Below are 250384 nucleotides of genomic sequence, written 5' to 3' on the forward strand. Positions count from 1 at the left end.
AAAAATATGGCCTCTACAGAGGTCACAAGGTTTTTCTATTTTTAGACCTACTGACCTAGTTTTTGAAGGCACGTGACCCAGTTTCGAACTTGACCTAGATATCATCAAGATAAACATTCTGACCAATTTTCATGAAGATCTTGTGAAATATATGGCCTCTAGAGAGGTCACAAGGTTTTTCTATTTTTAGACCTACTGACCTAGTTTTTGATGGCACGTAACCAAGTTGCGAACTTGACCTAGATATCATCAAGATGAACATTCTGACCAACTTTCATAAAGATCCCATGAAAAATGTGACCTCTAGACTGGTCACAAGCAAAAGTTTACGGACGCACGTACGGACGACGGACACCGCGCGATCACAAAAGCTCACCTTGTCACTTTGTGACAGGTGAGCTAAAAATGCAAAGTAGAGTTATAGGACCTGCTTAGTGCATGTCAGATCATGACAGTGAACAAGTGTGTGAAGTTTCAACCCATTCCCATTAGTGGATACTGAGATACCAGCTTACATACAAAAACTTAACCAAAAACTGCTAAGTCGAAAAAGGGGCATAATTTTGTAAAAAAAAAAAAGCAAGATAGAGTTATGGAACCTGTGCAATGTAAGTCAGTTTATCACAGTGAATAAGTGTGTGAAGTTTCAATATATTCCCACAAGTGGTTACTGAGATACCAGCTTACATACAAAAACTTAACCAAATCGGGACACGGACGCACGGGCGAGTCCAATAGCTCTACTATTCTTTGAATAGTCATGCTAAAAAAATATAAAAAAATCTAGTTAAAATAAGTCCACAAAAAACTCCTTGCCAGGTAACGATAGGTCAAAATACACCTAAAAATTGAATGTTACATGCATGTTGTACCACAGATAAGTGGTCTTGATTTTTCTCTATGGCCAGTTATAAAAAATTTACAATATAAGCTATTTGTAGTAAAAACAAAGGGAAGTAATTCTAAAAACAAGGGTGCCTCATGGAGGTGAACATTTGTGCCAGGTCACATCAAAATCCCTCCATGCATGAAGAAGAAATGCCCCAGACAAAGTTTGTGGATGCACAGGGCCAGTAACTCTGGGACCCATGGTGAAATATGGCTGGTTCAAGAAAGGAACCGAGATCTTATGGTGATACAAGTTGTGTGCAAGTTTGGTAAAAATCAAATCACAAATGAAACCACTATCTTGCAGACAAGACCAAAATAGCCAATATTTGCCCTTTCAGGGGCCGTAACTCTGGAACCCATGGTGGGATATGGCTGTTTCAAGAAAGGGATCAAGATCTTATGGTGATACAAGTTGCGCGCAAGTTTGGTTAAAATCAAATCAGAAATGAAACCACTTTCATGCAAACAAAACCAAAATAGCCAATTCTTGCCCTTTCAGTGGCTGTAACTCTGGAACCCATGGTGGGATATGGCTGGTTCAAGAAAGGGACCAAGATCTTATGGTGATCAAGTTTCATGCAAGTTTGGTTAATATCAAATCATAAATAAAACCACTATCATGCAGACAAGACCAAAATAGCCAATTTTTGCCATTTCAGGGGCTGTAACTCTAGAACCCATGTTGGGATAATGGCTGTTTCAACAAAGAAACCAAGATCTTATGGTGATACAAGTTGTGTGCAAGTTTGGTTAAAATCAAATCATAAATGAAACCACTATCATGCAGACAAGAAATTATTGATAGATGCACGACGGATGATGGACTCCAAGTGCCATTTCAGGGGCTGTAACTCTGGAAACCATGGTGGGATACAGCTGGTTTAACAAAGGAACCGAGATCTTATGGTGATGCAAGTTGTGTGCAAGTTCGGTTAAAATCAAATCATAAATGAAACCACTAACATGCAGACAAGACCAAAATAGCCAATTTTTGCCCTTTCTCGGGCTATAACTCTGGAACCCATGGTGGGATATGACTGGTTCAAGAAAGGGACCAAGATCATATGGTGATACAAGTTGTGTGCAAGTTTGATTAAAATCAAATAAATGAAACCACTATCACGCAGACAAGACCAAAATAGCCAATATTTACCCTTTCAGGGGCTATAACTCAGGAACCCATGGTGGGATATGGCTGGTTTAATAAAGGAACCGAGATCTTATGGTGATGCAAGCTCTGTGCAAGTTTGGTTAAAATGAAATCATAAATGAAACCACTATCATGCAGACAAGACAAATAACAAATTTTTGCCCTTTTAGAGGCTGTAACTCTAGAACCCATGTTGGGTTAATGGCTGTTTCAACAAAGAAACCAAGAACTTATGGTGATACAAGTTGTGTGCAAGTTTGGTTAAAATCAAATCATAAATGAAACCACTATCATGCAGACAAGAAATTATTGATAGATGCACAACGGATGACCGACTTCAAGTGATCACAAAAGCTCACATTGAGCCTTTGGCTCAGGTGAGCTAAAAAAGGAGATATATCTTTTTTTCAAAATAACTTGGTTTTGTGATCTTCCCTTCATCTGCTTGGCATGTTAAATTCAATTTTGAGGAGTCAAAGTAAGAAACAGACAGAAGTGATGAAGTGATTTCAATATAGCACACACCTTCACTACAAGATTTGGGTGATGGTAGGGTCATACTAACATGAAAATGAAATGCTATCACCTGCTAACAATCCTACTGAAAGAAGTTTTCAACCTGAAACTGAAATTGTTCACACTGCATAATGGCAACTCACACAAACAGAAAACAGGAACTCAAATATATCTGGACTATTTACAACGGTTTTGTTTTTCAAAAGAAAAAAGAAATAGTGAACAGCATATTAAATGCTTATCAAATATTTTAGTGTTCTATGCAACATATTTACAGTCAGAACTCCATTTAAGCAATACAATATCCTCAACAACTTTTTATTACAATAACACAATCCAAAACTTTGTACAATTTAAACAAGTTTAACACAAACATTAGGTCACTTTAAAGCATAGCTTTCCATTCATGTATCTGTCACATCATGTATGTTTAACATGCTATCTTCTACTATGAGTACAAATATCTCAAATCAAATTCAATGTTTTTTGTATAAGCTTACTGACATCTACTCTTTTTGTAAAAACGCATTTATCAGTCCGAACTCATATCAATGTATCAGTCAACAAGAGCTCGTCGAACACGAAATGCCCCCCTTGATGCATTCAGTAATTGCACAAGGAACAGAAATTATATGCTCACTGTATTATATAAAACAAAAGTTCTACCACTCTGGTTTAATCTGACCTTGACCTTTAACCTAACAAGAGATTACAGAGTGATCCTGGCGCCATCCACTGAGCCATTTTTGAATGTTTCAAATTTCAAGACTAGCTCAAGGTCAAAATCAATGTCAAATTTCATTTCGGTACAAAACAATGTGTATGTGGTCCAAATTTGAAAGCTGTGGCTTGAGAAATGTGAAAGCAGGTCACTAGATCAATTTCAAGGTCAAAGTTCATTTCGGTAGACAGAACTATGCATGTCCTTCAAATCTGAAGGCTGTAGCTTGAGAAATGTAAAAGTAGGTCACTAGGTCAAAATCAATGTCAAATTTTTTGGAACAAAAAACTATGCATGTGGTCCAAATTTGAAGGCTGTACCTTCAGAAATGTTAAAGTAGGTCACTAGGTCAATCTCAAGATCAAAGTTCAGTACACAAAACTATGCTTGTCGTTCAGATTTGAAGGCTGTAGCTTGAGAAATGTGAAAGTAGGTCACTAGGCCAAAATCAATGTCAAACTAGAAAATGCTTTTGTAAAAAAGCGCATGTCTCCCCCAATGCAAAGTCCTATAGGCAAGAAGTCAATAGGGGTCAGGAGCAAAAGTCAAAGAGACACTGATGGCTGGCTGCAATAGGGATCATCTACTTGGCATGTCCAATCATCCCGCTAAATTTCAACACTCTTGGCCTTGTGGTTCTCAAGTCACTGTTCAGGCTTCTGTGACCTTGACCTTCGATCAAGTGACCTCAAAATAAATAGGGGTCATCTACTCTGCAAGTCCAACCATCCTATTAAGTTTCAACATTGTAGGTCAAGTGGTTCTCAAGTTATTTCCAAAAAATGATTTTACATGAACAGGCCACTGTGTCCTTGACCTTTAATAGACTGACCCCAAAATCAATAGGGGTCATCTACTCCGCATGTTCAATCATCCTATGATGTTTCAATGTTCTGGGTCAAGTGGTTCTCAAGTTATTGATCAGAACTGGTTATCACTGTTCAGGCCCCTGTGACCTTGACCTTTTAATGGAGTGACCCCAAAAACAATAGGGGTCATTTACTCTGCATAAACAATCATCATATGAAGTTTCAACATTCTGGGTCGAGAGGTTCTCAAGTTATTGATTGGAAATGGTTTTCCATGTTCAGGCCCCTGTGGCCTTGACCTTTAACAGAGTGACCCTAAAATCATCAGGGGTCATCTACTCTGTATGACCAATCATCCTTTGAAATTTCATCATTCTGGGTCAAGTGGTTCTCAAGTTACTGACCGGAAATGGTTTTCAATGTTCAGGCCCCTGTAACCTTGACCTTTAATAGAGTGACCCCAAAATCGATTGGGGTCATCTACTTTGCATGTACAATCATCCTATGAAGTTTCAACATTCTGGGTCAAGTGGTTCTCTAGTTATTGATTAGAAATGGTTTTCCATGTTCAGGCCCCTGTGACCTTGACCTTTGACAGAGTGACCCCAAAATCAATAGGGGTCATCTACTCTTCATGACCAATCATCCTATGAAGTTTCAACATTCTGGGTCAAGTGGTTCTCGAGTTACTGACCGGAAATGGTTTTCAATGTTCAGGCCCCTGTGACCTTGACCTTTAACGGAGTGACCCCAAAATCGATAGGGGTCATCTACTTTGCATGTACAATCATCCTATGAAGTTTCAACATTCTCGGTCAAGAGGTTCTCTAGTTATTGATCGGAAATGGTTTTCCATGTTAAGGCCCCTGTGACCTTGACCTTTGACAGAGTGACCCCAAAATCAATAGGGGTCATCTACTCTTCATGACCAATCATCCTATGAAGTTTCAACATTCTGGGTCAAGTGGTTCTCAAGTTACTGACCGGAAATGGTTTTCAATGTTCGGGCCCCTGTGACCTTGACCTTTAATGGAGTGACCCCAAAATCGATAGGGGTCATCTACTTTGCATGTACAATCATCCTATGAAGTTTCAACATTCTGGGTCAAGTGGTTCTCTAGTTATTGATCGGAAATGGTTTTCCATGTTCAGGCCCGTGACCTTGACCTTTGATGGAGTGACCCCAAAATCAATAGGGGTCATCTACTCTTTATGACCAATCATCGTATGAAGTTTCAACATTCTGGGTCAAATGGTTCTCTAGTTATTGATTGGAAATGGTTTTCAATGTTCGGGCCCCTGTGACCTTGACCTTTGACGGCGTGACCCCAAAAACAATAGGGGTCGTCTACTCCATCAGCCCTACAACCCTATGAAGTTTGAAGGTTCTAGGTCAAATGGTTCTCCAGTTATTGCTCAGAAATGAAGTGTGACGTACGGACGGACGGACAGGGCAAAAACAATATGTCTCCTGGGGGAGACATAATTTTATTTCCGAACAAAAAACTATGCATGTGGTCCAAATTTGAAGGCTGTAGCTACAGAAATGTGAAAGTAGGTCATCAGGTCAAGATCAAGGTCAACTCATGTCAAGGTTTATCTTGCCACTCAAAACTATACATGTGGTCCAATTTTGAATGATGCAAGTTATGGACATGAAGGTTCTAAGTTTTTCCCTATTAAGTTTACATGAACCATATGACCCCTGGGGCGGGGCCATATTTGACCCTAGAGAGATAATTTGAACAAACTTGGTAGAGAAGCACTAAATGATGCTACATTACAAAATATCAAAGCCATAGCCTTTGTGGTTTGGACAAGATTTTCAAAGTTTTTCCCTATACAAGTCTAGGTAAACCATGTGACCCCCTAGGACGGAGCCATATTTGACCCTTGGGGAATAATCTGAACAATCTTAGTAAAGGACCACTAGATGATGTCATATACAAAGTATCAAAGCCCTAGCCCATGTGGTTTGGACAAGAGGTTTTTCAAAGTTTTTTCCTATATAAGTCTATATAAACCATGTGACCTCCGGGGTGGGGCCATATTTGACCCCTGGGAAATAATCTGAACAATCCTGGTAGAGGACCACTAGATTTTGCTACATACCAAATATCAAAGCCCTAGGCCCTATGGTTTTGGACAAGAAAATCAGAAACCGTTTTAACTGTTCCTTGTATGTGACCTTGACCTTTGACCTAATGACCTCAAAGTTAATAGGGATCATCTGCTAGCCATGGCCAAACTAACTATCAATTTTCCTGACACTAGGCCCAAGCATTCTCGAGTTAATGCCTAGAAACCATTTTACTGTTTCTGGTCACTGTGACCTTGACCTTTGACATACTGACATCAAAATCAATAGGAGTCATCTGCTGGTCATGACCAACCTCCTTATCAACTTTCGTGACCCTAGGCCTCAGCGTTCTTGAGTTATCATCCGGAAACCGTTTTACTGTTCAGGGTAACTGTGACCTTGACCTTTAACATACTGACCTCAAAATCATTAGGGATCATCTGCTGGTCATTACCAATCTCCCTATCAACTTTTGTGACCCTAGGCCGAAGCGTTCTTGGGTTATCATCCGGAAACTGTTTTACTGTTCAGGGTCACTGTGACCTTGACCTTTAACATACTGACCTCAAAATCAATAGGGGTCATCTGCTGGTCATTACCAACCTACCTATTAACTTTCATGATCCTAGGCCCAAGTGTTCTTGAGTTATCATCCGGAAAATGTTTTACTATTCAGGGTCACTGTGACCTTGACCTTTGACATACAGACCTCAAAATCAATAGGGGTCATCTGCTGGTGATGACCAACCTCCCTATCAACTTTCATGATCCTAGGCCCAAGTGTTCTTGAGTTATCATCCGGAAACCGTTTTACTATTCAGGGTCACTGTGACCTTGACCTTTGACATACAGACCTCAAAATCAATAGGGGTCATCTGCTGGTGATGACCAACCTCCCTATCAACTTTGGATCCTAGGCCCAAGCGTTTTTGAGTTATCATCTGGAAACGGATTGGTCTACATTCCAACCGACAGACCGACCAACATCTGCAAAACAATATACCTCTCCTTCTTTGAAGGGGGGGTATAAAAATTACTGATTAAATTCAATATTTTCATCAATTACTGCCGAACTTGGTCCAGTTATTTTTTTTTAGACATTTATCAATAAAATAACTAAGAACAACATGCTCATTATAAGTGAATGTACTGGTATCACAATGCTTCTAAATAGAAATAACTATATAACAAAATTGTTAAAAATAAGATAATTCTGTTAACCAAACAGTTACACAATACTAATGTATTTTAGGTCATTGTCTGGACATCAGAATTTGTCAATATTGAAAATTTTCCTAGATGATCCATCATGACCCATTTATTCTTGCTTCTTCAGTGCCTTTTAATTTGCACATTACAAAGCTTGCAATAAACAATGAATGTATTGTATGGTAATTTTCATAGCTCTGTTAACAGATTTCCTTTTTAACAAAAAGATTTAGGAAGGATATTGGCTGTTAGTATTTCTCAGTCTATTTCTTCCTCTTTGCCTTGACATAATGTCTTCAATGGCACTCGGAACCATCCCCTCCACCAATGGAACAACCTCTTGTGGTTGCTCCCAAATGTTTGTTGCATTTTGATGTGGTACCGCTAAACATGGATCAGGTTTCCTCTGAGTCAGGCAACTGTATCCATTCTTAAATGTAAATATAGCTACATCACCGTTACTTTTTGCAACTGACAGCCTTTGACTTTCTATGTCAAAAGCGATCAACTTTCTGCTAGATGCCTTGCAACTTGGTAAATTGATCACTTCTATGAAATTGCAGTGGAGATCTATAACATGTATATTCGAAAACTCTCCATTCAGAACCATTATATTACCCTTGTTATCTAATGTCATATCTAGTGGATTCACCAGTGGTAGTTCTGGTGTTCCCCGATACTCTCCAACCGTTCTTCCATCATCTTGGTACACAGAGACAGAATTTACTTTACTATCAAGGACAATAATATTGCTCCCAAACACATCTACACCCTTTACACATTGTAACTGATTATAGCTTGGAGTATTTGCAATTGAAAGCAAAACTTGCCCAGAGAATGTGAACATGTGAATGACTGATTTATTTCTTTTTGAAACTACTTTAGCCCCAAGTAATGCCGCTGGTCTTGGGCCACGGCAAATAAATGAATACCGATGCGGCGAATCCAATTTCAGTATCAGTCTGGTGCTATTTTCAACATCTATACCAATAATCATCAAAGTTTTACTTTTTGGACTTGTTAGCACATATCTTGTTTCTCCATATGTTTCATCAAGAAATGTCATATCCCGTAGCTCTATAGAGTCAATAGTCATTTCTGTAATTAATTCTCCATCTTGATTGAAAAATCCAATCTTTGTATTGGCTCTGTCAGCCACGCAAATCCTACCACAATTCCAGGTCATTGCAACAGGTATCAGTTTCTGTTGACCATGCAGTGAATTAAGTGAAAATGAATGCAAATGCTCTAATTTATTGTCTGGAAGGTTGCCATTCTCTGTCTGGTTTAAAGGCTGAGGTACTTCAGGTGGTTTACTAAGACCCATAGCCTTCCAGTAGGGGGTTGGACATGCTTCATTTTTAATGCGAGGGCCTCTTGGTGTAGAAACTGCATTCCCCAATGACACCGTAGCACCATCATGATCCTTTTTGTTTTCCTCCACTAAACCTTCAACATCAGCACTTCCAGTACCTTCTTCAATGATCATAGCTTCATTCTGACTGCTTTCTCCATCATTTAAATAATCTTCAGATTCTGGTGCACTTTCATAAGTATCACTTTCTTGACTGTCGTTGTCACTGCTCTCCAGCTCTGTCAAGCGTGTGTTGTCAATTGTAGACCCTTGAAATTCTCCCAAACTAAGTCCTTTCACTAACTCCACAACCTTTTCATTTAGCACAAGCTTTGGTTGATTAAACTGACTGAAAGTATCTAATCTGATTTTGAAAGCTGTATCAATCTCTTTTTTCAACACTTCAACTGCTGCTTCTCCGCAACTAATATCAGAATCACTCATTTTCTGTATATCACATTCTATATTTCTTAAAATATCAGCGAGAAAGCAAGCAGCATCATTGCATTCTGTATCAATTTTACTTAAAAGCTCATCTTTCTTTTCAAACAGAACTTGTTGGACCTTTTCAAACAATTGATTCACCTTTTCCTTTGATGTTTGCCTTGTCGATTCAACAGCCCTTTTGTCATTGTCATAAATTAATGCCTGTTCCTGTAGTAAAGTGTACAAATCATCCAACTCTCTCCACTTTGTGTTACTTGTTTTTTGCTCTTCAGCAATATTAACACTTACAGCATATGCACTGTTACTTTCATCTGTTCGACTAGCACTAATTTCATCTGTATTCTTCACACTCTCAGTATTATGTGTTTCAGTCAGCTCCTTCTGAACAGTTTGAGTTGCATTTTCTTTTTCTTCACCCTCATTGTTATTCATTCCCTCTTGATCCTGTGTGTTCTCCATTTCAGAACCAATCTTATTCCAGTACCTATAAAATTTGCCAATTAACTATCAAGCATTTACTCACAAAGCAGTATTTACAGAATACCTACAGAACATCTATAATGTAATGTTATATAATATCACTGTAACACTGACAATAAAGTTATTACCACTGATAAACGGTGCACAACATAACCACTGCCACACTAATTTACATGTGACATTTGATATACAACCTTTTTTAAATATTGTATATGCAAGATAATAATATGCCCAAACAGGCAATTACAGTTTAATATATCTTAGTCAGGAATTGTTCTCTTCAAAGACTGTCTGCACAAATGCTGGACAGCTAAACAGTTATCTCCCTTCCTTCACAGTAAACAGTTATATAGAGTAGCTTAGCTGGCTGTTGACATTGCTGGCTTTGACTCTGAAAGTATTAAATATATAAAACATTTGAAATGGCAAAATTTGACCTCAAGTTTTCATTTAAACATAACTGTTTTATCATCTTCACAGAGGATTAATACAAGGGCTAGACACCTTGCATTAGGGTAGTAGTCCCATGACAACTGGCAATTTCTGTTCATTAAGGTATTCTCCCCAGACAATATCAGCATTATATGCTTGTTATGAAAAATAAGTTTCTGCTATAATGGCTGAAGGAAGCCGAAATCAAATACCGAGAATACATAATCACACGTAACTTGCCGATTTTCATTACAGGTCCATAACCTTAAATGTTATATACTGTAAACATTATCATTTCATTTGATATGTTTTCTCAGCCCAGTCCTTATGTACCGGTAAGTCCGAAAATATGCATATGGACCTCATTGCCATTTATTAAAGGATGTACAACATATTTTTTCAAAATTATTTACATCAGTCCATCTCGTCTGGCTGGAAAAAGAATGGTTAATATCATTGTGTTAGTCTGAGTGCATTCCTGGCAAAAAATATTACAACTATCCCATAAGAAGGTCATGTGTGCCTTCAGAAGATGTAAAGTTTATTTTTTGGGCTCTACACATCAGCATAATTCAGGTCCTTTGATGCCATATTAAGTTTAAAGGTGGAGGAAGAACATTGTTTTCAGGCACAGGTGAGCACCTGACTAGAATCACTGACTTTCTGCATGCTAGCTGGATGGCTTCCTCACAATGATGACCCAAGTTGGGCTGGAACCCACTGATATTAGGATAGACACTATTAGGTCATAATTATCCAGAGCTTTTTTTCCCTATAAATCTACCTCCGGTAAAAGGAGGTAATCCCAAAGCAAAAAAAGTATGTTTTTTTCCCAAAGATGAATTCAGAATTCCCAAATTATTATACCTTTTCGGGTTTTTGCTGTTTTAAGATAGTTTTGCTAATTTGTATGTATATTTAGGTAAATTATAATACTGTTGAACAATTACTGAAATGCAATTCATTAATATTTCTAACAAAAACACATTTATGTACATTTTGGTAATTTGCAAATCGTCCCAATTAAGACAATTTCCGAGAGCATTTTCCCCAATTCCACCGGTGTCGGTGGCATTCCCAAATTGATGAAAAAAAGGCCTGTTATCATTACGACATCTTTCAAGCTGTCCCTTCTGGCATTATTACAGTCAAAGACAGGCATCTAGGTAGAACCTCTGACCTACTTTAAGCCAGCTAGTTGGTGTTTCTTAGATGAAAGCAGGAACAAGCATCCTCTAATAATATACACTACTGATGTCACATGGATATATGTATCTGATAAATCAATGGTCAACTGCCAGTGTAATAGAGATAGACAATGTTAAACTCTTATTGCTTTTTTGTTGTGTTTTAGTCACACTGACATAATTTAGTTCCAATGGCAATTTTCCATCAGTTAATCAAGAAAGATCCAAGATGCCCCTTAAGACAGTGCTTTAAAAAGAAACAAGTAGACACCTGGGTAGAACCACTAACCTTCCATGAGACCGCTAGACAGCCTCTTTACAATTATGTGAAAAAATTCTACACTGCAAGCAAAGTTCCTAATGCACAGAGGTAAGACCATGTGATTTAAGTCAGCATAAGGTATCACTATCTTATTGAAAGTGATCAAGTAGCAGGAGAGGTTGGGTATGAGTGATGAATGTGGACTGGAGGTACGTAACTTTTTATGGAGAACATACTGCACAAAACTTCAGAAAAATACACTAAAACATTATATTATACCATTTAGCAAGGTTCAGACTCTGTTCTAATTCCCGCAATGACATTTTTCCCTTGTTGATCATCATCTGAATTGCAATCTGAAATATTAAATCACCAACCACTATATTTACAGCATCAAGGGAGACAATGCAAACTGATATTCCATTAATTTTCATGTAACCTGGTTTTTTATTAATAAACTGGTCAGATATCAAAATACTAGTTGCCTCCCCTTCACTATTTTCGGTTATTAATAATATAATGTCAACATAGAACCTGCGACCACCGGTATTAAGCAACTTTTTTATCAGGCGTAAAAAAAAATGTTTGTTTCTGGTATCCCGACCTACCCTAAATTTTTGGCCCGACCCTAAATGTTTTTATGGCCTTGGAGAATTTTGTTTTTTCAACTTTTTAACAAAAAGTTACAAAACTGCACTTTTTATGCTTTAAACATGGCCAGTGATGTTAGAAATCAACTTACTGATGCTCTAAAGGCATAACCCCCTTATTTGTATTCATTTTTTGACACAAAAATAATTTTCGAAAAGTCTCCCTTAATAAAAAAAAAAATTCCAAAAAAAAAATTTTTTCCGACCTACCTACCCTAATTTTTTTGAGCATGTTACTGGAAACAAAGAATTTTTTTTAGGCCTTAAACGACAGCTTCAAATCCCACCCGAATGTTTAAACTACACAAATGCATTCCATTTAACAACTTTTCCATTACTCGACCAGCAACCACATAAAACCAGCCCCAGCAGGTACAGTTGTTCGCAAAATATATCTATGAAGTGACTGTTTGCGAAACATTTCTTCGGCCATTTTCATACTGGTGTAATGTACATGTATACAGAAAACTGTCAACCAAACGAAAACTTCACAGTTACTCGAAAATAGAACAAAGAAAAACCCCAATTACTTTAACCAATCAGAACTGTACAAATTAGGCATTGCACAGCTATGAAACTGTTTCTCAAAAGTGACATTTTTTGATAATTTGCATGTTATTGATATATTAAAATTAAGAACCGATCGTTTTGAGTATAATAACTGCTTGTTGTGAGATAAGAATTGTCTTGAAAATCCAAACTCTTGAAGTAATTCATCACAGAAACCGACTGGATGTTGTTGTTATACAAAGGGGGGGGTCCCAGTTAGGTGTCTGCGCAAAATGTTTTTTGATTTTATTTATACTTTGTAGTAAAATACCTACATGTTTTAGGTTTCATTAACAAGTGTTACTGTTACCAGGTTTGACCTACTTTTATATATATTTACATTTAAAGTGGGTGGGGTAATCTGACATGTGACCAGCCGGGAACACAATTTCTGTTATTTTTTAAAAAATGGTTCTAACCTTTTACCTGAAACTTTCATGATAAAATAACTATGCAATTGGCATTCACACAATATGTCGCATTTTAAATTGTACTGAATACTTTTTTCATCACAGAGCCACAAAGTGGTCTAATCAAATTTACTGATTTTCAATGGACGAACTTTACCAAAAAGCTAAAACATTTTTCATTAGTTGAGATATTAAGGTGTTATTTTCAGCAGATATTATAGACTAAATAAACATTAAAATGACAGTATATCAGTATACTCTCAAACTGGGAAAAAGTGGGTGGGGTAAATAAATATTCGAAGCAACACTACAAAAATTGTGGAGTTGTTAAGCAATGGCCTCATATTGTCTATTACTATCTTAATTTTATTAAATACAGCATTGATTGATAAAACAAAAAAATTCCCACTTTATACATGGAAAAAGCATGGACCTTGAACATGACATTTAGACAAACCAAATTAACCCTGAAAGCTCAAAGTATTTAACAAAAGGTTTTGCCTGAGGCAGTATATTTTGAGGAAAGCTATTGTTCAAATTAATATTAAATTTTCTGCATTGATTTTTCCATGGCACACATGTATAAAGTCTTATTAAAGAGAAAAACGTTTTGTTAAAATTTATCGACCAAGTCTGTATTTAATAAAACTAGAATGTGTCTGTAGGACACAGGGTGTGAATATTTTTACTATTTCAGGGGCCATAACTCTGGAAATAGGGGGCAGACCCTGATAAAAAATAGTAGGTGCGCAAGTTCATATCATGATAAACACTCACCAATTTATATCAAATACTTTTTGAGCTAGGCGTGTCACAAGGTGAAAATGTGCATTTTTGACTATTTCAGGGGCCATTACGCTAGAAATAGGGCGTGGACCCAGATTAAAAATAGGAGATGCGCAAATTCATATCATGATTTAGACTAAGGCAAGGTTTCATGACTCTATATCAAGTACTTTTTGAGCTAGGCGTGTCACAAGGTGAAAATGTGCATTTTTTACTACTTCAGGGACCATAACTCTAGAAATAGGGGGTGGAGCCAAACGAAAAATAGGAGGTTTGCAAGTTCATATCATTATAAAGACTCATGCAAGATTTCATCAATTTATATTAAATACTTTTTGGGCTAGGCGTGTCACAAGGTGAAAATGTGCATTTTTTACTATATCAGGGGCAGTAACTCTAAAATTAGGGGGCGGAGTCAGACGAAAAATAGAAAGTGCGCAAGTTCATATCATGATAAAGACTCTTGCAAGGTTTCATCAATTTATATCAAATACTTTTTGAGCTAGGCGCGTCACGAACTTCGGACAGACGCACGGACGGATGGACGCACGGACAAGAGCAAATCTATATGCCCCCACCACTCATGGGGGGCACAATTAAGATAGCAATAGACAATCTGAGGTCATTTCGTAACAACTGCACAATTTTTGTAGTGTTGGTTCGAATATTTATTTACCCCACCCACTTTTTCCCAGTTTAAGAGTGTACCACTCTTCCAATATTAATCAGAGTATACTGATATACTGTCATTTTAATGTTTATTTAGTTTACAATATCTGCTGAAAATAACACCTTAATATCTCAACTAATGAACAAGAGCTCGTCGAACACGAAATGCCCACCTTGATGCATTTAGTAATTGCACAAGGAACAGAAATTATATGCACACTGTAAATAAGTATATGTAAACCATGTGACCCACAGGGCGGAGCCATATTTGACCCTTGGGGAATAATTTGAATAATCTTAGTAGAGGACCACTAGATGATGTCATATACAAAATATCAAAGCCCTAGGCCCTGTGGTTTTGGACAAGAGGTTTTTCAAAGCTTTTTCCTATATAAGGCTATATAAACCATGTGACCCTAGGGGTGGGGCCATATTTGACCCCAGGGAAATAATCTGAACAATCTTGGTAGAGGACCACTAGATTTTGCTACATACCAAATATCAAAGCCCTAGGCCCTATGGTTTTGGACAAGAAGATCAGAAACCATTTAACTGTTCCTGGCCAATGTGACCTTGACCTTTGACCTAATGACCTCAAAATCAATAGGGGTCACCTGCTGGTCATGACCAACCTCCTTATCAACTTTCGTGATCCTAGGCCTAAGCGTTCTTGAGTTATCATCCGGAAACTGTTTTACTGTTCAGGGTCATTGTGACCTTGACCTTTAACATACTGACCTCAAAATCAATAGGGGTCATCTGCTGGTCATGGCCAACCTAACTTTTAATTTTCCCGACACTAGGCCCAAGCGTTCTTGAGTTATTGCCTGGAAACCATTTTACTGTTCCTGGTCACTGTGACCTTGACCTTTGACATACTGACCTCAAAATCAATAGGGGTCACCTGATGGTCATGACCAACCTCCCTATCAACTTTCATGATCCTAGGCCTAAGTGTTCTTGAGTTATCATCCGGAAACTGTTTTACTGTTCAGGGTCACTGTGACCTTGACCTTTAACATACTGACCTCAAAATCAATAGGGGTCATCTGCTAGTCATTACCAACCTCCCTATCAACTTTCATGATCCTAGGCCCAAGTATTCTTGAGTTATCATCCGGAAACCGTTTTACTATTCAGGGTCACTGTGACCTTGACCTTTGACATACAGACCTCAAAATCAATAGGGGTCATCTACTGGTGATGACCAACCTCCCTATCAACTTTCATGATCCTAGGCCCAAGCGTTCTTGAGTTATCATCCGGAAACGGATAGGTCTACATTCCGACCGACCGACCGACATCTGCAAAACAATATACCCCTCCTTTTTCAAAGGGGGGCATAAAAATGTTTTAGCTTTTTGGTAAAGTTCGTCCATTGAAAATCAGTAAATTTGATTAGACCACTTTGTGGCTCTGTGATGAAAAAAGTATTCAGTACAATTTAAAATGCAACATATTGTGTGAATGTCCATTGCATATTTTTTTTATCATGAAAGTTTCAGGTAAAAGGTTAGAACCATTTTTAAAAAAATAACAGAAATTGTGTTCCCGGCTGGTCACATGTCAAATTACCCCACCCACTTTAAATGTGAATATCTATAAAAGTAAGTCAAAACTGGTAACAGTAATACTTGTTAATGAAACTTAATACATGTAGGTATATTACCACAAAGTATAAATAAAATCAAAAAACATTTTGCGCAGACACCTAACTGGGACCCCCCCCCCCCCTTTTGTATCATTACATTTAGCAAATAGACATCAAAACAAAATTTTACCTAGTCTTCATTGTTACTTTGGCATTTGAGAGACACGTGAAAGATTGCAATGAAATGGAACATCTTCAATGTTTAGAATATGTTTTTTGCAACTGAGCACAAATGGTCATTTATGATCTGGTATTTTAGCAAATTTTATTAAGAGACCATTCTATTAAGCGACCACATTTTGGTGGTCCTTTGGGTGGTCGTTTAATGAAATGTCTACTGTATTGCTATGTCAAGCATAAACTAGCCATTTCTTAGATAATCATGACAACATTTATCTAAGAAATGGCAGGTAAACTATTCTATTGAAACAACAAGAAATGGTCAAAGGGAGACAACTGGTACAAGAATTTGTAGACAATTGGATAAAAATGCCATAACTGTTATCTAGATATATTAGTATATTGCAAATATGATCATGTCAATGATGTATCAATGTAAATTTTCCCAGACTTAATACAAATAATTACAATGGCTTAGTCTGATTGATCTTAGTACGCAAAGGAGACAGAGTGCTCGACTATTTTGATGCTTGATAGTGAAGCTGGGCACATGTGAGGAAGCTGGAGCTGTCACTGAAGCGTTTAATTACTCCAATGTGGATGAAGATATTGGACAACAGCTTAAATCTGTGTCAAATGTATTTAGTGATAAAAGGGATAGAGAAGTGTATCAGAACATTAAATAAGTATAAAAGACACATCTCATGGAAACTTTGGCAAAAGTAATGCACAAAGACACTGTGTCATATCATGTGGCTAATAATGTGGTGCAACTATTTGAAGTTTGAATCAAATAAGTAAGATAGAACAGAAGTGCATCACAACTTGAACCAGAAATTCTTGTAATAAGGGGGCATAACTTATAGCTTTTTGGTGCCAGCATCATGAACATTGTGTCATGTGGAACCACCTTTTTAAGTTTGAATAAAATCCATTTAGTAACAACAGAGATATAATGAAAAAACATCAAAATCAAACTGAAATTCTATGTCAAACATGACATAAGTCACTAAATATTTGTGCCAGAATTATGGACGTGGTGTCATATGATGAAGACGACAATGCGGAAGAACTAGGTTAAGTTTGAATCAATTTCATTAAGTAATAACACAGATAAAGTGAAAGTGCACCAACATTAAACTGGAATTCTAAGTAAAAAGGGGGCATAATTCATGAAATATTGGTGCCAGTTATCACCCTTGTGTCATATGATGTGGGTGATGATGTGGAACAACTACATAGTATTTTAAGTTTGAATCCAATCCATTCACTGAGACAGAATGAAAGTGCACCAAAACTTTAACCTGAACTTCTTATTAAAAAGGGGGCATAATTCATGAAAAATTGGTGTGAGAGTTATGGACCTTGTGTTGGAACAACTATTTCAAATTTGAATCAAATCCATTCAGTAATAACTGAGACAGAGTGAAAGTGAAACAAAACTTTTAACCTGAAATTCTAAGTAAAAAGGGGGGATAATTCATAAAGTATTGGTGTGAGGGTTATGACCCTTGTGCCACATGATGTGGGTGATGATGGGGAATAACTATTTTAAGTTTGAAGCAAATCCATCAGGTAACTAGAAAATGCTTTTGTAAAAAAGCGCATGTCTCCCCCAATGCAAAGTCCTATAGGCAAGAAGTAAATAGGGGTCAGGAGCGACAGTCAAAGAGACACTGATGGTTGGCTGCGATAGGGATCATCTACATGGCATGTCCAGTCATCCCGCTAAATTTCAACACTCCTGGCCTAGTGGTTCTCAAGTCACTGTTCAGGCTCTTGTGACCTTGACCTTTGATCAAGTGACCTCAAAATAAATAGGGGTCATCTACTCTGCATGTCCAATCATCCTATTAAGTTTCAACATTGTAGGTCAAGTGGTTCTCAAGTTATTTCCAAAAAATGATTTTACATGAACAGGCCACTGTGACCTTGACCTTTAATAGACTGACAGTAGGGGTTAGACTGTGATTATTTTTACTATCGATGCAGTTATTATGGAAAGCAACTTGATGCTGGAGATGACAAAATTAGTGAAAGAAAAATATCTGGTGTGAAAAGGAAATTTAAGAGTAACAAAACTGAATAATCAAAAAGGAAACGTAGTGTACGAGCTATGTATTATGTTTGAAATTTGCTTGTACATAATACTTCTTCCATAAAACGTGACAGTATTAAAAATGTCAATTATTAGGGCGAGTGACTGTCCACTAAGGGCGAGTAGATTTTACCAGCTACTAGTCCTGCAGGGCGAGTGGTGTGAAAAAGAATTTTACACCCCTGCCTAAAATCATTAGGGTTCATCTACTCTGCATGATCAATCATCCTACGAAGTTTCATCATTCTGGGTCAAGTGGTTCTCAAGTTACTGACCGGAAATGGTTTTCAATGTTCGGGCCCCTGTGACCTTGACCTTTCACAGAGTGACCCAAAAATCGTTAGGGGTCATCTACTCTTTATGACCAATCATCCTATTAAGTTTCAACGTTCTGGGTCAAGTGGTTCTCAAGTTACTGACCGGAAATGGTTTTCAATGTTCAGGCCCCTGTGACCTTGACCTTTAATGGAGTGACCCCAAAATCAATAGGGGTCATCTACTTTGCATGTACAATCATCCTATGAAGTTTCAACACTCTGGGTCAAGTGGTTCTCTAGTTATTGATCAGAAATGGTTTTCAATGTTCAGGCCCCTGTGACCTTGACCTTTGACGAAGTGATCCCATAATCAATAAGGGTCATCTACTCTTTATGACCAATCATCCTATCAAGTTTCAACATTCTGGGTCAGGTGGTTCTCTAGTTATTGATTGGAAATGGTTTTCAATGTTCAGGCCCCTGTGACCTTGACCTTTGACGGAGTGACCCCAAAATCAATAGGGGTCATCTACTCTTCATGACCAATCATCCTATGAAGTTTCAACATTCTGGGTCAAGTGGTTCTCTAGTTATTGATCGGAAATGGTATTCAATGTTCAGGCCCCTGTGACCTTGACCTTTGACGGAGTGACCCCAAAATCAATAGGGGTCATCTACTCTTCATGACCAATCATCCTATGAAGTTTCAACATTCTGGGTCAAGTGGTTCTCTAGTTATTGATCGGAAATGGTTTTCAATGTTCAGGCCCCTGTGACCTTGACCTTTGACGGAGTGACCCCGAAAACAATAGGGGTCGTCTACTCCAGCAGCCCTACAACCCTATGAAGTTTGAAGGTTCTAGGTCAAATGGTTCTCCAGTTATTGCTCAGAAATGAACTGTGATGTACGGACAGACGAACGGACAGGGCAAAAACAATATGTCTCCTGGGGGAGACATAATAACAGAGATAAGGAGAAAAAAGAGAAAGTGCATCAAAACTTTAACCAAGGTGTGGACACGGAAAGATGCCGACACCAACACTGATGCCAGGACGAGTAGGACAGCTCTCCATATAATTTGTATAGTCCAGCTAAAAATGATCCGTCACATGTACATGTATTACTGTACCTCATCAGTTAAATGTTTATTCTTTTTGAAATCATCATGAGCCCATCGTCTCATTTCATTTCTGTAGTATTCATCTGGTATCTTCTTCACTGTACGTAGAATGCTTCTATAAAGTTTGAGAACCTCAGATCTCAGCATAAACTGAAAATAAATAGCATGCTAGTAATGCATGTTCAAGACTGTAACATACAGCTAAAACTGTATAAATCTCTAATTCACTTATCTCAAAATTCCGGCTATCTCGAAGACACTTTCATGTCCCATCCCGAAAACATGTGCACAAAATATCATTTTAAGTTGAATTTCGGTTATCTCGAAGTAAAACGCTTGATCCTTTGGAATCTGAGATACCAAGTTTCAACTGTATATTGCAACAGCAATAAATTTTGCCTTGATATATTTGTAAGAATTTGTTTAATTCAACAGTGGTCCATTAGTCTTATTAGTGTTCCTAAATTCTGTGTCAGAACTGACATATATATTCTCTACAAATACAATTAACTACAACATTCCCACATGGATCAGTGATGAAGTACAAATGACTCCGAATTTATTGTATTCTGTCAAGACATGGTTAAGAACATACAGGTTGCAAGGGATCAAACTCTCAATTTTTTTACCATATTATTGGCTGAAAGAGGGCATTATTTCCCCTTGAAAATGGCATGTTTTTCCCTAAATTTTGAAAAGAACATCTGCTCAAATTTTCAAAATTACAAAAAAAGATATAAGCATAATCATTTTATTTTTTTCTTTACATCAATTATTTTGATATAGTCCGGTCTTTTGTACAAAAGACAGGAATATTATATAGTGAACGTATTTATTTTCCTACATAATATATACTCCGGTCTTTTACTCGGTCCTGCAATAAACCACAAAGGACCACTAAGGAGGCACAAAGGACCACTAAGGACCTCTAAGTGAGCACTAAGGACCACTAAGGGGTGACTTAGGGTACAATAAGGACCCTAAAGAAAAATCTACTGGTACTGATGATAAACCCGGACAGATGATAAAGTCGAACACCTTGGAAATATTCGATTGCAATCGGTTATTTATAAAATTGAACACACCATCTAATAGTTTCCACATACAACACCAACTGGTGTAAACAAAAACAAAATTGGTAAATATTCTGTATAAATAAACGACTTACATAAATTTGTATAAAAAATGTTTATCCAAAATTACTGGGGAAGAGGGTTTTTTTTTGCGCATGCTCACTGTAGAAACATGAAGGTCTGACATTTGTTAACTTTTCATTACTTGATCAGGAATGACTGTTGCACACTTTTTGGGAAAGTTTCAATATAATAATACCAAGAAAATTTTGTAAATGACAAAGAGTTTGAATTTATCATCATTCAACGTTCATAAAGCCCCCTTTTTACATACCCCTTTCAGGCCCTCACTTGTGTGAGTTTACTTACTAAATATACATTTGAATTATGTAAAGTTTTCAGCAAAGGTTAAGCTTTATTTGGATACCGACCATTGATTTCAATTTGCAGAAATAAATAAGTTACAGGTAAAAAACCTCATTTTCTGTTCGGGTTTATCATCAGTACCAGTAAGGAATAAATGGTAAAATAAAAAAACGGGGAGTAACAATGTTTTATGTGGCTGAATAGATCACTTCTACTTCTATGCTCGTATAGTCCAAATAATTGGACGTTTCAGGACAGCGTGAGAACTTTTGACTGTCACTGTCCCATCACGTCCAAACTTATTCTGCATATATATTTCTGTTAGGAAATCCCCAATAGAAATCTGTTGGGAGCATAAACTTACCTTGATGACATTTTATGAATGTATATTTTGTGTTTTGTTTCTGCAATTTAATAGAGTGGTGGAACCTATGCTCGCGGTATTCCTATGCTCGCGGTATTTCGATGAATACGCTTTCTGCAGAAGCACAGATAAAAATATTTCACCATGCTCTGTTCAACACCGACCAGTGGTGAAATGCCTTTACAACAAACGTAGCGATAGCCGCACGTGCCGCTCACGTGACGTATACAGCAGCCGATACATTTTACGCAATCTGTATCTGTCGCACAAATCTCAGACAAATATGTCAAAATAACCCAACTAAAGTTAGGTTTTTAGAAATCGTGCATTACAGTCAGATGTAAAATACATTTAAGAGCAAGATGTGATGAATGTGACGCCTGGCTACACTACGAGTGCCTGTCGAACCATGAAAAGATCGATGTTGATCTTAGTATTTTGACAAAGTCCAAATGGCTCTTTCTGAGATGTAGGGAGGAGTAATTTTACTGCACACAAAAGAAGTGTCGGAAACATTAGTGAGTTATTCACGGCCATTGTTTGAATCATTAATACTTGAACATTCTGTTTTTATATAACATTATTATACGTTTTTAAGCTTTGTTCTAATAGTGACTCCATTTCTGTAAGGGAAATATACACATAGAAGCACATACTAAATTTTATCCTCATTTCTTTTGTTTTTCACTTAATAAATGAGTAATGTTCTAAATATTATATTCGCATATGCTTGTTTGTTCATTTTTAGCCTGCTGAATTCTTTTTTCGCCATTAGTTTAACAGAAATAACATACCGCCAGCATAGGTTCCTTTCAGGGCGAATTTTCACCTTTTCACGTATGCCGTGTCGATAGCTCTTGAGACGACTAAGTCACGTGATGACACACATCAATAATATGTTTCGATAATAGGAGGATAACTTTATATTTTTGTATAGGCAAAACGAAATGATATTTTTTTCTTGTTTCTCAAAAAAGATAATATATGTACAAAATACCGCGAGCATAGGTTCCACCACTCTAGTGTTATCGGCAGTCTGATGTGTACCGAAACCAGTGTCAGGGTTGATATCTCCTCACACTTGTCACTTCATATTTTCAAAGATTTAAGTCTCTTACTTCAATTTATGAGCTATATTCAAATCATCTGAAGTTTCTACATGAATATTAATGTCTAAACTGGAAACAAAGAAGTATAAAATACACAGAATGGCAACTGGCTGTAATCTCGCGTGAGCTCGTGTCAGAGCGTGATTCTGCGTTATCTTACTAAAAACAAACATCGGCGGGCATGGAGTTACAATTTGTACCTTTAAAACTACATTCAAAATACATGTTAGCTTCTAAACCAAAATTATCGCCAAGAGTCCTTGATTCAACACTGCCCTTGAGTCAACACCCATGCTGTTTTATTGTTTTCTTTCTTCTTCTCTTATCAAACTTTTGGAGAAAGATGTATAGAGGAAACAAATAATACTTGTGGTGAAAAGTCTGGAATATGTGTCTTGGCTGTTGATTTTGAACTCATTTCTAAGAATTTCTTCATTTTTTTAAGAAATTGCTAATTTATTTCAACCAGTCTTGATTACAAGCCAGCATTTTTAAAAACACTTGTGAAAATTACATAAATGTTTTGTGTTTTTAAAGACAATGTATTTAGTTTTGATTTTATGATATTGAAACATCAGTGCATTACCCTATGTACACAGAGTGAATGGACATATCGAGGGGTGTTGACTCAAGGACACCCTTTTACTGTGTACAAAAAATCACCCCCGTCTAGTAGTTGTCATTTTACTGAATACCAGTCGTTTCACCCCCTGGATGTTTCACCCCTAGTTGTTTCACCTCCCAAAACCCTAGTTGTTTCACCCCCCATTTGAATATGAAAAGTATGATTGATTTAAGCTGAAGTTTCAGTTTAAATTATCTAAAAAGAGGTTTAATCCTAAAAAGTATGGCTATAAACATGCAATTTAAATTATGATATATAATAATGTTAGTTGATCAGTTGATGTATGGTGAATAAGCCTTTGTAGATAATACAGCAACTTTTTTGTTGTTGTTTTTAATGTGTCAAAAATTATAAATTTAGATATATAGTGTTTTCAAAACACTAATTTATAATTAAAATCAGCAACACAAATATAATTAATGACATAGTTTAATCATAAAAGATATATTTGATTGATGTAAACAAATATTTATGTGATATTAAGTATAAAAGTTTTTTTTTTCAAATGTGCTTACATAATTTTATGTCATTGATGATATAGAAAAAATACACATGAAATTTTGCAAAAGAATACTAGGGGTAAAAACTCAGACATCAAATATGGCTGTCCTAGGAGAGCTAGGTAGATATTCTTTGTCAGTTATGTGTAAAGAAAGAGTAATAAAATACTGGTTTAAAATTATGAAAAATAAACAGTCTATCATGTACAAAATATTCATAAATGAAAGAGAACATGTGAATGGAACCAACTGTATACCATGGGTTAAATCTGTGAAAAAGTTTCTAGACGAATTAGGTTTTGGGTATATTTTCTACCAGAACGATATCGATGGCCAGTTATTTCCTATGATAAAACAACGACTGAAAGACCAGTTAACTCAAGAATGGCGTGCCTCCATAGACAGCTGTACAAAACTAGAGTATTATAGAAAAAGTAAAACATCATTTGGTTTTGAAAATTATTTGACTTTTTGCGAAAATGATCACCTAAGGAGATTAATCACATGTTTTCGTTTATCATCTCATCGTTTAGCTATAGAAACAGGGAGATATAATGGTGTAGAAAGAAATAATAGAACATGTCAAAATTGTACCAATTTAGTTGAAACTGAGTACCATTTTATTATGTGTTGTCCTAAATATAGAGAGCTAAGAAAAATGTTTTTACCAAAATATTGTATGAATTGGCCAACAATTGAAAAGTTTATTAGACTTATGAAAACAAAAAATCAGAGAACCATTGTTAAGTTTGGAAAATTTTTAAAAGCTGCATATAAGCTTAGAAATAACACAGATTAATAAGTAATAAAGTTCATGTTCTTCTGTTCTGGTAATACGTACATAACGCTTTAGTTATAATACGTATATCTCTGCGTGTCTGTCTTGTATTACACAAGACATACAACAGTGAGATATTTTGCTATTATATGCATGTTCACATGTCATTCTTGTTATTTCGTTTCGAACAAGTGTGGTACTTGTGAATCCTGCATGTTTTTCAGATCATAGTTATATATTTGTAAACAAGTATATCTGTATAAGTTACTAGAATAAAACTATTATGTCTAGCATGTAATTATATGGTAAACCTTTCTTTACAGATCGTAATACCTTATTATACATATAGATCTAAATGATTATATTTAAATTCAAAATACTTAGTATGCGACCACTTTGTCTATGACAAATGTTTCGTATTATATAATATATGATGCATTTTATGTTTGTAATATTTATTTTGTTTGTAATGTTCGTTGCCAAAGTCATGTGAATGATGATGTGCGATAAAAGTATTTGTTGTTGTTGTTGTTGTTGATGATGACTAAGTTCACTTTGATTATATGTGTATAAATGAAAGTGGTGATACTTGTTAAGATATTTATGTGATTTTTTTTCAAAATTAAATGCTTATTTTTGAAGGAAAATAGTTTAATAATGTATAATATAATAAAATATATGAAAGTACAAGTGTTTCCTTGTTTAATTCAATAATGAATGAAGAATGACCCTTTCTGTCTTTAGTTATACTTTGTCTGGAATGTAGAATGTGTATCAAGTGTCAGCTGCCAATCAGTGACACATTAATTTCACAGGAATTTTAAAAATGAACTGACATAGAATTTCACAGGAATTTCATAGGAATTCACACCTCCCTGAGTAGCCTCTCCCCAACCCAACCAGCAAAACCTTGCCAGTTTATCTTTAACATCCATTAAAATTAGGTATTTTTGGCTTTTTCTTTTAAATTCTATATTCTGAAATAAATATCAAGGAGTAAATGCGAGAGTTCTAAGTGCAATTAAATAAAGAAACACTTAGAACTTTTTCGCATTTACCTCTCGATAATTATTATGCAGTCTTTACATTCATTGAAATAAGTCTTGTTGTGTAATGATGTTTTTTTTTTGTTTTTTTTTTTTAGAAATTAGTATGTAGTCATTTTGTTCTGATAATACTAATTATTTTTTCACTGATTTTTTTTTTCCATTTGACTCAAAGTTATCTACACATTTTGCCTAAAATAAACATTCAAGCAAATTAATTTATTGAATAATTTACAAATTTAACTATAATCTGCAACAATTTTTTTTAAATACTACAGAATTATTATTATAAACTTAATAAAGATTATTCTGTAATTCAAGAGGTATGATAAGTTTTCAAAGTTTCTAAATTATGTAGTCTTTTTATTGAAATAAATAACAATTTTTTACTGATTCTTTTTTCAGTTTGACTCAAAGTTATCTACACATTTTGCCTAAAATAAACTTTCAAGCAATTTTATTGAATAAACAATTTTACAAGAAGGATTATCATAATTTTACCTTTTTAATACCTAAATTATTTTGATTTATTCAGAAATAAAAAATGTATGTACAAAAATTAACATATTTAATTCAATAGACCTATTAACTGCAATTTTTTTTATAAGAGTGCAGAATTATTCTTAAAAACTTAATCAACATCATTTTTTATTTCCAAATAAAGTTGCTGAGTATGTTGATTAAGTATGTGCTAAAGTTCTGCTGTTATGCTTCTTTGATCTGAGACTGCTCAACACCTACCATTAATCAAAGATCAGTCAAGTATAACAAAAGATCATTTAACACCTATTTAATCACTATAAATAATCAGGGGGTGAAACGTCTAGGGGTGAAACAACCAGGAGGTGAAAAGTCTAGGGGAGAAACGTCTAGGAGGTGAAACGTCTTGATACCATTTTACTCGACTATCACGGCACAGAATTTAATAAAGATTTGCATGGAGGATGACTACATGTTCTAGTTTATGAAAGTATCAAAACATAAAGTATTTCATGAGCTTGTGTTGGAAAAACAAACATTTATCCTTAGGGTGTTGACTCATGGGCACTGGTGGATAGTTTAATGTGAAATGGTCTTAAGACACGAAGTTGCTGCTTCTGCTTCTGCCGTTTCGCGTCCACAATCAACATGAACATATAATTTGATTACACTGACGTTTTGGGAGTATGCGCAGAAAAAGTTCAGAGTAAAAGATATACTATATACAGAGGAAAGTTAAAAATAAGAATAAGGTATAAGAAGTACACGTTTTTTGTTTTTCTGCCATCGAAAGAAGCGTGGTCATACGGTGATAATTACTTTACCGATGAATAATTGTTTTCGCATACAAAATGGCGCGTGGAGAAAGCGCCACTTCCGGTAAACGAGATCTCGTTTTTTGTCATGGGAGGTTGGCTCTATAGGCTGAACACCACTAAATCCAGCTGTTCTTTATTTCATATAAAATCCACTCCCTTCATAACGGTGTTTCGACATTTTCTAGCATATCAGATTTTCAGAGACTTATATTCCCATAAAAAACTAGATCGCTATTCTGTATCTGTATCTGTATCCAAGTCTTCACCTCCAGTATAGGAGAACCGTCTACTGTATAGACGTCGTAGAATCCCTCCACCAAAATAGAATGTCATGTACACCTTACAACAGTCTGAACGGTATATACACTTTTTGAGGAACAGTTAAATTTTTTCTTTAATAATACACAGTTAATGGGATAGTTTATCTCTATTCTGGATACACAATTTACTTAGGACCACAAATGTCACCGTTTCTACTTTTACCATACTTATTTTTCGTTGCAGTAAAGTTCTTATTTCTTTGTACATGTAAGTTGAAGAGGAGTCTTCTGCAGTGAAATTCTATACCACCTAATTTGTTTAAATTTTTCCGAGGAATTCCCAGTTTGTCAGCCACATGTGTACAGTCTAGAAGAATTTCTATTCGCTGTGACGTGCTCAGTGAAGTCCAGTTATTCAAACCCAACGTTTGTAATTCAAACAACATGTCGGATAAGACTGGTTCCCGAATATTTTGCAGGGTTGGACAGTCAAGAAGGAAATGTTCAACGGTTTCATTGTCTGTATAACACAACTGGCACACTGGATCTATTGCATTTTGGTTAAAGGCTACTCTGTTGGTTTGTAGTATGTAGGTACCGGTAATCAATTTAAGTTTCACTGGTATTCTGGTGTAATCTCTATTTTAGAAAAACAAAAAGAAAAGGGGGTGTTAACTTTTATATAAGAAAACTGCAGTTCGTTAAATACAACCCGCTGATTTTACTACTTTTCGCTTCTTTCAATTTCTCTTTTTGTGACATTAAATTCTTACACCACCATTTTTATCTAGCAGGCAATAGGAACATGCCGATTTCATTAGAATGCAAAGTGATACATACTGAAACGCGGTAGGGTAAAAGTAAGCACGTTGCTGCCGAGAAAATGCACTAGGAAAGGAAAAAAGATTAGTACTATTTATATTTGGACTACTTGTGACTAGACCTGACTAGACATTCTATTTGGTAGTGATCAGCCTATAGGAGAATTTTTTTGTTTGATTTTTCCATGAATTTGCATTCATTCTCAAGGTACACCTATTTCACAATGATTCTGCTTTGTTTTGGTGCAAAATATTGAGAAAATGGAGAGAAATGACAATTCATTACAGGTCACCCCCATCCCCAAAAATATGCAAAATTTAGCCCTGTGCAAGCAATATTTCAATTTATTTTACCTTATTCGTGGAATTTACATTTAACATCCATTTAGTTGTTACGATGTTTGTCATTTTCATTCAGAAACATGCTAATTTCAATATTATTTAGACAACTGAAGTGCTAAAATGCGAGAAAAGACATTTACTAGGTCCTAAAACGAACCAAAATAGTGCCACCTGGTCGAAAATTCGATCTAAATTCCAAAAACACAAGAAATTTAAGTGTGTTCAGCCATTTGTTACCGTTTTACATCATAAAGAATAGATTAATGGCATTTCCATTCATTTTCGAGGGGTTTCAGAAAATAACATGTATTGCCCCTTATCGGCTGAACACCACTAAATCCAGCTGTTCTTTATTTCATATAAAATCCACTCACTTCATAACGGTGTTTCGACACAGAGACTTATATTCCCATAAAGAACTAGATCGCTACTTTAGAAAAACAAAAAGAAAAGGGGGTGTTAACTTTTATGTAAGAAAACTACAGTTCGTTAAATACAACCCGCCGATTTTACTACTTTTCGCTTCTTTCAATTTCTCTTTTCATGACATTAAATTCTTACGCCGCCATTTTTATCTAGCAGGCAATAGGAACATGCCGATTTCATTAGAATGCAACGTGATACATACTGAAACGCGGTAGGGTAAAAGTAAGCACGTTGCTGCCGAGAAAATGAACTAGGAAAGGAAAAAAGATTAGTACTATTTATATTTGGACTACTTGTGACTAGACTTGCGGAGGCTTACATTCTATTTGGTAGTGATCAGCCTATATGCCTTTCAAGTTGCCAATCTATTTATTTTTATAGCTCTTTGCTGGAATGTAACTAAGAGACATGGGACACAAGAGGCTTTGCCTAAACCTTAAATTCCCATAAAAACTGTAAATATAAATAAATGTAATTTATGAGAGGAAGTAAGTCTGACCAGTATATTACAGCGATTTTTTTCCTTCTTTATAAAGTATACTCCTTTCTCATGGTACCGGGGCTTCCATGATACCGGTGTAAACAGTTTTCTCGTGAGACTTTTATGTTAGCCCCGCCCACTGGATGTTGACATAATTAGCAGAGTAAACCGGAAGCCGCTCTTCCGTATCGCACATTTTTTTGTGAAAATGTAAGGATTACTGGTGATTTATTTACCTTTTAATAAAAAACATCTAAAACATGATTTTTTTAATCTTTGGTCCCCACCCAATCATTCTCGCTTACCAGAGGTCTACCATGGTTCCCCGGATGAACCTCTGACACATTTCGCCGATATTTATGGTTTGGTTACATTACAGGTAAAACGTTTCAGCCAATCAGCGTCGTTTCGCGACAAATCGTAGCGAACCAATCAAAATCGTCCGTGAAAAGCGTGACCGCGTCCTTTCCATATTATCGAGGTAATACGGAGCACTTTTAGAATCTGTCCGTAGGTAAAATCTGCATAATTTGCAATATCCAGTACCTGTATGGTTTAAATAAAGGTAAGGCTTTTTTAGTTTGTATATTTCATAATTGGGGGGCTGCTGCCCCCCACACCCCTTGCATTTTCTAAACCTGGCGAGGAAAATATATCCATGCTACCATATTGATAAATAAAAGAATGCCCAAATAACGAGAATAGCTACGGACAGATTCTAAAGTCTAGCCAATCTTTATTTATCGCAATCATGGAATACAGCCTTTATCCATCGTAAGCAAGTATCTTGTTTACATATTTTTTGAAGTTTCAATTCGGAGTTCTAAATAATGGCGAACAATGATTGGCTGAAACCACTCGCGATAGTAATTACGAGTGCGCATGCTCACCAAGTAAACGATGGAAATAAATCAGAGGTTCGTCTCGGGATTTTGACGAACCTGTGATGGATGAGAATGCCACCCCATGTGTCAAAAAAACATCTATATCTCCTGTAAACAATGTTTATCATCTGGAATTTTTAGCAAAAATATCGTCTGACAGAATGCTGATGACGTCACCAAACCGGAAGCCATGTTATTTCTATATTTAGGTCATTTCTTAGAAATGAAAGTATGGCAAGCCGTTAAGGCAAAATTAATGGAATTACAGCAATATGCAAAATATAATGATACCCAATTAAAGGAGTTCATCACAATATTTTGTGCGCAGCTCAATCGCGCAGCAAGCGATATCTACTGTAAAGTTCAGAATTCGCCGCCGAAAGTGCATAATTGTCGGATATGCAGCGCACTCGCGCAAAATATATCGTATGTACTGACAATATAGGTCGTGCATCCATATTTTACCTTTAAAAGTGATGGTGTTTTATTGGAGGAGTAGTTGTAGGAAGTGCTCGAATCGAATACATTGTGGACAGCCAATTTGAAAGTAAACTATTTCGTCCAGTAATGATGCAGCCAACTCCAAGTCAAATAAAATTCCAGAAAATCTTAACGTAGATATATTTCCTTCAAGTTCAAATGTGACTTCCTAAAAATGTTGTTATACTTTTGTGTCCCATTCCGCATTTCCCGTAATAAGACCAGAGTTATGGCCCTTGATAGTCAAATTGTACATAAAGTGTCTAAACATTTGTGTCGCATGTACCTCAAAATTATATGTGCCAAGAGTCATGAAACCACACGAGAATTAAATTCAGCATGCGAAGTTGTGCACCAGTGCTTTTATTTGAGGTTTCACTCAATAAAAACAGATTTATGTCCCTTGACGTGGTCAAATATTTACATAAATGGGATGTGAAAGCTTGTGTAGCACGTATCTCAAAAAGTATTTGACCTAGAGGCATGCAACCTTAAAGGAGCATTATTCCGCATGTGAGTAAGAGTATTGGTTAAAGAACTGATAATAACTTTGTGCAATTTGTTTTGTAAGAAAAAAAAATGTTCATAATTTTTAGGTGGGTGGGGTAATGGAAAAATACTTTTGTGGGTGGAGTGAATATTTTTTAATTTTTCTTGAAAACAAGCACGGGTCAGTATTATTTTTTTGGTTTAGATTTTTTTGTCTTAGTTCTAGCTTACATAATATAAAATATGGAAAAATTCTGTCCGCTAGATTTTTCATATCATTAAGAAATACTTTGTGTTTTTCTCAGTTTCAGATACTTTCGACATCTGTCAAGAGTAATTTTTCTGAGTTAATATATCTATATGTTGACATTTTATGCATAGTTATAGTGGTGTTATAAATTTGGATGCATAAACAGTAACATCAGGGTGAAACTTCCAATAAATAATTGTTTGCAGTAGTTTCATTATGACATGTAGGTACTGTTTCTTTGGACAAAAATACCGATTTGGTGTTCTTAATATACTTCGAGTATTGAAAAAAGAAGCACGGGTACCTATTATTTTTATTTTTTATTTTAACTTGTCATACATCAATCTATAAATATGCAGAGTTACAAAAAATTCTGTCCGCTAGAAATATTTGTGAAAAACATCTTTAAGCCCCAGTTGATATATATATGGGTCTGTCATTTAAAAAAGATTTTGATGTATATTCTCACAAGATAACTTTGCTACTCTTTAATATGGTAGCTGGTGAAATCCTTGCCAAAATTTTTGACTTAGATAGATCTAGGTCTAAAAGAAAAGATTTAGATATCACTTGGAAAAAGTATATCTTTGGTAATATGTACCCTAAATGTAGGATTGTTCAGTGTTCTTTTTGTGTTGAAAAAAAAAACACTTGAAATTTGTCTGAAATCATAGACTGTAAACTTACCTGAAGTATTGAGAAATATTAATATCATTGTGTATCAGGCTTTCCATAGTTGACACTTTTTTATGATTACACTGGTATCATGGGAAACAACTTTGACTTGTCAGATTTCAACATGGCATCATACTCGTCGGGAATTAATAAACAATAACCAGATAATTAAAGCTTTCAATTCATTATAATAATGAGGAAGGATGTAGGAAGCAGCAAAGAAATAAAAAACTGAGGTGAATTGTTTTCTTTAGTTTTGTTCGTTTTGCGCATGTTAAGTACCCCAGTATCATGAGAAACCTGGCTACCCCTAAAAGGACCTTTTCCCAATTGAAAAATGCAATCTTTTTTCCCAATTATCATCCAAAAATTCCCCAAATGACCAAATTAAGTTTGCATTTTGATGATTACAGAAGGAAAACTTAGTTACATCGACATTCACCATGATTTAACCATTTAAACAGTTTGTTTGATGCTATTTACATGGAATTAAAGGAAGAAGCATTCTAAATGGTGTTATTAATAAACTATAAAAATTCCGTATCCGAGTAAAAACCCCGCTATTTTTCCCAATTTATCCGGTACAGGACCTTTTCCCAAAAGGGTAAAAAAAATCACTGTATTATGACTTTTTTGGATTTTTTAATGTCTTCGTTTTCGTTACAGTAAAATGCAGATACAGGTGAGGCTTAGAGGGATGACAACTAAAAAATATCAGATCATGAATAAGTCATCCCGATAAGCTAAATGTGTATACTGCTAATGCTCGTACTGCCAAGTGCTTTCGCATCGCAGGCAAGTGCACGGCTACTAAATGCTAGCGCCACCACCAAATTGTGGTGATAAGGAAAAGAGCTATCGACATTTCCATGGTGCAGCTATTGCCCGTTTCTACTAGTAAACACGTGAGTAAAATTTATATTTTATCTTAAATTTTTATTGATGGGACTTTGTTCGAAAATCGGAGAATGTAGTTCCGTGTAACAACACTTTTACTACAGGTTGGCTGTAATTTCATTAAAATAATATGCAAATTGTGGTGTCAGGAGCTTTTCTCCCGAATCTGACAGTGGCACATTTTCATATCGGCCAGTATTCGAACACCATTCCGATGAATAGACACACTGTAAGAACATACCTGCGCTTGCAAATGGTGTAGAAATGATGAATAACTATATACGCACACACCATGAATAACAGAATCTTGGGTTAGAAGAATTTTTTTTTTTTTTTTTTTTTTGGTTGGATTTAACGTCGCACCGACACATGATAGGTCATTTGGCGACTTTCCAGCTTTAATGGTGGAGGAAGACCCCAGGTGCCCCTCCGTGCATTATTTCATCACGAGCGGGCACCTGGGTAGAACCACCGACCTTCCGTAAGCCAGCTGGATGGCTTCCTCACATGAAGAATTCAACGCCCCGAGTGAGGCTCGAACCCACATCGATGAGGGGCAAGTGATTTGAAGTCAGCGACCTTAACCACTCGGCCACGGAGGCCCCGGGTTAGAAGAAATATACCAGAAATTTTTAAAGTGGTGGCGCTATAACTCTAGTGACGGTGCTATACAGTAGTGGTGGCGCTGTTACGGCATTCAATAATACGAACTGCTGATGCATCCGGAACAGAACAAACACCAATATTCTCTAAATGATAATTTTCCTGCAAGGAATTATGTTATTAAAGAAAGAAAAACACGATCATAGTTTATTTACCTTTATGAAAGATTCTCTATCAAAGAAAAAAAAGAACAAAATACTCACAGTCCCTTTGGACTCTTGTAGCAGGCCTTTTTTATGCTGATTTTAGGGCCGAAATTCGGCCCCATTCCCCAATCTAAAAAGTATACTTTTTTCCCCACCTTGGCCAAAATTCCCCATGCAAAAAAAAATGAAATTAGTTTTGATTTTCAGTCCTGATTTTAACAACTTTTCAGCAAATATATTCCTCCAAACAATGATTTCGCGACGTAAATTTCCCCTCCAAAAGGGACCTGGTACCCTTCCCCAAATTTACAAAAAAAGGGCTGTTGTAGTCAAAGTAAATATTTTCCTTTGTTTAAAATGTTAATGTAGAATCATTTCTAACCTTAAATTCAGGTGAAGAAAAATAGTAGCAATACATTTATTTCAAACAAAGATCTGTGTCCAGGAAATAATTTGAAGATAGTGTAGAATTTATTTGTTATATTAAGATTCTAAAAGTTACTTCCCTTTGTTTTTACATGTCGTTTGCATGTCATTGTAAACAAAAGACCTTACTTTCACAATTCTTTCTGAAAAGTGAGTACAGTACATTTTCAATTCCAATCGATTAAATATGATTAATCAGTAGAGCGTAGAATAGATGTACAATCTGAATCCATATACATGTAGATTATTTTGCGATCATGTAGAGGTTACTACAAGTATTTTGTTGAGTAACGTAATTTGGGTATAGTGAGAGATAGGTTGATAACATCGATTATTGAAAATTTCGGTGGCTTGCAGACATACATTTTCATATATTAAATTGAATATATTAGCCACTAATCATATACAACAGCGCCACCACTACGTATAGCACCATTGAGTGATGGCGCACACTTTCAAAATAATCATGTTTAACATTTTACTGTGTTTTTCGTAATTCTTTGATGTGTGAGAAATACTTGTAATGCACTTATACACCATTTGCATCGCAGGTATGTTCGTACTGTGTGTCTATTCATCGAATGGTGTTCGAATACTGGCCGATATGAAAATATGCCACTGTCAGATTCGGGAGAAAAGCTCCTGGCACCACAATTTGCATACTATTTTAATGAAATTACAGCCGACCTCTAGTAAAAGTGTTGTTACACGGAACTACATTCTCCGATTTTCGAAAAAAGATTCTATCAATAAAAATATAAGATAAAATATAAATTTTACTCACGTGTTTACAAGTAGAAACGGGCGATAGCTGCACCACGGAAATGTCGATAGCTCTTTTCCTTATCACCACAATTTGGTGGTGGCGCTAGCGTTTAGTAGCCGTGAACTGACGACATCACAATGGTTAAAAGCTTTATGTAAAAGTTAAAAAACAGATAAAAACCCTTGTAGTGTCTAGGCAGTGTATTTCTGCTGGCGGTGACTGAAGTGGTCTGAAGATGTGGCCTGCATGATGTCGGGTGGAAGGCCACATGCGATTCTGTCCTGGTAAGTAGGCCAGAATTTATTTGTAATGCGGTATAAATAACAGGATAATGCTAAGAAAGTATATATCCATGATTGATCAGTTTGTGTTTGGTGAAGTCACACTTTCCCATGAAATCACAAGACAACTTCTAAAGTAATTTGTATCCGAATAATTCATCTCCGAATACTAGAATATGAACAAAACAAACTACGCCAAGATACTAAACGATAGTATACAGTTTCCTTTATTGCACTGTGTAAGAATGACTATAAACTTCATATAAATGCCAGAACAAATGACAGACAGGCATCATGTTATACATATTTCAAACAAATTTACCTGTTTCAGAGTTAACATTTTTTTACTTCCGGTCTTAAAGGGAAGTCACTCTAGCCAAGCGGTGACAATTTCACGTGCGTCCCGAAAAATGCGTATTTATCACGTGCGGTTTATGACAGATAGTAGGAGAAACTGCGGTAGTCTATAGCTTAAATCACAGGGGTCCGTGAACGGGGTTGTGTTTACAGACATATGTTGTTTTTTTATGTTGTTTTAACATGTGATAAAAAAAATTCTTCATTTAGAACTAGATCTAGATCTAGATCTAGTTGTTTTAATATGTATGTTGTTAATTGTGACTTCTTATTTGCTTAGTTAGTGTCAGCTTTTTTATGTTGCTTTAAATGTGTTTTAATATGTAAGTGGTAAATTGCTTTTTCTTTTTATTTGCTAGTAGCTATGTTTTATAATGTGCTTAGCTGTAACATGTAGATGTGATAGGGGAGACTGGGATAGTTGTTACATTTTTCATATTTTTTATTGTATCGGATGAATTATTTAACCGATTTTGTCCAGCTTATAATCTTTGTAAAGCTCATTCATTGCAATTTTCAAATTTGTACTACTAATTTAATTCTAAATCGAAGAATATTTCTATCCGAGAAAGATAGTTGTATCACGTTGGTGAAATGTAACAACTTACCCCACCGTTGGGGTAAATTGTTACAGCGTCTGGGGCAGATTGTTACAATATGCAATTTTACAATTTTGCAAAGAATTTACATTTTTACAACACAACAGTAAACATACCATGCTTTCCAATCTGTTTATAACATGTATAACACAGGATTTTCATTTCACAAATGAATCATTTCATAGAACCTTGGAAGTTAAACAAAACCTTGCAAATTTCAAACCGTACAGGTCCATACTCTATTTTTTTTCAGCATTAATGCAAGCCTGAATAATGCTATAGGCACCTACTATTTACTGAAACTACTTCTTGTATTTTTTATATCTATTTGCATGTATATAGGCAATACAATATGGTTAAATCAAAACATCTCTTCCATTTCTCCATTATATCCTCAATGATGACAAAAAGGACGTTTATATATGTTTACATTTTTCTTTTCTTTTGTTGCTTTCTGTTCTTTAGTTTTGAGCACTTGTTTTGTTCATTTTTAGCAAATTTTCCACAGTTTCATGGTGAATTCTTATTTTACTATGTTAGCACTCTTTTCGGGCGTATCTGTCAGAAGAGCTCTTTTACGTTCTTTCGCCATCCAGCAGTCCTTCTAAATTGGCATTTCTTATCTGGAGAAAACGCAGGCCTGTTGTAGTTGTTCGCTGCTCTTAGTGCACTATTAGATTTTATTGACGCCACTATAATGTTCATTTCTATTCACACCAATCAGGACAATATATATATATCTCCACTGAATACGACATCTTCATAGACAAATTGCAATAATGTTTGTATCGCCAGAGGAGCTCTTATGGTTTAAGATGGCAGAGGTGCCAAGGCAGCTACACAAAGTCGACAATATAAGGTATACAGCGCTTAATATCGTCAGTTACATTTTGGCCATTTGAAAAAACTATATAGTAACTGGCATGGTCATTTCACTTCATTTTCAGTAGTATGTGCATGGGGTAGTTGTCATCTCTGCTATTCAATGTAACTACAGCATAGAGTCAACAATGTCCATCCCCATATGCAGCTTCCTGGTTCAATCGGGCATTTACTATAACAAAAGTAGTGTTCTGGTTTCCCTTGTCTCAAACAGGAAGGTCTAATACGATTGTTCCAGTCTCAAATAAAGATTCTCTTGTGAATCTTCTCTTTGGGGTCAACTGGTAGTATGTACCAACGTGCCCCGCACTATTTGTAACAACATGCCCCGACCCCACAACACGTGACAATATCTAAGGTAGACAACTCAGAGAAAGCATGTAACCTCTTGAGATTTTATGATATTTAGCACAATTCTTTGCTTAGTCCAACAACATTTTTAAAGTTTTATATATATTTCAAGTGTGCACATGAACCAAAAATGTATGAAAAACTCGAAAATTTACTTACGTGGCTCAAAATGTAGCTTTTTGTTCTATTTTTCAAATAACTGTCACCAAGTTAAATAATGCATCCATAAAAGATGGCGACTTTTTAAACTAACAAACAAGCATAATCTGTAACTTCATATGATGCGTCATCACTTCAATATTTGCAATGTAACAACCTACCCCATGTAACAACTATTCCCGGTCTCTCCTAATTTGTGATTTGTTCTTATTTATGTTTTATTTGCTTTAAGGATGACTACCCGTAATAGGTGACAGAAGTTCTCTAAAATTTCCTTTAAATTACCTTCCCTGATAATTTTGGTTTTTCATGAGTTATCTCCCCTGAAAACTAGAAAATAAAATTTTTCTCCTTTTCCCTACAGGGAATTTTAGATTTCTTTTTGATATTTGTATCAGAATCATATAATGCAGCTTTCTACCGCAAAATTTTCTCAAACTCAAGCTCAGATTCTCATAATCAAAGAAATTATATATTTCCCATAGGCATCAATGTTAACTTCAATGCCGATTATCTCCCTAAAAATGATAAAATTCGAAAATTCTCTCGGTGAAACGTTTTTAATTTTGAATGTCTTTAAAGTGACCAAATTTCATTTAAATATAACCATCCTGTTACAAGATATGAAATATGGCTATTACACCATGTTATCCTTAAATAATGTTCTTTAACATGTGTGCAATTTTCTTACAGCTGTTTTTACTTATGTTGAGATTATTTACTTGTGTTTGTCAGAAAATAGCTTTAAGCTAGTGTTAGATCTATATGTTTTGCACTTATCTGACGTTAAATAAATCTTATTATATCTTGTATGAGACTAACTGACTTATTTTTGAGTCCTAGTAGTTTTTTCATAATTATGGCTCTAGGACCAAAATTAATTCATTAAACTCATTCCACTCATGTGCCAGACCACTGTGGCTTAAATTAGATAAATGATCATGATGTGCATGAAAATGTCTGCAGGTGCATAGCTGCAGTTTCACTGATCAGACATTTTATAGTTACTGTACCTAAGCCATTATTTGCCACTGCCTTTTATTGTGCTAAAGTTTAAATTGGGCATGTCCAAGCATAAAAATGCACATTGTAACTGGATGTGTAAATGAGACACTACTATCAAAATTTAACCGACTGGCCTGACCCCTGACAAATTAATTATTTTATTTTTATTAAGTTTAGCCAGATCTAATAGATGAAACTTGGTCAGAATGTCTATCTTCAGTTAATAAAAAGTAGGTCACTAGGTGAGATCATAGAAAACCCTTGTTTACTATCATATCTTGTATCCTGATTTATATATGAATGGTTGGCTGTATCAAATCTAGGCTAGACTTGAAACTCGGTTATCTCAGATCAAAAATTAGGTCACTGGTCATATCATAGAAAAACCTAGTTAATTTAACATTCCTGAGGCCCTATTTCAACTGAATTATATGAAACGGCGTCTTTGATACAACTGGTTTCAGATACAAAACTCATCTAGGTAACTTAGCTGAAAGCATAGAAACACTCTGAAGGCCACAACTTCTATCTGATTTTCATGATTGTCTTAACGTTTGTCCTGATGAAATCTAGTTTTTATGCACCCATTGAACTGTCCATCCATCTGTCTGTCCATACGAACCGGATTGCCTACAGCCCACATCAATGACCCAATTTAGTTCATACTCACACTCGACAATCCTTGTGACCAGACCTTCAGACTGACCTATATATAAATGACCTTGAACCTCATATGACAGTCACCTTCACAATTTAGTTCATACTCAACAAACCTTTTGGCAAAACCCACAAACTGACCTATATATAAATGACCTTGTCCTACAGCCCACATAAATGACCCAGTTAAGTTCATACTCACACCCATCAAGCCTTGTGGCAAGACCTACAAACTGACCTATATATAGCTGACCTTTACCATCATAAGATCTTCACCTTTTAACTTAAAATTTTAAACAAACAACATCTTTGGTCATACCCGCAGGGGCATGATTTTTCATTTTTAAAATGCTGCTCCTTGTTTTTGAAACTGGGTTATCTGTGGTCAAAAACTAGTTCATTAGGTTAAAACATATGGAATTCTTGATACCACTCTAAAGGTGGTAATAATTTATGTCTAGCTGAACTAGCTGAAATCTTCATGAAACTTTGTCTTTATGTCGTCTTTATGAAATATAGGTCGTGTTTGAAACTGGTTTATTTGAGGCAAAAACTAGGTCACTTTGTCAAAACTCCGGATGTCACATTTTCTACAGATGTTTATGAGACTTTGTCAGAATTGTTGTTTTTTCTAAAAGTTAGGTCAAGTTTGAAGAAGTAAGAAATAGGTCATGCAGGTACGTGAGCAGCACAGGGCCTACATGGCCCTCTTGATGTTTTTTTTTTAAAAAAAAGAATGAGAAAGTTGCAAAACTGTTTTATTGAGATATTTTCTGTAGGCCTGCTTTAACAATCGTGACATTTCATCTGATACAGAGATATCAATAGATTTCAGTTTTTTATGATCTTCATGGCCTGATTTATTTTAAATTGCCCTGAGAGACAGTTCCCATTGTCAATAATGCTGAACAACTGTAGTGAATTTATATTGGATAGGTTGTAGTTATAACAAGCAATTTTCCATGGATCAAGGCCATTTTTGCCAGTGCTGACCACTGAACAAGGTAACTGTACAACATGTTTACAGTTGAATCTGACTTGGTTGCCACCATATCAGATACCTTCCCAAATTGACTTATGCAGTCAGCTGCCTAAAGCAGCCAGATTAGTGTGACTGTATATACCTAGTTCTATAGCCTGTTGATTTGTTGAACAATATAAATATGTACTTTGTTTTTTTTTTCAGAGCTATAGAGTGATCAAGATACAGCTGAAAAAACAAAGTGATGTCGGTGGAAAAACAAGGTCTTGCAAGCTGTTAAGATGTTGCAGTAAAAACAAGGTCTTATTTGCAGTATTAAAGTGGAAAAAAAGTTTCAATCAAAATATGGCAGAAAACAGTGTTGGGTTAAAATTCACTGGAAAAACCAACTGAAAGTCAGGTAAAAACACAGAGGAAGATCAACGTTTAGCCAAAATACTGTGGAAATACAAAAAAAAAAAAGTTTGTTCTAAAGATAAGAAATGGAAAAACAAGGTTCAGTCCAAATATTATGCAAAAACAGGTTTAAAATAAAAGGTTGATTCAAAACACAGTCAAAATACAATGTCAAGTAAAACAGATGTGAAAAAAATAGACAGTCAAAATAGGTATAAGTGCAATGAAAAAACAAGGTGCAGTACACATATACTGGTTGGGAACTAGTTTCTGGACAGGACCAGTTTCCGGACACATGTAATATCCGCTTTATTTCGTTGTTATTCCTGTTATTGTTTCATCTAGGTCATTTAGGTGTTTGTTCTTCATGTCTACAACCAACCACTATATTACAGAACTGTTTTATGTTAGTTTTTTTTATGATAACACACCTGTGTTTACAAAACAACTTTTTTTCTTAACGGGGCATGAAGATAGCATTGCGCATGCGCAGTAGTTCACACTTGCCGAGGTACCAAGTGGGGAAGAAATAATTAAACTTCATATTGATTGTCCGCTGATAACATGTGCTACTTCTAATTTCACGGTAATAGTTACATAAAATGCAGGGCTGTCGATTTTTGCACTAATTTTATTCTATATCTATTGGAATTATCAAGAATCCGCCTTAGATGAAATTCGAGACTTTTATTGTCAATTTCGGTTGCTTTCGTAGCTGCTATTGAACGTCAGGTTATGTTTCGTGTGCATTTTTGAAGAGATGAATGATAAAGAAATGTGTAAAAATAGTTTAATTACTTATTTTGATATAAAATTAACAGCAAAATACCGTCAAAATATTTGTCCGGATACTGGTTTACCTTACAGGGAAAATAACTTCTTTTAGTGACCCCATTTGAGGCCCCATAGAACCCATGTTTTATGTCACAACGCGATGCTGATTACAACATCGGATGCAGAAGGAGCTGAAGTTTGTGCAGTGTGGGCTTCATTTATGTCAAATATTATTTTTAGGGAATAATGGAGCCAAAATATGAAAATGTGTCTGGAAAATGGTTCCCAACCAGTAGCAGAAAAACCAAAGTTAGATATAGACATTCAGTGGTTCAGTCTAGATACAATGGAAAACAAAGACAGGTAAAGTTCAGCAGAACAACAGAGTTTAATAAGAATATTGTGGAAAAATAAAGCTGGGTAAAAATACACAGGAAAAAAAGCACAGTTTGGCCAATATTATAGTGGAAAAACAAAATCAGTACAAAAATCAATTACAAATACATTGGACAACTAAGGTTCATTCAAAATAGTAAGAAATATGTTACAGGAGATCTCTAATCTATAATCCTTGTTTTTTATGATCGGCACCTCCCGTGATATGATAAGTGGAGATAGCCGAACCATAACGATCTGCAGCACTCGCTAAAAAATATCCGATAGTGATCGATATTTAGCTAGACGGTCGAAGGGAGACAACAAGGTATAGCGTTGATCTCAATAAACAAGGAAAGGTAATAGAATCGATTTTTGCCCAATTCTTCAGTATGTGAATTCTGACTAGAAAAAACAACGTTCTGTCAAAATATGGCAGAAATACAATTGTTTGGTAAAAGTACACTGCAGAAAAGCACTGTTTCATCAAAATACAGTGAAAAAAACACAGTCTGACAGAAATGAAAGTGGAAGAACAAGATCCAGTCTAGATTAAAAAAATCATGCTCAGTCCTCTTTCATACATGTTGCACACAACATGTATTGGCAGATCCCATCATGGGTTCCAGAGTTATGGCATCGTAAAGGACCAAAATTTGCTATTTTGGCTTTTGCAGACAAGGTGAGCTTTTGTGATCGCCCTTTGTCTGTTGTCTGTCCGTCCCCAACTTCTTGTGGACACAATAGAGACCACATTTTGCAATCAATTTTAATCAAACTTGCACACGACTTGTATTGGCAGATCCTATTATGAGTTCCAGAGTTATGGTGCCGTAAAGGACCAAAATCTGCTATTTTGGCTTTTGCAGCCATATAGAGACTTCATTTATGGTTTGATTTGATACAAACTTGCAAAATATCTTTCACAACAATAGATCTTGGATTCCATGATAAATCTGTCAGATCCAATCATAGGTCCCGGAGTTACGGCCCCTGACTGACCCCTGAAAGAACCAAAATGTGTTAATGTTTACCTTGTGAACACAATAGAAGTGACATTTTACATTTGATTTTAACCACACTTACACACAAGTTAAGTCACAATAAGATCTCAGTTTGTTTTGAAAACCAGCTAAATTCCTTCATGGGTTCTAGAGTTACTTCCCTATTTTCTATTTTGGCCCTTTCAGCCAAAAAGAGATTTCATTTATGCTTTGCTTTCATGCAAACTTGCACAGAATGTTTGTCTTGATGATCTCTAGGCCAAGTTCGAAACTGGGTCATAAGGGGTCAAAATCATGCTCAGTCCTCTTTCATCATTTGTTTCTTGGTACAGATTCAACCCTGAATTGCATCCCAACCTCCCTCTCCCACCCTCTTGCACACATGAAGAACAAACATTCAAGCATGCTGTCCTACTGACAACTTTGTTTTTTTTTGCTTACTAGTACCTGTCACGTAGTGACAAGGTGAGCTTTTGTGATCGCCCTTTGTCTGTTGTCCGTCCGTCCACAACTTCTTGTGGACACGATAGAGACCACATTTTGCAATCAATTTTAATCAAACTTGCACACAACATGTATTGGCAGATCCCATCATGGGTTCCAGAGTTATGGCCCTGTAAAGGACCAAAATTTGCTATTTTGGCTTTTGCAGACAAGGTGAGCTTTTGTGATCGCCCTTTGTCTGTTGTCTGTCCGTCCACAACTTCTTGTGGACACAATAGAGACCACATTTTGCAATCAATTTTAATCAAACTTGCACACGACTTGTATTGGCAGAGCCCATTATGAGTTCCAGAGTTATGGTGCCGTAAAGGACCAAAATTTGCTACTTTAGCTTTTGCAGCCATATAGAGACTTCATTTATGGTTTGATTTGATACAAACTTGCAAAATATCCTTAACAACGATAGATCTTGGATTCCATGATAAATCTGTCAGATCCAATCATAGGTCCCGGAGTTACGGCCCCTGACTGACCCCTGAAAGAGCCAAAATGTGTTAATTTTTACCTTGTGAACACAATAGAAGTGACATTTTACATTCGATTTTAACCACACTTACACACAAGTTAAGTCACAATAAGATCTCGGTTCGTTTTGAAAACCAGCTAAATTCCTTCATGGGTTCTAGAGTTACTGCCCTATTTTCTATTTTGGCCCTTTCAGCCAAAAAGAGGTTTCATTTATGCTTTGCTTTCATGCAAACTTGCACAGAATGTTTGTCTTGATGATCTTTAGGCCAAGTTCGAAACTGGGTCATAAGGGGTCAAAAACTAGGTCACTAGGTCAGATCAAAGGAAAAGCTTAACACATTAGAGGCCACATTTATGACCCTATCTTCATAAATCTTGGTCAGAATGTTCATCAGGATGATTCCTAGGCCAAGTTCGAAACTGAGTCTTGTGAGGTCAAAAACTAGGTCACCACTCAAAGGAAAAGCTAGATAACACTCTAGAGGCCATATTTATGACCCTGTCCTCATGAAACTTGGTAAGAATGTTTATCTTGATGATTCCTAGGCCAGATTTGAAACTGGGTCATGTGGGGTCAAAAACTAGGTCACCACTCAAATCAAAGGAAAAGCTTATTAACACTGTAAGAGGCCTTATTTATGACCCTATCTTCATGAAACCAAATTTGGTCAGAATGTTTATCTTGATTCCAATGCCAAGTGTAACATGTGAGCGATATAGGGTAATCATGACCCTCTTGTTTGAAAAAGTCGCCAAAATGTATCATTTTACCATTAATCTATTTTTACTTATATTTATAGATATCATGTTATCATTGGATGGGCAGAGGTGAGGGGTGGGGGAGTATGTATTTGCCATAAATGGGTTAGGTGTGGAGGCTGTGGTAAACAAGGGATGTTAATATCCAGATTTCCTTTTTTCATTTTTCTTTTTCTGCTACATCTCTTCTTTTAATATGCTATCAAGTCGTATTAATATTGTTCTTTTCTTATAATTAACAAACAAAGTGGCTTATATGAATTTCTGTTTCATAAATGTAAAATCAGATATATTGGCAAAGCTTAACTTAGTTCACTACATTTAAAATAGGAGTTTGTTTGCACGGAAGCATATTCACAAAAATGTGGCCAAGTTGTGAGACATAATTAATTTATATAGTGGTGCTTATAATAAAGAACTAAAGTTTTTTACCAGTATTTTATTTTCTAGAATGAACAGTTAGTAAATATATCGAAAATAAATCCGTGGCAGCAGTTTCTGATTTAACAGTAATCAGAGTTTATAAATTAATCGCAAGATTTCACCATTAAAACTACCTGTCAATAAAAAGGGTGGTGTTTATCTTTAGCATTTAAACTAGTCATCAATGTGTGACGTTAAAATTTCAGACGTGTATCCCACTTACTGTGTCTTATATAAAATATTTTCATTGGATATTTTATATTGTTAGTTGTATAGCTGAATATAAATATTTCGTTTTATTACCTGATATAAAATGCAGATAAGTTGGTGTGTGTGTATTTCTGGATTTAGTCATTAAACAAGGTAAATACATGTAGTCTCATTTATCAGTTTTGAGACTTCACATGAAATGAGAGGAATTTCTCCTTCAGTTTAAAATTTCGTTATTGTATAGGAGTATGTGTATATGTAGGATTACATTCTTTATTTCAATACATGTCAGAGATGTCAAAATGTAGAATATTGCAAATTGTTCAATTTCATACACATTCAGATGTACTTGCTTAACTGAAATCAAAAGTTTCAAATTGTTTTAAATAGATGCTTGTTATTACTACATGTACATGTACAAGTTTTGAAATCATTCCCTTGTTCCAACATAAACTGTTTTTAGATGAAAAGAGTCGTTTTCAAAAACCATGAAACCTAGTAAAACAGTGATTTCCTTTTTTTCTTTGAAACAACTTGTTACTTTGAAAAATTAACAATTTTAAAGGAATTTTTTGCTTAACATTTTCCTACCAAAACTGACCATACCATTCAAAACACAAAACATGGGGCTTTGAAGAGTGTAACACATTTATGACAATCACTGTTTTCACTACTCTGTGATTTTCTCACTATTTTAGTCTTTAAGACACAAATTTTATTCTGCCAAATGGGCCTTGCTACCATTCTCCCAGTAGTAGGGAGAAAAGCATGTACTGTTGTAGAATCATGGACTCTTATCAACATAGTGCTAAACTGAGACACTGAGAATCATTAAAGCCATCTGTGTGACATAAAGCAAAGTATAAAACTATGTTAGAGGAAGATAGCAGTATTGCATTTCAATGCAGTAACTTTGTAACTGAGTAAAATTAAAATATGGGATATTTAAAACGATTGGCAGATGTTACTGTGGCCTAAATTGTAATTTTTAAAACATTCAACTTTATTTTTACATTTTAAGATTGATAAAGATTTAGAGCAATTCTCAATAAGGCATAATATAATGGCTAGAAAATCGTATTTCCAGAAATTATATATATAGTGGTCCATTTATGATGTGAACAGCATTTTAACCAAGTGGTCCTAAGTTCAACCCAAGAAATCAATATTGCAAGGTCGGTGAGAATTCAATTAGGGAAAATCAATTTTACCTTTAGGCTGCTGTTGGCAAGTGATTCTATCTTTGTGACCAGTGCAGACCAAGATCAGCTTGCATATCTCTACATCTGTACAGGCTGATCTTGGTCTGCTCTATTTGCTATTCAGTCAGTAAATTTTCATTGGACACCCCTTGAATGATGGACCAGTCCATTTTAGAAATATAGCAGGGTAAAGGTTAATATGCTTATTCTTAAAACAAAAGGAATCATTTTTATACACCTATTTTTACACCCCCTCCCCACATACACCCACCAATTTTTTTTTTTTTCATTAAGTTTCTTGCTCTTTATAAGTATCTGGTCTGTCACCAGCACTGCACGCACACACCCTTCTGCCCCTCCGCTCCCACCCTCTCATACGCATTGCCCCACTGAAAAAAATCTTTAAATATGCTTTTTCATTAAATTTTGCTTCCCTACTCCGCTAATATAACACTTAGGGCATATATTGCCCAGCTTGTCGGAGCTCTTGTTATACTTTGAGGATGCTGGTTTAGTCTTTTGAAATCTTCTTTTTTTGTCAGGTTTAATATCTCACTGACACAGGTATTGGTCCTATGTCAACTTTCCAGCATTTCTTGGTGGAGGAAGACCCCAAGAACACTGTGGACATTATGTCAGGCACAAGGGGGCACTGAGGTAGAACCTCTGACCTTCCACATGTAGCTGGGTGTCTACCATGCATGAAAAAGTCTTCTCCCAAGAGCAATTATTTGAACCCATTGTAGTAAGGAACAAGTGATTTGAGGTGAGAAAACTTAATCATTCTGTTCCTGAGGCCATCTATTTTAAGTCTAGTCCTTAGGCGTAAAAAAAAAATTGTTTGTTTCTGGTATCCGGACCTACCCTAATTATTTGGCCCGACCCTAAATGTTTTTTGGAGAATATTTTTTTCAACTTTTTAACAAAAAATTGCAAAACTGAACTTTTTGTGCTTTAAACATGCTCAGTGATGTTAATATTTTTTTTAGGCCTTATCTAAAACTAATTTTCAAAGTCATGAGTGATTAAAGTTTAGGAGTGTAACATCAAAACATAGAAATATTTGGTAAACAAACAACATCATTAGACATTACCAACAATCTACCCAACCATTACATTTTCTACTATACTGTCCATATGACTGGATACTTAAAGTTGTCCCCCTTTAACCCTTACCCTGCTAAATTTCTATAATGAACTTGTCCATCTTTCAATTTGGACAGTACCTGAATTGCAAACAATGCAGATCATGATCTACACTGGTCGCAAAAGCAGAATCAGTGGTGTCCAGCATGATAAAGGTTACAAATGAATGACTTTCGAAAGAAATAAAAAAAAAACAATTGCTGAAAACTACATTCCACTTAGTTAGGGACATTATTGCAAATGCATCAAAATGAAGATAATTGAAAATGGTGAGTTTTTAAAGGCTTTGAACTGTCCAGAAATGTGGCCCTTTATGCAGACCTTGTGTGGAATTCAATGTATATATCAGTTAATTGGCAATTGTTTTGTAGAGTAATAATACAAGTTCTGTATGCTGTTCAATTTTTAGCTCATCTGATTTTTTGAAAAAAAATGATGAGTTATTGTCATCACTTGAGCGGTTGTCGGCGTCGGCGTCGGCGTCGGCGTTGCCTGGTTAAGTTTTATGTTTAGGTCAGCTTTTCTCCTAAACTATCAAAGCTATTGCTTTGAAACTTGGAATACTTGTTCACCATCATAAGCTGACCCTGTATAGCAAGAAACATAACTCCATCTTGCTTTTTGCAAGATTTATGGCCCCTTTTGTACTTAGAAAATATCAGATTTCTTGGTTAAGTTTTATGTTTAGGTCAACTTTTCTCCTAAACTATCAAAGCTATTGCTTTGAAACTTGGAATACTTGTTCACCATCATAAGCAGACCCTGTACATCAAGAAACATAACTCCATCTTGCTTTTTGCAAGAATTATTGCCCCTTTTGGACTTAGAAAATCAGTTTTCTTGGTTAAGTTTTATGTTTAGGTCAGCTTTTATCCTAAACTATCAAAGCTATTCCTTTAAAACTTGCAACACTTGTTCACCATCATAAGCTGACCCTGTACAGCAAGAAACATAACTCCATCCTGCTTTTTGCAAGATTTATGGCCCCTTTTGGACTTAGAAAATATCAGATTTCTTGGTTAAGTTTTATGTTTAGGTCAACTTTTTCTCTTAAACTATCAAAGCTATTGCTTTAAAACTTGCAACTCTTGTTCACCATCATAAGCTGACCCTGTACAGCAAGCAACATAACTCCATCCTGCTTTTTGCAATAATTATTGCCCTTTTTGGACTTAGAAAAATCATTTTCTTGGTTGAATATTATGTTTAAGTCAACTTTTCTCATAAACTATCAAAGCTATTGCTTTAGAACTTGCAACAGTTTTTCACCATCATAAGTGGACACTGTACATCAAGAAACATAACTCTATCCTGCTTTTTGCAAGAGTGATGGCCCTTTTTAGACTTAGAAAATCATGGGTAGGACAATATTTCTATTATACAAAAAAAATCAGATGAGCGTCAGCACCCGCAAGGCGGTGCTCTTGTTTATTGTAAAACAACCCTTTCTTTCTCCGATTTGGTGTTGTTTGAATTTTTTATTGCAAAATATGGGGTGAACCGTTCAAAGGGAAACATTTTTAAATAGAAGATTTTCTCTAGTTAGCAATTTTGTACATTTTATATTATTTACAACAAATTGGATAGGTTTTTGTGTACCTTATATTCTGAAGTAATGAGAAATTATGTTTGGCTGAGGATCATGAAAGGTTAAACCACTTTGAACACAAATTAATTAGACATTATATTTGTGTTTAATGATGTGAAAGTTTGAGTCCTGGTAGTAAAAAAGTACAGAACTAAGAAGAAATCAAGTTTATTCATGTAATTCTCAGAAATTTTCATAATTTTTATTTTTAAATTAAAAAAATATCTTTAGTAGAAATTGAGTAAATGCATGTAATTCTGGGACAAAATTAAATTTACCTAAGTAGAAGCCGGGTTAAAGTGAAGGCAATGTTTCTCTAGTATACATTTTTTTGCTGTAGAAAATGTCAGATTTAACTGCCTGGAAGGAAATGTCAATTCAAAGCATTATTGACTTATTCTACTTAATTATAACTACTAATAAGTAATTGTTCAATAATTTTCTGTAGTTTTATCCTATATGAGTAATATGACATTATATGAGCCCTGCCATGAGGAAACCAACATAGTGGCTTTGCGACTAGCATGAATCCAGACCAGCCTGCGCATCCGCGCAGTCTGGTCATGATCCATGCTTTTTGCCAACAGTTTCTCTAATTGCAATAGATTTTGAAAGCGAACAGCATGGATCCTGACCAGAATGCGCAGATGCGCATGCTGGTCGCAAACCCACTGTGTTGGTTTTCCCATGGCACGGCTCATATGTATTAACTTTATGGAATCATTAAAAGAAAAAGTTTGTTAGATCAGCCAGTGTGAGGCGTTGTTTAAAGTAACAAAGGAAAGCAGCCATACATGGATCTAATTATTAATATAAAGCTTTTCTGAACAACTGCTGCCAGAATAGGTCTAATATTCATATATTTTAAGTCAACTGCAAATATTCAGTTTGCCATAACTAAGTTGTTTAAAGCTGATTTGAGCCGTGCCATGAGAAAACCAACATAGTGAGTTTGCGACCAGCATGGATCCAGACCAGCCTGCGCTAACAGTTTTTCCAATTCCAATAGGCTTTAAAAGCGAACAGCATGGATCCTGACCAGACTGCGCGGATGCGCAGTCTGGTCTGGATCCATGCTGGTCGCAAACCCACTATGTTGGTTTTCTCATGGCACGGCTCATTTATAGTTTTAAAACTTTACTGAACTGTTTGTAGCTGCAAAATGCAAAGTTGTGCAAAGTTTCATATCAATCTGTGTTCGAGGTAAATAATAAGTAGCCTTTTTAAGGCTTACCCTGCTAAATTTCTATAGTGAACTTGTCCATCTTTCAATTTGGACAATACCATGAATTGTTAAAAGAGGTGCTTACCAAAAAGGTACTGACTGAACAGAGAACTGCAGATCTACACTGGTCACAAAGACAGAATCATTTGTGTCCAGCATGATATTGGTTAAGGTTTAATTTCAGGCAAAAAACTTTAATGTTAAAGGGCCCAGAACAGCTAGAAAAGAAGAGAATACATTTACAAGCTCAGTATTTGTATTTACATGTTAAACCAGTTTCAGGCATTATTATGTTCAAAATTAATGAAATATAGAGTTATTTACTTGTCTGAGATCCTGAAAGTTTGCTGTTTGGCTCAGTATTGATTATAGGCGATATGTCTGTTTTTAATCGGTCACTGAGTGTAAGATCTTGTACAAGTTGCTTGTTTTCGGATGATACTGGAAAATTTGGTTATTTTGATTGGTATCAAAGTTATGATTCAAAACCTTAAAGTCCAGTGTAAAGTTCTTGTCTACATTTATTTTCTTGCAGTAATACTTGACATATTCATTATCAAACTTCCGCACATCAAAACAGCTGTACCTAAGTTATTTTCTTAAAGGTAGAAATGAATGACTGATTATAGTTAACAATAATTCTAGAAAATTATGTCAAGATTATAATGGTATGTCCAGACTTGTATGTTACCTTACTTACAAGATAATCAGTTTTGCCTTTGATGGCTAAAAAATGAAAAGAATTGTTAATCTTATTAATGGAAACACATGACATAAGTGTGATAAAATTAAGCCTTAGACTAATATGATATAACATTACTGTAAAATCAGAAATTTTTGCTAGCAATTTATCTTTGCTGTATTCACAGACTAAATGCTATGGCAAACATAGATAGACCTACTTGGGAAATAACTGTTATTGTTATAAAGTTTACAGTTGAATTCATTCCACAAGTCAGCCATACATTGCATAATTATATTCTACCTCGTCAACTTGTGATGAATTTAGAAACAGTGAACTTTTTAGCCTGGCAAAAAAAAGCTGATTTTACACTGTATCAAGAAAAAACAAGTTACTGATATGGTGGCTATAGAATTATTAGTTATTACTTTTTTACCTTGACAGAACATTTTCTGTTGACATTGTGTTAGGATGGGTTTTAGGCGCTATAACCTTCACTCCCTTTCTCACCTTGGGGTGTATTCTGACCTTATATAAATGCTAAGCCATGACATTCATGTATAATATTCCCAGATAAGGAGATAATTGGCCATTATCAAGCATTGTGTTGTATTTATATCCTAGCAGTAAAGGATATTAAGCCACAGGCAGTACACCTAGCTATTAAATAGGGAAAATTGTTATTGTTCATGTTTCATATTTGTGTACTGTTTGTATATAAATTGGAAATATACATACAACTTGTCATGTGGGAGTTTAGTAGAACAAGTTGAAAAACCAATCAGTGTCCCAGTTGAATTGCTGTTTAATAAACCAGTTAATAGAAAGCAATTTATAAAGGTGAGACACAGTTATGCAGTTATGGGTATTCAACTTGATGAAAAGTGCCAGTTTTTCACCTTTTAAGGTTTACCTGTTAAGGTTCTTACAGTAATAATCTGTTTGTTTAATAAATATTATAATAGGTTCTAAAGTATTTATTGTTTGTAAATAAAAGCGGACATAAATTCGATAAGGTATGTGACCTGGCCAGCTGGTCAGTTTAAAAAAATTTTTTTATACAGATTCAAAACTGCCTTGAAACTATGCACATAGCTTTATATCTTTTGCTTTTAACAGAATTTTTAACTCGACTATTCGAAGAATAAGTAGAGCTATCCTACTCACCACGGCGTCTGTGTCAGTGTCGGTGTCTGCGTCACACCTTGGTTAAGTTTTTCGTACCAGTCCACATTTTGACAGTCTTTTGAGATAAAGCTTTGAAACTTTCAACACTTGTTTACTATCACCATGATCAGTTATAGGCAAGAGCACATAACTCCATCAAGGATTTTGGCTGAATTATGGCCCCTTTTGACTTAAAAATCATGGTTAAGTTTTTTGTACCAGTTCATATTTTGACAAAGTCTTTTGAGATAAAGCTTTGAAACTTTCAACACCTGTTTACCATCACCATATCCAGTTATAGGCAAGTGTACATAACTCCATCAAGGATTTTGGCTGAATTATGGCCCCTTTCGACTTAAAAATCTCAGTTAAGTTTTTCACACCAGTTCATATTTTGACAAAGTCTTTTTAGATAAAGCTTTGAAACTTTGAACACTTGTTTACCATCACCATGCCAAGAGAACATAACTCCATCAAGGATTTTGGCTGAATTATGGCCCTTTTTTACTTAGAAATCTTGGTTAAGTTTTTCGTACCAGTTCATATTTTGACAAAGTCTTTTGAGATAAAGCTTTGAAACTTTCAACACCTGTTTACCATCACCATGTCCAGTTATAGGCAAGTGTACATAACTCCATCAAGGATTTTGGCTGAATTATGGCCCCTGTCGACTTAAAAATCTCAGTTAAGTTTTTCATACCAGTTCATATTTTGACAAAGTCTTTTTAGATAAAGCTTTGAAACTTTGAACTCTTGTTTACCATCACCATGCCAAGAGAACATAACTCCATCAAGGATTTTGGCTGAATTATGGCCCTTTTTGACTTAGAAATCTTGGTTAAGTTTTTCGTACCAGTTCATATTTTGACAAAGTCTTTTGAGATAAAGCTTTGAAACTTTCAACACCTGTTTACCATCACCATGTCCAGTTATAGTCAAGTGTACATAACTCCATCAAGGATTTTTGACTTAGAAATCTGGGGTAAGTTTTTCATACCAGTTAATATTTTGTGTAAAGTGTTTGACATATGCCTTTGAAACTTTTATCACTTGTTCAGTATAATAGTCTCTACCTGTAGGAAAGAGTACATAACTTTGTCATCTATTTTGGCTGAATTATGGCCCTTTTTGGACTTTGCTTTTAAACTTTGAACACTTGTTTATCATCATGATTTCAATCTGTAGGCAAGAGTATATAACTCTGACAACTATTTTGCCTGAATTATGGCCCTTTTTGGACTTTGCAATTGGTTCACACATTGCCATTTAGTGCAAGACTTATCGAAATCCACAAATACAGGATCATTGTTTGTCTAATCTTTTTTTTTCTTTTGTCTGAATATCTGTGGTAATATTTTGACCCCATTCTTCAGTCAATTCTTTGAATAGTCGAGCACGCTGTCATCCGACAGCTCTTGTTATTTGAGAGCGAACTGAATATTTCAGTTTAACAATATGAACCATTATATAAGTTTTAAAGACCATTGTGGCTTATTTTATAAAGATAGACCAAGGGAGATAATCACAGTTTTAAGACCTTGAATTTTGTTGAATTGCTGATATATGTATAGACCATTATACCTTCAGTACAAATCTTCGATATTTCTAAGTTCTAACATTACTGTCATCTGTAAAGGCCTTCATGGCTGAGTGGTTAAGGTTGTTGACTTAAATCACTTGCCCCTCGCTGCTTGGGGTTCGAAACCTGCCTTTGGATGTAGAGCTCATTCGTAGTAGGAAGTCATCTAGCAGGCTTTCAGAAGGTTGGTGGTTCTACGGGGTACCTGAGTGCCCTTCTGTGATGCAATAATGCCTGGAGAAGCAGTTGGGGTCTTCCTCCACCATTCTGATGCTGATGAAATGTTAGTAAGTCACCATATGACCTATAATTATGTCAGTGTTACGTTATACTTAAAAAAAAAGAAACAAAACTCAATGTATTTTTACGAAATTTATAATCATACTGAATGAGCTGTATCTGGGTTGAGCAGCCATGTTAGAAAACTCAAAATCAGTGACTATCTGACAAGTATCTTGTGCATGAATGGGAATAAGAACAGAGAATCGGGGGGTAAAACTTTCTAACAAATCCCTCACCTCTGTGGGTTTCGGCACTCGGTATTGAGATGTATAATTCTTTATTGTGAGAAAGCCTGAAAGGATGTCTAGTCTCGGGGTGCGTGCCATTGTGCAGGGTTTTTTCTCCTTCTTTCAACACTGAAAGTCACTTATATAATGTCAGTTGTGCAGTAGTGTGATTTATATAACCCTACAAAGCAAGTATTTTAATGTAATCATGTTTACTTTATATTTTCAGGTATTCAATGGAGAATGTGAAGTAGGAAATGGATGGATGGTTAGAAATTGCAAAATGCTGCATATAGTAGATAACTGAAAAATGCATTATAACATATAAATATTACTGAAATGAATCATGCTGCAAAGATTTTGCACAGTATTGAGCAAGTGTTAGGAACTGATATTATATAGCAGCAATATAAAATGGATTGTGTCGAAGTTGTGGAGAACTTGTCTCAGCGTGAGAAAAACTCCATCTTGCATGTACTTCAGCGAGATGAGCAGCTTCGTCAAGGTCAAGAAGAGAAAATAAGGTATACAAATGTATTTGTTTGTTCAAGGTTAAAAGCCATGTTGAGCACTGAGCACAGTTTGTAGCTTGATGGTTCTAACTTGAAATAACTGTATTTCTGGATAAGATATTGAAAGTTATTAGAATTTACTTGTCCTTTGCACAAGTCAGTATCATTTGGTAAGCACCCCTTTTAACAGTTAATGGTACTGTCCAAATTGGAAGATGGGCAAGTTCAAGAGTGAAGGACAAATGACTTTAGATGTAATGTTGTCTGTCGAGATCAAACTTGTGACCTTTATAGCTCACCTTAGTCCAGAGTGCTCCTGGTGAGCTTAGTAATTAGGATTGTTAAATGTCCGTTGTCAGTCAGTTTATTAGCCTTTTCACTACTTAGCAATCTTCATTAAAATTGTATATAATGTGCATGACTATTGTTTGATAATAGGCTAAATCAAAGCAGTAGGTCAAGAGTTAAAGACCATGATTTATGAAACTTGCCATATTTGACCATGCATACCCTATAAGTCCTATCCTCTGTTAGTAAAATGGGAGTAGAAGATCAAGAGTCTTGATTTATAAAAAAATACCATATTTAACCATGTTTAGACTGGAACACTTTCATTTTATTCCTAAATTGTAGAGTTTCCATGAGCACCTTCAATATTCACAAATACATCTTACTAATTCAGTTCCTTATGAATAGAACCAAATATAGAGTCTCACTTGGCTGTTTATTTGTTGACAACCTGAGTGTTAATTGACAGATTAGCAGCTATATACAAAATTTTATTTATACTTGAGATTAATAAAAACAACGTTTCATTTAGCTATGTATAGTTTTAACAATAACAAATTATACAAGAAAGGTACATCTTGCCTTTTATGGTTTCTCTGTGTATGTAGTATAGTTAGAGCGGACGCAGAGGTCCAGTGGTAACACTGTCTGACTACGAAACCAGGGGTCATGAGTTAGAGCCCCCGCTTCTCCAACTAAAAAATATCTAACACTTGGATAAGAGTCCTGTGTATGGGTTCTTTACACCTGGCATGCTAAAGAACCAGGGAAGCTTCTGGAATAGGAATGTCTTCAGTATCTTGCACTATCCTCCCACTTACATTACTAACAGTCTTCTGGAGGAGTCGCCCATATGGGTTACCGATGGCGACTATAAATATGCTTGCAAACAAACAGTAATATAGTTATACTTTCTTTGACCAGACTGGATGTTGTCACTGTATATAGAACATATTATCAGTGTACTATTACCAATATTGGCCCTACAGAATATTTTAGGGTGATATCCGTATTGTCATGATTTGACAGTTAGTAGCCCTGAGATGGTACATTGCTGTTACATTTGTTGTTCATGTATTTAATGCTAGGGTATAAATTCAAGTAGGAATGGTAACATCTGTTTGCCGAGATAATAAAATGGTGATAAATTACAATGATATATCATCACAATAACCTACTTCAGCATTGATCAGAGTCCTATGAATGTTTGTAACTTTTGAATTATTTACTCATAGAGTGAGTGCATTTAGGTAGCGGACCTGAGATTTAAGTAGCGGACCTGAGATAAGTGGTGATTTTCTTGCAGTCATATATTCTTGTATGTAATTTAAGCTGTCTTTGTTCATTAATACATGGCTTTGCTGCAACAATTGCAGGGTGCTTAAATGGCGAATACGTCTTTGAAAGGAAATTGCCATTTATCATTATGTGTGCATAACCTTAAAAGCTCTATGTAAATATCTACCACTGCTCTTTTCAAGGGGTCCATTAATTTTGATATGACTGTGAAGTTATTTAATTTCTTGGGCAAGAAATTTCATGTTTTTGATCAAAACAGCTATGTTGTGGGGGTATGAATTTGTGGATTTCAACTTGTAAATGGAATTTTACTTGTTTACAGTATTTGGATTGGATTCCATGTTGGTTAATTAACACACAATTCACAAAAATTAGTCTTGGACAAATATCAATGATTGCACAGTATTTTGTAATAGGCAGTGCTATAGGAAGGGGACTCGAGGGGAGCAATGTTGCACATTTTATAACCTCTCAGACTCAGGTGAACAGACTCCGCTAAACTTTAGTTGACATGTACTACTGGTACTATTTTGCTCTGATATGTTTTGAATTTTCATTGCTATTTCTTTCATAAATTTTCAAGTTATTAACTAAATAAATTTAAGCTGTATTATGAAAAAGAACAGAATATGTAAGTAGCTTATAATTAGCTCAGGCACTGTACACCATAACAACTGTGACAGTGTGTTTCTTAAAACCTATAGCAAAGCAAAACATAACTTTTTTAGAAAGGTGCCTTTCTCCATCCCTCTCCCACCCCCAGCCACCCTTTCCCACACAAACCTTGATAATTATATCAGGTGAACTGACATCATTGTTTTCAAATTAATGAAGGATTGTTTTTAGATTCAGGATGATAATGATGTCAATACAGGTTTGCTTCACACAAAACAATATTTCTGCCAAAGGGTTTTCCATTTTACAGCTGTATTAAATGGGGATTGTTTGATGAGGCAGATTAAATTCCTAGATGCTATTGATGTAATAAGCCAGTTTGATGTGAAACTGTTTTTTAGAGGGCTCTATTTAGATGAAATTAGGTGCACTTATTTACATACTTTATTTTTTTGAATTTTCTGCATAATTTACCCCAATATAGATGCCTCAGCTGTTCCTGTAAAAGAGAAAAGAGATATATTCAATGAAGGGAGAAAAGTAATTATCTCCTTTTAGAGATTATGCATTAAATTTACGTAAGTTTCAATATAATATGATACCCAGATAGTTCTCCTTTTCTTTGTATTTACTGTATGCAGTCATATAAATCAATTTTACTTCACTAATGAAATATAAAAAATATGAAATTGTTGTCTTAATTTTACATCAAGGCCAAGGGGGTTTATTTAGAGTTATAATATAATTCTTATTCTTCCAGTTTTGCATACAGTCCTAACTCTTGTCTCCATAATTTAAATGATTGAGGGCCATCATGATGCTTGTTATTTAAACAAAAATGCTTTAAGAGAGCCAAAAATAAAATATCAAACTTGCTAATTAGTTATCAGCATATTAAAATCAAGGGCTCAGCACGGAACTTCAGTTCTAACTGTTTACAAATACAGATTAATATACAATAATTTCATGTTGAGCCCTTAATTTATTATTCAGGTTTGACCTCAGTAGTATTAAACTCATTATTCCTACATTTTATTACAAACTAAATAATTTTGAAATTCCTGATTTGCCTTTGTCTGTCGGCTTTTCTGTCTGTCCGTCTGTACATACAATAGGATAGTTATGTCAGGCTAGATGAATGGAAGATAATTGTAATTCTATTCATTCTGTTTCTATTATGTTGGTAATATTCTTTTACATGGCTAAATAAAACAATAGAAAGAACAAAGAAGTTACTAAGCCATATAATAATTACTGTACCTTTAAGTACGTCCATCCGTTATTCCAATTTGTGTCATGCATATCTCAAAAGTATTTCACCTTAGTAGAGTGCATGGTCAGACCTCACAGGATTGTTATTCAACATGTGAATTCAATTAAGTTGTGCTTCTGGGGTTTTTGTTGTGATTTCACACACTCAGACCAGACTTATGGCCCTTAACATAGTCAGAAATATGAATACAGCGACATGAGTGGGGGCACCAGTGTCCTTTGGGCACACATCTAGTTGATATTAGTAGAAAAAAGAGCTTTTAAAAAATTGAAAGCTTTTGGCATTTAACACCTTTGTTTCTTAAAGTCTGGACTTATTCCTATATTTTTGTAAAAAATGTGAAATGTTGATGGTCTGATACCATATTATACTGTCAACAGAAATTTATTATGTTTGTACTCCTGAAAAACACTCAACCTGTTGTCTTTTCTTTGTACTTGTAATCAGCCAACCAGATGGTGGAGCTTTGAGACTGGTCTCCAAATCTTGTAGCCAGGTTGTGCATAAACCCTGTACTGTCTTTGAACATCTTAACATGAAGGGCATTATATGAGCCGCGCCATGGGAAAACCAACATAGTGGCTTTGCGACCAGCATGGATCCAGACCAGCCTGCGCATCCGCGCAGTCTGGTCAGGATCCATGCTGTTCGCTTACAGTTTCTCTAATTCCGATAGGCTTTAAAAGCGACCAGCATGGATCCTGACCAGACTGCGCGGATGCGCAGGCTGGTCTGGATCCATGCTGGTCGCAAACCCACTATGTTGGTTTTCCCATGGCGCGGCTCATATAGTGGCCCATAACAGCCATTGAGGTTACAGAATGTCTGCTGCCATCACTTTAACCCTGTTGCACTAGAATAAATTAACAAAATTTGAATGTAAAGCTGCCCATCTACATTCTATTAGTAAAACTATTTTTATTGTAGAAGGTTTTAAATACTTTCACTGTCATGATGAAAATAAAAGCCTTTGAAAAAGGGATTATCTCGTTCTTTACACTGTCCTTTATATATATTTATCTAGATTGTGTATTACATTGTACGTTTTCTATTAAATTCAAACCAAATATTTTAAAGTGATTCCTAGATAAAGATCATTATCAGTTGAAATTAAAAATAATCATACTTCATGGTATTTTGTAAAATTCTAGACATTTGCATGCATTAATGGAAAATGTAATAAATTATGTAAAATCACAGTATGAAACTGTCACAGTAGAATTAAGTTTCAACAACATCCGGGTATGAAAGATTAAAAAGAGGGTAATTTTATGTAAAGTGTAAAACTTGAGAAATTAGTTATTCATAATTATGTTAGGTCACATGTTTTTTGAATTCTAAACCGTTCACCTTGATTTTTAGCTCACCTGTCACTACGTGACAGGGTGAGCTTTTAATTGACCTGTCCGTCCGTCCACAATTCTGTTGCACGATAGTCATTAGATTTTATTTTAACAAACATGCAGAATTGTATCATAATTTGTTTCCTTTTTGAATTGGCAGGCCCGTGTAAAATTTTTCGATCTCACTAGTGAGTTTGAATTTTAATTCATTTTACTAACTCAGCTTAATTCAATGGACTGACATCATGAATATCATTTAAATGCTTATTAACACAATGAACATGCATTTGATATTGAAAATACACATTATCAATCTGGATGAATTTTTGTGAACCGGGCCAGATCCCATTATGGGTTCCAGAGTTATGGCCCCTGAAAGGGCCAAAATTAGCTATTTTAGCTATTGTCTGCACAATAGCAGCTTTGTTTATGATTTGATTTTTATCAAACTTGCACACAACTTGTATCACCATAAGATCTTGGTTCCTTTCTTGATCTGGTCAGATCCCATTATGGGTTCCAGAGTTATGGCCCCTGAAAAGGCCAAAATTAGCTATTTTGACCTTGTCTGCACAATAACAGCTTAATTTATGATTTGATTTTTACCAAACTTGCATGCAACTTGTATCACCATAAGATCTTGGTTGCTTTCTTGAAGTGGCCAGATTCTATTATGGGTTCCAGAGTGATGGCCCCTGAAAGGACCAGAATTAGCTATTTTGACCTTGTCTGCTAAATAGCAGCTTCATTTATGATTTGAGTTTAATCAAACTTGCACAAAACTTGTGTCACCATAAGATCTCAGTTCCTTTCTTGAACCGGCCAGATCCCTTAATGGGCTTCAGAGTTATGGCCCCTGAAAGGGCCAGAATTAGCTATTTTGACCTTGTCTGCACAATAGCAGCTTCATTTATGATTTGATTTTAACCAAACTTGCACGCAACTTGTATCACCACAAGATCTTGGTTCCTTTCTTGAACTGGCCAGATTCCTTTATGGGTTCCAGAGTTATGGCCCCTGATAGGGCCAGAATTAGCCATTTTGACTTTGTCTGCACAATAGCAGCTTCATTATGCTTTGTAGTCCTGTTTGGTGCCATATAACCTATACTGTGTTGGTGCGCCGTAAAACCCAAATAAATAAATAAATAAATATGACTTGAATTTAATCAAACTTGCACAAAACTTGTGTCACCATAAGATCTTGGTTCCTTTTGTTGAACTGGCCAGATCCCATAATAGGTTCCAGAGTTATGGCCCCTGAAAGGGCCAGAATCAGCTATTTTGACCTTGTCTGCACAATAGCAGCTTCGTTTATGTTTTGATTTTAACCAAACTTGCACACAACTTGTATCACCATAAGATCTCGATTCCTTTTTATACGCCCTAAGGGACGTATTATGTTATTGCCTTGGTGTCCGTCTGTATGTTGATTTGCAATTTTCCTTCCGCTCTGTAACTCTTGAACCCCTTGAAGGATTTCAAAGAAACCTGACACAAATGTTCACCTCATCGAAACGATGTGCAGAGCGCATGTTTCAGATGGCTCACTTCAAGGTCAAGGTCACGCTTAGGGGTCAAAGGTCATATGACTTTGTTTTGTGTGTATATTGCTCTGCATTTGCGTTGCATTGCAGTGCTCTTGTTTTTATTTGGCAGATCCTTCTTTTGTTCACTTACAATAATTATTTTTTAATTACTTCCCTTTTATGTTACTATAAATAGCTTATTTAGTAACTATTTTTTATTATTGGCAGTAGTGAAAAACCGAGACCACTTTTCTGTGGTACAACATGGACGGTACCTCCAATTTTTAGGTGTATTTTGACATATCTGTACATTTAAGAAAATTTCAACTATATTTTCTCATGATTCTTTTGATTGATCTTGATTATGATTTTTAGCTCGACTATTCGAAGAATAAGTAGAGCTATCCTACTCACCACAGCGTCGGCGTCGGTGTCGGCGTCGGCGTCGGCGTCACACCCTGGTTAAGTTTTTCGTACCAGTCCACATTTTGACAAAGTCTTTTGAGATAAAGCTTTGAAACTTTCAACACTTGTTTACCATCACCATGTCCAGTTATAGGCAAGAGTACATAACTTTGTCAAGCATTTTGACTGAATTATGGCCCCTTTTGACTTAGAAATCTTGGTTAAGTTTTTCGTACCAGTTCATATTTTGACAAAGTCTTTTGAGATAAAGCTTTGAAACTTTCAACACTTGTTTACCATCACCATGTTCAGTTGTAGGCAAGAGTACATAACTCCATCAAGCATTTTGGTTGAATTATGGCCCCTTTTTGACTTAGAAATCTTGGTTAAGTTTTTCGTACCAGTCCACATTTTGACAAAGTCTTTTGAGATAAAGCTTTGAAACTTTCAACACTTGTTTACCATCACAATGTCCAGTTGTAGGCAAGAGTACATAACTCCATCAAGCATTTTGACTGAATTATGGCCCCTTTAGACTTAGAAATCTAGGTTAAGTTTTTCGTACCAGTTTATATTTTGTGTAAAGTGTTTGACATATGGCTTTGAAACTTTTATATCTTGTTCAGTATAATAGTCTCTATCAATAGGCAAGAGTACGTAACTCTCTCATCTTTTTTGGCTGAATTATTGCCCTTTTTGAACTTGGAAATTGGTTCTGTTTTGTAAATGTCCATGTTTTGTCAAGACTATTTGACATATGGCTTTTAAACTTTAAACACTTGTTTATCATTATGATTTCCATCTGTAGGCAAGAGTACATAACTCTGACAATTATTTTGACTGAATTATGGCCCTTTTTGGACTTTGAAATTTGTTCAATTTTTCTTACAAGTCAGCGTTTTGTCAAAACTGTTTGAACTGTGGCTTTGAAACTTTTAACACTAGTTTATCAACATGATTTCCATCTGTAGGCAAGAGTACATAACTCTGTCAACTATTTTGACTGAATTATGGCCCTTTTTGGACTTAGAAATTAGTTAAATTTTTCATATAAGTCCATGTTCTGCCTAACATATAACTTAACATATTTGCCATCATGGTCACACATTGCCATTTAGTGCAAGACTAATCGAAATCCACAAATACAGGAACATTTTTTGTTTAATCCATTTTTTTGTTTAGTCTGAAAATCTATGGAAATATTTTGACCCCATTCTTCAATCAATTCTTCGAATAGTCGAGCGCGCTGTCATCCGACAGCTCTTGTTTAACCTTCTTGTCCTTAAGTGCAATGATATCAGGTGAGCGATATAGGGCCATTATGGCCCTCTTGTATAAATAAACACAGTGACATGTCGAAGTATGTTTCTCTTTATAATAAGCTTCTTCAGTTGACACATAATCATACAAATATAAATATGAAAAACACAAAAAGGATGTTGGCATTTAGACACTACAGTTGGCCTATAAAAATGTACATCATAAAATTAAATATTATACATTATCATACAGTTGTTTAATGTTAATAATTGTAGATGTTATTATTTTAGATAATGCACATCCTAAAATTTATATTTCCCACCCTGAGTTAGCTCAGTAGTTTCCAGTCAGGAATCTTGTGCATATTACTGGCTTGCGACCACCAAATTCGGACGACCACCAAACCGGACAGTCCCGAAATATTTGATGTAGAAAAAGACACTTAAACCGAAATACAAACACAATTAGATATTTGAAAAAGAAAATGTAAAAAAAAAAAATCTGTCACTTCTGAGTTAAGTCACAGTCAGCAAAATACATTTGATACTATGCTGTTTGTCAATGCAATGAAATGATTCTAGGCAGGTTACATAATATTATGCATAATGACACATTTCTTGAAGAAACACATGGTTGTAGGAAATGTAATTTGGTGGAAACTATTCTTTTTGAAATGATTTGCTATGTGCTTCCTATCTTTTCTGTTTACTTTCTTTGATATAAAATTTATGAATTATATGAGAAAGAAAATATCTTCATTCTGTTAAGATCTAAAACAATATGGATCACTGCAATAAAACAGTAAAAGGCAAACCATATGCCACAGCGCCACCACTACTGTATAGCGCCATTAATAATGCCACAGCTCTACTACTTTTAAAAAATAATGTCATAATTCCATTACCAGAGGTTTCATTAACTCAAAATTAATGTTTTTAGCTCACTTTTTCTGATCGCTCGATGTCTGGCGTCCGGCGTTTGTCTGTCTGTCAACATTTAGCTTGTGTATGTGATAGAGGCTGTTTTTTTCAACTGATCTTCATGAAATTTTGTCAGAATGATTACCTTTAAGAAATCTAGGCCAAGTTCGAAAATGGGTCATCTGGGCTCAAAATCTAGGTCACTAGGTCAAATCAAGAAAAACCTTGTGTATGCAATAGAGGCTGTATTTTTCAACTGATCTTCATGAATTTTGGTCAGAATGATTACCTTGATAAAATCTAGGCCAAGTAAGAAAATGGGTCATCTGGGGTCAAAAACTAGGTCACTAGGTCAAATCAAAGAAAAACATTGTGTATGCGATAGAGGCTGTATTTTTCAACTGATCTTCATGAAATTTTGTCAGAATGATTACCTTGATGAAATCTAGGTCAAATTTGAATATGGGTCATCTGGGGTCAAATACTAGGTCACTAGGTCAAATCAAAGAAAAACCTTTTGTATGCGATAGAAGCTGTATTTTTAAATTGATCTTCATGAAATTTGGTCGGAATGATTGCCTTGATAAAATATAGGTCACGTTCAAATATGGGTCATCTGGGGTTAAAAACTAGGTCACTAGGTCAAATCAAAGAAAAAAACTTGTGTATGCAATATAGACTGTATTTTTCAATTGATCTTCATAAAATTATGTCAGAATGATTGCCTTGATGAAATCTAGGTCAAGTTTGAATATGGGTCATCTGGGATCAAAAAGAAGGTCACTAGGTCAAATCAAAGAAAAACCTTGTGTATGCGCTAGAGACTGTATTTTTCAATTGATCTTCATGAAATTTGGTCGGAATGATTGCCTTGATAAAATCTAGGTCACGTTCAAATATGGGTCATCTGGAGTTAAAAACTAGGTCACTAGGTCAAATCAAAGAAAAAAACTTGTGTATGCAATATAGACAGTATTTTTCAATTGATCTTCATAAAATTATGTCAGAATGATTGCCTTGATGAAATCTAGGTCAAGTTTGAATATGGGTCATCTGGGATCAAAAAGTAGGTCACTAGGTCAAATCAAAGAAAAACCTTGTGTATGCGATAGAGACTGTATTTTTCAATTGATCTTCGTGAAATTGGGTCAGAATGATTGCCTTGATAAAATTTAGGTCAAGTTCGAATATGGGTCATCTAGGATCAAAAACTAGGTCACTAGGTAATTACTAAGAAAATACTTTTTTAAACTAAAGGGACCACATTTTTGGTCCAATCTTAATGAAAATTGGCCAGAATATTTGTTTCCATGAAATCACTAGGTCAAACATGTTTACACCGTTATGGTGTGTTTCTCAGGTGAGCGACCTAGGGCCATCTTGGCCCTCTTGTTGTATGTAAGCATCATACATATTTAGATTTGCATGCACAATAATGTTCATATATTGTGTCTATGCATCAGTATGTACTTTGAATACTGACATATATCAAAATACGCAAACGTCTGCATCAGGAGAAAAGCTTTTAGCACCACAATTTACATAATTTTTAAACATATTTACAGCTGAACCCGAAGTATAAAACGTGTTCTTACATGGCATTACATTCTCTGATTCTCGAAATAAGTTATATCAGTAAAAATATATGACAGAATATAGATCATTACAATTTCAAACAGGTGATAGCTGCACCACGGAAATGTCAACAGCTCCTTTCCTTATCACCACATTTTGGTGGTGGCACTAGGGTTTAGTAGCCCTGAAATGGTGTTATATTCAACAGATCATGCAAATGTGATTCAAATGATTTATCATCTTTGAGTAAAATTTGAAAATCTGTGTCACAATAAATGATTTCCACAGTTTGCCGGTGTAGTTGATGTTTTCCCCAGTGATGCATGTTACAAGTTACAATTTTAATTTTCTATATTAACGTTTCCTTTTAAGCCTGTTACCACCTCTTCTCATACTAAAAAATATCATTTAATCGAGTAAAAATACTTTCAATTTAACACATTGTGTTATTTTTATGGCTGGTGAATGTAAAAAAACACAAAGCATATACACAGTATATAATTTCATCTCCCACTGGTCTACAACAGCCTCTTCTCACAAAGAATGCATTTTATTACTGCAAGAGGTTATCTATTTTCATTTGTAAGAAGGGGTTTGTTTCATGTCACCTGTACAAGTTAAGTTTGACCTTTTAGTAAAGGGCCATAACTTACAAGATTTTATGTTACAGTATACCCTATCATTAATTTGACTACACTTGCATTCAATATGGCCAGAGGTTGTTCACATATATTGCAAATAGATAACAAATATATTGAAAATAGGGTTATTAAGGCACTACAGCTCCATGTTGCAGCATTGCACATGGGGAAACACCCCTAATTCCTAAGAAAATAACACCTTATTTATATTTAGTGAACTTGTATCACCTTAATTGTCAGGACAGTCATTTTGGATCAAACTTAATTTACCATTGGAAGCCTTGGAGCAGCTTGCTTTCACTTCAATAACCTATTAAAAAAGGTAAATCTGATCGAGGCAGTTGACTATTCTGACCTTTTTTGCATTTTCAGTAACCTGAAAAGGGAGATCAATTTGATACGGATGTGCAGTGTTTTACGAGCGGGAGATGACCAGTCAAAGATATGCCTACGTTGCCGAACAGAAATGGGTATTTTGTTCAACCGTGGATCACTCTGCCCGTCCTGCAAATACAAAGTTTGCAAAAGTTGCCAAGAGGTCATGTTCAATGGCTCCTGGCTGTGTAAACTTTGTTACAAACAAAGGTAAAATTAAGCATTTTGTTGTCTCCCTTTACTTGGTATTGGCATTTACATCCAATTTTTATGCCCCCAGCATTACTGATGCGGGAGGCATATAGTGATTTTCCCGTTCGTTCGTCTGTTCGTTTGTTCGTCCGTCCGTACGAGGTTAACCAAATGGGACCGTTTCGTCTAGCATCAATACCCCTTACTAGAATGACTTGATACTAATGCAGATGTAACCTGTGACCATTCCTCATCTTCAAACATCACCTGACCTCAGTTTGACCTTGACCTTGATCTCGTTTTGGACTTGGGTGCAAAATCTATCAACAAGGATGCCACTGGGGGCATCAAGCGTTTATTGAATGCAGCTCCTTGTTTTTATAGTTTTGCATGTGAGAATTTTTGACCAAGAAGTAGATAGAATACTTTCAAACTCTATGAAAGGCACCATCATCAGAGACAGGTTCTGTAACTCTTGACTCTGTTCCCCTTTTAACTAAGAATTCTGCATGTCAGAATGGTTTTAAACAACACAATTCTTTAGGATCATGAAAGGGCCTCACAGCTGAGCCAGGTCATTAACTGATTTAAATTTGGAAAACTTTAAGCCCCTTTATGACTTAAAAATTGTTAGAGCATTTGTGTATAAGCAGCTTTTATTACTTGTTTCTGACAATTAGCATATCATCCACTAACCTGAGGTAGGCCAGCAGTTACGGAAAAAATTGCATGCCTTATACAGATAACCAGATTACCAGAATTGAGTTACTGTTCTTGATGTATGTGTTTCTTTATTGCAGTTTGTGTTCTGTAATTACAAAATGAAATAGATGTTCAGGTCATACTGTCTTAAAAAAAGACATGACCTGAAATGAAGTTTGCCATTAGGATGTTGTAATGTCAAAATAAATTCAACATTGTAGAAAATGATTTTCCCTCCAAACACTGCTGTCATGACTCCCTTTCAAGTATGCATGTGTATGCATTTCGGGGCTTCATTTGCCTCTGTCTTAAAAGTGAGACTGCTTTTTAAAAGGATATACATGGGGAAAAGTGAATGAAAAATTAAAAATCTTTTAAACTAATGTAGAATTTATATATTTCTCACGTTTTATTGACATGTTTAGTCGAAAAATGTAGATGATTGCTTCATTAGATGTTAAGATTACAACTGAAATGGTTAAGCTAACCTGAAATTGTATGCCAGGTCAAGATAACATCTGAAAATTGCTATGAAATGCCATATTCATCTTTTTTAGCTCAACTATACGAAGTATAAGGAGAGCTATCCTACTCGCCCCAGCGGCGGCGGCAGCGTCTTTCCGCGTCCCCACCTTGGTTAAAGTTTTGGTGCACTTTCTCTTTTTTCAACATATCTCTGTAATTACTTGATGGATTTGATTCAAACTTGAAATACTTATTCCTCAGTATCATCCACATCATCTGACATAAGGGCAATAACTCTGGCACCAATATTTCATGAATTATCCCCCCTTTTCACTTAGATTTTCAGGTAAAAGTTTTGATGCACTTTCACTCTATCTCTGTTATTACTGAATGGATTTGATTCTAACTTAAAATAGTTGTTCAACATCATCACCCACATCATATGACACAAGGTGCATAACTCTGGCACCATTTTTTCATGAATTATTCCCCCTTTTTACTTAGAATTTCAGGATAAAGTTTTGGTGCACTTCCACTCTACCTCTGTTATAACTGAATGGATTTGATTCAAACTTAAAACAGTTGTTCAGCATTATCACCCACATCATATGACACAAGATGCATAACTCTGGCACAATTTTTCATGAATTATTCCCCGTTTTACTTAGAATTTCAGGTTAAAGTTTTATGCACTTTCACTCTATCTCTGTTATTACTGAATGGATCTGATTCAAACTTTAACAATTGTTCAACATCATTACCCTTATCATATGATGCAAGGTGCATAACTCTGGGACCAATTTTTCATGAATTATTTCCCCTTTTTACTTAGAATTTTACGTTAAGTTTTGATGCACTTTCACTCTGTCTCTGTTATTACTGAATGGATTTGATTCAAACTTAAAATAGTTGTTCAACATCATCACCCACACCATATGACGCAAGGTGCATAACTCTGGCACCAATTTTTTAGGTTAAAGTTTTGATGCACTTTCACTCTGTCTCTGTTATTACTGAATGGATTTGATTCAAACTTAAGATAGTTGTTCAACATCATCACCCACACTATATGACACAAGCTGCATAACTCTGGCACCAATATTTAATGAATTATGCCCCTTTTTGCTTAGGATATACTTATATAGTGTTTTGATACATTTTATCTTTACCTCTCTTATTACTTTAAGTTGATATTTTTGACATAGACTCAGGCTATTGTGCAATATCTTCATCCACAATTGGAGTCATTAAACACTCCAGTGACGGCTCTAGTTTCCTCAGATGTGCCCAGTTTCACTATCCAGCATCGAAATAGTCGAGCACGCTGTCTCCTGTGACAGCTCTTGTTTTATTTGATGTTACATATTTTTACCACAGATAGTGTAAGAGAACCAGAGTTTGATTGGACAGTTTGCCAGATGTTTTCCTGACTGAACATATAGTCATCTAGCTACTGTCGTAGCAATCTTTAAATTCTATACAACAGCCTCTATCTGTTTCCTTTAGTTGACTGAGTAAAATAGTATAAATACGTCATGAATCTATTTCTGAACAAAACACCTGAATGTCCCTTTAAAGATTTGAACCATTTGGTTCTGGGATGACAAGTTGTGTATGAAAAGAAATTGAACCACTTCCTTACCCTTGCATGATAGTAATAGGTGAATATTTGGTTTTACATTATCTCTGTGATACCAGTTGGTATAAAAGTTTCCAGATTCCATGCCTCATATTATTTATATTTTGATGTAAATGAGGTGTTACCGGAATTTTTAGTCCTGTATGGTGCTATTTAACCTTTACTGTGTTGTCTGTGTAATGGTGCATAATTGTAAAACCAAAACCAAAAAACAAAAACAAAAACCCGTGAATGTTTTGTATTTAGCCTTGAATTGAAAACACAAGTAATGTAAATAACGTTAATATACAAAAAAAAATTGTGGAAAAATTCAGTTTTGACAAAAATTGGCAAATATCTTTCACAATCAGTGATTAGGCTATCCTTAATTCTCTTTTCATTATTAAAATACCTCAGCTCATATTACATAATGTTGCACAATTATCTAATTTTCTGTTATAAGCAGAAAGAGTTTATAAAGATGTTTTCAGTAGCAAAAATATGTATGCAAAACCCAGTCAAATAGTTTTCAATGAGATCATTGTATAAATGTCATTGGAATGTAATTCATATAAAATCCGGGTTTATGTAATTATATCATAAGAGCATGTTGTATGTTCAGGTCTGGAGACAAATTTATGTTTCTTTATTTGCTCACCGTGCCCACTTTCCTCAACAGTGAGCTTTTGTGACTGCCCCAGTTGTCTGTCATCAATCAGTTGTTGGTCTCATTGTAACCCTAATGTTTCTTGAACAATCTTCACAAAACTTACTCAGTAATGTGTATGGCTACAAGATCTTGGTTGTTTTCATATAATGTTCACAATTGTTCAAATAATATCAGAGTTACAGTATGGTCCTTGAATTAAGTTTGAACTGCCAAATTTCATATTGTGTGCTCATTACAGGCCAGAAAAATCAATAATATAAAGTTATTAATCAAATAATTTTATACTGGCCTTGTTACTTGTTTCAGTGTTCAAAACATGAGATATCTGTTAGAGGACAAATAATAAGGTCAATTATGTAATTGCTTGATTAATTTTATTATTCAACTTCACGTTGGTGCCATCAGTTTAACTAGTCAAAATGCTTGCATTCTGTATCGGCCCTGATGACCTGGCATGAAAAAAATATGAACAGATAGAAAAAAACAACCTGTTTTCATCACAAATCAAGCCAAAATGAAAAACACATAGTGGCATATAAGCCCCTTTCAAATGATGTATAGTATATCTGAAAACACAATGCTTTTATTCATCTGGCTGGTCATATAGTTTTCATGCCAGGTCAAGAATAGTCTGTGTTCAGACCCTGTGTTTTGTTCACAGGAGATAACTCCTGAAGCTATATTCAAATTTTGATAATCAGAGCCAAGACTGATGAAGCCAGAATATATGAGAATTTTTTTTAAAAGATTATCTAGTCTAGTTATGCCGCAATGTTGATCCAATTTGTTTATAGAATACCAGTATAGATAAAGGGAGGTAAAAGCATTATTTTACTTACATAGAATTTATAGCAGAGTTTTGCCTCTTTGTCAAGCAGGTTATAAGGATGTACAAGCAATATTTTTTCATAGACATTGTTTGATTATTCACCTTTACTATCTGAACAGTGCTCACATGTTTAATACACATTTCTCTCTTCAGGCAGCTGAAGTGGCTTACAGGAGAGTGGACAGCATCATTTGAACAAAATCCTCTCAGAAAATGGGCCTCTGGGTCAGATCTTGTTAAAGCCTCACTCCAGATGGTACCAGGTAACTACATTGTTTCATATGTATGGGAAGCTCTTGATAAGTTTTGACAGCTTGAAGTGTTTCAGTTTTTTTCTCCACACAGGCTGTTATTGGCTAACACTTCATTTATATTTGGAAACCATGGCGTTGGATGGTATGGTAAGATAGGAAGTTAATGCATGCCATGGGTTAGCTAAGAAGGTAGAGCACAAGACTATAAAAGCAGAGGTGGAGAGTTTAATCCCTAAGCAACACAATATGTCCATTGGCATTTTCTTTAATGTGGAGAAGTTGTGTGCATATAAAGCATGTTGTCTTAAAGAATATATATATGCACTTTGATGTGAAAAAAAATCTTTATTAAAGACTGTTGTATGAGCTTAGATGTTTTAAAATGATGCTATACTCTGTGGACTACAGCTTGGTTATTAAGTTTTTACTTGGTGCCTTTTACCAAATATGGATGGTTCCCTAAACTGGTAATTGTATACTGTGAAATCATTGAATTTTTGTGCTTTTGGTCAAAATGGCTGTTTCTTGGGAAAGTGAATTTGTATACTTCAGCTTTTGTAGTTGTTTTCTTGGATTGATATAACAGCATTGACAGAATCTGCAAAGATTATCCCCCTTGAATATAAATGATTTCAAAGCATCATCCAAGATCTTGGAACTCTTGTAAAGTATCAAACAAACTATTGTCGAACTTCTTTCACTCAAACTCTATGGGACTGTTAAATTTGTTTGAGTTATCAGTATCTGTAGTTTGGGCCATGAAACTATATAGATTATACAGGGATTTTGCTGGGACCTGACGATGAGTTTGAGCATAGGTTTGTGTTTGAATTATCCGAGTTTGAGCAAATGAAGTTCGACTGTTAAGACTTCGTTTAGTATTTGCTAAAATAACCCATGCGTTACATTATCTCACAATGATATTTGTTACTAAATCAGTATTTGTTTTGACCTTTATGGAGACTTTGATCTAATACAAATCTACTTCTTTTATTAAAAATGATCTCCAAAGTTTACAAGGCCAAGTTGACATTCACTAATTGGGGCTTATCATGCCAATACTTAATTATTAATGAGACAGTTAGTGAAGCAATGAATGTTTGAAAGGTATATATAGATTTAGTGATATAAAATGATAAGACTTTTCCAGAGGCACCATATCTATAATATGCAGTATGGAAACTAATTGGTGCAGATCTATATGAGCAACTTGAGGGCCATTTTTGTACCATTCCAGTAATTTAATTATGTAAATGAATTTATGCCTTTTAAAACAAAGGTTGATAGGAAATATACTGGAATCATTTTGTTGGTTGCATGTAGAGCTGGATTGTTGAAGAATATGTCAGAGTCAAAGGTAAGATAAAGGGGAATTAAAGTCCTCACATTCACAATTCATTAGCACTTCTGTAATATTTATATATTTACAAGTCAGTTGCAGTCTTCCTTATACTCTGAATGTCCTTCAAAGTCTAAACTTTGGCTACTGCAATTTTTGCAACACATATATTGTATTTCAGCCAAAAGAAAACTGAAGTGGTGTACTTTTGCTGGGATAGTTGAGGTTCTAACTGCTAACCTTAAAGTTATAAAGTTTTATTACACCAACTGTCTTTTAATATGGTACATTCTGTGATAAAGGTACGAAAAAATAAAAAAAATATGTGTTTAATGGGTCCTGTATGCACAAATATTGTTTAAATGGGTCCTACATGCACACATATGTGTTTAAGCAGGGTCCTGTATGCACAAATATGTGTTTAATGGGTCCTTAGTATGCACAAATATGTGTTTAATGAGTCCTATACACACAAATTTGATGATCATTGAAAGAGACAATGCAGGAAAAATACCCAAATAATGCTATTAACTGTTTATACAAACACTTCAGAGTAAAACTTGGGACTTTACATGTGCTGTGGCAATATCGTTCCTAACTTAAAAAGAGAGGACTATGACACTTCTTCCTGTTCTCCAAATTATGATCTAAAATATTTATGATCTGGTATATCCCCTATTTCAGGAATAATTAATTACAAGGAAATAACAGGCAGCTAGGAAAGGAAATTAAATGTTCTGATCGAGCCCTGATGTAATTATCAACGGTTAAATGACCACCGTAAAAATGGTGATGTTGGCTGTTAGTTGATTAAGATGTTGGCTGTTAGTTGATTGGATTGATATGTCTGTAGGTTCCATTAAACCTGAGAGGTTAAGTAAGTAAATAGTGTTGAAGTGATATATTATGCAGGGCTCCAGATAATTTTTTTGGCCTAGGAGTAATTACTCATCATAATTCTTGTGAATGAGTAAAATGGTAAAATCTGAAATTGACTAGGAGTAATTTTAATGCTAAAAAAAACATAAATGAGAAAAAAAACACAAAACAGTTTTATAACTATTAACATATTTATTGGGTGTAACACCCATGACTTATGTCAAGTTTCTGCTTTTTATTCACAATCAGTGTCAATCAAAATTTTACTTTCTGTCATATAGTCTTTCAAAGACATTTTGGTTGCATTTTGATGGTCAGTGGAATCACAATGCCTATCTATAGTAGACTTTTAGAGGTTACTAGAACCAGTGGACACAAACACATTTTTCATTTTACACTTTATGCATAATGCACATTTTAATTTAGTTTGTATAGGATTGCCAGAATCAGTAACATTCCAAGGATATAATTCTTTCCAAACCGCATGCGTTTTCTCCGAAATTGAAACATGCTTCGGCTTCATGCATGTACTCACTACGGTATCCAAAAGATTAGCCAATATACCTTTTATGATTTTTTTTTTTTTTTGATCATTTTTTATAGGTTGAAAGAAATACTAAAGCGTCTTTTCACCTTTAGAAATGAGCAGTCTTCGAAAGAGACATTTTGTTTTTGTTTACTTCACACCGGAAGTTGATCATTTAAATCGACACCGCTTTTAAATACACTACCTTACCATCAATATTAGTTAATGCACGCATAGTCTAAATAATGAGTCCTCGGGCAGACTGATTTTACATTTTGATATTCTACGTTGTCTACCTAGAGCCGGATATCGACAAGTCAAAATAATATAACGATATTCAACTCTCGAGTACAATTATTTGGACTAATGCACGCATTGAGTGTATAGTTTAACCTAGGTTTATAGAGATCATACGATGCATGTATACGTTCAATGTGGCAGAATTAAGGCTGATCAGCTATGTAACGTAATGCATCCAGATGATTCAGATGTTGTATTTACGCTAGTAAAGGGTAGAGAACACCAATTGTTTTCCCATAGACTTCCATTATAACATTATGGTGTGTACGGCCTTCCATATATCGAAACATGAATATCAAATCACATTTTTTTCAAGAACTATCTTTAGTTCCACCAAAATATCGGACGAAAAACATATGAATAGTGATACTTTATTTAAGTAATTTTCGTGTGAATGAGATGACCCCCTCTTTACATCGTTGTCATGGCGGGAGAAATTCATTTGATGAAACTTTCTTTCAATACACATAAAATGTAGCAAATTTTGTCAAAATGTATAATGAAATACTGTAAATGCAGTAAAAATATTCCATTTTGAAAAAAATAATCACTTCTTGGGTTTGTTTACATGACTGACCAATCAGAACGCACAGATGCTACCTTATGCCCAGGTATACACTTACCTCATTCCCAGTAAGTTCCCTGTACTTTTTTGAATTGGTGGTCTCTGACCTATAAAAGCATTGTGTGCGTTTCTGTAATTTCATATACATTTTTATACGCTTAGAAATTATTAGACATGCGTATTTGCATTATTTCTATACGTAATTTACGCTAATACGCATCTTATCTGGAGCCCTGATTATGTAATAGACTGGACTCAAGACTTAAAAAGATATTCACTTTGTGTGGTGTAGAATTAAATCCCGTGTATGGAGTTTTTAAAATGAGATTATCTTGGTGTCCTAGAAATGATTGCTTATGTATTTTTAGCTCACCTGTCACAAAGTGACAAGGTGAGCTTTTGTGATCGTGCGGTGTCCGTCGTCCGTGCGTCCGTCCGTAAACTTTTGCTTGTGACCACTCTCGAGGTCACATTTTTCATGGGATCTTTATGAAAGTTGGTCAGAATGTTCATCTTGATGATATCTAGGTCAAGTTCAAAAGTGGGTCAGGTGCCATCAAAAACTAGGTCAGTAGGTCTAAAAATAGAAAAATCTTGTGACCTCTCAAGAGGCCATATATTTCACAAGATCTTCATGAAAATTGGTCAGAATGTTCACCTTGATATTATCTAGGTCAAGTTTGAAACTGGGTCGCGTGCCTTCAAAAACTAGGTCAGTAGGTCTAAAAATAGAAAAACCTTGTGACCTCTCTAGAGGCCATATATTTCACAAGATCTTCATGAAAATTGGTCAGAACATTCATCTTGATGATATCTAGATCAAATTTGAAACTGGGTCACGTGCCATCAAAATCTAGGTCAGTAGGTCAAATAATAGAAAAACCTTGTGACCTCTCTAAAGGCCATATTTTTCATGGGATCTGTATGAAAGTTGGTCTGAATGTTCATCTTGATGAAACCTAGGTCAAGATCGAAACTGGGTCACGTGCAGTCAAAAACTAGGTCAGTAGGTCTAAAAATAGAAAAACCTTGTGACCTCTCTAGAGGCCATATTTTTCATGCGATCTGTATGAAAGTTGGTCTGAATGTTCATCTTGATGATATCTAGGTCAAGTTCAAAAGTGGGTCAGGTGCCATCAAAAACTAGGTCAGTAGGTCAAATAATAGAAAAGCCTTGTGACCTCTCTAAAGGCCATATTTTTCAGGGATCTGTATGAAAATTTGTCTGAATGTTCATCTTGGTGATATCTAAGTCAAGTTCGAAACTGGGTCAACTGCGGTGAAAAACTAGGTCAGTAGGTCTGAAATTATTAAAATCTTTTGACCTCTCTAGAGGCCATACTTGTGAATGGATCTTCATGAAAATTGGTCAGAATGTTCACCTTGATGATATCTAGGTCAAGTTTGAAACTGGGTCACGTGCCTTAAAAAACTAGGTCAGTAGGTCAAATAATAAAAAAACCTTGTGACCTCTCTAGAGGCCATACTTTTCATGGGATCTGTATGAAAGTTGGTCTGAATGTTCATCTTGATGATATCTAGGTCAAGTTTGAAACTGGGTCAACTGCATTAAAAAACTAGGTCAGTAGGTCTAAAATTATTAAAATCTTTGACCTCTCTAGAGGCCATATTTTTCAATTGATCTTCATGAAAATTGATCTGAATGTTCACCTTGATGATATCTAGGTCAGTTTCGAAACTGGGTCACGTGCGGTCAAAAACTAGACCAGTAGGTATCAAAATAGAAAAACCTTGTGACCTCTCTAGAGGCCATATTTTTCATGAGATCTTCATGAAAATTAGTGAGAATGTTCACCTTGATGGTATCTAGGTAAAGTTCAAAACAGGGTCACGTACCTTTGAAAACTAGGTCAATAGTACAAATAATAGAAAAACCTTGTGACCTCTCTAGAGACCATATTTTTCAATGGATCTTCATGAAAATTGGTCAGAATTTTTATCTTAATAATACCTAGGTCAAGTTCAAAACTAGATCACTATGTCAAATAATAGAAAAAACGACGTCATACACAAAACTGGGTCATGTGGGAAGAGGTGAGCGATTCATGACCATCATGGTCCTCTTGTTTTGTTTTTGTTAGCTCACCTGTCACAAAGTGACAAGGTTAGCTTTTGTGATCGCGTGGTGTCCGTCGTCCGTGCGTCCGTCCGTAAACTTTTGCTTGTGACCACTCTAGAGGTCACATTTTTCATGGGATCTTTATGAAAGGTGGTCAGAATGTTCATCTTGATGATATCTAAGTCAAGTTCGAACCTGGGTCACGTCCCTTAAAAAAACTAGGTCAGTAGGTCTAAAAATAGAAAAACCTTGTGACCTCTCTAGAGGCCATATATTTCAAAAGATCTTAATGAAAATTGGTCAGAATGTTTACCTTGATGATATCTAGGTCAAGTTCGAAACTGGGTCACGTGCCATCAAAAACTAGGTCAGTAGGTCTAAAAATAGAAAAACCTTGTGACCTCTCTAGAGGCCATATATTTCACAAGATCTTCATGAAAATTGGTCAGAATGTTCATCTTGATGATATCTAGGTCAAGTGCGAAACTGGGTCACATACCATCAAAACCTAGGTCAGTAGGTCAAATAATAGAAAAACCTTGTGACCTCTCTAAAGGCCACATTTTTCATGGGATCTGTATGAAAGTTTGCCTGAATGTTCATCTTGATGATGTCTAGGTCAAGTTCGAAACTGTGTCACATGCGGTCAAAAACTAGGTCAGTAGGTCTAAAAATAGAAAAACCTTGTGACCTCTCTAGAGGCCATATATTTCATGAGATCTTCATGAAAATTGGTCAGAATGTTCACCTTGATGATATCTAGCTCAAGTTCGAAAGTGGGTCACGTGCCATCAAAAACTAGGTCAGTAGGTCAAATAATAGAAAAACCTTGTGACCTCTCTGGAGGCCATATTTTTCATGGGATCTGTATGAAAGTTGGTCTGAATGTTCATCTTGATGATATCTAGATCAAGTTTGAAAATGGGTCACGTGCCATCAAAAACTAGGTCAGTAGGTCAAATAATAGAAAAACCTTGTGACCTCTCTAAAGGCCATATTTTTCATGGGATCTGTATGAAAGTTGGTCTGAATGTTCATCTTGATGATATCTAGTTCAAGTTCGAAACAGGGTCATGTGCGGTGAAAAACTAGGTCAGTAGGTCTAAAATTATTAAAATCTTTTGACCTCTCTAGAGGCCATATTTTTCAATGGATCTTCATGAAAATTGATCTGAATGTTCACCTTGATGATATCTAGGTCAAGTTTGAAACTGGTTCATGTGCCTTAAAAAATGGGTCAGTAGGTCAAATAATAAAAAAACCTCGTGACCTCTCTAGAGGCCATACTTTTCATGGGATCTGTATGAAAGTTGGTCTGAATGTTCATCTTGATGATATCTAGGTCAAGTTTGAAACTGGGTCAACTGCGGTCAAAAACTAGGTCAGTAGGTCTAAAATTATTAAAATCTTTTGACCTCTCTAGAGGCCATATTTTTCAATGGATCTTCATGAAAATTGATCTGAATGTTTACTTTGATGATATCTAGGTCAGTTTCAAAACTGGGTCACGTGCGGTCAAAAACTAGGCCAGTAGGTATAAAAATAGAAAAACCTTGTGACCTCTCTAGAGGCCATATTTTTCATGAGATCTTCATGAAAATTAGTGAGAATGTTCACCTTGATGATATCTAGGTAAAATTCAAAACAGGGTCACGTACCTTCGAAAACTAGGTCAATAGGTCAAATAATAGGAAAACCTTGTGACCTCTCTAGAGAACATATTTTTCAATGGATCTTCTTGAAAACTGGTCAGAATTTTTATCTTAATAATATCTAGGTCAAGTTCAAAACTGGGTCACATGAGCTCAAAAACTAGGTCACTATGTCAAATAATAGAAAAAACGACGTCATACTCAAAACTGGGTCTTGTGGGAAGAGGTGAGTGATTCAGGACCATCATGGTCCTCTTGTTGAGTTTAGAGTCCCACTGATACAGTTTAGGTTGTATGGCAATATTTAAAGCTTTAGCTAGTAGAGGAAACCCAAATGGTCGCTTTGGGCATGATTTCAGGCATAAGAAGGTACCTGGGTAGAACTGCAGGCCTTCAAGAAACCAGCTGGATGGTTTCCTCAAGTGAGGTTTGCAAAGTCAGCAACCTTACCTGCTTGGCCACCAAAGCCCCATCTGTAGAAATAAATCTTAGAAGTACTAAGGTCTCTGACTTCAGATCACCAATGTCCATCATGGTGGTTTCGAAACCTCGCTAGGGGTATAGAATTATTCATGTGAGTTAGCTATTTTGCTGGCGTTATAGAAGGTTAGTGATTCTACCCATGTGCCCACCCATCCCTGAAACAATGCCCGGAGGGGCACCTGGGGTCTTCCTCCTCCATCAAAAAGTTTGATAATTTATTTCAGTTATTTTCAAATCTAACACTTACATCTCTATACTCTTATTGATATTACAAATTGGTGAAAAATGGCTGTCATTTGGTTTCACGGTTAACTGGTAAGGTTTGATTGTGTCGCTGAAAAAATGTCAACAACAGAAGCATTAATTATCTATACTAGCTTTCCAAGAAATATTGGTTTTCTGTTTGCATTCATTCATAACTAACTCCCTCATTAGACTGGTATATTTAAGGTATTTGATTTTGTTATTGATGAGTCTAGACTGGTTCCGCAATAATGGTTGGTAATGTTGAACTTCCTGTGCTGTGATCATTAGTTTATAGCCTGAAGGGACCTTCATGATGGTGACTAACTGTGTATTTCATTGCATTTTAAGATGGCATTATTGCGTAGTAGAGTTGTTTCATGTTAATACATAATGCCATTGCCTAAAAACACCAAGCTCACAAGGCTTGTGGCAAGTTTGATTCCTTGGCAACGTGAATGTCCTTGTTGATAATTTGACAGATGGAAGAAAACATCTCAGATGTCACTTAGTTGGCAGAATAAGTTAGTAAAGTTATCTTGCATGTGTGTCCTAACTTAAATACTGTTTTAATGGCATTAAACAAAGGATATACAGTAAACAAATTACCTTAGGAAAGCAGTTTTAATACTAGCGTTGTAGCTTACCCCTCAATCCTATGACATTAATGTATGTTTGTAATGTAGCACATATTTGGAAATAAATATTGTTTAAACCAAGTTACCTTAGAAGCATTTTAGATATGCTATAAAAAGTACAATTATGAAATATATATGTTGGCAGCATTTGTTTATGTGATGTTACACACCCTTGTATTTATTGTTATTGTCGTATATTGACTTTGCTACTATGTAACTTTAGTAGCAACAAAATTTGTACCAATAATAACAGTATTATTTCAAGTCCATGTTGACATTCTGTTGCATGTGAACCAGTCTCCAATAGTATTGATTCAAAATCAACCAGTCAGAATCAAGCTTATAAATGAATTCTCACAGAGTGTTCAATTATCCAGTCAGTGAGGCCTTAACACAGCAGGGTTAAAATTTCAGAGCTCTTGTATTGATGCAATTTGTTATTAATGAACAAGCCTGGCACCAGGCTGATTGATGGGGGTACTAAGAAGCTATTTTGTCATCGCTAATTCCAATTATGGATTAATTTGTCTCTTATTTTATCCTGCAGTGTCCTAGGGTGATGCAAGGCAGCTCTTGTTGATACTAAATCGCATTGATTATTCATTTGTTTCAAATATAGTCTCGTATAGTGGTTCTTCAACAGGGAAATTTTATAAGAATGGATTTTTTTGTACACTGGATCTACCATAACTTTTGGTCTGGTTAATTAATTGCAGTTTATGGTGTTTTCATTGAAGAGGATTTTCTAGGTATGTTATACTTCATGGATGTTTGATGATAATGATTGTGATGATATATTATCTGTGATTGAAATTATAGTTATATCAATAATTCATAACTTAATCAGAAATATGACTTTAATAATTGCTCTTGATTTGCATAAGTAAAGAAACAAGCAGTGGTAACATTCTAGAGGACATCAGTTAGCAACAAGGCTAAGAGATAAAAAGATGAAGTAGTCAACATTGCTTATTAGACACTTGTGAATTTTATTGTGCAGCAATATTAAGTAGAGACAGAGTTGTGAACATTGTTTAACTGCACAAGGGGACTTCATTTTGCAGCAAAGCTTAATAAAGGTATAAAGTAAACAGTGCTACTACACATTGCTCAGCAGCAAAGTTAGGTAAAGGGTATAGGACAGTGAGCAGTGTTGTTGAGTTAGGACAAGTTGTAATTCAGTAGCAAAGTTAGGTAAAGTGTATAGAACAGTGAGCAGTGTTGTTAAGTTAGGACAAGTTGTAATTCAGTAGCAAAGTTAGGTAAAGAGTATAGGGCAGTGAGCAGTGTTGTTAAGTTAGGACAAGTTGTCATTCAGTAGCAAAGTTAGGTAAAGAGATAAAGTAGTCAGCAGTGTTAATAAGGTAAGGCAGGACATCACAGAGCAGCAAAGATAGGTAAAGAGATAAAGTAAAGAGCAGTGTTATTAAGCTTGGGCATGACACTATTGAGCAGCAATGTTAGGTAGAGATAAAGTAATGAGCAGTGTTATTATGCTAGGGCAGGAAATCACCGAGCTGCAAAGTTAGGGTAAAGAGTTAAAGTAGTCAGCAGTGTTATTAAGATAGGGCATGACACCATTGAGCAGCAATATTAGGTAGAGATAAAGTGGTTAGCAGTGTTATTAAGCTTGGGCATGACACTATTGAGTAGCAATGGTAGGTAGAGATAAAGTAGTGAGCAGTGTTATTATGCTAGGTTAGGAAATCACTGAGCAGCAAAGTTAGGGTAAAGAGATAATGTAGTGAGCAGTGTTATTAAGCTTGGGCATGACACTATTGAGCAGCAGTATTAGGTAGAGGTAAAGTAGTGAGCAGTGTTAATAAGCTAGGGCATGACACCATTGAGCAGCAGTGTTAGGTAGAGTTAAAGTAGTGAGCAGTATTATTATGCTAGGACAGGAAATCACTGAGCAGCAAAGTAAGGTAAAGAGATAAAGTAGTCAGCAGTGTTGATAAACTTGGGCATGACAGCTTTGAGCAGCAAAGTTAGGGTAAAGAGATAAAGTAGTCAGCAGTGTTATTAAGCTTGGACATGTGTATTGAGCAGCAATATTAGGTAGAGGTAAAGTAGTGAGCAGTGTTATTAAGCTAGGGCATGACACCACTGAGGAGCAATATTAGGTAGAGATAAAGTAGTGAGCAGTGTTATTAAGCTAGGACATGACACCATTGAGCAGCAAAGTTAGGAAGAGATAAAGTAGTGAGCAGTGTTATTAAGCTAGGACAGGACACCATTGAGCAGCAGTGTTAGGTAGAGATAAAGTAGTGAGCAGTGTTATTAAGCTAGGACAGGACACCACTGTGTAACAATGTTAGGTAGATATAAAGTAGAGAGCAGTGTTATTACGCTAGGACATGACACCATTGAGCAGCAATGTAAGGTAGAGATAAAGTAGTGAGCAGTGTTATTAAGCTAGGACATGACACCATTGAGCAGCAAAGTTAGGAAGAGATAAAGTAGTGAGCAGTGTTATTAAGCTAGGACAGGACACCACTGAGCAGCAGAGTTAGGTAAAGATAAAGTAGTGAGCACTTACTTATGTTTTTGTAGTCAACATATACTCAAAACATTTGGTGTTATATGTTTTTTTGTTGAGCCCGCTTGTGGAAGCGAAGCCATAGTTGTCCAAATGGCTGTTCGGTGTATGTGCGTGCGTGCGTCCGTCCGGATTTGTTTGTCCGGACCATAACTGACATGCATGGAGCAATCTCGTTTATATTTGGCATGAATGTTAACCTCAGTGAGATGGAGTGCATGCACAAACTGCAGGTTCCTATCTCAAAGATCAAGGTCACACTTGGAGGTCAAAGGTTAAATTCAATAATGACTTTGTCAGGAGCATTTCTTCTTCATGCATGGAGGGATTTTGATGTAACTTGGCACAAATGTTTACAACCATGGGACGGAGTGTCATGCGCAAGAACCAGGACCCTAGGTCTAAGGTCAATGTCACACTTCGAGGTCAAAGGTCAGATACAAGAATGACTTTGTCCTGAGCATTTCTTTTTCATGCATGGAGGGATTTTGATGTAACTTGGCACAATTGTTCACTATCATGAGACGGAGTGTCATGTGCAAGAATTACTTCCCCTTGTTGTTACTATAGATAGCTTATATTGTAACTTTTTAGCTCACCTGTCACAAAGTGACAAGGTGAGCTTTTGTGATCGCGCGGTGTCCGTCGTCCGTGCGTGCGTCCGTCAGTCCGTAAACTTTTGCTTGTGACCACTCTAGAGGTCACATTTTTCATTGGATCTTTATGAAAGTTGGTCAGAATGTTCATCTTGATGAAATCTAGGTCAAGTTCGAAACTGGGTCACGTGCCATCAAAAACTAGGTCAGTAGGTCGAAAAATAGAAAAACCTTGTGACCTCTCTAGAGGCCATATATTTCACAAGATCTTCATGAAAATTGGTCAGAATGTTCACCTTGATGATATCTAGGTCAAGTTCGAAACTGGGTCACGTGCCTTCAAAAACTAGGTCAGTAGGTCTAAAAATAGAAAAACCTTGTGACCTCTCTAGAGGCCATATATTTCACAAGATCTTCATGAAAATTGGTCAGAATGTTCACCTTGATGATATCTAGGTCAAGTTCGAAACTGGGTCACGTTCCATCAAAAACTAGGTCAGTAGGTCAAATAATAGAAAAACCTTGTGACCTCTCTAAAGGCCATATTTTTCACAAGATCTGTATGAAAGTTGGTCTGAATGTTCATCTTGATGATATCTAGGTCAAGTTCGAAACTGGGTCACGTGCGGTCAAAAACTAGGTCAGTAGGTCTAAAAATAGAAAAACCTTGTGACCTCTCTAGAGGCCATATTTTTCATGAGATCTTCATGAAAATTGGACAGAATGTTCATCTTGATGATATCTAGGTCAAGTTCGAAAGTGGGTCACGTGCCTTCAAAAACTAGGTCAGTAGGTCAAAATATAGAAAAACCTTGTGACCTCTCTAGAGGCCATATTTATCATAGGATCTGTATGAAAGTTGGTCTGAATGTTCATCTTGATGATATCTAGGTCAAGTTCGAAAGTGGGTCACGTGCCGTCAAAAACTAGGTCAGTAGGTCAAATAATAGAAAAACCTTGTGACCTCTCTAAAGGCCATATTTTTCATGGGATCTGTATGAAAATTGGTCTGAATGTTCAGCTTGATGATATCTAGGTCAAGTTCGAAACAGGATCATGTGCGATCAAAACTAGGTCAGTAGGTCTAAAAATAGAAAAACCTTGTGACCTCTCTAGAGGCCATACTTGTGAATGAATCTCCATAAAAATTGGTCAGAATGTTCACCTTGATGATATCTAGGTCAAGTTTGAAACTGGGTCACGTGCCCTAAAAAACTAGGTCAGTAGGTCAAATAATAAAAAAACCTTGTGACCTCTCTAGAGGCCATACTTTTTATGGGATCTGTATGAAAGTTGGTCTGAATGTTCATATTGATGATATCTAGGTGATGTTTGAAACTGGGTCAACTGTGGACAAAAACTAGGTCAGTAGGTCTAAAATTATTAAAATCTTTTGACCTCTCTAGAGGCCATATTTTTCAATGGATCTTCATGAAAATTGATCTGAATGTTCACCTTGATGATATCTAGGTCAGTTTCGAAACGGGGTCACGTGCGGTCAAAAACTAGGCCAGTAGGTATAAAAATAGAAAAACCTTGTGACCTCTCTAGAGGCCATATTTTTCAAGAGATCTTCATGAAAATTAGTGAGAATGTTCATCTTCATGATATCTAGGTAAAGTTCAAAACAGGGTCACGTATCTTCGAAAACTAGGTCAATAGGTCAAATAATAGAAAAACCTTGTGACCTCTCTAGAGACCATATTTTTCAATGGATCTTCATGAAAATTGGTCAGAATTTTTATCTTGATAATATCTAGGTCAAGTTCAAAACTGGGTCACATGAGCTCAAAAACTAGGTCACTATGTCAAATAATAGAAAAAACGACGTCATACTCAAAACTGGGTCATGTGGGAAGAGGTGAGCGATTCAGGACCATCATGGTCCTCTTGTTTATTACTGGTCATAGGGAAAAATCAAGACCACTTTTCTGTAGTACAGTATGCATGTAACATCCAATTTTGAGGTGTATTTAGACCTATCTCTACTGATAAGAATTTTTATGTGGACTTAGATTTTTTTAAAAGATTTACTTTCCTTTGTTGTTACTATAAATAACTTATATTGTAACTTTTTGCAATCAGTTTTTATTTGGCATAAATGTTTGCCTCAATGAGGCAGGGTGTCATGTGCAACTCGTAGTCCTTTTGACAGCTGGCAGCTCGACATGTTGCCTGTGGGCATCTAGTTTTGTTTTCACATGATCATTGGCAGTACACTTTTCTTGAAAACCTTGAAAGGTATGGCTTTGATATATTGTACACTTATTAATTAAGTGAATGAATAAACCAAGAACCATAACTCACTCTGGCCGTAGTATTTTGCATTTCTTAGTTGAAATATTTTGTTTAGGTCCCATTTTCTTTGTTACAACTTCAACTATATGGCTTTGTAACTTTTTACATTTTATTCATCATCAGTAGGAAAAAGAGGGGGCCAAGATCCATAACTCTGTCTTGCCTACTGCCTTATTCTTGGTGCATGTTATCAGACAAGCATTGTCACCTGCAGCCAATCCTCTTATAAAGAAGCTTCTATAATGCAATTACATGTGATTTGAATAACACTGAGGTAGCAGACCACTCTATATAAGTTCGTAAATAACTAAGTTTAGATAAGCAGGAATGAGATGCCTGACATACAACTGATTTTCTTAAGTCTAATACCTCTAGGGAATTAGACACATATGTCATCTAGACGGCTGGTTAACAAACTTCCTTTTCTAAAAAAATGAGCTCAATGTCATTCTGATGGTTGTGTATAGATTGATGCTGTGCCAGTTTGTAAACAAGAAAGTATTGTTAAGTTCTGAGTTTCGCAACCTTTAGTGCAAATTCCAGATATTGTGTAGATACAGTTGAAACTTGGTATCTTGAAATTGCTTATCTCAAGAGTTCTGGCTCGCTCAAAAAAATTTCAAGACTAGTCAAGTGAAGTCTTTATGTTTGTATATTCACTAAGGACAATTTTTAGATATCTTGTAAGGTTTATATTTAACGGTTGTTAAGTACAAGTCCCTCTTTGACAGTAGGAAAGTTTTTATTGCTGAGGCAGCCTGGGTTTGATATCGACTCAAGACATGTTCTGTTTTTCTTGATTTTGCATTTTTATGCCCCCGAAGGGAGGCATATTAGTTTTCAACTGTCCATCCATTCGTTAGTTCGTTCATTCGTCACAACGTTAACTTTTTGCATGAAGGCACTTAACTCGCAAACCACTGCACCCAGGACCTTCAAACTTCACTTGCTGATAGTACTTATTGAGTACACGACCCCTACTGACTTTGGGGTCACCAGGTCAAAGGTCAAGGCACTGCGGGGGCATTTGTCACCATTAGTGACAGCTCTAGTTTTAAATATAGTTAAGAATAAACTCATAGTGTTGATAATATGACCAAACTTTAGTTTTAAAGAAAGGTCATTTTTAGCCAAAATGTGGAGTTTGGTCTTTTTAAGTCAAAATTTGATATACTGGTACTGTGACTTTCGTTCTTTCGAAGTAAATTTTTCAGTCCAGCTTCTTTTAAATGAACCTCTGAAGAGTAGACCAACCCCAAAATATCTTTCTATCTCCACTGTGGTCTTCTCAGTGGTCTTGCATCTCTTCAGAGGTGACACTGTACAGACTATGAAACAGAATAATGTGCTGGAAGTAGAAGCTGTAGGGTTCTGAGAAAGATCTAGAGTTATTCCCTGATTCTGATACCTTAGTAATGATGCAAATACAGTTACTATAGTGTTTTTCTGGACTGCCAAACTTTGAGTCACCATCATGAATTTGAGCCCACTGTTCCAACTAACATTAATAACAGTCTTTCAGATGTAAATGAAGGTCCCCTGTGGAATATGCTTTACACTTTGTATGTAATATTACCAAGGGGAAGCTTCTGAAATTGGAGACTATCTTTGTATCTTGCACTATCCTCCATATACTAAAAATAACTGGAATTCCTTGGAGTTGTCAGTATGGGCAACCAGCGGAAACAATAACAAAACTTAGATGTAGACAATTGTCTGAATTCTGGTAAAGCTGTCCGATATCTTCGCAAGCTTACTTATAAATTAGTCACGACTCATCCAAACAGTTGTATTACACAAAAACAGTATAAAAAATCTGTCTCACATTCATAACCATTTAGCCTAAGAAAGAGTTGGCTCCCTTGATAGTTAGAATATAGAGTTTAGACTGTGTAGTGGGTATCCCAGACAATGAGTTGGTATGTTGGCAATATTTGTTAAATTCAGCATGATTAAGTAATTTGGAGATTTTCTACAAGTCTTAAGATATGTATATGGGAAAACAGTGTTTATAGTAATCTTCCTCTGTTGAATCACAATTTTTATTCAAATGGTATTTATAGGTGTGAAACACATCTAAATATTTGTTGATGACCTGTCCAGGCAGTAGATGTTTAATACCCAGGTGAGGAGTGTGTTCTCTGAGATGATTTAACAGAAGATGTATTGCCTGAAGTCATGTGTCCTCTGCCTTTACTTGAGTCATGCGGAGAAGTTGTAAGTTGCTTGAGAAGGCCAAGTCAGTACTGCTGCAGTATTCAGATACACTGGTTTAAATAACTGATGGCTGTTATGTAAACTAAAATACTGTTGAAAACCTTCAAACAAACACGTTTCGAAACCACAACACTCCTTGTATCATTATAATCATTTATGGTGTTTCATTTATTCTACAGAGATTCCCAAATTTAGAAATCTTGTTTTGGTTGATGGATAGTTAATACCATTTGTTATTTTTATGTAGCCTCATCTTCACAACAGGGTTGTAGTTTTATCAAAATTAACTGCTGAAAATGCATTTCTTTGTCTGTTTGGAGTATTGATTTTCACTTTAAATGATTTGAAAAATGTTCTTAGAATTTATGCGAAATGGCTAACATGTTTGGAAGTAAATATTTTATGCCCCCTGTAGTCAAAAACCCGGCTTTTTATAGTAATTGTATTATCCATTGGTCATTCTATCTGTCCGTCTGTCAGTGATTCAGTCTATCACACTTTCTTGTGTATTGAACTGCAACTGATGTTTCCATCCGATTTAAATGAAATATTGGATACTTCGTTAGCATGAAATATACATATGCCTATCAGTTATCGAGAGTTTCATGTCTGAATCTGTTTTTTGAGTTACGCCTCTTTTTAGCTCACCTGAGCAATGCTTGGGTGAGTTTTTGTGATCGCTCAATGTCCGTCGTCTGTCTGTCTGTCAACATTTAGCTTGTGTATAAGCTGTATTTTTCAACTGATCTTCATGAAATTTTGTCAGAACGATTACCTTGATGAAATCTAGGCCAAGTTAGAAAATGGGTCATCTGGGGTCAAAAAATAGGTCACTAGGTCAAATCAAAGAAAAACCTTTTGTATGCGATAGAGGGTGTATTTTTCAACTGATCTTCATGAATTTTGGTCAAATTGATTACTTTCAAATTGATGAAATCTAGGCCAAGTTCGAAAATGGATCATCTGGGATCAAAAACTAGGTCACTAGGTCAAATCAAAGAAAAACCTTGTGTATGTGATAGAGGCTGTATTTTTCAAACGATTTTTATGAAATTTGTTCAGAATGATTGCCTTGATGATATCTAGGCCGAGTTTGAATATGGGTCATCTGGGGTCCAAAAATAGGTCACTAGGTCAAATCAAAGAAAAACCTTGTGTATGCAATAGAGGCTGTATTTTTCAATTAATTTTCATGAAATTTGGTCAGAATGATTGCCTTGATAAAATCTTGATTGAATTTGAAAATGGGTCATCTGGGGTCAAAAACTAGGTCATTAGGTCAAATTAAAGAAAAACCTTGTGTATGTGATAGAGGCTGTATTTACAAAGAAAAATGTTCTTAGAATTGATGCGAAATGGCTAACATGTTTAGAAGTAAATATTTTATGCCCCCTGTAGTCAAAAACCCGGCTTTTTATAGTAATTGTATTATCCATTGGTCATTCTATCTGTCCGTCTGTCAGTGATTCAGTCTGTCACACTTCCTTGTGGGGGCCTCCGTGGCCGAGTGGTTAAGGTCACTGACTTCAAATCACTTGCCCCTCATCGATGTGGGTTCGAGCCTCACTCGGGGCGTTAAATTCTTCATGTGAGGAAGCCATCCAGCTGGCTTACGGAAGGTCGGTGGTTCTACCCGGGTGCCCGCTCATGATGAAATATGCACGGAGGGGCACCTGGGGTCTTCCTCAACCATTAAAGCTGGAAAGTCGCCATATGACCTATCATGTGTCGGTGCGACTATAAATCCAACCAAAAAAAACAAAAAAAAACATTTTCTTGTGTATTGAACTGCAACTGATGTTTCCATCCGATTTAAATGAAATATTGAATACTTCGTTAGCATGAAATATACATATGCCTAGCAGTTATCGGGAGTTTCATGTCTGAATCTGTTTTTTGAGTTACGCCCCTTTTTAGCTCACCTGAGCAATGCTCGGGTGAGTTTTTGTGATCGCTCAGTGTCTGTCGTCTGTCTGTCTGTCAACATTTAGCTTGTGTATAGGCTGTATTTTTCAACTGATCTTCATGAAATTTTGTCAGAATGATTACCTTGATGAAATCTAGGCCAAGTTAGAAAATGGGTCATTTGGGGTCAAAAAGTAGGTCACTAGGTCAAATCAAAGAAAAACTTTTTGTATGCGATAGAGGGTGTATTTTTCAATTGATCTTCATGAATTTTGGTCAAATTAATTACATTGATGAAATCTAGGCCAAGTTCGAAAATGGGTCATCTGGGGTCAAAAACTGGGTCACTAGGTCAAATCAAAGAAAAACCTTGTGTATGTGATAGAGGCTGTATTTTTCAAACGATTTTTATGAAATTTGTTCAGAATGATTGCCTTGATGATATCTAGGCCGAGTTTTAATATGGGTCATCTGGGGTCCAAAAATAGGTCACTAGGTCAAATCAAAGAAAAACCTTGTGTATGCAATAGAGGCTGTATTTTTCAATTAATTTTCATGAAATTTGGTCAGAATGATTGCCTTGATAAAATCTAGATTGAGTTTGAAAATGGGTCATCTGGGATCAAAAACTAGGTCATTAGGTCAAATTAAAGAAAAACCTTGTGTATGTGATAGAGGCTGTATTTTTCAATTGATCTTCATAAAATTAGGTCAGAATGATTGCCTTGATGAAGTCTAGTCAAGTTTGAATATTGGTCAACTGCAGTCAAAAACTAGGTCACTAGGTCAAATCAAAGAAAAATCTTGTGTATGCAATAGAGACTATATTTTTCAGTTGGTCTTCATGAAATTTGTTCAGAATGATTGCCTTGATAAAAGCTAGGTTGAGTTTGAATACGGGTCATCTGGGATCAAAAAGTAGGTCAATAGGTCAAATCAAAGAAAAACTTTATGTATGTGATAGAGACTGTATTTTTCAATTGATCTTCATGAAATTTGGTCAGAATGATGCCTTGATATAATCTAGGCCAAGTTCGAATATTGATTATCTGGGGTCTAAAACTAGGCCACTAGGTCATATCTAAGAAAATACTTGTTTAAACTCAAGAGACCACATTTTTGGTCCAATCATAATGAAAATTAGCCAGAATATTTGTTTCTATGAAATCACTACCGTCATCCTACGAATATAAGATGCACATTTTTTAACGAGATTTTGGTCTCAAAGGACCGATGCGTCCTACATATGGGAATAGAAAAAGACCAAGGAATCCCCAGACTCAAAAATTAAGAAAATCGATCTTTGTAAACACGGCGTACCTTTATATTGAAGAGAATTCAAGGGGAGTAAATACCAATGACTCGGGCATAGCTTAAATAGCCAGTATCGGGACCGGGCGTCTTAAATTACTTTTGTATAGGAAAATGTAAAATTTAGAGCTCACATAAAATCTTCAGATAAATAAATGCTGTTTTTCATTAACATATATTTTACAACGCATTTCTGTAACTGATCATTAAGTTTTTAACAAGACCTGTGTAAAACTTTCCCGGCGTGTTTTCACACATTTTGCTTTAAAATACTTGAAACTCAAAATCAGGTAGCCCGGAAATCGATTATCTAGTCTTCAAAGATAATTTTGATAGTTGTCTATATTCCTCTTGATCGAGAAATTCACGCCAACAGGGCATTAATTATCTTACACCTACTGTCACAATCTGCAAACAATTAACTGTTTAATCATACCCGGAGGCAATTGTAAATGTGCATGCGAGATTTTAGACTGATCCAATATGATCATAGTTGCTGATCGGTAATGTTCAAAACAATTTGCAAACCAGTCTTAAAATTATGTTATTTTACCGTGTACCGTGTAATGTGTACTTTCATTTTCACTGGCATCGTATTCCTCTGAGTGATCAGAGGATGCGGCAGTTTAGTGCTTACACAGAGTTTATGCTTTTCAGTTTAAATACTTGCACGACATGCAAAAATATCGACAATGATTTAGCAAAAACCGGCGGGTTCGTAGAAACTATAGGGAATTTCGGACAAACATAAATTCGGATAAGTGATAAGTGGGTATAAGCATTTTTCCAGAATTCTGCTGATATTTTTTCACTGCGTCCTATACACGAGTGCGACCTATATTTGGCTGATTACGGTAGGTCAAACATGTTTACACTGTTATGGTATGTTTCTCAGGTGAGCGACCTAGGGCCATCTTGGCCCTCTTGTTTTTTTACTTGGCCATGTTAGAACTACCTCTCTACCCAACTCCTCCTACATTTTCCATCAGTTTCAAATGAAACTTTGTATCCATCGTCAACATTAAGTAGAAACAAGGTCACATATTGTTAGGAATTTCACGTAAGATTTTTGTTTTGAGTCCCCCGTTTTATTCTGTCACACATTCTCGGGAGTTTTGTGTCATACAATGTTGACATCATTCTTGTTATGCTCTTTAACAGTAACTGCATGACTTTAAAGGGAATTTTAGTAGCAGGTACATTATAGTATGAAATTACTGAAAACTTAGCATTGTTTGTGATGATTCTGTTTCCATGACATTGGTAATAATAGAATTGCTTCACAATTCACAATGTCATCTTTAAAGCAGACCAACATAATTTTTTAAACAACTATATAACCAAGCTGTAAATTCTACTGTAAGAATAAGATTACTGGCTATTAAATCATGAAATATTTGAGATGCAAAAATTATTTGATGTCTTTTATAATCTTTTCAGTAACTTTCCTAAAATATAAATGATGTGCTGTTAATACACTATTCTGCTTTTTTTTTCAATATAATAGAATACATGTTGGAAGGTCTTTGTAAAAATTCTCCCTATGTTACTAAACGTTTAATTAACAGTGTCCAGAGCTTCAATTAACAAAATCAATGCATTCAGTTTCTACAATGCAGCCAGTCCGATTTTGTTTCTGACATATGTATGTATAAAGCTCAACTTTCTATCATTACCAGATGACAAATATTCAAGTGAAACATTTATGGCAGTATCTACAATCTCTTTCTATTGGCAGAAATCCCTTGGGTACTTTAAAGCAACAGTATGGATTAAAACACCATTCTGAATATTTCATATACATAGCAAAGTAAACCGCTGGCTGGCAGTATAAAAATTAACTGGATTCATTTAAACTGTATACAGGATACTGTAGCATTATCCCTGTTAGATGAATATGAGAGAAATTTTATTTAGTAGATATCAAAGAAATATAATATGAATACAGGTCAATCTGCCAAAGGAATCACCTCACTCCATTTTGCTCAAATTGAGGCACTATGGGCCGCTAGAGCTAAAAATAGAGAAAAAAAAATCTTCTCATGAACCACTGGATGGATCTTCATTGAACTTGGTCTGTAGCATCATTGTAAAGTCACCTAATAAATTTGTTCAAATGTAGACTTTTGGTTCCTTTTAGGGGCTGCTTTAGGTAAAAATAGAAATACCTTTAAATGACTTCTTAACATTAACGTACAGCTTGATGGACTTTCATCCAAATTGTCTGTAGCATCATTTTGAGGTCCTCTTTCGAATTTGTTTAATGGGGGTATTTTAGAGGGTCATTATAGGTAAAAACAGAAACACCTTTGAACGACTTATGATGAAATGCTTGATGGATCTCCATCAAATTTTATATGTAGAATGATTTAATGTCCTCCCTCAAATGGGGGCACTTGACCTGTTTTATGTTTTTTGTATGCTTAACACACATATTACCATTCATGAATCAGTGGGTGGTACATATATTTAAGTTGAAATAGTCATGGTCAAGTGAGTGACTTAGGGCTACTATGGCTCTCTTGTACCAAATTGCCTTAAGCAAGTGCCTGCCTTAAGCATCCAGATTGTAATGCTCCCTTAGTTGGCTGCTTAACGATATTTTCATAATATTGCATCCTTTGGTGACAGTACTTGTTTCTGTACCCTGCCCATAATTCCTCAGCTCCTGATCTGTACCCCTTTTGTCTCCCTAATTCTCCATTTATACATGGTGACCGTCATAACTTTTAACTTGTTACCATGGTGATCAAAGAGAGATTATTTGTTTGATGGCTAGTTAATTTTGGCTATGCATTTATTTATATCCCTCATATAAATGTAAATTGACTGACTTTGGAAACAATATTGAATTCCCAAATGATACTATATATGTCAGCTTCACCTTCTGTGCCAGTTTCTTCTACTCATTGTATATTTAGTGGCATTTGTGGTTAAGTTTTTAATTAACATTTTTATCCCTGGTCAGGGTCTGTTTTTAGTCATTTGTCACAAAGTTATTGCTCATTCTTATGAAATCAAGGGAGACTAAGACAAATCATGTTATAGGTTTAGCTGTATTACGAAAATGTAAAGAATAGACTTTGTATTTATCTAACTTTTTCCTTCCAAATTTTTGTGCTTAAAAACTTCAAAACCAGCTGCTTGCTTGAAACTGAAGAAAAGTGAAATCACATTTTTAATTAGAAATCTGAGTTTTAAGTCTTGTTAAAGTTTGCTGCAATGAAAAAATCCTACAATACGCAACATGGATAAAGTTGGATGGATGTAAACATTAAATTATATACAAGAATACAGGATTTTGGAGCTTACTGGTAATAACAACATCCTTTCATAAATGGTGTAAATAAGAGAAAAGGGAAATAATTATCATATTGTTAAATATCCAAAGCCAGAAAAGGGGAGTAACTCTAAAGAAATATTGGAAACGCCAAAATATTTAGTAAAACAATGAATAAAGGTGGTGTACAAGAGAGGAAAGGGAAGAAAGTGCACAAAAATGTTATTGGTATATCATATAGAAACTAAGTATTGATGCATTAACCTGGTGTCTGGGGGAGTAACTTCTAAGAATTATTGATAAATCTGTGTGTTTGTTTGTTTTGTTTGGTTTAATGTGGCAACGATTATGGCAACTTTCCAGCTTTCATAATAGAGGAAGACCCCAGTGCATTATTTCATCAAGGGCAGGCGCTAGTGGGTAGTGCCACTGACCTTCCATAATGCCAGTTGGATGGATTTTCACATAAAGAATTCAGTGCCCCGAGTGAGGCTCGAACCCACATCGGTGAGGGGCAAGTGATTTGAAGTCAGCAACCTTAACCACTCAGGCATGGAGGCCCTATTAATAAATCTGATAGCAAAACAATGAATCAACAGAAAAGAGTGGTAACTTTTAAAAATAAAAGCTTTTGTTACATGTTTGATATAATTTGAATATTGTAAAATCTACATGGACAAGGTGGAAAATTTAAGATTATTATAGTAAACTGCTCTGACAGCAGAATATGCTTTTCATTGTCAAGAAAATTGTATTGACAATGCAAGATATTTATTTACAGCTCTAGGCCACCGAGACTAGCCAGAGATGTATTCCAGAAATATATGAGGGCATAAAATAGACTTTTGCAGAAATTGCAGATTCTACATAAACATTGATAAAGATCAGGCCTGTTTCTCTGGAGAGTTGCTTTTGTTTGCATTTCTGGTTAATATCATCTTTTTTGCATAAATCTATAAATAGAATGCCATTTATTGATAATATTAGGACTGCAGTAGAGGTTTCTTTAAATTGCACATTAAAATTTGCTTTTGAAATGTGTTTTTATTGTGAATTTAAAAAAACAAAAACAAGTTGGTTAGCTTCATGTATCTCTTCCAGAAGACTGTTAGTTATGTTAGTTGGAGGATATAGTGCAAGATACAGAAGACACTCCAAATCCAGAAGCTTCCCTGCTTCTTTAGCACACCAGATGTAACTCATCCATACATGGGACTCTTATCACGAAGTTAGTAATTTCTAGTTTAAGGAGCAATTACTTAAGGGCTTGAACTCTAACTTGTAACCAGTCCTCAGGTTTTATAGTCAGACAGTGTTACCTCTGGACCGATATGTCCACTCTAACGAACTTTGCACACTTTACAGTTGGACACTACACTTCCCTCTTTGATTGCTTCTGACGGAAGAGGGGGAGGACTCTATGATGAGCAGTTTTTAAATCCTACCAGGACTAAACTGTTTTGATATTTGTCTTCTGGCCTGTTTCGTCGGGCCCTTAAGGGTGTTTCTCTTGTTGCTCTGTCTTCTGAAAAGGTATTGAGTACATACGTTTTTGGTTCTTAAGGTTTGCTTTTTATATATTTATACACGAGCATTTTTGTGTTTTACATGCCATGCCTTTTTGTTTCCATTACGTGTGTTAGAGATTCACCTGGAGGGGATTACTTTTATTTACACTGTCCCATGTCTTTGGAACATGGTGGGGGTAAGAGTGAGGTTGGGTGCGCACCATAAACCGGTTTAAGCTCCCCAGTGGTGTTTTTGCCACTGACCGTTCCAAGGCGGTGCCCCACTGTGTTCCTTTGTTTGTTTGTTTTGTCCTTGTGTGTTGACTTTGTGTGCGCGCGGGTGTGTATGCTTATTGTTCGTCTTGTCCTTATGTGTTGGCTTTGGGTGTGTGTGTGTGTGTGTTGTTCGTTTTGTCCTGATGTGTAAGCTTTGAGTATGTGTGTGGTGCACACAATTGCGTGCTGGGGGGTTCGTTTTGAGGAGGCTGCGCTTTTGGTGCGTGGCACTCCCTGTTTGATATTTTTCTTTGTTTTTATTATAATTATAGCCTTGAATCTTAGGCTGGAAACTTACTGCTTCAGTATAAAAAAACAACAGATGTTGAAAAAATCCTGCTGTAAAGCTCAGGCTTGTTGAATTATTAAATGCTGAAGTTTCTTGCTATGTTGACAGAATTATTCCATTTCAGCAGTTTTGAAAATTAAACAATTCATTAGTTGGCATTGATGTTCAGTTTCTAATTCATTTGAGAATAATAATTGGTTGCAGTAAATATCATTTGCATGGGTAATACATAGATCTATTCTCAGTGGTGCAGTGCTTGGATGATTCAATTTAAGGTCTGGCTCTCAGTGGTTGTCTTTTATGAATAACTAGGAATTGGTTGCTATTTGTTGGGGACTTTTTTGTGGACTTTAGATGAGTCAACTGGCTAAATTAAATCTTAGTAAGAAAGTAAATTTCTTTTTAGCTCACCTGTCAAATAGAGATTCCACAAATTTAGTAGCATGTCATGACTAAATTACCCTTCGAGCAAAGAACACTAAATTTTATATCTACAAAATTGCAAGATTTTTCACAGCACACAATATGGTTGAGTCTACTTAGAAGAGAATTGACCACCACCTGCCCATTTAGCTCAGTACTAGGTAGATTCCAGGAACATTGGTTAGTATAACTGACCATTGTTACGTTACCGACATTGTGATGAAAAACAAGACTGAACCCAATTAAACAAAAAAACAAACAAAACAATTACTTACAGTGGGCTGTCAAAGGATTTGACATTGAAGGTAGTAGATTCCTAATGACATTTGGTACGTTCCAGGCAACTATGTATTCCTTTTGGGTTGTCAGGCAGGCATTTTTCAGATGTAACTAAATGTAACTCAACATGCACAGTGGCATTCCGTGAATCCGGAGAATGCTGAAACCACATATAGAGAATATACATAATTTACTGATTGTCATTGCGGATCCGCTAAGTTAGAAGAGGCTTAAGGGTCATATGGTTATGACTGTATGTACAGGATTTCTATTATATTTCAGTGTATGCCAGTAGTGTCAGCATACATAATATTGCAGTACATTATATACACTTTCATATTACACTAAGTCTTGTAAACCTGGTTACTGGAATTAGACAGAAAAAAAATATACACTGTTTTATAATACTCACAGTGTCCTCTGATTTTTGATGTCAGTGAAACCGGCTGTTCTCTGGTAATGTTGTAACTAGGCTGTTGGTGTAAGAGCCATTATCCATTAGATGAAATCAATCTTACACTATTCATATCTTAAGTGTATTATACACAGTGGGAATGACAGTTGAGTTAAATTATAAAAAAATGGTTGTTTTTTTTGTGATTTTTAAGTGTTGAATTGTCTCAAAGAATGACACTAGCTTGACATGTTTTTTCCACAAAGTTCTAAGTTTTATATGACTGTATGGATTTTTTTAGCACTATTTAAGGTAACGGATCAGTAATGACAATTGGCAATTTCCGTGCAATTACATGTCAACATGTGCTTCTTTGGCATCTTTCGGCCATTAGAGAAAATTGCTTTTCCATAACAACATTAGAATGCTGAAATCACACTCAAAGAATATCTAACAGGAAAGGAAATGCTGACTGTCATGGTTCAGATACCTTAAGTTGTTTTGGGGAGGATGAAGGCTTATTGACTTCAATTCACTTTCCCCTCTCTGTTACAAGTTTGTAAGAGCCCTTTTAGAATCATGTTCTTTCATATGGAAGTAGTAAAATATATTGGCTTCCTGAAAGTCGCAAACTGTCAGTGGTTCTACCCAGGTAACTGCCAATGCCTGTGATAATGCATGGAGCAACATCTCAGTGGGGTCCTACCCCACCATCAACAGCTGAAAAGTTATGGTATGATGTTTGGATGTAAAACTGTACAAAATAAGTAAATTAACCTGTCCAGTTTACCTGCATTCTGTACTAGTACTGATTGTTTTTTTGTTGTTTTTTTTTACAAGTAGGTGACAAACCTCCCCACATGAACCATAGATAGAGGATGAATATTTCAGACATATTGTATTTTGTCAATTGTCAGAGAAAAAAAATTACTTTACCCTAGTCTTCTATATTCATAGTCTTGTGCTTTACCTTACTTACCTAACCATGTGGGCAGTCTTAGTTGTTGGCAAAACAAAACATGAAAATGTCAAATACAGCTGAACTTTTTATATTCAGTTTTAGCATGCCGAGGTGGAGGGTGATACATTTGAGCATCCAATAGGAGTTAATATGCTAGAGCGATTCCGGAGTTTCATTGCCGACGCTGCGGCAGCAGCAGCCCAGGTCTCAGGTGACTTGTCATATGACCTTGGTGTTGTAAATCTTAGCTTGTTTTGATTTCAGTTTCTTCCATTATTCTATTCTTGGGTTCTATGTGACTTCTAAAATGCATTTTGTGTAGTATTATCAGGGCAGCCAACCCACATGACTTTTCGGTATCGTACACACGGGGAAAATCGCTCTATTCAGGTAACATCTTGCTTATAATTTCCTTATCACTTGAAAAAAAAACCATTGAAGACAGAAAAAGGGATGCTTTCCTCGCCACAATGCGTCTTTCAGACCTTTTTTGATACTTTTCTCAAACACTTTGCCAAAATGCTTTTTCATGGACCAACTGTGTAGATAACATACACACTGGAATTTGGGGGAAGTGTTTGATGACAGTATTGAAAGACTGGCAGGTCAACATTTTATGCCAAGGTTAGCACTTGTTTCTTTGACGCTTTTTATTTTATGAAAATCCATCAAGTAATTAGTAAATTACAAAGAAAAATGTTACATGAATCGAGCAGTTTTCCCCATGTTTACGATATCAAAATGCCACACGGGTTGGCCACCCAGATTATGCAGGTCCAAAAGTATGAAACATTTTGTTCTGATGCTCGTTTATATGTATGGCAAAAGGCTTTGCCACTGTGCTGATTTAATTATTATTAGCAAATGCAATTTAATAAGGTTTTTTCCAGCAAGCGTAGTTATATCAGACCAATATTGACAAACAGTTATCTGTTTATGACACTTCATGGTGCAACTTTCATCCATTATCAGATATCAGCATTTTTACTTTGTATCAGAAACAATACAGTCAACTTAGCAAAATAGATGATTAGGGCTGATATTGAAAATCATATTGGTCCCATATTGGTTTTATATATAATACTTGCTAGGTTAAAAGGCTGCTGCTCTATTTGATCATGTTTAAATACTGTCTTTTATACTGTTTTTATATTTATGCAAATTCTCACCTAAATGTAATATGAACATAATATAAATGTGTTAAAAAATTTACACAAAATCAATTTGGACCTGTGTAAAACAATTCCCAGTGAGACCTATACCTTTGTACAGCTTATATTTTATTTGTGCTTTTAGTTTGATTTGATTTAAAATTAATGTAAAGCTATTGTCTTCTACACTCCTATAGGAAGTTGTAGGTATTGGCTGTCACTGTTTAACTGACAAAAGGTTTATTTGCTGAAGCAACATTTAATTTATGGCATTAGAGTAGACATTGTATTAAGAGACTGCCTAAGGGACTGCAAAGAAGTGGTCTCTTAATGGAATGGTCTCCTAATGAATTTCAGTCAGATGAAAAGTAAAGTTACTTTTAACTATTAATTTAACTGTATTCATTATGAACATAATATATGTATGGTTTTAAAATCTGTTTTAACATCGTGAACACATTTCCAAGTCCACAAACCGTGAAAATTATGGCTAGATTGTTTGTCAATTCGACTGATATAAAAGTTAATTGCATTCAGTCATGTGCAAAATGTACTCGCTAATTACACAGATGAAGAAATGCCCGGTAGAATTTTGGTACCTGGCCGCTTAATAGATACTTTTGTCGAATATTGTATTGTCGGGACTACAATAATGTGGTCGCTAGTCGTTTAGTAAAAAAGTCGTTTAATGGAATGAATCTATATACTGAAAACGTTCTGGAGGGATTCTGACCGGTAGTTTAATACAAAAATCGCTTAATAGAAGTGGTCGCAAGTACGATGTAGACTGTATATATGTAGTATTTGAGCCGTGCCATGGGAAAACCAACATAGTGGGTATGCGACCAGCATGGATCCAGACCAGCCTGCGCATCCGCGCAGTCTGGTCAGGATCCATGCTGTTCGCTAACAGTTTCTCCAATTCCAATAGGCTTTAAAAGCGAACAGCATGGAGCCTGACCAGACTGCGCGGATGCGCAGGCTGGTCTGGATCCATGCTGGTCGCAAAGCCACTATGTTGGTTTTCTCATGGCACGGCTCATTTATGTTTCATAGTGCAGTTGTAACTTTGCTTCGTATGGTTTGGTTTGATTTAAGTTTAATGCCATTCTTAAAACAGTAGTTCAGTGAAGTAATATTGGTATGTTTAACTAATAACTGCTTCTGGATTCTGTATCAGAACAATCTTGTTCTCTGCAAGTAACTGACCAACTGTTTCTGGATTCTGTATCAGAGCAAACTTGTTCTCTGCAAGTAACTGACCAACTGTTTCTGGATTCTGTATCAGAGCAAACTTGTTCTCTGCAAGTAACTGACCAACTGTTTCTGGATTCTGTATCAGAGAAAACTTGTTCTTTGCAAGTAACTGACCAACTGTTTCTTGATTCTGTAGCAGAACAAAAGTAACTGACCAAGTGTTTCTGGATTCTGTATCAGGAGAAAATTGTTCTCTGCAAGTAACTGACCAACTATTTCTGGATTCTGTATCAGAGCAAACTTGTTCTCTGCAAGTAAAGAGCAAACTTGTTCACTGCAAGTAACTGACCAACTGTTTCTGGATTCTGTATCAGATCAGACTTGTTCTCTGCAAGTAACTGACCAACTATTTCTGGATTCTGTATCAGAGCAAACTTGTTCTCTGCAAGTAAAGAGCAAACTTGTTCACTGCAAGTAACTGACCAACTGTTTCTGGATTCTGTATCAGAGCAAACTTGTTCTCTGCAAGTAAAGAGCAAACTTGTTCACTGCAAGTAACTGACCAACTGTTCCTGGATTCTGTATCAGAGTAGACTTGTTCTCTGTAAGTATCTGACCAACTGTTCCTGGATTCTGTATCAGAGCAAACTTGTTCTCTGCAAGTAACTGACCAACTATTTCTGGATTCCATATCAGAGCAAACTTGTTCTCTGCAAGTAATTTACCAAGTGCTTCTTGATTCTGTATCAGAGCAAACTTGTTCTCTGCAAGTAATTGACCTAGTGCTTCTGAATTCTATATCAGAGCAAACTTGTTCGCTGCAAGTAACTGACCAACTGTTTCTGGATTCTGTATCAGAGCAAACTTGTTCTCTGCAAGTAACTGACCAACTGTTTCTGGATTCTGTATCAGAGCAAACTTGTTCTCTGCAAGTAACTGACCAACTGTTTCTGGATTCTGTATCGGAGCAAACTTGTTCTCTGCAAGTAACTGACCAACTGTTCCTGGATTCTGTATCGGAGCAAACTTGTTCTCTGCAAGTAACTGACCAACTGTTCCTGGATTCTGTATCGGAGCAAACTTGTTCTCTGCAAGTAACTGACCAACTGTTTCTGGATTCTGTATCGGAGCAGACTTGTTCTCTGCAAGTAACTGACCAACTGTTCCTGGATTCTGTATCAGAGCAGACTTGTTCTCTGTAAGTAACTGACCAACTGTTCCTGGATTCTGTATCAGAACATTTTTCCCACAAGTAGCTGACCATGATTCTGTACCAGAACAAACTTGATTTCTGTGAGTAACTGATGTGTTCCCTTTTACTGTACCAGAACAAAGTTTTTCTCTACAACTAACTGACCATATGTCTTGGATTCTGTACAAGAACAAACCTGTTCTCTGCAAGTAATTGACCATGTGTCTTGGATTCTGTACCAGAACAAACCAGTTCTCTACAGCTAAGTGACCATGTGTCTTGGATTCTGTACTAGCACAAACTTGTTCTCTGCAAGTAATTGACCATGTGTCTTGGATTCTGTACCAGAACAAACTTGTTCTCTGCAAGTAATTGACCATGTGTCTTGGATTCTGTACTAGAACAAACTTGTTCTCTGCAAGTACTAACCATGTGTCTTGGATTCTGTACCAGACCAAACTTGTTCTCTACAACTAACTGACCATGTGTCTTGGATTCTGTACCAGAACAAACTTTTCTCTGCAAGTCATTGACCATGTGTCTTGGATTCTGTACCAGAACAAACTTGTTCTCTGCAACTAACTGACCATGTGTCTTGGATTCTGTACTAGAACAAACTTGTTCTCTGCAAGTAATTGACCATGTGTCTTGGATTCTGTACCAGAACAAACTTGTTCTCTGCAAGTAATTGACCAGGTGTCTTGGATTCTGTACCAGAACAAACTTGTTCTCTGCAAGTAATTGATCATGTGTCTTGGATTCTGTACCAGAACAAACCTTTTCTCTGCATGTTACATGAACAAGAGTTCCTGGATTCTGTACCAAAAAATCTACCATAGATGAGCCAGAGGTTGAAGACAAAATTCATTCTTTATACATAATGTCTCTGTAAAATTGTCAGAGAGAAAGTTCTGTCTTGTGGCAGATTTGTGTTCTCTTAAACCTGATCTAATTTGAAGCTGTTGAAAATATTCTTGATATGAAATAATACTTGCCTGAACAAGCACAGATTTTAATAATTCAGTTGATAACAATTTGTTCAAAAATGGGGGAAAAACTTGATTAATATATAGAGTTTTGTGTTAACTGATTTGGCAGAATAAGTGATGGCTGTTGAATTTTTTTACCTTTCTTGTAAAGAGTAGGATAAAGTTATTTTCATTCACTTGTCAGTTTGTCATTTATTGTAGAAAAATGGAAAATTAAAAGCTGTTTTATTATACTAGGTTCTTTATAGTACCAAATAATGGAGAACTAACTGAGGCTTACTTTGTAATAACAATACCAGAAATTTCTTGATGTTTTTTGTTTTACTGCGTTATGCAATTTATTAAGCTTATATATCGCCATATCAAAGTTTAGTTTGAGTAAAAATTGAAATTCAGTCAATTTTAAACATAACAGTTCCTTCAGAATTATTGTAAAGCGAAAAAATATAGCTGTAACCTGTTTACAAAGAAGCAGATGACATTATTTGAATTTTTTTCTTCCTGAATTTCCTGCCTAGAAACTGAGATATTGAAAGATTTATTGATGCACTAAAATATCTAGGATCTATTGGCAGGATACTGTTTTAGCAAAAGTCATTTGCAATCAGGTTTTATTATTTAGATGACAATGATATATTATATATTTTCAGGCACTACAAGTATTGACATCGATGAGTCTCCCAGTAACCATGGCAATAATAAACAGGGAAAGAAAGTATCAAGAAATGGTGTTGGAGGTGCGGATCAGGGTAGAACTCGCGTTGAGGTCCCCAAAGAGGGTGATCAACTCAAACTGTCAGAACTATTTAATGTTTTACGGGTGAAGAAACCGGAAGACAAGGTAATTCAGGAGACACAAGTGAGGCGAATTACGTCTCGAAAGTATAGTGAGTCAGATAGTGACTCCAGCTCAAATTCTGATATAGACATTAAAAGCACATCTACTGCCCCATCTGTGACTGAATCTGAACTTGATGGGCGGAGGATTGAATCTCCCCGTGGTCTGGAATCTCCACCACCTCAGATTGTTGAACCTCCAATGGTGGCTAGAGTGCATAAAACAGCTGAGAGATACCCAACAGTTAAAAAAATTGAATCCCCTGAATATAGGGTTGAAGATGAAGCATACCGGCCTAAACCATCTCCAAGGTCTCCGAAACCTGCTGCAAGAAGAAAAGTTAAAAGTGAAAATTTAGAACAAGAAAATATCACCCCTATGGCCAGGCCAAGAACAAAAGAGAGAAGATCAGACGGAACTGAAAGAGTTGTTGAAGGTCAAGTGTCAATGTCAAGGTCAATGGAAGTGAGATCATCTGCTGGTAGATCAGCAAATGAGAATGAACTAAGTGATAAAGGGTCTGTACATTCAGAACTTAATCTACATGTAGCAAAAACAAAAGAATCTCTAGACAAAAAGTCACGTTCCCAAGTATCTCTAGATAGCAGACGTTTAGAGTCAGATAGTTCAGTGAGGCCCAAGTCAAAAGAACAGATAGTTAGAAAAAGTGCTGACAGTCTGTCTCTAGAATCAAAACAAACAATGAACACTGATCAAAGGTCTCTCCATAAGAGTGATAACCAATTAGATAGAAAAAATGGTGCTGATATAGAAAATAAAAGAAATGATAAAAGAAGAGATGTTATAATTAAATCTAGTAGTAGTAGTAGGGAACCTATTCTTGTCGATGAATCTCAAATGTCAGTTAATCAAAAAGACATTGACACATTCAGTGATAGAAGCATTCCATCAAAACATTCCATTGATAAGGAACAGTCAAAAGTATTGACAACAAGTGAGGAAGAGGGGCTGACTCAAAGAACAGGGTCACCTTACTCATTTTCTATGGATTCCCTCCCCTCGTCCCATCCTTCACCAACTTTAAATCGGTGCAGTTTTTCAAGTAATCCAGACTCGGATACAGATTCTGTCTCAAGATTGAAAGGTCGCCCAGACCCTATTTTAGAACAGAGCCCATCATCATCCAGGAGTGCAAAAACAGTGCCAAAGGGTGAAAACAAAAAAGAAGATATCGTTGTTGAAGAAATTTCTAAAGTGCAGTTTAGAAGAGTATCGAAGACAGTTGGCCAACTTGGATCAATTGCAAAGATGTCATTGTCACCTAATAGAAGTAAGTAATCAACATTCTCATACCTCCTGAAGTAAAGTGTCTAGACCTGTATCCTTCTGTATAAGTCAACATTGTCAAGGAATGCATAATATCAATACAATGGCTTGTGGTAGCCTAGGAAAGATAAAAATGTTAAAAAGCTTAACTTTTCAGTGTTCAAATAATTCTAGCATGACATAGGAAAAGTGTTTGATATTTTTCTTTTTTAAAAACATCTAATTAGAAATATTTTTGCCTTTTTAGCTGCACTATTCGGAAAATAGGGGGCTATTCTACTCGCCCCGGCATCTGCGTCAGCGTGAGCTTTCTTGGTTAAAATTTTTCGGCAACCTTTGTTTTTCTGTCATATCTTTGTTATTATTGCTTATATCTTACTGTAACTTCACATAAACATTGTCCAGCATACAAACAAAGTATATGCAGGGGCTGGGCCCATTATACCCAAGGTCAAGGTCACAAAGGTGTTATACTTAGGTTATTTTTAAGGTTAAAGTTTTTCGGCAACCTTTGTTTTTCTGTCATATCTTTGTTGCTATTGCTTATATCTTACTGTAAGTTCACATAACATTGTCCAGCATACAAACAAAGTATGTATAGGGGCTGGGCCCATTATACCAAAAGTCAAGGTCACCAAGGTGTTATACTTAGGCTGTTTTAAAGGTTAAAGTTTTTCGGCAATCTTTGTTTTTCTGTAATATCTTTGTTACTATTGCTTATATCTTACTGTAGGTTCACATAAACATTGTCCAGCATACAAACGAAATATATGCAGGGGCTGGGCCCATTATACCCACAGTCAACGTCACAAAGTTGTTATACTTGGAATTATTTTCATGTTAAATTTTTTCGAAAGCTTTGTTTATAGACATATCTTTGGTTCTTTAAAAGATAATGACTTGAAATTAAAATTTTTTCTTTATAATGTGTGTTATTTCCCCATAACTCTAATTGTATTTTTGACAGAATTATGTCCCTTTCATACTTAAAATTTTTTGGCAGTCTTCGCTTTCTTCATGTTACTTTAGTACAATATAAGATAAAGACTTGAAACTTGAAATGTATCTTTATCATCATCATCTGCATGAGTGGTAACAATCCCCATAACTCTGATTTGTATTTTTGACCATATTATGCCCCTTTCATACTTAGATTTTTTGACAATCTTCGTTTTCAGGACATAACTTTGATACTATATGTTCTGGGACTTGGATCAACTCACTGACTAAACGAGAGATGTGCCTTTACTCTTTTATTTCTCTAGTTATAGCGATTCTCTGCAAATACAAATATACAAACAACATTCATACAACGCTCATCAATTATACATATACTCATATAAACAACTGATGCACTTTTGAACATACTTCACATCAACAAAGCTTGCACTATCCAATCATTCAGAAAATTAAATTTAAAGTCTATATATTCGTTTTATGCTATTTAACAAATTCGATATCATAACTTCGAGTTCAATAATTACGCTTTGAATAAATTAACAGTATTTACCGAATTTGGTCTCTTACTCATCAAGTCTCATCAGAATAATTTATGTCCACAGTCAACGTTCAGTTCAGTTAACGTTTCAAAGTCTGGGCGGAAGTATAAACAACTATAACGTTGACGTCAATGAATGCCACAAATTATCACGTGGCTGAAGACGCCAAACAGACGTCAAATAAATAGCGTCAGATACAACAAATATTAGAAACTACATTTATGTTTCTAACACTATATAAGGTTATGACTTGAACCTCAAAATATATTTTTACCATCATCATCTGCATGTGTGGTAACAATCCCAATAACTCTAGTATGTGTTCTTGACAGAATTATGCCCCTTGATGTATCTTCCTTTTAAAGTAGAGGTCTCTTATTGAGACATATATTCATTTTACTGTCAGATCGCCAAATAGTGGAGCACGCTGTCTTATGGACAGCTCTTGTTATATACTGCACCTTCTGTTAAGGTAATATTTGAGCCGTGCCATGGGAAAACCAACATAGTGGGTGTGCGACCAGCATGGATCCAGACCAGCCTGCGCATCCGCGCAGTCTGGTCAGGATCCATGCTGTTCGCTAACAGTTTCTCCAATTCCAATAGGCTTTAAAAGCGAACAGCATGGAGCCTGACCAGACTGCGCGGATGCGCAGGCTGGTCTGGATCCATGCTGGTCGCACACCCACTATGTTGGTTTTCCCATGGCACGGCTCATTTATGTTAAGGCTTATGCTTTCATTTATTAATGTAATAAAGGGGAGGTAATTTAAGTTTAGTATAAATATTCTTCTTTGAGCTCTAATGAAATAATGCACGGAGGGGCACCTGGGGTCTTCCTCCACCATTTAAGCTGGAAAGTCGCCATATGACCTATCATGTGTCGGTGCAACGTTAAATCAAAAAAAAAAAAAAAAAAAAAAAAAATTCTTATTTGAATCAAAACATCTTTTCTGCTCCTTTAACACCTACAGAAATTACATAGCAACAAAATATTTTTGAATTCCTTTTCCTTTATACTGGGATTCTAACCTATGACCTCTGGTTAAAACACCCTTCCCTGATAACATATTGACTGTGTTAAATGTTACAGCTAGTGAACTGTAAACTAGAAATATACTGGGATAACAAAAATTTGAGAGTAGCCTGAGTGGAATTCTTTTGAAGATTGTACTATTTAAAATACATGAAGTAATTGTCATCATTACTGTCTAATATTCTAATTTAGTTTCTCTCACCTTTATAGTATAGTCTTCTTATTTTCTAACTTGAAGGGTTGTTTGTAAAATTCTTAGACACACTTTCGTTAAGTTCAATAAAAAGTCGACGCACCATCTGCAATGTTATAAACACATTTCACCGAAGATTATGCTTTGTGCATAGATTCTTCGTGTGAGGAAGCCACCTAGCTGACTTACAGAAGGACAGTGGTTCTACCGAGGTGCCTGGATGGGGCACCTGGTGTTTAGGTCCAACATCAGAAGTTGGATATGTCACCATAATTATGACCTAGATGTGAGCATTCACTTCATGTTCTACTTAGAGTAGCATGAGATATAAAGCATTCAGGATAATTTGTCGGTTAAGTGAATTAGTTCAAATAATCACAGTTATTACTTACTTGATACATGGGAGGAGTAAAAAGGTCTTTATTTTGTTTTGATAGGAATCATGTTTTCTTGATAAGAATTTGGTCACTGACATATCAAATAATGAATGTCTTTATATCAGTTTGTACAAGTGACATACTATCCTAAGTGGTTAGTACAAATGTATTTTGTTATATATGATTTTCAGCAAGAATGTAATGTTGTCATTTGATTTATAGGCTGTGAGTCAAGGAAAAAGAAAGTCATGAAATTATATTAGATTAATATTCATTAAAAATTCAGACTGATTTATTAATTGAAGTAGGGAAGATATTACTGCATGCCTACATGTTTTGTCATGGGACGCAGCCCTTGCTTTATGCAGTTCGAATCTCTGTGGGTGCTTAATGTTTGTTTGTTTGATTTGGGTTTAACGCCATTTTTCAACAGTATTTCAGTCATATAACGGTGGGCAGTTAACCTAACCAGTGTTCCTGGATTTTGTACCAGTACAAACCTGTTCTCCGCAAGTAACAGCCAACTTCCCCACATGAATTAGAGGTGGAGGACTAATGATATCAGACACAATGTCGTTTATCAAAGAGTCACGGAGATCATGCACCCTGCCCGAGGATCGAACTCGCGACCCCGCAATCCGTAGACCAACACTACCTACTGAGCTAAGCAGGCGGGCTTTGGTGCTTAATGTGAAAAACATTTTCCTTTCCTGATTTCACTCCTCATTTAGAATATTATAGAAAATTTTAAATTCTGATCTTAGTGACTTTCTTTCTACTAAGATACTTTATGAATACGAGTCCTTTATGGTGTTAAAATTTTACTCACCAATAACCAGGAATTACTTTTGTGTGTACAGATGAAGAAATTGATTAATAGGGAAAGCTGAAAATATTAGCTAACCTGCGTGGGAAAGGAAAAAAGAGAGTTATTTTCCTGTCTTAGAAAAATCATATCTTGTGACAGTCTGGCTAAAGATTGTGATAGCCATTCATCTTTCACCATAGTTTCTTGGAGAAACACACCAGAAACACCATAAGGGTACATAACTCTTGTTACTTCATGATTTTGCTCTCATCTGATCCATTGATGATGAATTCTCTTCAGAAAAACATTTTACAACTTGTTTTAAGTCTAAATTATGCTTCTTTCTAATCCAGAGAGACAAACAAATTATTTCTTTTTATAATGTGTATGATTATTAATTCTGGTAATATCCTACACAAATCAATTAGGGTAATATGTCAGTTGACCAGACTGATTTATCAGCACTTATTATTTGATACCAATGAACCAGCTAGTAATTACGAAAGGAAAACATTTATTGACAGATCATTTTCAGGATAAAAGTTCACCTATATCAAATGGCTAAATGTGTCTATATATCAGTCAGTTCAGTTGACAGATTGTCTTTAATTATTAGTGCTGTTTAGTTAATATGTATGTATACAACTTGATACAATGAGTGACAAGTTTGGGTGTATCAGTAGTTCTAGTTCCAGTCTAATAAGTTCAAACCAGTAGTAATTTCAACTGTAAAGAATGTGGGCCATATATGGTCATAGCATGTTTTGATCAGCCATCTCCTCCTCCTCAGATATTCCGGTCAGTGTTTGGTGCACAGTGAAGATCTTTAATTGTACAGTTATATTTTTTAGCTCACCTGATCCAAAGGCTCATGGTGAGCTTTTGTGACTGCTCGATGTCCGTCGTCCGTCGTGTGTCGTCCGTCGTGTGTCCGTCAACATTTTCTAAAAAAATCTTCTTCTTGAAAACCACTGGGCAGAATTACACCAAACTTCACAGAATGATCCTTGGGTGGCCCCCTTTCAAAATTGTTCAAAGAATTGAATTCCATGCAGAACTCTGGTTGCCATGGCAACCGAAAGGAAAAACTTTAAAAATCTTCTTGTTCAAAACCACAGGGCTTAGGGCTTTGATATCTGGTGTGTAGCATCATCTAGTGGTCCTCTACCAAAATTGTTCAAATTATCCCCCTAGGGTCAAATATGGCCCCGCCCCGGGGTCACATGGTTTATATTGACTTATATAGGGAAAACTATGAAAATTTTCTTGTACAAAACCACATGGCCTAGGGCTTTGATATTTGGTATGTAGCATCATCTAGTGGTCCTCTACCAAGATTGTTCAAATTATCTCCCTTGGATCAAATATGGCCCTGCCCCGGGGGTCACATGGTTTATATAGACTTATATAGGGAAAACTTTGAAAATCTTCTTGTACAAAACCACATGGCCTAGGGCTTTGATATTTGGTATGTAGCATCATCTAGTGGTCCTCTACTAAGATTATTCAAATTATCTCCCTAGGGTCAAATATGGTCCTGCCCCCGGGGTCCCAAGTTTTACAAAGACTTATATAGGAAAAAAAGTTTAAAAATCTTCTTGTCTGAAACCACAACACTTAGACCTTTGATATTTGGTTTGTAGCATTATCTTATGGTCCTTAACCAAAATTGTTCAAATTGTACCCCTTGGGTGAAAAGAGGCCCTGCCCTGGGGGTCCCAAGTTTTATACAGACTTATATAGGAAAAAGCTTTAAAAATCTTCTTGTCTGAAACCATACGACCTAGGCTTTTGATATTTTGTATGATGCATTGTCTAGTAGTCCTCTACCAAAATTGTTCAAATTATGCCCCTGGGGTTAAAAGAGGCCCCACCCTGGGGTCACTTAGTTATTATGTGAGTTATTTAGGAAAAATACTTAAAAAATCATCTGATCCTATTTCCAAGACTGTTTAATTATAATTACCTGATGACCCCAAGTAATGTGATGTCACTCAACTGTGACCTTGACCTGCTGACCTACTTTCTTGCTTTTTAAGATACAGCCTTAAAATTTGGATGACGTACACAGTTTTGCACACCGGTCGTAAAACAGAATTTCATTGACCATGAATGTAACCTACTGACTTTCTTGATATTTTAGCATCAGTTTGACATTTGAAACATGTAGCTCATGGTGAGCGATCCAGGGTCATCATGACCCTCTTGTCTTTCTCTCTTTGTCTAGTCTGTTATTCAGACAGTACTGGAAATGACTCCTCAAACAATTCAGATATCTTTACAATTATGTCCCTTGCTTCCTCAGGCTATTCAGATATCTGTAAAGTTATGTCCCTTGCACCTTAGGCTACTAAATCTGTAAAAGATATCGGTAAATATTTGTCCCTTATTTCCTCAAGCTATTCATATATCTGTAAAATTATATCCCTTGCTTCCGCATGCTATTTAGATATCTGTAAAGTTATGTCCCTTGCTTCCTCATGCTATTTATATATCTGTAAAGTTATGTCCCTTACTTCCTCAGGCAATTCAGATATCTGTAAAGTTATGTCCCTTACTTCATCAGGCAATTCAGATATCTGTAAAGTTATGTCCCTTACTTCCTCAGGCATTCAGATATCTGTAAAGTTATGTCCCTTGCTTCCTCATGCTATTCATATATCTGTAAAGTTTTGTCCCTTACTTCCTCAGGCAATTCAGATATCTGTAAAGTTATGTCCCTTACTTCATCAGGCAATTCAGATATCTGTAAAGTTATGTCCCTTACTTCCTCAGGCATTCAGATATCTGTAAAGTTATGTCCCTTGCTTCCTCATGCTATTCATATATCTGTAAAGTTATGTCCCTTACTTCCTCAGGCAATTCAGATATCTGTAAAGTTATGTCCCTTGCTTCCTGAAGCTATTCAGATATCTGTAAAATTATGTCCCTTGCTTCCTCAGGCTATTCATATATCTGTAAAGTTATGTCCCTTGCTTCCTCATGCTATTCATATATCGGTAAAATTATGTCCCTTACTTCCTCAGGCAATTCAGATACCTGTAAAGTTATGTCCCTTGCTTCCTCAGGCAATTCAGATATCTGTAAAGTTATGTCCCTTGCTTCCTCGGGCAATTCAGGTAATTGTAAAATTATGTTCCTTGCTTCCTGAAGCTATTCAGATATCTGTAATGTTATGTCCCTTGCATTCTTCAGGCTATTTGTAAAATTATGTCCTGCATTTACATGCTATTCATATATATATGTTAATTTGGCCCTGTGCTGCAACAAGCTATTCAGATATCTTTAAGAATTCCAGAAGAACAATGATGAATTTTACTTTGATCATATTTAAAGATGAAAAAAAATAGAAAATTAAAAAGCAAAAAAAAATCAGGTTATGTACACAGTGGTCAGACTTCTCTTTCACATTAAAACTTATTAATTTAACATATGGTAGGCATAGAATCATGCATTTTTTTATGGTATGAAAAATGGGATTTTTGCCCTGAAATTTCTGGTGATTATTATATATATATCTGTTTTGTCATATCTACCCATAGAAAGTACATTGTAAAAGCACAGATGTTATTTATCCTAATACTGAATGCATCCATCTGTAAAATGAATCAAGCAGATAGTGTTTAAGACATATTTCTGTATATTTAATTCTGATTTATTTATTGCACTCTTATTTGTTAGATAATACTCCTGAGGTTGACCTAGTGGTAGAGCAGAGGGAAACCCAGAGTAGAGTGGGCTCAGGGCTCAGAGAGGAGGGAGGGGGTTCTCAGTCTCAAAATTTAAACACTTTCCATAAAATGGAAGGTGTGGATAGTGTTTTCTATGAAGACCCAAGTTCTCCTGTAGAATTACCAGCAGCAGAGGAAGATTTATGCATTAAGCAAGATGTATCTGCAAGGTCACCACCAAATCTTGTGACAGAGCTTCTAATGAAAAAGCTGGAGAGTAAATACGCTAGTAGAAATGGAAATGAGACTTCCAGGCTAGAGAATAAATCCACGGAGGAGATGGCCTGGATTCATGAAGATGAATCTCGTTCTCATCAGGTTAAAGGCTTGGAGAACAAATCTTTAAAACGACTACCAAAGTTGATGACAAGCTCAGTGACATCAGAGTATGACAGAAAGCCATCAGAAGCTGATTCAATTGAAGACATGATAGACAATATGGCTAGAGCTCACTTATATGTTGAGACTAATGTGCCACCAAGAGCATCTGAATCAGATTCTGATGTTGGATTCACCCTGACTCCAGTAACGCCTTTCCCTCAAGAGATGTATGAAAAACGGTCTGGGAAATATAACAGATTTGCGTATATTTCTGATGATAACCTTGATGGTGATTCAGCAGATGATTTGTTAGGTGATGAAAATGATGAAATGGAAGGTCCAAACAGGTTTATCGAAAAAGAAAACAAATACTTAGAAACAGAAAGTAAATTGCCTGATAAGAAGAAAATTGAGTTGAGAAGTATGGACTCCTTAGATTTGATACTCATTAATCAGGAAGATTATGTTGATGGAAGTCAGCCAGTTATTGAACTTGAGACTGAATACCAAAATGCTTTGAAATTCTCAAATGAAAAGAATGAAGACATCAGGGCTGCAGAGAAAAGCACCGTTGAACCAAGAGAAGGTGAAATGGTTGATATACCTGACAAAGTTACAACTGAAAACAGTGTTGAGATAGATGATTTGACAAGCAAAAATGCTGTTGATTTATCAGGAGAAATGAAACACGATAAAGAATCAAAACATGAAAGTATTGATTCACAGGTATCAGAGAAAGAACCAATTATTTTAAAGAAAATGAAAAGAAAACCAAAGCTTGAAACTGAAAATTCATTAGATATTCTTCTAGACCAGCAAGGCGATTTAGTGGATCAAAATTCACAAAATTTTGATTTTGATGCAGAACTTCTTGCTAATTTGGAAAACAATCTCAAAGAGCATCTTTCTGCACAAAAAAGAAGCCCTACTCTCGGTCAAGAATATGCTTATCTTGGCATTCAACATGTGGTTAAAGCAAGTTCAGATGAAAACTCACAAGGTAAGGCCTCTCCAAATCAAGATGATTTTGATACATTAGTTGAAGGTGCTAGAGAGTACCTTGATGGAAAAACAGAAAACACAACTTCAGGTTGTGAACCAATATTGAAAGTAAAGAATTACATTAAACATGACACTTCTCCAGAAAGCTCAGATTCAGATATGTTGAGTGTCATTGAAGAGGTTGATGATGAAAGAAGTGAGTCTGATGATGGTGATAAAGAAGACACTAAAGAAAGATGTGAAGTTGAAAGACATTCCCACTCATTGCAAAATGTAGTGAGAATAGATAATACAAGCATTGTGAAAACTGCTGAGAAAGAGCGAAAACCAGAAATTTCAGAAGCAGTTATAGGAAAAGATATAGTAATTGAAAACAAATCTTCTGTAAGTGCTAGAAAGCATGAAGAAGATGAAAACAAAACTAAGATTAAAGGAAAGATATTTCAGAAAGCCAGAGATATTGAACAAAGAGTAAAAAATTTAACTAAAGGAATTGTAAGTTCAGCAGCAGTTACCAGTAAAAAGGGTAGTATGAAACATAAAGATAAATACAAGAAGGTACATGACTGTTGGTTAGCTCTTGAAAGACATGAGGCAGATATGTTAGATATTGATGAATTTGATAAAGACACTGAGGCACAACAGTATACTGAAGAACATAAAGGAAAGAGTGATGTTAATGATGAGACAACAGACGTTAGAGATGAATTAAAAGAAGTTGAAAGTAATTATGCAGAATCTTTTGGTATTGATACAGATATGGAATCCAAGTCAAATTTAGAAAATGTTTTATCAAACCCAGAAAGTAATGAGATTACAGAAGAAGATATGTTTGAAAGTGTATCCATAATAAGAGAAACAAATAAATTTGGTATCAAAATGGATACTGAAAATCAGGATAATGTAAAAACAGAAAGTGACTCACCAGACAGCAGTGCAATCCATGATATATTGAAGGATGAGGGACAGACTGGACAGGTGATTTTAAATAGTACAGTGAATGACAAAAGCAATTACAGTGGTGCCAGTTTGAATGACAGTAACATATTTTGCCATACTATTAGTGATATAAGTAGTTTAGCAGAGACGGAACTCCCAGATAGTAGTTTTATTAGTAAACAGTCAGTAGCTGCTGATGCAAGCCTGGAAAAAGGTATAACATCTACAACAGACTCCTGTCAGAGTTTGCAAGAAATAAAACTAGAACAGACTCAAGAAGTTATTAAACAAGAGGAAAGTTTTAATTTAAAGATAAGTATAAATGATTCAAAAGGTTTGTGTCAAAGTATCTCAGAACTGCAAGATCCAGTCATTGAAAGTTTGTCAGATTTGGAACATCCTTCTAGCAGTTTTACTAGTGAACAGTCTCTGACTGATGACTCTAGCCATCAAAAAAGTATAACAGCTCCAAGAGACTCTTGCCATAGCTTGCCAGATATAGATAAAGAGAAGATTCAAGAAGTTACAGGAGAAAAAGAAAGTTTTGATTTAAAAACAAGCATAAATGATTCAAGAGGACTGTGTCAAAGTATCTCAGAGCGTCAAGATCCAATCATCGAAAGTTTGTCAGTTTCTGAATTTCCTGACATAAGATTTACAAGTAAACAGTCTATGTCTAAAGATGCTGGCCTGAAAGAAAGTATAACAGCTCCAACAGACTCCTGTCAGAGTTTACAAGATATAAAAATAGAAGAAACTGATGAAGTTATTAAACAAGAGGAAAGTTTTGATTTAAAAACAAGCATAAATGATTCTAAAGGTTTATGCCAAAGTATCTCAGAGCTAAAGGAACCATTCATTGAAAGTGTAACAGGAGATACTTCATTGTGTGTAGATGTTACAGGTGATGTTTTTGTCACTGAAGTTACTGATCATACCACAAAAGATACAACAAAAGATGGAACTAATAAAGAAAGACTTGATTCAGATGAAATTAGAATTGAGATAAAGTCAATGCAGCAATCACAGAAATCATACAAGACAGAGATTGAGCTAAACCTTGATAGGAGCGGAAAAGTAACTCCTCCAGCAAGCACGACTAAAGACCCTAAATTTTTCAGACCCCCAGAAAAACCTCCTCGTGTTAAAAAAGAAACTTCCTCCTCATCTGGCCTTGATAGCCCTGAAATTTCACCAGTCAACCCCCAAGTTTACATGGACTCTGACAGAACAGGTATTAATGCTTAATATATTAAACGCATTTTGCATTCAGAAAGGGGTGATGGGTTTGTCATTGTACAATACTAACCAGGCACATAATTTTCAGAGTGAAGCATGGGGCACTACAGTAATGCTCTACTTCTGGGTTTCGGGCAATATAACTCTGTTTCTATCTATTTACATTAATCTGTTGCTTTTGATGCATGTAATTATTGCACTGCAGGCTTAATACCTATGTATATGTTTGAGCATGTAATTAGCTTAAAGTTAAAAATATGACTTTGTGGTTTTGTTTTTAATACAAGCTAAGATATTCTTAAACGTTTAGCTCTTTGAAAAAAACAGAAAATTACCTATAGTAAAATTTCAACAATATTTTATTAAGAAATAATACTGTAAAATCATTTAATTTCATGGGCATGAAATTTCGTGGTTTTGGTCAAAACGACAATTTCGTGGGGATATGAATTTGTTGATTTCAACTTTTGAACATAAAATAAATGGGAATTTTACTTGTTCGTTGGGATTAAATTTCGTGGATTGACTCAACCACGAAATCCACGAAAATTGGTCCCCCATGAATATTAATGATTTCACAGTATTTAGCAGAACCATGTTTAAATGTATTTCAACACAGTGAAAAGGTTATTCGCCTTTTATGAGGATGTGGCTCAAGTGAATTATTCTACACAATGTGTAACTGATTTGGAGTTTTATTAAACTTAGTTATGATACATTAGTTCTGCAAAATTTTAGTAATGGAAGTACTATTTCTTAGTGCACATAAAATGCGGAATATTAAGTTGTTGTAACATCAACATGACCATGTTAAAATAATATTAAAACATGGTGAAGAGGTTGTAACACATCCTACAGATTAATTTGGGAGTGCTTTCAAGTTTAAGTCTTAGACATCTAGTCAATTATTTTGCATGCCTGATAGTAGATTCATATAGTATAAATTTAATGTATTACTAAGTGTAGTGTAAAACTGTACTTTTATATTATTTTGATTCTGACAATGTCTTTTATATAAAATGGTTGATCAAATATGGTAGCACACTTTCTCAGCATCTGTATGGTACCTATTAATACATTGATGTGACATTAATATTGCTGTATTTTAATGAAAATAAACAAGTTTTTCATAATGGAATTGAAAATAAATTTCTTGTTAAGAGAGAATATAGGCAATTAAACTACTTTGTTGACAATATTCACACCATTTTCGTTTTATATTCATAATTACTGGTAACAATACTCTTTAGTGATAGTTATTTTTCATTCAAAATGATTAAACTAATTATTTTATTGGCGGTTAATGTCTAGGGTTACTACAGAATCATTTAATTTTGTGGTTTTAGCTGAAACAGCTATTTCACAGGGATTTTAATTTGTAGATATCTAAGTAAATAGGTATTAAATAGGAATTTACCGATTTATTTAGATTTAATTTGTGTATTTGCCATAAAAATCTGCCAAATTCATAAAACAAAAATACAAAAAAACAACACATGAAGTATTTCTATAGATATTAACATGCTGCCTTAAATATTTTGACAGGAAATACTTCTATGGATACAGGCCTGTTGCTTGTCTTTATTATATCAGCAGGAAGTAGATCCAGTCATCATAGAAGTTCATCTGCAGCATGTCTTCATTTTCTAAACAGGAAGTACTTCCATTGATATTCACATTCTATGTGTCTAGATTATCTGAACAGGAAGTACTTCCAGTCCTCATGGAAGTTCACTTGCAGCATGTTTTAATTTTCTGAACGAAAAGTAATTCTACGAATATTCACATGCTGCATGTCTTGATTGTCTCAACAGGAAGTACTTCCAGTCTTCAAGGAAGTTCACCTGCAGCATGTCTTAATTTTCTCAACAGGAAGAACTTCCATGGATATTTGCCAGCTGCATGTCATTATTATCTGAAGGAAGTACTTTAATGAATATTTTGTCTTAATTTTCTCAACAGGAAGTAGTTCCATGACTATTCACCTGCTGCAAGCTTGATTCTCACCAAGAAATGCTTCCAAACTTCCATGGATATTAACCTGCTTTATGCCTTCATATTTCAATAGGATGTACTTCCATGGATTATCTACTGCATGCTTTAATTAGCTCGTGGTGTTCTGTTGCCTTCATAGAAGAATTTCTGTTATTAAATTGTTATTTCTGTTACATTCAAAGAGCTTTTGTTCAAATGCTTGTTATCAAATTGTTATTTCTGTTGCCTTCAAAGAAGAGCTTTTGTTAGAATGCTTATTAAATTGTTAATTCTGCAATCTGATTAAAATCATCTCAATAACGATAGGCATGAGGATCTGACAGTGACCCGTCAGAGGTCACCCCGCGACCTTTCCACTAACTAATCAACGCCTTGCTTTTAAGTTTTTGAAAGTGAAAGTAGAAGTCCAAAAAAGTCTGTATTTAGCCTCATGAGCCTGAGATCCCAATTTTATAAGTGTGATTAACATGTGTTTATAATTCTTATGATGAGATGTTTGAAGGTTAATCGGTAAAATATGTATATAGGTTAGATCTCCTGAAGAGATCAGCCTGGTTGGCAACTTCACGCTTCGGTTCAATTTTATGAAGGGCAATTTTGAAGACAAATAATGACGGATTATAGTGCATGAGAAGATTTTAATCTGATTGGATAGCACTCAAATCACAAATTGGCAGTGCTATTTTGACGTCAAGCCTACGTTAATTTTGTAACAAGCGATTTCATTGGTTGAACTATAAATACCATTTTCGTAAATCCAAAATGGTGCGAAAGCAGGGTAGATATGGCCACCGTCAGATCTTAGTGTACAAGAAGATCAATATTTTAATCAGATTGTTAATTCTGTTGCCAAATTCAAAGAAGAACTTTTGTTAGAACGCTTGTAATTGAATTGTTATTCTTTTACCTTCAAAGAACTTTTGTTAGAATGCTTGTTATTAATTTTTAGCTCACCAGAGCACAAAGTGCTCAAGGTGAGCTATTGTGACCGGTCATTGTCAGGCGTCTGTCGACGTCCGTCGTCCGTCAACATTTGCCTTGTGAACACTCTAGAGACCACAACTTTGATACAATCTTTATGAAACTTGGTCAGAATGTTTGTCTTGATGATCTCTAGGTCAAGTTCGAAATTGGGTCAAAAACTAGGTCAGTAGGTCAAATCATAGGAAAAGCTTGTGAACACTCTAGAGACCACATTTGTGACCCATTCTTTATGAAACTTAGTCAGAATGTTAGTCATGATGATCTTTAGGTCAAGTTCGAAACTGGGTCATGTGGGGTCAAAAACTAGGTCAGTAGGTCAGATAAAAGGAAAAGCTTGTGAACACTCTAGAGACCACATTTTTGACCCAATCTTTATGAAACTTGGATGTTTGTCTTGATGATCTCTAGGTCAAGTTTGGAACTGGGTCATGTGGGGTTAAAAACTAGGTCAGTAGGTCAGATCAATGGAAAAGCTTGTGAACACTCTAGAGACCACATTTTTGACCCAATCTTTATGAAACTTGGTCAGAATGTGAGTCTTGATGATCTCTAGGTCAAGTTCGAAAGTGGGTCATGTGGGGTCAAAAACTGGGTCACCAGGTCACATCAAAGGAAAAGCTTGTGAACAGTTTAGAGGCCACATTTGTGACTCAATCTTTATGAAACTGGGTCAGAATGTTTGTCTTTATCAATTCTAGGTCAAATATGAAAATTGGTCATGTGGGGTCAAAAACTAGGTCACTAGGCCAGATCAAAGGAAATTCTTTTCAACATTCTAGAGACCACAATTTAAGTTTGAAACTCGTGGGAATTAGTCAGAATGTTTGTTTTGATAATCTATAGGTCAAGTTCGAATCTGGGTCATATGGGGTCAAAAACTAGGACACCGGTCAAATCAAAGGAAAAGCTTATGAACACTCTAGAGGCCACAGTTGTAACCAAATCTTTACGAAATTTAGTCAGAATGTTTGTCTTGATGATCTTTAGGTCAAGTTCAACTCTGGGTCATGCGGGGTCAAAAACTAGGTCAGTAGGCCAGATCAACTCTGGTGAGCGATGTATAGAGCCATCGTGGCCCTCTTGTTTATTTTTATGGCATTAAATTAACTTGTTTGTGTTAATGCTATTTTTTTTCTACATGATTTTAGTTATAATTAAGTTAAATTTGTTTGTTTGGGGTTTGACGCTGTTTTTCAACAGTATTTCAATAATACAATGGTTGGCAATTAACCTAACCGGTGTTCCTGGATTCTGTACCAGTACAAACCTGTTCCTAACATGAATAAATTTTTGAGGACGAATGATTTCAGACACAATGTCTTTTATCAAATTGTCATGGAAGAACATAGGCCATGACCAGGGATCTTACTTGACCCCACTATCCGTAGATTAGCGCTCTCCCTATTGAGCTAATCCAGCTGTTAAAAGCTTTCTTAAAGAGTCCTTTGCCTGACTGACTTGTTCCTGAGAAGAAACTGACAACTTTCTAACACGCATTAGAGGTGAATGGCAAATAACTTTAGCCATAATGTCTGTTGTCAAAAAATCTAAGAGAAAATTAGGTTACTGCCTGTTGATTGATCTCGTAATATCTTAGTTGACAGTCTTGTTGACTTGCTGCAGACCAAACTTGGCTTAGTATAGATTATTATTTTACAAGAAAATACATCCTGCCACAGGTACAATAACTGTTGTTCTTATAGGCTGATCACTACCAAATAGAATGTAAGCTTCCACAGGTCTAGTCACAAGTAGTCCAAATAAAAATAATACTAATCTTTTTTCCTTTCCTAGTGCCTTTTATCAACAGCAAGGTGTTTATTTTTACCCTTCCGCATTTCAGTATGTATCACTTTGCATTCTATCGAAATCGGCATGTTCCTATCGCATTCTATGTAAAAATGGCGGCGTAAGAATTAATCTAATGTTTTGAAAAGAGAAATTGAAAGAAGCGAAAATGAGTAAATTTAGCGGGTTGTATTTAGCGAACTGTAGTTTTCTTATATAAAAGTTAACACCCCCTTTTCTTTTTGTTTTTCTAAAGTAGCGATATAGTTCTTTATGGGAATATAAGTCTCTGAAAATCTGATATGCTAGAAAATGTCAAAAACCCGTAAAGTGAGTGGATTTTATATAAAATAAAAAACAGCCGGATTTAGTGGTGTTCAGCCTATAAAATTGCGACTATTAACAAAAGCTATTGTTTGAGCTGTATCACTGAACCAGTTTCTGGAAAAAGTCAATAGCTTGTTAATCTAAAGTCACAAAATTCAAAGTGCTAGTGATGATAAAACTCCTGACATTAAGAGATTAGATCTGTCTACAGATTTTTTTTTTCCTTTTGTGTAGTTCTGGATCTTAAATCATGTCAGATTAAGAAAAATAATCAACTTTGCATTGCCATGCATTTGTACAAACCTCTATTGGGATGTTTTCATTATAAAGCCAGTCAGTATGGTGACATCTGAAGAGTTCTGTTTTCTTGTTTACTTGAAGTTGAAACTGCTTTAATTCAGTGTATCTCTAAAAATTCAATGTGTTACATCTTGTGTTTTAAAGTTACTGTATAGAATGATCTTATGAAGTGCAATCGCAGTTTCTCTTTGATATATTTTAGTTAAAAGAAAAGTACTTGTAAGAAAATCAATCCAAGAAAAACTAAAATCAACCCAAAGAAATGTGAATGTACCAAAACAAACAATATATTGAGAAATGATATCAGAAACTGTCAGAATTATTCCGTGACTTTATCCTGGACAATGGGAGCTGCCAAATGTATAACTGGACTGCCATGGTGTATCCCCTTGTGTACAGATGATGATTATCTTTCAGAATTACAATGTCAGTCTAGGCCAAATCATAACTTAATATTGAAAAAGACAATTATAAGGTTAGGAATGGACTGTCTGTGAGAGGCAGATGAAAAGTCAATAAGAAAAGTGTCTATATGTATGGAATAAATCATTTAGAATGACTTAAGTGTTGTAATTCTATTACTGAATGCTATTTTTTCCTTCCTGGGGGAATGGCTTCTTGTAAAAAGATGTCTTTTAGTTGAGGACTACCATTAGCCTTTTATTTAGTGCGAACTTGATTTATATTTTAGTGGTAACAGACACAGTATAGTTTTGCTTGAGCTGTGAGACTTTATGAGAATAGGGGCGGAGCTTTAAAAAGAAATTCAGGAATGGTCTTTCAACAAAAAAAGCAGTTTTGATATACATGTATTAACAGAATGATGGTTTAAGTAGATGTTTGTATATCCATCTGCTTTGTCCACATTTTATGCATATGCCTTGAGTTTGCGTTTGAGCCAACATGGCTGTTAAGGGGAACAACTCTTATTACAATGCACAGACTACAGTAGAAAACCACACTGCAATGGTCCATTGATACATAACCAGAAGATTATTCTATATCATAACCCATTGCTGGGAAAGAAGCCAAGCTTGGTTACTCCAGTAGATGAAGTCAGTTAGTCAAAGTGTTTAGTTCAATCCTTTAACAGCCCAGTTTCTCTGTGACAATTCGACAGAAAGCAATATGTCTAAAAGTTTTTTGTCCGCAAGTCAGTGTGGAGGGTGTTACCTACTTATGGAGAAGTTGTCCGTGGTACAACACTAGGAGAAGTTACTTAAAATTGCAAATAAAATGGAGCTGAACATTATATCAAACACACTGTAAGAGGCCTTTAACTAGCATTGAAAATAGTGGATAATGTACTTAATTATAGAGGCACTTGTTCTTGTTTGATCAGACCTTTGGGATTCATTAAAAAAAATTATATCTCTTATTTTGTAGCATGTGCATCATACAAAAACTGCAATTTCTGACAATCTTGAAACATGCTAATATTATTTCATTGCATGATCAGATCTGGGTTTGTTTGCCATCAACTTTTTTGGCATATAATGCAGAAAAGTTCAGCAAAAAATGAGGAATTTCTATGAAAGAGCAATTCTATGAATAAAATTACTGTGGACTTGCAGGTTTAAGGTTAATATAAGCAGAGTTGTCCAAGAAATGATATGCTAGAGGAGATTATAAAGATAATAGTTCTCTGGTTCCAGGCTAACACTGATGGAATAGGAGCATTATTGTATAATAAGTATTATTTCTGCCTCATGTAGAATTATCCTTGTAATACTTTCTATAATACACATGAATAATCCTGTCTGGATTTGGTCTGGGTTTTTTTAGGCATTTTTAGACATTTATAAAGTGCATCATCTCTTGCTTGAGCATGGAGTGCTGGAGTACAATTTAAGGGCCGACTCAAGCAATTCATAATTATGATCCAAGCTATTTTTCTATATTTTAGATTGTTTCAGCCATCTGGATTTTTCAAGTGTTTTATTGGTCTCTTTGTGACTAAATTGAACTCTAGATGTTTTAATGTGAGGTAATTTGATTATACACTGTGGTCAGTTATCCTGTATTGTGTTTCTGTTTCTATACAGGTCCTCATGATACAAGCCTCAAGATACAGAGGGAGAGAGTAAATTACTTTAGACAGATTTTGTATAGTCAAACCATCATGGAGATTATGTTAGCCTGGCTTGCTAGGTTATTGGATGGCCAAAAGGTTTTAGAAGTCTGATTAATGTTCAAACCTGTATGATTTATATGTTTATTAGGACTTTATGTAAAAATAATGTCTAGCACTATTTTTATGCCCCCGAAGGGAGGCATATAGTTTTTGAACCGTCTGTCTGTCGGTCTGTCCGCATTTTTCATGTCCGGTCCATATCTTTGTCATCGATGGATGGATTTTCAAATAACTTGGCATGAATGTGAACCACAGTAAGACGATGTGTCGCACGCAAGACCCAGGTCCGTAGCTCAAAGGTCAAGGTCACACTTAGACATTAAAGGTTATTGCATTGATGGGCGTGTCCGGTCCATATCTTTGTCATCGATGGATGGATTTTCAAATAACTTGGCATGAATGTGTACCACAGTAAGACGACGTGTTGCGCGCAAGACCCAGGTCCATACCTCAAAGGTCAAGGTCACACTTAGACATTAAGGGACAGTGCATTGATGGGCGTGTCCGGTCCATATCTTTGTCATCGATGGATGGATTTTCAAATAACTTGGCATGAATGTGTACCACAGTAAGACGACATGTCATGCGCAAGACCCAGGTCCGTAGCTCAAAGGTCAAGGTCACACGTAGATGTTAAAGGTCTTTTTTCATGATAGTGCATTGATGGGCGTGTCCGGTCCATATCTTTGTCATTCATGCATGGATTTTAAAATAACTACGCATAAATGTGCGACACAGTAAGACGATGTGTCATGCGCAAGACCCAGCTCTGTAGGTCAAAGGTCCTAAACTCGAACATCGGCCATAACTATTCATTTAAAGTGCCATCGGGGGCATGTGTCATCCTATGGAGACAGCTCTTGTTATTGGATTATTTTGGAGACAAGTTATGATAGTACAGTACTTTGGCATATTATTATTTCTGTTTGTGATAATTTTTAAAGCGTGTTTGTCCCTGTCTTTGCTTGTATTTCTTAAGTAAAATAATAATATACTTACATACTTTTATGTTCTTAGTCTAGGAATCTTTGTCTTCCATCTCGGATTCACATTGAGAAGTTGTCATTTTACTTGAATAAAAAAATACTTGTAAGGGCCTGTATTTGATTTACCTGAAATGAAAACCGTATATGGAATCATGATTAGGTGAATTGCTATAATGTTCTCATCATTTTAAAGCATTGTGATTGTCAATTGTTTTGATTTCAAAATGGTTACATACTTTTACTTTCCTCCATATCAGGAACTTTGCAAATAGATGCTTCCATCAATTTCTCAGACTTAGTCATATGGAGGTTTTGAGTTTGATTCATTTGGAATCATCATTAAGTGGCTATTTGATTGATTTGGAATCATGTTTCTATTGCATTTAAATAAACTGCTAAAGCAGAAACATGATTCAGAATCTGGTTGATCAAACACACCCCAGAATTCCGCTTGATATAAGTGACAGCTGATTATTTACTGAAATTAATCTTTTGAAATAGGCAATATAACAACTCAACAAAATATAAAAACTTAAAATTGGATTTACAAGAAAAATAAGGCAGTTTTAATCAATCTTACTTTCAGGAAAATACTACTTTTCTCGGTTGAACAACAATTAAAAGCAGTTTTGATAAAGTATATCATTTTCAGACTTGTTTTAAAATAGAAATACCAATTTTTCATCTGAAATATAAAATAATAAAGGCCGTCTAGGTCTTTCAGCATTTTATTTTAGTATTTTTCTGTTCATTTTATTTACCGGGTAGTGTCTTTCTGTTTATTTTATTTTAGTATTTTTCTGTTCATTTTATTTTAGTATCTTTCTGTTAGTATTTTTCTGTTAATTTTATTTTAGTATCTTTCAATTTCTTTCTAGTTTCTCTAGATACTAATGAACTATTCTGTTTTTATGCTAAAGTCAGGTTCTGCAAGCTCCAACTTATTTCATCACCTATCTTGTTTTCTTGGCAGGGACACTTGAACTTGATAGGTTAATCTAAGATGAATATATTTACAAATGTATTTTACAGAAAAATTGGCGAGTGCCCGAGATTCATCTCGAGAATCACCAAGAACATTGTCAGAATGTTCCGTCAGTCAGGATGATAGTGGCAATGTGAGTGGGGGTTCACGCGGAACAACTCCGGAACACAGACGAACAGACAGTAGTTACTCGCAGTCATCTCTGCCTTCCACGCTATCAAATGTTACAGATGTAAGTCTGCTGTATACATATATATACGTCTTGTTTCTGTTTATGTTGATGTTGTACGCACTTTGTTTAGAAAACCTTTATTTGTAGTACAGTCTTCATATAATGGGAGGTTATAAGTGCCTACCAATTGCAAGGTCATGGATGTGCAGGCTGATCATCATCTTGGTCTGTATTGGTCGCAGAGGCACTACCACATGCCACCAGCAGGCTATAACAGTTCAAGTACATAAACTTGCATCTGCATTAAAGAATGCAAGGGTAGGCAAGTATTGCATATCTTCAGACTTGCAAACTAGTCACTTTAAAATGTCATTTGATTATTCTGTTGATTTGTATGTGCAACCACACACGCAACTGTAATCAGAACTAAAACAGACTAGAACCGTCTCAGTTCTGTGTTCATAGGACTGATGGTCATTACTAAAAGCCAAGGTCATTTTTACAGGAAAATTTTATCGTGTTTTGCTTTAGGTACATTGTATATCACACCTGCTAGACTGTGTTTAGATACATTGTCACCATCACAACAAAGTGCCTTCTGTAGTATACTTTTTTTGGAATTTAAAGTCCAGTATGAAAAGTTTTATTTTCACTTCCGGCTTGTCACCTAAAAAGGACCTTCTATAGTAAACATAGCACTCGATCTCTTTATCATTATTCATAAAATAAAAAAAAAACACCTATATTATTCATACACAAAACATATAATAAATTATGGTGTGGTTGAAGTTTACAAAATGCTGATTGCTTACAATCTTTTAAAATCTGACCAAAGAAACAGAATTGTAACTCAGCTGTTCTGTCATGAAAATCATGAACCACTCTAAGTTATCAAAGAGAGGCTTATTAGGTGATGTACAAAGGAAACACCTGCATCAAAAAACAAGATCTCATTTGGTTATGATGGGATGTGGGGAGATTTCAGTCTGCTTCCTTCTGATGGTTTCGGATCTTTTTTAATTCAACCTTTTTCATTCTATTAATGTAAAGTGTCATTAATTTTAGGTATTTTTGTTGTGATGGTACTCCTTATTTATTCTTAGTTTTGTTTTGTTTTTGTTTTCCTGCATTATCTGTTATGTCACGACTGTATGTTGTTGTTGTTGTTGTTGGTGTGTAGGAAGATGAGGACATTGATCATATAGTAGCAAGAGTTCAAAAGCAGTCGAGTCGCGGCAGTAACCTGCTCTCAGTATTTGGCGTAAGTTTATATATTCAAATTATGATCTTATAAATTTGATGTATCGGAACATAACCAACTAACAGAATCATATATTATTTAACAGATCTTCAATTATACACATAAATATATTGGTATGACAGAGGTTTATTATTGTATCAGAATTGTGGTTGAGTGTTCAAGATGGCCAACTTTGAATCACATACCCTACACTAATAGTGTATGAAGCATGCTTGGACCTTGTGAGGAAGCCATCCATCCTTCTTATAAAAGGGTAGTGGTTTCACATAGGTGTGCACCTGTGCCACAGAGAGGGGTCCACCTCCATAATTAGTTCCTCCAAAATTTGAAGCTGAAGAAAAAAAATCAAATTTTACTTCCAGGGCACTGACATAAGACGCATGGATAGAAATGTTTGCTTTTTTAATAGCAAAAAGAAACGTCGTCATGATGACAGATATGAAGCTGGATGAGGGTTATATTTTCAATCAGAGAGACACTGACAATAAAAACATATTTTTTTTAAAGAAATGAGATAAATGTTTTTTGTTTTGTAATTTAGCCTATATTTGTTAGTTGTCCACTTGTATTAACTTTCCGTTATACAAGTAATAGGACAGAATAGAAGTCCATAATTAATAACATTAAAATTAGTTTAAATAAAAAATAATGTACTATACTTAGTCTAAGTAAATTCAATTTATCAAATGGATCTGTCTGTCAGTTGGTATATGGGGATCTTTACTTCTCCTAGTAGAAATTTCCATCTGAAAATGAGTTGAATGAACTATATTCTTTCAAAAATGAGAGAAATTTTAAAGTACACTGTTAGAAGTCTTGAGAAATTTTAAATTGGATTTCTTATTCAAGAATGATTGAAGAGTAAGTTGATAAGGGCCTGTCCTGTCTTTAGACAATGATTATGTTATTAAGGTAGTTCTGCACATTTGATAAGCCTGAAGTAATTAAGGACCTCATTTATCCAGATGGAATAGAATAAAGCGTGGATCCAGCATACAGATCTATGAACTATTTGAAATTTGTACATGAGTTTCTAGAAATGACAATGTCACTATCATTCTAAATATGAAATTATGTTAAAACCAGAAATTATTCCAAATAAAGTCTTAAAACCATTCTCTTCTATTGTTGGCAGATATCCATAAAAATAGCTCATGGACATGTACAATTTATTTGACTGTAAGATTTATGTTACTTTACAATTGCGGGAAGTGTCATAAGAAAATGTGCCCATAATGAAATCTGCAAGTTACGTATTCCCCATAGTTGATTTCAGCATTTTCCGCTTTTTTAACAGAAAATTTTCTGTTCACTAAAATGGCATAGAAGTTGTGATTTTTCCATAGACTCACATTAAAAAAAATCCTTGAGGCTGCATCTTTCAAATCTATCTAACAAGAAATCAAACACATGCATTGTTGTTCTTTATTTGCCGAGTATGTACTGCTGTTTTTAATTTTTGGCCTAGAACATCATGGAAATCTACCTCCACACAAAATATAGGGGGTCTTCACATTACCACTGTAGCGGTTCTCATATCGGCTGGCCTAATGGTAGCTCAATTGGTAGAGCGTTGGCACGGTAAGCCGAAAGTCAGAGGTTCGAGTCCCAGTCGAAGCTGCACATTTTTCCTGAGACTGTTACATTTGGAAGTTCTACCGAGATGTTCACCCTTGGAGCCCATGCGGGGCAAAGCAATTTGGCTGGGGTGTGCATCTGAATTCGGTTAACAGTCTACGGCAGACATTGGCCAGGAGTGCAGATGTCTCACAATAAGAGGGAAGGAGTCTGGTGTATAGCGGTTCAAGTATCAGGTGGCCTCAGTAGCTCAATTGGTAGAGCGTTGGCACGTTAAGCCGAAAGTCCCGGTCGAGGCTGCACATTTTTCCTGAGACTGTTACACCACCTTTTAACCAATGAAAATGCTAGAATCTTACGGGAGGTAAAACAGAACAATTAATTTGATCCTTGTCTTAAGTCTTAATAGAGACCTGCAACTATCATATACATAATAAAATCTTACAATTGGCAGGCCAAACAACAGTTGTTATACCCCCACCAAACATGTTTGGCGGGGGCTATGTAGGAGGCAGTTTTGTCCCGTCGCGAAATCTATTATCTGGGTTATAACTAAATAGATTTGATTCAAACTTAAAATAGATGTTCCACCTTATCACCCACTCATGTGACACAATGTGCATAACTCTGACACCAACTGTTCATGAATTATGCCCCCTTTTACTTAGAATCTAAGGTTAATTTTGACGCATTTTTACTATATCTCAGTTATTACTAAATGGATTTGATTCAAACTTAAAATAGATGTTCCACCTTATCACCCACATCATGTGATACAAGATGCATAACTGACACAACTTTTCATGAATTATGCCCTTTACTTAGATTTGGGGTTAATTTTGTTTGCTTTCACTATATCTCAGTTATTACTAAATGGAATGATTCAAACTTAAAATAGATGTTCCACCTCATCACCCACATCATGTGACACAAGGTGCATAACTTTGACACCAATCTTTCATGAATTATGCCCCCTTTTTACTTAGAATTTAAGGTTAATTTAGATGCATTTTCACTATTATATCATTCTGATTGGCTTAGAGCCAAAGGGAAGTAACCTTTTTTAATTTTTGTACTGAGTTACTTCCCCTTAAATTCCAGGAATTAGTCTGTTTTTAGATTTTCAATATTTTAGGTATTTTTCTAACTTTTTTTATTATTAGTCCTATGTTAGAAGTAAAGACATTTTTTCTGCAGTAACATGTGTCGGTAAGACACTTTTTGTATTCATTTTTAGTGTATCTCTAATATTAGAGATTTTTACATTTACCTTATCCCTCCTCCTGGGCACATATACTAGTATTACTTACCCAAGATGAAGTACTCCCAAAGTCGAGTAAAATTTTTCTATAAGTAATAAGTTTTTTTTTACGTTTTATACTCTAAGTATTTTTAAAATTTCTTATAGTTGCCATTCTGTGACAAGATGGTATGGCGGGGGTATAAGTCACTCCTGTGACAGTTCTAGTTTCTCTTGTCTACATAAAATGGTTGTAAGTCACATTTTAAGTCGGTAGGTCAGTCTTTGCCTTACATAAATATCATTGAAATCTTGTAGTCTGACAATTCTGTTATTCACTTCAAAGCTTGCATATATGGACTTGACGAGACAATTGTTTTCATGGGAATACTATGTAAAAAGCTGCATTTTGATCAATGCTACATTTGGCAGATATATTGTTGCCGTTAATCATCGGGCCTGTATTGTAGTTTAGACAATATTGTCAATATTTATGCACTGTTATAATACTATATCAATATATTTTATGCTTCTTGTTTTATGTATGAAGTTGCTCTATCATATTATACCCCAGGCACTTGCATCATTCTGTCATTTTGTGTATTCTTTGTACAGTATAAGTAAAAAAAATGCTACCAGAGTGCGTTTTTGAGGCCTATTCTGAAATAATTATTTCAGCTATATATACCAGCTTCTAAACTTCTAAAGTGATTATCAGCTGTAAATCCAGCTTCTGAACTCTAATAGTCATTCAACACTACCAGCAGAGATATAAAATATTCACTGCTGAGATAAACAAAATCATATAGATCAGTGGAGGGAATGGGGAAGATTTTTAGGGAGGGGGCAATTATGCAGGTTTATATGGTATATTCTATGCAGTTTTGATATAAAAGCAGTAATGTTGAGTTTTTCCATGTAAGTATATGAAGAATGTATTTTCCCAAGAATCTTAAGTAAATCAATTTGTATCAGTTAATTGTATTTAAACCATATTCTAACACAACCCAATTTGTTTTCCTATTAAACAAATTTTTAAGGAGGCAGAAAACTGTGTGTTATTATTCAACAGTTCATTTTTCTGACGTCACAATTATAACGTCATAGCGTTAGACGGCATAGCGGCGCGCTGGAAAAGAAATCAACAGAAATCAAGCAAATATTTGATGGATATCGTCAAGGACGTACATAATAATCCTTGATAACGTGTTAGAATCGAAATAATATATCTCAAACAGTGATTTGCTCATGAATAAAATCATTGTCGTTCAGATGCGTATTATTGTATAACTCGGGCTGCGCCCTCGTGATATAATTCCTTTGCATCTTAACTCTAAACAATGATTTTATTGAATGACAAATCACTGTTTGGGATATATTATTTCTTAAACAACTCACTGGTTCAAATTGATTTCCACAAGTCATGACTAGCAATATTTTCTTCCTCCTGCTTTTAAAGTTGAAAAATTGTGTCAGTTTGACTTAACACCTAACAAATGTAAACTGCAACAAAGGAATAGAAATTTTTCTCAAATTATTGAGAGTTGTTAAAATGAGATAGCGTCTCTTTGTGGACAGTGATATTTACATGTTAATGGAGTCCTGTTTGAGAGTTAAAGGAAACATTATTTCTTAGAGAAAGAAATACAAATGAAGAGAAATGGAAAGTTCATTTTTTTTCAAAAGTCTTGAATGTTATTTGAATATTGTATTGTTTGATATTTTTTTACTATTCAGTCAGTTTGATATTACAGGATAGCCGTGAGAGTCTAGCCAGTTACTATAGTGATGCGGGTGATATTGCCTACAGTAACATTCCTATCACTGGTGAGATTCTTTTCAGCCTTAACTATAACTACAAGACCAACATGCTAGAGGTGGGCGTGAAACAGTGCCGAAACATTGCCGTAGCTGATACAAGGCGGCGTAGATCAGACCCGTAAGTAACGAAACTTGCAATTTTAACAGACTAGTATTTTTAGCTCGACTATTCGAAGAATAAGTAGAGCTATCCTACTCACCATGGCGTCAGCGTCGGCGTCACGTCACCCCTTAAGTTTTTCGTACCAATCCATATTTTGACAGTCTCTTGAGATGAAGCTTTGAAACTTTCAACACTTGTGTACCATCACCATGTCCAGTTTTAGGCAAAAGTACATAACTCCATCAAGGCTTTGGCTGAATTATGGCCCCTTTTAACTTAGAAATCTTGGTTATGTTTTTCGTACCAGTTCACATTTTGTGTAAAGTGTCTGACATATGGCTTTGAGACTTTTATCACTTGTTTATTATAACAGTCTCTATCTGTAGGCAAGAGTACATAACTTTGTCAACTATTTTGGCTGAATTATGGCCCTTTTTGGACTTGGAAATTGGTTCAGTTTTCGTACAAGTCCACGTTTTGTCATTACTATTTGACTTGTGGCTTTGAAACTTTGAACACTTGTTTATCATCATGATTTCCATCTGTAGGCAAGAATACATAACTCTGTCAACTATTTTGGCTGAATTATGGCCCTTTTTGGACTTGGAAATCAGTTAAGTTTTTCATACCCGTCCATATTTTGCCTAACCTGTTTGTCATATGGCATTGAAACTTTGACCTCTTGTTTATCATCATAGTCTACATAATGTAGGCAAGACTACATAACTAGGACAAGGACTTTAGCTCATTTATGGCCCTTTTTTGACATAGAAATTAGAAATTAGTTAAGTTTTGCATACTGTACCATATTTTGTCTAAACTGTTTGATATATGGCTTTGAAACTTTGAACACTTGCTTACCATCATGGTTACACATTGCAATAAAGTGCAAGACTTATCCAAATCCACAAATGCAGGTACATTGTTTGTCTTATCTATTCTTTTTCTTTTGTCTGAAAATCTCTGGTAATATTTTGACCCTATACTTCCATCAATTCTTCAACAGACAGCTTTTGTTGTAGAGAAATGCTGAAACCATTGAACACAGTACAGTAAATACTGCAAGTGTTTAAAATTGTACATCTTTCACATTCAGACAGTATTCCACTCCCATATAAATCACAGAGATTTACCTAGTAAACATAGTGAATCAGATACTGAAAAGAATATAAGTATTAAAATTAAAAAAAATAATATTCACCTTTTTATGTCCCTTGAATTTGATTACGCCTGACACAAATGAGCCACGCCATGAGAAAACCAACTTAATGGCTTTACGATCAACATGGATCCAGACCAGCCTGTGCATCCGCGCAGTCTGGTCAGGATCAATGATGTTTGCTTTCAAAGCCTATTGCAATTAGTTTAGTTTATACTAATTTATTTTAGCTTGATTGTGATGAAAGCTTTAACCTTATTATAACCACTCTCTAGTCCGCTTCCTGGAAAAACCAGGACTGGTATCTTATGAGAAGTCATGGTCGTGACCCCAGTGGGGATCGAACCCACGACCCCTGGATTGAGCGGCTGATACCTTATCCACCAGACGCCCCTGGTAATTAGAGAAACCGTTAGCAAATAGCATGGACCAGACTGCGCGGATGCTGGTCGGAAACGCACTATGTTGGTTTTCTCATGGCGCGGCTCAAATTATTTAACTTTTCAGTGTCATCCTTTTTCCATTATGCATTGGAAGCCATTTTATATTCAGATTTGTGTTTATTTTTAGAGCAGTTGATTCTGGAATTTCATTCGCTTGCCTCTTATCAACTAATTATTTACCAATTTGTTGCTTGTCAACGTGTGTGGTACGTAAGGCAGCTAACCATAAAGCAGACAACTATAAAGTGACATTTGACTCAACATTTAAACTATTGTTCAATATCGTCATCTACAGCAGTCATTAAACACTCCAGTGTGTGGTATCTTAGCTTCCTCAGATTGGCACTGTTTTACTATCCAGCAGCTGCTGTCTCCTGTGACAGCCGCCAAACTTGAATACTATAAGTTATAACTTTGAGACTTGATGCATTTCTTTATTATCAGTAGGTGAGCAACAGTGCCGTGAACCATACTTTTTTCTTGCACACCGGACCCAGGCTTTTCCCATGATGTTACCCAGTCCATTTTGGAAATTTGCAGAAAGATGAAAAAGTTATTTCTGTACAATATAATGTCAATGTAATTATTGACATGATATTGTTTAAGTTGTCTTCAAAGCACCCACTAATAAAATTACTTACTGTCATCAGAGATTGGTACACATTGTCATGTATGGCATTGTCATGAATGGCGTCGTTTTTCTTGTAATTAGTCATTAAAGCAGTCTCTAGGGCCTATTTACCCATAAGGCAACTGAACTGAAAAGCATATTTAATTCATTACAAGACCAGGCCTGCTATAAATGCAGAATTGAAGGGGTAGGCCACAACTCTGATTTATGTAATTCTTTTTTTCTTTCGAAATTTAGATTGTTCATGGAAAGTGTTAAAAGTGATTTATTAGTTCCAAGCAGTTTATGTTTACCATTAATATGTACTGTACTATAAATAGTAACAAACTGCTTAGGACAGAATCCTTTTACTTAGGCCAATAACCAAAAGCATGCACAGTTACCAATTACTAAGACAGCCGTGGATGTGTGACATCTTTTTTATGTCATTTTACTCTGTGGCCCTTCTGCAAATATAGGTTTAACAGCACTAATGACCATGTCAGACCTGCTATTGCTGTTTAATAAAATAAAGTTTGGTAAAAAAAGCATTCTAAAAAAATTTCTTTTGCATTAACCATACAGTAAAGGTTTTATGTAAAAGAGAATAGATATATCTATGCTTACTTAAATAAATAACGCTTCCTGCCCGCTTAGCTAAATAGGGAGAGCGCCGATCTACAGATCGCAGGTTCGTGAGTTTGATCCTCATGCAGGCCGTATGTTCTCCAGGATGATTTGATAAAAGATATTGTGTCTGAAATCATTTGTCCTCCACCTCTGATTCATGTGGGGAAGTTGACATTTACTTGCAGAGAACAGGTTTGTACTGGTGCAGAACCCAGGAACACTGGTTAGGTTAACTGCCCACCGTTACATAACTGAAATACTGTTGAAAAATGGAGTTAAACCCAAAACAAACAAATATAAGTAACTCTTTGGTTGAATTTTCTGGCAAATTCTGACTGTCTTTTTTAGTTAGACAAATTATCAAAAGTTTATCAAGCCATAGCTTTGTAATAACTATATTCATTGAAAATGCTTTCTAGTCACATTACTAAGTTAGATAACTCTTGATTGACTTTTTTTCAGAATATCATAATTTTTAACTTATATTTAGATTTTTAGTATGCAAGTATGTATCAGTGTCAGTTGCTTTTGAATAGTTGAGTGCACTTTCTTATGGACAGCTCTTGTTGATATCAATACTATACACTATTCTGTTTTAAAGATTTTGACATTGTAATGGTTACCGTACTTTGGGATATTTTCGTGTTGGCAAATTTTCGCCCTTTTAGCCCAAAATGTAGTGGTTTAATTTTGGCGTGTATTTTTCGCCATTTTACATAGGTGGCAAAAATTTGCCCGAAAATTTCATCAAAATCCAACAACTTTACCAGCATTTTTGAAGAGTATCCAAGGGAGGTTACTTTTCTGCGATTATCCAACTACACAAACTGCGTACATGTGACTTTATTATATCTGGTATATACATACTGAAATTTTTTGCAAATTGTATTAAAATATAAAAGCAATAAAATTCGTTAAAATGTTCACGAATATCTGTGGATAAAATTTTGTACTTCCTACCTTTGCGGCCGGTTGTTTCACTGTATATTTCTCGCAATTCCACATCACTGCTTTTTTCTACTGGCAGAAGAACTTCTTTTTCTTTCGGTTGAAAATATTTGAGAATAGACATGTTTGTTTTCACAATGTGACAACCATGTACAGTAAGTGTATCAAAATTCTAACTGCCGATTATCAACTACACATATTCAATATTTAATAAAACTTGGTCAAGGTGAGAAAATCTCTGGTTTCACGTTTTTGTAACAATATAGGTAATACAAAAGCAATTATAATTTCACACCCGATGTCAGGTATTCCAGTGTTAACATTTATATGGTTTCAAATGTTGGACATAGGTATATTTTCGAGCGTTATATTTTCGCCACTTCATAAGGGTGGCAAAATAGGCGAAAAATTAACCATGACGAAAATATCCGAAAGTACGGTATATGGTGGCATGCCCAATTAATTTGTTCGATCTTTTCCACACATTTCTTTTAAGTGTGATTTTATGTGCTTTAGTCATTTAAAACAAGCATTTACTTTCGATCATGTGAAGTCGCGATATGACCTTGTGTTGGTGCAATGTTAAACCCAACAAAATAAAATAAATAAATTTCTACCGTTTGATTGACTGTGATGCAATTCTTCTCCTTTCTTCTAACAGAATAATTTAAGGTCAATTTGTTTTCTTAAATAAACCTGGAATGAATAATTAATTAAGTGCAATATTACCTGCCTGTCTGTGTGTAATTAACTGTGTGCATATATGGTGTTTACAGCATGATGTGGAATGAAATTATTTTAATAATACATGTTGTATACATGTCAATCTAGGAAGAATGCTGCCAAGTGGTTAAGGCCGCTGACTTTGGATCACTTGCCCCTCACCAATGTGGGTTAAAGCTTCAACTGGGTTGGGGGAGGATTCTTCATATGAGGAAGCCATCCATCTGGCTTATGGAAGGTTGGTGATTCTACCCAGGTGCCTGCAAGAAATGAAAAAATGCACAGAGTGGCACCTTGTGTCTTCTTCCACCATCAAAAGATGGAAAGTCGCCCTATGACCTATAATTGTGTCGGTGCAAGGTTTAACCCAACAAAAAAATTTATATCAAGATGCTTTGCATATGTATATTGCAATGTCAATAATTTGTAATTAATTTGTTGTTCTGTACCTTGGTGGGTTCAAACTTCACTTGTGATTTCATGTGAGAAAGCCATCCAGTTCTCTTGTCGGAAGCCTGTAATTCTACCCAAGTGCCTCTTCCTGCTTGCTGATAATGCCCAGAGGGGAATCTGCAGTCTTTCTTTGTGGTTAAAAGTTGGAATGTCGCCATATGATCTAAGTTGTCACCTCGATCTGAACACCTAAATAAACTAAGCATAGATTTGCCAATTATTACATTGCATTGTTGTAAACGTAGCTCACTATAGACTTTGTAAATTTCACATCATTTTCCATGCTTTGATGAACTAGCGCATGGTAGATGTTTATACTAAGGGAGATAACTTTTTTTAATATTCATGAGTGTTTTCTTAATTCTCTTGTTACTCTGTTTGCAAATACTTGCGAAAATAAAACTTTTGTGAAATATTACCCAAATCTACAGTATGTGATGCACTATATTGTAGACAGTTTGGTGTGAAAGTTTTTACACTTATGCAGATTCTTACTTTACCTTTACCCTGCTAAATTTCTAAAATGGACTGGTCCATCATTCAATTTGGGCAATACCATTTATTATTTGAAGGGGTGTTCTTGAAAATTTACTGACTGAATAGCGAACAGTGCAGACCGAGATGAGCCTGCATGGATATGCAGGTTGATCTTGGTCTGCACTGGTCACAAAGGCAGAATCACTTGCTGCCAGCAGGCTAATTTTTAGGTTAAGATATTTTACTTTTTTCAAAAGTGATTTTGTTTACTTAACATATAGTCTGTTTGAATGCACATTTATACTTATTGTTTCTGTCCTCATTTTCAGCTATGTGAAGACATACCTGTTGCCAGATCGAACCAGAGGAGGGAAAAGAAAAACTAAAGTGAAAAAGCATTCAACCAGTCCAACATTTGATGAAACACTGAAGGTAAGAAAAAATCAACAGTCAGAATATTTGACCAAAATAACTATTGAAAGAAAAATTACATAAGTCCAACATTTGGCAGAAAAGAAATTAAACCAGTTAAGAAAAATTCAACAAGCCCAACATTGAATTTGTGGAAGTACTAATGAGGAGAGAAATTTAATAAGTCAAAAATCTGATTAACATTAAAAGTAAAGAAAACTAACTGTCCGACATTTGACAAAAAAACTAGAGGTACAATTTCAGTCAGTCCAACATTTGATTAAACACTAAATGTTAGAGAAATCCAAGCACCCCTACATTTGATAAGTTGAGAAACTGAATGTCCAACAATTTTCAAATAGTAAAGCAAAAAGAAATTTAACAGTGTAAGATTTGATATAACACTGAGGGTAAAATCACTATAAAAGTATAAAGAGATATTAAACCAGTCCAACATCTTGACAATATGCTAGATGAGAGAAGTTTGACCAGTCCAGCACATGACATAACACTAAAAGAAAGTCTGATATTTGAGGAAGCACTAAACAAATCAGGTAATGAAGTGTGCCTTATGTTTAATGCTTCGCAAAATGACCATTTTTATGGATTCATTTTGTGTTTGCTACAATTTTATATCTGTTTCCAGACCTTTGACCACTGTAAGGATTGGAAAGATCTATGTATGTGTTAAATGTACTTCAAGTGCTGCCTTACTTAGGTTAATCAACATTTTATACTGGGAGTCTAAGATAGGTGAAATTACAGTATTATATTAAGTTATCTTTCTTCATCAGTGAATTATCTGTCTCCATGAAGCGGAAGAGTTTGGCTTGAAGGCAAGGCTTTTACTGACTTATTGCCTCTGATGAAAGCATTGTCTAATGGTAGTTGGTTGTTGCTGAAATACTCCATTTTACTTCTGTGAGTTTAGTCTGCTTACCAGACTGAATGTTCATTTTTTAGCTCATTTGAACCAAAGGTTCAGGTTGAGTCGTTAGTACGCTGTGGTCTGATGTTTATCGTTCCTTAGTACGCTGTGGTCCTTTGTTTATCATTCATCAGCAACTGTTTACACACCAGAGGCTACAATTTTGGCCCAGTTTTAGGAACTTTGCCTAAATTGTTTATTAGTCCCCTACTGGTTGAAAACCAGTTTTGGGGACTATAGGAATGCTCTTTTCCGTCATTCCGTCATTCCGTCTTTCCGTCATTCCGTCATTCCGTCCGTCCGCAATTTCGTGTCCGGTCCATAACTCTGTCATCCATGAAGGGATTTTAATATTACTTGGCACAAATGTTCCCCATGATGAGACGACGTGTCATGCGCAAAACCCGGACCCCTAGCTCAAAGGTCAAGGTCACAATAGGCGGTCAAAGGTCAACAAGGCTTTTTTCCTGTCCGGTCCACAACTCTCCCATCCTTGAAGGGATTTTAGTATTACTTGGCACAAATGTTCCCCATGATGAGATGATGTGTCATGCGCAAATCCCGGACCCCTAGCTCAAAGGTCAAGGTCACAATTAGAGGTCAAAGGTCAACAGGGCTTTTTTCCTGTCCGGTCCATAACTCTCCCATCCATGAAGAGATTTTAATATTACTTGGCACAAATGTTCCCCATGAGGAGACGACGTGTCTTGCGCAAAACCTGGACCCCTAGCTTAAAGGTCAAGGTCACAATTGGAGGTCTAAGGTCAACAAGGCTTTTTTCCTGTCCGGTCCATAACTCTCCCATCTATGAAGGGATTTTAATATTACTTGGCACAAATGTACCTCATAATAAGACGATGTGTCATGCACAACTTTCAGACCCCTAGCTCAAAGGTCAAGGTCACACTTAGCAGTCAAATGTTAACATAGCATGAACAGGGTCTGTTTCGTGTCCGGTCCATAACTCTGACATTCATTAAGGAATTTTAATATCACTTAGCAAAAGTGTTCCCCATGATGAGACGATGTGTCATGCGCAAATCCCGGACCCCTAGCTCAAAGGTGAAGGTCACAATTGGGGGTCAAAGGTCAACAGAGTTTTTTTCCTGTCCCGTCCATAACTCTGCCATCCATGAAGGGATTTTAATATTACTTGGCACGAAAGTTTCCCATGATGAGACGACATGTCGTGTGCAACACCCAGTACCCTAGCTTAAAGGTCAAGGTCACACTTTGAGATCAAAGGTCAAGAGGATTTTTTTCCTGTCCTGTCTATAACTTTGTCATGCAAAGCAGGATTTAGATATCAGTTGGCACAAATATTCCCCTGGATGAGACAACATGTCATGCGCAAGAACCAGGTCCCTAGGTCCAAGGTCAAGGTCATATTTAAAGGTCAAATTCAAGAATGACTTTGTACGGAACATTTCTTCTTCATGCATGGAGGGATTTTGATGTAACTTGGACCAAATGTTCACCACCATGAGGCACCCTTGTTTTTAGAATTACGTCCCTTTGTTTTTACTATAAATAGATTTTATTGTAACTTTTTTATTACTGGCGGTAGAGAAAAATCGAGACCACTTTTCTGTGGTACAGCATGCATGTTACATCCAATTTTTAGGTGTATTTTGACCTATCTCTACCTGGTAAAGAGTTTCTTGTGGACTTATATTATTATTTTTTTTTTTTTTTTTTTTTTTTTTTTTAAAGATTAATTTCCCTTTGTTGTTACTATAAATAACTTACATGATAACATTTTTATAATCAGCCAAAAAAATTCAATATGAAAACAACTGTGGGTTTTTATATATGCACATTTTAATCCAAGTGTGTTGTTATAATGTTATAACATATTGTATATGTAGTACAATATTGTTTATACATCATTGACAGATATCAGTTCATTATGTTATACTGCAATAGAAAAAATTAGGTGCCTTCCAGTAGGGGACTTTGTATTGCATGGCAATACTTCATTCACTTGTTTAATTTATATCTCGCATTAGTTTTGGTTATTCATGCAACTATAGATCATATTTATTTTTAGCTTGACTCGGAAGCTATCCTGCTTACACCGGTGTCCACATGCAGTTTGGTTAAAGTTTCAAACTTTCACTTTATAATTATTTGATGGATTTACTCCAAACTTAAAATATAACACACATGGTATAACACAATAGCCACAATACTTATTCCAATATTTAATGAATGTTGAGCCTTTTTTACTAAGAATTTCAGATAAAATTTTAATGCACTTTCTCTTTGTTATTTTTAAATGGATTTGATTCAAACTTAAAACATTAGTTCCACATCACCATTCGTGTCATATAACACAAGGTCTATAACACCAGTGAATTATTTACCTTTTTATTATGAATTTGTTTTACTTTCACTCTATCAGTATTATTACTATATCAGTTTTTCACAGAATTTTTGTATTCAACACTGTGTAGGCCATATAGCCACTTTTAAGCTGTTATGGTGGAGGAAGACCCCAGGTGCCCCTCCGGGCATTATTTCAGGAACAAGCAGGCATCTCATGGTAGAACCACTGACCTTCCGTATGCTGGCTGGATGTCTTCCTCACATGAAAGAATTGTGAGATTTCAAACTAACAGTGGTGAGAGCAAGTGATTTGAAGTCAGAGACCTTAACCACTCAGCCACATAGACCCCTTTCATAGAAATAATCATTTTGAGTATAAAAACATATAGAAACCGTCAGAAGAGTAAGAAACTGTTGCAAAATAGAAGATTATTGGACAAACTGCCATTGAAAATATATATGTTTTTGAGTTTTGAATTTCATAGACATTTTAGTCTGTTTCAAAATATTTGTTAAATCTATGTGTGACAGGAAAGGCCGTACTGGCGACAGTAACCATCAAAACAAATCAACACCCTTTACAATATTTACAAATTTATTTACATAAGATGATTATTAACAATGAATAGATGATATGAAAAAAAAACTGATTATAAGAAAGAAAAAAAAAATCAAAGTTCAGTATCTCCGGATACAAAAGATCTTACAGTTCCATTCTAAAGTGACGTGTCACAGTTCTTTAATTTAATTGCGAACTTTAAGTAGCACAAACAATATCAAAACGTATCTTGAAATAAAGTCCCTTTAAACCGTGAATATGTTGATTCCGTATTGGCTCCCTATGGTGGTAGGTGATTGCATCCCTGAGCTGACTTCAGAGGTTAACAAAAATCATCATCTTTGCGGTTTACGGCACAACCATGGGACGAAAGCTCTGCGCTGGGAATATCACATCCAGGCGAGTGAAGACAAGTGAACCTCGGGCATTGTACTTCCGGGTTATGACATCACCAGGTAAAATCGTCTGGCGGAAGAAGCTAAAATATATAACATATGGTAAGCACCATAGCAAAACAAATAAGTCAGGGCATATAACTGCTCCTTTGGGTACACCATACCTCCGTAGGCTCCCATAAATAATATGTGCTACTTATACAAAACATAATGTGCTACAAAGTTCAGACGTCACGTGATTAAAATACGTCACTAATTACTTCCATTATTACAAAAATTACTTACTTAAAAGACTAAAGTTAAAGTATGAAAAAGATATGAAAAGTATATGATGAAACATTATAGATACGGACATGATAAACTGCAGCTATTATTTACAACTAAAAATTAACCAAATTCAATGTAAATCAAACGTTATATCATAGTTGGTATCGATATAATATCTAATGCCATACACTACAACGGACATTAATTAGATGTGCTATAGACTGGCACACAATTACAAATTACAATAATATATTACATACATGGTACTAGACTTGCCATATAGATTTATTCATAACAATACAATGCAGTAATGACGTTCCATAATTAAAAAAATGTTTGACATAAGTTTTTGAAACAGTGATTTACAATTATCACGATACAAATTTCAGTATAAATCTAACATCTTATATAAAAGAAACGTTTAGACTCCTCTTTCTAAATAATTTACAAAAGTCTGAAAAATTTAATAAATTATCCTGACATACCGAAACTAGCAAAAATCATGTGCCGAAAAGTAAATGTTACAGAATTCTGTAGAATGAACAAAAATTTACCAAATAAAAATCGTAATGCAAAAATCATACAAAAATCTAACAAATAAATTTCTTACCTCGATCGAGCATAAATTTCTAGCAAGAAAAATTAATCAGACATAGATTCGTCTATAATGTCGGAAGGTGGTGTGCGCAAGGCATATCTAGTCCAGTCTATTTAAAGGGTAATGTCCCGCCAAATACTAAATTTCATGGGATTCACGGCCTATGCGTAAACTCTTGACTATTTGTATTTCCACGGGATTCAGGATATAGCCGGGGAATCTGACTACTTTGGCGCGGATTGAAATTGACAATTTGAGGCCCATTATAGTGGTTTTGGGGATAAAAACATGAATTACTGAAGTTTATAAAATATCAACTTTCTTATTACTGAACCGAATTTAATGAAATTTACATGGAAATTTAAGTTATGAAATACAGAAAAACATGAGAGGTATTTTATGCGTGAAATCTGACATTTACCTCAATAACTCAAAAATTTACAAAAAGATGGTGCAATACCTGCATTTACACTACAGATAAAATAAGGCCTGTATGTCAATTTGTGACATTATGATATAAAGGAGATAAGCCTCAGTAAGAATAAAAAGATATTTGAATTTTGCTACTTGAGTAATAGTTAAATCTATTCTTTTCAGTATTCTTTAACAAAGAGTGAACTAGAAAATCGTACCTTGTGGTTAACTGTATGGCACAATGATCGGTTTGGTAGAAATGTGTTCCTTGGTGAAGTCACAATCAACTTTGACTACTACAAGTTTGAAGACCCATTTCCGAAATGGTATCCATTACAAGAACGGGTAAGTAGCAAGCAGTTTAATCTATAATAGGTCTTTGAAGTATTAACAGTCCTAGTACTAATGCTAATTTGAGAATTTCTGAGTAATTTATTTCAAGGTCAGTCATAGATGCTTTCCTTTTCCTGTTTTGATAAAAGTTTCATTGTCAGAACCTCTTTTTAATTGGTTTGAAAAGCCCAAATTCATGTAGTGTCCATAAAGTAATCCCTCACATATTGCTGCATAAGTCCAAGCAAATTTATCAGATGCCTTGATTTAAGGTCTTGCCTCCACTAATTCAAGGTCAAGACCATCTCATGCTCATTTACATTTACATGATTAAAATTCTGCCATGCCAAAATTCCATGTCTGAACAAAATGATCAATTACTACACTGTATCCCTGTAAATACAAAGTAAACACAGTTTATGTATAAAGCCAATTAATACATTTGATGAAGATTTCCTATGTTTGTGATAAGTGAGCACGTTACATGTTTAAAGGTCAGTTTTATAAAAGGCCATAACCATCATAGAAACCCTTTAGCGACTGTGGATCATGAGTTCAGGGTTTGAGCCCCAGTAGATACCTTGGTATTTTCTCTCCCAGGGTTTACTGTAGTGGTGTCAGAAGTGTTTGACGGACTCATGAGGTGGGCATGGAGTGTCATTCTGGAGAGCAGGGGAGCTCTGAAAAGTAAAGGTGGAGAGGTGTAGTGATATTAGGTTTATAGGCCACTTCGAACAGCCTTGCTGTTGGGTTAACCCTTTAGCGACGTGGTTAAGAGTGTCTGCCTACAGGCTTTGAGCCCCAATAGGGTCCTTGGTACTTCTCTCCCAGGGTTTACTTTAGATACATGAATATTACAGTATCTTAAAGAATAAGTTCATGAAAAAGTAATAAAAGTCTCTACATAGGGGAATATAAAGGTGATTGAAGTGGTAGATTGGTATTCTAGATGTCTAGACACAATACAATAGAATTATCTGCAAAATAAAGAATTTGGTAAATAACCCCATGTTACTGAAAATAGATTACTGTTTGTATAAGGAAATGGATAAGGTTTTATAAACCTGAAAAAGTTATTTCAGCAGACATCATTTGAGACATAAAATGGAATTATCTCAATGTCTGCAAGATGAATATTCTTAAAATATGTTTTGAATGCCTCATAGCTTCAGGTGCAAGATGTATATTGAACTCTAAAGGGAGCACAATTGTCCAAGACTGGACCTAGGAGTTTCTGAAGTTTACGATGAATATTCATTTGATGATATAAAGGGTTATTGATCAGAACAGGACAAACTGGTTTTATCATCCTGTAAAATCAGAAATTTTAGAAAGGGTTTTAATTTCAGTATGTTTGTTAATGGCCCGCATTCACAAAAGTAAAAACTTGTGAAAATGCTGCCATTTATAGAAATGGCACTGTTTAGTGAACAAGATTGCCTTTTATTAGTCCCCTACTGGTTGAAAACCAGTTTCGGGGACTGTAGGAATGCACTTTTCCGTCATTCCGTCCGTCCGTCCGTCCGTCCGTCCGCAATTTCGTGTCCGGTCCATAACTCTGTCATCCATGAAGGAATTTTAATATTACTTGGCACAAATGTTCCCCATGATGAGACAACGTGTCATGTGCAAAACCCGGACCCCTAGCTCAAAGGTCAAGGTCACAATTGGAGGTCAAAGGTCAACAGGGCTTTTTTCCTGTCCGGTCTACAACTCTCCCATCCTTGAAGGGATTTTAGTATTACTTGGCACAAATGTTCCCCATGATGAGATGATGTGTCGTGCGCAAATCCCGGACCCCTAGCTCAAAGGTCAAGGTCACAATTTGAGGTCAAAGGTCAACAGGGCTTTTTTCCTGTCCGGTCCATAACTCTCCCATCCATGAAGAGATTTTAATATTGCTTGGCACAAATGTTCCCCATGAGGAGACGATGTGTCATGCGCAAAACCTGGACCCCTAGCTTAAAGGTCAAGGTCACAATTGGAGGTCAAAGGTCAACAAGGCTTTTTTCCTGTCCGGTCCATAACTCTCCCATCTATGAAGGGATTTTAATATTACTTGGCACAAATGTACCTCATAATAAGACGATATGTCATGCACAACTTTCAGACCCCTAGCTCAAAGGTCAAGGTCACACTTAGCAGTCAAATGTTAACATAGCATGAACAGGGTCTGTTTCGTGTCCGGTCCATAACTCTGACATTCATTAAGGAATTTTAATATCACTTAGCACAAGTGTTCCCCATGATGAGACGACATGTCATGCGCAAATCCCAGACACCTAGCTCAAAGGTCAAGGTCACAATTGGGGGTCAAAGGTCAATAAGGTTTTTTCCCTGTCCGATCCAGAACTCTGTCATCCATCAAGGGATTACAATATTACTTGGCATAAATGTTTCCCATGATGAGACGACGTGTCATGCGCAACACCCAGTACCCTAGCTTAAAGGTCAAGGTCACACTTTGAGATCAAAGGTCAAGAGGATTTTTTTCCTGTCCGGTCTATAACTTTGTCATGCAAAGCAGGATTTAGATATCAGTTGGCACAAATATTCCCCTGGATGAGACAACGTGTCATGCGCAAGAACCAGGTCCCTAGGTCTAAGGTCAAGGTCATATTTAGAGGTCAAAGGTCAAATTCAAGAATGACTTTGTACGGAACATTTCTTCTTCATGCATGGAGGGATTTTGATGTAACTTGGATCAAATGTTCACCACCATGAGGCACCCTTGTTTTTAGAATTACGTCCCTTTGTTGTTACTATAAATAGATTTTATTGTAACTTTTTTATTACTGGCGGTAGAGAAAAATAAAGACCACTTTTCTGTGGTACAGCATGCATGTTACATCCAATTTTTAGGTGTATTTTGACCTATCTCTACCTGGTAAAGAGTTTCTTGTGGACTTATATTATATAGATTTTTTTCTTTTTTTTTTTTTTTTTTTTTTTAAAGATTAATTTCCCTTTGTTGTTACTATAAATAACTTACATGATAACATTTTTATAATCAGCCAAAAAAATTCAATATGAAAACAACTATAAGTTTTTATATATATAAATTTTAATCCAAGTGTTTTGTTATAACATATTGTATATATAGTACACTATTGTTTATGCATCATTGACAGATATCAGTTCATTATGTTATACTGCAGTAGAGAAAATTAGGTGCCTTCCAGTAGGGGACTTTGTATTGCATGGCAATACTTCATTCACTTGTTGTAAATAGTCTAGCTTGAGAACCTATTGCATTTTAGAAGCTAAATTGACAGATTACCAAACCAGTTTTTGACTGTGCCTAGGAAGTGGCCATAATGTATATTAATAGCTGATAATTTCTAGGTCAAGAAAGTTACAGAACAGTAACTTGAATTGTTAGTAATTGATTAAACAATAAAACCAGTATGAGAGACAACACCTCTTTTATTAGCTCACCTGTCACATAGTGACAAGGTGAGCTTTTGTGATCACCCTTCGTCCGCCGTCTGTGCGTCCGTGCCTCTCGTGTGTCCGTGCGTCAACAATTTCGTGTCTGCACGATAGTGGTTTCGTTTATGATTTTATTTTAACCAAACTTGCACACAACTTGTATCTTCATAAGATCATGGTTCCTTTCTTGAACCGGCCAGATCCCATTATGGGTTACAGAGTTATGGCCCCTGAAAGGGCCAAAATTAGCTATTTTGACCTTGTCTGCACAATAGCAGCTTCATTTATGATTTGATTTTTACCAAACTGGCACACAACTTGTATCACCATAAGATCTTGGTTCCTTTCTTGAACTGGCCAGATTCCATTATGGGTTCCAGAGTTTTGGCCCCTGAAAGGGCCAAAATTAGCTATTTTGACCTTGTCTGCACAATAGCAGCTTCATTTATGATTTTATTTTAACCAAACTTGCACACAACTTGTATCACCATAAGATCTTGGTTCATTTCTTAAACTGGCCAGATCCCATTATGGGTTCAAGAGTTATGGCCCCTGAAAGGGCCAGAATTAGCTATTCTGACCTTGTCTGCACAATAGCAGCTTCATTTATGATTTGAATTTAATCAAACTTGCACAAAACTTGTGTCACCATAAGATCTCGGTGCCTTTCTTGAACCGGCCAGATTCCATAATTGGTTCCAGAGTTTTGGCCCCTCAAAGGGCTAAAATTAGCTATTTTGACCTTGTCTGCACAATAGCAGCTTCATTTATGATTTGATTTTAACCAAACTGGCACACAACTTGTATCACCATAAGATCTTGGTTCCTTTCTTGAACTGGCCAGATTCCATCATGGGTTCCAGAGTTATGGCCCCTTAAAGGTCCAAAATTGGCTATTTTGGCTTTTGCAGCCATATAGAGACTTCATTTATGGTTTTATTTGATACAAACTTCCAAAATATCTTCAACAACAATACATCTTGGATTCCATGACAAATCAGATCCATTCGTAGGTTCCAGAGTTATTTTATCTTATACCTGATTACCTCCCCTGATTGTAATAAAAAAATGAATTTATATAAGTAAGTACTTATTGTTTGAAATTTCATTATTGTCATTAGTTGGACTGAGCCAATGAGGGTAGATAACTATGGACTGATTTTATGTCAAATTACCTCCCTTTATTTCAAATTAAAATGGGTATATCTCCGTAACTAATGAAGATGCTGATCTGAAATTCCATTTATGTCAACAGATTTATTTGGCAGATCCTTCTTTTGTTCACTTACAATAATTTTCTCTTTAATTACTTCCCTTTTACATTACTATAAATAGCTTATTTATAGTAACTTTTTAGCTCATCTGATTTTTTGAAAAAAAATGATGAGTTATTGTCATCACTTGAGCGGTTGTCGGCGTCGGCGTCGGCGTCTGCGTCGGCGTTGCCTGGTTAAGTTTTATGTTTTGGTCAGCTTTTCTCCTAAACTATCAAAGCTATTGCTTTGAAACTTGGAATACTTGTTCACCATCATAAGCTGACCCTGTATAGCAAGAAACATAACTCCATCTTGCTTTTTGCAAGATTTATGGCCCCTTTTGTACTTAGAAAATATCAGATTTCTTGGTTAAGTTTTATGTTTAGGTCAATTTTTCTCCTAAACTATCAAAGCTATTGCTTTGAAACTTGGAATACTTGTTCACCATCATAAGCAGACCCTGTACATCAAGAAACATAACTCCATCTTGCTTTTTGCAAGAATTATTGCCCCTTTTGGACTTAGAAAATCAGTTTTCTTGGTTAAGTTTTATGTTTAGGTCAGCTTTAATCCTAAACTATCAAAGCTATTGCTTTAAAACTTGCAACACTTGGTCACCATCATAGGCTGACCCTGTACAGCAAGAAACATAACTCCATCCTGCTTTTTGCAAGATTTATGGCCCCTTTTGGACTTAGAAAATATCAGATTTCTTGGTTAAGTTTTATGTTTAGGTAAACTTTTTCTCTTAAACTATCAAAGCTATTGCTTTGAAACTTGCAACACTTGTTCACCATCATAAGCTGACCCTGTACAGCAAGCAACATAACTCCATCCTGCTTTTTGCAATAATTATTGCCCCTTTTGGACTTAGAAAAATCATTTTCTTGGTTGAATATTATGTTTAAGTCAACTTTTCTCATAAACTATCAAAGCTATTGCTTTAAAACTTGCAACAGTTTTTCACCATCATAAGTGGACACTGTACATCAAGAAACATAACTCTATCCTGCTTTTTGCAAGAATGATGGCCCTTTTTAGACTTAGAAAATCATGGGTAGGACAATATTTCTATTATACAAAAAAAATCAGATGAGCGTCAGCACCCGCAAGGCGGTGCTCTTGTTTATTATTGGCCATAGGGAAAAACCGAGACCACTTTCCTGTGGTACAACATGGATGGTACCTCCACTTTTTAGGTGTATTTTGACATATCTGTACGTTGTAAGAATTTTTTTTTCTTTTTGGTTTATTTTCTTCCCTTTGTTGTTCCTGTCCTTTGGACTTAGATATTTTTTCTGAGGACCTTCTTGTCTCTAGTGCAATGATAACAGGTGAGCTATATAGGGCCATCATGGCCCTCTTGTATTGTTTGTGAGATTTGATTGTGTTGAATAATTTTAACATTCAAAATCTTTTGTCATCTTAGAGTTGAGGACAAAGCTAATTTCTTTTGTTGTCCCCGCTGCATCAAGCCATGAAATTAAATCTTAATAAAAAATTGAAATTCCCTTAAATTTGGAAACCCATGATTTCATGTAACTACAAAATCTTTTTTGCCAAAGCCAAGATATTTCCAACCAAATTAAATGATTTCTCAGTGTTGATGACAGGATCTGGAGATTATGGATTTAGAGGTCATAGCTTTAGTCTTGTTTATGAAAATCTAATTATCAAATGTGGTATAAAGTGCAATAATTATAGGTTATTAAATTTGTATCGAGAAATATGCACAAGTTCTGCAGAGGAAATATTGTGAAACTTCATGAGCGCACTATTATTTCAGGAAAGCAGAGAGCATATATTTTTTGGTGCAGATCTAATAACCTATAATTATTGCACTTTTTATTACATACACATCTAAACTAATGATTGGTATATATGATATAAATGATTTAAATTGAAAATATCATTGTTAAAGAAATTTTGAAAGCGAGCACACAAATGAAACTGATGTTGCAACTGACGTAAATTGACACACATCCCATATGAAATGTGAACGTCAGTACAGAAAAATATTGACATTTCAGGTTCCATTGTAACTTAACAGAGTTTATAATTTAGTATGTAATATTCGTTATGTTCAGGGTCCATATATGATTCAAATTTATCTTTAACCACTTCCTTTTTCATTTCTAGATGGATGCTCCCCCTCCATCCATGATGGTATACAAGGGTGATTTAAGTCTCTGTGTTAGATTTGTGCCTGCTGAAAAAATAGGTGCTTCCCCTGCTGCAAGCAGTAAGTATTTTTCCTCAAATGTACTTTGGTTCCATTAGAATATATAAATATGAGTTGGGAGACCAGTCAAAAATCTTGAGCATCTGATTGGTTATTTCTTAACAGGATTTTAAAATTGACCAATCAGAAAATTGCATTTTGAGACAGGTCCTCAGAGTCTGGGGTCAGAGACTTTAGTCTGATCAAAACATTCTTGTCCAGCAGTGAATATTAAATTGTCTTTTGGTCAGTTTATTTGCACATGGTCTCTTAGTTCAAGCACCACTATTGTCACATTCTTTCATTTTGGAAGGCAAACAGTTTGCAGTTTGTTAGTGGTTTTACCAAGTGCAGTAGCCATTAGTTCCTGAATCAGGGCTGTTTGGGGTCACTGCTTAGAGCTTTTTAAGGCTAAAATCCATGGACATTTTTTCAAAGTAACAAAAATGTAATCAGTTACATTGTGAGAAAAATGGAGACACATACATTCATTGTTGCCAATTTCAACTTTATTAATCCCCCGCCGTGGCGGAGGAATTATAGGAATGGTCTGCGTCCGTCCGTCCTTCCGTCTTTCCGTCCTTCCGTCCGTCCGTCCTTCCGTCCGTAACAAAATCGTGTCCGGTCCATATCTCCTAAACCCCTTGAAGGATTTTCATGAAACTTGGGTCAAATGATCACCTCATCAAGACGATGTGCAGAACCCATAAGTCAGCCTTGTCGGTTCAAGGTCAAGGTCACAACTCAAGGTCAAAGGTTTCAGCCTGCCATTTTGTGTCCGCTCTATATCTCATAAACCCCATGAAGGAATTTTATAAAACTTGGGTCAAATGATCACCTCATCAAGACGATGTGCAGAACCCATGAGTCAGCCATGCTGGCTCAAGGTCAAGGTCACAACTTAGGGTCAAAGGTTTTGAGCCTTCCATTTTGTGTCCGCTCTATCTCTTCTAAACTCCTTGAAGGATTTTCATGAAACTTGGGTCAAATGATCACCTCATCAAGACGATGTGCAGAACCCATGGGTCAGCCTTGTCGGCTCAAGGTCAAGGTCACAACTCAAGGTCAAAGGTTTGAGCCTTCCATTTTGTGTCCGCTCTATATCTTCTAAACCCCTTGAAGGAATTTTATCAAACTTGGGTCAAATGATCACCTCATCAAGATGATGTGCAGAACTCATGAGTCAGTCATGCCGGCTCAAGGTCAAGGTCACAACTGAAGGTCAAAGGTTTTAGCCTTCCATTTCGTGTCCGCTCTATATCTCCTAAACCCCTTGAAGGAATTTTGTAAAACTTGGGTAAAATGATTACCTCATCAAAACGATGTGCAGAAATTATGAGTCAACCATGTCAGCTCAAGGTCAAGGTCACAACTAAGGGTCGAAGGTTTCAGCCTGCCATTTTGTGTCCACTCTGTATCTCCTAAACCCCTTGAAGGATTTTCATCAAACTTGGGTCAAATGATCACCTCATCAAGAACTCATGAGTCAGCCATGTCAACTCAAGGTCAAGGTCACAACTGAAGGTCAAAGGTTTCAGCTCTGTATCTCCTAAACCCCTTGAAGGATTTTCATCAAACTTGGGTCAAATGATCACCTCATCAAGACGTTGTGCAGAATTCATGAGTCAGCCATGTCAGTTCAAGGTCAAGGTCACAGCTAAAATCAAACGTTTACCCTTTCACTATCCATAGCAGTGGCGGGGGATATAGCTGTCTTTCAGACTGCCTTGTGGAAATTATAACTGTTTCTGTATGGGATTGTTCCTTATAAATTTGTCTAGCAGATTGTTTTCAAAGCATACCCCTGTTTTATGTCTCTGTACCGTCTGCTTCAAGATTACAAGCGTCTGTTATTCTTTGAGTAAAAAGTAAAGATTTAGAATTATCAGCTAAATTCTATTGTAATCCTACACATTAAAATACTTGTTTTATATATTAAAGTAGTTCTTCTTATTTGAAACCAATATTGTTGTACAGTGTCAATTTTTTTAAAACATATTTTATGAAAGCATTATTGAATCTGGAGGAAATTCAGCCAGTAAATAAGATAAGGTCATGTGCTTGATTTTTTGCTTGACTGATGTGAAAATGTTAGTCCTCTAGTCAAATTTCACAATGGGAAAATCACACTTTTGATGCCATTTTTAGTAATGAAAATATTCCATCATGTAGATCAAAGTGTAAAACCTATATTTAGTTATATGGCCAAATAGTATGTTTAGGCCTATTTTCACATAAAACTCGGACAGTTACTTAGTTAATCGGATCCGATTCGATTACAAGGTGAAACCGGTTTCAATTTTGCAAAATAGCTAATCGCTCTCAAACAATAAACATCACGAATCGTACTTTATCTTTATACATTTCTTTGACCCGCAGTATATTTCCGCTTTAACACATTGAACATAGTCAATAGTCTCGGATTTGCTTGTCCTGATATGTGTAAAATAAAATACACCAACATAAGACTTATCAGTTATTACACTGTTTGCAAACAATAAAGTCCATAAGTTCCTAATGTAATCAGCTGCTGGAGAAACCTTAATACAGTCGTCAGGAAAGAAAACAGCATTTTCAATATGGCGGCCGATTAACCAGTTTGGTTCAATTTTTTACAAATGATTAACCGGTTTCAAAATTTTGAAATCGTCCCAGCCCTATTTTCACAATTTGGTGCTCTTACATTGCTGCTTATTTTATTTTAGCTTGACTATTTGAAGAGTAAGTAGAGCTATCCTACTCACCACGGCATCAGCGTCACATCTTGGTTAAGTTTTTCCTTCCATTCCACATTTTGACAAAGTCTTTTGAGATAAAGCTTTGGAACTTTCAGCACTTGTGTACCATCACCATGTTCAATTTTAGGCAAGAGTACATAACTCTATCAAGGATTTTTGCTGAATTATGGCCCCTTTTAACTTAACAATCTTAACAATCTAGGTTAAGTTTTTCGTACCAGTTCATATTTTGTATAAAGTGTTTTGACACATGGCTTTGAAACTTTTATCACTTCTTTGTTATAATAGTCTTTATCTGTAGGCAAGAGTACATAACTCTGTAAACTATTTCTGCTGAATTATGGCCCTTTTTGGACTTAATGTACAGTTTTTGTACAAGTCCATGTTTTGTCAAAACTGTTTGACATGTGGCTTTGAAACTTTGAACACCTGTTTATCATCATGATTTCCATCTGTAGGTAAGAGTACGTAATTCTGTCAACTATTTTGGCTGAATTATGGCCCTTTTTGGACTTGGAAATCAGTTAAATTTTTCATACCCGTCCATATTTTGCCTGACCTGTTTGTCATATGGCTTTGAAACTTTGACCACTTGTTTACCATCATCGTCAAAATATGTAGGCAAGACTACATAACTAGGACAAGGACTTAAGCTCTGAGTTATGGCCCTTTTTTGACACAGAAATTAAGGTTTCACAAACCATTTCATATTTTGTCTAAACTGTTTCATATATGGCTTTGAAACGTCGAACACTTGCTTGCCATCATGATCACACATTGCCATATAGATATAGTGCAGGACTTATCCAAATCCACAAATACAGGTACTTTGTTTGTCTTATCTATTTTTTTTCTTTTGTCTGAAAATCTCTGGATATTTTGACCCTATACTTCCATCAATATCCTTCGAATAGTCGAGCGCACTGTCAACAGATAGCTCTTGTTTCATTTTGAATTATTTTACTACAAAACCTATCTACCGTCAGTATAAAATTTGGAAAAGCCCATAGCACTGACAGTTTAAAACTTAATACATTGGATATAATAGATTTATGGCAACATTTGTGTTTCCCATAAAATAGCTACCAGACATAGTCTAGGTTTTTCCAGATAAACAAAGTTATACCACCACTTCCGGTTAATCAGATATGCAGAATTACCTTAAAGGAGCAATTATTTTCTTCTTCAAGTTGATTAATCATGTCTCATTTAGTAAGCCTTAAAGATATTACAGCAGTAAATTATCTACATTTTGTATATTCTCAGTTTTTTTCATCGTAAATATTGCATATTGTTTATGTAAATTATGATCGCATGATGCAAGCTATTTCTTTGCTGTAATAGAAAAGTTTTCAGAAGATAATTTCTCCCTTGAGTAAAACAACTTCTCATTTAACCCATGAAATTGTCAAAAATGCTACAATACATCATTTTCAATCGTTTAAGTCCCGGCTAGTGGTAGCTAGACCAAACATCTGATATGAAACTTAAACAAAATCACTTCTGAAAAATGATAACGTAAAATATCATTCAATTTGGCATTTGCGACCAGTGCAGATCAAGATCAGCCTGCACATCCATGCACCTGGTTAGGAAATGTTGGTTAGGAAATGTGTCTGCCATTATAGTAGTACTACAAATATAGTCCATGAACTCATCACACTCATGTCTGGTTGATATGTAATTGCCCCATTTACCCCCAGTGACATGTACTAATAAGAATTTTGTCTTCAAAGAAATACTAGCTGACATGGTTACACTAATCATAAGAACAATTTTCTGCTCTCCTGGGTGTAAGTTATTCATGGATAATTGCTTATAACTATAATTATAGTCAAGTCCTTTCAGAGAAAGGGTGATGAATTATACATACTTTCCTTAAAGGCATATTTGTTAGGTGATGACTTATGACTTGGTGTAGGTAATGTTGAATGTAATGCCATTTTATACAGTATTTGAGCCTTGTTTGTTACTTAGCTAGCAATTACAATAATTTCCCATAATGTCTAAGTAAATTTGTCTTTTGTCAGACTATTATACAAGGGCAGTGTTTGGTAATCAAGTTTGTTGAGACATGAAATTTTGTATGGATATTTTTTATCTCTTAGCAAGTCTTTAAGTACCTGCAGGCAATTTTTGAAACATGAAAATCAGTTTTATCTTTTGGTAAAAAACCTTTAAACATGCAATATCTGTCTGTTTATCTCCCTTGAAACATTGAATGTCTCTTTTATCTCATTTTAAGGATGGTTGCTGCAGTTTTGGGTAAAAAATTTCCCAATAAAAGAATTTGTTCAAACTTTGTATATGAACACAGTGTCATGTTAGAAACAGAATTATGAAAAAAAAGTCAAAGGTCACCATGCTTGTTCAGGAGTTATCTGCCCTTGAATATGCAAATTTGAAGAAAAATCCAGTTTTAAGGGCAGATAACTCCTAAACAAACATGGTGACCTATGATTGTTTTTGCATTTTCATACGCCCAAAGGGACGTATTATGTTACGGTCCCGGTGCCCGTCTGCCCGTCCGTCCATCCGTCCGTTGGCAAATTAATGTCTGCTCTGTAACTCTTTAACCCCTTGAAGGATTTCAAAGAAACTTAATACAAATGTTCACCAGATCGGGACGACATGCAGAGCGTATGTTTTGGATGTCTCGCTTCAAGGTCAAGGTCACACTTATGGGGCAAAGGTCATATCAGTTTGTTTCGTGTCCGCTCTGTAACTCTTTAACTGCTTGAAGGATTTCTAAGAAACTTGGCACAAATGTTCACCACACTGAGACAGCGTGCAGAGCCATGTTTTCAATGACTCGCTGCAAGGTCAAGGTCACACTTAGGGGTCAAAGGTCATATATGACTTTACTGTGTCCGCTCTGTAACTCTTGAACTGCTTGAAGGATTTCAAAGAAACTTGGCACAAATGTTCACCACACTGAGGCGACATGCAGAGCGCATGTTTCTGATGACCTGCTTCAAGTTCAAGGTCACACTTAGGGGTCAAAGGTCATATATGATTGCTTTTGTTATATAGCTCTGTATTGCAGTGCTCTTGTTTTTATTTGGCAGATCTCTTTTTTATTCACTTACAATATTTTTTATGCCCCCGAAGGTGGGCATATTAAAATCGCACTGTCTGTCCCTCGGTGCGTCCGGTTAATTCTTGTCCGGGCTGCAACTCTTTCATCCATCAAGGGATTTTGAAATTACTTGGCATAAATGTTCACCATAAGGAGACGACGTGTCATGCGCAAGACCCATACCGTAGCTCCAAGGTCAAGGTCACACTTAGAGGTCAAAGGTTATCATGGTCTGTTTCATGTCCAGTCCATAACTCTGCCATCCATTAAGGGATTTTCAAATAATTTGGCATAAATATTTACCATAAGGCCTAAAAAAAAAATATGTCTGTTTCCTGTAACCTGACCGACCGTAAGTTTTTACCGCCAACCGCAATTTTTTTATGGGCCGAAATTCGAGGCTCTCATATCTTTATTGATTATAGGGATAATTTAGTTGTATCCGACCTCGTCGCGCATAGTAATGAACGTTCCCGGTTCCGTCGACATGAAACAACATGGCGAAAAGCCTGTTTGTCGATAGACCCGAGGTTCCGGGTTTTCACCCGCGAAAATCGAGAAGTTTTCTTTGATGCGTATCGAGTTCAAAAGTTCTGCCCCTTGTCAATCAAAATTTTGGTGAATTTCAATACTTTTCGCCGCCACAAGCGGAAGTATGGCAGAAGGCGGAGCGTCGTATACTAATTAGCTACTGACAGATGTCAATCACGCCATGCGCCAACTGACACGTGGTCATCTTGCGGTTTGTATTTAGTACAATAATGTTCGTCATTATTAAAGGTGTTTATTGATTAATGTGTAAAAGTTAATTGATAAACAATGCATAGAAGAGCAGCCTACTATCGTGTTTGTACCACTTGTTCAGTGGTCATGCTGTCGGTATGAACAACATCCGTTATTGAAAGGCGGGAGCAAATTTTCAACAATTTTATTTGATTAGGCAGTTAACTGGCGATAATAAGGTTACTAAATAACAAATTGGATAATTATAATCGAACATTACGATGTATAGCAAATTTTCTAGTATTGTCGAGGCTTAGTTTGGGCAGAAACAAATAAAAAAAATATAATAAGCAGAAATTGTAGGTAGTGAATAGCTATGATGGTAGAAAACAAATTAAACAGATGAATTTTTTTTTCAAGAATTAAACTCTAACTTACGTTTTCCATATTTGTCACCCGTTTTCGTGACCGTGATTTTCGAACATTTCTGTCATTTCCAACGAGATTTTCTGGTGCAAATCTTAATATTAAGCCAATAAAAAGTCTGCTTTTAAGAAAAATATGACAACTGTTACTGGTAATTTTGTGCTTTTATGAACTGTTCTTGAGTATTTTATGACACTGTGGCTCAAAGGAAGCTATTTGATTTAGGATTTATATATAGGTGGTCAGAAACGTTCTAATGACAGTGATAATGACAGTGTATGTGGTACGTTAACCAAACATTCTATTAAAGAATGATGATGTTAGTGATGCTGAAACACCAAAGTCTAAAATTAAACGAAAGATCAGAACTGGATGGCTTTGTTTTCTTGTAGACTTGCATGGAGACTAATGTATTTGTCTTAGATAAAGTTTATAACAGAATAGCTTCACCCCTGAATAGCTGATCTTGACTCTTGAAAATCTGATTTTGACCGTTGAAAATTTAGGCAGAAGAATCTATATATGACCTGAGTTTCAGAACCTACCAAACGCCCTGTATAATGATTAAATAGTAGATAAATAATCACCTGCCCATAGATGGACAACAAATAAAAGAAGGTGATTGTGCCAGTCGATCACAATCAAACTGTATGATGTGTTTCAGTTCTAGTCATATGCCATTTTAGATATTGTTTGTGGTTCTGTCACAATTCTTGTCATGTTCAGTAATTAAAAATAAATTGTCCAAATATCTGATTCACATTTTCACTCAGTTACCAGTATCAACTATCTCAAGTCAAAAAAAAAAAAATTCCTACCTACCAACCACCCTTTTTTTCAGCATGTTACAGGAAACAGACATTTTTTTTTTTAGGCCTAATGAGACGGCGTGTCGTGCGCAAGATCCAGACCCCTACCTCCAAGGTCAAGGTCACACTTAGAAGTCAAAGGTTAACAGGGTCTGTTTCGTGTCCGGTCTATAACTCTGCCATTCATCAAGGGATTTTGAAATACCTGGCATAAATGTTCCTCATTATGAGACGAAGTGTCATGCGCAAGATCCAGACCAATAGTTCTAAGGTCAAGGTCACACTTAGAGGTTAAAGGTTAACAGGGTCTGTTGTTTGTACGGTCCACAACTCTGCCATCGATGAAAGGATTTTGAAATTACTTGGCATAAATGTTCCCTAAAATGAGATGAGGTGTCGTGCACAAGACACAGACCCCTAGCTCCAAGGTCAAGGTCACACTGAGAAGTCAAAGGTTTTTCTTGTCTGGTTCATAACTCTGTCATTTATCAGGGGATCTGAAAATATTTTTAAACAAATGTTAACCATATTGAAAATGTCTGTCAGACTTATGACCCGGGTCTCTTAGGTCAAGGTCACGAATTGATGTGTGATTTTTAGCTCGACTATTCAAAGAATAGGGGAGCTATCCTACTCGCCCCACAACTCTGCCATCGATGAAGGGATTTTGAAATTACTTGGCATAAATGTTCCCTAAAATGAGATGAGGTGTCGTGCACAAGACACGGACCCCTAGCTCCAAGGTCAAGGTCACACTGAGAAGTCAAAGGTTTTTCTTGTCTGGTTCATAACTCTGCCATTTATCAGGGGATCTGAAAATATTTTTAAACAAATGTTAACCATATTGAGAATGTCTGTCAGATTTATGACCCAGGTCTCTTAGGTCAAGGTCACGAATTGATGTGTGATTTTTAGCTCGACTATTCAAAGAATAGGGGAGCTATCCTACTCGTCCCGGCGTCGGCGTGAGCGTCACACAAATGTTAAAAGTTTGCGTACCACCCCAAATATTTTCAAAGTTCATTGAGATATTGCTTTCATATTTTGCATACTTCTTTACCATCATGACCCCAGTCTGTAAAAAGGAGAAGGCAACTCTCAAGCTGAATTATGGCCCCTTTTCGACTTAGAATAAATGTTAAAGTTTTCATACCACCCCAAATACTTTCAAAGTCCATTGAGATATTGCTTTCATATTTGCATACTTGTTTACCATCATGACCTCAGTCTATAAAAAGGAGGAGGCAACTCTGTCAAGCATTTTGACTGAATTAAGGCCCCTTTTCAACTTAGAATCAATGTTAAAGTTTGTGTACCACCCCAAATACATGTATTTTTAAAGTCCATTGAGATATTGCTTTCATATTTTGCATACTTGTTTACCATCATGACCCCAGTCGGTTAAAAGGAGGAGGCAACTCTATCAAGCATTTTGACTGAATTATGACCCCTTTTCGACTTAGAATAAATGTAAAAGTTTGCGTACCACCCCAAATATTTTCAAAGTCCATTGAGATATTGCTTTCATATTTTGCATGCTTGTTTACCATCATGACCCCAGTCTGTAAAAAGGAGGAGGCAACTCTATCAAGCATTTTGAATGAATTATGGCCCCTTTTCGACTTAGAATATGCTTGTTTTACTCATTGCTTATATTATACTATCAAGCACTGAGAATAGTCCAGCGCCCTGTCTACTGACAGCTCTTGTTTACACATACAGCTGTAACATTCTTGGGCATGCCTCGGGGGTGTTTGTCACCAATAGTGACAGCTCTTGTTTTTGAATTACTTCCCTTTCTTGTTACTATAAGTAGCTTATTTTGAAACTTTTTTTATTATTGGACAAAGGGAAGAACTGAGACCACTTTTCTGTGGTACAACATGGATGGTAACTGAAATTTTTAGGTGTGTTTTGACATCCCTTTACCTGGCAAGGAGTTTTTTTTTGGACTTAGAATTTTTTTTGGAATTTCTTCCTTTTGTTGTTCAATTTTGCTCCCGTTCTCTGATGTCACCCTTCGGATGTATATTGCCCCACTTGGCGGAGCTCTTGTTCTCTTTCTAACATGAAACTGTGTTCATTATACAAAGTTTGAACAAATTCTATTATTGGGAAATTATTACCCCATCTCTCATACAAGAAACTGCAGCAAGTGTCTTTAAGATACATGGAATTGTTATTATTTCTTTTATTGAAAAAGCTCTGAAATGTATATAAAACTCTCTTTAACCTCTCTTTATGAAACACAAAATATCCGTTTATGAAACAGAATATTTATTTTATCACCATATTTACTCTAATTTAGCCAAATTTTTGATAAATGGTTCTCATTATTCTGAGATATTACTACACTCTCATTTAGGTTATAAATAGGTGTCTTTTAATGTGAAAGAATGAAATGAAGGTTATTGTTCCCCTTATAGACCATCACTCCATGCTGTGTGGTGCAGATGAAACAATAAACTATATTATAGTTTGTTTTATCCCTGGCATAGAGAAAACAAAAATCCATATGACTTATGGACTAACAAACTACTAACTTCAGATGAGATGTCATATACATCCTTTTTATCAAACCAAGCTGTTGAAATAGATCGATGAAACTATATAGGGTATAATTCTATATATTGGCATTTTCACTTAAAAACATTTTGAGCAGTTTTTGTAGATTTACATCTTTTAAGAATATGTTACTTAAGTTAAATCTTGTTGATAATTTTCAGGCAAACAGAAGAAGGATAGCGGGAAAGGAAGTGGGAAAGGACAGTTAGAAGTGATGATGAAAGAAGCACGTAATCTCACAGCTGTCCGGTCAAACGGGTTTTCAGATCCTTTCTGTAAAGGGTAAATATTTCCTTATGTAATCTTTTAAACAGCCATTATGTATTATACAGTTATTGACTTATGTTGAGGTCAATATGTGTTTTTACGGACTTGTAAAAATGATATGCGTCCTTCGTCAATATCATTTTTACAGGTCTTTAAAAACACATATTGACGCAGTCCGAGGTCAGTATAATTTTTACAGGTCTGTAAAAGCACATATTTACCTCAACATAAGTTTTATAATTATTATATTATATGCCTTTCGCAAATGCATTCAATTGACTGGCCCATATTTCATACATGTAAGAAAAAGTGATATCACAAGAGTAATTATCACTTTGCAGGTCAATATCGCTTTTTGCGGACCTGCGCATGCACTCATTTTGACCAATCAGATGAGCACATTTGAGAAGGGTATATAATACTGATGCATAATTAAGATTTTGGCACATTCCTGCTTCTGAAAAAACAACATTCATTGTCTAAGTAACGTTTTCTGTGGTCTTATGAAAAGGGTTTGACCCAGTCTTTGTACATGGGCAGTACCATTGCCTTGAATACAAACCAGGCCAGTTTGGAAACATATGAAAACTGCTTTGATCTTTGTTAAAGTTTTGCAAATGCATGGAATCTCACAAGAATTACAGTCAAAGACAGACACTTGAAGTAGGCATGGGTATTTCCTACTTTTGATTTTGGTGTAGGAAAATCAAGTGGAGATTATTACATGATATATTTAGTCTTTATTCATGGTTGCATATCCTGAGATTTTCCATCAGCTCAGGTCAGTACATGTGAAATTTTGTCCGTCACAATTGACCAACATTTAATATTTTTCACTTCTTGTATATTTTGTAAGAGTTTGATTTAATGAACAAAAAGACTCATTATATAGAGTTAGATTACTATTAGAAATATATATTTTATTGTTTCTATAACATATTGCACCTTTATATGAAAATATTTGAAAAAATGGAGATTCTTTTGATTTCAAAATAAGTGTTTTTGTCATATTCCCCTTTGATAACTAATGGGATATTTCAACTAAATTTCTAAAATGGACTGGCCCATCATTCAATTTGGGCAATACCATTTATTATTCAAAGGGGTGTTCACTGAAAATTTACTGACTGAATAGCTAGTCAGTGCAGACATGCAGGCTGATCTTGGTCTGCACTGGTCGCAAAGGCAAGATCAGTTAAACAAAAGGCAAGTTTTAAAACTTTATGTAGTATTGGAATACATTTATTTCTAATCTGTCTTGGTTGAGCAACCAAGATAAGGGAAGGGAGGTAATGATAATTTTACAAACTTGCATTTCTGTTAAATGTGATTGTCAATGCAAATCTTTGTCAAATATAATACAGTAGTTCTTTTATCTATAGTGTTCCCTAGGCAAAATATGTTTGTCCGATTTATGCTTATGCCAAAATAACTCTTGTCTTCGTTGGGCAACCAGGATTTAAAAATACCTCCAGTGAAAAACTAACATGTTTTAAGCACTCAGTAAACACCAATAAATGTAAATGTTCAAGTGTTAAAGTTTTGAACAAAACCATCTGATTACAATGACCACCTTTAGGAGACTTGTATTATACAAAATTCCATTTTATGTAGTTTTAGTGAGCCTTCAACATTTTTCATAACAAATTTTAGTCATGTCTAGCCTTGCAGATTCTGATCAGTTATTTGTACTGCATTTTTATGGTTTAAACAGAATGATTTCACATTTGGAAAAGCAGACAGCAAAATAGAGTTCTGATATAGATTATTATGGAAATGTTCTAGTTAAGAAAATGTGTGATATATTAGGCTAGCAGCCGAAAATGTTGCATAATAAATGATACAGATATGAAATAAACATAGTTTTGATCACACAAATATGGTGGCTCGTATTATGAATATCAGTCGTGCAGGTATAAATTCTGCCAGTGAAAAGGGAAAACTTGTTATAGATGATTAAGGGTCACTAAATTATTTTTATGCCCCCAGCATCTACTGATGCGGGAGGCATATAGTGATTGTCCTGTCCATCCGTACGAGGTTAACCAAATGGGACCGTTTCGTCTAGCATCAGTACCCCTTACTAGAATGACTTGATACTTATGCAGATGTAACCTGTGACCATTCCTCATCTTCAGACATCACCTGACCTCAGTTTGACCTTGACCTTGACCTCATTTTAGACTTAGGTTGCTTTATATGGGCCATCTCTTGGTTAACCAAATGGGACCATTTCGTCTAGCATCAATACCCCTTACAAGAATGAATTGATACTAATACAGATGTAATCTGTTACCATTCCTCATCTTCAAACATCACCTGACCTCAGTTCGACCTTGACCTTGACCTCGTTCATTTTGGACTTAGGTTGCTTTATATGGGCCATCTCTTGGTTAACCAAATGGGACCGTTTCGTCTAGCATCAATACCCCTTACAAGAATGAATTGATACTAATACAGATGTAAACTGTGACCATTCCTCATCTTCAGACATCACCTGACCTCAGTTTGACCTTGACCTCATTTTGGACTTAGGTTGCTTTATATGGGCAACGTCTTGGTTAACCTAATGGGACCGTTTCGTCTAGCATCAATACCCCTTACAAGAATGAATTGATACTAATACAGATGTAATCTGTGACCATTCCTCATCTTCAGACATCACCTGACCTCAGTTTGACCTTGACCTTGACCTCGTTCATTTTGGACATAGGTTGCTTTATATGGGCCATCTCTTGGTTAACCAAATGGGACCGTTTCGTCTAGCATCAATACCCCTTGCAAGAATGAATTGATATTAATACAGATGTAACCTGTGACCATTCCTCATCTTCAGACATCACCTGACCTCAGTTTGACATTGACCTCATTTTGGACTTAGGTTGCTTTATATGGGCCATCTCTTGGTTAACCAAATGGGACCATTTCGTCTAGCATCAGTACCCCTTACAAGAATGAATTGATACTAATACAGATGTAAACTGTGACCATTCCTCATCTTCAAACATCACCTGACCTCAGTTTGACCTTGACCTTGACCTCGTTCATTTTGGACTTAGGTTGCTTTATTTGGGCCATCTCTTGGTTAACCAAATGGGACTGTTTCGTCTAGCATCAATACCCCTGACAAGAATGAATTGATACTAATACAGATGTAAATTGTGACCATTCCTCATCTTCAGACATCACCTGACCTCAGTTTGACTTTGACCTTGACCTCGTTTTGGACTTAGGTGCAAAATCTATCGACAAGGATGCCAATGGGGGCATCAAGCGTTTATTGAATGCAGCTTCTTGTTTTCTTTGTTAAGTACTTCAGACCTGATTTACTTTCCTTTAGATATCATCCTACTTCTCATGATAGTTCTCTCCCTCAGCCCCCCCCCCCTTGGCTCAATAGGGAGAGCCCAGATCTACAGATAGTGGGGTCGTGAGATCCATCCCCGGGTCATGTTCTCTGTGACGATATGATAAAAAACATTGTGTCTGAAATCATTTATCCTCCACCTCTGATCCAAGTGAGGAAGTTGGCAGTTACTTGCAGAGAACAGGTTTGTACTGGTGCAGAATCTAGGAATGCTGATTAGTTCGAATGCCCACCATTGCATAACTGAAATACTGTTGAAAAACTGTGTTAAACCCAAAACAAATAAACAGTTCTATCCCTCACCAAAGAAAACAGAATTAGAAAGAAAAAGTTTTTATGTAGTGCCTTTAGACAGCGACCTTAAAACATTAAGGTTGATGACTTTGAGTCAGTTGCCCCTCAACCCTGTGGGATTTGAAATGTCACTTAGGGTGTACAGTTCTTCCTTGTGAGGAAGTCATCCAGTTGATTTTCCTCAGGTTGATGCTTCTACGCAGAAATAATGCTTGAAGAGGCAGCTGGGGTCTTCGCCTATAATATTTGTTGTATGGCCAGTATTAGTGTCATTGTGTCGGTGTGATGTTACACACATTAACAACAAAAGATATACTGGTTTTTCTGTGCTAATTAAACAATATAAGTTAAATCTGATTAAAGATCCTTCAGAAGCATAGAATGCAATCAGGCAACATAAAATCCGACTTTGTTTGATCGAGTCTGTTCATGAAAAGTAATGAAATGTGCAATATCCCTCACGCGCCCCCTCGCATTGGCCTAGGCAGAATTTATTATAGTAAAAATAAGTGTACTTCATGAACCCAAAGGACAAAAAAATATAATAACACTTCCAGTTTGAATATACACAGCTGGCCAACATTTATGTAAAAACATAAAAGTGTGTTAAATGCACCCACTCTATATACAAAAGCTAATTTATTATTTACTAACTTGCGACTTTATTATATGATAATGATGGTCTAAGATAGACAACTCTTCATTTCAATTGAAACATATTTAGAGGTAGTTGCCTCCCTTAGTCCAGTTGTTGTAACATTAATTTTTTTCTGCAGGTATTTGTTACCAGAAAGACACAAGAGTAGCAAACAGAAAACTGCTGTAATCAAGAAAGACTGTAGCCCAGTATGGAATCACACATTTGTGTTTGAGGATGTAACGCTGATGGAGTTGCGCGAAAGATGTCTGGAACTCACTATATGGGACTATGAGAAACTGGCAAGCAATGATTTCCTTGGCGGTGTCAGACTCAATCTCGGAACAGGTAGATCTTTTCTGCTGGTATTTTATTATGTTTGGTTCGGTTCTTAGGTTTAATGAAACTTCTCACAGTCGTAATAAACATTATGTTCTATAATGTGGTGAAATAAAATGTGTAGGGCAATGTGCTTATTTTTTAGATATTTGACCATGATTAAAGTGAACCACACATTTCAAGTCAATTTCAAGACATTATAGTAACAGTGCCATTGTAATAAATTTACTCATGGATTTCCATTATTCATAAAATAATTTTCTTTACCATATACGCTGGATCCAGGCTTTATTCTATGTTATTTCTGGATAAATGGTGTTGGGCCATCACTTCCGGTTTATCAGACATGCAGACCTACCTTAATAAAGCTCAAATCAAAAACAGTTTTTGCAAAACATTTAGTGAGTGTTAAACCACATTAAAAAATGTTTCTCTGTTTTTGTGTAGGTGTTAGTGGAGGCAAAGCTGTGGATTGGATGGATGCACGAGGGGAAGAGATGTCAATGTGGCAAGCCATGCTTGACCGTCCAAATGTCTGGATAGATGGCGCTCTCATCCTACGACCAAATATGGACAAAAGAAAATTCTAATTTTTTTTTACTGCAAAACGTGTAGTCTGCTGACCAAGTTCAACTTCATTACCAGCCATATGTTCAGTAACACCTGTCTATAAAGACAATAAAGACTGCCCATGGAAATTGGAAAAGCTTGGTGTTTGTTAGCAAGTTTTCTCTCAACACAGCTAAAATGCTATTGTTTGTAGGTAAATGTGAAGGCAAAGTGACAGTCTTCCAAGAAGGGCTGTATTATTTTGGCCATTGTTTGGAGGTGGTCTTAGGAACAGGTTCCAGTGTATTTACTTTCGTGTGAGAACAGCAGTACGTAATGTATCTGTATGTTTCTACAGTCATTGTTATAAATGTAAAATTGCTTTTCATAGGTGAACAAACTTGACCTAAAGTAGAGGAATGCACTATGCATTTTGTCCAGTTTATAAAAATGGTATCTAAAATGATATAGCCAGAGATCATGCTCATGTAATCATGCTTTAAGAAAGTGAAATGTTAATATTTTATCATTATTATGTCTCCCACCACACAGTTGTGTGGGAGACATATTGATTTACTCCAGTCAGTGTGTGTCTGTGTGTCTGTCACAAAGCTTGTCCACACTCTAAGTCGAAAATTTCTCATCCGATCTTCACCAAACTTGAACAAAATGTGTTTGACCATGAGACCTCGCCCAAGTTTGATAACTAGCCAAATCGGTTTAGGCATTTTGGAGTTACGGCCCTTGAATTACCAAAAATCGGCCTTTTTACTCTTGTCTGCACTCTAAGTCAAAAATTTCTCATTTGATCTTCATTAAACTTGAACAAAATGTGTTTTACCATGATACCTCAGCCAAGTTCGATAACTAGCCAAATCGGTCCAGGCATTTTGGAGTTACGGCCCTTGAATTACCGAAAAATCAGCGTTTTTATTCTTGTCCTCACTCTAAGTCAAACATTTCTCATCCGATCTTCACCAAACTTGAACAAAATGTGTTTGACCATGAGACCTCGGCCAAGTTCGATAACTAGCCAAATCGGTCCAGGCATTTTGAAGTTACGGCCCTTGAATTACCGAAAAATCTGCGTTTTTACTCTTGTCCACTCTCTAAGTCGAACATTCCTCAGCCAAGTTCGATAACTAGCCAAATCCGCCAAGGCACTTTTGAATTATGCCCCTTAAATTACTGATTGGATCCACTCGTCCAGACCATCTAATTGGATCCACTTGTCTAAACCATCTAGAGAAACTAGACATTTTTCATAGGGGCAGCTGTGGGAGACATGCGCTTTTCTCAAAAGCATATCTAGTTGATTGTGAAACTGTTATTATCTGTGCATAAATATAGAAGGCGATACAACAGTTTCAAAATGATTTTGTCATAAGAAAATGGCCTCTCTGTCCATATTTCATTATTTATGTTAAGGAAGTAAAGTTTTGAAATTCTGTCACTTTTCATGTATAGATATAGGATGATAATTTGGCGATTTATTTAGAAGGTAAATTTGAAGAAAGGGTAAAGTTATATGTGATAATTTGATGGTTTGTCATTTGTTCCGCTTTCTAGGACTCTTTTTCAGTAAATATCTAAGGAATCCTATAATTGCCATCACATTTCATGATTGGTAATGCAGTAACGCTAAATTATGCATGGTAATGTAATAATGTCAATAAAAGTTTGTTTTGCATTAAAAATGGAAAAAAATGAATTGATTGGCAGTCATAGAATTCTTTAGTGCCATCTGATCATAGGATGTGATATATATTTCTGTTTTCATTAGGCACACAGTTGTCAAATTATCGTACAAGATCTGTTGAAAGCTTATTTTCTGATATCATGTTTTGTAGCATGGGAAATAAATATTGTAGCCTTATATGTATAGATGTATCTCGGATTTGTTTCCCTTGGATTGTAATTATGAAAGATGGTCTTTTCTGAAGCCAAAGCAAAACATTCTTGATTTAGGCAGAAGCAGCTATTATGACTGGCTTAAATGGCTTTTTCATGGGGAAATGAATTTGTGGAATTCAAAAATGTTTAATTACATATATTTTTTCTATATTAATGATTTCACATTACATATTTTAAAAGAAGAAAGATAAAGATTTTTGGATTTGATTTAAAGGATTAGCCAGACTTTTATGGGCAACTAATTTGTTAATTTGCATCTAGAATTCCATACAACTGGATCAACACAACCACAAAATCTGTAGAAAAGTGTTCTGCTTGATCAGCACAAGCATAAAATCTATAAAAAGTAGTCCTCTGTTGGATCAATACATTACCACAAGATCTATAAAAATTAGTCCTCCACAAATCAAAATGAGCCGTGCCATGGGAAAACCAACATAGTGGCTTTGCGACCAGCATGGATCCAGACCAGCCTGCGCATCCGCGCAGTCTGGTCAGGATCCATGCTGTTCGCTAACGGTTTCTCTAATTGCAGTAGGCTTTAAAAGCGAACAGCATGGATCCTGACCAGACTGCGCAGATGCGCAGGCTGGTCTGGATCCATGCTGGTCGCAAAGCCACTATGTTGGTTTTCTCATGGCGCGGCTCAAATTACTTTACATTATCATATAATTACTGAAAATCTGATGCTAAGGCCAATACACATTTCTTTATTTTATTTCAATGTTTCTTTATCTCTTTGAATTCCAGTCTTAAAGACAGCAGCTATATTGTGGTTTGGACCAAAAATTGTAAAATTTGCATGCAAGAAAAAATAATATATTTTTTGCAGTATTTTATTTGTAGAAAGATTTTTTTTGTATTTGAATGTATGTTTAGTCTTGAAATCCTTGTCATGGTGATAACAAGAAAGATTTTTTATGCCTATTCCTTTTTCTTTTTTGTTTTGAAATTCTTTGTTTGTGTATAATGCAGATTTGAATTTCTTGTTTTTCTCGTTACATGTTATTTCATTTGTTTTCAAAAATGTCTTTCATTTAATCAGATTGTGATTGTTTTAACTATAACACTGTACATTTGTTGACATTTTTGTCATGTATACAGCCCAGTATATGAATCTTGGGCCCATACAGGAGCTGGTCTGTCCTGAAATAATGCTCAGCAGGAATCTTGGGTCTTCCTACACAATATTGATAAATTGTTTCTTTACTTGTGAAAAAAAATGATGTGAAGAAGTCCCAAATTGAGAACATTAGGGATATACTAACTTTAAAGTTAAATTTATTAGAAACATTCCATTTATTGTTGGCTATTTTACAGTAATTTATTATTGTTAGCGTGAAAATAATGTGTTCTAGTTAATTTTCTGTTTATAATATTACCATCAGTATATATTTTGTATTTGTTAGAATAGCCATTACTGAAATAGGATCCTTTAATTAAGAAATGAATATTTTTTTCGGTGTTCATGTAAAAATAAACGACAGAATAGGATTGGCAAGTCCATGAATCACGCTAGCAGTTCATCTTTAATTTGCCGATCCTATTCAGCCATTCATTTCGCATGAATTCCGGAAAAAAATTAATTTCTTTTATAACATTCTATTTCCTTTCCATTTTTAAACAAGAATATATTATTAATTGCACACATTTTGTTGCATTTAACATTAAAATAAGCTTCCCTGCCATTCTGTTCACCAGACGGAACAACTGTGACATCATCTAAGGAACATTTTCCCTGACTATACACGGATGTTGTCAAAACAGTGGCTCATTATCACTAAGCAGTGTTGTCATAACTTTGGCGCCTTTCCTTTTACTGTTCATACAAAATGAACGTCATAATTTTCAATGGAAAGGAATAGGACGGATGTAAATATAATGCATTGGCCAGTATGTTAATTATGACAGTGGATATATTGCAGATTTAGTACTTTCTTCTGTCACCTATTTTTAGCTCATCTGATTTTTTGAAAAAAAATTATGAGTTATTGTCATCACTTGAGTGGTTGTCGGCGTCGGCGTTGCCTGGTTAAGTTTTATGTTTAGGTCAACTTTTCTCCTAAACTATCAAAGCTATTGCTTTGAAACTTGGAATACTTGTTCATCATCATAAGCTGACCCTGTATAGCAAGAAACATAACTCCATCCTGCTTTTTGCAAGATTTATGGCCTCTTTTGGACTTAGAAATATCAGATTTCTTGGTTAAGTTTTATGTTTAGGTCAACTTTTCTCCTAAACTGTCAAAGCTATTGCTTTGAAACTTGGAATACTTGTTCATCATCATAAGCAGACCCTGTACATCAAGAAACATAACTCCATCCTGCTTTTTGCAAGAATTATTGCCCCTTTTGGACTTAGAAAATCAGTTTTCTTGGTTAAGTTTTATGTTTAGGTCAACTTTTCTCCTAAACTATCGAAGCTATTGCTTTAAAACTTGCAACAGTTTTTCACCACCATAAGCTGACCCTGTACAGCAAGAAACATAACTCCATCCTGCTTTTTGCAAGATTTATGGCCCCTTTTGGACTTAGAAAAAATCAGATTTCTTGGTTTAGTTTTATGTTTAAGTCAATTTTTTCTCTTAAACTATCAAAGATATTGCTTTGAAACTTGCAACAGTTGTTCACCATCATAAGCTGACCCTGTACAGCAAGCAACATAACTCCATCCTGCTTTTTGCAATAATTATTGCCCCTTTTGGACTTAGAAAATCATTTTCTTGGTTGAGTATTATGTTTAAGTCAACTTTTCTCATAAACTATCAAAGCTATTGCTTTAAAACTTGCAACAGTTTTTCACCGTCATAAGCTGACACTATACATCAAGAAACATAACTCCATCCTGCTTTTTGCAAGAATGATGGCCCTTTTTAGACTTAGAAAATCATGGGTAGGACAATATTTCTATTATACAAAAAAAATCAGATGAGCGTCAGCACCCGCAAGGCGGTGCTCTTGTTAGATTTATTTTCAAAAGAATTGAGACGTTAATTATGACAGTGGAAATATTGCTGATTTATTACTGTATTTTGTCACTTATTCTTAAATTTATCATATAAGATCAGGTTATCTTTGTCTAGCTCATAAACACAGGATTTTTTATTTTCATTTAGGTGTGCCATTCATGCAAAAAATGCATCTTTTGTTTACTTGGTGAAAGATATTTATATCTTACACTGAAACAAACAAATATCATATATATATTCTACTATGGATGACTGCATTCTGCATTCAGTTTCGTAAAAAATGCTGAATACATTAATGTTCCCTACATCATTTTGTTATATTAAACTTACATATTGTTATCTATACACTGTACATCCAAATTTACATTTTCTAATTGTTTATAAATTGTTGTATAGCCAACTTTTTGACATGTATTATTGTTATACTGGAAGCATTTTTGTACTTACTTACATGTATGTGTTTACAACAATTTAAACCAATTACATGGTAGCATTTATTTCTAAGAGAAGACAACTCTGCAACTCATATTTATTTTACCTTAACAGGAGTTAGCTCCCATTTTGAAGAAAAGCTGCACCTTGTTAGGATGTGTTAAAAAACTGCTTATGCTCATATATACATTTGCATGTGATTAAAAGATAAATGGTTTGGTCAGATTATAATAAGTATTACAGTTAGTAAATTGTTATACATAAAGAACTCAAAATAAGTATCTAGCTAAAGTTTTATTATTCAGTAAGTCAAGCTCACAGAAACATCTGTATTGAAATAAATAATTAGAAGAATGCATCTGATTTGCTTTAGTTGTGACAATAATCTATGATGAAATCAGTTTCTTTTTTTTTTCTTTCAATAGGAAACAATCTAAAAACAGCTAAAAGACCATGATTATTTCATTTATCTTTTTACCATTATTTTTTTTGCATTTTTGTTATATTTCATGTATAGTAGATAGGCTAATAAATTCTCATGCTCTTTCTTGTGTAGTGGTTATAATTATATGTAAGTTATATAAACATTTAAATTCTGTGTACAGCGCTTTTTCATATAAACTTGTTTAATAAAAAACTAATTAACTGATTATACAGGCTTTTGACTTTTTCTTTATGGACCTTTAAGGTAGTCACTCACATTGGAGCAACATTTTATGACATTTGTACTTTTCATATATTTTGTCAGATTAATTTTAGGAACAAAAAGACGCATTATGACCCGACATCCTGCTATGTAGCTACTACTCCACACTGCATAAATCTTGCTATGTAGCTATGACTCCACATTACATAAATACTGCTATGTAGCTGTGACTCCACATTGCATAAATCAAGCTATGTAGCTATGACTCCATATTACATAAATCCTGCCATGTAGCTATGACTCCACATTGCATTAATCAAGCTATATAACTATGACTCCATCTGATGTAAATCCTGTTGTGCAGCTATGACGCCGTATTACGTAAATCTTGTTATTTAGCTACAACTATGTTTCATAATCCTACTATGTAACTATGACTAACAACATAAATCCTGCTATGTAGCTACCGCTTATCATGGCATATATCCTGCTATGTAGCTTCGAGTCCACACAGCATAAATCAAGGTATATATGTAGCTACGACTCCGTGACATAAGTCATGCTATGTACCTGCGGCTCCACACGGCATGAATCAATCTATGTAGCTACGACTCCACACGGTGTAAATCAATCTATGTAGCTACGACTCCACACGGTGTAAATCAATCTATGTAGCTACGACTCCACACAGCGTAAATCAATCGATGTAGTTACGACCCCGTGACATAAATCCTGCTACTCCACATGGCATAAATATAATGTATTTTTTTCTCAATTTCGTTTTCACTTGATACAAGTTTATTTATGTATTAAATTTTGAGGGATGAATGCCGAATAGACGTACAAAGATTATTTTGAAAAATGGGATAATTTTGTAGTGTTGTCCTTAGACAACATAATCGCCATGTTATTTTGATTCCAGATGCAAGATCAATGTTTTTTTTCACGTAGTGTTAAATACATTATTAATTATTATTACTACTACTATTGTTATACTGTTAGTATTGTATCATTATGTCAGGTAAACGAAATAGAGGATACCACACGAGCATATTCATAATTAAACGAATTTAAAGTATTCTTTTAATGTTTTCTTTTACTGCTGAATACATTTTGTAGCAAGTTATTCTGCTGGGAATTTATCTCCGTCTATAACTATTTTGACTTCATTATTATTGTTATCATTCTCAGTATTATTATTTCAACGGTTAACTTACGATCCTTTGGTTAATCAGTTTTCTTAATGATCGATATAAAATAATTACCTCCATATCTACATCAGGGAGGTACAGTCCCTTGACGAGATATATCTGCCAGGTGTTTGAACTAATTAAAGCGGTATTATTGCGGACAATGAACTATCACTAAATTGAAACAAATCTGGAAACTACTCATATTTTTCATGAATTTCGCCCACTGGAACCTCATGACACCGGCCACTGGGTCATTGTTCCCCATTGCTCAGACGTGTTATGTAATTTCTTGACTTGACCCCGCTAGCCCACGGTCACTCATTTCGAAAATGAATCGAAAACGATGCACCAATAACACTAACTATCCAGGACTATTTTCGGACAGTGAAATCCGGCAGCAGACGACTTTTCTGTGAAGTACGCTTAATTACACCGCGGAATTTCCGCTAATTTTCGGATTAAACATATTGTTCATGGCGGATTAAAATGTCAGGTAGGTCAATTAATCAAAATAGTTTCCAGCCTCTGTATTTAGCTGTAATCTTTACTAACTACTACCGTATATACTAAAAGCATGTTAACCACAAATATTTATTCACATGGTACAATTGTTCTATATTTACATTTAGCCGAGGTCAGTCCGAGGTGACCAACTGATCGGTCAAGTAGTTAGGTCAAAATATACCATCTTCATAGGAGTTGTTAAATGTACTTCGATGGGACTGTAAACAAATGTATGTTTACTTTCATCGCCTGTATTATGTAAGAACTTGTACAAAGCTTTCAATTTTATAACTGACCCGATATCGCAAGTTCAAACGGATTTCTAAGTAACCAAAAGTTCGGAAACTGTACATAAAATTCTACTGAATTAGCGTAAACGTAATCAAGAAAAGTTTGAAGAAGGCCTTGAAAACGGACATGCTTTCAAATTATGAGCTATTCCAAAAGATATCCACTCCATCTGGAAGCAGTTTAAGAAAGTTACCCCCTGTCCCGAAGACATTTACCCCCCCCCCCCCCCCACAACCCCACTGCAATGAAAAATTCTCTCCCCCCCCCCCCCCCCCCCCACCCCCCACCCCCTCCAGCACGAAATGTGTGATTTCTGCTTACCTCAAGCGTAAACGTAAACGTAATTTGGAATCTTCTCTCAAGAAAAGTTTGAAGAAGGCCTTGAGAAAGGACATGCTTTCAATGAGCTATTCCAGAATATATCCACCCCATCTGGAAGCAGTTTATTTCAGAAAATTATCCAAATTATCCCCTCTCCCGAAGACATTTATCCCCTCCCCCCCCCCCCCATCTTATCTAGTCCTTCCAAATACTCATCCCCACAATTTATCTTAACCCTGCCCCCGTCTACGAAAGGTGCTTCCATACTGGGTATACTGGGCCATTGCTTTACTACATAAACAAACAATGACCTGATAAGTATCCCCGTCCTTCCATCCAGACACCCCCAGTTCCCTTTATGTATATCTTAGCGCTTTCCCCGTATAGTATCAAAATAGATGTTTTCTGGAATAGCCTAGTTTAAAGTACGTCAAATGTGACTGTCTTTTAAAAATCCAGTTCTGGCAGATACTAGCCATACATATTTGACTTATCGGGATGACTTATTTTATGATCTGATATTTTATAGTTGTCATCCCTCTAACGGGACAATGACACGCTTTCCCAAAACGCCCTATTATTTGGACTAGGCAGATAGAAGCTTACCAAATAATTATGGCAAGAAAAGTTAGGTTGAATTCTTAACCATCCCACTCACGTATACTTTGTTACACCTCAAAATGGTAGCAACGCATTTTGGTAGTCACTACCAAAATTCGGCCGAGTTTTGGTAGCGACAAAATGCGTTGCAAGGGTACATATGATGCGTTAAGGATCATGGAATGGAACGTTCTTTGGTAGTTTTTATTTTCTTATCTACATCAGGGGCTGTGCCCATTTTTACATTACGCACAAAAGAGAGAGATAAAAGGAGGGAATGTTTCCTATAAAAATGGTTCGGGAAGTGGATTCGGAGTTCCGCTCCCGAGATATGGTTTTCGTATAAAAAACAACTAAAATTTATATTCCTGAGCGTGTGAAAGGGCCTCAAACGACGCTTCATATGCAGTAACATTGTATTGTTTTGTTGTTTTAATGTGCTAGTGTTGTCGGAGGGATTGTCCACTGAGATATTTTAAATCACGAACATGATGAATTCTGTAAAACGAAGTATAAATGTGAAGATGGCACGCGAGTCTTCCACCTAGATAATTTTATAAACATCCCAAATAAACATAAATGGTGAATTCTGTGCGTGTTTTAGGGGTATTAGGTAAATAATTCCGGCAAAAAAAGATTTTTTCTCTTTAAAGGTGGGGGTTTCGAGAGTCCGCCGCATATATCTTTGAAACACAACGTAAAAGAATGGTAAAATGTGGGCGTGGGCTTACTGGAATAATTTTCCAAAAAGCTGGATTCTCCGTCATTAGATTTACAGATTCTATTTTTGGTGGATAAAGGTTGCATGTCTACCTTGTATATACTTTTAAAGGTATTATACAACCTGTCTTATGTGACCTCTTCTCGTGAATCTCCTGAATTTTAATCTCAAACAGTCTGTACTTACTTACGGGCGTTTGTGAAACCTGTCACAGGGTCATTCGATCGGCGCATCAAATAATTGTAGTGAACAGTTGTGCCAAGTTCCGTCAATACCTCTCGATGTATGTCAAAGTTAAGAGTTGCATTGACCTGCGTTCCAATGGTCATGCTTGATTGAATCTAGAGCCGTTATATTTTCAAGGTCAAAAGGTCAAGGCCGAATGAGCGAATAAATTCCATTATGACTCTCTTTGAAATAATATTATCCATTCGTCACAAAATATTCTTTTTGTAAATCATGAGATTATTATTAATACCGTTTTGCGTTGGATGTTTACATATCAAACTCATTTTGGTACTACATTTTTGTAAACTTCCAAATTGCGTTGAGTGTAACGCATTTTGGTAGTGATTACCAAAACTCGGCCGAATATTGGTAGTGACTACCAAAATGCGTTGCTACCATTTTGAGGTGCAACATATGCTTAATTATTAATAAGCTTCTGAACCAACGAGACTTTGTGTCAATATAAGGTTACATTTGAATATATCATCATTATTTTTCGAATGTGTTTGAGTATAAACTTAAACAACAATGTACATTGTTTGGTGTTTTTACTTTACATCGTACTATTCAATAAGAATGTATTACATGGAAACTGCCTTGTAACCCAGTAACTTGTTAGGTTTTTGTTTGTTTTTTCAAAAGATTTATAATTAAATTTTGTGTCCAGACATAATTAGCAAGAGGTGTCATTATATCAGAAGTTTGATCTGGTATGTATTTGGCGGTCATGGATTTTACATGGCCTGTGCTGACATGGCTAAAGCCAGCTTAAACCGAATAAAGGACCCCTCATCAAGGTATACGTCGTTATTATCTGCAATCAAATGGAATGGGAAATGTTTAATCTCAACATGCTGTGTAGGTCTAGATGAAATACGAAGTTGAGTTACCAAAATCTCAGCAAAGTTTAAAGGTATATTAGACCCAACATTTCGTATCTGTAGACATGAACAGTTACTACATATAGTTTATCTATTATAAAAGTACACGTTTGTATTAACAGTTCTATGCATTTGGTTTAAAATAGTACACACTTTATACACGTATAGCTTAACACAGTATAAATGTGTATAGCTACTAAAAAAACTGGAAGTCTTTTAACAGTCAACTGTTGTCGCATCATCGGACATTCAATTATGAATGTAGCTCTACACAATCACAACTGATTTATAGTTTTAGTGAAGTTAAACACATTTGACGAGGATTTCTAAATTTGAAGTAAATACCTAAAGATAAAATACATATTTCGTTGATTGCGGAGTTTTGAAAATAATCATAAATGCTCTCACATACTGTAGATATATGGATGTAGTTAAATTTATGCTAAACGACCAAAACATGCCATATCATAACATATTAAACATGAATTTTTTTATCATTTCGGTCATTTATTAAGTCTGTATTATCTTGTTAGTTTCCCATAACATGTATTAAATGGTATAAACATAGATATATCCTGTATGATAGATAGATTGGACATGCTCAAAGTTTACCGAGAGGTCAGAAAAATTATTAATTGCAATTTGCATTATAATCGCATAAAATTGACTACTTGTCCCTAGACACGATATAGTTGAGCAAGCTAGAGTGCGTTTATATTCGCTTTCCTGAATTATAAAAAGTAATATGATTAAAATCGTAGTCTTGTTACTATACAGTTATTTGACATTTTGTTCATGTTCTACATGTAAGCAAAATATTGATACAGTATAACTATATTGATACTGTATATATATAACTTGCATTAAGAGACCACACAGGGGAAGAGCAAAATTGGTATTTTAACACAATTTGTCTTTAAACATGTTTAAAGGGACAAACCCACATATTTTAGTGGAAAAATAATTTCTCTCAAAAAGCCATAAAAAGTGAATGCTCTGAAAGTGCCTACGAGTACAAACTTATTGACAAAAGATTTGTGTAAGATATTTTTATAAATAACCAAAACCATTGTGCAGAAGGTAGTAAAACATTGTAACGTGTTTGAAACAATGCCGAAAATAGCTTTACATTCTTCTTGCATTTTTACCAATATTTAACTTTTATTTTTACCCATTCTATCATTTTTCAGTGTCATATACATTTTATGCCAAACTTGGTAGAAATGAACATGTTGACAATTCACCTAACCTTTAATACAGCATAATTTGTTCTTTAACAACACAAAAAATGAATGGAAACGTGGTCTCTTTACTCAAGTAGTCTTCTCGGGAGCCTGTTTCACTTAAATAAATGTAAATGCTGTAAAAATACGAAAAAAGAGCAAATATTATGTATAGCATATGCGTTTGAGCAATTGATATTTTAATAACAAAAATGGCCAAATTTATCATTTGAAAACTGTCTAGTGAAAAGACTATAGTAAACTATCCCAGTACGGATAACGAAGAAGTTGAGCGTAAGCACACTATCCAAGTGTGGACAGCAAAGAGATGAAGCGTAAGTCTATTATCTCAGTGTGGAGTAAAGGGTAGGCACACTATCTCAGTGTGGACAACGAAGGAGTAAAGCGTAGGCGCACTATCTCAGTGTGGACAACGAAGGAGTAAAGCGTAGGCACACTCATTGTGGACAACGAAGGAGTAAAGCGTAGGCACACTGTCTCAGTGTGGACAACGAAGGAGTAAAGCGTAGGCACACTCAGTGTGGACAACGAAGGAGTAAAGCGTAGGCACACTATCTCAGTGTGGACAACGAAGGAGAAAAGCGTAGGCACACTCAGTGTGGACAACGAAGGAGTAAAGCGTAGGCACACTATCCCAGTGTGGACAACGAAGGAGTAAACCGTAGGCACACTATCTCAGTGTGGACAACAAAAGAGTAAAGCGTAGGCACACTATCTCGGTGTGGACAACGAAGGGGTAAAGTGTAGGTACACTGTCTCAGTGTGGACAACAAATTAAAGGAGTAAAGCGTAGGCACACTATCTCAGTGTGGACAACGAAGGAGTAAAGCGTAGGCACACTCAGTGTGGACAACGAAGGAGTAAAGCGTAGGCACACTATCTCAGTGTGGACAACGAAGGAGTAAAGCGTAGGCACACTCAGTGTGGACAACGAAGGAGTAAAGCGTAGGCACACTATCTCAGTGTGGACAACAAATTAAAGGAGTAAAGCGTAGGCGCACTATCTCAGTGTGGACAACGAAGGAGTAAAGCGTAGGCACACTCAGTGTGGACAACGAAGGAGTTAAGCGTAGGCACACTATCTCAGTGTGGACAACGAAGGAGTAAACCGTAGGCACACTATCTCAGTGTGGACAACAAAGGAGTAAAGCGTAGGCACACTATCTCGGTGTGGACAACGAAGGGGTAAAGTGTAGGCACACTGTCTCAGTGTGGACAACAAATTAAAGGAGTAAAGCGTAGGCACACTATCTCAGTGTGGACAACGAAGGGGTTAAGCGTAGGCACACTATCTCAGTGTGGACAACAAGGGAGTAAAGCGTAGGCACACTATCTCAGTATGGACAACAAAGGAGTAAAGCGTAGGCACACTATCTCGGTGTGGACAACAAAGGAGTAAAGCGTAGGCAGGCACACTATCTCAGTGTGAACAACAAATTAAAGGAGTAAACCGTAGGCACACTATCTCAGAGTGGACAACGAAGGAGTAAAGCGTAGGCACACTGTCTCAGTGTGGACAACACAGGAGTAAAGCGTAGGCACACTATCTCGGTGTGGACAGCAAAGGAGTAAAGCGTAGGCACACTATCTCAGTGTGGACAACAAATTAAAGGATTAAAGCGTAGACACACTATCTCAGTGTGTACAACAAAGGAGTAAAGCGTAGGCACACTATCTCGGTGTGGACAACGAAAGGAGTAAAGCGTAGGCACACTATCTCAGTGTGAAATTAAAGGAGTAAAGCGTAGGCACATTATCTCAGTGTGGACAACAAAGGAGTAAAGCGTAGGCACACACTCTCAGTGTGGACAACAAATTTAAGGAGTAAAGCGTAGGCACACTATCTCAGTGTGGACAACGAAGGAGTAAAGCGTAGTCACACTATCTCGGTGTGGGCAACAAAGGAGTAAAGCGTAGGCAGGCACACTATCTCAGTGTGGACAACAAATTAAAGGAGTAAACCGTAGGCACACTATCTCAGTGTGGACAGCGAAGGAGTAAAGCGTTGGCACACTATCCCAGTGTGAACAACGAAGGAGTAAAGCGTTGGCACACTATCTCAGTGTGTACAACGAAGGAGTAAAACGTAGGCAAACTATCCCAGTGTGGACAACGAAAGAGTAAAGCGTTGACACACTATCTCAGTGTGGACAACGAAGGAGTAAAGCGTTGGCACACTATCACAGTGTGGACAACAAAGGAGTCAAGCGTAGGCACACTATCTCAGTGCGGACAACGAATGAGTAAAGCGTAGGCGACACACTATCCCAGTGTGGACAACGAAAGAGTAAGGCGTAGGCGGCATACTATTCAAGTGTGGACAACGAATGAGTAACACGTAGGCGGTACACTATCTCAGTGTGGACAACGAAGGAGTTACGCGTAAGTGGCACACTATCCCAGTGTGGACAACGAAGAAGTAACGCGTAGGCCGTAGGCGGCAAACTATCCCAGTTTGGACAACGAAGGAGTAAAGCGTTGGCACACTATCCCAGTGTGAACAACGAAGGAGTAAAGCGTTGGCACACTATCCCAGTGTGGACAACGAAGGAGTAAAGCGTAGGCACACTATCTCAGTGCGGACAACGAAGGAGTAAAGTGTAGGCAAACTATCCCAGTGTTGACAACGAAGGAGTAAAGCGTAGGCGACACACTATCCCAGTGTGGACAACGAAAGAGTAAGGCGTAGGCGGCACACTATTCAAGTGTGGACAACGAATGAGTAACACGTAGGCGGTACACTATCTCAGTGTGGACAACGAAGGAGTAACGCGTAAGTGGCACACTATCCCAGTGTGGACAACGAAGAAGTAACGCGTAGGCCGTAGGCGGCAAACTATCCCAGTTTGGACAACGAAGGAGTAGCGCGTAGGCGGCACACTATCCAAGTGTAGACAACGAAGAAGTAACACGTAGGCGGCACACTATCACAGTGTTGACAACGAAGAGATAAAGTGTAGACACACTACCCCAGTGTGGACAATGACAGAGTAACGCGTAGGATGCACACTCTCCCAGTGAGGACAATGAAGGAGTAATGCGTAGGCGGCACACTATCCCAGTGTTGACAACGAAGAAGTCACACGTAGGCGGCACACTATCCCAGTGTGGACAACGAAGAAGTCACACGTAGGCGGCACACTATCCCAGTGTGGACAACGAAGAAGTCACACGTAGGCGGCACACTATCCCAGTGTGGACAACGAAGAAGTCACACGTAGGCGGCACACTATCCCAGTGTGGACAACGAAGAAGTCACACGTAGGCGGCACACTATACTAGTGAGGACAACGAAGGAATAACGCGTAAGCGGCACACTATCTCAGTTTGGACAACGAAGAAGTAATGCATAGGCGGCACACTATCCCAATGAGGTCAATAAAGGTGTAACGCGTAGGCGGCACACTATCCCAGTGTGGACAACGGACGAGTTAAGTGTAGGCACACTATCCCAGTGTGGATAACGAAGAAGTAAAGCGTAGACACACTATCCCAGTGTGGACAACGAAGAAGTAAAACGTAGGCACACTATCCTTGGACCCTGTGTGGACAGCTTAACGTAGGCTCACTATCCCAGTGTGAACAACGAAACGGTAAAACGTAATCACACTTTCCCAGTGTGGACAGCGAAGGAGTAAAACGTAGGCACATTAAATCAGTGTGGACAGCGAAGAAGTAAAGCGTAGGCACACTATCCCAGTGTGGAAAGCGAAGAAGTAAAGCGTAGGCACAATATCCCAGTGTGGATAACGGACTAGAACGTAGGCACACTATCCGTCTGTTAGTCCAAAATTGAAAATTTTATCATTCTAAACATGTTTTAATTAACAAATAATCAAGGCCTTCGAGTTGTTTATCGTCTGATTTACCACGGTTTAGAGTTCAGATGCGTAGAAATTGAACCACGAGGGCGTTAGCCCGAGTGGTTAAATACTGAAGCTTTTGAACGATGAACCGTGGTAAATTAGACGATAAATAACAAGAAGGCCTTGATTGTTTTCATTCTGACATGTTCATTGATATATTTTAATTAATATTATACTGGACTTCATTTACGCGAGGAGTAATGTATCGGACGTCATGCGGCAATATGACGTCATAATTGACGTCATAATGCTCTCTTACCGGTCCGCGCGTCAACTGTTGTTTATCGCAGAATATACAGAGCTTGATTTTCTTCTTTGTTTAGCTGGAATTCAAATCGAGCCATGTTAGAATCTATAATCACCAAACCTCACATAATCATTAATTAGCACGTTACCTCAGCTCACATAACTTTCGTCAGGATCACTTCTGTAACTTCAGAGTTACCGCCCTTTAGTTGTTTGACAATCCTCATTTTCACATTACAAAGTAATCCATTGTTGGAGCTTCTTGAAATTTAACACAAATATAGCTCATCTTTAGTAACTGCAGAATTATTGCCCTTTAACTGTTTTAAATTTAATACATTCCCACAAAACAAAATACCCCGTCGATGGATCTTTATGCAACTTCATACAAATATAGATCACTAAAAGGCGACTTTTGTCAGTATCTCTTCAGTATTCTACATGCTCAACTGCCATCGTACTTGCTAAACATATTTTTTTCCTAGTTCGTTGATGGTTTTAAGTCATTTTAGATTTACAAAAGTCTTCTGTTGCAGTAATTTGATTGTTTAAAATACGATATTTACAATTTCTCTCTTTTGAAGGGTCAGATTTGTTTACGTTATATACATCTATTTTAAGCGACAAAGTGTAAAATGAAAGCCATACTATGAAGCGAGATATTGTATTTAATTTTGTTGATAATATCGTTAGAGCACCGACTAAACTGGCAAATTTAGAAACAACTATCACTCTGCATTTATAGATTCTTTTATGAATAATGGCACTTTTTGAAAATGTTCATTTTTTTTTTATCTTTGAAATTATGTTGATATGAGTATGACGAGAACATTGGCTTTTTTCGGCTTGTTTTTTCAAAGAAAATTTCAATGTCAGTGTGAAGAAAGAAATAATTATTATGATATATTTCTTGATCACAGCAGATTTTGCAAGCCGCACCCAGCATTTCAAACAATTCATTAAAACTAAGACACAATTTTCCCCTTTTCCCCTCTTCACAACGAGATGTGTTATCATTTACGAGACATTATCCATTTCTGGAGAAAGGGAAACGAATTTATTTATTTTGGTGGGTATAGAGTCACATCGACATGTAGATCATATAGACCATCATATATTTGGGACAGAGAAACTATTCCCATCAGCTGCATGTAGATTGTGTGTGTTTTATATTGACAATGTTATCAGTATCTAACAGTTACGTTATATAATACAAAAACTTGTACATTATAACAAACAATACACCTTATGTACATAATAAAGGTAGATAAGTTTTAGATCAATGTTGATGTCCTTCATTAAAAACCTGGATATAGTGGTCATCTGTCAATAGAGGTCACTTTCTGTCAGTCTCATCAATGGCCGTTATAAACAGGTTTGGCTGTACATGAAAATATCGCCGTGATGATTATCTATGAGTAACTGTCAATTAACATGCAATTTTCGTACTTATTATATTGTATTTGAAGATTTTATTGATTATATTATATATTCTGTGTGTTTATAACACACTGTATATTAAAGGAATATGCCTGTATTGTTCGTTTAAATTTAAGGCGCTTCTTAAATTTTGTTAAATCAGTGATTGAAAAGTACATTTTTCATCACCAGTATCTTGATCTTGGTGATAGAGTTTTGGTAACAGAATGTTCATGAAATGTTTATTAAGATTCTATTAGGGCGGTATTGACTGGTCTCAACCATTCGTCATGCTCTCAAAGAACAAAGGGATGCTTTTTTAGTGATAAATGGAAAGTTTCTTGTTAAATTGAATGTCCAGTATAATTTTCTACTGACCATCATGAATTAAAATATCGTTTTTCACCATGTCCAGCATTTTCACGCGCGTGGCACGAGACCTCCATAGTGACCTTTGATCTGTGTAAAAGCAATTACGAGCAGATGACCATAAATACATTACAATTAGTGAATCAAGCCGCGCTCAGACATTACAATAAAGCTACATGCAGACTTCACAGTAGGACTATATGCATAAACATATATGTATCAAATGCACTCTTGTATTTCAAACAAATACCTTTCAGAAATTATTTTTCAAACTTAAAGACTTTAAGTATTTGTTGCAATTACTTCTCATAATACGTGTATTACTTCATTTTTATGCTCAAAATTAGATCTTTGTTCAAGAATAACATTGTCATGGCATATAAATTAAGAAAGAAAAAGAAAAAAAACACGTTTCAGCTGTCACAAATTTAAATGTGTTTTGATATTAGAACTATAAGGTATTAAAGGTCATTTTTGAGATTTCAGGAAACGTGTATAAATAGAGGTTGACTTCTTCAAACTGCGTTGTGGCACAGGAACTCATGGCTGCTAAATGTTTATTTTTAACTGGAGTTTAAAATAATCAGGACTTGACAAAATAAAATAAAATGCTGTAAAATGTAGTTAAAATTAATATTCTTAAATTTGTTCCTGTCGTTGGTCGCCATTTGGTGAATAACTGTGCTCATGGGACAATAACCGCCGAATGTCGAGCAGTGGCACAATTTTAACCTTTAAATATTTTGACAAACCAAAATTATAGTGTAGCTTACAATAATAAATTAACTTTATACTGTACTTGAGAATGCAGTCATCAGGTTCTGGTCAGTCAAATGTTTATAAAGATTTTAATTGGTTGGTTCGTAAAAATATCTTTGAAGGAACTGTTGACTACTCTCTATTATTATAGAGATAAATCCTTGTTTAGTCAATGCAGAAAAAAAATCTAAGAATCAGATGACCGTCCACCCATATATATCTGATCGCTCATATCTTTATTAATATTTAAGGTATAAAATTTTCAGCATATATAAACCAGGGGCATAGAAGTCATAATATTTTCCCATAAAAGTACTGTTTATCTAGCGGTTGACACCTTGGTTGCTGATTGAAATTTTATGATACCTGGATCTGTACCATGCGGTCGCTTTCACCGACCTCCCGTGACCTTTTATAATTACATTATTATACTATCGGCATGATTGATTGAATGGCATGAAAGGGTTGGAACGACCCTATAATAGTTTGTTACTCTTTTTACAATATACCCTTATGACCCGAAAGTGACCTGCAAATGGGCGTAGCGCAGTGGCCCACCGTCTTGGCGCAAACAAGCGTTAGGAAGTATGCCTCTTTTCATCTTGATTATTTATTGCAATATGGATGTTACATTTGGGTTAAATATCGCAAGAATCGTGAGAAATGTATCAGATTATGATCACACTTGGTGCAAAGGTGAACTTGCATTCAAACTGACCTGCCGTACTCAGCTTTCCTATGGGAACAACACAATTTATGATTGCCACCTGGCTGTTATAAACGATGAGAAAACTGGTATTATATTTTTTATCCACATGAATGTATTCCTTCAATTTCTACATTCGTGTAAGAAACTTACCTTCTTTTTTACTTGCGTTTGAACTTTCACTTTTCATAGATAAGGCTCCCATACAAAGGAAATGCCTGCATGAAAAATATATCGTTTTAATTTTTATACTGCCAAATTAAAATAGTATTAGTATATAGATAAAACTCTTGTTTCAATTTTTGAAAATTTTAGAGGCTAATTTCGATTAAAATGGAAAGCAAATTGTTTTAATCTCAGTCTTATCAGCTTATCTAAATATCTAAATAACTGATAGTAAAAGAAATGAGAGTTATGAGCATTTCAGTATTAGATAAAATTGCAGCTATTTTCTTGATTTTTTTTTTAATTTTTAGAATTTCTTGAAAGCTGTATTTTCTTAATTCTCTGAAATAATTTGTCTATTTTCCATTTAGAACAAAATATTTTTTTCCCTTAAATTTCAAAATGCAATATTTTAAAAATCCTTTTAGCGTCATGAATTGTTGGACGGTAGCTATCATGTTAATCTACTTATTTTTAGGCATTCGTTTTAAAAGTGAACTGTCCACAGTTTGGATAAAAAACCAAATATCTTCTTTTTCGCAAGGTTTGCTGTATATCATGAGTATATCATGTTTTATTTTAGTTGAGGAATAATAAAACAAATGAAAAATGGTGTTAAATATTTATAAATACCTAGCATGAAAATTGATAACTGCTTTTATACATACTTTAAAAGGATGTGTCAGTGAGTGTATACCAATTTTCATTGAGAGTATTTAGGGTTTTTTTACTTATAAAAATATAACCGAGTTTCTTTTTAATCTTTCAACCTTTCCTTCAATGTATAGGCTCATACATAACCAACAGCAAGTCATCATAGTAAATAAAACAGTTCAAGTAACATCAAATAATTTCAGATAAATAATATATGTCTGTCTAGTCGATTTAAATGAAATTCCAGATGTGAACTGTTCAGCATTTGCTTCCAATGGTAACAGTCATATTTACCTTTGTCAGTACATTTTAGACATTATTATTTTTTATATTAGTTTGCCTTTTAAAGTACACTGACATGTTAATGTTACCTTGTTTTGTGATTTTTTCCATTTCGATTCTGTTTCATATACTGAATGATAATCAATGAATAATTTAAGGAAAATCTCTTTACGGTTATAATATATTCTAATTACAAGCGGAGCATTTTATAGGGATAAAATTCATATCAAACAATAATTTCTACAACCAAATTATATGTTTGTGAGACATGATGCGACTGCTACATGCATGGTTGCTCATCTTTGAAATAATCCGAGCGGAATTTGTTAAAAAAAAAAATTCATCAAATATCTGAGACTTGCCTTTTGCAGTCAGAAATATTTTTGAGTAGCGGTAATTTGCTGCCGCATTTTCTTGTAATATATTTTGTAAATCTGCCAGATTTTAAGTGTAATACATTGTTAAATTCAACCAACAAAATGAGCTTATTAGCGTTTAATAATATATAGAAGAGACAATAATAAAACGAAGTTAGGTTATTAATTTTATTTTATAAATATAAACAAGACAGGCCTTTCACATTATCTTTGTTTACTACATTGTATTTGATTATAATGACTATAAATTTCTCTTGTTTGTGAATTATATAGATTGAATAACACATTGTTATTTTCTTTGAAATTATATAAACGAGACTAAATATTGTAAATGTTGGTGTTCAAAAGAAAGACAATGTACATGTCTTAAAAATTCTATTCTTCTTTGTTCTGTTAATAATGACATTTGATTTAGTTTATTACTTTAAGCAAAAGAAATGAAACTCATCTGTAAAATCAGTTTGCATTTTCTCTCAACTCTTAAGGATAATACATGAATATGTCATATTAACATATGAAGAATTGTTTGATTGATGTGAAATAGTAGTGTTCATGTCCTGCAAACTTCTTTTTAATTCGGTTTTGAATTTCTTCGTTTGACATTTATGTCCATTTAGCACCCTCCACCTTAATCGTCTCTGTACTTGCGTAGAAAGTAAAACAAAGCTTTACTGCATTGGAATGGACCAATTCCGTAATGCAAAATATTGTGTAAACGTCAGATATATTCATCGGTTCTTCGCTATTTTTCTCTCGCTATGCTGCAGTCTTAGCATAATTTATTCTCGCAATCCTTCCATTCTCTTTGGCAGAAGATGAGTATTTGCGGACTTTATTAAATAAATGTCATTGCAGACGGTCTTTTAATTTGTGTAAGTAACGCCTGCTACAATGGCTTTGCCAGACTAGGTCATGCTTGCAAGCAGGAAAAATCGTTCTTATACGTCATTCTAAAGTCGCGTGGTCCATTATATATGCACCATGCCCTCCATTGGAAGATCTTTTGAAGAATATTGCACAATAAATAAAAATGTACGGACTTACAATTCCGGTGACACAGTTAATACAAACAGGTAAGTAGCACATTCATTACATGTTTTAGGCATCGTTTGTTTTCAATTGAGCAGTTGCGGAAATACTTTAGCTATTCTACGATAAAAAATGGTTTTCCATTTCTGTTGGCTTTTCTCCAAAACCTTATCACTTGCTTTCGGAAGATCCAGGGTACCTTCTGTAGATAAATTATTTACAAAACTAGATCTTTTTGCATTGTTAGCGTCATTGTCATTATGAGAAAATGGTTGACCTCTGGGATATATCTTTGCAGCGTCCAGTGGCGTAAATATATCGAGTTATTGACCAGTGCTTGCAAGGAAAAACAGAATTTCATTAGATAAGGCAGCGGTCATTTGTTGACCAGTCAGCAAACGCTGCTGATAGGGTTCATTTATACACAAGAAAGTATAATGGATTTTTCAATGTTGGTGTTCGTTTTTGTTGAATACAAGTTGCTTTGGATATTTCTCCATCTGGTGAGCCTTTTGCTTTCTGTGTAGCGAATTATTAATTGTCGTTTTAATGACACGTTTGTCTATTTTGCAAAATTAAAAATGCAGGCTCGTTGTATTCTTATGATTTTAATCCCTGGCAGACAAAAATGGAAGTACCGCTTCACTGCAACAATTCAGATAAACAAAGGAAACAGCATATTATATTGTGTATGAAATATCATGTAGAAGATTTTTCTTGTTGGTGATATTTTGTAGTATAATCATCAGTTTTCATGAGAACTGTAGCAGTATAGTATCGCCGCTAATATAATGATAACCGTTTTGGAGCATAAAATGCAACCAGGCGAAAAGAAAATAACATGAGTCTGTTCATGAGTAGTAATGAAATGTAAAACACCCTCATGTCCTCTAGAAACGGCTTTAAAAGAATCGAATTATAGTATATTAATTGAATGTATTCCATGACCCCAAAGGACCTGGCCCTATGTTCACAAAGCATTATTTGGTCTAAGTTGAGTTTGAGACTGAAACAGCAAATTTTACTAGAACTTTAAGATTAAATTCAAATTATTTCTGACCATCAATAATGAAAAGTCACTTGAAAATATACGTTTACTTAACATTTGATTTTAAACTTGCAATTTATATATACATGACAATAACAGACAAGTCTCATTATCAAGCTCATCTGAGATTAAAGGAGAAGGTTCGCTTTTGCACCCCCCCCCCCCCCACCTCCCGCCTCCCAACTCCCAAAAAATGGCATTAAAGTGAAAGTCTCGATATGGAGTAAAATCCATGTTTTCTTTCATAAAAAGTACTATTTTATCAATTTACAACTGATTCATTATCAAGAAAATATCTGACGTACATGAAAATAATTTTAACATTACGGGTATAGCCGTATTTTGTGGCCCTTGAGTGCGCTCCTATTAAAACATACATATGTGACCTAAATATGGCAAAAATGCTCATTTTTTTAAAAATTCTGAGATTTCAGCGATATCCAGTGACATGCGTTAAACAGAATGATAACTTTGTTTCTAGACAAAATAATTCACGGTAGAGGATAAACATTCTGGAAGCAAACGTGTATATTTTTTTCCAGTTATAATCAATTAAAAAGATTTCCAAATTATTTAGGACATATTGGCTCAAGTTAACCTTGTCCTTTTTTGTGAACATTAGGTCAGAAAATATAATGACACTGAGTCCAAGTACGGGGGTGTCTCTTCAGCCGCCACTCGGCACTTAAAGGCTCAGTAAGAACAACCAAACCAAGGCTCAGTTTATAAGTCACATGTGGTGATCAGTTTCCTACTTCAAATTTTATCTATCCTGTTTTGTTTGTCAATAAAATTTTAATACAGATACGAACTAATTTCTGCCGTTTGGTGTGATACATTAAAATCGGATATTACGTGAAACAGTACTGTTTCACAGAATGATTGTTTTGCAAAGTAAGCCATAAAATTACTTAACAGTTATTTTGCCATAACTACAGATTGAGGGAAGGAACGAATAGAAACTGCACGTTCAAAAACGATTTTACCAGTTCCATTACAAATGTTGATTTTATTTTCAGTTGGACTAAAGCATTTAGTTATCCAAATCTTAATGTTAAATAAACGATAATTTGGATAAAATCAAAGGCTTGATTAGCTTTATAAATTGTACATGATGGCAACAATTACGTTCGTTACTGTGATGCTTCCCGGCATGAAGAACATAAAATAGAAAGGTTGAATTCAGTCACGCACACGCTGTAACGCACGAACACATGGTCTTTTGGAAGCATTGCACACAGTCACCGTGGACGAACTCCACATAGGCAGACCATACTCGCGACAAGGTTTACTTTTGAAGAGGTAAAAACTTTGATATTAGGTTATTATCAGAAACATTTGAAAAATGATTATACAAAATTTGATTTGATAGAATGTATATTTTGGCGTGTTCTCGAGATCCGAAAGCAAACATCCGATAATTAATGTTGTTTAACCGTTTTCCATTCCATATTTACCGGGCTGATATACTGGAAGGGTAACGTAAAACTGTCATGATATGTTCGATAAAATCATTCTGCAAGAATTCGCCCATTAAATATTCATTTTATTATGTTTGTAATGATAAGTCTTTGGTACTGTACAACTTGTTTCATGTATTCTTTTTGAGGGAACTTTGGCGCATTGTTTCAGTTTGTTGGCCTATGTTATAATAAATTAATTTGCTTACATAATAATTTTGTTTGCAATGTATTCTAGAAACACTTTTGAAATGATTGATAAATGATGATATTCAACAGTGTTTTAACAAATAGCTGATAACGGCTTTCACCTCTTTTGCTGTTTTATGTACACAATTTCAGACATACATTTTATGGCAGTATATCAATTCCAGTATTGTATAAATTTAATACAAATGTCAGCATGAAAGAGATCAGCTTCTGTTGGTTGCTCATTTCATTTACCTCTCATAAGTAGACTCAGTCAAACCGAGTCTGCTATTACTAATGAAGGTTTCTCATTGCAGTGTTGGTGCAGCCGTTCTGCGCATGCGCGGAAATTTTATCAACAGGAGCGCACGGCAAAATTGCTCATTTTTTTGCATGTCCGCACGCATTTAGTGTATAATATGCATAATATACTGACTAAAGGTTAGGGTTAGTATCACCATGGTCATGATGGTTACAAAATATATACATTTAAGATATTTTCGTTCAAATTTAGTTAATCCGGTATATACCGGAGTCTGTAATATATCACAGGCGCACCAACTCTGTATTAAGTCACAGCCATTACTAATAATTTGCTTGATTGGGTTCTATGCTTTTGAACGATGTTCCTATAGATATTACTTTGAAGACATTAATTTTATCCCATCTGAGTAGATTGAATATCCTGTACATCTTTATCAGCCCTTTTTATGTTACACGTACTAGTTAAATGACGTATCTGTAACGTGCTTTCCTCGTGACGTCATTATTCTTGGATACGTTTATAGTCTTGAACCATTACAACACGTCAATTTAAGCAACGTTATTCAAATTCGGTTTCAGCTACAAATTACGTTAAGCCCAGAAATAATTAAACGAACATATATTGACTGGGACCTACAAGTGGATCATATTGTGTATACCTCTCGCATGAACATAAGTGAAAGATGCCTTATGTTTTAGATATACAATACTTCCTAGACGATTTGTATTTAATTAAACATAATACAATTATCTGACATTTTGTTTTAACTACATGTGAGGTATAAGCTAAGACGTTAGTGTTGTTAACACGTAACACAGAATTCTTATATAAATATTTATTATATATATTATATATATTTCATACAGTATAATTATAATGTTTATGTAGGTTAATAAGAAAAGTATATCTGTGGTTTGTACATGGATTCAATGTTGTTATATTTTCTGGTCTTTTTGGTATCATGGATTCCATTCAATACCCCTTCGCATTAGCTGGTGCTAGAGGGCGTGTTACGCGTTTCGTTAAAAAAAACAAAACAAGGATAAATACGCTAAACAGGGTATGCCATGTTCTAAAAACGTAGCCTCCCAAAAACGAAACTCACAGCACTACCAGCACACAATCTCATACAAAACAAACACACGAGGACAAAACGAACAAATAAAGGAACACACTGTGGCACCGCCTTGGAACGGTCAGTAGCAAAAACACCACTGGACTCCCATAAATAGGCTCAAGCATGTTCAGACATGAATTATATAATGAATGACGAGTTCGTTTACATTAGAAGTTGGTAAGCAATGACCCTTTGGAAGTATTGAAAGCAAACGAGTAGAACAGTCTGTTGATGAGAGGTAATAAAATGAGGAGCACCACACACCTCCTCCTCTCTCTCTCTCTCCCTCTCTACACCCCCCCCCCCCCCACCCCCAACACAAGCTTAAATGGAACTCTGTTATGAAGGATCATTGATCTGGATCTATGATTCCAGAGGACCATAGTTAATAGCACTGCTGTTGTGAAAGTACAGTTTATAAGACAGTCAGTTAGAAGCATAAAACGCAACCAAGACTCGGTTTTCTGAAAGTTATGTTTATAAGAAGTTCAACAATTAGGAATTATGACCAGTGTTCGTATGTGTAGGTAGTAAATATATGAAATATGTTGGCCTTAAGGATGAGTCTTGCAAAAATATTTCCATTGTCAATGAAAATCAGCTTTAATAACAATAGTTATACCTCAGGTATCTTGTTTGAAAGGCAACTATTCTGCACAGTTATTTTTATTATACATGCTCGTTTCTATGCACAGATGCAAAATCACAGACTAAGATAAAGAAATCGTATATAATGCAATAAACCAACGATATTTTGCACTTTGCGACAGTTTACACTCAAGTTGAGGACTTTAAAAAAACATTTATGTATTTGGAAAGGAAAATTTGATTCAAGAAGAGTTTCGTAATGTATGTATATTTATGAAGTATGCATAATAAATAAGGATATTAAAGTGGTATTTTGTTTGTCCTGAACGAAGCGCGACTACCGCTCATGGAGATTCGGGTGACATCGCCGGATGTGAATATAGAATATCAGTTTAAACCGCTACTCCATTAAAAGGAATTTGTCTAAACTGATGTTTACGTTGCAACATGCCAACGTACGTGAAGTTGACGTAAGTTAAAACGTTCACGTTGTGGTGTCAAACGCGGAACCCTAGAGCCGCAGCTTGTCCGACTATCCCATACCGACATAATGGTTCGTGTTCGATATTATCGCAATTTAGCGTTCCATTTAGATTTTTTCCCCAAGTCTTTCCATCAGATTACATGCTGTTTTTGAATACTAACAATGAGCCTTGATTAAACAGTTTTCAATGATTGTAAATTTTGAAAATTAACGCTACAATTTATTACTTGCAAACAGAATCAATTATTTTGGACTGCAAAAAGTGAAACACGAATATCCACATATATAATGATATACATACTAGTAATAGTAAACTGTTGTCAATACGTGGTCAGATCAAATCAGGTTTGTCGCGGACGGATAGTTTTACAATTATAACGAAATCTCAAATGAAAGACATCGTTCAATTCTTGTGGAGAGAAAAAAAAAGATATTACCCATTTCTCTACATTGTTCATACATTCTATAACTTCATTCGAGATATAATTATAACCGACGAACGTCAACGGTACGGATACACTGGCGGGCGGCAGCTTAATGAGGCGTTCTATTTATTTCGTAAATTCTGAAATGAACCAAGTATACACGTAACATTATTCTTCGTTACCAGCCGATATTATATGAAGTACTATTTTCGTATTAAAATGTCATTTCACTTTATCGTTAAAATATTACGTTACTCAATATCTTTTAGAAAGTTTTCATTTCATTTAAAATTTCATTTTACTTCAGTAATCGTGGTTCATCTAAAAGTAGCATCAATAAATTCTGCTTAATTGTGTTGATTATATTGTCAATAAATTTATCAACCAGCAGTTGCAACCGGATAGATAGGAATAGTTATATCTATGTAACATGAAAGATGTCGCGTTCAACAGACATCTGCAGACTTTCATAAATATCTTTTTGTTTAAGTTACTTTTTGTTTCAGCGATGGCTATATCACTTCGGGTCTATTTTACATAACGACTGGGAAGTTACAAGCGTATGATCATTTTTAAAAATGGCTATCTTTCATTTAAATATCTTATATTTAGATATTTACTTCAAATGTAGAAACCCCTCTCTTAATATGGATCTATTTAACTTTACTAAATATATAAATTAATTGTGTATGTAGAGCTAAATTCGTAATTAAATGTCATGCTGTAACAGTTGATTGTTTACAAAATCTTCCAGTTTTTTTAATGGCAGTACACATTTATACTGTGTTCAGCTATGGTTGTATACCGCGTGTACTGTTTTTAACCTATGCTTAGTACTGTTAAAACACACAAACTTAAAATGTTATGTTAACATAAACAATATGAAGTATATGTTCACGTTTTCAAATATGACATATGGGTCTAGTATACATTTAATATTTGATGAGATTCTTATTGCTATTGTTGTCCACGACCCTCTATCGTTCTACCAAGTAAGTTTATTTTTACGGAATACGCTTTCTATGCTTTGCTCTTTTGTATTTGAGCCGTGCCATGGGAAAACCAACATAGTGGCTTTGCGACCAGCATGGATCCAGACCAGCCTGCGCATCCGCGCAGTCTGGTCAGGATCCATGCTGTTCGCTAACAGTTTTTCCAATTCCAATAGGCTTTAAAAGCGAACAGCATGGAGCCTGACCAGACTGCGCGGATGCGCAGGCTGGTCTGGATCCATGCTGGTCGCACACCCACTATGTTGGTTTTCTCATGGCACGGCTCATTTTATCTTTTCTATTTAGTAGCATATAATCTGATGTACACTTAACAAATATTGTTATAAAGCACTTAGTATTTTTGCCAGTACATTTCAAACTATTTATGTACCCTAAGCCTGAAAAAGAAGCTTATGTTACACAACAAATATAGTGTGATGATGTTTTTCTGATGAGAGTACTATTAAACAAAAAAAGTATATTGTTTTGTTGTTCCCATTCAAGATGTATTAGTTTCCGGGTATGTTGACGACCTTTGGCTATTTACATATGTTTTACTAAATGATACCTAGTAATATTTACGCTACATATTAATCAATAGTTTGCTTTCCTAACTAGAATTATGTTTTGAAAAATAAATATATATACAAAAAGGACCATTTGCATAAGTTTGTATTTGCTTGATAAAATGTTAATGTTAGTATACCTGTAGATAGAAATTGTGAGGTAGTCGTGTTGGGTGTGTTTGTTTGTTTCGCTTAGTTTTTAGTTTTGCCGACATGATTAATATCGCATGTCGCCTTTCAAACTTTAAAAGAACCAATGTGCCTCTTCTGGTTTTTTATAGGTATATGCTTGCACCTGGACAGGGTCACAGGCCTTCCGTAACAAATTTTCTACATAAACTCAGCTACAGTAACCTATGAACCCTATAAAGTATAAGGCCGTGGTGTATTGCTTCCATACGGTCTGCTCTAAACTATATGTGTGAAACCCCATTTGGTGGAGATGTATTGCTTTTGTCATTTTAGCTAGTATTGAGAAAAAAATAACCCGAGTGAAACTTGGTTAAGTTATATTGATGGTTGTATATATCCATTGTATACGGAGAGGCTGAATTATAGTGTACAATGATTAGGAACGCATGACAATTTATCTTTGACAATTTAATGTGCTAATTAGTCGGGTATCGTCAATATGTTTATGCCTGAATAAATAAGTTGATACTATATCCCTTGTTGTCGTAGCAGGAAAACAAACAATACGTTAGAAAATGTCAAGACTTTCACTTTCCTTGGGCTTGGAACATTGACAACAAAAGCGTCTTGTTCAAAGGGAGCATTTTGCCTTGCAAGTGCAAATGACTAAATCTGGAACACAATAAACAATCCAAAATAATTTTTGTCTAGATTGGCATTAGTAGTGTTGTTCACTTTTTACTATGCCTTTGGTGCTAATTTGATACTAAATGATCTTTCAGAAAGACGTGTATCAAAGAGAATGTATAAAATAAAAACGTGGAAAACCACAGGTCGCCCAAAACGACATAAACGATAATGTTGCAGGCTCGGTTTGATTGAGCTACCGTCCAGCCCCTCTAGCCCCGGATTGAGCAGAACTAAACATTAACACAAGTACCAGAATATAATTGAGAGACATCCGCAGATGTGTTCATATAAGTCAGTATATGCAATTTGTATCTCTACAAAACAGATTTTTTTCAATCCGTATTAGTCGCAGTCATTCTCCATATTTCCACCCAGCTTGATATGGAACGTTTTTGCAGTAATAACATTTTTTTACCTTTAACTAATGCTACCCAGTCATAAATAACAACAATTTCAGTTTCAGATTTATTGGCATATCGGCATACACAATAAGCATTTGGCCTTTTACAATATAAACGCTAGTTGTTATATGCATTACTGAAGTTTTATTTTAGATCTTATATGCATGACAAGTAAAGTAAAGAAATAACAAACATGATTTATAAAAGATTAATGAAGATATTGCATCAGTTGAAATACATATTCGTGCATTTTTAAACATTCATCACAAGCCGCACACATTTAATTTCTGCTTGATTTATTTATTTTCAATATATAATCAGTGCGCTCTCAGCCCCATTGGATATTATGCAATGACGTATTTTTTCATTGGACATTTACATAACCCGCGCTGAACGAGGGCGTGTTTTTGCCTTTACGAATACTACGTAGCTCATTATACTAAAACAGCATAGTTTTCCGGGGCCGTTAAACCCCAACCTTTGCTATAAAAAGAAGTGGGAGGAGCCAAATTTCAAATGGTGGCTGTTTTTTGCAACAATTTTCATCAGAGAGAGATTTTTCAGGAATTTGATAGAAATAAGTTGTATTCATTTTTTAAAAAAATATGCAGTTGTGGGGACATGTTTTCTGTACACAAAAATGCATTCCTTCCACAAATAATCCATTGAATAAATTAGATACAGCAGTTACAAAATACAAAATATCAAGGTATTTATTGAAAATTTGAATCTGAAACGACCTTTGACCCAAGTCATGTGATGTAAACAACCACAAGATGTATATAACCCACTTGTGTGTATGGAGCAAGAACTATAGTTCACATCATAACAAATGTGTTTACTTTGATTATGGTTAGTTTTGAATGCATGCACATCTATACATGCATTTCTATTATGATTTGACATTATGATAATTGAGTTAATAATTAATTCCACTAACCTGAGTCCTAGGTCCATCATAGTTATAATTCCAAATGATATGTTATCCATTTGTAATAATTCTTAGATGAATATTAATGTCTATGATATAAGTCACTGTTTTGAAATAATTGTAACTTTTTAGTATATACATAATTACATAATACAGAATTTTAGTTTCTTTTAACATTTTTAAAAAAAATATATACACTATATACACGAATTTTGGCATCTAGTTCCATTTATGGCCCATGTATGGTTGGCCTGGAAGGTTTGGGTACAAGCCCGCACTTGGTTTATAACACATGCTGGCATAATTTCCCTTAATGTCCACACATCAGCCTCTGTCCCTGTCCTGTTTAATGCCCTTTGTTTCTTCTGGATATACTGAGGAAAGTACCAAGCCCCTGCATTTGATAGCATATTCCAGTATTTCTGGTACCTTTTCTTTCGTAACCCACTATTTCTCTCATGTGGATTTGCTCCATCACCGAGCCAAGACTGTCGTTGTGAGTAACACATGGATACAAGAAACAATGTGGACATGTGCGTCTAATGTCAATATCTTCAACGTTAACCCGTCTGTCATCCAGATCATCATCATTGTCATCATCATCAATGTCCCCACCACCTGTCGCTCCCTCAGTTACTGGACATGGCACAAGTCTTTCCTCATTTTCAACAAGCAAGTTCTCACTATTGTTAGACTCATTAAAATCATTTTCCTCATCATCCTGTGCCCACTCTGATTTGACTAAAGAATTATCAAAATCCCACTCATTAAATTCAAAAAAATGAACCAAAGTATCAAACTGTTCCCTTGAAACTTTCAAAGTAATTTCTCGTTTTTCAGCCATTTTGTCTCAAGTCTCACACAAAAATTTTGCCGGGAAATTTCACAATGATCTCAGCATATGTGGAACAGATGATTCCATTATTTCGTTGTACAGTTTCTGTTTGCTTTTCTATAAATTGTTTTGTACTAAAAGAATACTATATGCTTACAACTGTATAATTAAATTTTAGTAATGCTGTGTCCTTTAATGGGGCAGAATATTTTAACTCTTTAATTTTTGAAATAATAAAGTCAACATAACAGATAATCCTGCAACCCCTAAAAAATTGTTTCTAGTGTCTATAGAACTTGACCCAAATTAGTTTATGATCCACTGACCATTACAGTTATCTGTTTCATCAAGATCAAGGATTTATTTTATGACCCAGCATGAAGCATTCTCCATCAATTATCTATATATCCACATGTAGACTGCATTTTTGTGAATACTGTATTAAGTCTAATAAATGTAATTTTCATTTCGTGAAAATCCCCATTAAGTGAATTAATATTCATTAAGAACACAACTAAAATTTGTATACATAATTTCTAAAAGACGCCTCATTAATACCAATTAAGACAGTTAAATAAAGAATTTGGAAAATTTACAATAAACAGCATATTTTAGGTCTGGTAAATGCTGTTAGGCCTTGGTAAACTAAGAAATAATATTAATGAAATTTAAAGTACATGTACATATATTATTTCAACATCAAACTCATTTTTTTTCACTGTTTTTAACAAGTTTTAAAGGGTATATATAAGGTTTAATATGGTAATAAAGAGTTTACATTCACCATTGATCATCATGTGTGATGATGTAAGACTTATTAACTGATACCAATTAACACATTGCACTACAGATGTCCATATACCATACAAGTGGTCATTTTAGATTTGACTTGCATAAAATAAAGATTAGAAGCATTATAACTTATATATATATATAAAGGATATTAATATAGACTTGCTTATGTACCAATATATATAAGTAAATAAAATATTTTAACAAAGACAAAGTACATCACTCTAGTTTGTGAAGATGGAACAATCAAATTTGAATGAGGGTGTTGAAAGAATTAAAGACAAAGCTAAGCACGGATTTTCAAGGAGTACAAAAAAAAGGAAGTCAGATTCTGGTTCACCCATGAAACGGAGAAATCAAAAACGCAAGTTACAGGAAAAACAGAGTGTTTGTGGAACAATCAAGTTCTATGTAGAAAATGAGGCAGAAAAAATTAAACTCTTCAATAAAGTTGATCAATGTAAGCTGCTGAAAAGTGAAAAAGTGAATGATACAAACAATGCAGTCTTATTAAATACATTGTTGGATTTCTACTTAAAAGCTCATGGAATTGGATTTTGCAACAATTCAAAAGAACAAACACCTGTTACATATGAATCAAAACATTATTTGTTGGCAAACAGAGAGGACACCAGTGAAAAGCATTTTCTGACAAGCAAAAGTGCCCTTAGAAACATGTGTCATGGGATTCTTGAACACCACATAAATTGTCAAGCCCCTATCGATATTGACAACATTGACTGGTTTGGACATGTTGCCAAAGTGCATTTTAAATGCAAGAATGATCATCTTTTTAAATATGATTCTTCACCTCATACTGAAGGTGGAAAATTTCTTGGAAATATGCAAGTTCTACATGGACTGTTTACCTCAGGACTAAGATATTTGCAATATGAGAGACTCTGTGAAGGTTCCATGTTTGGTCAGTGCCCGGAATCTATGTATTCTTCATTGAATGAAATGTACTGTGATGTTACTAAGGAAGTGGCTCAAGAATGTATCACAGAGGCTAGGCAGGAGGAGGAGATAGCATCCATACAAGAAGCTGAAGAAAATGGTACTGTGTATAAAGGAATTAATATTCTAACAGATGCCAGACATGCTACCAGAAAAAATTCAAAACAGTCTGATGTAATTGCTATAGGAAGCAAATCACACAAAATAATCGGCGCAGTAAACAATAACAAAGACTGATGACCCAGTAAGCCAGAGACATGAAATCAATGGAGTGAAGCGACTATATGAAGATCTGGATGATTATGGTTTATCTGTGCATATACATGGTCATGATAGAAATTTGTCAATTAACAAATATTTGCGCCAACAGAAACCGGAAGTTGAAAATGCCAATGACACTTGGCATGCTGCAAAAGGTGTTTCCAAGGTAATTAAATCAGTGACAAATGGACCTAAGCATATGCATGGTAAAACATGGCACAACGAACTAAGAGACAAAGCTGCCTCTGTTAAAACACATGTTTACTATGCGATGAAAAATTGCCAGGGATCAACAGAAAGACTACGACAAATTCTTGACAACATTACATTACATTATCAAAATAAACATGAAAACTGCTTAGCGGAATCACGATGTAAAACAGACAGAAATTATATGCCATCAAAGTTAATTCTAAAGGATAGTTTTGCGGTGTCTATTCTTTCAAAAGCAATAAAAAGTCTTCAAATATACAAGACACCAGAAGACTATGTTCATTGCATGGATACCCATTATGTGGAATCATATAACAATGCATGTCTGATATATCATGACAAAAGAATATCATTTGGCAAAAACGAATATCAGAGAAGAACGAACATGGCAGTTTTAGACTGGAATGAAAATGTTGACAGACCTTACACGTCTGTTTCAGTGACAGAAGACCCCAGAAACCCCGGAGGCAGACAGGCAAAAAGGCACTGATTGACAAAACTTACATTTTCAAGTCTGTGTTGTGGGCAAGAATTATAGATAACCTTTACCAGATAGCCAATTAATGTTTACAACCCTGTGTGAAACTTTGAACTAAGAAACTGTCATGCGATGAATATACAAGTATTTTATAAATATGATTTATTTTTATTTATTATAAAGTATATAATCAGATCCTCTAAATTTTTCAAGATTTTACTGAATTAAAAAGTAATATTGCAATGTTTTATACAGATGTTACAATAATGTGTTATGATGTTCTTTGCATTTGCTATCATTGATTAATATGACTAATGTATAAAGTTTACATTAAAATGTAAATGCAAATACACATTATTTATGAAGTACATGAAATACTTGGTGTTCTCTATGCTGGTGACCATTAGTTGCTACTAGAGGCAAGCATTATCAGATACCTGTTGGAATCTTATCGTCTGCTACAGATAAACCACACCTACAAATTGTGTGTGTAGCAGCTACCGGCGATTCCCCTTTAACGAATATTTTCCGGGGCAGTGAATCGGAAGTGAAGGTTCATGGTTCAGCGTTAAGGTTATTACCTGTAGAGTAGCATATATCAGGTAGTGACCAAAGGTGCTCATATCATTATTATTGACCTACTTGTTGATTGTTGAGAGATTATAAATGCAAGAGGAGAATAATCATAATTGTTTACAACTGATTCAGAATGAAGAATGCAAGAATCAGGTTTGATTTTACATGATTGAATGTTTAATTTATTCAGGTTTTTAACTACTGTATTAAATACTATAATTAACGTTTTGCTTGCATCTGATAGTTTTAATTTAAACAGGATTTATTTGCTAGAGGTAAAATTTAGAATTCATAACATATTTTTAAAAATTAGTTTCTTTAGAAACGTTTCAGATTCCGATGTTATTCATTTTCTTATGTTGACATAAAGACAATGTTATTTTCTCTAATAAACCTGCAGATTAATTGTGACATGCTGTCAGTCAGATCTAACTTTGTAAGTAGAACGTTTCTGGTAATTTTTCGCTTCTTTATGTAAATATAGAGTACACAAACTACATGAAATCAGCGCTAAAGCAACTTCTATGCTAACGAATCAATTATGTTCCAGTTATATGACGTAAATATTTGTTTCAGTGTTTGTCCTATTAAAGCATGAGCTAACATAGTGAAGGTATTTAAGGTCAAAGCAGCGAACCGTTAATTTTTACACTTGTATCATTCCGACCTCAAAGTAAATGTTTTATGTAGAGCTTACTCTACTAACCTATATTCTAAAGAGCAATGCATGATGTACTTTTGTTATTTATGTTATGCAAAATACATATTTCACTCGAGTTTTCCCTTAAACTGGAAACCACTTTTAAACAAAATCTGTTTGTACAAATAAATGGGTTGGAAACTGGAGTTAAATAATCGCCTACGCATCTGTTTGCATAAGATAACCGCATTTTATGATTAAAAATCTTTTTTTATATTTACTCTAAATCGGTGCCCTACATTAAATTGAGAATGAAATTCTTAAGGATTTTGACCCCATTTCACGTTCTCACGCTTCCGGAAACGATTATGAGTTGAGGTTATTTTGGGGTTTTAATTTCAGAGTCACCCAGTACCTTATGTGCGATATTTCATGTTTATATTACCAATATATACCATCATCTTTTGCCGAACCCTAATAATTCAAACATTTTACCACAAAACTCAACAAAGGGTAAAACCAAAATACCGCAAACTTGACAAAAATCAAATGCCAATTTAATATCAACAACCAAGATTTAACCAACCCTACGAACTATTTGCTACTTATGTTAATGAATTCCTAAGGAATTTTAAAGATGACGGACTGTATGTTACACTGTCCGTGTTCAAGTGTTATGCATGGAATCTTCTTTTACGGACATCCAGCACCCTTTCTGTCGCCTCGCAGGATCACTATAGGTTTCTGTACGTCTGTTATGAATGAAATATTTTGTATCTGGATTTGATGAATCACGGTGTATTTTTTTCTAACCACATATTCCTATCGCTTGATCCAGCTATTTTGGCATGTTGATAAGCATTCCGGTAGTTCGTGGCTGCATGCCGTCTTCTTTTCAGGTTTTATGTCGTGTTTTTGTTGTATTGTTTTGCATTGTCATTTCCTTCTCGTGTCCGCTTCTGGTTTATGAGTTCTGTGTACATGAAGCTGAATATCCTCTTGTCATGTGACCAATACTGCCCACTGGCTGAAAAGAATAACGGACACAGAACGTTAGCTGTTTCTATAACAAAACACATTCCAATATGGCGTTCTTTTGTTGACCTAGTAGTGCTTCTGGTAAAATTCCATGTTTTCTTTTTTTCTCTATAGAATATAACATCATTTATCTCTGTACCTCAAAAAGAATACGTTTTAATGACTGAATATGGCTGTTTTAGAAATATTTCAAAATAGATTCTTATAAATATTATCAAAAGAATACAATAATTGCCAACCAGAAAAAAGTCTGCGTTTTCTTTTTAACATAACTACACAATTCTATATAAATTGCTTATTTATTTTTCACTAGTCTTGAAAATGACTAGAGCTTCAAATATATGCAATATGCAGCTGGATTTTTATTGTAGTTTATTTAGGAAATTAAATTGACAAGGGAAAGGAAAGCAAAGTGTTATTAAAATTCTGCTTAAATTATTTTGTTTCAGGTTTTCAAGTATTCAATTTATTAGCCTGTACAATTCATTTGTTTGAATACATTTTGTTTTAGGATCAAATATTTTGTTCTAAAATACAGTTAATATTTCACTTAACTTTTGCACTATTTTTTTATACATATTTTGTCTTCACCTTATCTAAATTTGCTTACCTTTTTAATCTTTTGAAATAAATTAATACAATTTACCTATTAAGCAAAAGTGAATGATAAAATAAAGATGAAAAATAACAATTTCAGAATGTACATGGGTAAGAAATGAAAATTAGAATCTGAAATACAAATTAATTGTCTTTGTTTTTGGCCATGAATAATTACTTGTAAACATGAAAATTATTTTCTTCTGCTCATGTTATAACTTTGTTTAACATATCATATTTTGTGTTTCCTTTCAAGTATATTTGTTTTCATACCAGTTACACTAGAATATTGTTTTTGTTGTTCTATTCAACAGCTGTATCGTTAAGCAGGTCATTTTTGAACAAATGAATGTTGAACAAAACAATTTTTTTCAAAATTTGATTGGCTTAATGTATTAGCACTAACCCATGACAGTAAAAATGATGGTCCATGCTGCATTATTTTGTTTTTGAAATATTGTAACAAAATATTCCTTACAGGAAGTTGGAAAAGGGGTTGTGATTAATTTTGAGCATTGTGTCTAGAGTAATAGAAGTATTACAAGTTTTAAATAAGATATTTTTCCGTTAGGATCTGTATGTAATTTTATGTATTATCTTGTGCATCTGTAAATGTGAATAATTAATACTTATTCTTAAACGAAAACAAACAAAATAATGTAAACTAGATTGTTAAGAGTGATCAAATTATTGTTTTGCCTGTATTGGTAAGGAAGTTCTTCATATATTTGTGGTTAGTTGACTAAGTTAGTACCTTACACTCCTTACATTATTATGTCATTTGTTTTACATCATTACACTGTAATTAATGTGACTTTTACTTTGTTTGAGAACACTTTGAATACATATTCCACAATTTTAATTTTTAGCCTTAGACACTGTCATTTTTCTATTTATTTAGGACAAGATATTATATCACCAGCTTCCAAGGCAAATATTTTAGTCAGGGTTATACAAAGCATAATGATTGTTGATTTAAAGTGGCACTTTTCTTAAAGTGGCTTTATGTTGAGGGTCAGGTATTTTTGCATTTACTTCTAATATTTCCTGTAATTTACATGTTTATTGTTAGATTATATATACTTCTAATTATTATCAAAAGACGCATGCGAAAATGTTTAGAACTTGAAAGGGTCGCGTGAAGTAATCACATCATAGCTTTATTTTGAATTGTTTTAGGATATTTTGTTTATTTTTGATACACAATTTAGGTTGTTATGATTTCTTAAGTGAACTGAATTTGTTATTCTAAATCCTTTTTAATAATCAAAGAGGAAACATATACAAGATATGCAAAGGCAAACATAAATTACCATTTTTGTTCCGTAAATCCATATATGATAATATATCCTCTTAATAATGATTTTAGTATGAAATGTTTAAAACGTTCCTAAAACTAAAATGGACATAGTTTGTGACCATAACCATTGTTTGAAAAAGAAGCCATACAAAATCAATACTTGGGTACCCATGTGTTTGCTGATATTGAGCCAGCCAATGACCCCTGGTCTCCATAGAATTTTTTGATGCCTTTGTTATATAGGGGAATTCAACTGCTGCTTTAACGGGTTAAAGCTAACGTTCAGGGCTTAAATTTCATTCTTTCAAGTGTCAAAAACAGGTTATATTCTTCTATGTGGTGTCATATCCAATGTAAACGACTTTCCTTTTTACAAAATTACTTTAAATGATTTGGTATTACAGGTTTGTATGACTTGTAAGAAGCAAGCCGATCGATAACGAAACAAATAATTATGTGAATATATTTATACTTTATGTTACATAATTCTCGTTGTATTTTGGTGTTTTTCTCCAGTTTAGGTTTTCAAGCAGTTGGATTTAATGTTTATTTTTCACTATCTGTGATCCTATAATTATCATAATTTTATTTTATGTACGAGGTGAATCTACGATTTCGTTTTTGTAGTAAATATGTATTCAGTTAAGATCATGCGACGATTGAGTATATGACTTTTGATTTTGTACTATGCTGTAACGTGTTTTCTTATGTTTTGATTTGAAGTATTTTCTAGGGTGTTTACAACCAGAATTTATTTATTACCACTATTTATAATAAAGGCCGGACAAGTTTGAAATTGACCAAGGTTACTGTACCCGGTTTTCCCTCCAGAAATTCCCTTAACTGACCCCGGGCAAAAATGCATCCTATTCATGAAGTAATGTATTACAGTGTAAAGATGGGGTCACAGTGGTCAGTTCATGACCTCGGGTTGACTTGTCCTGCTTCTGTGAAGAATCAGTGACCCGACGATGCCCCGCTGTAACAGGGAGTTTGAGCATCACTAATTTCACTGACCATTTATACTGACCATGTTATACAGCCATTTGAAAGTGTTCATTGATGTTCATAAAAATCAAGGAAATTAAACGAGTCTGACTTTTATGCAAGCTGTTTGTTTTTTCTACAGTTTGTTTATATGTGGACTTACATACATATGTATGGATTTATGGTGTTTCTGATGTAATTGAATTATATGACATAGATAAATACAAGTGTTTATTTGGTATATTTATGTACAGCATTGCTTATTCATCTTAGTGTCATGCGTTCTTGATAGTACTGTTAATAATAAGCTATTTTATGTAAACAAAAAGACGGTTTACACGTACTTGCTGAAAAGAAGTGGTTTGTAAAACTATTTGCAAAAGTAGTGAAACTGTAAACAGACCATATGCAGCTTATGTCGGTGCTAGATCAAACAAGCGGTTATCATCAGCCAGTGGTCAACGGTTTTGACTACAACAACGTTTATCATCAGCCAGTTGTCAGCTCAGTGTTCATCAATGACATGAATGGTCTGGGAATCCTTACGGCACAGCTAGAATCCACACATATAAAACACGTCAAACAAATTATTCCTCAAAATGGTATTTAGTTTTAATTAATTCTTACTTCCAATCTTAATGTATTGTAAGGTGAATAAGTATACTAGTAAACAAATTCATTTGAATGAAGCGGTTACTTTTTTCGGCGACTGTTTCTTGATTATCTAACCTATGCTTGCACCTAAAACAGGGATTGTGGCGGCTAGGAGCAAATTCTGTTCTCGTACGAAGATTCGAACCCAGTGTGTCTTGGAAAGAACCTAGATTCTTGTTTTAGTTCCTATGTTTTGTATTTTCTGATTTTTGTCATGACTTTCATAAATAAAGATGCACAATCACATGAGTAAACATATTGCTTTTACAGTCATTCATACATTTTTCAATACTATTCTGAACTGATGTTTATTTTAAGTATTATATAAAATATTTGTTTGCTTCATTTTTGTTGTAATATTATTGAATATGATAAGATTTAAAAGCTTGCAGACGACCGCTATATGCGACTTCTGTGAATTAATTATGCTGACGATTTGTTACTGTCTTTCAAGGAGATATTGGAATATTGATCAATGAGTGTCTGTGACCCCTCCTCCTTACTTTATTATTTCATGACGTCACGTTCCTTGGAATACTGGCGTATCATGGAAAGGATAGACTGAAAATTGACCACTACTGATTATCCTTTAAGTTATGAATTTAAGAAATAGTACTTTTTTATTAATTAAAAACTACGTTATTTTCTATTAATTGCGCGAATATGTAGATTGTAGTGAACAAAGTGGAAGGAAAATATATTTTAAATATTTATTTTGAACGTGTGTGTTTATGTGTTATTAAGAAATAATGGTTTCCGAAACTATTGGTATACTTCAACCCTGGATAATTCCTACAAGTTGCCATGGTAACGGCTATTAACTTATCATGATAGATACAGATCGCATTTCTCTAAATACATGAACTGATTTTCAGACGGTTTAATTAGTTTCATTTTGTTGTAGTATATCATTTTCGTTTCATTAAGAAAGTTTGAAAAATAAATCGTTGTTATGTAAATGTATTATTTTAGAGTTATTCAAAACCTTTTAGATATTATTCTGTTGTCGTACTTTAGCACCTTCTATATGTCAATATTTACACTGTAGGTCACCCGACGAGATTTCTTTAATAAAAAATTTGAAGTCGAATTTACAAGTTGTATATGCAATCGTTATTTCATTCTAAACACAGGTGGTCACTTGACAATATGTTTTTGTCCCGAATTCTTTCGTCAAAGATTTAAAGTTACATTTGACTTTGACAACATATTACATATAAACGGCTGTCCTCTTGCTCTTGTGACTGTATCGCTTTTTCATTTGATTATATGGTGGCAAGACATAAAAAGCAACAAAAATCCTTTCATTTCAGAAAAGTCACAGGTGAATAATTGGGTTTATTTCCCATTAAATAGAAAGTTCTTTCATGCCTTATTGGTAACGTTGAATTGGCAGATGAACATTTGTTGAGTCAAGATTTCATTTTTATAAGAAGGCGGTAGGACAAACAGAATAATCGGGTATCATATTACTGATATAGACTGGAAGCAGGTTTTTTCCCCGCAAAGATGTATTTTTAACATTTAATAAAAAAGTTACCACACAATTATCTTAGTGTCGTTATAGATGTATTTACAGAGCTAAGAGTATTACAGAAGAATATTACATTTTAAATTGTATATATGTAAACTTATTTAAGAAACTATGTTGGCATGTAAAAGGATGCTTTGTTTTTAAGTAATGATTTAAAATGTAAAAATTATTATTTATATAAAGAAGAATTGATACAATTTTGTGTAATATTTATTAGAAAAGGGATTAGGAAAATAATTCAATAAAAATTCCTTTATGTTGATAAATACGAACGACAAACATTTTTCTTGTTCTCAGGAATGCTTATTTTCTTTTATTTTTCATTTATTTCTTTGCTGTTTGATTTTTTTTTATAAAAACATATACGCTGTAGGATATCTTGCGTAAATTCGTCTTCGTACATGTTGAATATTCGTTCATTTATGAGAAAAGTATCTAAAGATACCCAATGGTCATCGTTTTAGCTTTAGATTTTTAATTTAAATGTAGAAAATCCTCTTCAAATGTATTTAACATTACTAAATATATAAATTAATTGTGTGTACGAAGAGCTACATTCATTATCAAATGTCACGCAGTAACAGTCGATAATTAAAATAACTTCCAGTTTTTTTATTTGCTGTACACATTTATACAGTGTTAAGCTATACATGTACATAGTGTGGACTATTTCAAACCTAGTGCACAGTATTAAATATACATGAACTTAATTTTACGGTTACATAAGGTATATGTAGTTACTGAACATGTTTTCAGATACGAAATTTAAGTTTGATATACCTTTAATAATTCCGCTTTTTCTGTAGTTGTTGATAAAATATATCAAGTCAAATAAATTCTGTATATCATATCAAAAATGCAAATAGCAGTTTGTATATAACTTACAAAATACCGTTAAATAGCATCTTGATTGCTTTTCGCGAGAAACTCACCAAACTAAGATTTTATGTCAGATGTATATTGTGTATATGGTAGTTTGTACATGTTTTTTTGTAACAAATTGTACATGTTCGTTAGTGGTTTTAAAATTACTTTAGATAACGGACAACTGGTAACTTTGTTTTCAAATTATGAGATTTTTCAACAACCCTCGGTTCTGTGTCTGATGTAGCCTTGGCATTCAAATCTAATCGTACAACTTTATCTCAGTTCATTTAATGCCACAACGAAACAATTCGAATTGACCTGACCTGTTTTACTAAATAACCGTTTGCTCACGAAAATCATACTTATAACTTTATCCTTTCTGTAAGTGTTTCGGGTGACATAAAAGGTGCCCGTCAACTATCGCCTGTTGGTGGTGTTAGGTGTCACCTGTTATGTGTATTTAATACAAAAATTATAGAGTATTTTAAAGAAGTGTAATTCACGGCGGTCGCCCGGATGATTGTTGGTAATGTAATTATAGGTTTACGAAATCTTACATACGGTTTTCCTAATATTTATAACATATTTATTTACATATTGACTGCAATATGTTTCAGCAGTTTTTAAAATTTGAAATTCAAAACCGGTGAGGGCAGTTTTTAATTTTAAAATAAAAGTGTGTGTTCCATTTTTGTTGCAGGAATGTAAAGATGTACCTGTTTTGCAAATCATTAATTAACGTATATTAATTATCTGTGTTTATTTTCAACACAAGTGAACATCGTATATAACTCAAACTTTGATTGTTTTGACGGAATGAACTAGTTTTACATGTTTGTGTATAAACATCTACAATATCAATACAACGTACAAAGTTTTTAATTCCTATCAAATAAATAATTTAGAATTTATTTTAAAGTTGGTTCGATGTAATGTATCTTTTGATTTTCGATGATAATACATTTTATATAAATGATTGCTGCTTAAAAGGGATGGAAGCTGTTTGCTAGAATTTTCTGTTATGTTTTAAATGAATTGACATTTGTTTTTGAACTGATTTTACTTACCTTTAAATGAATACATTGTTTTAAATTGTCTTAAAAAATCCTGCTTATTTCAGAATGTAATACATGAAATTGCACCGCCTTTGCTCAGTATGTCATATTAGAGACATATGATTAACATATGCATGGCAAAATATTTGGACCTTTAAGTGAATGCATTGTTTTAAATTTTCTTCCAAAATCCTACTTATTTCAGAAGGTAATACATGAAATTGCACCGCCTTTGCTCAGTATGTCATATCAGAGACATATGATTAACATATGCATGGCAAAATATTTGGACCTTTAAGTGAATGCATTGTTTTAAATTTTCTTCCAAAATCCGACTTATTTCAGAAGGTAATGCATGACATTGTACCGCCTTTGCTCAGTATGTTATATTAGAGACACGTGATTAACATGTGCATGGCAACATATTTGGCCTGTATTAAAATGTTTACATTTCAAGATATATTCTAACGATTATTTTCTGAATATCGTATCCGATGTCTCCGCCGAACAGATAAAGTACCATTGTAGAAAAAAATCCCATCAAAAGGATAAGATCTAAACCGTTTATGTTTCTAACAGAAGAGAAAAATTGATAAAAGCTTAAATCCTTAATAAAAATCAACAATCTGATAGAAAACAATCGATGTACAAAGCAATAATAGTAGCGGAAAGTCGAATATCTGATCACCGAGCAAAAGTAATTAATGAGGAGATAATGGACTTTGATGGCCGGATGATCTTTACTGAATGAGCAGATGTGGCTGACAGAATGCTGATCGGCATATCTAGATATGGCAGGGATGCATATTCTTCAGCTTACTGTTCTTGAAACATATTTCTAGATATTTAAAATTTTGTTTTACCTTGGTTTTAAAATAGTATTTTTTTACTGTTTTAATACATATATGCTAACGTCTTAGAGCTAAAACTTTTGCAGAGCTGTCTCTAGTGGTAAAGTTGTACAGTTTCATTGAGATTAAAATATAGGAAGTCAGAAGTTTTGTTCCCAAGATAAAAAGTGACAGCATGACAAATGTAGAGTCGTCCTACAGACAATTGTTAGTGTCACCTTTTTGATTACTGGCAATACATTTTCTGTTTGATTTGTAATCCAATATTCCATAAGATATGAAATATAACTAATGGAAATTTTAAAGATGTGAAAAAATAAATGATTTTCTTTTGATACTTAAAATACTGACTGCATGTTTACCATTTAATTTCAGGACTTTGGCTACCAGAATTAACATTACTGTGAACTCTTTTGAAAAGGGACATAGCAGATTTTCAGGCTTGCCAATTTGATATAATTCCAGGCCTATTCTTAATGCTATAATTAAGCGATTTGATATATTTGGTGTAAATTGTATCCTAACTGTTTTATTTGTGTGTGTTTCAGAGATAGAATTTATTTGAAGATTTGGGGAATGATAAATGTAGAAATTTGGTAGTGCGTGCATGTATGTATATGTTTTATAGTTAAAAAAGTAACATGGTATTTATGTTCCTTTGTTGCAGGTGGAGGCCGGCGGCGAGGAAAATGTAAATGGTTCAATGTTGCCAAAGGGTGGGGGTTTGTAACGCCGGATGATGGGGGTCAGGATGTATTTGTCCATCAGGTATGTTTTCTACAGGTTTACAATTTGATATAATATTATCTATGATGTACTTTTACATGGCGTCATTTGTTCCTTATTGTAACATGTTAGAAAGTAAAAAGCGGTTTAATCAAGAGGAAGCTCCTGTTTAGATCGTTATTGTAATTTTCGCAGTTAGATTGGAACATGAAAACGGCACCAGTCCCTGAAAACCTCATTCACCGGAAACTGTTACTCATCGAAATGCTAGAAACTGTTGAGGTAAGATATCAAGGATACGATACCAACCTCATTATTGGCATTTTAACCAGGTTTTCATAAAAAAAAACGTGGTAATTTGAAATGGGTTATGTCTTTGTATAGGCTGGAGGGCGGTTGGTACCAAACAGATCGTTTTCGCTCAAAAACATTAGTTGTGATGGACCGTTTCTACACCAAACTTAGTGTGTAGGTAACTTTTATCGAAATAAAGGTTTGAATTGTATTTGGAGTCATTCGGGTCAAGGGCTCTGTTAGTAAAAATAGAAAAATGGTTTCAGTGCTATACTGATAGTTAGGAATGAGATATAATGGTGAAACTTGGTTTCTAAGAAGCCTGGAGTTTATTTGCATATGGGACCGCTTGGGTCAAGGGCAAGGTCACTATTACTAAAAATAGGAAAATGATTACCACTAATATTTAGCTTTAGTACACATATTGTTGGACTCTACTTGTAGATAGCTTTCATCAAAACAAGTTTGGATTGTATTTGGGGGTCATTGGGACACGGTCAAGGTCATTAAAAAAAAAAAAAAAGAAAATGGTTTCCGATCAGTTTCGTTTGTTTTGGCTAATCTAATGTCACCAAACTTTGTATGTAGATAGTTTGTATTAAGACAGAGGGTTGATAGTGCTGTAAATTTAGTCCACTAAGACTTTTGATATACATTACAATTATACGTTTACTGACATGACATTTGTATCTGTATCAAAGTGTAAGATGTTAAACGTAGACTTACAAAGTCTGTTGAGATCAAATAATCTGTAATAATATTAATTTCTTCATACTGACACTGATATTTTCTCAGAAAAATATTTTCTGTCTAGGCTCATCTCAACAGACTTATAAATGCGATTCTGAGGTTATATAACATCATGAAGAGCCATTAGTAGCACCTGTCAGTATCCACCCCAAACTGACCAACAACAGGATTAATTGAATTTCAAATGACCTGTACCAGATGTTAGATTTTTCTCTAGAATTGAAAGAAAGTCAAGCCTTTTTCCTGCAGAAGTAATTAGTTAGGTATTTATAGTTGCTGAATAGCTGCTGCTGAACTTTTTTTAACATTCACATCTTTCAATTTTTTATTTTTTTTTTTAATTATTTACATTATTGTAGAAAATATGACAGGAGTTCATGTTTTCAATATAATATCATTAAAATTGCTTTAGAAATCGCTAGTTTGACTTAAGAAATCATTACAAATGAAAATTTCTTTTTCAAAAAAAGGAAGGAAATTGATGCATCATAACAATCAAGGCTGCCATTAACAAATTCTGCCTGTAACAGTTAATACAAAATAATTAAAGGCTCATAATAAATCATTATGGAATTTTAAAACTACTTATAGATTATTTTTGCAAAGAAAAATTTTACCAACTCGCGAATCCAGTTGTAATGTACTCGTAACACATTTCGCTTTATATTAGTAAAAGTAAGCAGAATTTCATTCTTTGTGTATGTGAATATTTTAGCATGTTAACCAGACCGGAAGTACCATTTTCATCATTATTTAAAAACTGACACAATGGATACTTCGAGTATTTGGAAATATCGACAAATGAGCCGCGCCATGAGAAAACCAACATAGTGGCTTTGCGACCAGCATGGATCCAGACCAGCCTGCGCATCCGCGCAGTCTGGTCAGGCTCCATGCTGTTCGCTTTAAAAGCCTACTGGAATTGGAGAAACTGTTAGCGAACAGCATGGATCCTGACCAGACTGCGCGGATGCGCAGGCTGGTCTGGGTCCATGCTGGTCGCAAAGCCACTATGTTGGTTTTCCCATGGCACGGCTCAAATAATCTATACTAGCTTGAAGAATAATCATTTTTGTATTTCATAAGAAAAATATAGCTTATTACAGTTTCTAAAAGTTATAAGTTCAAGTTTTTAAAAGTTTTCTGTTCAAGAACAAGAGCTGTCCGTATGACGGCACGCTGCTTGACTCTGAATTAGAGCTTTGCCAGTAAAAGGGGTATAATTCTGTCAAAATTCTAATCAGATTTGTTGGGATTGTTTCTTATGGTGTAGCCATTGATAGTAAATAACTAGTTCAAATTTCAAATCAATAGCTTTGATAATAACAGAGATATTGAACGTTATATAAAACTTTTACAAAAAAATCTTAGTTAAAAAGGGACATAAATCTGTCACAATTCAATCAGAGTTATGGGGATTGTTTCTTCTGGTGTAGACTGTGAAAGTAAATAACTACTTCAAGTTTCAAGTCAAAAGCTTTGATAGTAACGGAGATATCTGACTCTATCAAAAACTTTTACCAAAAAGTTCTAAATTAAAAATGGGTATAAATTGTCAAAATTCAATCCGGGTTATGGGGATTGTGTAGACTGTGATAGTAAATAAGTAGTTTAAGTTTCAAATTAATAGCTCTGATAGTAACAGAGATATTTGACTTTATCAGAAACTTTAACCAACGCCGATGCCGACGTTGACGCCGACACCAACACCAGGGCGAGTGCAATAGCTCTACATTTTTCTTCGAAAAGTCGAGCTAAAAACTGCGATTAACCAAATATTGTAGCAGCATTGAGTAAGCATATCAGCAGGTCTTACTTTTCGTGTTTTGCTGCGCTGATTTACTTTTCCATTTGGAACAAACTTTCCTACACCCTTTATAACGTTACATGTATTCCATAATACATACCATATATATTATTGACAGCTAATTAATTACATTTTTAAGTTTTGCGTTGAATAGTCATTAGGGGAAAATATTTGTGGTCTCAATTTGATATATAAGTTATACTGTAAAAAATCAAAAGCAGATTCAGATGGTATGACTAGCTGTAAGAAAAGGAATGTAAGAGTTACTTTAAAATATCAAAAGCTGATTTAGATGGTATAACTAGCAGTTAGAAAAAAAAATGGAAATTTCTGTAATACATGCAAAAATTTTATAATATAAATTCGAATATTATACGAAAACATTCCCAGCTCGTACAAAAGCTTGTCCAAGATTTTTATTATGACCATCTTTTTGTGTTTTATAGCAAAAGTTTCAGTGAGGTAACAAATATGACTAAGCGGTACTATAATCTAATGAAAGAACTACGATTGTGAATTTACATCAATTAAATGTTTTATTGGGCAACGCTTTTAAAACGTTTCAGTCACCGTCATGAGAGTTTATCATCCAAACATTTGTCAGTTTTAACTTCTTTACATATGAACCGTACGTGGTAAGAAAAAAATGCAAGCTTTTAAAATGTTTGTTGTATGACAATCATGTGGTTAACATAGCACATAATAATGTACACTTTTACGCGAAAGTGTATACGCATTCACTCATGTGTGAGGCAGCAAAATTTATACCATTAACCTAAAAATCTTACATACATTGCCGCAAAGAACTATGCAAAGCTAAACCGCAAAAATGTAGTTTACTCATACACAATATATATGATGTGTGGGGAATTTCTCAAATGTAGAAAAAATCTTAGCGCGTTATTTTTTTTTAATATCCATATTAAAGAATTGCTTTGCTGAAAAGCGAATCATAACTTAAAGAACATTTGCATTTAGTGTTGAGAGGAAAAGGACGAACATTATTTTATGGAAAAACTATTGCAGTGTATGATAGTTTTAAAGACCTTTTCTTCACTCTTACATGATTCCATGACAAGTTTTCGCAGTATTCCTATCATTCATATTTTATTAGTACGAATTCGTTGAATTTGTAAAGGAATTTTTCCTGATTAAAGGGGATGAAGCTGTAAATGTTTGGATTTTGTACAGTTTAACCAGTCGTCTTATTATTCGTGGACTCATTATAAAAAGTAGGGGTAAACTATCTTGAAACATAAAGCATGTCTGAGCCGTAAGCACGAGCCATACATCGAAAAAAAAAAAAGAATAAAATAAAATTATTCTGTCCCAGAAATAATCTTATTTTATTTCGTTTTTTGTTGTTGTTGTTGTTGCAAAGATTCTGCAGGGAAGTGTTTTTCCCCCATTTTATCTAAGAGATCATTAACGTCTTATAACAGTCCATTCAGTGACAAATAAGACCAAAATTGAAATTTTCGTTTCAAAACTGGCTGACATTTACAATGGAAAATAGCATATATCACAATCGTTTTTGACCATAAATTCAAAATCTTTTTATGTTTTATATACATATTGATGGAAAATACAGATTATGCAATACAAGCAAAGTTAAATATACGTATATTTTCTGTATTCACTAACAAAACTGAAAACTCGAGACAACAGACGTTTTCCGTAACTATGGAAATAACAGTACGAAGTAATTACAGTAAACTTATTTTATATCCGCTAAATTTACTTTCTATTACAGTATTAGAAGTATAAGGAAAGTTCAGATGTCTCTACAACTGCTCCCATAAATGCGCATGCATATTCCTGAACAAGGCCTCTCAAAAGTGGGCGTGGACTCATCCAGCGTCCTCTAATTTCCCACAAGACACGCTACATGTCTAATAAAACAAATGCATTTATTAATGAAATTCCGAAATTATTAGCTGTTCACTTGCTTCTCTGGTGCAATTTTGTACAGCAACACCGCCACGCTGCAGCTGATTTGACATTAAGACGTAATTGCTTTTTGTATCAGGTTGTTTCTATTAAAATCCAAATTACCCAGCATCTGTTGTCCCTTTTCTGTTTTTGATTTGTAATGATTCAGGACGTGTGACCAACTGTCTAACAAATATATCAACAATAGCCACTGGACTCTCTGTCTTATTGACCAATGCAATGTTCTGACAGTCGTCAAGGAAACACATGTCGTGCTCAGAATGCATTTTTTTGTTCGCAGCATTACCAAAATAAATGCTGATGGGGAATGCAAATTCTCTAGAGCCGCGGCCTCCAACGAATAGGTATAAACGCAAAAAGGCCCTATCGCCTCACTTTTCTTAGGAGAGGATACAATAATTTTACGTTTGTCATTAGTTAGATATCTTGGTTGTTTTAAGTGCCCATTGTCCAGTTAAAACATCTAATCAAGACTGTCAAACATTTGGACAGTGCCTTATAATTAAGCACGTTCCCTCTCTCCAAGAAACACAAACAAGGATCTTTTAAGATGACCATTGTAAAGATCTAACCCCTTGATGCATTTGGATGTCGGTTTTAATGAATAGCTGAAATATCTTTATGATTAATAATTGCTCCGATCTTGGCTATTTCGTCGTTATATGCTTAACATGCACAGTTGAATTTGATTTAATATCGGATTGTTTGATATACTAAAAACCGCAACTAATATACATAATGTTAATTGAAACCATCTTGATAAACCTTAAGGAGACGCCTAATGTCATTGTTCTCATCTGTTAAAAAGGTTTACATCTTTAGGCTGACACATCATGCTAGAATTCCTACTATTCTTACAACATGAAGAAGAAAATATTTAACGGAATACAGTTTGCAAGTTTGCATAACCATGCATAAATTGTATGTGCTAGTTATGCACAATTTTGTGAATGTCAAAAGCATTTTCGAAAAGAAAGGTAACGAAGAACAAGTACTATTTTATATGTCATTTAATGCAGTCTCTCAGGGCTCCCACTATATCTTCTGCCAAATAAAAGTCTTGGAAATCTTGTTCTTACTCCTGAATGATAAGCACTAAGAAGACTGAAATGTTTTTGTTGTACAGAGGTTCCTGCTCTGGCTGTGACAGTATTTTATCTAATGGTAAATAAATACACGCCTTTCTTCTTCGGAAGTTGTTCGGTAAAAGTGATTTGGTAAAAAGTAATAGTAGTAGGCAGCCATCCGAAAACAATTGTTACATTTAGCGGCCATTGAAAGAGAAAGGTCTTTTTGTTGGTCAGTCATAGTTCTATTCTTCGTCACCAGCACGTTGTCAATTTCCTTTGCGAAATGTATGGTGGAAATTCCACTTTATGCAAGATTTATGGCCATTAATTACAGTTTAAATTGATGCTTTGGCCTAAGCGACCCGAATTAATTGATATTTATTCTTTTGAGACGTCCAGTTTGACATGCAAAGCAACTTCCGGTTATTTTTTCGACATAAATCAACGATCATGTGGGTCCACAGATGCTTGTAGCTTGCAATTTACGACATGTTAGGGACTTGGTATGTGATAGTTAAATCCTTTAATGAAAGTGATATTTACAACCCTTTGTCTTGTTAGGCAGAAGAAAAACGATGTCCAAATAGTTCGGAGTCAAGTTTGTATAGGTCCTAAACACGCAAACGGCTATCTTGTCCTGTTGTCACGGATACAACATAAGGTCATCATATTTTACAAGACGTTAAATATCTGTTTTTATTTTTTTGTCTGATGTCGTTATAACATACTGCATAAATTTATGTCCGTTTCTCGCTTGTTAGTTTATTGTTGGCGTGTCTGCAGAAAAAAATACTGCACAGGAACGTGTATAGCTACAAATTTTAGCTGATAATTTGATTAAACGAAATATTTAACTTGCATCGTCCTAGCATAACTATGTTTACTTTGCTATGTTATAATTGCAAAAAATGCTAATAAAGGACTACTGCAGTTCACTGAATTTACCATGTGCTTAGACTTATATTTATTATACTTAAGAGACAGATAAAAAGTATACATAAGTCTACTTCAGGCATTAATGCAAAGCCGCAAACAAAAGGTCCTTCTGATTTTGTACACGTCTTAAATTTGTTTTAAACCTTTTAAGTGAAACTATACAATTATTCAGATATAGCTAAACATTAAATATGATATAAATATCATCTTGAAGTTTTTTTGAATTTTGGTTTACCAATCAAGGTCATAAAATTAATTGACATACTTTTACTTAACAATTTTAGACATATAAAAAGTGTATTAAAAGGCTACGAAAAAGAAATAATTCATTGTAAAAGTTTAACAAGAAATTAAAGCGTCCTCTTTTTGTATTTCTTGGTTGCGCAAACAAAAACCCGAGTCTGAAGTCAAAAAGTTAAACAGTTACAAAATGACAAAATTCTTCCAGTTGCCTTGTTACTACTAAATGAAATATTAAAGACATTGGATGACCAAATGATATAAACGCCGTCATACCAGGAGTATTATTATAATCATAATTATATGCAAAATACAGAAAAAGGTGTAGGGGTAAGGGGTAGATAAAAGGGTCAGATGTTTGGGAAAGTGGAGCAAGGATGAATATTCAACAGAAAAAGTAGTCTGTGTTCAGACCCTGTGTTTTGTTCATAGGAGATAACTCCTAAGGCTATTCAAATTTTGTATAATTATGTCCCTTGTCTTCTCAAAACACATAATCCGAGCCAAGACCTTTTTACAGATTTGTTTTACTAAAACAAAAAGCCCTCCCGCTTAGCTCAGTAGGTAGAGCGTCGGTCTACGGATCGTGGGGTCGTGAGTTCGATCCTCGGGCGGGGCACATGTTCTCCGTGACTATTTGATAAACGACATTGTGTCTGAAATCATTAGTCCTCCACCTCTGATTCATGTGGGGAAGTTGGCAGTTGCGGAGAACACGTTTGTACTGGTACAGAATCCAGGAACACTGGTTAGGTTAACTACCCGCCGTTACATGACTGAAATACCGTTGAAAAACGGCGTTAACCCAAAAACAAACAAAAACAAAACAAAAAGATTATCTAGTCGGTAGCCAGACTACAGGGAAAGCCACGTTCCTTAAACGCAGTCTCCCTACACTGTAAACCACAGTAGCGCAGACGCGCACGTATAAAAGACAAACACACACACACACAACTAACATAGACAGATAAACAAACAGACAAGTAAGAAATAACAAACTGTCTATTAAATATATCTCAAACAGAGTGTTTGAAAAAAAGAGCGCAAATGAAATCGACCTCCTTTAAACCAAACAAATGTCTTTCTCTTACTGTCGCGTTTTTGAACAACATATTATCACTTATAATTATTTATGTATGCTAAAATGGCCTATTTTATGTGCATATATTAAACTATTTCCCGCATTACTGCATTTTGACTGATGTCTTTATAAGTAATCATAATTTTGCAAGATTTGTAACGACAACTGTTCTACGACATACTTGAGCACTTTGATTTGAACCGTGCCATGAGAAAACCAACATAGTGGGTTTGCGACCAGCATGGATCCAGACCAGCCTGCGCATCCGCGCAGTCTGGTCAGGCTCCATGCTGTTCGCTTTAAAAGCCTATTGGAATTGGAGAAACTGTTAGCGAACAGCATGGATCCTGACCAGACTGCGCGGATGCGCAGGCTGGTCTGGATCCATGCTGGTCGCACACCCACTATGTTGGTTTTCTCATGGCACGGCTCATTTGTATAAATATGTAATTACCACCGTGCCGTTATATTTTTTCTTTAAAATATCCCCACATAGCAGAAAAAAAAACTCCGCTTGATTAAATAAAATTAAAATCATTACAACCACTCAGAGTTTTAACTATAGTATATAAATTAACAAAAATACATAAGAACAAAATAAAAGTGAAATTACCTTATACGTACGAGATTGAAAAAAAAGTAAAGAATAAATAGAACATAACTCGGAGATGTAGTGAACATTCTTATAGCAGTATATGATATAGACATTCGATGTTTGAAAGTTTCAATAAGGAAAATCGAACACATTTGCAAGATCACAATTAAAACTCGAGAGTTAAGGTACGATTCTTTATCCTTTCGAACATTTTACTGCTTGATAAGATCTATTTTGGTTAATATATTTAGTCATTTCCTTAAGACTAACGGAATTATAACACGTTGAGACATACAGCCCAAATTTGTCTCATAATTCGTACAATATACTTTGCCATGGGAGTTTCAGACGTCGTTTGCTGGCAATTTATATCGCCATTATTCTCATCAGATGACCACTTTCTCCGTATCTCCATTGATCGTTCTGATGCGGACTGGACTTATTGACTATTATTCCATAAAGCGTCAGACAAGTTCAATGAGATACTAGCATTATGACATTTGCCACCATTCTTATGGTGATCATTACTGAATGCCCGAATATGTTGTCAGTATTTATGGTGGAGCAGTAGTTTAACTGCACAATATGTTACGTTTGGACCGTAGAATCGAGAAGCCGGCGGCATTAAATGCGAATAAAAGAGCAATTGACGTTCCCTTTGAATATACCTTTGACAATACCTTTGAGACAAATGAAAGCCACTACTTTGCTACGACCTTTTAGAACACTGCTGTTTAAAGACTAATGTAATTTCTGATGGCGCCTGTGGTCAAAGATGTGCTGTAAAATGTTTAATGCTTTTTACAAATCTCTTTCATGATGTATCTATGAAGTATGGACCAAATGTCGTTTCCATAGCAATGCCAATAATTTGCCTATAAACAGAATTCCCTACCTGACCAAAGACGCATTTAATTACCATTATTAAAAAGTGAATGTGTCTAAATGCGGTTTCTTTCCTTCCTTGTAGCAGCTATTGTAAATTTATATTTCTCTTCACTATAATGACATATAGATGTAATTACAATGTCATTTAAAATCTGCTTTTGATAGCAGCTATACCTGTATGATCTCATTTTATAGAGAAATTACAAAATAGACGTGTTCTGTTCTATAAAGGAATAATATTATGAATAAAATCTTTTATAACATCTAACATGATCTTAACCCGTTTAATCACTCCGCTGAACCAAGGGTAAAGGCATGAAGATGATATGACGTTCGTTTTTTGTGCAAACGATTTTCTTAAAACGAGTTGTTTTAACGCACCGCTAACTTAGTCAGAAGCACCCTGAACAGATTTTTCTTTAGGTTTCAAACTGTTCTGCTGGACAGCCACTAGAAGTAACGTATGGAATATCCTTTAAACGCTTGTTTTTCATGAACCTCGCACCGCGGAGAAAAACTAACATTCTTTTAGGAGAATTACAGCTGGCGATTTGGTCAAAAACTGCATTTTCTCTGCTTCATCGATCGGGAGGGAGAGAGAGTTACATTAGTGCAATCAATACTGGCCTACATAACTGGACACGAAACTGACCTAATACCGTATATTGGAACGAACGCTTAAGATCAGAATTAATTCTTGTCTTATTTGATACGTTTACATAAGGCAATACCAGATTAATATATTGTCGCCAGATTTATTAGTAGAATTACATCTAATAATGAATCTGATCAGGGACGCAACTTTAAATTGTAACTTGCAATTGATAAAAGACTTGTCCTTGCAAACGGACTCGCAGCCGAATATTTTGGAGAAAAGTGAATACACTTAGAATTAACTTGTCAAGATCTAAAGCCTTGTTGACTTAGAATAGCTCATTAAATATTTCATTGATCGTGCACCAAACTTTTTAAAAAAGAAGGGTTAGCAAATTTAAATTATTTAAAACCTTATTAAAATGAATTAAAATTAGTGTATGTGATATATTTGCAGTCAGTAATACATAAGGCGGGCTTTAGGAGCTTGGCAGATGGGGAAGAAGTGGAGTTTGAAAGTGTGCCGTCGGATAAAGGAGTGGAGGCCACTTATGTATCTGGGCCATCTGGGGTGGAATGCAGAGGTTCAGATCGGAGACCAATGTCCAGAAAGAAGTTCCGAAAGATAAGGTAAGAAATATATACAGACGATGGTGTTTCAAACATGTTTCTCACACGAAAAGTATTTTTGCATTATTAAACGAGTTTGCTCACTTGTTTAGATACACAAATTGGTTTGAAATTATACAGTTTACATTATGCAGTTTAAAAACACCGCTTGAAAATAATTATAAAAGACCAACAATAATCGCTCCTTGGTAAACGAGTTTGCTAAATGATATTTATTTTCGCAGTTTGAAATGCTAACTGTACCAAAAACATGAAATAAGAATTTATTGTACAAAGCAATTTGTTTGATCCAATTAAAATTTTATCATTTTTATTTCAATATAGTTATTGTTTTTAACGTTTTATTATCCTTTTGAAGATGTTACAACTGCGGGGACTTTGGAAACCATATTGCTGCAAAGTGTCCGTATGGACCACTACCAAAGCGATGCCACAATTGCAAATCCACAGAGCATCTAATAGCTGATTGTCCTCTTAAGGATCCAAATGAGCAGAAAGGGTCACGAAAGGGGAGTGGGAGCAGTATGAATGGCGCAGATTACTCTGGAGGGGGCGGAGCAACGGGTTATGCCTAAAACACACTACCTCTATTTAAAGCCATGTTCTTACTTGACTCTTAGTTATAATGGATCAAAGTGTTGATTTAGAACAAATAGTGTATTCTGTTGTTTGTGTTAAATGTACAAGATTCAGATGATTGTGGTGTAAAGGATACTCCCGGGATAAATACAGCAAAGGCCATATTGTCCATTGTTTTCTTAGGATAATCTTCTTTCTTGTTCAATCTCCTGTACTTTTTTGCTGTATACTGTAATAGGAAGAATGCTATTAGCATATGTTTTTTCTTTTTTAATGTATGCTTGTTATATCCCATTGATGCACATGACAAAAATTGATTTATATTGTTTTTATTATTTCAGGTAATTGTTTAAAGTTCTTAGAGCGCTATGGTCAGTCCCAGGTAGCCCAGTCATTACCAACGTTTACCCTGCTGTATATCTTAAATGGACTGTCCATCATACAATTTGGGCAGTACCATCTATTATTTAAAAGGATGTTCACTGAAAATTGACTGATTGAACAGCGAACAGTGCAGACCAAGATAAGCCGTTGGTCTGCACTAGTCGCAAAGGCAGAATCACTTGCCGCCAGCAGGTTAAAGATTAAATAGAAACATTGTCAATGTACGACAATAGAAGTTTGTTGAATTCGCCCACATTTATACATTTTTGTTGGTAAGGTATTGGGCTCGCAATGACACTCGGCATACTGCGTTCGATTACGTATTTTTGGCATTTTCCGGTCATTACGAAGGCTGAAGGTTACCGAGATAGCATACGAAGAATATGTAATCGAATGTAAGTTGCCGAGTGGCATAATGGGCCCACTGTTTTAAATTAAGCAAGAAAAACATAACGGAAACGACCATGATGGTTATTTTAACTGGGGACCATACGCCGCTTTTCATGGAATTACACATTAGTGTAGCATTGAAGGTTCCATGTGCACCGCCGTATGAACACATCTGCGGATGTCTCTAACTTGTTTTTTGTACTTTTAGCATGTGTAAATGTTGAGTTCTGCTCAACCCGGGGCTAGAGGGCGTGAACGGTAGCATGCATTTCCACTACCGTCCATGAACAGGCTCAATCAAACCGAGCCTGCAATAATTTCGTTTTTGTTGTGTTGAGCGACCTGTGGAGTTTCCACTTTTCTATTTGATCAGACGCCTTAAAATTCATTGTAGTTTTACGCAGATCACTACGTATTATTAGAGCTTTTGAATTCAGATTTATGATATATCAAGCGCCCATTCTCTTGCTCTTAGTATGATAATAAGTACTGGTTGGTAAGGTGAACTTTGGGATTTAAAATTCGAGAAAAAGAAGAAATATATAAGAAATACGTTTTTCACATGTACAAAAGTAAAAAAAAAACATCCACAAAACTTCAATGTTCTGGAAATGCCGTATAGATTTTGAATTTGTTTTGGTTAATATGAAAATTAAAATCCTAGATATTTCCAAATGTTGCTTGTAGCATTATTATTTAGGCAGCTGTTGATTTGTTAGGAAACATTGTCTATACATGTATATGTTGGATGTACGCTATTTAATGTTATTTTATTTAGAGATGTCTTGGGTTTGACAGTACGTTGTGCATAACGCATCCAGTCATGCAGCACCCCACGTGTTATTGGGGAGCGTGTTAATTTATACACTACTCACAAACTGAGGACATGCTCACATTCCAAAGATGACATCATATGATAAAAAGTACATATAACGATATACATGTGATACTATTATTTTCACTATTGAGCTGTTGTCAAACTGAATACACCTCTGATAAAATTGTTACTAGATATTAGAATTAGAGAAGTTTAGATTTCAATACCTGTACATGTGCGTGTACTCCTGCGTATAGTTAATCGTTAAAATAGCAACTGAGAAATACGCTCTGCATTGGATAAATCTACACGGTTTTGAACAAAAATAAATTTTACAAGTATTTTTAATATATTTGGTTATATCTACGTGTAATTAGAATCGCTCTGTTCTGTTTTTTGACACTTGACCCTGGTATTGAGATACCTTAATACGTCGATCATCTCGCACAGGTTTGAACTTTCAACTTCTCTATTGTTATTCATTTACAACCACGTCTACCTCAACAGTATTGTACATGTATGTACACATTAGTTATATAATAAGTCTTGTATTTGGGTAAATCGTAAACAATAGCCAAACATAATAAGTTTTCCTATCTGAATTAGTTTGTAAGAGGATGGAAACATGGCCCGTTGTTTATTAAATAATACTTGGTCTTGGGGATTGCTTTAGTAATTATTAATATATGGTGCATCAGTTTGATAGCCATTGTACGGAATGATAATCAGAGTGTAAGTAAGTAATGTACATTTTTAACCATATTCAAAGTAAATGGAAGTGGCCGTGATATATTTTCCGCTAAAGGTTTTTCAATCAGGGTGAGCCCCTTGACATGTTCATTTTCTAGAGTGCATAAGAATTCCTGAGTTTATATACTACGAATCACGTATGGTTGTTATTAAAAAAACCTTTTGAATTAACTTGAATCGGTCTTTATAATTATTTTGATTTGCTTTTTGGCGACACTTTCGTTTTAATGTGAATAAAGGCATCAGGCCTTTAGCGTTATCTCCGAAATAGACTGAAACGCCTTGGTAGAGACACTGACCTTCCACACGCAAGTAGGAGTCAAAAAATTTTATTTAACAAGAAGTGTCGTTTAATTTATTTGACATGGTATAATAATGAAGTTAACAAATCTAAATGAATCGGGTCATGTACAGTACACTGACATTATAAGCTGTTAGTTCTGTCCTCTAATGGGTAAGTTGATAAATTGCCTAGTTGTGCATACTAACGAGTTTGCAAGACTTATTATTTTCAGCTATGTATCTATAAAAAAAACTTACTTCCATGCGTTACAACTAGGTCATGGCCTTAAGAATAATGGCATGTTATAATTTATTCGTTCTACCTACAAATTCTTATACAATTTAACTCCTTAATAACAATCCATAAAGTTTACTTTAATGTCAAAATGGCTGCACAGTTTTGTATTGAGTCTGTATGCATTATGATGAGATGACTTACCTTTTGTTTGCTTTTTATGTACAGGAAAGTTAAAGTCTCTCGTAGAACAACTGTACAAGTATTTTGCTAACATGCGCATCTAGCATGTATATATGTATAAGTAAAATACCTGATATATTGTAAATAATGTAAAATATTATAAAAGTAGCATTTGCATTTTGTTTATAAAAATTTAGAACTTTGTGCCATTTCAACGTCGATAAATATTTGTTGTCATCAAAGTATCTACCTCAGTCTAACTAACATATCGAAAATCAGGGTCGATATCAAAATATCAAAAACACGGGTATGCGTTACAACTTGAAACTAAAAATCCGTTGACTTTAGTTACGGTTTTAAAATTGTTTTAAGATGATTCACGTATACGTCATAATATAATCAAAATGTTGCTTGTTATTACATGTGAACAATACTCTGTATTAGAAGTAAAATACAGGTATTTTGTGTTCAGGGTTTTGTGCCACATTACCTCAATTTTTCAGTCTTCCGGTGGTTTTACAAAATTGTAAAAATGTTGCTACCAATACAAATTTAACTCGACTAGTCGATAGGTGATACTAATATTATTTTTCATCTGTATACAAGCCAAGATTTATCCCGTGCTGCATTGAATTATTTAAAACAATCTTTGTTCTATGCTTTTGTAAAAAATGAAAACGCAGTGTGTTGTTCTAATAAATATTTACTCATTTGAACAGCTGTTCTTGGCCTAAATATGGTTCCTTTTTTAAAAGAGAATGTGATATTTATGCCGTTCATCTCCAAAATGATGTAGAAAGTGTTAAAACCAAAATGTTAAATGTTGAAATCCATCAAGGCAAAAATGAAAAATATTTTGTTAAAAAAAAAATAAGATTTACGTTCTTCATAATAGAATATTACATATTTGGTCGAAATAGTGTTGACATTGTATTGTAGAAAAAGTTTGTATAGCTTTAAATTTATTTCTTGCTTTTATATAATTATCTTGTGAGATAGAATTGGTTGCCACTATATGTTATGTTTATGTGTGGTGTTTTAAAGGTGCTGAAGATAGTTAAAGGAAACTTGATTATATTGAAACTGGTTGACATTTGAAATAGTAGAAAAGTGTACGTGAATGGAAAAATGGTATGATACGGTGTCCATTTTTCTAATGTTTTGCTTTTACTCTGAATAAGTTAGGTCTGAGGCTTGGTTTGCCCTTAAACTGTGTTTAATAGAAAAAATTCTTCTCCTCATGTATTGTGTAGTGAGCAGGGAAGCTTTATTATTGGGATCCATCTATTGCAATTACCTATATAATTATACATGTATGTGTGTGAAATGTTAATGCTGTTACTTAAATGACGAAATATTATTATTTCTACATCTCTTCAAATGTATGTGGCGTACACATGTTATTTTATGTCGTACCCATAAGATTAAAACATAAGCCCTAGTGTCTTTTGTTTCGAAATGGTGTTTCTGTTTCATTTTTAGGACCTTATTCTATTTCTGTTAGTTCTTTTTCCATTGCCATTTGCGCATGTTTACTGCACTATCAAAGTCAAATTTATAACCCAAAACATGAAGTGGGTTTATGAGTTTTTTTATTGTTGACTTTTTACAAAATCAACAAACCACATACATTTGTAGGGATGTAAATTATACGCATGGTAGAAGAAATCTGGAGCAAATTAAATCGGTCAGGTTTTACACATAATATGGAGGTTAAATTTAACATTTTGAACGATCTCTTGCATCTTCCATCGTTATCACTTCATTCACCATTCGTAATAAAAATCAAAATGGCGGAAAGTTAACATTCTTATGGAGGCATGATTTGGTAGAACCAGTTGTTACGTATATGTAAGCTTTGATATGTTGAAAGTGTAGGCACCTACACGCGGTCTTTTCGTTAGTTTTGTTTCTGTTTTTTTGTAATGAATTTTATGAAATTATATATAATGAAAAACTTGGAGCCATGAAGGGAGATAATTTAATATCTGATTAAATATATGACCGACCTACTCTTTTTGGCGTTAAGAAGTCATTTTTCCCAAGAAATGTAAGATCATGTAGTGTTACATTTCGGAACTTTTATTATACGAAAAATCCACAAAAAGTGCGATTGTCCCATAGAAGCCCATTTTGAAAAGGTCCAACAAAAATCAAGCACACTCCCTAATCTTTCTTTTTGCTTGAATTTCTTCCGGATTGAAAAATTTGGTTGTATAAAGTTCTCTATTATATCTAACAATATTTATTTCAAACGTGAATGGGGTTTCGGTGGCCGAGTTGTTGTGTCAATGACTTGGAATCACTTGCCCCTCACTACCTTAAACTAGCTTAATACATTAAAATAAAGTATCTTATTTCTAGTTTTATTTTTCACTATACAAAACAATTGAATTGTTTGTTTGTTAACTTGATTTAATTCAACTTAGAACCATACAATTTCCTTCTAAAATTTTTTAGGTTTATCCAGTCATAAGAAAAAAAAGCATTTTTTTTTTATTATTTTAATGTCTGTTAATATCAATTTAAAATAAAGAAGGAAATTTTGACAGGGAGACTTTCTTACAAAGTCGATGTTTTTGTTTGTTTTCTTATGTTTTTGTTAACCTAATAAAATGTACAGTAGGACATGCTTTAAGATATTCAGGCGTAAAATAGTTCCATACTGGCATCGAACACAACTACATATAGACATTTTGAAGTACGAACAGTATTCTGTACGAACTTAAAAGAAGTCACCTTACCCGTTGGAACTCAAAGCTTGCATAGACGCCAAACCTGGAGTTGGTGAAACCTTTGAAACAACATCTCTTGTTATTTGTTTGTTTTTTACTTGGGGAATGACACGGTCAAACCAAATGGAGTCACGACTTGGTTCAAAACCTGAAGTTCTTTTTTGGAAGTTTTTTAAAAAAGATATTTGTTGTGTTGTAAATAGTATTGTACAACGTCTTGTGGATTCTGTCAAAGTAGTTGATATATATTATATAATTACAGATAATTGAAACTTGAACTTAAATAGAACTTTTTTTTACAAAAACAGCAAACAGTGTGTTTCATTGTAAACATGTGCTGGCTTCAAGATTTAATACTTAACGTTCTAATATACACTTAACAAATGTTCGAAAACAAAACTTGATTTTTTCTCAATATCTTAATCATTACTTAGTTGTACTTTTGGCAAGTGAAAAAAGCATGGTTTCATGCCATCTTTATAAATAACTTTCTATTTCTATTTCTGTCTGACATTTTGTGTTCGTTCATTTTCTTGTTAAAGAATCAATGTTTTGCAAATTTTACATCTCATGTATGGCATGACAAAGAAATTTGTATATTTTTGTGAATTTTTAAAATGAACCGAGATCGTTAAATGAATGCATGGTTAGATTTACTTGAAATATTTAAAGTTTTATATGTTGATATGAACAGTAACAACAAAAAAATGTATTTGCAATAAATTTTAAGATATAAGCGACAAACAGAGTTAGGTTAGAACATTTATTAAGTGTATATAAGTACTTGTGTCGTGTGTATGAATCTCGAATAATCTTTTTTTCTGAATTTTTGCTTTTTGTTTTGAGGGTGAATTACGGTTTTTTGGAAAACTTTTATATCTGAAAATATATTTTCAATTTAGTCTTCTGTTATTTCTTAGTTGTACTGTACAAATCTAAATAAAACTCATATTATATGTATCGTGTTTCTTTTCTTTATAGATAGTTCCCAATTTTTGTAATATTTATCTCCTTGACACAAATGGCAGCCATTTTGGTAGTCAACATTCTGGGTATGTGACGGCATTTATAAAATTAGCAAAAGGTATTAAAGATGGAAGGGCACTCGTCGAATTCTTTCATGTTTGTAAAGGTTACATATGTGGCAACAAGATAAAAAGAAAATATGTTTAATAGTAAAGTGAATTTCACAGCACTATTAGAAATTCACGTCAAACCTGTAGTAGATATTGTCATAGACATTGCGCCCAGTGAAGATAATATGCAGAACTCAAGACATTTGAGTCTGTGTTAACCAAGCGTTTAGTGTTCTTTAAGATGCCTCTTGATGCAAATCAATAAACTTTATAAATATATTGTTATCATATAAAAAACCATTGTATTTTGAGAGCGTTTTCACATATTATTTAATAGTGATATTTTTTCTGATCATTAAAATGAATTATAGATCATTCTAAATGACCATTTGGTAGTAGTAGACACACTTACGAACATTTATGTTGAGTAATTTTATTGCAAATATTCGGCCAATGTCACATCATAAAATGAACAAAATGTTTGCAATGGTTATCGTCTCAGATAAGAACGAATCTGAAAACAAAGATAATAAAAATGATGAAAAAGGAACGTGCCGTGTGTGACTCGTGTCCATTGCTTCAATAGGCTTAAAATTTACTTCTAAAATGTTTGAAGTCTTTAAAATAACCAGGCAGCCATGCTAATAAATTAGTAATATGGACAATAATTACTTTTGTAGGGTTACCTCAAAAAAGTCTTCAAGAAATAAAGTGTAACATATGATGAAATAGATCATTAACTCAGAGAAATAGATGATGGCCGTGCAGATTTGGCCAAAATTTATAACGTAGATGGTTCTATAAAAATGTGAGGCAAGGGAAACAACTTTCATACATTATTCAGCTCACTTTTCAACATTATAATTTCCCTTTGTATTGCTAGACTATTGCTAAGACAATATGATTTGTTGCCAATCGATTTAAAATTACTTAAAATATCTGAATATCAATGTAATTTATCTTTCGATATTTTCAAATGTAGCAAAATATTATTTCCTTACTTTCTGACGTAATCACATAAATTCAGAGTTGAAGATTTTTAGATTGCATCTCTTACCTTAACATAACGACGTGGAAGGTGGCTTTGAGTTAATTTGTCTTAAGAGTTGAAAATTCCCCATGCAGTATTGGAAGTTGAACGGCGTGTACCAATATTACCAGGTGAACTTGATTTCTTCTTGGAGTTGAGTTTGACACTGTATCTTGGAGTTTAACCTGAAGACCCATCAGACAGTTCACGTTAACCAAACTTAGAAGACAAGGAACATAACACTTATTGGATCCTGTTTACTTGTAAGGCGACCCATTCTGACATGTGAGATTTTATGAAAACAGATGCCATTTTATCATCATTCTGTTCAGCTACCTCTTCCCTTTGCATCACCCAAATTTCAGTGCCTTCAAAACTTTAATATTAATATATTTATTGGACCTATAAGTGCCATTAAGATGTATCAATATTACTGATCCATTATGATGCACATCATTTTTGTTGATTTTCTTTTCTAACTAAATGTATAAGTGAAACTTTTAAACCATTAAAAGCATTTAATGTTCTGAAAAAAAATACAAGAGGGCCCGAAGGCCCTGTATCACTTATCTGACCTACTTCTTACCCCCAGATAATATAGTACCAAATTTGTTTTCATAGAGACAAACATTATGATCATGTTTTAAGTAAATCAGGTAAATCAAAGTTTTCTATGATTAGACCTAGTGACATAGTTTTTGACCTCGGGTACCCAGCATTTGAACTTGATCTAGATTTCATACAAACATTCTGAAAAAGATTTATGATGACCAAGTTGAAAAAATGCCCTCTAAAGTGTTAACAAATGTTTTTCTATCATTTGACCTAATGACTAGTTTTTTTCCCATAGTGACCTAGTTACAAATTTATCCTAGGTTTTAAACATACAAACTTTCCGAGCAAGTCTCATAATGATCTGGTAATCAATTTGGTTTTCTGAGTGTTAACAATGTCTTTCTATGATTTGACATACCGTAGTAACCTAGTTTTTTACCTAGATAATCCAGTTTCAAACATGACCTAGATTTCATAGAGACAAGTTTTTTAAGATAAAGAGGAAAATGTAGAGTGGTAACAATTTTCTTAAATGATTCTACCCAATGACCTTGTTTACGATTTTGGGTAACCCAGTTTTGAAACTGAGTTAGATTTCAAGAGAAAAACTTTCTGACAGGGCTTTATGAAGATCAAGAGGTAAATGTGGCCTCTAGAGTGTAAGCAGTGATTTTCTATGATTTGACCTAATGACCTAGTTAAAGATCTTCGAAACCAAATTATGAATTTGATCTAGATTTTATAGCGACAAAGATTCTCTCAAAGATTTATGATGATCAAGTAGAAAATGTGGCATCTAGAGTGTAAACAAGGCCTTTCCATGATTTTCGTAGTGCCCTAGTTTCTGCCTAAATGTATTTAAAGTGGTTCTGAAACTGACCTAGATTTCATAGACAACTATTCTCAAAAAGTTTCAAAACGCTCATAGAGAAAATGTGTCTTCTAGAATGTTAACAAGGTTTTACTATCATTTGACCTTATGACCTAGTTTTTGACCCAAGGTTGCCCAGTTTTAAATTTGTTCTAGAATTTGTAGAAACAAATTTTTTGACAAAATTTAACTGAAACAGTTAAAGTGTTAATTACACACAACGATGGACGACTGACACAAGGTGAACACAATATTGGTATATATTAATATTCAATTATTCACATTTAGTTACTTTTTCAAAGGGAAGCAAATATCACCAACAATGACTTATTTTTTCAAACCCATTCTTCTAGTGGACATATGAAAAGTATTTATTGCTTACAAATTGTTTTTATAATGAATGTAGAAATTAGAATGCCTATAGACTTGATGACTGATTGCTGTTTGAATAGCGTCATTAAAATGTAACAAGCTGTTTGCTATATAACCTCGGATATCAAGAATTGCTTCTCTATAAATATATTAAGGAACTCAGCAATAAGGAACAAATTTCTCCTGGCCTGACAAGTTCACTATAAAATTTGACTGTATATCTTATGCAATTCTTAACCATACTTTTAGCATCTGGTATTGTAGATGGTCTTTGAACAGCAGATATATTAGTTAAAATTACTTTTTTATCAATACATTATGCTGTAAATCGTACAAGTTCTGTCTGAATCTGGTCTCTACATTTTCAAGACTCTGATCTTTGTGAATATGTAAGTCCATTTCTTCTGTTTCTGTAAATGTACATCCGCTTTATTTTTATGATCAGTTTTAGATGAAGATGAATATTCATTCATTGATATATCTCTTTCTGGATCTTCAAAATCATCTAGTTCGTTCTGGTCTTCAAGAATTATATGATACAATAATCAAAATGTCGCGCTTTGTACCATACTATCGCGCGACCTGCACGACGTGTGACAGTGCGATACGACACCCTGCAGAGTATGCTGCAATATCAATAGTACTACAACAGTATGCTGCAATGTCAATAGTACTACAACAGTATTTGCAATGTCAATAGTATCACAACAGTATTCTGCATACTACAGTATTCTGCAATGTCAATAGTATCACAATAGTATAGTACAACAACAGTATTGCAAAAGTATGCTGCAATATCAATAGTCAATAGGATCACAATAATATGCTGCAATATTTGTAGTATACTGCAATAATATTTGTACTACAATAGTGTTATGCTGCAATATCAAAGTTAATTGTGTTAACAATACAAAACTATGTTTTACCATGAATAGATAAACAATATTAGTGTATTTAGCCTGTGCTCCAAATGTTTTAGTTATGAGTTTGCTGATGTATGCATAGTTTAAAGATAGTCATCATTTGCATACCGTAATCGTACGAGTATAGGTCGCACTCGTGTATAAGACGCAGTGAAAAAAATGTCAATGGAATTCTGGAAAAATGCTTATACCCGTGTATTGGTAGCAGAAAAAACGAGAATCTTTTGCTCTGGATTGTCCATATTTAGATTAAAACTACATGTATTTAAACTGGGAATTCTTCTCGTGTTAATCAATGCAACATTGCAATATCACAAAAGGAATGTCAATCAATTTTTATAAACTTGCAAAATCCTTAGGGTAGTATGAATTGCAATTTATCTCATAAAATTCACTTATACGAATTTATGTTTGTCCGGAATTCTTTATAGTTTCTGACATGAACGCGCCGATTTTTGCTAAACCATGGTCGAATTTTATGCATGTTGTGCAAGTATTTAAATTGAAAAGCATAAACTCGGTGTAAGCACTAAACTGCCGCATCCTCTAATCATATGCAAATTTAAGAAAGTGAAAATTTCTATAAATCTGATATAGTAGGAGTTCAATGATATCAGTACAAGTAAAAGTATTGAAAATATACAAAAGTTCTGAAGGTGAGGCATTGTGCAACTTAATAAGTGCAGTATTATTTTACTAAGACTGAGTGCATAGTTGATAATAATATTTTATAACATAAGTATTACGGACAATATAGGATAAAATTTTGGTTCTTCAGCCAGAGGTTAAATTGGCAAAATAATAACACCAATTAGAGATTAATTACTTAATGCTGCCTAATATGAGGTAATAATTAAAGAAAAACAACATGTCATTTCTAGTTGTCCTATACTATAGTGGAATGAAACATGTTAAATCACTAATAAAAATAAAAAAAAGAATATATTTCTGGTCATTATTTCAATGCTATTGACATCGTTTCAATTTCTACTCGAGGTTTTCAGAGATATTATATCACAGAGCTCACTCAGAGCAAGTAGGGCTCAGGTGATCTAAACTTTGAAGTATATCAGCTTTACACAATACCATTTACCATGTTTCTGCTTATGAATCTAAAAGGATAAAATAAATAAAAGTCAGTACACTTAGTTCACTTATGATGCAGTTAGCCGAGTGGTTACGGTATTTGTATTATACATTTTTGCCGGAAGTTCAATTCCCAGACCCGTTAAATTTTGTCTTTAAAACTGTATTTAATTTCTTTTTCTTCAATATGATTCAATGAAGACAAAACGAGTTAGTAAATCTAGTTCTGACATGTTCACTAAAATTATATATGTCACAACTGGCACGTAGTTATGTTTAAATACACTCTACCTTTAATTTGATCTAATGTTTTTTTAAGCTTTCCTGTGATATTTTTTAAAGCTGTATGGGTTTAGTACAGTATCTGGGGAAATTTGTGTGCAAAAAAAGGTCCCCTCGTAATTTTACCAAAAATGTTTAAGAGGAATGGCTTCAAGTGTTAGAATCTACCAGGTGACTGGCTGAAATCATAGTATGTTTTTCAGAATTGAAGATGGCCACCAAGATGCCCGCCAAAATTTATAATTTCACTTGAGACCCATTATTCGCTGCGGTTGTTAGTATTTTTTATCTTATATATGTTTTTTTATTTGAATCAACACAAGAAAGTTAAGTTTCATTTTTTATAGGGAAAAAAGTTAATAAACAAGAGGGCCAAGATGGCCCTAGGTCGCTCACCTGAGAAACACACCATAACACACCATAAACAGTGTAAACATGTTTGACCTAGTGATTCATGGAAAAAAATATTCTGACCAATTATCATTAAAATTGGAGCAAAAATTCTTGAGTATAAACAAGTATTTTCTTATGATTTAACCTAGTGAACTTGACCTAGATTTCATCAAGGCTATCATTCTGATCAAATTTCATGAAGATCAATTGAAAAATACAGCCTCTATCGCATACACGAGGTTTTCCTTTGATTTAACTTAGTGACCTACGTTTTGATTCTAGATGACCCATATTCAAATTCTACCTAGATTTCATCAAGGAAATCATTCTGACTTAATTTCAGGAAGATAAATTGAAAAATATAGCCTCTATCGCATACACAAGGTTTTCCTTTGATTTGGCCTAGTGCCTATTTTTTGAACCCAAATGACCCATATCCAACTTGACCTAGATTTCATCAAGGCAATCATTCTGACCAAATTTCATGAGGATCAATTGAAAAATACAGCCTCTATCGCATACAAGAGGTTTTACTTTGATTTGACCTAGTGGCCTATTTTTTGACCCAAGATGACCCATATTCAACTTGACCTAGATTTCATCAAGGCAATCATTCTGACCAAATTTCATGAGGATCAATTGAAAAGTACAGCCTCTATCGCATACAAGAGCTTTTACTTTGATTTGACCTAGTGACCTACTTTTTGACGCAAGATGACCCATATTCAAACTCAACCTAGATTTCATCAAGGTAATCATTCTGACAAAATTTCATGAAGATCAGTTGAAAAATACAGCCTCTATCACATACAAAAGGTTTTTCATTGATTTGACCTAGTGACCTAGTTTTTAAACCCAGATGACCCATGTTCAAACTCGAGCTATATTTTACGACTATTATCATTCAGACAAAATTTCATGAAGATCAGTTGAAAAATACAGACTCTATCGCATACAGAATGTTTTTCATTGATTTGACCTAGTGACCTAGTTTTTGAACCCAGATGACCCATTTTCGAACTTGGCCTAGATTTCATCCAGGTGATCATTCTGACATTGAGCGATCACAAAAACTCACCCTGAGCATTGCTCAGGTGAGCTAAAAATGCGCTTTTATAATTTTAGCCTTAAAATGGCCCAAAATGTGGTGTAGGGGTGCTATTTTAAATTTGTATTCAAATCCATGGTACCCAGGTGCTCTTATTAGGCTAGCCCGACTATCCGTAGAATAGTCTAGCTATTCTACTCACCCTGGCGTCGGCGTCGCGTCACACTTTGGTTAAGTTTTTGCACGCAAGTACATACAGCTATTACTTAAAGGCATATAGCTTTGAAACTTATTTTTTCTTTTTCTAGGTCAATTACCAACCTCACTGGGTCAAGTCCCATAACACTGACATGTATTTTGGGCAAATTATGCCCCCTTTTGGACTTAGAAAATCCTGGTTAAAGTTTTACATGCAAGTTACTATTTCTAAAACTAATGCAGATATTGAATTGAAACTTTACATGTGTCTTCGGTGTTATAAAGCTAGTTGATAGCATCAAGTCCCATAACTCTGACCTTCATTTTGGTCAAATTATGTCCCCTTTTGAACTTAAAACTCTTTTTATATTTAACCTTTTTGGGTAATATTTTCCTGCTTCTGGGACAATATTTCGAATAGTTGAACTTTGCTGTCTTACGGACAGCTCTTGTTTTTGTATTACAATAATTGTACACATTTGAGAAAGACAATTACACCATTTAGACAATGAACATTGCTCTATTTTTATTTTATTAGCCAAAAAAGTGGATGGGGTATATAACTATGTATTTTAGTCAAAATTTGGAATTTCGCTTGAGAACTAATATTCGCAAGTGTTGTTAGTATTTTGTTTTTCTTATATATGTTTGTTTCAATTTGAATCACCACAAGAAAGACAAGTTTCACTACTAGAAGCAAAAAGTACCAAACATTGTGGTGTTTATACGGGAAAAGCTAATTTTAGCCTTAAAATGCCCCAAAACTTAGTGTTCTCATTCTGTATTTAAAATAATTTTACACATTTGGATAATGTAATTACACAATTTGTACATTTAAAATTGATTTATTTTTACTTTACTAGCGACAAAAGTGGGCGGGGTATATCAACATGCATTTCGCACTTCTTTTAAATAGCTAGTGTTTGCTCAATACACAATTTTGTCTGATAAAAATAAAATGCTACATAAATGTTCGTATTTTGATAGACATATAACTTATACGTTTTTATTTGTTATTTATTTGTTATGCAAGATTTAAAATGGAGGCCATTGTCCAATATGGCCGCCAAAACGGCTGACATTTACACAAAAAAATAAGAACAATATCTCTTTATTGAAAAACAGTCTCAATATATGTGGTTTGAATCAGTCCATAATAACAATTGTATATGAATTGTATTAAACAAATCTTCAATAATTCATTCTTATACAGCATAGAATAATGACCTCTCGAAAAACTGTTTATGCCATAAATTGCAAAAGATTCCTCATACAAAAAATTCTGAATTGACAACATACAATACAAACATTTGCATTGTTGAACTGTAAGAACCGCATTTGGGTTGGCGCAAATGTTCAACTGGTGTGGGTTTTCTTCGCATTTACAGAAAACACAGCATCTAATGCCAGCTTTTCTACAGATGCACCTCTTTGTAGAGCAGCTTTCCAGCTTTCACTAAAACAGTTTATTTTTAGAAACTAACTTCAAATGCAGAAAATGCTCATCAAAACAAGAGCTGTCTCCATAGGATGACACATGCCCACGATGGCACTTTGAATGAATAGTTATGGCCGATGTTAGAGTTTAGGACCTTTGACCTACGGACCTGGGTCTTGCGCGCGACAGGTCGCCTTACTGTGCCATTGTTATTTTAAAATCCATGCATGAATGACAAAGATATGGACCGGACATGCCCATCATTGCACTATCATGAAATATGAACTTTAACGTCTAAGTGTGACCTTGACTTTTGAGCTACGGACCTGGATCTTGCGTGCGACACATCGTCTTATTGTGGTACACATTCATGCCCAATAATTTTAAAATCCATGCATGAATGACAAAGATATGGACCGGACACGCCCATCAATGACCTATCATGAAATATGACCTTTAACGTCTAAGTGTGACCTTGATCTTTCATGCCAAGTTATTTGAAAATCCATCCATGGATGACAAAGATATGGACCGGACACGAAAATTGCGGACAGACCGACAGACCGACAGACGGTTCAAAAACTATATGCCTCCCTTCGGGGGCATAAAACTTTAACTTGACAAAATACATACTAACTGTGTTTGTGGAACTACAATCACAATTAATAACTTCCATTTTTAGTTGTATTTTTTAATTACCATTTATTTTTTGGGAAAGTAACCATTGAAATACCATTTTTATTCGCATATACGTTATAGTGCAATCATTGAAAAATCATCGAAACACCACTGAAACACCATTAAATTACCACTGAAATGGGCTGAAATATGCAAATGAGCTCTCTTTAAAAATGAAATTTCAATGATATTTAATGGTATTTCAATGGAGGAACTCTAATGGAAAGTAAATGGTATTTCAATGGTAAATCAATGAAAAGAAATGGTACTTTAATGATATCTAATGAAAAGCAATGGGAATTCAATGAATATACAAATGTAAATGGTACTTTAATGATGTCTAATGAAATTCAATGGTGAATAATGCACTGCAGTGACAGCATTTTTCCAATTGCAACTGCATGGCGGGCAATTAGGGGACACTGGACAGATGACTATTCTGACCAGTGGCCTACCCTTGCAACTTTTAATATAGACCCTGTCTTTCAGTGGATATTCATTTATCAAGTGACTTTAATCTTTGCGTTAGGTAAATATATACATGATATATCTTGCAATGTTGCTTTTAATTGGATGTTGCATGGTGTCATGTGTAGAATAGGAGATTTGCAAGTTTACATTATGATAAAGACTCTAGGTGAGTCACAAGGTGAAAACGTGCATTTTGACACTATTTTAGGCATAACTGGAATAGGTGGCGAGCACGAAAAATAGGAGTGCCAAGTTTAATATGTTTAAAGACTCATGCAAGGTTTCAAGTTTACATGAAATTCTTTTTGAGGTAGAGTATCATTAAATGAAAATGTGTATTTTTCACTATTCAGGCATACTTGGAATTGGGAGGGTTGTGGTGCCAGCTGAAAATTGTGTGCACAAGTTTAATCATATAAGACTCTCAATTTCACTTGATCATACAAATACTTTTAGCTTGGGTGTGCACAAGATTAAATTGCAATTTGACATTTCGGGCCTGACTCTAGAAAAGGGGCCAGAGACAGACGAAAACAATTTGTCACAGAGTGACGAATTACAACCAAATAGGCCTTGTCACAGAACAAGCCAATGTCAAAGCGACTTGCTCTTTGATCTGCTAACTCAAAATCAATGAGGTCAATCTGCGGGTCATGATCAACCAGTTTCATGATCTCGCCCTAGTGTTCTCAGTTATTGTCCGGAAAAGTTTAAATTCCAGGTAACTCTAACCTCACCTTTGGACTCAAAACCATAGAGTCATCGTGTTCATGACAATCCTTTTAAGTTCGTGATCTAATCCAACGTTTGAATTGTGTCCGAAACTTTTAATGTTCTGGGTCAATGTAACCTGACTATGACTATGATTCAATATCATTATGGGTCAATCTGCTGGTCACAACCAACTTCTACAATTTCATGATCCTAGGCCATGTTCTCAAGTTATCTGAAACTGTTTAACTGTTTCGTGTTTTATGTACCTGACCTTTGACTATTAACCTCATAGCCAACCTGACTGTATTTTTCATATTCAATGTGGCAAAATTTATGATCCTAGACCTAAGCGTTTCAAGTTACATCCGGAAAACTGTTTAACTTTCTTAGTCACTATGACTTGACCTTGACCTAGTGATGTAAAAGTAATTTGACCTGTTGTATTATTATGTTACACCTGTGTACCAAAATTTATTATCCTTTAGGCCAAGGTCTCAAGAATCATCCAATACCGATTAACTGTCGGTCACTGGGACCTTGACCTTGATCTACTTAGCTCAAAGTCAACGGACCTGTATTTTTGATGTTGACACTTTGTACCAAATTGGTTCCTAGTGCTAAGCATTCTCAAGTTATCATCGGAAACCTTAATGTTCAGCCTCGCTGTGACTTGACCTTTGACTTATGACCAAGGTCAAACATTGGCTCGGTTTTGATGTAAATTCTGATGTAATCCTGTACAACATTATTTAATCGGTCAGCTTTATGAGTTATATCGGTAACATGAATACCAAGGGACCAACCGACGCTGAGCTCACTTCAGTATATACCATCCCAAAACTGTTGGGGGTATAAATGGAGGCACACGTTCATATCATTTAAACTAATGCAAGATTTCATAAATTTATATCAAAACTTTTTGAGTAGGCACTCACTTTTAGTTTCAGACCACATATGATGGATTATAGATGTGGAAAAAGAGTTAACTTGCCCACAGTCATATGGGTACGAAAATCATTTGTGACAAAGTAAGAGCATGGAAATCAGATTGACCAACATGTATAAAATAAAAGTCATGAAACAATGAATTGATGCATCTGACTAGAATTATATGAATCACTAGAAACAGAAAAAAGTTAACAATTTTTTATTTATATTAAATTTCTGTGTATTTAACATATCGTTACTGTAGCTATACCTGCATCACATAAATCTGGCCATGAATTTTAACTCCATCATCATTTTCTGCAAACTGTGCAATTTATCACAATATCATGAATTCGACTACATTTGAAATTGTTTTCAATGAAACATATTGACTCAAACTGATTCGAACAAATTTTGTATGAAAAACAATGGTTTTTTCATTTGAGAAAACAATGGACCAACTGATAAAAAGAATTAAGTATATTCTGCAATGAAAAGTAATGGTGTTTAAATGGTAAAGTGTTACTTTGATCATTGATTTCATCCATTGTTTTTCCATTTTTTGAAAAAAATGCTATTCTAATGGAGAACAAGGCAGTCTGAAAGACAGCTAAATCCCCCACCACTGCTATGGATAGTGAAAGGGTAACCCTTGACCTTTAGCTGAGACCTGGACCTTGAACTGACATGGCTGACTCATGAATTCTGTGCAACGTCTTGATGAGGTGATCATTTGACCAAAGTTTCATGAAAATCCTTCAAGGGGTTTAGGAGATACAGAGCTCAAACCTTTGACCTTGAGTTGTGACCTTGACCTTGAGTTGACATGGCTGACTCATGAGTTCTTGATGAGGTGATCATTTGACCAAAGTTTGATGAAAATCCTTCAAGGGGTTTAGGACATACAGAGTGGACACAAAATGGAAGGTTCAAAACCTTGACCCTAAGTTGTGACCTTGACCTTGATTATTACCACGCGTGTGATATTCACGCGACACCGGCATGGCTGACTCATAAGTTCTGCACATAGTTTTGATGAGGTGATCATTTCACCCAAGTTTTATAAAATTCCTTCAAGGGGTTTAGGAGATAGAGAGCGGACACGAAATAGAAGGCTAAAACCTTTGACCTTGAGTTGTGACCTTGACCTTGAGCCAGCATGGCTGACTGATAAGTTCTGCACATCGCCTTGATGAGGTCATCATTTGACCCAAGTTTCATATGAATCCTTCAAGAGAATTAGGAGATACAGAGCAGACACAAAATGGAAGGCTCAAATCTTTGACCTTCAGTTGTGACCTTGACCTTGAGCCGGCATGGTTGACTCATAAATTCTGCACATCGCCTTGATGAGGTGATCTTTTGACCCAAGTTTGGTGAAAATCCTTCAAGGGGTTTAGGAGATATAGAGCGGAAACAAAATAGAAGGCTCAAACCGTTCACCCTAAGTTGTGACCTTGACCTTGAGCCGGCATGGCTGACTCATGGGTTCTGCACATCGTCTTGATGAGGTGATCATTTGACCCAAGTTTTATAAAATTCCTTCAAGGGGTATAGGAGATATAGAGCGGACATAAAATGGAAGGCTCAAACCTTTGACCATGAGTTGTGACCTTAACCTTGCGCCGAGAAGGCTGGCTCATGGGTTCTGCACATCGTCTTGATGAGGTGATCATTTGACCCAAGTTTCATAAAAGTCCTTCAAGGGGTTTAGGAAATATGGAGCGGACACGAAAGTGTTACGGACAGACGGAAGGACGGAGACCATTCCTATAACCACCCACCACTTGTGGGGGATTAAAAAGTCATTGAAATCAGTCCAGATAAATGGTTTTTAAACGATTTCTCTGCAAAAAATGGTGCTTCAGTGGGGTTTTAATGGAGTTTTAATGCTTTTTTAACCATTACATTTCGCTAAGGGATAGATACTATGAAGTAATTGTTTGTATTTTTAATATGAATTTAGTTCTAACATAGCTTTAACTTTCCTTTGAATATCAGACACGTACATCAGAATACAGAAATATATATATTTACACTTCAAGAAGTTACTACTACATCTGGATCTCTAAGGTCAGAGCATTTCACAGAAAACCCTGTAAAGAACTTGGCGAATGATATAGAGTGAGTTTCAGAACGAGGATGGTTGTAAGTTGCATGATTCTCATTCATTTTCTTCTTAATTTCAAAGGGCACTTAATTGTTTGGCCGTTTTTGGGGCCGAATATGGGCCCCATTTTCCTCATAAAATAATATGTTTTTTCCCCTTTCTCAGAAGAAAATTCCCCTGATAAAAGGTTGTTAGACACAACTAGATATGAACTCTTTTTCAAGTTATATTATAGTGCCTCTAAGGAAGGTTACTGCTGCCACAGTTAAATTAGTTAGAAATGAATGAAAACAGTATCAATAAGTGTGAAAAGTAGTTATATATATATGGCTAAAAGCTTCCCCTTTTCGTCTTAAAACAACAAAAAATTCCCCTTTCTGAGGGTATGGGTACCTGTCCCCAAAACATCTACATACATGTACATCATTTTCATTACCTAAAGTAATAGTGTATTTCAATAAAAAGGAAATCAATACTTATCTAGTTAGAATAACATACCAAATATTTGAAAATATTGAGATGTTACGCTTATTTGGCTAAAGAGTATACCACGAACAATAATGGGTTTGCTTTTTGAATAAAAAGTTAAATAGGATTTAGACTCAGTTTATAATTCATAAGTTCAATATTCGCTTTATTTTTGCTGTAAAATAAAGACATATGTGAGACTATTTGTAAGCTGTATTTGACGTTCTCATTGTACCCGCTGTGGCGCTCATAGTACCCTTGGTGAAAGACGATCTGTAAGATTTGAATTTTAAATATCAATCGGTTCTTATTTTCATCCAACTCCCTTATAAAAAAGTTTTATTCAAGGTAGATAACTGACGTTTCTTCATCATGGATTTTAAATAGAATATAGACAACTTGTATCCAGTGACTTTGATGAACAGTATCACATTTCTACTTGTTACTAGTTGTACTTAAATTGCATACATTGTCAGACGATGTGTTTAAATAAACGTTTTAATATTGGTAGCCTTAGTCTTGTATTATTTCTATATTCTTGAAACACACTAGGTAACCAGATATGTTCGGCGCAGGATGCTATGTTCGGCACAGGATCGATACATTGATTTGAAAACTTTAGTGGTGTTAGTATTCTCCTCATTTCGGTCTATAAAAACAAATAACCAGTAAAATCACCTTACTAGTCTTATCACGTAATAAATGAAGTTTCCAAAGCCGATTTAAAATCCTGAAAAGATGCCATTTTAAGCAAAAACGACCAAGTTAAATGTTAAACTTTACGCCAATTTCAGCAATTATAAAGTTTATAGCCACATTTCTTTGAAAAAATTGCAAAACAAAGCCAATATCTTTATGGACTATATTTATCAACCTTTTCCCTGACATCCTTCCAAACATAATGTCTAAATCGCTGTTTTAGTGAAGATTTTTAAGTTTGAAATACACCATAGGCACGAAAAAAGTCAATGTTTGGAGCAGGATAAAAATTTTGAGGTGATGTTCAGGAGCAGGTTATTGTAAACTTAATCACAAATATCGAAATGACCGTTTTTGATGCTGTCAAGCAAATTTTTGATATCTAATATATTTTGCTGTATCTATTTAACGGTTTAGTATACGATGCACTACTTTTTATTCGGAGACGTGTTCATATACATACATACATACATACATGTACATACATAGCTGATAGAGTGCAGTGATCAATTTGCACACTGTCAAGCAATTGAGTCTATTGTTTTTATCCGATTTCTTTAGGATATTATATCATTTTTTTCATGCATGTGTCTGTGTCCATAATTTAATACAGGAAGAGTTGTGTCAGCCAATTAGTTAGACCATTTATTGTTATACAAACTTTAAGATCTGCCCCCTGGCCCTGATCATTTTCAGACTTCCGAAGCATGTAAAGATTTATCCAGATGAATTTTTATTTTTTAAAAGAAATGTTTAAAAGTTTTAAAAGATATACGCTGATGCATGAAAATGTTCAGCATTGGCATATATCATTTATGGCGAGAGTCACAATGTGACTGTTTAAAATATAGGGAAATAAAACTTGATTACTGTACTGCCCATGCAAAAACAGGGCCTTTGCAGAATATACTTTTTATCTTTGCCAAATATTTACCATAACCGTTGCAGAACAGTTGCGGCACATGATTGCTGAATATATTTCACAGACGAGTAGAAATGGAACGAAACGTGCAACTATTCTGCAAAGCTTTTGCAAATATACACTACGCACACAGAATGCAAATAATTCGCAAACAATTTACAATTCGCAGCTTAAACTTCGGCAAATAAATCGCAAAGTGATAGCAAAGTAATTGCAAAGTGATAGCAAAGTATTTGCAACTTGCATGCAAATAATATGCAAAGTATTCGCAAATACATAACAAATAGCAAAAAATGAATTTCTGAGGTTCAAAGAAAAGGAATTTGTTTAATATCTGAAAAACACAGATGTAAATTCTCAAACCATTTGCAGTTTAAATAACTATTAAAAGTCAATCATTGTAGTGATCATTCAGTAACAATAACTAAAATCATGTAATAATGTAAGTTTCAACAATTGCTTCAGTAAAAAGTGTTTTATATAACTATCATTGATTAACATTACCTTTCTACATGCTGCAGTATTCTCTGATTCTTGGAAGTCATATTGCTTAACAACATAGTATTGCATTATCCTTATTCAACAAAGTTTATATCCAGAAAAAATAATGAGAATATAATAATCTGTTTAACACAAGTTTGCATCACCAAATTATTTCTACTAACTGATGTGTAAGCATTTCCTCACAATATTTTCAAAAATCCTGCCATTTGAATATAGACCAATCAGAAAACAGAATGGTTAATTACTTCCTGTACCTAGAGTCTACCAGGAAAGCAAAATCATCTATGTTAACTATTTGCAAATGCTTTGCTCTTTCATTTGTGTACAAAGTGTTTATTTGCAATACCTTTGCTAACTGAATGAGCTAAGTGTTTGTTTGCAGATGCTTTGCTGTCTGCTAATTTAATAAAGTATTTGTTTGCAAAACCTTTGCAGTCTGTAATTAATCTAAGTGTTTATTTGCAAACCATTTGCTTCTGTGTGATACGTTTTGCAGACTGTTTGCAAAAGTCTGACGCAAATACTTTGCAATCACTTGGAATATAGTTTCTGAGAAAACAAATATTTAAAATATATTCTGCAAATACATGACAAAGGGTTAAATGTGTATGGGTGGACAACTGGGGTATCAGACAAAACTATTCGATAATGTGAAACTAGTATCACATGTCACATGTTTCAGCAATCTGTTTAACATATGGCTGGGTTGTGGCACCCATTGCGTGTCTAGTGGGGTTACTTTTCACTTATTCATCGTTTGATTCATAATCACTGGACATATGGTACTTTCAGTGTAACTGAACTTCTAAAATACCTATGAATGTGTGTTCAGTGTAGTTTACTCGAAAGTAGGGAGGTTGTTTTAAAATATATTCAAGATCAGATTAAACTTGTTCGCTAAAAGCTAAGGAGTTTAGTATAGGAAAATCGCTCCATTATTATAGACTCATTCATCAAAATTCATTCAACATATGGGGCAACAAAATAAGGAACATCTTTTGAAAATCAACGAATTTTTTGGATGAAGCAGACAATATAGTTATTTATCATATAACAGTATAAATTCTGTACAATACAGCTTGTATTTCACAAGTAAATATGAACAGGCAGAAAACAAATTCCATATTGCACTGTAAATGCTGTATTGTGCATGTTGCCGGACTACTTTCATTAACTAATATTCAAGACCAGACACAGTCCTTTAAAAAGCGCACAAAAATCCTTTCGTTTATATTTTAACATTGATAAAACTTGGAGATTTTGTTCAATGTTTTCGAAAGAATATACAAAATAGTCAAGGTATATAACAAAAGGGTCATCATAACAGTAGCTTAAAATGATTTGAGATGCTGTATTTAGCTATCATGGACTTTGTGAGGCCGGATCTTACTTGCATCCAAGATAAAGCTACTAATATAATAACCTTATTGTCATAAAAATGTTGTAAAATAATGGTTTACATAGTGGTTACAGATGCCCCACACACTGTGTCATCCTCAATAAAGCAAAAACTATCAAAGGGCCATAACTGTGGTAAAAATAGTCACAGAAAATATTCCTTCCTTAATGGTCATCTACACATCAAGGTTGTTCATCTGTGCAAGTTTGAAGCAAATCAGGCTAATAGTGTGGGAAGAGTTAGACACGCAAGATTTTTCTCTATATTCCATATAGCAACAAGTGAATGAAGTATTGCCATGCAATACGAAGTACCCTACTGGAAGGCACCTAATTTTCTTTACTGCAGTATAACATAATGAACTGATATCAGTCATTATGATGTATAAATAATATTGTACTATATATACAATATGTTATAACAAAACACTTGGATTAAAATTTGCATACATAAAAACCTACAGTTATGGAATCTTTTTCGGCCGATTATAAAAAAAAAAAATATCATATAAGTTATTTATAGAAACAACAATCGGAAATTAATCCTAAAAAATCTATATAAGTCCACAAGAAACTCTTCACCAGGTAGAGATCAAAATACACCTAAAAATTGGATGTATAACATAACATGCATGTTGTACCACAGAAAAGTGGTCTCGTTTTTTCCCTACGGCCAGTAATAAAAATGTTACCATATAAGCTATTTATAGTAAAAACAAAGGGAGGAAATTCTAAAAACAAGGCTGTCTCATGGTGGTGAAAATTTGTGCTAAGTTGCATCAAAATCCCTCCATGCATAAAGAACTGCTTCGGACAAAGTGATTCTTGAATTTGACCTTTGACTTATAAGTGTGACCTTGACCTTAGATCCTGGTTCTTGCCCATGACAATCTGTCTCATGATGGTGAGCATTTGTGCCAGGTAACATCAAAATCCCTCAATGCACGAAGAAGAAATGCTCCAAACAAAGTCATTCTTGTATCTCACTTGTGGCCTTTAAGTATGACCTTGACCTTAGACCTAGGGACCTGGTTTTTGCACATGCCACTCCATCTCATGGTTGTGAACATTTGTGCCAAGTAATATTAAAATCCCTTTAAGAAATGCTGAGTTAAAGTACTTTTGGCCTTTGATTTCCAAGTGTGACCTTGCAGCTAAGGGCCCGGGTTTTGTGTACGACATGTTGTCTCATCCAGGAGACTATTTGTGCAAAACTTATATTTAAATCCTTTTTACATGAGAAAGTTATAGACCAAACAGGAAAAAATATCCCTTGACCTTTGATATCCAAATGTGACCTTGACCTTTAAGCTAGGGTTCTGGGTGTTGTGCGTGACACGTCGTCTCATCATGGGGAACATTTATGCCAAGTAAAATTGTAATCCCTTGATGCATGACAGAGTTCTGGACCAGTTAGGAAAAAACCCTATTGACCTTTGACCTCCAACTGTGACCTTGACCTCTGAGCAAGGGGTCCAGGTTTTGCGCATGACACGTCTCATCATGGGGAACATTTGTGCCAAGTGATATTAAAATCCCTTTATGGATGGCAGAGTTATGAACTGGACAGGGAAAAAGCCCTGTTGACCCTTGACCCCAATTGTGACCTTGACCTTTGAGCCAGGAGTCCGAGATTTGTGCATAACATGTCTTATCATCATGGGGAACACTTTTGCCAAGTAATATTAATGAATGACAGAGTTATGGACCGGACACAAAACAGACCCTGTTCATGCCATGTTAACATTTGACTGCCAAGTGTGACATTGACCTTTGAGCTAGGGGTCTGAAAGTTGTGCATGGCATATTGTCCTATTATGAGGTACATTTGTGCCAAGTACTATTAAAATCCCTTCGTGGATGGCAGAGTTACAGACCGGACAGGAAAAAACTGTTGACCTTTGACCTCCAATTGTGACCTTGATCTTTAAGCTAGTGGTCAGGGTTTTATGCATGACACGTCGTCTCATTATGGGGAACATTTGTGCAAAGTAATATTTAAATCCCTTGATGAATGGCAGTTATGGACACGACACGAAACAGACCCTGTTCATGCCATGTTAACATGTGACTGCCAAGTGTGACCTTGACCTTTGAGATAGGGGTCTGAAAGTTGTGCATGGTATTTTGTCCTATTATGAGTTACATTTGTGCCAAGTAATATTAAAATCCCTTCATGGATGGCAGAGTAATGGACCGGACAGGAAAAAAGCCCTGTTGACCTTTGACCTCCAAATGTGACCTTGACCTTTCAGCCAGGGCTCGGGGTTTTGTGCAAAACATGTCATCTCATCATGGGGAACCTTTTTTCCAAGTAATATTAAAATCCCTTAATGAATGACAGAGTTATGGACCGGACACGAAATTGCGGACGGACGGACGAATGCACGCACGCATGCACATACACTGAACAGCCATTTGGACAACTATGTCTTCGCATCCGCAAACGGGCACGACAAAATTGAAACCATTACCAACTTTTAGTACCATCGCTAAACCGATAAAGCGGGACAGCTTTACCCTTAAAAAATCACTAAAACCAATAGTCCAATATCATTGCTACCGGACGGATTCGTACCAATTGTTGTTGTTGTATGTTTACATAGAATATACAGCACCAGTGAAATAATGTTTTACACAAAACACGAGTCATGAATTAAACTGACGACATGGCTTTGCGGCCTATGCAGACCAGGATCTTTACTGTTCGCTATTCTCTCAGTAAATATTTATGGAACAACCTTATTAACATTTAATTGTATAATCTAAATTCATAGATGGACAAGTCCAAGATAATAATTTATCACTTGGGAAAGTTTTTACTGATTCTTCCTATTGTCATAAGTGTAAAAATCATTCAAATGAAAACAAATAAAATCCTCAAGAGAAAGAAAAAGGATAATATAAAGATAGAAGAAAGTGAAATTATATTACAATGCAGTAATCAACACATAATCTTTAGGATCCAGCTTGAAACAGCATTGACCAGGTATAGCTTACCCCTAAGTAATATTGTAATACACAATGAAATTTAAAGGGTGATTAAACATTTTATACAATTAAATTAATATATGCTATTTAAAATGAAAATGTAATTGTGTGCAATCTTGGGACTAAAATAAACTTTGTGTTTTTGTCTGCCACAAAAACATGTCACCCCCAACCCCCACCCCACCTATGTACACTTTTAGCTCTGGTGGCCTTTTGTGCAGTGAAGTGGAACGTGTCGGCGATATGCACAACTAGGCTTGGTACCGATCACTCGTGTGAAGTTTCGTCGAAATCTGTCCAGCAGTTTGACCTGTGAAAGCCGGACAAGATTTCACTATTTTGCCGATCAAGTGATGACAGTAACTTATCATTTTTTTCAAAAAAAAAAAAATCAGATGAGCTAAAAATGCATGTGAATGACAAATAAAATGCGCTTATTTCCTCAAGCTGTTGTTCAGTCTTACTCGTTTATTTCCTCAAGCTGTTGTTCATGCAGTCTTACTCGGTAAACTCCGTAATATAAAGCAACATAACTGTCATAATGTAATTAACACCTAATTGTTACAAACTGACAGGTACTTATTAGAGGGTACGTAACAAAGCAGCAGTGACACACAGTGTACCTTTGAAGTGCTTTCTTCCGCACTCCATCTCTTTACTACCTCAATGATCTATGTT

The 250384-nt window shown here is 35.1% G+C and overlaps 3 protein-coding genes and 1 long non-coding RNA gene across 8 annotated transcripts; 2 read left to right on the forward strand and 2 right to left on the reverse strand.

Moving 5' to 3' along the window:
- Positions 1–2787: 2787 nt before the first annotated feature.
- LOC123552333 (uncharacterized) lies at positions 2788–11836 on the reverse strand. Its single transcript, XM_045341911.2, has 2 exons — positions 11818–11836; positions 2788–10048 (listed from the first exon to the last, which is right to left on the reverse strand). Exon 2 carries the CDS (start codon positions 9634–9636, stop codon positions 7606–7608), a length of 2031 nt encoding a protein of 676 aa, XP_045197846.2. The 5' UTR covers positions 9637–10048; positions 11818–11836; the 3' UTR covers positions 2788–7605.
- A 23828-nt stretch (positions 11837–35664) lies between these two features.
- LOC123552334 (uncharacterized) lies at positions 35665–171861 on the forward strand. Of its 5 annotated transcripts, XM_053541847.1 has the most exons (16): positions 35665–35754; positions 40492–41820; positions 54528–54822; positions 66330–66542; positions 70962–71071; positions 103223–104701; positions 112292–115837; positions 125389–125573; positions 126694–126774; positions 131347–131531; positions 137289–137391; positions 143043–143204; positions 150020–150122; positions 160603–160723; positions 165146–165354; positions 165793–171861. In XM_053541847.1, exons 3-16 carry the CDS (start codon positions 54713–54715, stop codon positions 165933–165935), a joined length of 6750 nt encoding a protein of 2249 aa, XP_053397822.1. In that variant the 5' UTR covers positions 35665–35754; positions 40492–41820; positions 54528–54712; the 3' UTR covers positions 165936–171861. The 5 variants fall into 5 exon arrangements, with proteins under 5 accessions (XP_053397822.1, XP_053397823.1, XP_053397821.1 ...); XM_053541848.1 differs by lacking the exons at positions 35665–35754; positions 40492–41820 and adding an exon at positions 41836–42191; XM_053541846.1 differs by lacking the exons at positions 35665–35754; positions 40492–41820 and adding an exon at positions 45207–45353.
- On the reverse strand, positions 134688–137275 carry LOC128556497 (uncharacterized). Its single transcript, XR_008370713.1, has 3 exons — positions 136479–137275; positions 135924–136002; positions 134688–135399 (listed from the first exon to the last, which is right to left on the reverse strand). It is a non-coding gene; the product is annotated as an uncharacterized LOC128556497 (long non-coding RNA).
- A 29228-nt stretch (positions 171862–201089) lies between the features above and the next one.
- Positions 201090–229487, forward strand: LOC123553550 (protein lin-28 homolog). Its single transcript, XM_045343256.2, has 4 exons — positions 201090–201263; positions 211301–211401; positions 222025–222197; positions 222556–229487. Exons 1-4 carry the CDS (start codon positions 201251–201253, stop codon positions 222770–222772), a joined length of 504 nt encoding a protein of 167 aa, XP_045199191.1. The 5' UTR covers positions 201090–201250; the 3' UTR covers positions 222773–229487.
- The last annotated feature ends 20897 nt before the right edge of the window (positions 229488–250384 follow it).

Source organism: Mercenaria mercenaria, chromosome 4 (assembly GCF_021730395.1).
Source record: "Mercenaria mercenaria strain notata chromosome 4, MADL_Memer_1, whole genome shotgun sequence".
NCBI classification, from domain to species: Eukaryota; Metazoa; Mollusca; class Bivalvia; order Venerida; family Veneridae; genus Mercenaria; species Mercenaria mercenaria.

Bases quoted from the DNA above. Each gene is read 5' to 3' on its own strand.
- LOC123552333 (XM_045341911.2), bottom strand. From the start codon at position 9,636: ATGGAGAACACACAGGATCAAGAGGGAATGAATAACAATGAGGGTGAA.
- LOC123552334 (XM_053541847.1), top strand. From the start codon at position 54,713: ATGGATTGTGTCGAAGTTGTGGAGAACTTGTCTCAGCGTGAGAAAAAC. The intron at 104,702-112,291 runs GTAAGTAATCAA...CTTATTTGTTAG, and splicing joins GTCATTGTCACCTAATAGAA to ATAATACTCCTGAGGTTGAC. The intron at 165,355-165,792 runs GTAGATCTTTTC...GTTTTTGTGTAG, and splicing joins CAGACTCAATCTCGGAACAG to GTGTTAGTGGAGGCAAAGCT.
- LOC123553550 (XM_045343256.2), top strand. The intron at 211,402-222,024 runs GTATGTTTTCTA...ATATATTTGCAG, and splicing joins AGGATGTATTTGTCCATCAG to TCAGTAATACATAAGGCGGG. The intron at 222,198-222,555 runs GTAAGAAATATA...ATCCTTTTGAAG, and splicing joins AAGAAGTTCCGAAAGATAAG to ATGTTACAACTGCGGGGACT.